Source organism: Haemorhous mexicanus, chromosome 8 (genome assembly GCF_027477595.1).
Source record: "Haemorhous mexicanus isolate bHaeMex1 chromosome 8, bHaeMex1.pri, whole genome shotgun sequence".
Classification (NCBI taxonomy): domain Eukaryota; kingdom Metazoa; phylum Chordata; class Aves; order Passeriformes; family Fringillidae; genus Haemorhous; species Haemorhous mexicanus.
The window spans coordinates 1444318-1729855 of record NC_082348.1 but is presented as its reverse complement, the minus strand read 5'-3'; the positions used below and the strand labels follow the sequence as shown (position 1 = coordinate 1729855).

At 45.3% G+C, this 285538-nt stretch overlaps 5 protein-coding genes across 35 annotated transcripts; 2 read left to right on the top strand and 3 right to left on the bottom strand.

The window, feature by feature from the left end:
* Positions 1-86932: 86932 nt before the first annotated feature.
* RBM43 (RNA binding motif protein 43) lies at positions 86933-93934 on the bottom strand. 3 transcript variants are annotated; one of them, XM_059852492.1, is made up of 4 exons: positions 93535-93934; positions 90881-90963; positions 89154-89248; positions 86933-88538 (listed from the first exon to the last, which is right to left on the bottom strand). In XM_059852492.1, the coding sequence occupies exons 1-4, from the start codon at positions 93900-93902 to the stop codon at positions 87813-87815; spliced, it is 1272 nt and encodes a 423-aa protein (XP_059708475.1). In that variant the 5' UTR covers positions 93903-93934; the 3' UTR covers positions 86933-87812. The 3 variants fall into 3 exon arrangements, with proteins under 3 accessions (XP_059708475.1, XP_059708476.1, XP_059708477.1); XM_059852493.1 differs by having other exon boundaries at positions 90881-91067; positions 93535-93667; XM_059852494.1 differs by lacking the exon at positions 93535-93934 and adding an exon at positions 92343-93394 and having other exon boundaries at positions 90881-91067.
* A 534-nt stretch (positions 93935-94468) lies between these two features.
* On the bottom strand, positions 94469-104622 carry NMI (N-myc and STAT interactor). 4 transcript variants are annotated; one of them, XM_059852497.1, is made up of 11 exons: positions 104373-104622; positions 104155-104271; positions 102537-102587; positions 101148-101225; positions 100728-100874; positions 99620-99715; positions 98953-99127; positions 98377-98483; positions 98071-98266; positions 97368-97474; positions 94469-96265 (listed from the first exon to the last, which is right to left on the bottom strand). In XM_059852497.1, exons 3-11 carry the CDS (start codon positions 102579-102581, stop codon positions 96044-96046), a joined length of 1173 nt encoding a protein of 390 aa, XP_059708480.1. In that variant the 5' UTR covers positions 102582-102587; positions 104155-104271; positions 104373-104622; the 3' UTR covers positions 94469-96043. The 4 variants fall into 4 exon arrangements, with proteins under 4 accessions (XP_059708480.1, XP_059708479.1, XP_059708478.1 ...); XM_059852496.1 differs by having other exon boundaries at positions 99620-99718; positions 104141-104271; positions 104373-104612; XM_059852495.1 differs by having other exon boundaries at positions 99620-99718; positions 104373-104607.
* Positions 104623-120133: 15511 nt separating this feature from the next.
* TNFAIP6 (TNF alpha induced protein 6) lies at positions 120134-140431 on the top strand. Its single transcript, XM_059852491.1, has 6 exons — positions 120134-120302; positions 129527-129664; positions 131315-131476; positions 134915-135143; positions 137072-137112; positions 138403-140431. Exons 1-6 carry the CDS (start codon positions 120209-120211, stop codon positions 138555-138557), a joined length of 819 nt encoding a protein of 272 aa, XP_059708474.1. The 5' UTR covers positions 120134-120208; the 3' UTR covers positions 138558-140431.
* A 1923-nt stretch (positions 140432-142354) lies between these two features.
* Positions 142355-172979, top strand: RIF1 (replication timing regulatory factor 1). 3 transcript variants are annotated; one of them, XM_059852488.1, is made up of 35 exons: positions 142356-142581; positions 143760-143838; positions 144545-144641; positions 146057-146187; positions 146628-146722; positions 148317-148506; positions 149302-149394; positions 149477-149615; positions 150588-150739; positions 151394-151511; positions 152918-153088; positions 153315-153425; positions 153666-153728; positions 154409-154509; positions 155534-155620; positions 156916-156989; positions 157100-157280; positions 158898-159005; positions 159267-159416; positions 160874-160973; positions 161588-161852; positions 163604-163646; positions 163948-164150; positions 164306-164405; positions 164748-164891; positions 165237-165379; positions 166049-166138; positions 166217-166271; positions 166869-169481; positions 169872-170003; positions 170277-170354; positions 170448-170563; positions 170855-171008; positions 171304-171412; positions 171693-172979. In XM_059852488.1, the coding sequence occupies exons 1-35, from the start codon at positions 142415-142417 to the stop codon at positions 171908-171910; spliced, it is 6870 nt and encodes a 2289-aa protein (XP_059708471.1). In that variant the 5' UTR covers positions 142356-142414; the 3' UTR covers positions 171911-172979. The 3 variants fall into 3 exon arrangements, with proteins under 3 accessions (XP_059708473.1, XP_059708471.1, XP_059708472.1); XM_059852489.1 differs by lacking the exon at positions 170277-170354; XM_059852490.1 differs by lacking the exons at positions 169872-170003; positions 170277-170354 and having other exon boundaries at positions 142355-142581.
* A 669-nt stretch (positions 172980-173648) lies between these two features.
* Positions 173649-273281, bottom strand: NEB (nebulin). Of its 24 annotated transcripts, XM_059852462.1 has the most exons (154): positions 273174-273281; positions 272357-272464; positions 271799-271863; positions 267842-267886; positions 266328-266540; positions 265855-265962; positions 265617-265721; positions 265211-265315; positions 265009-265113; positions 264283-264387; positions 263144-263248; positions 262859-262966; positions 262335-262451; positions 261591-261692; positions 261401-261508; positions 261202-261306; positions 260722-260820; positions 260318-260422; positions 259635-259742; positions 258844-259155; positions 258158-258364; positions 257401-257505; positions 257170-257277; positions 256704-257015; positions 256118-256324; positions 255736-255840; positions 255023-255130; positions 254513-254824; positions 254115-254321; positions 253570-253674; positions 252656-252763; positions 251387-251698; positions 250993-251196; positions 250426-250530; positions 249975-250082; positions 249286-249597; positions 248771-248974; positions 248318-248422; positions 248118-248225; positions 246887-247198; positions 246359-246562; positions 245910-246014; positions 245710-245817; positions 245235-245546; positions 244374-244577; positions 243925-244029; positions 243725-243832; positions 243248-243559; positions 242566-242769; positions 242114-242218; positions 241914-242021; positions 241439-241750; positions 240928-241131; positions 240558-240662; positions 239762-239869; positions 238897-239208; positions 238269-238472; positions 237851-237955; positions 237277-237384; positions 236123-236434; positions 235496-235699; positions 234824-234928; positions 234240-234347; positions 233278-233589; positions 232621-232824; positions 231911-232015; positions 231631-231738; positions 231201-231512; positions 230369-230572; positions 230107-230211; positions 229496-229603; positions 229075-229386; positions 227981-228184; positions 227652-227756; positions 227080-227184; positions 226687-226998; positions 226285-226389; positions 225933-226031; positions 225656-225757; positions 225367-225474; positions 224215-224526; positions 223984-224088; positions 223800-223904; positions 223153-223257; positions 222196-222303; positions 221996-222109; positions 220955-221152; positions 220198-220302; positions 219671-219775; positions 219487-219591; positions 218909-219016; positions 218144-218257; positions 217505-217702; positions 216600-216704; positions 216212-216316; positions 215842-215949; positions 215462-215569; positions 215005-215112; positions 214330-214434; positions 214139-214243; positions 213874-213972; positions 213576-213686; positions 213316-213420; positions 212985-213089; positions 212626-212730; positions 211438-211542; positions 211052-211156; positions 210464-210568; positions 210146-210250; positions 208417-208521; positions 206126-206230; positions 205918-206025; positions 204539-204643; positions 203765-203869; positions 203541-203645; positions 202895-202999; positions 202695-202805; positions 202383-202493; positions 201835-201936; positions 201623-201721; positions 201027-201125; positions 199093-199203; positions 198849-198953; positions 197893-197997; positions 196695-196799; positions 195822-195932; positions 195255-195365; positions 193371-193484; positions 193153-193257; positions 192633-192737; positions 192415-192519; positions 191554-191646; positions 190414-190506; positions 189000-189092; positions 188424-188516; positions 187284-187376; positions 186717-186809; positions 185340-185432; positions 184359-184451; positions 183330-183422; positions 182484-182576; positions 181233-181325; positions 180632-180724; positions 180106-180198; positions 179293-179385; positions 178893-178985; positions 178524-178616; positions 178112-178219; positions 177717-177900; positions 177103-177195; positions 176192-176344; positions 175467-175576; positions 174272-174493; positions 173649-174162 (listed from the first exon to the last, which is right to left on the bottom strand). In XM_059852462.1, the coding sequence occupies exons 3-153, from the start codon at positions 271829-271831 to the stop codon at positions 174320-174322; spliced, it is 20832 nt and encodes a 6943-aa protein (XP_059708445.1). In that variant the 5' UTR covers positions 271832-271863; positions 272357-272464; positions 273174-273281; the 3' UTR covers positions 173649-174162; positions 174272-174319. The 24 variants fall into 24 exon arrangements, with proteins under 24 accessions (XP_059708445.1, XP_059708444.1, XP_059708447.1 ...); XM_059852461.1 differs by having other exon boundaries at positions 173649-174493; XM_059852464.1 differs by lacking the exon at positions 178893-178985 and having other exon boundaries at positions 173649-174493.
* Positions 273282-285538: the final 12257 nt, after the last annotated feature.

Here is a 285538-nt window from a genome sequence, read left to right as displayed (position 1 = left end):
GATCACTGCAGGTCCCAGCAGGTGAATTCCTGGCTGCACCATCCAGCATGAGAAGGAATTTTCCACAATCCCAGAGCTGCAAAATCCATGGATTCATCAGGCAGCTCCTGCCTGGAGCTCCATCCATCGCTGTGGATGTTCCAGGTTTATTTTGGGAAGAGATCCAATCCTTGATGAGCTGTTTGTTTCCCTGCTCCCTGCCTGATGTCATCCCAACAGCACAAAATGAGATTTGGGGATGCAGGCTATTGGATTATGGGATGGGCTGTCCAATTACTCTTGGAATATTTGTGCATTCCTGGTGTGGGAGATGAAAGGTGGAACCCAGGCTCCAAACAAACACAGACTGATCCCAAAGCCAGGCAGCTCTTAAACAGTGAATTGAATCCATTAGGATGTGGAGCAGTTGGATATGGAGTGATTGGGATCCCAAAAACCAGAGCCAGATATGGCAGGAACAGCCTTGGAGCAGGTTGGTATCCATGGAAATCCATGGAAATCTGTAGGAATCATCTGGTTTAAAGATTTGGGATCTGTCCAGTTGAACCTTTGTGTGGTTCCTGATGGTTTGTTCCTTGGAGAAAACCCATTGGGAACAACCTTGGAGCTGTTATCCCATTGGGCAGGTTGGATCCATATCCAACCCCATGGAAATCCATAGGAATAATTTGTTTTAATGATTTAGGATCTGTCCTTTTGAATAGCACAACCTTTGTGTGGCTCCTAATGTTTTATTCTCGGAGAAACTTGTTTGGAACAGCCTTAGAGTTATTATCCCACTGGGCAGGTTGGATCCATGTCCAACCCTATGGGAATCCATGGAAATCCATAGGAATCATCTGTTTTAATGATTTGGGATCTGTCATTTTAAACCTTTGTGTGGCTCCTGATGGTTTTTCCTTGGAGAAAACCCATTGGGAACAACCTTGGAGCTGTTATCCCACTGGGCAGGTTGGATCCATATCCAACCCTATGGGAATCCATGGAAATCCATAGGAATAATTTGTTTTAATGATTTGGGATCCGTCCTTTTAAACCTTTGTGTGGCTCCTGATGGTTTTTCCTTGGAGAAAACCATTGGGAACAACCTTGGAGCTGTTATCCCACTGGGCAGGTTGGATCCATATGGAAAATCCAATTCAATCCAATTCATCCAATCCAATTCAACCCCACGGAAATCCATAGCAATCCATAGGAATCTCTGTTTTAATGATTGAGGATCTGTTCTTTTGAACCTTTGTGTGGCTCCTGGCGTTTTTTTCCTTGGAGAAACCTCTCCCACCACCTGTTTGCCTGGACTGGGATTCCCAGATCCCTGTGGAATCTGCTCCCTGGTAATTCCTGGCTGCTGCATCCACAGCTCCTTAAACTGCTGGGGTGGGACTCAAAATGAGCCAGAAAATGCATTCCCAGGGATGGGCTCCTCTGGGAATGCTTCATGGGCAGCACATCCAGGGAAGCGATCCCAGCTCATGGATGCATGGATGTTCCCCATCCAGAGAGAAGACTTTGGCCAAACCATTCCACAGGGCAGATTTAAGCATGGGAAGAGCCTGGAAGTCTTTCCCAGCCTCCCTAGGGATGCATTTTTCAGAATTCCCCCACACCAGGGGAAAATCCTCCTTCCAGGGTCTTATCTTTTTGCTCATCCCAAGAGGAAACATCCTTGGGATTCCATCCCAGTGCCAGCCCTGGATGAGAGCTGAGTTTTCCAACACCACTTTAAAGCTTCCCAAGTGAGAAAATCCCCCCCCTCCCATCCATTCTGCCAAGCAGATTTGGGAGAGCCTGCTGAGGAGCCGAGTCAAAATATTGGGAATTCTGCATTCTGTGGCCTCCTCCTGCTGCCAGACTCGTGACAGGGAGGTGTCAAACACGGCGTCTGCCTGGGGAGGCTCATCCCAGAATCCATTAGGATCCCTTAATACAAGGAAAACCCTTTTTGGGCAGGAGGACAGGAAGGGGTGAAGTGCAGCACGGGTTTTCCTGCACATTTCAACCACAGACTCTTTGTTTGATCCACGTTTTTGTGAATTCCTCAAATATTCTCCTGGCCAGGGCCCACAAAGCAAACAATAATGTTGGGATTTCTTGCTGTTTTCCCCTAAAACTCACACATTTCTTAGATAATCAAATTGTTCCCTCTGCTCTTACTCAGAGAACAGAGTGCACACTGCGAGCTCAGGCTTTGGAAAGTAATGGGAAATGGGAAGGAATTTAAGGAAAATCCTGAATCCTTAAGTTTGGCTTTTCTGTGTTCCAGGCTCTGTGCTGCTTCAGTGTGCAGCTCTGAGCTTCACACTCAGCGCTGCTGAGCTCTGTGCACAGAGCAGGGAGACAAAACAATTCCTGCTCCAGCTGGGCACCAAGGACAAATGAGCCAAATCTCAGGCCAGGAGCACAAACCCCGTGGGCTGGAGAGAGAAAAACGAGCAGGGTGGGAGTGCCTGGGCTAAAGCTGGGCTGGGACAATGAACTGCAAGGTGCAAATGGAGCAGAGCTGATCCCAGGGAGAGACCCCGGGAGCGCTCGTGCATTTTGGGGCCATTTTGGGTCATCCTGGGGGCAGCCCTGGCTGGGCTCTGGTGCTGCCCCAGGTGGATCCATGGAGGAGATCCTGGAATCAATCCCTGCTTTATTTTTTAGCTCTGCTCCAGGGCAGCCTTTTCCAGGCATCAATCCCCTCTGGAGATCCTCTCTTGCAGATAAAACAACTTGTGGAGATGGGGGAATATTTGAGGATTTAGCAAGTCAGGGAAAATCTTTATCCACTCCTCCCGAGGCCCTGCCCAGATAACTCCTGAGGCTCCGGGTTCTCCCGGCAGGATTTGAAGCCCTAAGATGCTCCAAATTTCCCTTCCCCGGAGCCAGGACATCCCCGAGGAGCAGGCAGGGATCGCTGCCCTTTGGAAATGCATTCCTGAAGCTTCTCCTGGCATCAATCATCCCTCTGCAGCACAGCCTGACCTCCTCCCCTTCCCAAATCCCTCCCCAGATCCCTCCTGCGGGTCAAACATGGGCTGGGATAGGGATTAATGGCAATTAAAACGTCTCTGTTATAATTTATATCGTTCCCATCCAGAGCAGGAATTTGGGGGGGTTGGAGCCCCTCGGTGCCCAGGGCTGAGCTCACTTGGAACATCAGGGAGAAAACTTCGGGGCATGGGCTCTAAAAATCGAGAAAATGGTTATAAACGTCAGGGTTAGCCCCAAAAAGTGGCTAAAAAAATATTAAAAGAAAATATTCAGGTCTGGGGAAGCAAAGAAGGAAAAGTTTTGCTTTTTTCCCATTTCTTTCCAGGGTGTTTGGCACAATTTAGAGGGGATCTGCTTGGATACAAATGAAGGATAAGGGAATAAACACCTGTTAATTACGAATCACCGAGCCCTGAGATTGAGATATTAACTCAGTCCCTGGGGGAGCTGCCCCTCCCTGTTATCCAGCAGGGAATTCCAAAAGCATCATTTCCCATCTCAGAAAACTCCTTTATCCAGCTGAATCCGCAGGATGGGGCAGGAGACACAAAGGGAGCGATCCCAGGAGGAGAAATTCCCGTGTTTTGGTGGAATTCCACCTTGAATCGATTCATCCTCTGCCCTTAAACCCGGGGTGCTGCAAAACTTCTGGGCAAAGGCTGTGGAAAAGGAGCTTTTCCAACCCAAATCGCCATCCCAGAGTGCTCAGCTCTCCTCCAAGAGTTTTTTGGGCTCCGGTTTAGTTGTGGACAGAAATAAAATGAGGGAAATGTCCCTGGTGTGTCCCGGCATCCCAAAGCCCCAGCAAATCCCACTCCTGCCATTTCCAGCCCCCTGACCTGCAGCTGCACTTGGCTCCCTCAGGAAAAATGGGAAAAACCTTTCCAAACTCAGCTTATTATCCTGATAATATCAGAAAAATTGCACCCGACCCCATTAATATCCATTTTTTTCCGGGCAAGAATCCAAAAGCTGCCTTCAGGAGGAGTGGAGGGAGCAATTACCCCATTCCCAGTGATCCCTGATCCCGGGGGGCTCCATTCCCCACTTTTATGGCTGGGATCAGAGAACAAACCCCCATCCCTGGGCCGGGAGAAATCCCCGAGCTCAGCTCTAAATCTCTGCAAAGGGAATTTTCCAGGCTGTCAGCATCCCTCCCCTGGCTGTGAGTTGGTTTTCCTTGGAATTTTAATGAGTTCTCGGAGAGGGGGGGAAAAATAAAGGAGGAAAAACCGGGAAAAAGTGAGGGTGATGTCATCAACCCCCACGTCTGGTTTTATTATCTCAAATATCAGCAGCTTGTTCAGCTGGGACAGTTTTATTTTATATATAAATAGAGAGGTGGGGGCAACACAAACAGAAACACAGAAGTATAAATACATTTATAAAAATACAGAGATGGAGCCAGCACTGCTCCTTGGCCACAGTGGTGAATGTTTCTCCAAGAGAAATGGGAATAAAAGCGGTGTAAAAAATATATTTTGGTGGTAAAACCTGGGAGAAATGGGAATGAAAGAAATGTAAAACCATATTTTGGTGTAAAACCTGGGAGAAATGGGATAAAAGGAGTGGAAAAACTTATTTTGGTGTAAAACCTGGGAGAAATGGGATAAAAGGAGTGGAAAAACTTATTTTGGTGGTAAAAATTGGGAGAAATGGGAATAAAAGTAAGGTAAAATCATATTTTGGTGTAAACCTGGGAGAAATGGGAAAAAAGGAGTATAAAAGCATATTTTGGTTTAAAACCTGGGAGAAATGGGATAAGAGACTGTAAAACCATATTTTGGTGTAAAACCTGGGAGAAATGGAACAAAAGGCGTTCAAAATCACATTTTGGTTTAAAACCTGGGAGAAATAAAAGAAGTGTAAAACCATGTAATAATAAAAGAATAAAAGATGTGTAAAACCATATTTTGGTGTAAAACCTGGGAGAAATGGGATAAAAGGAGTGGAAAAACTTATTTTGGTGTAAAACCTGGGAGAAATGGGATAAAAGGAGTGGAAAAACTTATTTTGGTGGTAAAAATTGGGAGAAATGGGAATAAAAGTAAGGTAAAATCATATTTTAGTGTAAACCTGGGAGAAATGGGAATAAAAGGAGTATAAAAGCATATTTTGGGATAAAACCTGGGAGAAATGGGATAAAAGACTGTAAAACCATATTTTGGTCTAAAACCTGGGAGAAATGGGAATGAAAGAAATGTAAAACCATATTTTGGTGTAAAACCTGGGAGAAATGGGATAAAAGGAGTGGAAAAATTTATTTTGGTGGTAAAACTTGGGAGAAATGGGAATAAAAGTAAGGTAAAATCATATTTTGGTGTAAACCTGGGAGAAATGGGAATAAAAGGAGTATAAAAGCATATTTTGGGATAAAACCTGGGAGAAATGGGATAAAAGACTGTAAAACCATATTTTGGTGTAAAACCTGGGAGAAATGGAACAAAAGGCATTCAAAATCACATTTTGGTTTAAAACCTGGGAGAAATAAAAGAAGTGTAAAACCATGTAATAATAAAAGAATAAAAGATGTGTAAAACCATATTTTGGTGTAAAACCTGGGAGAAATGGGATAAAAGGAGTGGAAAAACTTATTTTGGTGTAAAACCTGGGAGAAATGGGATAAAAGGAGTGGAAAAACTTATTTTGGTGGTAAAACTTGGGAGAAATGGGAATAAAAGTAAGGTAAAATCATATTTTGGTGTAAACCTGGGAGAAATGGGAATAAAAGGAGTATAAAACCATATTTTGGTGTAAAACCTGGGAGAAATGGGAATAAAAGGAGTATAAAACCATATTTTGGTGTAAAACCTGGGAGAAATAAAAGAAGTGTAAAACCATATAATAATAAAAGAATAAAAGAAGTGTAAAACCATATTTTGGTGTAAAACCTGGGAGAAATGGGAATAAAAGGAGTGTAAAACCATATTTTGATGAAAAACTTGGGAGAAATGGGAAAAAAGGAGTGTAAAACCATATTTTTGTGTAAACCTGGGAGAAATGGGAATAAAAGGAGTATAAAAGCATATTTTGGTGTAAAACCTGGGAGAAATGGGATAAAAGGAGTGGAAGAACTTATTTTGGTGTAAAACCTGGGAGAAATGGGAATAAAAGGAGTGTAAAGCCATATTTTGATGAAAAACTTGGGAGAAATTGGAAAAAAGGAGTGTAAAACCATATTTTTGTGTAAACCTGGGAGAAATGGGATAAAAGGAGTGTAAAACCACATTTTGGTGTAAAACCTGGAAGAAATGGGATAAAAGGAGTGTAAAACCACATTTTGGTGGTAAAACAGTCTCCAGCCAGAGAATTGGGGTTATTTTTTGGGAATTAATGTGATTTTCCCAGCACAGGTTCAGGTGTGGGGGAAAAGAGGGATGTGGGTGATTGAAGCTTTGGCTGTGGGGTTTTGCTGCTGAGGATCCCTGCCCTGCTCATGGAATTTGGGTCAGAAATGGGAAAAAAGGGGCCATAAATTCATCCATTCCTGGGGGTGGAGCCAAACCCCACTTGGGTGGTGCCAGGGGAGGTTTTTAGGAGCTTCTTTTGGAATTCTGAGGTAATAAAGCCAAAGGAAAACATCCCAAATGAATTTCCCTTTGTGATCCCAGAGCTGGGGGTGTTTGTGCAGCCGGCAGGGAAACCCCAAATCCTGCTGCCCAAAATGGGGTTTTCTGGGAATTTCAGCCAGAGAATTCTCCCTGGAAAAGGAGGAGACTCTTGAGGGTTTCCCTCAGTTTCCCAGACAGGACTGAGAAGGTGTTCAGAGCTTTATCTACAAGGCTGACATCACACAATAACATAAAATAACCGGGAATTGATCAAATTCCAGCCTTCAGATGTTTCTGTTTCTGTGGGGAAAACTCTGCAAAATTCAGAGGTGCCTGGAGATGGAAGGAATGGGATGGGATGGGATGGGATGGGATGGGATGGGATGGGATGGGATGGGATGGGATGGGATGGGATGGGATGGGATGGGAATGAGGATGGAGATGGGATGGGATGGGGATGGGATGGGATGGGGTGGGATGGGATGGGATGGGATGGGATGGGATGGGATGGGATGGGATGGGATGGGATGGGATGGGATGGGATGGGATGGGATGGGATGGGATGGGGATGGGAATGGGAATGGGAATGAGGATGGGAATGAGGATGGAGATGGGATGGGGAGAAGGAGGAGGATGAGGATGAGGAGGATGAGGATGAGGATGAGGATGAGGATGGGGATGAGGATGAGGATGAGGATGGGGATGGGGATGGGATGGGGATGGGGGTTGGATGGGATGGGGATGGGATGGGATGGGATGGGATGGGATGGGATGGGATGGGATGGGATGGGATGGGATGGGATGGGATGGGATGGGATGGGATGGGATGGGATGGGATGGGATGGGATGGGGATGGGAATGGGAATGGGAATGAGGATGGGAATGAGGATGGAGATGGGATGGGGAGAAGGAGGAGGATGAGGATGAGGAGGATGAGGATGAGGATGAGGACGGGGATGAGGATGAGGATGAGGATGAGGATGGGGATGAGGATGAGGATGAGGATGAGGATGGGGATGGGGATGGGATGGGGATGGGGGTTGGATGGGATGGGGATGGGATGGGATGGGATGGGATGGGATGGGATGGGATGGGGATGGGATGGGATGGGGATGGGGATGGGATGGGGAGAAGGAGGAGGATGAGGATGAGGATGAGGATGGGGGTCAGGATGAAGATGAGGATGAGGATGAGGATGAGGATGGGGGTCAGGATGAAGATGAGGATGAGGATGAGGATGAGGATGGGGGTCAGGATGAGGATGGGGATGAGGAATATCCCATGGGATGGAGGGACAGTGTCCCATCTCCTGCTCTTCCAGGCTGGATGGAGTGGGGAGGACAAGGAGAAGGAGAAGGCAGGAAAAGGAAATCAAGGAAATGAGGAAAAAAAGATATAAAGGAAATAAACTGGGAAAAAAAAAAAAAAAGGGAGCTGAGGGAAAAGCAAAATACAGAGAGACCTGCAGGGAGTGTTGTCTAAAAGCTGAATTTTCCATGGATTTGTGCTGGATTTACATCCTGGGCAGATCTGAGGGGGGAATGTGCCTTTCCCAGCTCTTCAGAGCACAGGGAGCATCCTTGGAGAGCAAACCCAGGGAGATGAGGTGAGGCAGGGCAGCAGAGGGCTCTGGGAGGTGCTGATGAGCTCTTGCAGCTGTTCCTTTGGGAAAAAGGAGGAAATTGGGATTTCAGACTCACCTCCTCGTGACCGCACTCAGGCTGGTGTCCCTGCTCGAGTCCAAGAACTCAATCAGATCTCCTGGCATTTTCCAAGCTTTTGGGAGCAGCTTGGGGAGGGCTGGAGGTTGGGGAAGGGCTGTCCCAGGGCATCTCTGTCCTGCTCTGGTGCCCATTTATGCCCAGAACTGTCTTGGATCAGAGCAAGGTGCTGCTACAATCCAGCTCCAAGCTGCCCCTTCCCTTGGATCCCACCCAGGGAGAGGCAAACGAGCTCCTCCATCCCATCCCAAAGTTCATCCTCTGGGACAGTGACCTCCTCAGTCCTGACTGCGTCAAAAATTCCACGGAAAAACAATCTGAGCTCTTCCAGGGAGAGCTGCTTCGTTAATATGGCAAGAATCAAGCTGAGGGAATGAGCCCTTTAATGAATGAACCCTTTAACCTTGGGATAAAACTTTGGAAGTGTGGGTGCACTGATAAACCCTAGAATTCCTATAAAATAAACCCCAAAGGCAGCCTAAGGCTGTTGATAAGACTGAGCTTAGTGGTGCTGAGGGGAGGAGGGGAAAAACCTGCATTAATTCCAGTTACTCTCTAATTATCCAACAAATCCCAAATCCCAGGTTCTTGGCTCAGCTTCTGTCCCCTCCTGGATTGAGGGGTGAACAGGACAAATGGTTTAATCCAGGATATTTTTAGGACTTCTGTAGCTGTCTGAGGTCTTTTGGGATAAATTCTCCTGCCCAATGGCAGAAGGGGGGCGTTGAGGTTTTCCCAGTTTGAGGGTTAATATCCCATTCCAGCCATGCTGTAGGGTGGCAATCCACAGGTTTCTGCCAGATCCCGAATGTTTTGGGATCAGGCTTGCATGGAAGAGACCATTAAAGAATTTGGGAAGCACTTTGAGTCACCAAGGACGGTGGGATCTGTGAGAGATCCAAACTTGGGATACCCTGGTGAGTTTTTGTATCCACGCCAAGGCACCAAATCCATCTAAATAAAAGGAATGAACTTCTGGGAGAAAAGCCAGGTGAAATTTGGTGTCTGTGGGGATTTTGTGGTGGTGGAGGGCAGTGGGAGCCTGGTTGTGGGAATTTTGGGGCCAGTGAAAAGCCAGGAAATGTTGGTAGGAAGTGATCCCAGGTGTGAATTCCAGGAGCTGGCACTGCCATCGGAGGGATTTGACTTTTCTGTGCCCATCCTGTCTGTCCAGAACCAGAGGTGTGCAGCTGGATGCTCCTGGAAGAGTGGAGCATGGAGCAGCCTGGGATGAAAGCTGGGCCATCCCAAGGCAGCAGATGTGGGATCTGATCCCTGCATGGACTTTGGATCCAGCCACTTCAGGGGGCTGAGCTCCCTCTCCACCCCCAGGTGACCCTCAGGGATCTGTTTGGGTTTCCAGCCCAACTTTCCCAAGCCAAATCCAGCGGGATTCCCGCAGCTCCAGGCTGCTCCAGCACTGACTCAATCCCAGACCTTGGGATTATGGATATGCCCCCAAATTCTCCCACAAGCCCAACCCCAGAGCCATTTCCAAGGTCCACAGAGCCCACTGGGATATTTTCTGGCATGCTGCATTTCTCTGCACCACATTTCACCTCCATGCTCCATGGAATTCCTTGATTTTTCCCATTTTTTCCAGAACCAACCCTCTGTTCGTTTGCTTTTGGCTCTGCCTCTAATCACTTCCGTTGCTAATTAGCTTCCAGTCCCATCCATGGATGTTTTTCCACTCATCCCTGAGCCCCACAGGCCGTTGTTTCACACATTCCATGGAAGGCTGTCCCAGGAAGCAGATGCTGTGTGTGTGGTGGAGATGCCAGCCTGAATTCCACGTGGGAACAGGTCAGGAATGATTTATATCCCCCTCCATTCCTAAACGACCTTGCCAACGGCATCCATCCGTTCTCCAGCCTGGAAGACAAAACATTCCAGGCGGATGTGCTTCACCTGCTGTGCCAAGCACGTGTCAAAAACCCAGCTACAAGACAATTTCCCAATTAATGAATTCCCTGGAAGGCTGGGAATGCGGCAGGAAAACGCTGCTGTGGCACAGAGCAGATGTGGGACGCTCAGGAAGAATTCCTGCCATTCCCGCTCCATAGATGAATTTCCAGCAGGATTTTGTGGGTCCAGCCCGCTCGCCCTCGGGCTGGAATCAGAGCTGCTCTTCCCAGAGTTTGTCTTGGTTGCAGGAATGTTTTGGAGCGAGGTGGGGTTGGATTTCCAGCAGGAGAGCACGGGGGTATTTATGGGGTGCAGCTGCCCCTCCCTCCCACAGAACCTTCACGACTCTCCCACCGTCGGATTTCCTTCTGGATTTCCAAGGTCAGCTCGGAGCCCAAAGGCAGGGAAAGATATTTGAGGGTGGTTTGGGGGTTTTGTTGTGAGAACATTAAAATTTAACCTTTGCTTTCTGCAGGACTTGTCCTCCCGGGGGATTGTGTCAATAATTATCATGGAATCATGGAATGGAGCCGGAAGTGACCCCAAGGATCATCAAGTCCTGCACAGGACAACCCCAAAATCCCACCATGTGCCTGAGGGAGTTGTCCAAACACTCCAAGGATATTCCTGCACCTTAGGAAGGTGGGGGAAGATCCAAACCTGCTGCAGATGGCACCGACCTCTCATCCCACTCTAATTCCTTCCCCTTGTCACTCATCGCTCCCAACATCCACATTTCTCCCTGGGATCTGCATCCAAAGCTCTTCCTGATATTTAAAGCAGCTCTTTCTCTACCTCCTCCTTGCTAATTCCCCATCTAATTTTAAACCTCATCCATAATGGGAGCTTCTCTCTGCTTCCTCCATGTGTCACCACATTTTCCCATTTGCCACCGGCTCCTATTTACATCTGTGTTTGGAAGAGAACTGAAGCAAAACTTAAGGCCAAACCCAAACTTCTCTATAGAATCTGGAGATGCTTCCCAGTGTGGAGAGCTGCCCGGGAAAGGAGCTTTAAATAAAATCCCAAAAAAAAGCAGAAGATGCATCCAACTGCTGCTGGAATCCATGAGCTGGGTGTTTTGGCAGGGCTGGAAGAGCTGACAGTCAGCGAGTCAGGAAAGGACTTAATTCTATTTAATTAGAAAAATATTAAAAATAGGAGTGTATGAAGAGATTAAATTCAATATTCAAATGTTTTTTCACGCTCTCCCAAACAGAGGAGCCCCAGATGGTGAAGGCTGGGGTGAAATAACATTTCTGAAGTTCAGGAAAATGAAGGAAGATGTTACACCACAGCATCTTCCGATGTCGCAACGGGATCCCCACCCAAGGCTGGGGGAAGTGGGCACCCAGCCAGCCCCCTGGGCTGCATTCCCTGCCCAGCCAGCCCCTTTTTTCCAGCAAATAAACGGAGTTCACTCAGCTTTGACCTTAACTCACTCTTTAATTTATTTTTTTTTTTTAATAGGAAGTCGTCGGAATGGTCCAACTGGCAGGTCAGCGAAACATCGCGCAGCTGGAGGCTGTCCTGACAGGATTATGGATTGCAGATGTTGCCTGGGAGCTGTTGGGATTCTGAGCAGGGCCAGGAGTCCCTGGGGTGGCTGTGGAGCTGCTTCCCGAGCCTTTGGGAAGAGGGGCTCATTTTCCACTCCAAATGAAGTTTTAACCCTTTGGGGTTTGCTCTGTGTTTAACCTGTGGGGTTTGCTCTGAAGACAGGTGACAGAAAGCAGGAAGGGAGATCCAGATCCTGCTCCCTCTCTTCTCAGGAGGAATTTCCCCGTGGAAAGGGTGGTCAGGGATTGGCACTGCCCAGGGAGGTTTGGAGTCCCCATCCCTGGAGGTGGCACTGGTGACGAGGTGGGGATCAGGGCCAGCTGGGACTCGGTGACCTTGGAGGGCTTTTCCAGCCTCAGTGATCCTGGGATTCTCCATGCACACGTGGGGAGTCCCACAGAAATGTGGCTTCAGGGCTTGGACATCCCCCCAGCAGGGGTGGCACCTCAGAGCTTGGTGTCAGCAGACGTCCTCGGCCATCAGGGACTGCAGGAAGCCAAAGGCTGGGAATTATTTAATTTATTGGGATTATTGTAATTAACATTCCAGGTGTAAGGATAAAATGGACAATGCAAAATACTGACTTGGGGTGAAATAATCCTGACATCAGGCAGCTGAAGGTGCAGAGATCCTTACATCAGCCCCAGGAAACTGCTGGAGGTCCAGCCTTTGAGCCAAGCCTAGTTAAGCTGAGCTCTGTAGGTTTTCCATTCCACGTTTATTCTCCAGAGAGCAGAGGTGCTCTTATCTCCATGGCCTTGTCCATAATTCCATAGGGAAAATGTTCCATTTGAAGTTTTTCTTCTTCTTCTTCTTCTTCTTCTTCTTCTTCTTCTTCTTCTTCTCCTTCTCCTTCTTCTTCTTCTTCTTCTTCTTCTTCTTCTTCTTCTTCTTCTTCTTCTTCTTCAGGTTGTTGTTGTTGTTGTTGTTGTTCTTCTTCTTCTTATTATTATTATTATTATGTTATTTTTATGTACAAATGCCATTTATTACTCCACCCATTTTATCTCCAGAAGCCAGATTTGGCCCCTGGAGATGAATTTCTTGTGGAGAAATTCTCTAAGCACCTCCATGGACAAACTCCCCAGGATGCATTATCCTCTCTTACACCTTCTGACCACACTCCTTAACTTTTATTGTGGCCTTTTAACCTAATTTAATTTGTAAAATGTGAGGATTCATTAATATTTTTGGGATCTTTAGAGCTGGTGGACACGATGAACATGGGTACCACAGCCTGAAGGTGGGATGGTCAAGAGGGGATGAAGATCCTCCTGCAGGGCCATGGTGGAGCCGAGTTCCCTGGATCTCTTCAGCCTGGCAGGAGCCCAGGAGTGGTGGGAATGACTCTGGATATTTTTCCAGGCTGTTCTCCATGCACAGCTGTCAGTCTGTGAGGATTTGGGGCCAGCCTGTGTCTCGTGTGCTCTGGGATGGGGATGTGGGGCCAGGATGGGTGCGTGGCCTGAGGGACTGAGTCTCCCTGGAATCCTTTTTTCCCAGGTTGTCCAAGAGCTCCATGGAACAAAATTCCTTTTATTTCCCTCCAGCCTCCCTCCCCAGACCTCACATCACTTCCCCCTTGCCAAGCAGCCAAGAGAAGACCTAAAGTTTACATTTTTCAAGAGAGCACTAAAATCAACAATTTCCAGTGCTCCTCTTACCCAGAGACCACGCCAGGGAGTGGGGAAGGTTGAGGCAGAGGAACTCCTGCCATTCCCGCCTGCGTGGGCTGGAATCTGGGATAATGAGGTGTTCACACTTCAGCAGAGCTGGGGGAAGGTGTCAGATCCCTCTCCCACAGCTGGGCTGGAGTGAGGGTGTGAGGGAACATTAAAGGCTCCGACTGGAAAACAATAACAAACAGAGAAGGGGAGAAAAACCCACGTTGTTACAAGAAAAGGAGTAAAAAAGAAAAGGGGTGGGTGGGTGTGAAGGCTCAGAGCTGTGTTTGGGGGATGCTGGTGACTGTCCCAAATAATCCCCCTTCCATGGGGGGTCATACAGGCTGTGCACCCCAGGGAGGGGTTCCCTCAATTTGTTTTGGAGCCCAAAGCCCCCAGACCAGGTGTGGTGAATGAAGAACACAGAAACTGGGACTCATTTTTAATGGAGATGTGGAAATGCTGCACTGGGCACCCTGTGCCAGGACTCACCTCCCTGCCAGCCAGGAATTCCCAGTTCCCAATCTCCCACCCACCCCTGCCCTCTGGCACTGGGAGCCATTCCCTGGCTCCTGTCCCTCCATCCTTGTCCCCAGTCCCTCTCCAGCTCTCCTGGAGCCCCTTCAGGCACTGCCAGGGGCTCTGAGCTCTCCCTGGAGCCTTCCCTTCTCCAGGGGAACATTCCCAGCTCTCCCAGCCTGGCTCCAGCCCTGCAGCAGCTCCGTGGCTCCTCTGGGCTCTCTCCAGCAGCTCCAGGTCCCTCCTGTGCTGGGATCTCTGAGCTGGGGCAGCTCTGCAGGTGGGGTCTCACCTGAGGGGGACAGAGCCCCCCCTTTCCTGCTGCCCACGCTGGCACCAGCCCTGGATTTGGGGATTCCGGGTGCCAGAGCACACAGCTGGGACATGTCCTGGGGCTGATGGAGGGAATGAGCAGGAATTGCCCCACCTGGAGCTCCTGGAGCTGGCAGAGCCAGGACAGCCCTGCCTGGAGGGACAGAGCTCGGCAGGAGGAGGGAAGGTGCAGCAGCACTGGGGAGCGCAGCCTGGAGCAAAGAAAAACATTTGTTAAGAAATATTATAACTGTAAATGACCCAGACACAAAGGAGGGATTTTTTTTTTCTCCTTTTTTTTTCTTGTTTTCCTTTAAGTTCTCTCCAGTTGGCCCGGAGACCCCTGGCAGCAGCTGGAAACCAAAGAGGTTTGGAGCCTGAGAGGCACATGAGCCCCAGACTGTTTGATTGCTCAAACATTTCTCAAAGATTAGCTCTGTCAAAGCAAGCACCAGGGAGGATGAATCACGTGGCTGGAGCTCAGCCCTGTCCAGGCAGACTCCGAAGGGGTGAGGAGATGGACACGAGCTGGAGCTGCAGTATCACACAGGAGAGCTTCCCACGTAGATGAGGAATAAAATCCAGGCAGGCACTTGCCCCATCCAAAAAAACCCTGCCTCAAGGCGTCACAGAGATGAGCCAGATGTTTCTCTGGTTCAAAAGGACATTTAACCACTATTTTTACCCTAAAAAAAAAACCAGAGCAGCTTAGAGGAGCCATCCATTTTGTCAGCGCTGTTTGCAGAACCCAGGGGTTAAAGTTAAGAAGAGGAAAAAAAACCCCAACCTAGTTTGATGGTGATCTTGAGTCCATCTGACTGTGCTGCTTGCTGCTCTCATTTATTTTTAAATCCTGAGCTTGGAGCAGGGAAGGCCCTTGGAGCTGCTGCTGGAGGTTCAGTCCCTGAGTGCTGTGCAGGTCCTGCTCCAGAGGGCCAGGGCTGGGCTGGGCACATCCTGAGGGATCCATGAGGATCCCTGCTCCATTCCAGGCTGGTTGAGCATTACAAACAATCACAGAATATCCTGAGCTGGAAGGGACCCACAGGGATCATAAATCCAACCCCAGTCCCTGCCCAGACCCCCCAAAATCCCACCCTGGGCACCTCTGGTGTCCAAACCCTCCTGGAGCTCTTGGGAATGTGCCATTCCCTGGGGAGCCTGGGCAGTGCCAGCACCCTCTGGGGGAAAAAAATCTTTCACCTAAACTCTGTCCTAAACCTCCCCAGCTGTTTGCACAGCTGGCAACCCTCTCCTTAAGGGAAGAGCCATCCCAAACTGGTTTGGATGAGCACCAGTAGGAAACCCCCACCAGGGGGGTTCAGGATCCACCCCAAGCACCCATCCACCTCTCCCAGCACATTCCAAGCCTCTGCTGTTGCTTGTGATGCACTCCAGTCTAATTAAGCCCAGTTTAAATATAGCACAGCTCTTCCTTTGCTCCCGCAGCCCCAGCCTGGGAGGTTTTTTGCAGGGCCACATGTAAGAGTGATCTGCTTTGCCTGGCTGTTATTTATAGCTGCTGCTTGCTACTGGCTGCTTCTCAGTGCCCAGCAGAACCAGGAATTACCCTTAGGAAAGGGAAGAAAACTCAGCCAGGGTGGGTTTAACCCAGATGTTTCCCCAGCCAGCAGGGTCAGAGGCTCTGGCATGGGCACAGAGCACAGTCTGGGACACCCTGCACTTATTTTCCAGCTCATTTTCTGCCCACACCTCAGCAGAGGTGAAAATTCTTCTAATTTCTCTGATTTCGCCAATTTTTCTAATTTTTCTTTTTAATTTTTTTCCTGTTTTTTCTGATTTTCCCAAGTCAGAAGCACTGACACACAGAAATGGGTCCAGGAGTTTTGACCAGGGGTAAAGCAACCCCAGATTTTGTCCAAATGGCTTTGAAAAGATCTTTGCACAGCTTTATTTAAAACCAGCTTCTCTCTAAATATGAGCTGCTACCTTTGGGGGAAAGATCAGTGATCCCAGGTGCAGAGGGGAGATAAAACAAGCTTTGTTTTTTACACTGAAATGATCATTATGTTGGGGTTGACATGAAAGGAGAGAAGTGATTTGCCCAGATTCTGGATCTTTGGGAATCTTGTGGTGAGGGCGTTCACAGGGGGGTGAAGAAATTCAAGACATGAATTTATTGCTGTTTTATTGATCTGCTCAATTAAAAAACTACAAATTATTTATTTTCATCCTACAGCTGTGGCCAGATGTTGTGCAGAGAGGAAGAGGAAGAAGCTCTTCCTCCCCCAGCCAGAAGTTTCATTCCATGTTCCATGGGATATCCAGGGATTCTTTCCCTCACTGTCACCCTGAACTGCCCCATGTCTTTGATCCTATGGAGTGACCCCAAAAACCCCCAAATTCCAACTGGGACTCAATTTTCTGGGTGAATATATAAATAACTGGGGTACATCACCTCATGTCCCAGCTTGGCTAGAGAGAATGCCAGCAGAAAATGAAGTTAAAGAGGTTAAGGGTGCAGCTTTTCCTGGGATGGGGTGTTGGGAAAAGCTCCTCCTCATGGGGAGCAGGGCATGCAGGAAAGGGAAGGACAGGATTTGGGTGGGAAAACAGGAATAAACATGGAAGGATTCTTGGTGCTGTCCCATGTAGGTGGAAGAGTTGGACTCGATCCTTGTGGGATCCAATTCCAGTTCAGGATATTCCAGGATTCTGTGATTCAAAGAGTATGTGAACAGCAAAATACAGAAGACACAGCCTGAGGGATGGGATCAATTTTAATAATAAAACTTAAAATTTAATAATAATAAAATTTTTTTATTCTGCTCTGAAGACTTTGCACTTAGAAAGTGAGTGATTATCCCACCTTCTGGAAGTAAGGCTACAAGTAAACACCCAAGTATTAGTAATCATTCAATACCCACAATTTCTCCAAGGACAGAACATTACAAAGTTTCTCTAAAGACAGAACATGGAGCAGCCTTTCCTTGGGAAAGATGGGATCAGCCATGTCCTGTATCCCAGCACTCAGAGGCAGCTCAGCCCAAAAATCCTTGCTGGCGTTTAAGAGGCTGCAAAAATCCCATTTTCCCTCGTGTTCAGACAAAAGCCTGCCAGAAGGAACTCAAGGGCAACATCTGCCATTTGAAACAGAGAATGATTTAGGCCCCAGAGCTGACCTGAATAGGAAGAGCCCAGATCTGTATTTGGGACAGGAGATTTTCAAGGCCAGGCTGGGATTTGGGGCTGGCCCCCGGGAGCAGCTCCAGTTAATTCCAAGGGCTCCTCCTGGCCCTGCTCACACGTCATTCCCACGTTGGCTCTGCACAGATCATTTCATCCAGGATGAAAGGAGAGCAAAGAGCTCTATATTTACAGAGCTGCTAGAAATGAGTGCTCTCACAGCTGCTGCAGAGACCTACATTCCTGCAGGCTGGGCATGGAGAGGAGCAGAGCCTGGATCCACGGGCAGGAATGATGGAATACCCATCCTCACATCGTTCCTGAAATCCACCCGAGCAATTTCCTGAGTAAAAAAGGCACCAAACCCCAGCAAAGGCACCCTGAGCTGCCCTGGGCCAGCCTGAGGCCCTTCCCTCTGCTCCTGTCCCTGCTCCTGGGATGATCCCAAATCCCCCCGGCTGTGCCCTCCTGGCAGGGAATTCCAGAGAGGGAAAAGATCCCTGGGGATCCTCCTTTGCTCCAGGCTGAGCCCATCCCAGCTCCCTCAGGGATTCTCCAGCCCCTTCCCAGCTCCCTCAGGGATTCTCCAGCCCCTTCCCAGCTCCCTCAGGGATTCTCCAGCCCCTTCCCAGCTCCCTCAGGAATTCTCCAGCCCCTTCCCAGCCCCCTCAGGGATTCTCCAGCCCCTTCCCAGCCCCCTCAGGAATTCTCCAGCCCCTTCCCAGCTCCCTCAGGGATTCTCCAGCCCCTTCCCAGCCCCCTCAGGGATTCTCCAGCCCCTTCCCAGCCCCCTCAGGGATTCTCCAGCCCCTTCCCAGCTCCCTCAGGAATTCTCCAGCCCCTTCCCAGCTCCCTCAGGAATTCTCCAGCCTCTTCCCAGCTCCCTCAGGGATTCTCCAGCCCCTTCCCAACTCCCTCAGGGATTCTCCAGCCCCTTCCCAGCTCCCTCAGGAATTCTCCAGCCCCTTCCCAGCTCTGTTCCCTTCCCTGGCCCCACTCCAGCCCCTCAGGGTCTCCTTTGCTGTGAGGGGAAAAACAAAAATTGGGAGAAAACGTGAGGGGGAAGAAAAAGTGCGGGAAGTTTGGGGAGGGCTCTGCTGCAGAGCTTTTCCCTTCTGGATCCTCCTTTGCTCCAGGTTGAGCCCCTTCTCAGCTTCCTCAGGAATTCTCCAGCCCCTTCCCAGCCCCCTCAGGGATTCTCCAGCCCCTTCCCAGCTCCCTCAGGGATTCTCCAGCCCCTTCCCAGCTCCCTCAGGAATTCTCCAGCCCCTTCCCAGCTCCCTCAGGAATTCTCCAGCCCCTTCCCAGCTCCCTCAGGGACTCTCCAGCCCCTTCCCAGCTCCCTCAGGGATTCTCCAGCCCCTTCCCAGCTCCCTCAGGGATTCTCCAGCCCCTTCCCAGCTCCCTCAGGGATTCTCCAGCCCCTTCCCAGCTCTGTTCCCTTCAGGGTCTCTCCTGCCCTGAGGGGAAAATCAAAATGTGGGAGAAAACATGAGGGGAAAAAGAAGTGAGGGAAGTCTGAGGAAGGCTTTAATGCAGAGTTTTCCCTTCTGGATCCTCCTTTTCTCCAGGCTGAGCCCCTTCCCAGCTCCCTCAGCTGATCCTGGTGCTTCAGCCCCTTCCCAGCTCTGCTGTTCCTCTCTGGACATGGATCCTGCCCTGGATATTTATGATAAAATTCCTTTACTCAGTGGTGAAGGCATCGGAGTCGTGGTCCTGAGGAAGGTGACGGTGTCTGGGCAGCAGGGTTTGGTCACAAGGAGTTGGAATTGGTGTGAAATCTTCCCTGGAGAACCATCCCAAGGGGCTGCAGGGATGTCAGTCCCAACTCCCGACCTCCAGCTGGCACAACTACTTTTTCTGTGTGAAAGAATAGCAACAATTCCCTAATAAAATCACCTTAGGTGCAAGGCATTCTGCTGGAAAACAAAAAAAAACAAACACAAAAAAATCCCCACACCCCCCAAAAAACCCAAAAAACAAACTAACAAAAAATAATCAAAACAAACAAAAAAACCCCCACAAACCAAACCCACTCATTCCAGGGGAACAGTCAAAACAATGATCAGCACAAACTCTCCAGCCCCTTCCCCAGCTCTGTCCCCTCCCCTGGACACGCTCCAGCCCCTCAATGTCTCTGTAGTCTTGTCTTGTTTCCAAATGGGAAAATCCTGTGCAGCCCTGCTCTTTACAAGGTGCTTCACTGCTTCTGGGAGCTCAATCCCAATTATTTCAGGGGCTCTTATCTCTCCTGCTTAGTGCTTGGCAAATCCCAGCCCAGTCCTGTGGCACTGGCAGGCGATAAACAAAAGATGCTTTAATGATGATCCAGCCCAGTGTGAGGCAGGGAGCAACAGAGAGCTGCAGGAATTGTTATTATTTGTGTAATGAAGGTTGGAGAATAGCTGGAGTATCCAAACATGAGGAATTTACGACTGGGATTTGCCTCTTTGGCTGGCAGAACCTCTCCCAGATATCCCAGCCTTGCTGTGTGCAGGCTGTGATTCACCCTGGAGGAAATGATGGATTTCAGGTCACCCTGCGCACTTCCCTCCATCCTTTTTGGATCATTTGGACAACCCATTATTCCCTGTTCTTTGTTTTGGCCGGGATGAGGCAGAAAAAAAACAACAGGTGATTGAATCATTTCCCCTTATCTCCAAGTTATCCCAGCAGAAACTCGCCCAAAACTGTCTTGGGAATGACTTAGTGCATCCAGTTATTGTGCTCAGGGAGCCTGTGGGTGGCTATTTCAGTACCTCCAGGGCTTTTTTTCCCGATAATTCTCCTTTTCAAACATTTTACAAGCCTCCAGAGCGGGGAGGTTCCCAGCCTCCCACTGGTTTTGCAAGAGCCCAGCCAGAGCCAGAGGGTTTCTGTTGGCAGGGGCTCCAATCATGCTTGATTTGAAGGAGCACGAGGCTGCCTTGTTTTCCAGGAGATGAGAAAAACCGGCAGGGAAAAGGGGAATAATGGGAAAAGTGGGAAGAGCTGGCTGGTGCTGTACAGGCAGGCAAAGATGTTTCAGAGCTGTCAGAAAATCACTGCCTGGGCCTTATCTTCAACCCCAGGGAGGGAGGAGAATGTCACCTGGGGCATCAGGAGAGGGAAATCTCTTCTTGGATGACTCCTGCCTTCCTTTCCCATGTGTTTCTGAGGGGTTGGAGCACTTTCCCTGCAGAGCAGCTCATGGCATCTCCTGGTGAGCCCCAGTGGCACCCATGATGGGCATTGCTTGTGCCTGTGAGGGGGAGAAAACTGGGAAAATGAGAGACTGGGATTTCCTCCTGGAGCAGCTGCTTGTTCCCTTCGTATTTCAATTTACAGTCTCCTTTGGGGGCTGCCATGCCTTTTATTTCCCTTCCTTTCCCCACAATTTGCTCCGTGCTCCTCCCAGCTGATTTGTGCCACCCCCTGTTCCAAACCCTTTTGCCAAGGCACTTCCCAAGCTTTGCAGTCGAATATCTCAACTCCTGGAATCCTTCCCATGGCCCTTTTCAGACAGTTCCTCTGTGCATCCCTTTCCTGTCACCTGAAGCTTTCCCACCCCACTGAAAAATCCCATTAGAATTCCTGCCTTCCTTGCTGGGCTTTGAGCTCCAAGTTTAAATTATTTTTCCACAATAACGACCTAATCCTTTCTCTTATCAGCACGGCAGATTAATTTTCCCAAGCATGGTTGGTACCTTGTCTTCTCCCTAATTAGACAGGGACAAATTTTGCTCCTGGATGAGCACGGGCCTGGAATTAACAGCAGGAAAAGCCCCAAAGTAAAGCCCTGCCTTGGAGAGCATCTTCCTCCCATCCCAGCTGGCTCAGCCAAGGCAGACACAGAGCATATTGTGTGTCAACCCTAAATATACTCATGGCTCCAGCTGTGATTCAGGGACACTTCCCAAACACTCTGGAAGAGCAGTGGGATGTGTCAGCTGGAGCCAGTGGCTGTCAAAGCCTCCCTTCCCCCGAGGGCCAGCCTGCCCGGCCAGGGATGCTTCCAGGGCAGGAGGAGCAGAAATCACCTCCCAAACAATTCCAGGAGCTGCTGTGTTTCAGTTTCACAGTTGGATTTGGAGCTTGCAGAGTCCTCACAGTTCGGCTGTGACCCGAAGGTGTTGTTTGTTCCAGTTGTCCTCACACTTTTTCCATGAATCTGCCTTAATTGCTCTTATTTTCATTAACGGCTTAGTGATCATTATCATTACTCAGTCCCAGCTCCAAGGGATGGCACCAGCAGGGATAAACTTTGTGCCAAGGCAGCCCCAGGAGCTTGAAACACTCGGGAAAAGCAAACCCTTTGTATTTCCCTGGGATGATATCCCAGCAGACAGAAGCATAAACACAGAACTCTCACTCCAGGGATTAATTCCTTTAAAGCCTCGTTCACCTGAAAGCCCAGACCAGCCACCTCAGACTTGCTCTGACAGGAATTTCACCTAATTTTTAAATCCTGCCTTTGGATGAGACCAGGAACAATTCCAAAGCCTCTGGTAAATATTTCCCAGTCTCTTCCTGGGGAAAGACTGAGCCACCCCGAGGCCAAATTCGCTCCTGCTTTATCCCTGTGTGCAGGGGTCCCAGCTCAGGCAGCTGCCTCAGAAATCCTCGGCTGAAATCTGTGCTCCCTGCTTCCCACGGGACCTGGTTTGGATCACAGGGATGATTCCATGTCCTGGAAGAGTGAATTGGATTCCCTGGGTGATCAGTGACCCACTAATTAACATCCCAATAATTAACATCCCAATTAACACCCTCCTTATTCCTAATGAGCACTCAATCCCTTTATCTCCTCTTTTTTTTCCCACTTAAAATGACCCTGTGGATGTGGATCACGCCCCAGTACACACAGAGCATCACAAACCCACCACCAGCAGTGTGGAGAAATTAATATCCTAATCTCATAAAAGTTTTTAAATATTAACTTAAGCTGCTGAGGATGGATTGTGGACTCAGAAACCAATCACCCTTTCCCCCTAAATAACTGTTAAATAGGAGAAATATGTCTGGTGTGGGAGAATCAGTGTTCCATTGCTAAAAGGCCTGACTGCCATGGGAATATTTCTGGGCTCCTGACACCTCATTAAGTTATTTAACAGCATCCCAATTTATTGTCCTGTCCAGAGAACCACAGAAATTCTTAAAATTTAGCAGAGAAACAGAAAAATAAAAATAGGCATTTATCAGCCTCCCTACAGGAAAGGACCCACCAAGGAAATGTGAAATATGGGATAGCAGAGGGTTGCAACACAGAGCAAATTGCAAATCTGCCTGTGAATTCCACAGGGAATAAATATGCAATTATCCCAGTCCTAGTGGGCACAGAGTGTCTGCTATGGCCTGGTCTGGCTGCTTCAGATTTTGTCTCCAGAGAGAGAATCTCCAGTCCTTGGAGCATCTCTGTGCCCTCCTCAGGACCCACTCCAGAGCTTCTCTGTGCCAGGGCCTGCCCACCCTCCCTGCCAGGAATTCCCAGTTCCCAATCTCCCATCCATCCCTGCCCTCTGGCACTGGGAGCCATTCCCTGGCTCCTGTCCCTCCATCCTTGTCCCCAGCCCCTCTCCAGCTCTCCTGGAGCCCCTTCAGGCCCTGCCAGGGGCTCTGAGTTCTGTCTGGAGCCTTCCCTTCTCCAGGGGAACATTCCCAGGGCTCCAGCCCTGGAACAGCTCCGTGGCTCCTCTGGGCTCTCTCCAGCAGCTCCAGGTCCCTCTGGACACCCCAGAGCTGGAAGCTCATGATTCTGCCTGGGATCATCCCTGGTCCCTCCTGTGCTGGGCCCAGGGCTGGGGCAGCTCTGCAGGTGGGGTCTCACCTGAGGGGGCAGATCCCAATCCCAATCCCAATCCCAATCCCAATCCCAATCCCAATCCCAATCCCAATCCCAATCCCAATCCCTTTCCTGCTGCCTGAGCCGTGGGATCAGCCCAGGCCACGGGGGACTCGGGGTCCCACATGGTTGGGCCATATCCAGATTTTCCTCACTTGACACCCCCAGGTCCTTCTCAGGGCTGCTCTCCATCCCTTCCCACCCAGCTGGATTTCTGCTGGCATTCCCTGATCCCTGTGCAGGACTTGGCCTTGCTGAACCTCAGGAGCTTCCCGTGGATCCACCTCTCCACGTCCCTCTGGATTTCAGGAGCTGCCCCTCCACTTCCCTCCACGAGATTACAACCAGCTCTATCCACCCACCGAATTTCTATTTATTATTCTCTTTTATCACCCAGAAATGGGTTTAAAGCTGAATAAAACATTCCAAATTAAATATTTTTCTCCGCCAGCAGCAGAAGCGGCGACGTGACTCGGTCCCCAGAGCAGAGCAGGACAAAACCCATTAGTCCTTGATTGCTGTGCAGGTAATAAAGGAGTTTTACAAGGAAAGGTCTGTGCAGGGCAAAGCCAAATTATTGCTGAGCAGCCTCAGAGCCCTGTGAGGCTCTCTCTTTAAACAAACCATTAACATATGCACAATTAGGCTGCCTCAATTGTTATGCCACAAGCAAAAATAAAATCCCATCTTGGAATATCTAAACAGCCTTTTAATTCCAGGGAGCTGGCGGGGGGAAAATTGTGTTAGCATTAAAGGAATGTGTTTTTTTAATCACATCTAAAAATAACATTTATATAACCACCTACCCTGACATTTCACATCAGCAAGTGTCCAGAACCGCCTCGCTCAGCTGTATTAAAATATGCAAACACCACGGGGTTTTAGCAGATTTTGGTTTCCTGAAAAAGAATTGCAGAACTCCCAACTTTGGAGGCAAGAGGGAAGTCAGAGTGGTTTCCACTCTGGCTAAAATAAATCAGGTACACTGTGTTCTTCAGCAGGTCAGTGACAGCCAGACTGGATAGCTCAGTCACGGAACCCGTGACTGAATTATGGGGTGGTTTGGGTTGGAAGGGACCTTTGCTAAAAGATGTTTCTTGTTAGGATCTAAAGATTGCCCAGAGCAGCTGGGGCTGCCCCTGGATCCCTGGAGGTGTCCCAGGCCAGGCTGGATGGGGCTTGGAGCAGCCTGGGACAGTGGAAATGTCCCTGTCCATGGAAGGAAGTGGAATGGGATGATCTCTCTGGGTGTGCACAGGTGAAAAAAAAAAAACAAACCTGGATTTGTGGATCCATGAGGAAGACTTTGGAGCAGGTGGTGAATGAAGAGCAGATTCCATTCCAGCTCTGTAGGACAATGCAGCTGAACTGTTCCAGCCCCAGTTCTTCTGCTCCAGCTAAGAAAGTCCAGGATGTTCTCTGGGAACACCTCTGAGATGCAGGAAAGCTGAAATGGGAATTCAGAGGTGTTTGACAAACACCCAGAAACCCAGCTCCCACCAAAGGATTTGTAAAACTTTCCCTTTGTAAAATGAGGGTTTGAAGTGTGAGAGGAGGTTTGATTTGAATATTAGGAAGGAATTCCTGGCTGGGAGGATGGGCAGGCCCTGGCACAGGTGCCCAGAGCAGCTGTGGCTGCCCCTGGATCCCTGGCAGTGTCCCAGGCTCCTGGACAGTGGGAAGTATCCCTGCCATGGCTGGGGTGGATTGGGCTGAGATTTAAGGCCCCTTCCAACCCAACCCACTCCATGATTTTGAGATTTACCCAAGGATAAGGAGCAGCCCATGGGAGTGCTTTGCTTGAAGCCCCTCCTGGTGCAATGCTGCTGCCTCCAAGGAGCATTTCCGAGCTCTCCCCATTCTCTGCTGACTTCCTACAAATCATTTGTTACTGAGATTGATATTGCAGTTATGTAAACATCCATTATTTATCTGCTCTGGCCCTTTGAACCGGATGAGCGCTCCTGGATTTCCATTATTCCGTGTCTAAATTAATCATGGAGCATAAAATCAGCCACCATTTATGCAATATGAAAAGGAAAAAGAGATGTAAAAATAGCTCTCGTGGTGTTGAGATTTCACGCCGTGTTCCCTGGGTAGGAACTATTCAGGCACCTTGCTTTTTCCTGCAGGCCTGTGAAATATTGATGGCTTCTTTTTTTAAAGGAAAAAAAAACTCTCTGAAAATTATCTGTCTCCTCCAGAGAAAGTTGTTCCCTGATCCAGTCACTGACTCCCTCACCATGGGGAGCACTGCAGAATCCCACCCATGGGCAGCTTCCCATCCTCTGGTAAATCCATGTCCTGCTTCCCACAGCAGGTTGGGATTGGGATCTCCTCCTGGGCACGGCCAGGAGCCCCTGACACCTTTCTGGGAATGTTTGCACAGACCTGACAGCAAAATCCCACAGGGCAGCAGGGAAGTGTGACATGGGGAGCTCCAGGGGGATCTGACAGCCTCCTCCAGGACAGGCGGCTCATCCCTGCTGGATTCTAACAGGAATTATCACTTCTCCAAGGCCAAATGGGCCCTGCCACCCCCACGGAGGGAATGGAGCTGGTTGGGGACTTGGATTCAGCTCCAGGCACTTCACGGGACCCCAGAATGGTTTGGGTTGGAAGAGACCTTAAAGTTCATCTCATTCCAGCTCTTTTGCCAAGGGCAGGAACACCTCCCACTGTCCCAGGCTGCTCCAGCCTGGCCTTGGGCACTGCCAGGGATCCAGGGGCAGCCCCAGCTGCTCTGGCAATCCCAGCCCAGCCAGCAATTCCCAGTTCCCAATCTCCCACCCATCCCTGCCCTCTGGCACTGGGAGCCATTCCCTGGGTCCTGTCCCTCCATCCTTGTCCCCAGTCCCTCTCCAGCTCTCCTGGAGCCCCTCCAGGCCCTGCCAGGGGCTCTGAGCTCTCCCTAGAGCCTTCCCTTCTCCAGACATCATCCACAATTCTGTGTGCTGCTCTGGTCCAGCATCAGGATTTGGGAGACACCATGGGAAGAATGCAGGGAGGAGTAAGAAAAGGAGATCTTTGGAACAATTATTTTTCTGCACTGGTTTTTCAGTGCTTTGGGGATCCATCCCTTCAGTTTGTGGTGTGTGATCAGCAGAATTAAGAAAGAGACCACTGAGAAGCCCAAATTAACACTTATCATAGAAATAATTGGGCACAAAAGGCTTCTTTTAGGGATCAAAACCTCTGCTGGGCAGCCAGGTCCTCAGTGAGATGTTCTTTTAATTGGTGACATTCCTCAAGCTTCAGCAGCCTCTTCACCACCTGATTTGAGCCACCAGAAGCCAAAACCACCCGTCAGCCTCCTCACACCCTTGGAAGTGAAGGAACAGCCACTCCTGTGGGAATATCCTGGCAATATCCTGCAATCTCCCAGCTCCATCCACTCCAGCTAATAATAACTGGCCTTGCTTCCCCTCCAGCAAGCGTGGCTGGAAGGAGGAACCTCTCCAAGCTTTAAATAACTCCTGGATTCCCCCTCCGGACCTGTGCTCCAGCTGGGAGCAGCTTTCCTGTTTGTTTGTTTGTTCCTTTTTCCTTGCCATGATTGCAGAGAGGAAGGAATCTGGCTCCTACCTCCCTGAAGACCTCGGGCTTGGAGAGCAATTACTCAGCACTGCAGGCTCTGGTGGAGAATTAAAGGTCAGGGCACTTTTACTGGGGGTTTTTATTCTGGGCTTGCACGAGGTCAAAGCTGATGATAAGCACATGTTCAAATCCACGTTTCCAAAGCAGTTCACAGTCCTGAGAGTGGCTGTGAAAATCCAACCAGAGCGTTTTTAACCCTCTCTTTTCTCCTGATTTTAGGGAGGAAAAATCCTTTGGAGCCAAACTCCAATGAGAGAGAGGGAGGGTGGTGGTGGGACCTCTCCCTCAGGGGTTGTGCTTTTGGGTTTTTAATAAAAACTCCCTCGAGCTGCCTCTGTCCTGGAGGTGTTGGCTCCTTCAGGGCTCTGGGGGACTCAATGTGCTCCTCAGCTGTTTCTGAAAAGCAGCTCTGGCCTTGGCTTGGCACGGGTTGGAATTGCAGAGGCTGGAGCCTCCAGCTGGAAGGATGGTTTGGAGGAAAACTCCAGCCACCAATTCTCCCAGGGTCATTCCCACCCTGACCCTCCTGGGGCATTCCCTGCCCGGAGCAGGATCCCACCTGTCCTCATCCCACCTGTCCTCATCCCACCATGCCTGAGGTCAGCCGAGGTTTTCCCGGCCACCACACGCCAGGATCTCCCTGGGGGTGGAATTCTGGCTCCGTGGAGCTGGAAATGAGCTGTTGGAGGAGGGCTGGCAGGGGGCTGGGGCAGCTCCTGCCTCTCCTGACCCTGGAATGCTGCACTTCCAACGCTGATGGATGGCCCGGCCTGACGGAGCCCGGGCCTGAGCTCAGCCAGATGTGAGATTAATTTATTGCACCTGTCCAAACAGAAAATATTCCTATTTTCTTGAGTTCCAGTGCCACAACCAGGCGACCTTGGCCCAGCCTGGTGGGTCTGTCCCCGCTGGGGGTGAGGGAACACCAAGCATCACTCGTAATCCAAAGATGAAACAAGGCAGAACATCCAGGTCCTTGGAGCAGGAGGCTGAGCTGGGACGTGAAGGGGGAAAAAAAAACCAAGCTCTGCTTCAGCTGCATGAGGAGCAGCAGCAGAACAGTTTGTGTTTTAATTAATAAGGCAATAATTTGGCATGGAGCATCTCAGTGCGGCTGATTGCACACTGCAGCACCGCATCCTGCAGGGGAGAGCAGCAGGGAAAGCTTCCAGCAGCACAGCCCAGGGCAGGAGGGATCTGCAGCCACCAGCAAGTGCTGGGCCAAAGCTGAGACTTCAAATTCCCAGCGAGTTCAGTGGGAATTCTGCCTGATTAAAGCTTGAGCCGCAGTCCAGGAATTTCTGTCTCTGCTGCAATCCAGCCAGGCTTTGCGCAGGAGCTTGGGAGCAATCTGTTCCCCTTGATGGAGGCTTTTCTTGGAGAGAACTCAAGTTTATTCCATTAGAAAGGGGTTTAGTCTTCCCTTTTTATGGTGGTGGGAAAGAAAAACCACTGGGTTGTCCCCGAGCTGGGACAGCTCAGATCTCACTTGGTTTTAACCTTTTCTCCTGAAGGAAAAAGCTGCTAAAGGACTTCAGACTTGAGAAAGGACTTTAGACTTGAGAAAGGAACATTAGAAATTGTTGTTCCTTGTAATGAGGGCCAAAGGACCTTGGGGAAGTGAAATAGGATACAGTTAGGTGGGCACCTTCCTTTTGCCGGGTCAAGAAATTGGATAATTCAACTGGAATTTCAAAGGGAAGAGCAATTGGAGGAAGATGAACTTCTGACCCTGTAATTACAAATCAGAGCTTGGCAGAAGGTGGGTGGCATCCTGCCCAAAATGACACGACAGAAATAAGAATCAAAAGGGCTAAAAGCCACTGAACGTGGTCTGAAGTGGCTCAGTCTTGAGGAATTACAAAAAAAAAAAAAAAGGAAGAATTTCATTAGGGGAGATAGGGACAATCATAAGGAAAAGTGAAAGCTACCTGGCAATAGAAGGGAGACAAGATCTTGGTGATAGCTGAGGGGATTTTTGCTGGGGTATTGCAGGCAGTGCCACATCCACACATATTTTTGGGGGGATAGAGACTCCCTGTGCCAAAGCAAAGTAATTTTTCCTGACTTCAAGGAAAATGTGGGAATGGGAGGAAAATGACAACGGACATGATGTCCTAATGTTGTCTGCTTGCTGATTTGGGTGCTTTGCTGGATGGTGGGGTCAGGGCAGGTTCTTTTGGGTGGATTTTGGGAGTGCAGACACTTCCAATCCCCCCTCATCCCTGGGGACATCCCACCCTGTCCCACCAGCTGCTTTTCCAGCAGGAAAACCAGAAGCTAGAAGGAAAAAAAACATCTCAGCCCCCAAAAGGAAGGCCCTGCCTTTGTCACCAGCTCTCCTTGCACAAAGCTCACTTTATTTTCTCCCCAGCATTCAGGTCTGTGTCTAACGAAAACACAGAAAACATTCAGAGCCTTCATTTTTTCCCTCTGCTTTGTTTATCAGCAAGATTAAGATTCCTGGCTGTGGAAGAAAGGAATATCTCCATTTATTTGTTTCAGGGCATGTGGAGTGCATTTGTTTCCTAGGATGCAAATTCATTGTTCCTGCTCTGAATGAAAGCCCCGGTGCCAAGAGCTGCCGTCGGATTGGGATCTCTTGGCACCGTTTTTGCTGGAACTCCACACACAGGGCAGGCATTTGAGTCCTCCCAATATTCTGCCACTGGAAAAGCTTTCCCAGTTTAATTCTTTAACTTTCTTTCAGATGATTTCCCCTTTGCTGAAGTCCCGCCGTGCCTCAGGGTGGGATTTTGGGATGTGGATCACGGCCCCTGCCCTGGGGTGCTGCACCAGCTGCCTGCCCCACCAAAAAGGGAGAAATTGGGCTTTCAAATGCAATTGGCTGCACTTCCTAATTCCACTTTTTGTTCATTTCTCTCCCTCACATTTTTTTTAAAATTGAGAATTACACACACACTCACACACATCCCGAAGTGCAGCTGCAGCTCCAAGAGCCCCCAGGAAAAGCTGCAGTGTGAAATTCCATGGGATGACACCCCCAAGCTCCCTGTTTGTCCCCAGGGTGGGCAGGACCCTGTCCCTGTCCCCAGCCCAGCTCAGGGGCTGCCACCTCCCATCAGCTGCAGCAGGGGATGGCACGTTGTGACATGGCTGTGCCTGACATGCCATGTCACCCTGGGAGATAATGACTTGGAAATTTGTGCTAATAATTGTTTTGACTGTTCCCCTGGAATGAGTGGGTTTGGTTTGGTTTTATTTTTTCCTCCTTTTTTTTTTCTTTTTTTTTTCTTCCTCCAGCAGAATGCCTTGCCCCTAAGGTGATTTTATTAGGGAATTGTTGTTATTCTTTCACACAGAAAAGTAGTTGTGCCAGCTGGAGGTCAGGAGTTGGGATTGACATCCCTGCAGCCCCTTGGGATGGTTCTCCAGGGAAGATTTCACACCAATTCCAACTCCTTGTGACCAAACCCTGCTGCCCAGACACGGTCACCTTCCTCAGGACCACGACTCCGATACCTTCACCACTGAGTAAAGGAATTTTATCATAAATATCCAGGGCAGGATCCATGTCCAGAGAGGAACAGCAGAGCTGGGAAGGGGCTGGAGCACCAGGATCAGCTGAGGGAGCTGGGAAGGGGCTCAGCCTGGAGAAAAGGAGGATCCAGAAGGGAAAACTCTGCATTAAAGCCTTCCTCAGACTTCCCTCACTTCTTTTTCTCCTCATGTTTTCTCCCACATTTTGATTTTCCTCTCAGGGCAGGAGAGACCCTGAAGGGAACAGAGCTGGGAAGGGGCTGGAGAATTCCTGAGGGAGCTGGGAAGGGGCTGGAGAATCCCTGAGGGAGCTGAGAAGGGCTCAGCCTGGAGAAAAGGAGGATCCAGAAGGGAAAAACTCTGCAGCAGAACCCTCCCCAAATTTCTCGCACTTTTTTTTCCCCCTCACGTTTTCTCCCAATTTTTGTTTTTCCCCTCACGGCAAAGGAGACCCTGAGGGGCTGGAGTGGGGCCAGGGAAGGGAACAGAGCTGGGAAGGGGCTGGAGAATCCCTGAGGGAGCTGGGAAGGGGCTGGAGAATCCCTGAGGGAGCTGGGAAGGGGCTGGAGAATCCCTGAGGTAGCTGGGAAGGGGCTGGAGAATCCCTGAGGGAGCTGGGAAGGGGCTGGAGAATCCCTGAGGGAGCTGGGAAGGGGCTGGAGAATCCCTGAGGTAGCTGGGAAGGGGCTGGAGAATCCCTGAGGGAGCTGGGAAGGGCTGGAGAATCCCTGAGGGAGCTGGGAAGGGGCTGGAGAATCCCTGAGAGAGCTGGGAAGGGGCTGGAGAATCCCTGAGGGAGCTGGGAAGGGGCTGGAGAATCCCTGAGGGAGCTGGGAAGGGGCTGGAGAATCCCTGAGGGAGCTGGGAAGGGGCTGGAGAATTCCTGAGGGAGCTGGGAAGGGGCTGGAGAATTCCTGAGGGAGCTGGGAAGGGGATGGAGAATTCCTGAGGGAGCTGGGAAGGGGCTGGAGAATCCCTGAGGGAGCTGGGGAAGGGGCTGGAGAATCCCTGAGGGAGCTGGGATGGGCTCAGCCTGGAGCAAAGGAGGATCCCCAGGGATCTTTTCCCTCTCTGGAATTCCCTGCCAGGAGGGGACAGCCGGGGGGGTCGGGCTCTGCTCCAGGGAACAGGGACAGGAGCAGAGGGAACGGGCTCAGGCTGGCCCAGGGCAGCTCAGGGTGGATTTTGGGGCAATTCCTCCATGGAAGGCGATTCCCAGCAGTCCCAGATCCCTGGAGCTGTCAGTGCCAGGTGTGTAGGGAGAAGATTTGGCTGCCTTTGCTGCAGTGCCCTGGGCTGGGCTGAGCGCTGGGCTGAGAGCCCTCCTTGTCCTCCTGCACTTCTGCTCCTGGGGGATTCCGAGCATTTCCCAGCCACCCAAACCCCCTCATGTGGGCAACCCTCGTCCTAAAGATCAGCAAGTCTGGGATCACATCCCAGTTTGGCCAGGCTTTCCCAGCAGGACAGGATCTTTCCCCAGGCCCACAAGGAGGCCCCTGCCTTATGGAATCATAGAAACCTGTAGGATGGAAAAGACCTTGAAGATTTGGGTTTGGGAAAGGAAAAAAACCAGTAAAAAATAGAATTACTTGGAAAAATTACAGCAAAGTAAGTTAAATGGTTTGGTTTCCTCCCCAGCAAAATCCAGCAGGAATTTCTGGATCAGCCTCACAGAACTGCAACAGCACCTAAATATCTGGATGTTCCTCTTCTTTGGGGGACAACACTCCAGAGCTTCGTGGTCATGTTTTCTGGAAAAATCAATCCTCTCCTCCCCAAAAAAAACCCCAGTTTATATTAAAAGAAAATCAGTTTATATTAAAGAAATAAATTAATTTAGCAGCATTGAAGCCCATTTCAATTTGACTTGAGAATTTAGCTCTGTATAGACATTTATATTATTAAATAGGGTGCAAAGCCTTAATTAAATAAACTTCAGCTCTTGCTGCAGGATTTTATCAGGGAAACACAAACAATCCCTTCTGACATCATTTAACTTCTCCCTCTTTCTTTCCCTTTTCCTTGTCAAAATATTCATCCCAACTGGCAAGTTCTTCCCGAGTATTTAGATTTTTGCAGACATTTTTACAACCTATTTGCATTTTTGTGGAAAAACTCTCCCATCTGTTTATTTCCCTCTTGCAACTGGCTGGGATGACTGGAATTGGAGAGATCAGGGAAGAGCCGACGGCGCCAGGAAAGACCCTGGAGTGGCTTTGTCTGGGCTCAGTCCTGGTGCTTTCCCCTCAGAGACATTTTCTTATCTGCTTGGAGATCCTGCCCTTGAAAACAAATTGTCCAAGACATCCCTCTTCCATAGGTTTCAGCAGGTAAAATTTGGAAAATTCCTTGCAAGACTCCAAACAAAACCCTCGCTGACAAAGGCGCTGTCGGGATCTGAGCTGCAGATGCAGCCCGAGGTGAACAGAACATTTTGCAGGAATATTGTGAATATTTTCATATCATATGGGCTGCTCTGACAAGCAGAGAGACCGTTTTCCCTTTTAAATGAAATAATAAATAAAATGAGAAAAGCAGGGCTGCAGGAGGATGGGTTTAGGTGGGATATTGGGAAGGAATTCCTGGCTGGGAGGGAGGTGAGGCCCTGGCACAGGGTGCCCAGAGAAGCTGTGGCTGCCTCTGGATCCCTGGAAATGTCCAAGGCCAGGTTGGTCACCAAGGACAGTGGAAGACTTCCCTGCCCATGGTATGAACTGGATCAGCTTTAGCATCCTTTCCCACCCAAACCAGTTTGGGATTCTCTGGTCCAGCATCCCAGTCCTGCCTGTGGCTGCTTCAGGCTCTGTGCACACTGCTGGTTCCTAAAGATAAATCCCATGAGGTTATTCCCCCTTTTTCTGCAATTTATTTCGTGCCAAGAAGGAGGAATTCAGTCCCTGGAGTGCACCTGGTGTCACTTTTATGCACAAATTCCAGACTATTTAAAATCCATGTGGATGTGGCACTTGGTGACACAGATTAGTGCTGGCCTCAGCGGTGCTGGGGAAGGAGCTGGACTTGATGATCTTGGAGGTCTTTTCCAACCTAAATTCCTTCTCTGGGTAGCTCCCAGGGTGAATGAAGCACTGCTGGAATTGCTGGATGCTGCTGGTGTTCCACAGCCAGCTCTTGGAATGAATTCCCTGTTGGAGGGCGGATCATGCTCAGAACAGGGAAATTCCACAGCAATTAATACAATATTATCAAAAATAAATAGTGTGAGGTTTGTACACACAGCTGATGCTGAAAGTGGGGTCCCTCCCAATCCCGATTTTTCCCAGCATCGGGTTCCAGTGGGATGGGCTGGACAAGCGCAGCCCCTGGGGAGCCCAAACTTCCTCCCCCCTGCTCTGAGCCCTCAGGACAATTGTGAGTCAATAACCTTTTCCTGAAACCACTTTATACTCAACCTTTATTTTTTTCCTCTGGCATTGTTCCTTCTTTCCCAGGGGAAATGTCCAAGCCCTTATTGCTCGTCAGGAGGTCACTGGGAATGATGTTATCACTCCATGGGGTCCCAGCACTGGCTGCAGGTGAGCACAGCACATCTGGAGCACTTTAACATCTGCATCTGCATCCAGACCCCTCGTGGGGCAGAGGAAAAGAAAAGCACCAAAAAGCCACTTGTGAGAGCTAATCCAGGAAAACAAACGTGGTAAAACAAGGTTTTTACAAGGGCATGGAGTGGCAGGACAAGGAGGATGGAGTCACACTGACAGGGTGGGGTTAGATTTGTGATTAGGAATTCCTGGCTGTGAGAGAGGGGGGCCCTCAGGTTTCCAGAGAAGCTGTGGCCGCCCCTGGATCCCTGGCAGTGTCCAAGGCCAGGTTGGAGAACCTTGGGACAGTGGAAGGTGTCCCTGCCCGTGGCAAGAGTGGAATGAGATGAGCTTTAGGGTCCATTCCAACCCAAACCAGTCTGGAATTCCACGATCTCTCTTCCCTGGGCTTTGCAGAGCTCCCTGGACAAACATTGTGGTGTGGTCCAGACCTGCTACTGGCTGGGGACAAGATTTGACAGCCACAGGATCTTAAAATCCTTTAGGTTGGAAAGCACCTTTAAGGTCATCATGTCCACTTGCTAAGATGTTATTTACAAATCTGTTTTCTTCACCTCAGTTTCTCCATTGCAGAGAAAAGCTGATGCTTGTTCACTAAAACATTAAATAAATCCAGCAGTGCCAGTTTGTTCCCAGTTCTCTTTTCACGAGGTTATTCCTATATCCATGGTTCTCCCCTACCATTTGCTGCCCCTCCAGACAGCAGCATCCACAGGATGGGAAGTGCTGTTGGCCCATCCCAATTTAATTTTTTTGGGCATTCACAGGGCTACAACCACTGTTTTCCACCTTTGTCTCATGGCTGGATTCCCCAGGAACATCTCAGCCCTCACCAACTTGCCCCCAGCCTGGGTTCCATTTTAAACACGGAGAGTTTGATTCTCCATGAGATTTTGAGCACCCCCAGGCCAGGGGGCTGTGCTGGAAAAAGCCCCTCATGGCTCAGGAGACTCCTGGGATCCCTCTGGGGAGTGCCAGGCTCTGTCCTCGGTGCCACCCTCAGAGGGGACAGCTCTGCAGCCTGTGTCCCCTCTCCATGGGATGTCCCATGCCCAGGAAGCTCCTGGGATCCGTGGGAAAGGATCCAGCCCTCAGTGAGTGGTGCAGTTTCCATAGGTCCAGGCTTTGCCTGGAGCTGGGCACAGGGATTTGGGGTTCCCCACTGCCCACATCCCAAACCTGCCAGGCAGGAGCTCATCCCACACGGAGGCAGAACGTGCCCTGCTCTCGTTCTGGTGCCACAGGTGATATTTGGTGGGAAAATTTGAGCTTGGAAGCACAAGAGCTGTTGGAATTCCCCCCTTTTTTCATGGATAGAGCTGCACAGCTCCGACAGCTGTATCCCGCTGCTCCCAGTTTGCCTCCCAGATCTTCTCCTACCTTCTGGAACAACCTGCAAGAGCCTCAAACCCTCCTTCCCTTCCACTTGTGACCACTGGCATTGACAGCCAGCAGATAATAAAGAGCACAGCCCAAACCCTTGGAAAAGGCAGCCCCCACTGGGAATCCTTCAGTCCAGGGGTTTGTCTCCAGGAGAGCCCAGAGGCCTGGGAGCTGCTTAGAAAAGAGAATCCAAAACTCATCCTATCAAACCAAATTGGTAGGAAAGGATTTGTTTTGGCTTTCCCCTCATTTCACATGGATGTGGAGAAATCCACACACTTCCCATTTACTGCTCCAAGGAAATTTCTCCTGGCCCGACCCATGTGGCACATATGGAATCCATTTTCCCTCACACCTGGCCACATATATTTGTTATGAAAGGTTCATGACTCCACGGGCTGTGTGACCTATTCCCAGGGTGATTGGAGTTAAATGTGTTTCCTGCTCTCCCAAATTCCATATAAACCGAATAAACCAATCCATAGATCCCGGGTGTAATATCCTGAGCCTACAAACACACACAGGCAATAAGTCAGGGAGGAGGGAAAAATCCAATTGATGCTTCCCATTAGTGAGCAGCTGTGAGGGGAAGGGAAGGAGGGCAGGAAAAACCCTGGAAATTTAGGGAACAAGAGGAATTTTGTCGTTCTCAATCCCTAAAACCGGTTTCAAGCCCAGCTTCTGATCTCGGAGCTGATGCTCCATGTGGAAAAGGTGATTTTGGAGCCTCAGGGAATGGGAATGATGCTCCATGCATTGGGGTGTTCAGTCATCATTTCATTGCACTTGTAATAGATAAAGGGAGCTTCTAAAAATACAAAGAGGGAATTTTTCCCTGGGCAGGTGGGGGCTGGACAAAGGGGAATAGTTTTAAACAGAACTAGAGAGAGATTTAGATTAGAAATTGGGAATGAATTGTTCCCTGTGAGGCTGGGGAGACCAACGCACATCCCTGGAAGAGTCCAAGGCCAGGTTGGAGAAAACTGGGACAGTGGAAGGTGTTAGGGGTGGAACCAGAAGAGTTCTAAGGGCCCTTCCAACCCAAACCAGTATGGAATTCTATGATTCCATGATTCTCTGACTATCACAGCAGTGCCACAGAGGGTCAGGAAGGGTTGTTGGATGCTCTGGATAATTCCTCCCCCATCCTGCATCCTCCAGCAGGGCACAGCCACACGCTGCATCCCCATGGCCCTGACCTTTCCAGGGAAGCCAAGTCAGTTCCTCTTAGGATCAGCAGCTGGCATTTATGGCTGCAGTCTGCACATTCCATAAATGCTGTGCCCTGCTTGTCATCCCAGCCCTCCACCCCGCTCCTGCTCTGCTCGCCCCAATCACACAGCACAAAAATCCACCCCAATAACAACAAAAAACTCACTCTAGGGAAGGAGGGCAGAACAGGGATCAACCCCCCACTTCCCAAACCACCCCTCCTTCCCCTGGGGAGAATTTTCCCTCGAGGAACTGAAGGAGAGGTTGTGCAATGACTCCGTGCTGATGCAGCAGCACGAAATACCAAGCGAATCCCTTCCAAAAGAGTCGAGTTGGATGCCATTATTTCCTGTTGGTAGACAGAAGGAGAGTGGGAAAAACTCCTGTTTTGGGAGCCAAGCGCTGCTGAGGAGAGCGATTAGCAGATGGCGTGGAAATTAGCTCATTATTATTAATTTGCCAGGCCTTTCCCAGTTCCTGAATTGCCCTTTGGAAGTTGCAAAGCAGCGTGTGCATATGGACAAAAGGAGGCTGCTTTTGGCAGAGCAGCTAATTAGGAGCTGTGCCACCCACTCCCTGAATGGGAGCCCTTCCCACCTGCCCCATCCCGGATTTGGGATGAGCGGTGCCGGGATAATGCTCAATAGGGAACCCCCACGCCTGGTGCTTATTAATGTGCTGATGTTTTGTGCGAAGGAGTTAATGCTGCAAAAGGCCTTTTTTTCTGTTTCTAAGGGGGTTTTGTGGAGGTGGTTACAGCGACTGTTTAACAGCACTGAATATATCTATTTATTGGGAAATTAATTTAGGGAAAAACATGCTTCAGCACACCAAAACCTCTCCTCCATCCTCTTTCAAACTGGATTTTTTTGCCTAGATTGCTGCACGTCCTTTTATTTCTTTCCAGGACAGCACTGCCCTGTGGAGCTGAGAGAAGAATTTGGGCTGGTAGCCCAAAATTAGCTCAAAAAGAAAAGAGCTCAAAGTCTGAATTTATAGTGGCTACACAGCCTCGAGTGGAGCTGCAGGAGGACTTTTCTCCCAGCTCCTTTGTCTAAAAGCTGCTGCAAATAATAATAATGAGAATGAGAATGATTATAATAATGATGATAATGATGATGCTGGCGATGATGATGATGATGATAATAATAAATAATAATAACTAATAACAGAATGGTTTGGCTGGAAGGGGACCTTAAAGATCACCCAGTCCAAACCCCTTGCCATGGGCAGGGAAACCTTCCACTATCCCACGTTGCTCCATGACCCATCACCATCATCACTATCATTTCCCACACTAATATTAAATATTACTATTATAAATTATTCAATATAAATTATAAATTTGTAGATTTTAAAGGGCCATCTAAAGGTTGGTTAGGACCACGCTAAACCATCCCTTCAGATGCCTTTTTCCATCCTCTCCAAGAAAATCCCGCTTGGAAGTGAAGCCCTGCAGCCCCACTCAGGCCAATTACAGCCAGCACGGAGGAGATCCCACCCTTGGCTGCTTCCCAGCGGCGGGAAAGCTGGAATTGTCATCCTCATCCAGAGTGGCAGCAGCTGTGAGCCAGGGGAGGGCTGGAAGTGACACCGCCGCCGTGTCATCGCAGCGACAGCGCTAATTGCCCGTGTGGCGCGGCTACTAATTGATTTCCTCCTCATTAACGCCACGATGCCGCTGCGGGGATAGATCCAGGGTGAGGCACAGCGGATCTGGAGCATGGGGAGATGGGTGAAGGAAAGCTGGGCATGGAAAGGCAGGGAAATGGGAGAGGGAAAGTTAATTAGGGAGCCGGTGTTAATGTGGTGTCAGAGCAGAAGGTGTTGGGTTGGATCAGGGGATGCCCCTTGAGTCACGGAAGGTTTGGGGTGGAAGGGACCTTACAGCCCATCCCATTGCACCCCTGCCATGGCAGGGACACCTTCCGCTGTCCCAGGCTGCTCCAGCCTGGCCTTGGACACTTCCAGGGATCCAGGGGCAGCCACAGCTTCTCTGGGAAGCCCATTCCAGGGCCTCCCCACCATCACTGCCCAGTATCAAACTGAAATCTCAGTTTCAAGCCCTTGCCTGTGTAAAAATTCCTTCTCCAGCTCCTCTTGCTGCAAAAGCCTGGCAAGGAAATGTCAGGTAACCCAGGAAACCTGTGCCAGGGCCTCCCACCCTCACCGCCCAGAATCCCTTCCCAATATCCCATCTAATCCTGCCCTCCCTCAGCAGGAAGCCATCCCCCCTTACCCTATCACTCCATCCCTTGTCCAAAACCCCTCTCCAGCTTTCAATATTCTCCCTGTTTTTCACTCTTTCCTCTGTTTGTTTGGAGTTTGGAGCGCGCACGGAATCCCTAGGAAAAGCCGCCGTGACGTTTCCCTGGGCACCAGGGGCTGAGCGGTTCCATGGCATCCTCCAGACGGAAATCCTCGGAGCAGCTACAATGTGCTTTGTAATTAGAGTTAATTAACACTTCTGCAAATTGGTCTTTATTTAAGACCAGCTGCCGAGGCGGGGAAAAAAAAAAGTCTATCAGCCCATAAAATATTAATTAGCACAAGTGTCTCGTCTGCTACCGCTGGGCTGTGTGAGGATGGGAGTTGGGCAAAGGGAGCTTTGTTTCCTTGGATAAAGAGTTTGGGAACGGGAATTTGAAATTCAGATTTCTTCCCTGAGCCCCCAGACACGTCACAGGTAGAGGGACAAAGTCTTGTCCCCTAAAACACAACCCGGAAGCCTGGAAATACGTTTGGAAGTGCAAGGGAGAGGATGTGGGGAGGAATAAAAATGAAATTTCAGTTGTGGGAGAGCCCAGTGGTTTAATCACGGAATCATGGAATGGTTTGGGACGGAAGGGACCTTCAAGCTCAAAATTCCAACCCTTGCCATGCCACTGTCCCAGTCTGCTCCAAGCCCCATCCAAGCTGGCCTTGGACACTTCCAGGGGTGCAATGATGTGAAAAACTTCCAAAGTAATCTCCCCTTTCCCTCCAGCACCTCCTTCCTCTGGGATTTTCCCTACTTCCTTCTCTCTGTTGTTTTTTCTGTTTAAACCCACCCAAGAACTTCATGACAAACACTCTTCAAAACAAGGATTTTTTTCCCAAACTTTCCTGCTTGTGGGATTTTCTGCCGAGGCCACAGCGGGGCCGATTCCTGCTCGGCTCCTCTCCACTCTGACTGAATTAGGTCAGGGGCTTCTCCAGGCCATAACCATCTTCAAATTATGTGACAGAAACAAATAGGAAATATTTAAAGTCAAGGCTCTGCAAGCACTTGTATTCAGCATAAAGATGGGATCACTCTGAGTTTATATCTGCTTGATCAAAATTCCTGTAAGGAGCTTGCGAGGGATGAGAAAATCGGATAAAATGTCCTTTTTCTCCCTTTCTGTGGAATCTGGATTGGTGCTCACACTCAGAAAAACCAGCCCGGAGTTTGCAGGGAAAAAAAAAAATAAAGCAGCTCCAGAAACAAATAGCTGCAGGGAAGGCAAACTGAAATGTAAAAATATCCCAATTTCAATGGAATTTTTCAAACCGGCTTTGCAGTGAATTCCCTTGAAAATGTGTCAGATCTGCATGGAGGCCATTAACCATTCCTGGTGGATCCAGTGAAGACTTCCAGCAAGGAAACCATTTCTTTGCAAAAGGAAAAAATATTCAATTCCAGTTTAAAGCCTGGATGTTGCTTGTACTGTATTTTTATTTTGTTTTCCATGCATAAACTCAGGAAAGGTTTAGAAGATTAAAACTGAGCTTAGCTGAAACAGATTCCAGACCCACACCAAGGTGGGGTTTTGTTTTGGGTTTTTTTAAATCTTTCCTGATAGTTTGACAAAGAGTAAGCCATTTTCTTTCATTTCACACTCAGTGAATTACTATGAAATATGAAATTAATAGGAAATAAATGGGAAATGCTAAATATGAAAGGGGAGATATGGGAGGAGCAGTTTGCAGTGGTGTCACCCCACAGGTCAGCCCCTGCTGGGCTCTGCTTTCCAGCACGAGATGCTCACCCTTGACCTTTGTGTCCCTGCTCCCAATTTTCCATCCTAAGACAAATCCATTTTCCATGGAATATTTGGTTTCAGCAGCTCATGGTGGAAGACAGGACTGGAAACACCCCCAGGCATTGAGGAGAGTTGGATGAGCCCATGGTCAATCCAAAATGTTGGAATCACCCGCCCTGAGGGTGATCCTTCATCACCTGGAGGATGGAAATGAAGCACAGAGTTTGGGCTGTGCACTGATACATTCCTGCTAAAATTCTATGGATATCAGGAGAAGGTTCTTCCCCCGGAGCGTGCTGGGCATGGAATTCCCTCAGGGAATGGGCACATTGCCAAGGCTGCCAGAGCTCCAGGAGCACTGGGACAATGCTCCCAGGGATGCCCAGGGTGGGATTTTTGGGTTTGTCCTGGGCTGGGCCAGGAGATGGATACATGATCCTCATGTTCCCTTCCCTTGGGAATGCGTGGGGAAGTGATTAGTGGGAAAATGTGGCATCTCCTGGACTGGGAAACCTCTGTGATCCACAGAGGATGCAGCAGCTCAACATGCATGGAGCATTTTGGGGAGGAGCCTGATCCCAGCAGGAAAGCTCCAGGTGCTGCTGGTGCCTTGTGCAGGCTGCCCTGGAGCAGAGGCTGGGCAGAGTCCCAGAATAAAGCAGGGATTTATTCCAGGATCTCCTCCATGGATCCACCTGGGGCAGCACCAGAGCCAGCCAGGGCTGCCCCCAGGATGACCCAAAATGGCCCCAAAATGCACGAGCGCTCCCGGGGTCTCTCCCTGGGATCAGCTCTGCTCCATTTGCACCTTGCAGTTCATTGTCCCAGCCCAGCTTTAGCCCAGGCACTCCCACCCTGCTCGTTTTTCTCTCTCCAGCCCACGGGGTTTGTGCTCCTGGGCTGAGATTTGGCTCATTTGTCCTTGGTGCCCAGCTGGAGCAGGAATTGTTTTGTCTCCCTGCTCTGTGCACAGAGCTCAGCAGCGCTGAGTGTGAAGCTCAGAGTCTGAAAAGCAGCACAGAGCCTGGAACACAGAAAAGCTGAACCTGAGGCATGAGTGCCAGGACACAGCTGTGTCATCCCTCAGCACAGAGAGCCCCGTGAGTCCCACCTGGGCAGGTGACAGGATGGGAGGTGACAGCTGTGGCACTGGAGAGGGTCGTGCCAGGTGAGACAAAACGGGAGACGCCATCACACTCCCGGGAAGGTGTTGGAACAGTGCTCGTGTTTCCACCAGCCCCAGCACAATGTCACAACAGCTCCCACAGGAATTAATGTGATGGGAAAAGTGCACTGCACACACAGGGAAAACGCTGGGCAAACTGGGAACTCCGAGATCTGCCTTTTTCAAGGGTGAAATCCAAGCCTGAGCCGTGGCAGAGCCCTGCGGAGAGAGGAACGACGTGGATCCCATTCCCCTTTGTGTGGCTCTATAATCCCAAGGGAAAAAGAAAGGCTCCCGAAGATTTAAAGAGGCTTTGGCTCAGCCTTTGAATGCCTTTTCATTTTCCCCTATTCATGGATCAAATGGAGCTCCCTGCTCTGAATAATTGCATTTTACCTGCTGAAAACACGCTCTGGAAACCTCCGAGTGCTTTATTCCTCCTGATGGCACATAAAGCATAAACATTAAGTTTGCTAAAAACAGGGAAAAATAAGACTCATTTTTTTTCTCTTCAATATAATTTACAAGGGGAAACATTAACTCATAAATCATAGGCACAAATTCAGCAAGGATTGAAACACTACACTCAGCAGCAGGCAAATTACAGCCACACCACTCCATCACCGAGGGCTCCTTCCAAGGGCATTATTGCAAATATGTTCCTCATGAGGAGAGTTAAGGTGGGGGGGGGAAAAAGCAGGAAAAAAAAGCACTGAAACCATGAGGAAGGAGAGTCCCAGCACCCCCAGCCAAGGCAGGGCTGGATTCAGCTCAGTCTGTCCTGCCTGGACTCACCACCCTCACAGGGAAGGATTTATCCCAATCTCCCATCCATCCCTGCCCTCTGGCACTGGGAGCCATTCCCTGGGTCCTGTCCCTCCATCCCTTGCCCCCAGTCCCTCTCCAGCTCTCCTGGAGCCCCTTCAGGCCCTGCCAGGGGCTCTGAGCTCTGCCTGGAGCCTTCCCCTCTCCAGGGGAACATTCCTAGCTCTTCCAGAGGGGCTCCAGCCCTGCAGCAGCTCCATGGCTCCTCTGGGCTCTCTCCAGCAGCTCCAGGTCCTTCTGGACACCCCAGAGCTGGAAGCTCATGATTATACCTGGGATTCTACCTAGCATTTCCCCTCTGGACCAGCAGTCTGTGAGAGGCCCATCAGAACCTGGGTTTGAGAGGAAGAAAGATGAAACACCCAAGTTTATCCCCCTAAAGCACCACTGGCACTCCCTGGACACTCAGAGCCCATCCCATGGAACAGGGCAGCCCCAGGAAAAGAGTCTCAGAAATAAGGATTTTACAGCTGTTCTTTGTACTTGCTTCCTCTCCAATTTAATATTTGCTTTCAGGCCCTACTGTCCCAGCAAGTGTTTAAAGCTGAGCTTTATCGTGCAGAGCATCTCTAAAATCTGCTGAATGCCCCAATCTCCAAAACTCCTGTTTTCAGATACAGTTAATTATGGCCATGAGGGGTTTTTTCCCTTTAAATCTTGCTCTGTGGCTAATCCAGCAATGAGGGAGCTTCTCCTCAGCTGCACAAACCCAGCCCAGATGGGGCTCCAAGAAGGTGAAAGGGAACATCAAAATCATTTCTGGCTGCTCAGCACCCAGCTGTGCCCAACTCCAGCACCCAGAGCTGGGGGTGGGCAAAACTTGGCAGGTCCAGGGTAGATTTTTACAGCCCAAATTCTGGCAAATATCTCAGAGCTGGAGGAGTGAGACACCTGAGGTTTTACCTAAAAATGAGTTGAGCCAACTGAGGAAAATGCGATGCCTGTTCCCCTTTATTTTTTTTTGGTTTTTTGCATTTTGTTTGGCATTTCAGGTCTCCAGGGCAGGGGTTCCCCTTCCTGCTGAAGGCTGAGGCTCTGCAATGTGGAAGGAAGATATTTCTGGGTGTTTTTAGCCTCTGTTTGTGTTGCTAGGATGGATAGAACTGCTGGATTGTGCCACAGGGAGCTGGGCATGCCTCACCCAGAGCAGGGAAGGAGCTGCTGCCACACACAGCCCTGGCACAGACTGGGGGTCACCAGCAGCACCAAAAAACCTCATTAGAGCTGGGGAAATCCCCAGGACTGTGCCCAGTGACAGTGTTTTTATTCTGGCAGGCAGCAGGCGTGGTCTGGGCTCATTTGGAGGTGGAAAACCCTGGCTGCTGAGGCCATTGGGGATTTACAGCATGAGGAGATGGTGGAGTGATGGACAAAAAAGTGAGAGTGGAAGAACTGGAGTTGAGTTCATGGGCACCCCAAGGCCTGGCTGCCATAATTTCAGCTTGGCAGAGCAGTGTCCATCTCCTGGAAATTCACGAGCCACCATTCCCACTCCAGGGGGGATCCCAGCACACATTTATTAGGCCTGAGGAAAAAGCTGCTGATCCCATTTTTACTGCAGCAATTGATGAGAATGGGGATTAAAGTGGCACCCAACAATAAAAACAACTCCTGAGGCAGCCAGAGCCCAGCAAGGCCCAGCACATCTCAGGGATGGGCCAAAATCGTGTTAGCACATTAAACCTTGCCTTAAACCAGAGCTGAATTAGATGAGACTAAACATAGCTGATCTTAGGAGAATTTCTCCTCCAGGTTTTCCAGTGCTGATGATGGTTTAGACCCCAACCCTTTACACTCATGCACGGGTGAGACTTTGAATATTTGTCACAAGGAAATCACGGAATAATGGAATGGTTTAGGCTGGAAAAGCCCTCCAGGAGGGCAGGAGGAAGCAGCAGCACTTGTGGGGCAGGGCAGGCTCTGGCAGCGGGGTTTGTGGTCAGGAACTTCCCCATCCTGCAGGAAACAGAAGTTCACATTCCCCCTCCACCCTCTGAATGCACCCGGGGTATTCTTAAATTATCTTCAAATCTGAACAAGCAGCAGAAATGTGTTGAGTTGGGGAGGGAGCTGCTGGAGAGAAAAATGTTGTTTTTCACCCCTCTTGCTTGTGAGGAATTTTGAAGGAATTTAAGATGGGATTTCTGAATTGTTTTTGATGATGTGGTTTGTTTTTCTTATCTTTATATAAGTAGGAAGGGTGACACGCACATCACATCTCTATCACATAGTTCAGAAGGTCACAAGACCCTAAGTTACAAGACCTTTAAAGGATTTATTAACTAATAAAATACCACTAACAAAAATATTTATGTTTTTAACCCAATCTTTAAATATTTTATCTTCTGGATTTATGCTACAGTACAAACTTTTTCTGCTAATTATGTTATAACACACAAACTTATAGTACTGTGTTTTAAATTTTTTGTTTACTTTTGTAACTGCTTTTATTTTTTTTATATCTTAAACTCTAAATTTTCTTTTATTTAACTTAACATGCCTCTACTTTAAACTATAAATCTCCATTCTAACTTCTAGCACTTAAATTTAGAAGCCTTTTCTAAAGTCTCAAATCAAATCTTATATTTAATTCTAAGCTTTAACTTACAAACCCAAAGTTCTAAAAATTCCCTAAATTTCAAATTCCAACTTGCTGCTCTTTTTGAGGCAGGGAGGTGAATCCTGGGATGGGATGGGATAGGAGGGAAAAAACTCCCCAGGCTCCTCGTCCTTGCAGAGCTCACCCTATAGCAGCATTAGATTGCCTGGAGTTTGAGCCTGGCCCAAACTTTTTAATCCTCCTGTGTTTCTAGTGAAGAACAGACCTCTGCCAGCAGTAATTGCATGAATTTCCTGGATTTATCTGCATTGGATTGCCTTTGGCATCTAATCCCATCAAATTGCCTCTTTGCTGAAGGGATGTCGTATGTCTGGAGGCGCTGGAGGGGTTAATGTGATGTGTAACCAATGGAAGATATATTTAATGATCTCTGAAATTGCTTCTGTGAAGCATCCCCATAACTGCCACAACTCGATTTACTACAGATCCTGCAAATAACAAATGTAATTACTTGGGAATCAACATAATATTGGGTCAGACAGGCTGATATTCCCTCCCTTTGCTGGAAACTTAATATAAATCTGGAGCAAGTGTCTCTCTCCAGTCATATTCCCAAGCTGTGCTCTCAGAACAACATCCAGCATGGACTCCTGGAAACATGTTTAAAAACCAGACTGCTGTGATATTATTTTTTGCCTTATTAAGGGCTTTAAAATTATTTTTTGCCTCATCATTTGCTTTATTACACCAGGACTTTGCACCTTTGCATCATCAGGTGAAAGCTTTTCACTGCCAGCGTGGTTTTGCTGCGTTCATCATGTTCAGCAGCACAGCCAGAGGCAGTTCTGTGTTTCTCAGTCCTTGACATTCCTTGCTGTGCCTCCTGAAGGACGAGCAGATGAGGGAGATAAAAACCACTCTGTGATGGGAATGCTGACTCCCACAGCATCCCCGGGGCTCCCTGCAAAGGTGGCGTGGAATTCCAGCAAGGTTGGGGACAGCAGAGCTCAGGGAGGCCACAGATGGGTGGGAAAACCTGGATTTTGGGGGGGCGTCTCTTTCCCATTTCCCTCAGCAATCCAAGATTTGAATTCTTTGCCATCTCCAAAGCTAGAGGTGCTGGAGGGTTTAACTGGAACCAGTCACCTCCTGCGTGCCCGTGGCAGTGGCAGCCAGAGCCTGGAGGGGAAGATCCTCTGGGAAGCTGTGTGTGTCTGGCAGAGGGATAATTGTTGGATAATTTTGGACTCCCAGATCCTCCTGGGAAGATTCACCTTGCCGGGAGGCAGAGGACTTCTCTTCCCAGGTCACACAATTTCCTGTCTTTGGAGGTTGTGCAGGAAAAGCTCACTTTGGACATCCAGGAGGAGACAAGAGCTCCATTCCCTGGGTGCTGAGCTGCTCCAGAGGGAATCATGGAAGGCTGGAAAAGCCATCGAGTCCAACCATTCCAAGGTCACCCCCACGTCCCCGGGCGCTACATTCACACATCTGCTGAACATTGCCAGGGATGGTGATTCCCCAGCCTGACCACCCTTTCAGTGCTCAAACAGACCAGGATCCCCTGTGGGATCCCAGGTTTTATGGGCACAGAGACCCAGCAGTGGTGGTGAGCTCTCCTTCCTGAGCTCCAGGTGGCTCTGGATACAATCCCTCCACCTGCAGAGATGCTTCACCCCACAGGTGACACCGCGGTCCCCCTGCTGCCAGCATCACCCCCATCAATCCCCTAAAGACACCCCCTTCCCATCAGCACAGCTGATGCCTCCCGTTTTTCAGGAACAAAGGTTTTATTCCTGAATGATGAAGGTCCCAAAATCACAGCCCAGGGCCTGGAGCTGTGTGGTGACAAGCAAGATAAAGCAGACAAAGGCACGGGGAGGCTCTCGTGTTGCAGTGCTAATAAATACAGCTCTCCACGGTCTCTCCAGAGGAGAAACATTCCAGTTGGTTCAATAAAACAGGCTATAACAAGAGATTTATATGGAATATATTGGATTTATTCATCGAGGATTGCAGGGACATTTTTTTCCTGCTCCGGGTCCTTCTGCAGCAGCAGCTGCTTATCACTGGTGCCTTTGTGCAGGGGACAGGGCTGGGGGGCTCAGATCCTGCTCACAGAGTATTGATTGCAGGCACATCACAGGCAGCCAGATGTGTGTGGCTTTTCTGCCTCCAGCAGCTTCAAAATCCCCAATCCAGGTTGTCTTCACAGAAAAAAAAAACAACAAAAAAAAAGCATGACAAACCAGAAATTTTTGGCAGTTCTCCCACCCTGGCCACCACTTCCAACACCAAAATATTCCTACAGCAGGCAAACAGACAGGTTTAAATGGCTCAGAGTATGATTTAGGCTGAAGGTGGCTTAAAACATAATTTTAGGATTTTGCTTTAAGCTGAATTTGGGCTATTTGGGGCTTGTTTTGTCACACAGAGAGTGAGCAGCCCTTACACAAAGGCTGAGACACACACGTAGGTAAGGCCGTGGAGGTGTGTAATGCATACACCCTAATAATGAGCCAAATTAGCCTAAATTCATTAAATTCTCATTATACACCTAGAGATTTATTTATTTCCTTCTCTCCTCTAAGTGTTGAGCAAATGCTTTGCCAGCACTGCAGTCCTTGCAGCCCCAAATTCCTCTTAGTGAGAGAACTTTCCAATGATTATCATTATTATTATCTCAAAAGAGTCTGACCAGAACCCCAAACCCACCCTCAGTCAATGCCTCAGTGCCCGTATCAAAGCATGGATAAGGTTAATCCACTCCATCCCAAGGCTTTTCCCACAATAATCCCATAACCAGATGTCACACAAGGAATTATCAGGGAAACCCGGCTTTGCCTGGGCGCTGCTCCTCCTTATCACCAGATTACACCCAGTGAAACCCGGGGAGAGGTGAGGCAAGCAGAAGCTCATAAAGGAAAAGGGTCAGGAGGGCAAAGGGACAAGGTTTGGATGTCAAGCAAGGACTCGGGGAAGGAGACACAGCCCGGGATGGCTCGGCATAAATGGGAGGATGCGGCGGGCTCGTCATGTAAAATGCATTAAGCTGTCAAAATGAAGATCCTGTCTTCAATCATGCCCGGTCCCCCAGGCCCCCGTGTTAAATATTACATCAAGACATTTCCTGTCTGGCATTTAGTGGGGGAAATGAAAAAAAAAAAAAAAAAATAAAGGGAAAAAGCAAAAAGGAGAAGAAGAAAGGTGCGTTCGGCCTTACGGTGCGGGGCCGTCCCCAGCGTGAGTGCCACAGCCCTGGTGGCACAGGGACTCGCTCTGTGGAGAATTTTGTTCCTTTTCCCCTCTAAATGCAGTTGGTCAGCGAGAAGGAGTCCCAGGGAAATCTGCTGTTCTGTTCTGAGGGGGTTTTGGCTTTTCTGAGGCCTGCAGGCAGCCCTGGCTTCCCCGCCATCACCAAGGCCTCTCCCCTCAGGGAGCCCATCATGGAGCGTCCTTGTCCTTCCTCCCTCCGGCCTGGCACCCGGGGACACAGAGAACTCCTCCTGAGTCAATTTCTAAAGTGGATTAGTTAAACTTCATTAAAGCTGGGTGCAGCAGCCTTTTTCAGAATTAAGGTGGCCTTAATTCAATTTATGCAGGAGCTTCATTTGCTCCAATCAGCTCCTGGTGCAGCTCGCAGGGACAGCCCCAGGTGACCTCAGTGACTGCCACCATTGCCAGGACATTTGGGGACAGCCCCAGGTGGCCTCGGTGACTGCCACCATTGCCAGGACATGTGGGGACAGCCCCAGGTGGCCTCGGTGACTGCCACCATTGCCAGGACATCTGGGGACAGCCCCAGGTGGCCTCGGTGACTGCCACCATTGCCAGGACATCTGGGGACAGCCCCAGGTGGCCTCGGTGACTGCCACCATTGCCAGGACATCTGGGGACAGCCCCAGGTGGCCTCGGTGACTGCCACCATTGCCAGGACATGTGAGGACAGCCCCAGGTGACCTCAGTGACTGCCACCATTGCCAGGACATCTGGGGACAGCCCCAGGTGACCTCAGTGACTGCCACCATTGCCAGGACATTTGGGGACAGCCCCAGGTGGCCTCGGTGACTGCCACCATTGCCAGGACATTTGGGGACAGCCCCAGGTGACCTCAGTGACTGCCACCATTGCCAGGACATTTGGGGACAGCCCCAGGTGGCCTCGGTGACTGCCACCATTGCCAGGACATCTGGGGACAGCCCCAGGTGACCTCAGTGACTGCCACCATTGCCAGGACATTTGGGGACAGCCCCAGGTGGCCTCGGTGACTGCCACCATTGCCAGGACATTTGGGGACAGCCCCAGGTGACCTCAGTGACTGCCACCATTGCCAGGACATTTGGGGACAGCCCCAGGTGGCCTCGGTGACTGCCACCATTGCCAGGACATCTGGGGACAGCCCCAGGTGACCTCAGTGACTGCCACCATTGCCAGGACATGTGGGGACAGCCCCAGGTGACCTCAGTGACTGCCACCATTGCCAGGACATTTGGGGACAGCCCCAGGTGGCCTCGGTGACTGCCACCATTGCCAGGACATCTGGGGACAGCCCCAGGTGGCCTCAGTGACTGCCACCATTGCCAGGACATTTGGGGACAGCCCCAGGTGGCCTCGGTGACTGCCACCATTGCCAGGACATTTGGGGACAGCCCCAGGTGGCCTCGGTGACTGCCACCATTGACAGGACATTTGGGGACAGCCCCAGGTGGCCTCAGTGACTGCCACCATTGACAGGACATCTGGGGACAGCCCCAGGTGACCTCAGTGACTGCCACCATTGCCAGGACATGTGGGGACAGCCCCAGGTGGCCTCGGTGACTGCCACCATTGCCAGGACATCTGGGGACAGCCCCAGGTGACCTCAGTGACTGCCACCATTGCCAGGACATTTGGGGACAGCCCCAGGTGGCCTCGGTGACTGCCACCATTGCCAGGACATCTGGGGACAGCCCCAGGTGACCTCAGTGACTGCCACCATTGCCAGGACGTGTGGGGACAGCCCCAGGTGACCTCAGTGACTGCCACCATTGCCAGGACATGTGGGGACAGCCCCAGGTGGCCTCGGTGACTGCCACCATTGCCAGGACATGTGGGGACAGCCCCAGGTGACCTCAGTGACTGCCACCATTGCCAGGACATCTGGGGACAGCCCCAGGTGACCTCGGTGACTGCCACCATTGCCAGGACATTTGGGGACAGCCACCCTGCTCCTCCCTGTATCACCACTGCTGTCCCACCCCAAAAAGGGGAGCAGGAGTGACAGAATTCATCCCAAAAAGGGGAGCAAGAATGACAGAATTCATCCCAAAAAGGGGAGCAGGAGTGACAGAATTCATCCCAAAAAGGGGAGCAGCAGTGACAGAATTCATCACCTGAGCCTGGCTGATGAGAGGAAGAACCACAAACCCCATTTTCGGCCGTGAAAGGCTCCATGAATAACTGAACCACTGCTTCTTAAAAACTTTACAGCTTCCCTCATAAAAAATGCCAATAAATCCTGCCCTGGAAGCCATTTCAAAGCGTGGATTCCTGTCTCTCCTCTTCTGCTTTGATGGTTGCCTGTAAATTCTCATGGCATCACCTCCAGCCTGGAATAGGGAGCCCTGAGTTTCAGCTCCAGTGTTTCCAGCTTGAGTGCCTGTATGGAATCCTGGAATCCCAGAACGGTTTGGGATGGAAGGGACCTTACACCCCAACTTGTTCTACACCTTCCACTATCCCAGGCTGCTCCAAGCCCCAGCATTCCCACGGATGGGGCAGGCACAGCTTCTCTGGGCCACAAATGTCCTTTCTAGAAAGCAGGAAGTGCATCTCCCCCCGTCCCCGAGGCCATAATTTCATTTATCAATAAGAGCTGCAAGAAAAACAGGCACTTCCCAAAAATCCTGCCCATCACCAAGTCCTTCTCTCCTGACACAAGATTTGTAGGAAGCTGTAAAGCCCCTGATTAAGGTCTCCAGGAGCTCTGACATCCCCAGGGACGCTGCTTTTCATGGAAAAGCAATTCTAGGGACCTGCCCGAGCAGCAGACATTGGGGGCTGCATTTTGAGCAGTTTTACCTCATTGTCACTGGGTTTGTGTTTTGATGAAAGCTGGAGCCGTGCAGATTAAAGAATAATGTCACAGAAGGGGCTGATCAAATTGAAAAGATCCATCAGATTAATTACCAGGCTTAAAGGAGCTTGTCCATTTATCAGAAACAAAAGCCTTGGGCTCGCCACTGAGATTATGGGATCTCCCATTTTCCAATATTTCCATTTGATCTTGTAAAACCAATTCACGGGACTGATGTAAAGTCAAAAAGAATTTGCATGGAGCCTTTCCTGCCTGCTGGGAATGCTCACTGGATACTCACTGGATACTCAGCCTGTGCTCACCATTCACCTTCACCCTCTGGAGCTGCTTTTTATTGAAGTGTTCCAAGGCAGTGCTGGCTGCCTTCCAGTCCTCACCCAGACCTGCCTGAGCACAGCACGGCCTGTTTGAAATGCTGCATCAATATTTATCACAACTTTGGAGGATAAGGAATATTTTAATCTTAAAACACCTCCCTGGCTGGGGCGAGATTAAATAAATGCATAACTAAAAGAAGTAGGCAGTGAACATTTACCCAGCACCAGTGACTTGGTGAAGGCACAGGGAGGAAATTCGGGGGCTCCAGACTCTAAAGCTGTGATTCTAAATTAAAATCATCTGTCAGCTCAGCCAAAGCCTTTGAATTCACACATGGCAATTTCCTTTCTGACAATAATAATGAGCACAGTGTTAATAAAGCAGCCTGAGCTTTGCTGTGAGCTCTCCTAAAGCTTCCCAGACAACCAGAGGGGTTCCATTCTCTGTGTCCCCAGAGAATCTGGTGTGGTTCAGATGATTCCTGAGGGAAGCAGGGTGGTGGATTCCCATGGGATAACCTGGACCCTGGCTGGAGCCAGGCAGGGGTTGAGCTCTTCTCCCAGGAGAAAGGGACAAAACACCCTCAAGTTGTGGCCCAGAGCAGCTGTGACTGCCCCTGGATCCCTGGAAGGGTCCAAGGCCAGGCTGGATGGGGCTTGGAGCAGCCTGGAAGGTGTCCCAGCCATGGCAGGGGTTAGAATGGGATAATGGAGGTCTTCTCCCACCCAAACCAGTCTGGGATTCTGGGATTCTTCCAAATGACCCATCACAGTTTGAGAAGCTGTCATGAGAAGCTGGCAGAGCTCACAGCACCACAGGAGGATGTTTTCCTGAATTTCTTGTAAAATTCCCATTCCTTCTCTGTGATATCTGCACCAACCACTTCCCAAGGTGCTTGGAATCACTTCCCACCATCCAGAAGATGCTCTGGAACTCCACCCCCTCCACTGCCTGCCCTTCAAGCCAATTATCCCTCCCAGAAGATCCGAGCTCGGGGAAAACACCATTATTTTACTGGGAAGGAAGCACTTCCCCTTGCAGACGGCACAAACGGGATTAAAACATGGGGAAGCTTTCCACGGGCTCCTCCTGGGTGGGATTTCAGCAGGGAGCAGTTGCAGGGCTGGGAATTGCTGTGGGTTTCATGCCTGGCTGGGAAGATCCTCAGGAGGCAGCGCATGGATGAACATTTTGGGCGCTTTCCCTGCGGCTTGCAGACCTCGCCTGAACCCATCCGCCACAAATTCCGCTTCTCCTGCTTCCCAGCATCTCCCAGACCCGGAGCCAGCAGCCTTTCCAACACACAACAGTGCAAAAGAGACATCCTGAGCCCCTAGTCCTGGATGAGATCCCTAAATCTGAGCGTGGCTGGGGCTCCTGGCTGCACTCAATAAATCACAGAGCTGATTTTCTCAGGGCTCTTCACACTGATGCAAGCAGGGATCGTATTTTGAAGCTCCCACTAAGCAAAGCCACCCTATAATTTGCTAAATTTATCCCAAACACAATAGCATGTGTGTAAAGGGGGATCTAAGTATGGAAGCCACTGTTTTAATATAATTGGCCTTTTAGATTAAAAGGCTCTTGTAATAACCTTTTTCTAAGAAGCAGAAAAAGTCGTAATTACAGAGCAGCCACACATGACAGATAGATGTTCCAAACTGAGAAAATTAACTCTTCCCTGAGTTTCAAATGGAGAAATCCCTGCCAGGATCAGCCACCAGCACTGCAAAAAAGGAAAGACAAAACCCCCTCACTCACCTAAACTCGTTTTTAGTAACTTGAGGTTTCTCCCTTTTGCCTGGGAAATCAGTGTGTGGGTTTTTCTGCTGATTTAAGGAGAATCTGAACCTGATTTAAGGAGAATCAGATCCTGGCTGTGTAAGCATTTAGTATTTATTATTATTTTACTATCCTGCCTATTGCAGTACATCCATTTAATGTGACAGGAATCCCCCTGCTCTGAAGGTGGGACCAGCCCAGCCAAGCTCTGAGGGGCAGATCCAGCTGCTGCTCCCCATGCTCCATGTCTTGTCCCGAGCAAAGAGAAGGAGGTTGAGATTCCATAGAGAGAAGATTTCTCCATGGAAAGGCTTGTCCAGCCTGGCACCGTGGTGAAGTCCCCACTCCTGGAGGGATTTAAAAGCCATGTGGCACTGGGGGACGTGGTTAGAGATGGAATTGGCAGGGCTGGGAAATGGTTGGATATTCTGGGAGGGCTTTTCCAACCTTCACAACTCTGTGATTCCACGTGCAAGGAATACAAGGGGCTGCTGCCAAGGAATTGCTGCCAGGAGAAGAATTCCTCACTGGGATTAGTTGGAGAACAAATATGATGAGATCTTATCCTAGTGCTGAACAGAGATGGAAAGGTTGGGGAGCTCCAGAGGAGAAGCTGGTGGTGCACAGAGGGTGCAAGGACCTCTTGTGACAGGGGTGTCACGCCGGGAGCAGGGCAGGGCTGGCACCACCAAGCAGCACCCAGCTCCCCTCAGGATGCCTGCAAGGCCCAACATTCCCGTGCTGGAACGTTTCTGCTGCTTTGCCACCTGGATAAACACCCCAAAGGCAAACCCTGTGCCCTCCATTCTCCGCCCCCACGGAACCCCCGGGATGGCTTTCCTGACTCGCTGCCCACAGACGCCGTGCCAGCTGCTGTCACTCCACTCTGGGCTAGGAGGTGTTCTTCCATCATGGCCTGGAACCGTTTCTGCCTGGTTAGAGAGGGAATTTTAACTCGAGCTGACTGGCTCACATCGAGGAATCACATCCCTCCGACATTTAATGCCGAGCGCGTCCGCGTCAGACACCGCTCCCCCTTTTGCAGAAACAAATCAGAAAATTCATATTTAAAAATCCATCCGTCACAAGATCATTTTCCTCTCCTTAGCAACACGAGAAAGGCATTTGTGACCACCATTTCCTCTGCACTGCCTTTAATTTTTATATATCGGTTTCAGCATTAAAAAAAAAAAATAGGACCAGTAAATCAGCCCATTAATCATTCCAGTCCAGGAAAGCTCCAGTAAATCACCCAAGTTTTATATCTCTATTTTTTTGAACTTAGGCCCAAGAGCCCAGGGATTGAGGCCATGTGCTATTAATTTGCAAACAGCCAGTTCACATTTTTGCGTGCTGACCTCAGCCCTGCAGCCCCAGGTGCGGCGGGGAGAGCGAAACCCGCGGCTGCGGCGCACGAGGAGATGATGTGTCAAAACAAATGTCAGGATTTGGGATTCATTTCACGGGGCCCCAGCAGTGCCCAGGTCTGATTTATCCACAGCCCGCTCCCATGATCCGCAGGAGGCTCGAGCAGGGCTGGTAATAATGAAATAATCCACGGGATCGTTTATTGCTGGTAATTAAGGTGAGAAATCTCGCCACCCATCCAGAGCTGGTGTTCCTGGTGTCCCTGCTTTTCCCTGGATGAGAGCTGGTGCCCTGCTGGGTGCTGGGGATGTCTTGGGGCAGCAGCCAGAGTGACCCAGGTGACATTAAAGTGGGATTTGTCCCCCAAGCCATGTCTGCCCCCAAAGCCCTGTCTGTCATCAGCGGCGCTCCAGCTGAGCCCAGCTCTGCCCTTTCTGCCCCTCCTGCCTAATGACCCGAGCAGGGTGAGGAGCCACTGCCAGGGAAGCAGCTCCAGCCCCTTCCTCGCTGACCTCTGAATTCCCAGGAATAACAAAGAGCTCATTTCCAGCTCCCTGCTCCCATTGCAGCCCGCTGCCCACACCAGGATGGTGGCAACACCCAGGAGCATCCTCAGGTTGGAGCTGGAAGGTGCAGAAAATTCCCCTCCCCAAACTTCCAGGAACGACTGCAGCCCCAGGAATGCTGGGCCACCATAAAATCCACATGGCTTTGGCTTCACTAGAGCACCTCAAGCAGCATCTGAAGGACTAAAGCAAATTAATGGGTAGAGCTGTGAAAATTTTAATCCTAAAGGCTGGAAAAGCCCTGTGGGATCATGGAGTGAGGACGAACCCAACACTGCCAGGTTCACCTCTAAGCCATGTCCCCAGGTTCTCATGGCTGGGACACCCGTGCCACCCATGGCACAGGGATTTCTCTGCCAAAATTGCCCGCAAGGATTAAACATCCCGAATCCTGGATTCCGGCAGGTCTGGAGCAGGGAAAACCTGCAGTGCTGGTAGTGGCAGAGCAGAGCTGTGGGTGGCTGCCCAGCACCCTCTGCAGGGACTTTTGGGGTCTCCTTCAAAGCCCTTCCTGCCTCAATGCTCAGGGACCTGGAAGAGATCTCACATCCATAAAATTTGTCCTCTGCTACAGATTTTCATTGTTTCCTCAGCACAAATTTGGTGCAAAACAAGGGGGATATGAAAAACTGAGGGTAAAAGAGAGATAAAGTGTCAGGTTTTATTTTTAAATTATTATTTTGTGTATTTTTCCGCTCTATCCTTGTGCAACCACAAAAAGGCTTTCAAAGGTGCAGCTTGGGAGGCTCTAACAGCAAAAACCAAATTATTTATCCTATATCTACACGTGGCAGTTTGTGGGATCAGTGGGGTGGGGCAGCAGATAAAGGTTCCTGTGTACTGACCCCAAAACAACACGGCCCCATCAGCAGGCACCAGCCCCTTTCCTCAGCTACAAAACAGAGACCTCAGCTCCTTCCCCCTCTGGGCATCTTCAGTGTGGGGTGAAGGACAAACCAAGGCTGGAACTCAGGAGGAATCATGGAATCATTAAGGTTGGAAAAGACCTCCAAGACCATCAAGTCCACCTTTTGCCCACTAAACCACGTCCCCAAGTGTCACATGTTGTTTTTTAATACTCCCAGGGATGGTGACCCCACCACTGCCCTGGGCAGCCTGGTCTGATGTTTAATCACTCTTTCAGGGGCGAAATTTTCCTTAATATCCAAGCTGAACCTCCCCTGGTGGCTGTTTCCCCTTGTCTTATCCCTGGTAAATGCTCCACGAGCTCAGGAAAGAGTCCCCTGATGCTGAATAGCACCAAAACAAACCAAAACCTCCTCTCTAAAGGCACCTGGGCCTGCAGCTGTTTGTGTGACAGCAGTGGGAAACAGCTTATCCCAGGATTACACCTAATTATGAGGCAGGGGTGGGAATGGTTGGATGGGGAAAAAAAGGGATGCCTTAAAAACCAAGTGCAATTGTCACTTCCCAGCCCAAGTGATGGGAGCCAAGGTGGTGGAAAGCAGCACGGTGTGGGTCACTGGGCACATCCCAGGAACTGGGAAGGTGGGGATGCAGCCAGGCAGCTGCAGCTCTGCCCTGCCCTCAAAATGCCTTTTGCTGGCTGAGCTGTCAGGTGGGTTCAGGGGAGCAGAGGGAAAACGGGGTGAGGGTTTGCTTTGCAGTGCTCCCAAGGTGGGGTGGGGGTAATTAAAGCAGGCAGGCCGTGGAAAGTGAGCAGTGAGGGAACATGGAGAAATCCTGCTCAAGTTGGATGGTTCTTCCTCTCGGAACCCTGGCTGCTGAGAATTTCAGACTTTTCTGTGCTGGCAGGCTCTGACCCCAGGAGAACACTGCACTGACCTGAGGCCCTGGAGAAGCTTCCAGAATGGAATGAGAGAACTGGGATTGTGGGTGTGGAGTTTGGATAGAAGTGTGTGATACCACAGGGTGCGAAACTCAGGGTTTAAGGGTTTAGAATACAGGAATGGCTATAGAGCAAGGTGGAGGGTTTGGGGTGGAGGCTTCTTCTCCTTCACCTTCTTCTCCATGGGTTTGGGTGGTTTTGGGTCATTGGATAAAAAGTCCCCATTGCAGGACATGGGTGATTGATTTTTGGGTTAAATTGGAAATAATTGAGGTGTCATTTCTTAATGGGACAGTTGATCCTTCAAAGGCCTCGTAGAGAGAGACAGAGCTCCATTTTAGTGTGTCAGAGTGAAGTGCTGTGAACTCAGGGTTTGTGGGGCTGTGACAGAGATAAGAGCTGATAAACACCTGAGTCCCAACAGGAAATACCCTCTCACACATTTAATCCTGACTTGGCAGAAAAAAGAAGCAAAGAATCTGCACTTCCCACGGCAGGCCAAGGCTGAAACGTGGATTTATAGCTAAAACAGAGCAAGCCAAGGAAGGTGACAGGTGTTTTCCTGTTTCCCCTGCTGGATGAAGGGTTCTTCCCTGGAGCAGGGTCTGACATCACAACACTGGACCTGCTGTGCACCCCTTGGAGGCTGAGACAACCCCAGCACCCAGGGGTGCCCCAGCCTTCCCAGAGGAGTCCCCACTGCATCTCCTGGGGGCTGTGAAAGCTCCAGCAGCAGGAGCAACAACATGGACACGAAATCCTGCTGGGAAAGTGCCCAGCAAAGACCTGCCCCACCCTGGGCTCCCCCCTCATCTGCTGCTGTCAGCTCTGACATCTCTGCCTGGATCAGGCAGTCCCAGGCATGGGAGGGGGGAATGGCTGGAAAATCCAGCCTCCCACACAGCTCCAGGGATGGAACACAGGATGAGGAGCACCCGAAGGTGTGGAAAGGGAGCTTGTGTTGGGGAGCTCAGAGTTATTGCAGAGCTGGGCAGGGAAAAGCCAAGTGACAGCAACTCTGTGATTCTTTAATTTATTCTGTCATTCTGTAATTCTGTCATTCTGTAAATCTCTGATTCTGTCGTTCTGTCATTCTGTAATTCTGCAGGTTTGTAGTTCTGTGATTCTCTAATTCTGTGATTCTATAGTTCTGTGATTCTGCAATTTTGTAGCTCTGTGATTCTGTCATTCTGTAGTTCTGTGATTATGTGATTCTCTAATTATGTGATTTTGTAATTCTGTAATTCTGCAATTCTGTTCTGCCCACACATCCCTGTCCATGGCAGAGGTAACTCCCTTTAAACCCTGACATTTTCCTGCCAGGCTTTTGCAGCAGGAGGAGCTGGAGAAGGATTTTTTTACTCAGGCAGTGACAGGACAGAAAATGGTTTTGAACTGCAAGAGAGGAGATTTTTATTCAATTTTGGGAAGAAATATCTTCCCTGGGAGGGTGGGGGGGCCCTGGCACAGGTGCCCAGAGCAGCTGTGGCTGCCCCTGGATCCCTGGCAGTGCCCAAGGCCAGGCTGGACACTGGGGCTTGGAGCAACCTGGGACAGTGGAAGGAGTCCCTGCCATGGCAGGGGTGGCACTGAACGAGCTTTAAACTCCCTTCCAACCCAAACCAGGCTGGATTCTGTGAAACAGGAATTCCATGAGGAAGAAAGGAAGAAAGGAAGAAACCAACACCCCCTCCAGCTGTCCCCTCCTGTCAGGGAGTTGTGCAGAGCCTCAAGGTCCCTCCTGAACCTCCTTTTCCCCAGGCTAAGCCCCTTCCCAGCTCCCTCAGGAATTCTCCAGCCCCTTCCCCAGCCCCATTGCCCAATTAATAATTCCCAATTAAGAATTCTGTGTTTATGACCCAGCCCTAGGGAAGAGCCAGGTCCTGATGTCCAGGTGGGTCTGGTTCCTGCAGTGAGCATCACCTGCAAACATCTGGAGCTGACAGGGCTGGACCAGGCACCTTCCCCACCCCTCTCAGGGCTCAGTCCCTGGCTGCTCCATCCCTGGGATGTTTCTTCTCCTCCAGGTTCAAAGCCAGGTCTCCAGGACCTGTCTGCTCCTCAAAGGATGAGTTTATAGGACTTGACAAAGTTGGCTTTTCCCACTGCAAAGGAAGGAAGTTGCTTTAAGCTCTTAAAAAAAAAAAAAAAAAAAAAAAAAAAAAAAAAAAAGGCAGAACCATCTGGCAGAGCACAGCTGTGGAAATATTATACATCTAATTATTTATGGAGGTACCTGTGCAGGGACGAGATCAGTTCTCCTAATTACATCAGGAAAACGCTCTTTTGATAAAAAAACAACTCACAAAAACACGCCGGGGGCTCGGGCTGGGGAGAAAACATCATTTTCTTTGCTTTTTGCAACCTCAAAGCAGCAACAAGTTTGTTTTCTGCCGGTGGTCCGGGCTTCAAATGAGACCTTTGGCATCTGAAAGCCATTAAAGTGCACGGTCACAACAGCCCCGGCCATTAGAGAGACAAAACAAAGGCGCAGATAATGAAGGGACTCTTGTTCCTATTAAATCAATAGCAGGAACATTCCAGGAACAAACAGCCCCGCGTGTCCCCGGGGATGCTCCCGGGGAGGCGGCCACCCCCAGGAGCAGATTTCCAATGGAAATGCCGCTCTCCAGCCCCGGGGTTTACATCACATTTCCCCTCTTTGCTTCTCGGAGCTCTTCAAACCCATGGGAAGAGCTCCAGCAGAGCTGGCTGTGGTTTGGAAGGGCCGGCTCTGGAATTTCGGGATGCTGAGCGCTGTGGAGAGCACAGGAGCGAGGGGGGGAAACTTCCCCTGAGGTTTCCAAGGAGAAAAACGGGAATTTCTGCAGAAATCTCAGATTGGGTGTGGGAACCCTGGCTGCTGAGAATTTCAGATTTCTGTGCTGGCAGGCACTGACCCCCAGGAGAACACTGCACTGACCTGAGGCCCTGGAGAAGATTCCAGAATGGAATGAGAGAACTGGGATTGTGGGTGTGGAGTTTGGATAGAAGTGTGTGATACCACAGGGTGGGAAACTCAGAGTTTAAGGGTTTAGAATACAGGAATGGCTATAGAGCAAGGTGGAGGGTTTGGGGCAGTGGCTGGTCCTTCTTTTCCTTCACCTTCTCCTTCTTCTTCTCCCTCTTTTTCTCCTTCTCTTCCTTCTCCTCCCTGGGTTTGGGTGGTTTTGTGTCATTGGATAAAAAGTCCCCATTGCAGGACATGAGTGATTGGGTTAAAAGTGAAAATAATTGAGGTGTCATTTCTTAATGGGACAGTTGATCCTTCAAAGGCCTCGTAGAGAGAGACAGAGCTCCATTTCAGTGTGTCAGAGTGAAGTGCTGTGAACTCAGGGTTTGTGGGGCTGTGACAGAGATAAGAGCTGATAAACACCTGAGTCCCAACAGGAAATACCCTCTCACACATTTAATCCTGACTTGGCAGAAAAAAAGAAGCAAAGAACTGGTAGGATGGCTCTGTCCTCCCATCCCCAGGGAATGCTGGCCCAGGGAATCACGCTGAGGTTCAAAGGATTGAACCAGGCAGGAGGAGAGACCTCAGGGAGGTGCTGTAAATTTAGCAAGAGCTTGATAAATGCTTCCACTGCCTTAATTATCCCAGGAGCTGGGATTTTGTGCTTGCCAGGGAAGTGTCTGGTGCTGGGTTTTGACAGTAAGTGCTTGTGCATCCCTATTACCTATTATAATTTACTATTATAAAATTACCTATTATAAATTAATAAAGGAAATGGGAGTTAAATGAAAATCCTCCCTGTGCTGCACCTAACGGGGCTCCAGGAGAGCTGGAGAGGGATTTTTGACAAGGCCTGGAGTGACAGGACACAGGGAATGGCTTCCCACTGCCAGAGGGCAGGGATGGATGGGAGACTGGGAAGGAATTCCTGCCTGGAAGAGTCCAGGGCCAGCTTGGACAGGGCTTGGAGCAGCCTGGGATGGTGGAAGGTGTCCCTGCCCATGGCAGGAAGTGGAATTAGGTGGATTTTAATGTCCCTTCCAACCCAAATCAGTCTGGAATCCCGTGATTTGCAAGTTCTGGAAGTGCAGAGATGATGAATTCACCCGTCAGCTGAGCCAATGTAGGAGGAAATGTTCCCATGTTTTATAGGAAAACGTCTCAGGAATGAAAACAGTCATTTTCACCCCTTTTCCTTTCTCCTTTTGCACAAAGCAAACTTACAGCCAAGCTTCCTTCCCAAGAATAAATGTTATCTCAGTTTTTAAATTAGAAATTAAAGTCTTGTCAGCCCTGGGAGACAGGGAAGGAAACTTAGATTATAATGCCACAGGAGACTGCAGGCTGGAAGAGAAGGGGGCTTAGTCAAATGGTTTAAAAACACAGTTTTAGGTACTGACAAGCTCTTACAAACACGGGGCCAACGTGATGGCTCATAAAAATTCAGCTTTCTTAGGCTAATGCATCACAGCCAGCAGCAGGGATGGATTAAATCCCAGCCAGGATTTGGAGAAAATGAGGGAAAACCAGCAAAGAGATTTCTACTCCCTTTCAACACCCAAGTTTTTGTCATTCTGTGGCACAGAAGAGAGCTCAGCCACAAAAAAAACCCTTTTATTATTAATATTATTAATCAATAACAACCCAGCCCTGCCATGTGATGTAGTTTTCTCTTGATGCCTGAGGGCCACGACCTGCAGACTTTGCTTTTTCCATACTCCCAGTTGCCAAAATGTGCTGCAATCCCAAATTTCATGGCAATAAATCCAGGGAAACCCTGAAGTTCTGCATCCACTCTGCCCATTTCTGCTGGGGAACAGAGGAGGGCAGGGGGGAACCTGCTGGGAAAGAGTTTTTTATGGAATTGCCATGGGAAATGTGGGTTATGAGGCAGAAAACTGCAAAGGAAAAGGGAAAATATGTTCTGATACAGCTTGGTTTTGGTGTAGGACAAGGGGGAATGGAAAAGGAGGGGAGATTTAGGTGGGATATGGGGATGGAATTCCTGGCTGGGAGGGAGGGGAGGCCTCAGCAGGGCCTGGTGTGCAGGTCTGGGCTCCCACTCCGTGTCCTACCTGTCACCATCCCAAGAGTTTAAAGGGATGAAACTCCTCCATCTGCTGCTGCAGCTTGTGCAGAGCCCCTGCTCTCCAGACTCACGGGGATCAGTGCTTCTGAGAAATGAATGAGTGCAAAGTGCCTTTGGGAATGGGAGGCCAGAGCTGCCTCTGGATCTCTGCTGACAAATTCCTGTCAATATTTCCTGACAAACCCCGAGATCTCGGTGTTCAAAGCACAGCTTTTCTCAGGAAGCTGCTTTCTGTGGAATGCCCTTTCTCACTTTCTCTCCTGCATTTCTGCTTTATCCCAATCGTAAAAATGTGGAATTTGTGTGAGAGTAAAAGTGAAAAGTAGCAGGTGCTTGAGATTCAGGTGTGAAAAACCCTTCTGTGTGTGCAGAGCAGGGCACTTTGTGAGGGGCTGATTCCAGTGAATCTTTCCTGCTGTGAGATCACAGAATCCCAAAAGGGTTTGGGTTGGAAGGGACCTTAAACACATCCATCCCACCCCTGCCATGGCAGGGACACCTTCCACTGCCCCAGGGTGTTCCAACCTGGCTTTGGGCACTTCCAGGGATCCAGGAGCAGCCTCAGCTTCTCTGGGAATTCCAGACCTGCCCCTTTCCACCCTTCCAGCCCAGAATTCCATCCCCATATCCCACCTATATCTCCCCTCCTTTTCCATTCCCCCTTGTCCTACCACCAAAACCAACCTGTATCAAAACTCATCTTCCCTTTTCCTTTGCAGTTTTCTGCCTCATAACCCACATTTCCCATGGCAATTCCATAAAATCCTCTTTCCCAGCAGGCTCCCACCTGCCCTCCTCTGTTCCCCAGCAGAAATGGGCAGAGTGGATGCAGAACTTCAAGGTTTCCCTGGATTTATTGCCATCAAACAGCACCAGAGTTTAGCAGACATTACCAGCACGGGCTTTAAATCAAAGGAGCATTTCTTAATCCATTATTTATAATGAATCCATTATTAATGGGGATAGCTTTTTCTCCCCTAATAAATTATTATAAACTCTGCTGTAACACGCTGTACCAATATGTACTATATAAATTATGGGATGTGGTTCAGGTTATGAGGAAGTTAAGCAGCTCCCTGAGACGTTTGCTGGCACGGGGCTGGCAGAGTTGCATTTATTGCAGCTTCAAGCAATCAGAGCTCCCCATTGCAGCTCCTTTATTGGCTGGGAGACAGATCCTTCAATAAATCACCTGGTAAAGATCTGTATTATTTACACAGCAATGGGAATAAGTGTGGGGTTTGTATTACTGGAAAGAGGAAAGCTTTTTGTTCAAGCTTTTTCTGCTTTCTCATCTTCAGTGCTGAATTTTTTCCTTCTTGTTTCTTGGTGCTTCTACTGTTTTTTGGTTTTTCTCTGTATTTTTAGATCCAGCACTGAGGGTCTGGCTTTGCTGTGGCTTCCCAACACAAACTCGTGGCTGAGTGAGGGGGATTTTGCTGTGGCTCTGGTTTTGGGGTCCTCCCCAGAGCCCTGCAGGACTTGGGCATCTCCTTGGGAGGAGGAGAAGAATCTCCAGAACCACAGTTCAGGAGGACCAATAAATACTAAAACCTTCAATAAATCCTTCCATAAATCCCCTGGTAAAGATCTGATGTGAATAAATGTGGGGTTTGTATCACTGGAAAGAGGGAACCTTCTTCTTTAAGCTTTTTCTGCTTTCTTGTCTTCAGTGCTGAATTTTTTTCTTTCTCATTTCTTGGTGCTTCTACTGTTTTTTGATTTTTTCTTTTCTGTATTTTTAGATCCAGCCTGGCCATGGATACTTCCATGGATCATGGGGCAGCCACAGCTTCTCTGTGCAACCAGAGCCACACCACCCTAAAAGGGAATTATAATAATCAAAATGATAATTGTAGAAAAATTCCCCGAAAAACATGCAATGATTCCCAGGTGGGGTCTGGATACAACAACAGGGTGTCTGATACCCAGCACATCCAATCCTGACTGTATCAGGGATAAACCTTCCCACAGCCCCCAGTCAGCCCCGTGAGCCCTGATTCCATCAGAAAACCTGGAATCCTCCCGGAGCAGCTCCATGGGATGGCAAATTTACCTCTCCAACAGCCTCATTAATTTCCTGAATAAACACAAAGGCCCAGCCTCTCCCTGGCCTGCATCCACACGTTCCCAGTGTGCCAGGAGCACTTCCAAAGGCTCCCAGCCCCCGAGGTTCCCGTGCTGGTGGCGGGGACCGCTGGGAGAGCCGCGATCAAAATCCTGCTTTTATCATCATATCAAAGCACTCAGAGACTCGTTTCCATTTTAATGCCTCTCCTCTCCTGCTCTTAGCCATTTTTAGTCGTTTTGGCTTTAATAACACCGCCTGCACCTAAAGAGCAAGTGAATTCCCTGCTTCCAGCTGGCTTCCTGGGGGGATCCTGACATGCCGTGGTGATCCATATGTACAGACTGCATCCCAGAGAAGCTGTAGTGCCCCTGGAAGTGTCCCAGGCCAGGTTGGACAGGGCTTGGAGCACCCTGGGATAGTGGGAGGTGTCCCTGCCCATGGCAGGGGTGGAACTGGGTGAGCTTTAAGTTCCCTTCCATCCTAAGCCATTCTGGGATTCAGTGATCCATGTAAATCCTGGAGAGAGCTGCAATTCCAGGGTCTCTATGACAACGATGACAAGCCCAGGCTGGCTGTCACTGTGTTTCCTCCGTGCAGGATCCAGAGTTTCCCATCAGACAGGAAAATTTCCCCTCCCATCAGTCCATCTCTGCCGAGTGACCCGCAGCAGGGAACTGGGAGGAAAACTTCCTCTTTTCCCAGGAATAATGACCTCATCCCTGGAGGTCTGCACAGGAACTGTCTCTGCAGTTCAGGGACAGCCATGGTGGCCCAGCTGTCCCCAGTGTGACCTCAGCTGGACATATCCAACCCTGTGATGGTCCTGCTCAGGTGACAGCCATGGTGGCCCAGCTGTCCCCAGTGTGACCTCAGCTGGACATAACCAACCCTGTGATTGTCCTGCTCAGGTGACAGCCATGGTGGCCCAGCTGTCCCCAGTGTGACCTCAGCTGGACATATCCAACCCTGTCATGGTCCTGCTCAGGTGACAGCCATGGTGGCCCAGCTGTCCCCAGTGTGACCTCACCTGGACATATCCAACCCCTGCCTTCAGGAGGGCTCCAAGCCTTTCTTCCCTGGATTCATTCCCTCAGGCTGCTAGACCCTGGGATTGCTGCCGTGGTTCAAGGATCTGCCACGCTGCCGAGGGACACCAGAACATTCCAGCTCCAAGAATGCCTCTGGAAAAGCTGCATTCACCACTTTAACCCAAAAGGATTTTGCCACGGGCTCCTGCTTTTCCTTGGCCTCCTGTGCTGGCCGTGCCCTCGACAGCGGGTCAGACTTGCCGATCCTTAAGCTCCCTTGCAATCCCAACCATTCCACGGCGTTTCTTTGTGTTCCACGGGAAAGACTGAGCTGATTTTTCCACGGCAGGACCCCCGGGATCCCGCAGGTGGAAGGGGCCACCCCCAGCAGTGCTGGAAATCATTAAATTGGAGCAGTTTCGGAGCAGAGCCGCGGGGATGGCGGAGGATCTCGGCCGATAATGAAAGACGCCGGGAACTCAATTTGTTTTCCTTAACGAACAGAAGGTTAAGAGAGGATCCGCTGGCAGCCTCTAATTACTTCTGGAATTTAAATGTGATAATAGAGGGCTCCCTGGCCAGGCAGATGAAAGTACACCCAGCCCCGTGCCTGCGAGATTAAAATTCAGCCTTGAATTAAAAGCACCTTTTTAGCCGTGCAGGTTATTAAGCACTGAAACAACCGTTGAGAGATCTCCTGATTTGAAGAGGGTTTTTTTTTTTTTTTCCCTTTTCCAAACCTAAAGCTTTAATTCAAATAGAAAAATCCCCAGGCATGTTTTACACGGGAGTTCAGGCCAGATAATCACGATGGCTTTTTGCCAACCTTATCAAGTATTAATGTGCCATCACCCCGCTGCCCTCCTTCTGTGCTCTGCTCATCAAGCAATAATCTTGTCAGCAAACACAGAGAATTTCTCCAGCATGGTGTCACCAGGGGTGGCCAGCAATGAGGAGTCCAGGGCTGTGTCCATAAAGCACCCTGGACCTGGCAGGAGCCACCTGTGGGTGACAGCTGAGTGCTGTCAGCAAATCCCCGAGGACTTTTTCCACCTGGATACTGGGAGGAGATGCTGGGACAGAGAAGGTCGGTGGCCACAGGGGCAGCTTGGGGACAGGCTCAGCTGGAGCCAGGAGCATTAGCTGGAGAACCACCAGGAGGCTGGAGAAGGTGCCACCAAGGAGAAGACACCACCTCAGTGGAAGGTGCCACCACCACGACAAGTGGCACCATGATAAAAGATGCCACTGTGAGAAGATGCCACCACCACCACACAAGGTGCCACCACAATGGAAGGTGCCATCACCATGTGAGGTGTCACCACGGCAGAAGATGCCACCACCACCACACAAGGTGCCACCACAATGCAAGGTGCCATCACCCTGTGAGGCGTCACCACGACAGAAGATGCCACCACCACACAAGGTGCCACCACAATGGAAGGTGCCATCACCCTGTGAGGTGTCACCACGGCAGAAGATGCCACCACCACCGCACAAGGTGCCACCTCTTTGGAAGGTGCCATCACCCTGTGAGGTGCCACCATGACAGAAGATGCCACCACCACACAAGGTGCCACCACAATGCAAGGTGCCATCACCCTGTGAGGTGTCACCATGACAGAAGATACCACCACCACACAAGGTGCCAACACAATGGAAGGTGCCATCACCCTGTGAGGTGTCACCACAGCAGAAGATGCCACCACCACTGCACAAGGTGCCACCACAATGGAAGGTGACATCACCCTGTGAGGTGTCACCATGACAGAAGATGCCACCACCACCGCACAAGGTGCCACCACAATGGAAGGTGACATCACCCTGTGAGGTGTCACCATGACAGAAGATGCCACCACCACACAAGGTGCCACCACAATGGAAGGTGCCATCTCTATGTGAGGTGTCACCATGACAGAAGATGCCACCACCACTGCACAAGGTGCCATCTCTTTGGAAGGTGCCATCACCCTGTGAGGTGTCACCACAGCAGAAGATGCCACCACCACCACCACACAAGGTGCCACCACAATGGAAGGTGCCACCAACACTCTCATGATGGAAGGTGCTACCATGATGGAAAGTGCCACCACCACTCGAGGTGCCACCACCACTCGAGGTGCCACCACCACCCAAGCTGTCACTGTGACAGGAGGTGCTACTGCCATGCAAGGTGCCCCTGTGAGAAGATGCCACCACCACCACGCAAGGTGCCACCACGAAGGCAGGTGCCACCACCATGTGTGGGTTTTAAACCCAGCTGGAGATGGAAATCCTCGGAGCTCTTCTCCCTCATTCTGGTGGATTGGGGAAGAGGATCAAAGTCAAATTTGTATGTTGAGATAAAAAACAATAATGGAAAATTATTGTTAATTTAATAACGGAAAATATAGAAAATAATGGATTTTTTTTTTTTTTTTAAAAGCAATTTCTCACCATCCACTGACTGATTCCAGAGCCCCCTTCCCCAGTCCAGACCAACCCTCTGGGCTGCTCTTCCTCCCCTCCACAGAGGTCCCACGGGGCCATTTCAGAAATGCACACGTGGAACATAAATCAAGAGCACTTTCCAGCCCCCTGGTTGTGGTTTGTGTTCCTCACGCAGTGCAGCAGGTGGGATGGATGGTGGGATGCTCCAGGCTGTGCTCCCCACTGGAATGTGCCCCTCAGAGAGCTCTGGTGATTTGTCAGCAGACAAGAACAGGGCTGAGGAGCTGCTCTGCCTTTGGAGGAGTTCTGTTTGAGGAGTAAGGGGTTCAGGGGAAATTTAGGTGAGATATTGGGAAGGGATTCCTGGCTGGGAGGGTGGGGAGGAGCTGGAATGGAATTCCTAGAGAAGCTGTGGCTGCTCCTGGGATCCCTAGAAGTGTCCAAGGCCAGGCTGGATGGGGTTTGGAGCAGCCTGGGACAGTGGGGGATGTTGGGGTTGGAATGGGGTGGGATTTAAGATCCCTTCCACCCCAAACCATTCTGGGATCTCAGGACCTGCACTAAACAAGCCCTGTGGTGAGGAGATGTCACTTCAGCGACAGGAAAATCACCAAATGGGTTTTCAGGAAGCTGTTGGGAACTGGGAATGAGGGCAGGGCCCTCAGATCTTGGTGCCCTCCCAGGCAGGGCTAGGAAAAGGGTGAGGCAACTTATGGAGACCAGCTTATCCAAGAGCTGGAGCAGGACCAGCAGGACCAGCCTCAATGCTGTGAGGGGAAGGAATGTTTATTTTGTGCCCTGAGCAGCAGGAACCTGAGCAGTGCCCCCAGCACATCCCCATCCTGCTCCAACCCTGCCTCCCTCTGCAGTTTCACAGCTGACTTAGCTAAAAATACTCCTTTGTCCTGGACTTTCTAACTTCCTGCAGTTTCTCTGTAGTCAAAAGGGGAGCTCGCTGCCAAAATCAGATACTCAAGGAGCTCTATTACTTATGAAATCAACTGCTACCACGTGACAGCTGCAAACATCTGGAATCCATCGCCCAGGCTCCGTGTGGGACTTGATCCTGCTCAAATATCAGCCTGGAGCTTGAGTATCTGCAGCCTTCTCAACCCCAAAACAATTCCTGCAGAAAGTGGCTTGCAGATAATCAAAATTTCAGGGGAAAAAAAAAAACCCAGAAAAAATATTAATGTCAAAACAGAAGGATTTTTAAAAGCTTTAATGATATTTTTTTAACTTAAGGGAAGCGTTTTGCTCCAAGGGAGTTGGGAAGTGTTTCTCATCTGTGGTGGGAAGGGAAATGCTGCTCCCCAGCACCCCACACATGGAGCTGCTCCCTTGGCAGCACAGGCTGAGCAGGAAATCTTCCCAGCAGGATTTGGGGTGTCCTGGGAGGCTGGGGGAGCACACCTGCAGCCCTGGGAGGTGACAGCAGCACCTGGAGAGGTCCTGGGGCAGGTCAGGCACCTGAGCTGGGGACAAGCTCAGCACCATCCTGCCTCCCCAAAGAGGTGGGGTTGGGTCTGGGGTGGAGATAACGTGGGATGCTGAGCCAAAAGACATGGATCTGGGACAGGGGGGACAAAAGCACCCCGAGCACAGGTTGTTCTGGGCTGAAGGGCTGCCAGCCATTCCTGGCACATCCCTTCCCTGGCAGAAATGCCAGCCTGTAATCCAAACATCCCTGTCAGATTAATTTCCTGTTTTCACTCAGAATTACTGAGAACAGCACGTGCTCCCACCCCGCATTCCCAAGATGGATTAGTCCTAAAAAATCCTTCTATCATTTTACTGTGGGTGTAGGATCCATGCAGGGGGATTGGAAAGGATTCTCTGCTTTCTGGAAAGGGTGGAAACAACTCTTTCACCCTCGTGCCCTCAGCAGGCAGCACATTCCCTGCCACTCCTGCTGCTCAATCCCAGCTCCTAAAACTCCTGGGATTAGCCTGTGTGGCCAGAAACAGCAGAACAACACAATTAGCAGGGTGTAATCTCTCTATCTAGCTGGTTAAAATAATTATAATTAATTTATACAGAGGTTCAGCTCTGGTAAGACGCAACCACGACCGTCCCTTCTCCCTGCAGTCCCCAGGAGCATCCCAGGGCACGGCCCCCAGTGCTCAGCCCCTGCAGGGGGGTCGAGAGCCAAACAGGACTTTGGAGCCAGCTCTTCCTCTTCCCGGCCTTTGGAATTCCACTTGATTTCCAGGCCCATCTCCTCCCAGCTGCCTGAGCACAGCTGAACCCCTGCACACGGAATATTCCAGCAGGAAAACGCGGGAAGAGCCAAGCAGCCTCACCAGGGAGAACTGGGAAAAGAGAGGAGGGAAACACCTGCACTCCCAGCCCTCTCCCAATTAATATTTGAGCATTTTCCACGGAGCTGGGACCCTCTCAGCACAGAGCTTTGGAAGAACTCCGGGCTGGTTTAATCTGGAGCTTCCCAAGTGCCCCCAGCAGGTCTGATGTGCACCAAGGCCCAGCTCTGCCCCCCTCCCCTGGCACAGCACTGAGCTCCTCCTTGGAGATGGTTTTATTAATTAAACCATGAGGTTTCATTAATTAAACTCTGAGGTTTTATTAATGTGGAGTCCCGGGCCGCTTCAGCTGGCAGGGGAAAGCTCAGGAGGGGACGGAATTCCCAGGAGGTTTCCAAAGGCAACTCCAAAATTGTAACTATTAATTCCTAAAAATCTCAAGTTTTAGCCACTAAAAACTGCATGGAAATTCCAGGCTGCTTTTTTTCCCCAAGCCTTGCCCCTGTAGATGGCAAATATCTGATGGCTGCAGGCTCTGCTGGAAAAGCAAACATCCCTGAATCCAATCCTACAACTCCAGGGCTTTTCCCTTCCCCACAATCCCCGGGCAGTTCTTGTCCCTGGAGCTCCATATATCCTTCTCATAAATTAACCAAGGAATGCTAAAAACGCCCAAATTATTGCCACAAGGCCCAGTCAATCTGTGCCTGCTGTCCCAGGAGGAGCTTCACCTGAAATAAAACCCTGCAGCACCTCATGCAGATCCCTAAATCTTTAGTCCCAAATGCAGCAATCCCAAAAATTCATGTTCCTACAGCACAGCAGGATTTATAATTTTTGTGCAGTGGCTTGTTTCGTTTTCTTTTTTGTCACATCACACTATTTGCCACCAAGGGGAACTTCTCTGCTCTTTGTCTTGTCCACAGGAGCAGCATCCTGAGGGCAATCCACGCTCCCAGCAGCCAAACCTTGGGATTCACTCTGGTTTCTGGCCCCAAAAGCTGTTTGGTGGTTGGCACATCCCTTCCCATGGCATTTGACCCTCTCAGGGATTCACAGGAAAAAGGGGGAAAGGAGGGGAAAAGGGGAGAAAAGGAAGGAAAAGGGGAGAAATGGGAAAAAAGATGGCACAAAAGAAAGGGGGGGAAGTGGAAAAAGGGGAGAAAAGGGAGGAAAAAAGGGGAGAAATGGGAGGAAAAAAAGGGAGAAAAGGGAGGAAAAAAGAGGAGAAAATAAAGGAAAAAAGGGGAGAAAAGGGAGGGAAAAGGGAGGGAAATTGGAGAAATAAAGGAGGAAAAAAGGGGAGAAAAGGGAGGAAAAAAGGGAGAAAAGAAAGGAAAAAAGGGGAGAAAAGGGAGGAAAAAGGAGGTAAAGGTGGGACAGGGGGAATAAAAGGAAGGATAAAGGGAGGAATAAAGGGAAAGAAGAGGGGAAAAGAGGGAGTGGGAAGGGAAAAAAAGGAGAAAAAAGGGAGGAACAAAGTGGGGGAAAGGGAAAAAAAGACTTCCTGAGGAAATGAGAAGGTTCTGCATCCTGTCCTGATGGAAAACCCTCTCAGGAATTATTCCCAGGCTCTCTGAGCCCAGCTCTCCCTACCCCTCCACACCTTCATTTCCCTCCCAGGGCAGCAAATCCCAGCAAGTCCTGGAGCCCCAACTTCCAAGGATTTTTATTCCCTATTTATTAATTTATTAATTCCACATTCATTTCCCCTCTCCCCACCTGGACAGGACCACAGTGAGCTGCCAGGATTGAAATTTGGGCTGAGTTTGATTTTGTTTAGGGGAATCTGGAACGCATCCCTGCTCCTGCTGCCCCTCTGGAAGAGGAGGGATTCCTTCCTCCCCATCCAGGATTGCTCCCAAAAATCCTCCAAGGGAATTTTCTGCTGCTTTAACCCCCCCCAGCTGGGTTCAGGGGTCAGGGCCCAAGAAATGAGATTTCTGCTGGATTCTTTAATCTCTGTTAATCCCATTACTGTGATCCCAGCCTCCATCTGGCCCTCCCTGGATCTCACTTCCACTTTTCCCATCCCTTCCTTTTCATCTCCCAGGATTTCTCCAAGCTCATTTCTCTTCTCTTTCCCCTTTGCTAAATCTGGAATTCTCAACATTTTTATTTTTACACAAAGCAACGTCTCAAATCCTCCAAATTTCTGAATTTCCCATTGCAGGCCCAACAAAACGTTACAGAAAATGCTATTTTTCTTTTCAGCTTCACTTCCTACATATCCCAAATTTCTGCTAAACTTCCAAAAGCTGCCTTTCTCTGGATCCTTTGAAGAACTTTTATTTATAATCTATCTTTATATATTTCTAAATATATTATAAATATATAATCTATGTTTATATATTTATAAATATATTTATAAATAAATATATTATATCTATATATTTATAAATATATATTATTATTTTATTTATAATCTATAAATTTAATTTATAATCAATATATATATCTTATCTTCTATTTATAATCTGTAACCCAACAAAGCCTGGATACAGAAATTTTTCACTCTTTCAAGACCTTTTCTCTCCATACATTCCACTTATATCATGTTTTGGCCACTCTTTTGATCATAAACATAAAATACAAAAATTATAAAAATATGTTAAATATAAAAACTAAAAATATTAAAAATTTGAATATAAAATGTAACAAATATAAATATATAATTATAAATATAAATGCATAATATGTAAAAATAGCTATAAAATAGAACTAGAAATATAAATATTAAAATATTAAAATATCAAAGTATAAAATTATAAAATCTAAAACTATAAAAATATTAATATATTAATATAGTATAAATTATAAAAATATAGAATAAAAATATTTTAATATAATATATAAAATATAAAATATTAAAATATAAAATATAAAAATATAGAAATATTGAAATGTTAAATATTAAATAAATATAAATATAAATATAAATATAAATATAAATATAAATATAAATATAAATATAAATATAAATATAAATATAAATATAAATATAAATATAAATATAAATATAAATATACTTATTGGAAGTTTCTATTCATGCTCTTTGGTTTTTAATTTTTAGCTGGCATGGGTGTTTGGGAATTTCTCCTTAACAAAAAATAATTGCTCTCCCCCTCCCAAAACCATTTAAAAACAGGAGCATCATTTTGCTGTGGGGATTTTTGGTTCCACCACTGGTGATCAACCAATGGTGGGATTTTCCTCACTGCAGGAAAAAGAGATTTTTAAAAGGTGGAGAGGAACAAAACGGTTTAGAGCAGTGAGCAGAACAAACCTGGCAAGTTTAGAACCCTCAGCTCTGTCATTTTTGTGTCAAGCCGTGCGGATCCCAGCATTATCCCCCTGACAGGATGCCTGCCTGGGATTCTATTTTTAGAGCAGAAATAATCTTAATGATCAGTTTGTCACCGCTGAGGCAGGGCTGTGCACGGGACACGGCTCCTGAACTCTCCTTGCTGGGGAAAAACAACCAGAATTCCCAATTTCCCTCCTCCCTTTCAGCAGAAACTCAAGGCTATAACAGCTCTGAATCAACATTTCTCATCTCACACTTCTCACACAAACCCATACCACAGAAACCTTCTGCCCAACCTTAAAAATCCTCCACAAATCCCTTTCTCCCACTCTTCCACTTCACTCAGCCAAACACGGGCAACCATTCTCTTTCCCACCTTTTCCCTTCCCTTTATTCCCGTTTCAATGCTTATTTTCGCCAACATTTTAAATATCTCGGTGCCTTTCCAGTCTCCTTCCCTGAGGGTTTTCTGAGGGATGCAATTCCCCCTGGGAGGCTTTGGGATTGGAGCAGGGCAGCACTTTTCCTTTCCCCACCTCTCAGCAGGAGCTGGAACACCAGGAATCCACTTCCCAGGGGCAGGACTGCCACCAAAGCCAGGATTGTCCCACCCTGAGGAGGAAATCCCGTATTTTCACATCCCTTCCAGATCCCTTTCCATCCCCCGGGAGTGCAGGAGCCTGGCGGGGAGCTCGGTTTCGGGATGGTGCTGCAGAGGCCACTCCAGCTCTGGGGTCCCTGCAGAGCCTAATTTCCATCCCTTGGGAGCTGGAGCCATCCCAGAGGGGAACTGGAGCACCCGGGGGCTGCCTTCCAGTGCCAAACAAAATAAACTTAAAAAGGAAAATTAAAATGAACAAAATCAATCACCAAGGTCAGAAAAAAAAGGGGGTGAAGTTCTGGCTGGTGGGTTTGGAGGATCAGGTTCATCTAAATGGGGAAAAAAATCCTTTTAAAACCCCCAAAATTTGTTTCTATCATCATTTTAAGGAGGTTTATTTGATGATTTTTATTTTTTAGAGGGGACTGGTGAGGAGCTGCTGAGATTGCCGAGTTCCTGGGACATTTGGGAAAGTTGGGGTCCAGAGCTGTCCCTGTCCCCAGAGATGCTCCAGCACCCCCAGTTTGCCCCAAGGCAATCCAAACACGGCTTCCCCAGAGCTAAAACCACCCAAAAACCAGAAATAAAATTCCCTCATGGCTCCTTTGCAAGGGTGAGATAAATATTGTGGGGTGATGGAGCATCTTTGATCAGGTCAGGAATGGAATTGGGGGCTCAGCAGGACCTGCGAGTGCAACAGGGCGATTTTCCAGGATCATCAGCGTCCCAAAAATCCCCCCGGGTGCCAAGAAAATGGAATATTTAAAAGTCAGTGCTGATAAGGCCGGGTCTAGCAAAGTATTTAAGCTTAAACTCGGGGTTAAGCGCTGGTTTTGTCAGGCTGAATGGCTCAAGGCCCTCCTGTTCACATGGAAATGTCGATTTTCTGTCGCCCCAAACCCACCCAGAGGAGTTTTCCCTGCCTGAAGAAGAAGGAGGAGCTGCAGGCGCTGAAATTTGGGTTTTTCCTGAGCAGGTGTGAGGGATTTCAGCCCATTTCCCCTCAAAATGCAGATTTGGGAGGGCTCCATGCACCCATCCAGGACCATCCCAGCTCCTCGCTGGGCAGGAAAAAATGAAAGATTTTTTAGAATTTAACGGATTTTTTTGGGGTTCAGCTTTCCTCACTCCAACCCCCCAAATTCAGACCTGCAGATCAGAGTTCAATCCACCCCATGATGAACTCGGGGCATCATTTCCAGCAGCAGGGATGTGACCAAAAAAAAATCCTCCCAGCAAAAAGTGAGGCTTCACCTCTCCCTGCAATACCTGCACACAAAGAAATTACCCTGGAACGTAAAAGCACATTAGGAAAAACTCCCATTTCCAGGAGATTTTAAAAAAAAAGAAAAACAAAAAAAAAAAATCTCCACCAAGCCTTGACAGCTGTGTTGAAATTACCTCTGGTAATTTGAACTGAGTGGAAGCTTTTAGACTCGATTGCACCGAAAAAATGTAAAGTATGTCACTTATTAAGCTTTTATGCCTGACATCCAGCCGAGTCCTCCCAGCAATCTGGAGATCAGCTCTAAATGTGCTGGGAGCTGGGAGAGCTGGAGCCATCACCCCGGGAATTCAGCGGGATCGCTGCTCCTGGGGGTAATTCACCAAAAAAAAGAGCTGCACGAGTCAAAAAGCATCTCCCTCCTCGGCTGAGCCTTCCTGCTCTTCCTTTTGTCAGGAAAACTCATCCACCAACACCAGAGGTTTGTGTCCAAGAAGGAGACAGAGCAGTCCTGGAACTTTATTCCAATCAAGGGAGAGGCCATGGGGCATTCCCTGGGGTCTCTCCAATTTTTGGAGGGCACAGCCTCCTTTTTATCCCAATTTCCCAGCTGAATTTCCCTCTCTCTTTCCCCATTTCTGAGGTGCTTGAGAGGTTCAGACTTCCCGAAACACTTGATCCCAAAGATTCCTCTCTAATGTAGAACCCTCCATTTTAATTTTTAATTCTTACAGAATTTAGGGGTTTTTCTTCCCCATTGTTTCTTTCACCTCTCAATGCCCAATTTCATTTATCTGCAAACCCAAAATTTATTTGTAAAAGCAAATCTCTTTTCCATTCACCAACCAGTGGAATCCTCCCCATGGTTTCTTTTCTCTCCAGTGCTGGTTTTACCTCCCAGCAGCCCCAGGGCTGGTTTGGAAAGACAAACCCCCCATTCCTCTCACTTTTGTTAGGAAAATTCATCCACCAACACCAGAGGTTTGTGTCCAAAAAGAGACAGAGCAGTCCTGGAACTTTATTCCAATCAAGGGAGAGGCCATGGGGCATCCCCTGGGGTCTCTCCAATTTTTGGAGGATACAGCCTCCTTTTTATCCCAAATTCCCTCTCTCTTTCCCCATTTCTGAGGTGCTTGAGAGGTTCAGCCTTCCCAAAACACCTGATCCCAAACCCCCCATTCCTCTCACTCTAACAGCAATATCTTCCTTCAATGACAACAATTACAGAGGGATGGCAGGGGAGGCTCCCAGAAAAACCCAGCCTCAGCTCCTCTGTTAGTCTGAGCTTTGCTAAGCCCGTCCCAAAGGTTAAGAAAGGTGTCAGGTGTGTTGAGCCAGGCTCTTTCCTGCCCCAGGAATTTTAGTGGGAGATGTCCAAGAGATCCTCAGAGCAGCAACTGAGACAGAGAGCTCAACCCGGGCTGCAAAATCCACAAAAAATGGAAATATAAAAAAAATACCTGGAGGGGGGAGAAATCCTTCCCAGCCTGGGAAGAGTTTGGGCCGAGTCCAGCAGGCCAGGAATGCTCCAAGGAGTTGTTGCCATGGTTTCCTGCCCGGCAGGATGCTCTGGCAGCCACACGGAGCATTCCTGCCGGGAATTCGGGAATTCCTGGGGGTTCATTTGGGAATTCCAGGGGGGTTTTAAGGGGGAATTTGGGAATTCCAGGCCTTTTCGTTTGGGAATTCTCAGGACTTTAATTTGGGATTTTCAGGCCTTTTTATTTGGGAATTCCACGTGTTTGTTTTAAAGAGGAATTTGGGAATTCCAGGCATTTTCAGTTGGGATTTCCAGGTGTTTTTTAAAGGGGAATTTTGGAATTCCAGGCATTTTAAGTTGGGATTTCCAGGCCTTTTAATTTGGGAATTCCAGGTGTTTTCATTTGGGATTTCCAGGCTTTTAATTTAGGGATTACAGGCCTTTTAATTTGGGAATTCCAGGCATTTTAATTTGGGAATTCCAGGGGTTTTCATTTAGGGATTTCCAGGCTTTTATTTTAGTAATTCCAGGCATTTTAATTTGGGAATTCCAGACCTTTTAAAGGGGAATTTGGGAATTCCAGGGGATTTAATTTGAGAATTCCAAGTGTTTTCATTTGGGATTTCCAGGTGTTTTTTAAAGGGGAATTTGGGAATTCCAAGCTTTTAATTTAGGAATTCCAGGTGTTTTCAGTTGGGATTTCCAGGTGTTTTAAAGGGGAATCTGGGAATTCCAGGCTTTTTAAAAGGGAATTTGGGAATTCCAGGGATTTTAATTTAGGAATTTCAGGAGTTTTCATTTGGGAATTCCAAGTGTTTTTTAAAGGGGAATTTGGGAATTCCAGGAATTTTAATTTGGGATTTCCAGGCATTTTAAAGGGGAATTTTGGGAATTCCAGTGGTTTTAGTTTGGGAATGCTTTGGAGGCGATGGAGTGCCAGGGAAGGCTCGGCAGAGCTGTGCCCGGGCACCTCTGGGGACATTTTGGTGTGGGCAGAGCCACCTGTGCCAGCTCCTCCGTGTCCCAGGTGCCACATCCACAGGGCTCCAAGGGTGGGAGAGCTGGCCCAGGGGACAGGCCAGGCTCAGCCAGGCTGGAATTCCACGGGAGATGCCCACGGTGGCCATTGCCACCATCTGCCGTTGGCTCCGTCTCCAGGGCTGTGGATGTCTCCAGCTGAGAGGAACACTCTGAATTTCTGGGGGGCTTTGGATGCATCCCAGGGCACAGGGATCAGCTCTCTGGGGACCTTGGGGACACAGGGCACAGAGCTCAGCTCTCTGGGGACCTTGGGGACACAGGACACAGGGATCAGCTCTCTGGGGACTTTGGGGACACAGGACACAGGGATCAGCTCTCTGGGGACCTTGGGGACACAGGACACAGGGATCAGCTCTCTGGGGACCTTGGGGACACAGGGCACAGAGCTCAGCTCTCTGGGGACACAGGGCACAGAGCTCAGCTCTTTGGGGACATTGGGGACACAGGGCACAGAGCTCAGCTCTCTGGGGACCTTGGGGACACAGGGCACAGGGATCAGCTCTCTGGGGACCTTGGGGACACAGGGCACAGAGCTCAGCTCTCTGGGGACCTTGGGGACACAGAGCTCAGGTATCAGCTCTCTGGGGACCTTGGGGGCACAGAGCTCAGCTCTCTGGGGACTTTGGGGACACAGGGCACAGGGATCAGCTCTCTGGGGACCTTGGGGACACAGGGCACAGAGCTCAGCTCTCTGGGGACCTTGGGGACACAGAGCTCAGGTATCAGCTCTCTGGGGACCTTGGGGACACAGAGCTCAGCTCTCTGGGGACTTTGGGGACACAGGGCACAGGGATCAGCTCTCTGGGGACCTTGGGGACACAAGGCACAGAGCTCAGCTCTCTGGGGACTTTGGGGACACAGGGCACAGGGATCAGCTCTCTGGGGACCTTGGGGACACAGGGCACAGAGCTCAGCTCTCTGGGGACCTTGGGGACACAGGGCACAGAGCTCAGCTCTCTGGGGACCTTGGGGACACAGGGCACAGAGCTCAGCTCTCTGGGGACCTTGGGGACACAGGGCACAGAGCTCAGCTCTCTGGGGACCTTGGGGACACAGGACACAGAGCTCAGCTCTCTGGGGACCTTGGGGACACAGGGCACAGAGCTCAGCTCTCTGGGGACCTTGGGGACACAGGACACAGAGCTCAGCTCTCTGGGGACCTTGGGGACACAGGGCACAGAGCTCAGATCTCTGGGGACCTTGGGGACACAGGGCACAGAGCTCAGATCTCTGGGGACCTTGGGGACACAGAGCTCAGCTCTCTGGGGACTTTGGGGACACAGGGCACAGAGCTCAGCTCTCTGGGGACCTTGGGGACACAGGACACAGAGCTCAGCTCTCTGGGGACCTTGGGGACACAATCTCCCTGTGGGATCTGGTGTCCTGCACTTCCCAAATCCCTGACAGAGCTGACACAGTGCTCTCATTCCCCCGGCCCGACCTTCCTGTGCCTCTGTCAGTTTTTATTGTCCCTCTCAATGGGCAGCCCCGGGCCAGCATTCCCCTCTCTGCCTCCATTTCTCCATCCATAAAATAACAAAGGGATTCCAATCCTTTGGCAGTTCTGAGAGCCCAGAACATTTACACTCATTTCACAAAATGCTCACTTTTCCAAACAATTGAAAATTCCTCAAATTCCCTGATAAAGTGCTGGACTACCATGGGAAATACCTCAGAGGAACAGGATAAAATTCAGGTGGAACCCAAATTTCCCAGCAGCAAGCCCCTGACATCCCTGGAAATCCAAATCCTGTTCTTTCAGGAGCTCAAATTCCATGTTAATATGGGAAATACCTCAGAGGAATAGGATAAGATTCAGGTGGAACCCAACTTCCCAGCAGCAAGCCCCTGGAAAACCAAAGCCTATATTCCAGGAGCCCGAATTCCATCCTAATATGTTGGACTACCATGGGAAATAATTCCAGGGAAATAGGATGAAATTTAGGTGGAAGCTGAATTTCCCAGCAGCAAATCCCTGGAAACCCAAATCCTGTTATTCCAGGAGCCCAAATCCCATGTTCATATGGGAAATTACTCCAGAGGAAGAAGAATAGGATAAAAGTCAGGTGGATAATAATAACATTATAATCAAATCTATAAATAAATAAAAAGAAAGAAAACTATAAAATAATAATATATCTTTATATTAAAATAAATATTAAAATATAAATTATATATAAATAATATGATGAACATTATTATTTCTATTTATTATTATATAAGATAATCATTAATTGAACGATTAATAGTTATTATAGATAATAATGAATAGAACTAATAATAATTATTATATATTCATTAATAAAACTATTAATAATTATCTTATTTATAATTATTGCTATTATTAATAATTTTACAGTAATTATTATCTTTAATAGTAATAATAGTAATAGGAAGAAGAAGGAGAAGGAGGAGGAGAAGGAGAAGGAGAAGGAGAAGGAGAAGGAGAAGGAGGAGGAGAAGGAGAAGGAGAAGGAGAAGGAGAAGGAGAAGGAGAAGGAGAAGGAGGAGGAGGAGAAGGAGAAGGAGAAGAAGAAGAAGAAGAAGAAGTAGAAGAAGAAGAGGAAGAAGAAGAAGGAGAAGGAGAAGGGGAAAAGGAGAAGAAGGAGAAGAAGAAGAAGAAGAAGGAGAAGGAGAAGAAGAGAACAAGAAGGAGAAGGAGAAGAAGAAGAAGAAGGAGAAGAAGAGAACAAGAAGAAGAAGGAGAAGAAGAAGAAGAAGAAGAAGAAGAAGAAGAAGAAGAAGAAGAAGAAGAAGAAGAAGAAGAAGAAGAAGAAGAAGAAGAAGAAGAAGAAGAAGAAGAAGAAGAAGAAGAATTTTTTTGAAGCACTTTCTCAGTGCCTGATGCCAGGAAATGCTGTGCATGGAATGTGGGACAGCTTGGCAGCCTGTCCCTGCCCGGTGACACGGGCAGGAGAGGAGGCACTGCCAGCCTCCCTCAGCATTCCCAAAATTCAGAGTTAAAGACAAAGGATCACCTGTTCCAGGGGGGATCAATTATCCTTCAGGAGAGCTGCCTATCCTTACCAAACCCACAATTTCCTTCAGGAAAATGACTTAGGAAATTCTGCCAAGGTAAGACAGGGCTGGGTTGGAGCACCCTGGAACACTGGGAGGTGCCAGGGGTTGGAAAAAATGGGCTTTAAGGTCCCTCCCCACCCACATTTCTCCTGATTTTAATTCAAATATAATCCTTGAGGATCTCTCAGTTGATTAGGTATTCAATCTGTGATTCCCACGGCAGCGCTGCAAGTCTGGGAGCTCTTCAAGGTTACTCACATTAAAAAACCGAGAATTTAGCACCAAAAAAAAAAAAAAAAATTAACAAATAATAATCATTTTAAAAAACAGCTTGAAATTTCACCAGCCCCACATTGGCAAGACTTCAAACAGCTTTGAGGCTGCTGCCATTGCACCCAGGGGTGCAGAGCAGGCTGGGCACAGGGACGGAGGGACGTGGTGACACTTTGGGGACAGCGCTGCCAGCAGCAGAGCCAGCAGCTGAATAAATGCAGTTACTCTGCTCTGCCTTCAGGAAGGTTTAAATGAGATTATTTTGTGGGTTTTCCTCATCTTTCCACCTTCAGCTTCCTGCCCTCTGCAGCTGGTTTAGCCTGGTTTGGTCAGGAGCAGCTCCACGTGGGGGAAATCCTGCAGCAGGCACAAACCTGCATTTCCAGCCGAGGCTTTGGGTGGTTTTGGGAGCTCAGGTTAAACCACACCTGAGCAAAACTCTGCTCCCTCTTCCTGGCTTCTTTTGCATCCAGATGAGCCCCTCCCCTGCAGGAATTTCTGTACATCCCAGCATTCCCTCCAGGCTCTTTCTCCCCTTTGGAATTCCCATTCCAGCCCCTCCAGGCCTGCCAATGCCAGGAGTTAACCTGGAAAATCCTGGAAAATCCTGCTCTGCTCTCTTTTGGGCTGGCACAGCAGGTGCTGGAGTCTGTGAGTGTGTTATTCAGAAAGTCTGGGGGATTCTGAGAGAAATGCCAAACCCTTCACTCCTAGAGGAGATGTTCATCCAACAGAGGGGGAAAAGCCTCTCAGGGAGGGTTTAGTGTGGGAATTAAAATTTCCACTTGCTCAGGACTGCTGGTATCCACACAAGAGCTTCTGGCTGAAAAATAAAAGCACCCAGGTGATGGTGAAGATGATATTTCATGCACACAAGCTCCCAGTGCAGGCCAGGCAGAGCAGAATTGTCTGTGACATTAAGGAGAGGAGCAGCTTTGTGAAAAAATTTGTCACAATCCACGTCAAAGTGGAAATGAAGTTTTTTAAATTTTTATTTCAGGGCATCTAAGGTGACAGTTTTGGTGCCACTGAGTGCAGCCTGGAGGAGAAGGGAAGGGTTAAATTCCTCGGTGCAGTGGAGCAGGAGGTGTCTCCTCCAAAATCCGCGAGTTTGGAGAATCCGGAGGGGATTGGGAGCGATCAGGAGCCCAGGTAAATCGGGACCAGAGCAGCGGGAGATAAAGGGACATCCCACACAGAGAGAGGAGTGGTTTGGGGTGGAAAAGACCCTAAAGCCCCTCTCAGTCCGTGCTCCCCGCTCACCTGGCTCCGGGGATGGCATAATGGGGTGCATTTGGCACGGGATTCGTTACAGCACGGTTTAATTACAGCGCGTTTAACGAGGGATTAATCCCAGCTCCGGCTCCTCACACACACCCACGGGCTCAGTGAAATTCGGGATTGTAGGACCTTGGAAGGAGGGGCTGGGAGAGCAGCCTGGGCAGGGAAAGGTGGGAAGGAGCCGCTCCCAACAGCTCCGGGGAAAGATGAACTGAGATCGGATGGAGCAGGACCCGATCCTGGCATCTCCTCCAGGGAAATGTGAGCTGAGATTGGGGATAGAGCAGGACCCGATCCAAACATCTCCTCCAGGGAAAGGTGAGCTGAGCTCGGAATGGAGCAGGACCTGATCCTAACATCTCCTCCAGGGAAAGGTGAGCTGAGCTCGGGGATGGAGCAGGACCCGATCCAAACATCTCCTCCAGGGAAAGGTGAGCTGAGATCGGCTTCCCACAGCTCCAGGAGGGAGCAGGACCCAATCCTGTCATCTCCTCCAGGGAAAGGTGAGCTGAGCTTGGCTTTCAGCAGCCCCAGGAAGGAGCAGGACCTGATCCCAACATTTCCAGGAAAACGTGATCTGAGCTCGGAATGGAGCAGGACCTGATCCTGGCATCTCCTCCAGGGAAAGGTGAGCTGAGATCGGATGGAGCAGGACCTAATTCCAACGTCTCCAGGGAAAGATGAGCTGAGCTCGGCTTCCCACAGCTCCAGGAGGGAGCAGGATCCAATCCTGGCATCTCCTCTAGGGAAAGGTGAGCTGAGCTCGGGGATGGAGCAGGACTCGATCCCAACATCTCCTCCAGGGAAAGGCGAGGTGAGCCAGGACATGATCCTGGATCTCCTCCAGGGAAAGGCGAGCTGAGCTCGGGATGGACCTGATGCCACCATCCCCAGGGAAAGGTGAGCTGAGCTCGGGGATGGAGCAGGACCTGATGCCACCATCCCCAGGGAAAGATGAGCTGAGCTGGGCTCCCCGCAGGATGCCCCAGGCTGGAGCAGGACCCGCTCCCGGCTCTCCTCCTCCCGCAGCAGGGCAGGACCCGGCTCAGACCGTGGAATTCCGGCTCCAAAGCATCTGGCTCCCTCTTGTGTCGCCGAGCTGACAGGAACAGGAGGACGGGACAAGCTCCGGCCGCTGGCACCTGCTCCTGTCCCCGTGTCCCGCCCGAGGAGGGACCCAGCGGCGGCTGAGAGCCCAGGGTGACCCCAAAAGGACCAACTCGGGGCTCGCAGGGCCCAGCCCGCTGTTCCCAGAGGGAACAGGGAATGGGGTGAGCAGCTCCAGCACACGCAGCCTGCTCCATCAGGGGTGAGCTGGGGAAATGCCAGCCTGGAGAAACCCCACCTCCCCTGCACCGTCCCATCTGTGCATCCCACCCCGGCACTCCTTCTCCAGGGGTTTCAGCAGTATGAAACTATTCCAGCTGTGCAAACACAACAGAAATTTGTTTTTCCAATATTTTATCCTGGCTTTTTTTCCCCTTTGGTATTGTGGGTGGCAGGTCTTGGATTAATCCCTTTTTTGACGCAGAGATGGGGTAACTGAGAGGTGGTTTAAAAACTTTTATTCCATTTTCAGCCTCATGAGAAGGGTGAGACAATACAGATGTTAGAATTCACGCCATCACAATCAGAAGCCAAATATTTCCTAATTACAACACATTGTAAGTGCTTCTTGGCCTATCAGCTTTTGCCACACCATGAGAGAATTCTCTACAAATTCAGCTCCCCCAGGTGCTGATCCCCACTGCTCCCATGGCAAAGGCAGGAGCAGAAAGGACAGGGAAGATCCACCTGGAAACTGCTTTTAATGCAACACCCAGCACGGGTGCTGCTGCTGCAGAGGTGGTGTTCTTCCTTCTCCGAGTTCCTTTCTGCAGATTTCTTCAAAGGTCATTGATGGGTGTCAGGAGACAAAGGAAAGCTGTGTTAGGAAGCAGAAAAAGGGATTTGTTTTCCAGCAGATGTTCCACAACTCCTACAACTAAGGAAAAATTAAGTCCAAGCAGACCAGGTGCTGTCAGTCCCGAATTGTGCAGTCTTTCTCTATTTTTCTGGTCTGCTTTAAATCACAATTAAAATTAATGCTTATTTTTCATCCCCTTGGCCAGGGTGCCTGGTTATCTTCAGGCAGCTGCTGCAGAAATCAGGGAAGACTCCCATCCTCTAAAACTGAGGTGAAGGTGGTAAAGTTCACCCATGGGATTTCTCTGTGCTCCTGATTTAAAAGAGAGGGGTGGAAAAGCACTTTTCACTGCAGCAAGTGAAGGGAAGGAGCCCCAGGGAGCTCTTTGGAATTCAACTGGATGGAAGCCATGGATCCTGGAACACCGACCACCCTGGATGTGAGGGAGAAGCCACCTTGGAAGGGCTGAGCAATCAGAAAGCTTTTCCAAGGATTTACCAGCATTTCCAAGGATTTCCCAGCATTTCCAGGCATTTCCAAGCATTTCCCAGCATTTCCAAGCCATTCCAAGCCTTCCCAGCAATTCCAGCCCCCCTGGGCAGGGTCACAGCTGCTTTCTCCCACACAAGATGTGCACCAGAACAGGAATGAGGGTTTGTTCCTGGAGCCCAGGGAGATCCCTGCTAAATCCATCTCCTCTCCTGGACGGCTGCAGGGACTCACCAACCACCCTCAGCTGGTAAATATTCCCATTTTTATCTGGGCTGGATGCTTCCCAGCCTCCAGCGTGGCCTGAGGAAGGTGTGGGTGTGAAAGCTGCCTCAGATAATGAGATCATTGTTATTAACTCTGTTTATTTTTCTTACACGTCGTTCTGGGGGTTATTTTTACATACAAACACACAGTTCTCAAAAGCAGAATACTCCTTCAGAATATTCCTCTGGGATTGCAGTTTTTCAGGAGATGTGACAGATCTTTTGCAGTAGGAGCCAACGCACAAAGTTTGAGTGCAGCTCAGAGGTGGTTGGGGAAGCTTTGGGGACAAGAAGCCTGCAGGAAGGGCTTTCTTTTCCTCATGGAAATCCCTCCTTCCTGCAGGAATGGCCTCCATCCTTCCTGCTGCACCATGAGATGCACAGGTACCTTGGGGAACAGGGAGGCTTTGTCCTCCCTCCCAGCAGGAGCAGCCCTTTGTGTCAGGGATGCTGAAGGATTCCAGTCAATCATTCCTGCTGCACCACCTCCCCCAGCCCTCAGCACAGCCAGCAGATTGCTTCGGCCTCCAAATTGCCCAAGATTTTCCTGCTGAGGGATGTCCCTCAAGTCCTCGTGGTTTTAAGGCATTTTAAGGTGTTTTTCAAGGCATTTTAAGGTGTTTTTTAGGTTTTTTCCCCACGGGCTGTAGCCAGGTGCTGCCAGGAACTGAGCTCACATTCTGCTGCTTTTAAAGTATTTTTTAAATTTATTTTCCAGCGGGAGTTGTGCCTCAAATCAAAATCAGGCTTTGGATTTTTACAACTCTTATTTCTCCCCTTCTGGGGAAGGGCAGCCAGCGAGGGCACAAATATTTTGTTGAGGTCTCCTGAGCAATTTTTTCACTCAAATTAATGTGCAAACCTGAGAGTCCTGAGTTAACCAACAGATCCAGGAATAACAGCTGTTTCCCAGGGTATCATCCAACACACACAAATATTTTTCAAGTGGAATTTCATAGAGACAGCAGAGCCTTGCTTGCCATAAAAATAACTGTGAGAAAGAGAGCTGGCAAATCCCTGAGCAGCCCTAAGAGGGGTTTGTTTGGTTGGATTTGTTGGAATATTCATGGCAGTGACCAGATTGGAGGGGTTTCAGATAAATATCCATTGTTTTCAGTGGAATGGTGAGGGAAGGAATGGGTGTTTCACTGGTGGCTGTGTTTCAGAGACCAGCAGCCCTGGATCCATCCCAGGGCCAAAGGTGGGGCATTCCCAGCCAAATCCAAGCTGGAAAAGCAGCCCTGGAGCACAACAACAGCTCCCCTGCTCCTCTTTCCCCAGATGCCCCCTTCCAAAGCACTCCACAAACAAAACAGCCCAGGCAAAAAAGCTCTTTTTGTCTCCAGAAGCACACCCAGGGAATGAGAGCAGCAGATGGAGAGCCCTGGGAACAATGGGATAATGCTGAAGGGGTGCCAAGGACGTGGGGGCAAAGGGAATGGGAAGAGGAGCTGCTCCAGCTGAGCCAGGATTCAAAAAGAACATTTTATTCAGCTGTGATTTCAAGGTTCTGAGGTGGTGACTGCAGATCCTCGGGTAAGAAGGAGCTGTTTGGCAGAAACCCAGAGCTGAAGGACACCTGGAGTGCTGCTGCCAGCTGTGCTGGTGCCAAAAGTGACTCAAAAGCCACCCTCAGGCAGCAGCAACCAGCCAGGGCTCACACAGACACCAGGGCCACTGGGCTGCCTGTTGAGCAAAACATAGGAAATACCAGAGCTCTGAATCAGAAAAAAAATAAAAAATCAAAATGAGGCTCTTCAGAAAAAAGATGAGAAGCTCCATGTGGACACTGGAACACAGCACTAATTTCATTAAAGGATTATCCTTCATAGAGGATTTTCTCTTTGACAAGGTTGAAAAACTTCCCACCTCTGCTTGAGCTCTGTGGGGATGACCACAAACAGCTCCAGGGGGAGTTTTCCAGAATTTCCCATCCCTGAGCCCCTTGGAGAACCTGTAGAGCACAGGGGGACTTGGAAAGGATGAAATAAAATAAATAAATAAATAAATAAATAATAAAAATAACAGTTATTGTTAAATATCTTTAAATACTGCTCAGCTCTCCCAATTCAGCAAAGCACTAATTAAGCTCATCAGCTTGCTGCTTTGACAGTCATTTTTAATACAATTTTAATTCATTTTAATACACTTTTAATATATTTTTAGTGCACAGAGGTGCTTTAACACCTCTCTCTGGCTCCACTGCAGTGGAGAATCAGTCATGACAAGAAAATGACTCGAGCATTTCTTGGGCTTCCAACCAAAAATCTGGGATTTGGTTAAAATAACACAGACACAATGTTTTGGACAACACTTTTCTTTAATGGCATAAACCCTTAAAGCTTTCCCTGCACATCAGACAGAAAAGCTGCTCTGGATGTTTTGAGAAATTATTCTAAACACACAGATATCACAAAATAAAAGCTATTTTCTAAATTGGTTTAAAAAAAAACCCGTTTGTGCCCTTGCAATGGATACAGAAACAGATTTGCATAAACAGAATCTGATTCCCAAGTCTGAATGCCCCCCCATTTTCCCATCAAATCTCTGGACACACTTTCATGTCTAAATAACGAGCTGTCAAGAGATGCTGCAGAAGCCTTTACAGCTGGAAAAAACCCCATTATTGCTCCTATGAAAACAAACTTGCCTGTTTCCTGCAGGGAAGAATCATCAAGGCTTTCCCAAGCCTGTCCATTCCATGTGCATTTTGCCCTGCCAGGTGTCCCAGCTCTCTTCTCAAGGCAGATAAAGGCCCAGAAAAGGTCCCCATTGCTGGCTGCTGCAGTCACCTCCTCACAGAGCCTCCCACACAATTCCCTGCAGTGTTTCCTACATGGTTGGCACACCCAGCTTAAAAAAAAAAATAAATAAAATCTCTTTTCTCATCATGTACTCCATGACAGCAAGCTGGGATGAGAATGCACTGAGGTACCAAGAGAAATGTGGCTGTTTCTGGGCAGAACAGCTCCCCAAGTTCATGAAAGATGCAAAGTCATTGATTTTTTGTTCTGACCCTAATTTGGGGTTTGGGGGGCCAGGCTTGGTCACTCTCCCATGCAGAGCTGCCAGCCTGTGAGTGGGACAAAGTGACATCCCAGGGCCACAGAGCAGACCTGCAGTGCCACAGGGCCACAGGCAGAGTCTGGCTGAGCAACCCAACCCACAGGAACCCTCACCCCTACCTGGAGTGCCTCTTCACCTCCTCTGCCAACCCAAAAACATCTGCAGAGGTGCCCACAAGGTCCAGGTGGGTGTCATAAGGGATGAGCAGCACCCCGGGGTAGCGTGCTTTCAGCTTTTCACAGAGCTGCCTGTGCCTCTGCCTCCCAGCCCTGCTGGGCTCCTTGAAGCAGATCCTTTCCTTACGCAGAATCCTCTGCAGCTCCACCGAGTAATTCTCAATCATTTTCTTGGCCCTTAATCCCTGTGCAGCACCAGCCTTGCTGCCAGCACTCTCAATGCACACCGTGGTGATGTCACCATCAGTGACACCAGAAATGACAACACCATTTTCCTGGAGAGCCTTGAGATGAAAGCACTTCATGTAGTGATAGATGTCCGTGTCCAGAACCAGCACTTGTTTTTCCCTGTGAGCATCCCGGGTGGAATTCCTCATCTCTGCAGCACCTCTGTGCTCCTGCAGCTTCCTCCTCGGTCTCTGGTGGGATTTGCCCTCTCTTTTGTCCTCCTCTGAGAGGGACTTTGCCTTCAGCAGGAGGAAATCTCTCAGCACTCGCAGTGCTGGGAAGGACCCTTGCACAGCAATCTGCCCGTCACGCTGCAAGGGCCCAAAACTCAAAGCTGGGCTCTGCTTCTTCATCTCTTCCACCAAATCCTCTAAAACCAAGTGATCTCTGAAAACAGCCACGTTGAGGGTGGATGTGACACAGAGGAAGGCCTGGAACTGTCAACAGGAGAAGTTAAGGAGAGGCTAATGAGGCATTAAGCATAATTAGATGAATTAGGTGTGGGAAATAGAAAGACAGAAACTCCAACAGACACAGGAGGAAGACACAGCCTTGGAAGAAGCTTGGATGGATTTAAAAATAAAGTACACAGACATTAAGCAGAAAAATCATGAACTTATGTTTCTATAGTTCTAAGTAAGAAGTAAGAAACATCTCAAGTAACTTAGGTAAGTAAGAAACTATTGATAAGATGGTGAAGGGTTTATAAGGTAGAAATGAAATCGTAGAGAGTAGGCTGAGTTGAGAAGTTATAGCAGAAGCATTTGTGTGTACATGTGATAGTAACCCACTGGATAAAAGTATATTCATTGCAGCAGAAGTAAAGGGGATAGGTTAGAAAAGCAAAATAAACTTCTGAAGCTGTCCATTGGGTTATAAAGTTCTATACTGCCTTGTAACAGAGAACTTGGGACCATTCTTTATGGCTGACTGCGTGCTCTCTCAAATCTCACGGCCTCAGACACTGATCTGGGCCATAAATTGTTTTTAGCCCGACTGGGGTCCCATCCCTCCAATGGAAGCAGTGATAATGAGAGCAGGGAGGAGCTCACGTTGTGGCAGTAGGGGGTCACTGTCAGGGGGAAGGGCCTGGGCAGCCTCTTGTCCTGCAGGAGATGCTGATCCTTCTTCAGAACACGCTCCACAACTGAAAACAAACCCAGATTCACTGGTTGAGAAGGCTGCCCTAGAGCAGAGATTAAACAGAGTCCCAGAATAAAGCAGGGATTGATTCAAGGATCTCCTCCATGGATCCAGCTGGGGCAGCACCAGAGCCCAGCCAGGGCTGCCCCCAGGATGACCCAAAATGGCCCCAAAATGCACGAGCGCTCCCGGGGTCTCTCCCTGGGATCAGCTCTGCTCCATTTGCACCTTGCAGTTCATTGTCCCAGCCCAGCTTTAGCCCAGGCACTCCCACCCTGCTCGTTTTTCTCTCTCCAGCCCACGGGGTTTGTGCTCCTGGGCTGAGATTTGGCTCATTTGTCCTTGGTGCCCAGCTGGAGCAGGAATTGTTTTGTCTCCCTGCTCTGTGCACAGAGCTCAGCAGCGCTGAGTGTGAAGCTCAGAGCTGCACACTGAAGCAGCACAGAGCCTGGAACACAGAAAAGCCAAACCTGAGGCACCAGGGGAGCAGTGAAACAGTCACCTCCAGCCTGCTGGAACTCCTCTGTACCCTCACACATGCACCCACCCCATGCTCTCCCCAAGATTTCACCTCTGACTCCCAATTGCTCAGAGACATGAGCCTGTCTCCTTGGCACAAGAACTGGCAGAGATTTATCCCCCAGAGCCTGACTACAAAAGCAACACCTTACTCATGGCAGAAATTTCCTCCTGCAAAACAAATCCAAAGCTTTGCATGGTTTGTGAGTCATTACTTCAAGGAGCAGAAATAAAATCCTGAAACTTGGCCTGATTACCAGAGAGGCTTCAGCCTCCTGAGGACTTTTGAAAGAGTTTTGAGGAAGTGAGAGATAAGATTTTTGAGTTGTTTAAATGGTGTGATTTATTTTTTTTATTTTTTTATAAAAAAGAAGGGTGAGTTTACTTTATATTGCTATAGTATAGTTTAGTAGCATAGTATAGTACACTATTGTCATAGTATAGTTTAGTATAGTATAGCTATAGTATAGTTTAAAAAGCTGCCAGATTTTTAGTTATAAGATTTTTTTAAAGAGTTATTGATTGATAAAGTATTGTGAATAAAGAAATTTATGGTTTTAATTTAATTTTTAAATATGTTGTTTTATGGATTTATGTCATAGTGCAAGTTTTTTCTCATTAATTATGTTATAATATTTATAAATTTAAAATAGAAATTTATATTTATAGCATTTATAATATAGTAATATTGTATTTATATATATTTATAATATAGTTTAAATATATTTATATTATTTATAATATTTATAGTATAAACTATATATAGTTTATATATAGTATAAATATAGTATAATGCTATATACTATATATATAGTATAAATATTTATAGTATGAATTTACAATAGTTATAAAATTTGAGTATGGTATTTCAAATATTTTTATTTATAATTTAATTATTTTTATTTTTAAAATATTTTTAATTTTTTTTTTTAATTTAGGGTAACGTGCTTTCACTTTAAATTATAAATTTATATTTTTGCTTTTAGTACTTAAGTTTAGAAGCCCCTTTTTCAAAGTTTCCAATTACATTTTGTGTTTAACTTTCAGCTTCACCTTACGAGCTCCAAGTTCCAAGAGTGTTTTGCATTTCAGATTCCAACATCCATGTCATAAATACCTCCTGCCTCCTCGAAGGTGACGTAGGCAGTGCCCGGGCTCCCGGTGGGGTAGGTGACACACTGCACGTCCCCGCCGTTGTTCCTGGACATTTGGAAGTGGATGGTGAGGAGGTCAGCCAGGAGCTCATCCTGCAGGAGGCCAGCGGGGACCCCAGCGATGACAACTGTCCTCGTGCCTCTGCCAGCCTGGGCACAGATGGCAAAGTCAGCAGGGACCCCCAGGCTGCCACCCTGCACGGGCTCCCACTCCCTCTGCAATTTTCCCCTCTGTTTTTGTATTTTTTTAAAATTTCTACACACTGTTCACACCCATATTTCAAGTTTGGAAACTTGCATTTTCAAGCAGCAATACAAGAAAGTATCCATGCAGAATGCATAATCTCTGAAAAAAAGATAGATATTATATATAATAATAAATATTAATAATGTATATTATAGGTTATCGATTAGAGATCATATAATTAATATCTATCACAGTAATATATATTATATTATATAAAATAATATAATATATAACTTATTGCAATATAGTATCATATCATATCATATTAGTATAGTATAATATAATATAAATTATATATTTCTCATTAATATATAATTATATAATAATATCATTCATACATATAATATATAATATATAATAGATAATAGATAACATATTATCTATTACATATAATATATAACATATATTATATATAATGTATTATATATAATAATTTAAGAAATATTTGAATATAATATAAATATACTATATATCTATATAAAATATATATTATATATAATAATAATAATATATAATATATACTATTATATATTATATATAATATATCTATATAAAATATGAAAATATAATATTATAAATAGAATAGAATAGAATAGAATAGAATAGAATGGAATAGAATAGAATAGAATATTATTTATATATATAAAATATTATATAAATAAATATTATTGCTTCCGTGTAGTGAGAAAAGTTCATTTTCAAAACAGATCAAATTCAGCTTTCAGGTGTGAATGGTATGAATGACAGTCTCTTTTTTGCTTGTTTTGTTTTGTTTTTTTTCAGTTCCTTAGTTGTTTTAGGAGCCTTTGCAATGTTTATTTAGGGGTTAATTAATCCTGCCCAATCAGATCTCAGTCTGCCAGGCTGCCTCAGGCACCTGCATTAAAAAATGGTTTTAAATGCCATTTAAACCCTCTCACTATCTTCTCAGAGCAGTAAAAATGAGCATTACATTTAAGTTTCTCAGCTGGAAGGTCCCACTGGCAACGTGGTTTCCTCTGATTCTAATCTTTAACATCAGAAGAGAAAGAAAAATTGTAACTGCATGTGATGCTCAGCGGGATTCCCTGCTGAGTGCAAGAGGCAGAGTCCTTGTTAAATTCGGGATCTCAGCCATTTAAACCCTCTCAGCACCGCTCTAAAGCTGGAAAAATGAGCCCTAAATTTCAGTTTCTCACCTGGAAGGTCCCACTGGTAACGTGGCTTCCTCTGATTCTGAAATTCAGTATCACTGCAAATTGCGGAGCACTGACTACATTGAACAGTTCACCGACTTTTCAGAAGGAAGGAGATAAATTCGGTTTGTGGGAACGAGCTGTCAGTAACTGCACTTGAGGCCAGTCACGCCATCTGAATTCTTTAAGCTTCTCTTAAGTTTTAAACTTCTCCTAAGGTATTTTCCTGGGCCTGCGCTGCCTAAAGCACGATCCCAGCTGCTGCGGGAGGGATGCCTGCCCACAGTCCTGGGGAGCACCGCGGCTCTGGGGACAAACCCGGCGAGAGGCTCCACCACACTCCGAGAGCCAGGAGCTTTTCATTAATGCCGGCAGGGAACGATGCCGGCGGTGAGGCCCGGGGGAGAGGCGGTCCCGGCTGCGCCGAGGCGGCACGGAGGGAATGCAAACGGGGATTTTCTCACGCCTGGCACAGCCGGAGCTCGGCTCGGCTGCCAGACAGCCCTCACACCTTCCCAGCTGGTGTTTGGGAGCAACACTCGGGCCTGCGAGCGGGGTTAGGGGGAAAAAAACAACCCAAGAACACACGGTTTGTGCTGAATCACTCCCGAGACGCGTCTGTGCCGAGCAGCTGCTGCCAGGCGGGGATGGGCGCTGAGGGAGGGGCCGGGAACGGGCCGGGAACGGGCCGGGAACGGGCCGGGAACGGGCCGGGAACGGGCCGGGAACGGGCCGGGAACGGGCCGGGAACGGGCCGGGAACGGGCCGGGAACGGGCCGGGAGGGATGGGGCAGCAGCTCTGCTGCCAACGGGTCCTGCTGGGGATTCCTGGCAAATCCCGGAGTGCTTTGGGTTGAGAGGGACCTTAAAGCTCATCCCAATCCAGCCCTGCCATGGGCAAAGACACCTCCCACTGTCCCAGGCTGCTCCAAGCCCCGTCCAGCCTGGCCTTAGGCACTGCCAGGGATCCAGGGGCAGCCCCAGCTGCTCTGGGAATTCCAGCCCAGCCAGGAATTCCCAGTTCCCAATCTCCCACCCATCCCTGCCCTCTGGCAGTGGGAGCCATTCCCTGGCTCCTGTCCCTCCAGCCCTTGTCCCTAGTCCCTCCCCAGCTTTTTCCAGCGCTTTCCCCTCAGCTCCTCCCGGCCCTGCCCTCGCGGTGCGCGGCCCCCGCTCCCCCCGGCCCCGCACTTGCCATGGCCGCTCCAGCGGGACGGGATCCCACCGGGACTGGGATCCCACCGGGACAAGGATCTCTCTGGGAAGGACGTGGAACGAGCGGGCCCGGCGGGGAAACGAAAGCGAAAGCGGCGGGGAAGCCGCGGAGCCGCCCCTGTGGCCGCCCCCAGCCCGGCGGGGACACGGCGCGGCCTGGCCCGCCCTGCCCGGCGGGAACGGGCACCGGGATGCGCAGGGACACGCGGGGACAGGGACACACACAGGGACATATACAAGGACAAGGGACACACAGGAAGAAGGGCATGCATGGAGAGGGACAGGGACACACGTGGAGAAGGACAGGCATACACGTGAAGAGGGACAGACATGGACAGGGACACGCATGGAGAGAGATACACATGGAGAGGGACACACAGGGAGAAGGGCATGCATGGAGAGGGACACACGTGGAGAACAGGTATGAAGAGGGACATGCAAGACAAATACATGGACAAGGACACGTATGGAGAGGGACACGAGAGAAGGACAGGTGTGGAGAGGGACTGGCAGCAACAGGGATACACATGGAGAAGGACAGGAGGGGAGAGGGACATGTGTGGACTGGGACATGCATGGAGAGGGACACACGTGGCAGGGACATGCACGGACAGCAAACATTTCCAAGGATCCAGGGCAGCCCCAGCTGCTCTGGGCACCCTGTGCCAGGGCCTGCCCACCCTCCCAGACAGGAATTCCCTCCCACTGTCCCACATGGCCAGGGACACCCCCCTGGCACCCCAAAGGCTGCACTTGCACAGCTCCAGTGGCCCCAGACAGCCCCTTGTTTGGCTGGACATTGATGTTGGGGTGAAAGCTGCAGCTGGGAAATGTCCCTGTGGGCAATTTTGGAATAAAAAACCTCCCAGCCCGAAGAAAGTCACCCCAGCGGGGAGGAAAAAAGGATATTGACATTTACAGACACATCACTGACGCTTTTTTCTTATTTTTCATCATTAAAACCAGTCTCCAGACTTTAAAGCACCACTGCTGCTTTAAAATTTAACAGGGTAATCATCACAAGCCATAATTCATCTGGGACAAAGGCAAGACATTTAGACATTGTCTTTAAAGTGTAAAATCTGATTTGTTTTCTGGGCTTTGAAACCTGCAGCTTCTCACTACTCCTCATGAGTCACACCTTATGAGAATTTTAAGCTTTTTCCTTTTGAATGGTTTACTTGTCAATTTTTTACCTATCTCACTGATAAATATGTCATTAATTTCAACTTTCTCAGGTTTTTCCCCCCTCTCTTTTTAAGGTGTCTGGTCTTACCAAGTTTTTGAGAGTGCAAAAGTGCACAATTTCCTTAAATTCTTCATTACTACTTTGTTTAAATTATTATTATTTTACAGTGGTCAGGTAATCAATCCCTGCCTTTGCAGGTCCTAAACAGTGAGAGGTGCTACAGTCACATGTTTCTCACTCAACAGCAAATTCAAAATAAACTCTGGTGTTTGCAGCTTTTTCATTTTCCATATTCAACTTTTATCCATTGCCAATTAACAGTTTGTCTGGAATAATAATCCCTGAGGTATTCCCTCTCCTTTCCCTGCACATCAAGATGTCAAATACCCCCAAAATAAATTATTTCCAATGTCAGGCTCATCTTAGTTTGGAGTTAAGATTGTTAGGGCCAACCCATTTCAGCCCCAAGGATGGCAAAGTGCAAAGTCAGAGGAGGATTTGTTTTCCAAGGATGAGAGCAGAAAAGGAAAAACATGAAAACATTCCTCCTTGGAAAATTACTCTCTCCAAACCCTCCCAGCCCCAGCCTGGGAGCACCAGATCCCTCAGGGCTGTTCAGCAGCACTGTTACAAAACCAGGTACAGCATCAGCTCAATCCTTGGCTGAAATAGTTTAAAATAACCAAAATCATGGACAAAAACTAGGAAAATTCAATTGCAGAAACAAATATTAAAATCAAACACTAAAGCAGGCTACGAACAGCTAAAGGCAGCAAATGCCAGGGCATTTCTGAAGTGCAATTTCTTGGTTTTGCAGCCCCATTTTCTATTTTAATTCTATCACTGATTTGGTAAGGTGGCTTTTCTGAAATTACAGGATGCTTTCAGGTGTTGGAGTTCTGGTGGCACTCAGCAACCTCAGCAGGACTGGAGCTGTGTTAGAGCCACCTTCTGAAGCTCTGGCACTTAACAAAGCAGGACTGGGAGGAGGATTGGATTGGGATTAATATGGTTTTTGTAATGTAAGAAATAATCCACTCATCCCACTCTGGAGTACCTTAAAATGTGCAAGGTATAAAATATGCAAAGTTGCAGAAAATCTGAGCTGTTTCAGGGGCTGCTGAAGGCTTGGCCTGTGCCTTTAATCTGTAACACAGGCAGGGAGTTTTGCTGACTCCCCATGCAAAGCCAGTGCCATGAGACAAGGCAGGAAGGCAGGGATTCCTTTGCTACAGTATCAATTTCAGAGCATTAAAGCACAATATCTACAGAAATCCCTGAGGAACAAAACCTCAGAACATCATGAGTCCCCTGTGATTTCTGAGCTGGCATTCTCAGTATCCTCCTCGAAGCAAACATAGGCTGCTCCTCTGGAGATGTATTTGATTTGCTCTATTTCCCCACCACCATTGCTTGGCTTTTGGAAGTGAATTTCGATCATGTCCTGCACACTTTCTTCATCCTCTTCCACCTCTGGGATTCCTTTCAGCAGAATGGTTTTCTTGGAAACCCGGCAGTGAGGCTGGGGAGGAAAGAACAAACGTGGATTACACAGCAGCTGAGCACTCAAAGGAACTGGGAGAGATGGGAATTGAATTCCTCTCTCAGGTGTGGCTGGGATCTCTGATGAGGTGAAAACTTTAGATAGTGGAAATTTCTCTGGAAAGAGCAGAATTCTGGATTCACACTACCAGGAAGGGTCATGGAGGAGCAGCTGAGGGCACTTGGTTTGTAGGAGGAGAGTGAGGGGAGACTCATCCCAGTCTGGAGCTCCTGAGGGATAGCTCCCATCTCTGCCCTCTGAGAGCAGAGGAACAGCAGCTGGAGCTGGGTCAGGGCAGATTTAGGATGGATTTTAGGGCAAGGCTCTTCCTCCAGAGGGTGCTGGCACTGCCCAGGCTCCCCAGGGAATGGCACATTCCCAAGAGCTCCAGGAGGGTTTGGATAACACTGCCAGGGGTGCCCAGGGCGGGGGTTTGGGGTGTCTGTGCAGGGCCAGGAGCTGGATCCATGATCCTGTGGGTCCCTTCCAGCTCAGGAGATTCTGTGGTTCCACGATTCCGAGCCCACACCTTACCTGGTGTGTCCTGCACTCCTTAATGCAGCCACACTCTGGATTTGGGGAGCTCTGATGGCTCCAGACAGCACCAGCCCATCAAATCCCTGCCAGGACATGCCCCACACCAGCTGTGTGTCCTGCAGCCCATGCCTTAATTACAAAGGCCTAATTACAGACACAATTCTGACCTGATCACCATCTACACCTAGGGGGAGTGTGATGAGGCAGCTCTGTGTGCCAGAGTCAGGATTTGGGCTGAATGGAGGAGTGAAACCAAGGATTGGATGAGCAAATGTTGCATTTGCTGGGACTCTGGGATCCTGGCAGAGCTTTGTGCTTCACCTCCTTCCCAAACAGCCCAGCACAGGCATGTGGGGAGTGCTGAGATAATTCCATCAAGGAAAGACAAGCACACCCTTTCAAAATAAATTGCAGCTTCACTGTGAACTCAACAGCCTATTCACACCCACACTGGCTGTGAAGTTCACACAAAAGGAGTGAAAATTCTGCCCACCCTCCTATTTCCCACTTATCTGTTCTATCAGCCTGGAGTAAATTCTTTTACCTGAAACTTCCTCAAGTGGAAATCAAAATGTGGGGAGACAGAAATGATGAACCACCTTTCCCCTCCACAGAAAGGGTATTTAGTACATCTCACAAAGTTGTAGCTTGCTGTAAGAGAATAAGAAAAAAAAAAAGCCAATTACTCATTTAATGTAATTTAACCAGTATTTTATAAACATTTCAATGACCAGGCTCATCCAGATAATGTAGGATGGCACACCTGTAGGTTCTTCATGTGCATTCTGCAAAAAGTTTATTTGGCACTTCCAAAACAAAAAGCAAAATCATGAAATGCCCACAAAGCTCTGAAATAAACCTAAAGCAGCTGCTCCAAGTGGACGTGGCTCCACTGATCATGGAATTCCATCCAGCTGGGCAATAGGAATGCCTGTCAACTGCACTGTCCTGCAGCAGGAGCTAAAATCAAACACATCTTCCTGATTTGCTGCTGGCAGTATGGGCAATGCAGAGGGAAAAAAACCCAGGGTTTTTTGGAAAAGTTCTGAAAGAAAGCTGATCAACTGTGAGCAGGTTGTGTTTGCTCCAAAAGGATGTGATGAAAAACTGCTTTATTTCCCCACATCTCTAGGGGAACCATGAACTCCCTGTGGGAAGAGTTTGCAACACTCAGTGGTGACCCCAGAGTGGAACCCAGGATGGACAACTGGGCCTGAATTTGGAGAAGAAAATATTCCAGACTCTACCTCCAGGGTTGAGGAATGTGATGACACCTGTCCCAGACCCCTTGTTGTAGGTCACATTTTCTATTTCTCCTCCTCCTTCTGCCTGCTCAGTTTTGTAGAAATGCAGCTCAAGTTTGTCTCTCATCCAATCATCAGGAATGGGAAGTTCAGGTATGTCTGAAACGTTGATCTTCTTTCCAGAGACAGTGACGTAGAGCTAAAAATATCAAATTTTTGTGCACTTTGTGACTGAAAACACTGAAAAAAAACCAACCTAAAGCTTTTAAAGAGCTCAGATTGTGGGAGTTGCATATTTCAGCTGTTTACCTCAAACTGGAATCCCATGTCGAGTTCAAAAGGCTTCACTGTGACATTTGCTGTTGTGTTGTCCAGGTTCACACAGTGCTTGCTCATCTTTGTCAGCCTCTGAGCAACTGAGGGAAGGAAATCAGATATGGAAAGCTTTGTTTAATCATTTAAACCCCAAATTATTCCCCAGTCTCTTAAAAAAAATCTCCCTTTGCATCAGTAAAGGAGAAATTAATAATAATTATTAGGCAACCAGATCCCAAGCATCCATGTGTATTTCCAAAAAATTTCTGTGATTTTATGAGGCCAAACAATATAATAACAAGATACTATATCAACATTATTAATAAAATCAATATTATTTAAATAATATACAATAAACACAGCAAATATATTATTAATTATACATATGAAAATAGATTTTGAGTGGGACTAGTAAAACTTTTAAGCTGTCAAAAGATGCTCTTATTGTATAAAATATTAACAAAAGATTTTTTCCCGTTCCATTCAAAACACCCCTGGGGGAAAAACCACACCACTACCAGGTGAAATACATCAGAGACATTAATTTTATAATTAAAACACACATCCTACCTTCTTCATCTTCAAAAGTCAGCAGTGCCTGGTTCTGGTTGAGTCTGAAGGGGGTTTTTGTGGCCACCACAAAGACACAGTGGGTGTCCATATCCACATCTGCCCCACCATCCTTCACCTCTTCCAGGTGAGTGAACTTCAACTTCATTTCTGCCACCTTCTTTTTCATCTCCAACTTTAGAATTGACACAAGAAAAAGAAAACTCGAATATTACCAATGCTATGAATATTTTTTGATTCCACTGCCTTCCATTTAATCAATGCCTGCTTGTTTTAATTCCTCTCACACTTTCAGTACCCCTTGGATTTATTTCCATATCCTCTCCCTGCTTCCAACTGGCTTGCCAGGAAAAGTAAGAAACTTTCAGGTTTATTTCACATTGAAATTAGGAGAGGTTCAAAAGCTGAAGAAGTGGCCCCAGCAGCCTTTAAGAGGGACAGATCCAGTGGGGAGGCTCAGGTTTCCCAGAGCAGCTGGGGCTGCCCCTGGGTCCCTGGAAGTGTCCCAGGCCAGCTGGGACAGGGCTTGGAGCACCCTGGGACAGGAGAAGGTGTCCCTGGGTTGGCATGAGAGGGGATTTAAGGTCCCTTCCAACCAAAACCATTCTCTGAAAATAAAAATCTGCCCTCCCAAAAGATCAAGGTCCAAATATTCCACCTCCTTTACCGGATTATCCTGGGAACTGTGTTCTTTCAGGTCTTCTTTGAGCTTTTCAATCTCCTTTTTCAGCTCAGTGTTTTCTTGCTTTAGCAGCAACAGTTCCTGCTACAGGCCAAAAAGATGAAATGCAAAATTAAACACTTGAATAAAAACAGAAATATATTTCAGCAACATCTGGGCAGATTCTGCCACGCTGCTGCTCTTCCCTCTTCATGTCCTTCTCCTTCCTCCTGTCTGCTCCATAATTCCTCCAGAACAAGGAATCCTGCTTGGACACAAAGCTCTGTGAGCAAATCCAGGATTTCCTGGACAGGGAATGTGAGAGGATGAGAAGGAAACAGAGCAGATGTTGTCAGCTCCAGCCAGCCACAAGCACGAGGTGGCTCCTGGGAAGTCAGCAACCACTGCAGACACTTGGAGCACTCCCATCAGCTGAAGGCCAAAGCCAGATGGTGATAGTGACCTTTCCTGGGTACAAATCCAAACTTTTGTGATTAAAGAACCAAAATCAGCTCTCAGAAAATCTCTCCCCAGCCTGAGTGTGTTTAAGCTACTAATTATATCGTAATGGCTCGAAGCTGTAATTTCTCATCAGTGATTCCCCAAAGCTCACTGGAAGCACCTCACTGGCAGCCTGTGGAACCTTCTGCTGTTCCTGCACGTGGAATATTGAGGGAATCAACCAAGGGGTTCTGGAACCAAGCAGTTCTAGGAGGAAAAACCCTCTTCAGTCAGGCCCTGGCTCTTGCCCGCTGGCACTTAAGAAATGCTGATCCTTGGGGTGCTGTGACCTGTCACAGAACAGAGAGTTGGCAAAGCAGTGGAATCACCCCACTGGGCTTCATCCTCTTCACCCAGACCTGAAACTCATCGCAGGGGAGAACCTTGGAAGAGGAAGGTTGGTTTTGGCAGGTTTCATCCCAAAACAGATTCAGTTCATTGCACTGTCTCTTTGCCTGCCAGTGAAAAACTGAAATGCAGCAAAAAAACGTGTGGACCATTCAACCAGTATAGCTGCACACTGGTAAAGCCAGTGAAACTGGGAATGTTCCTCCCATGTTCCCACCCCCCAGCTCCTTCCCAACCCTGCAAACCCCAGCAGCCCCCTCCACACCTCAGAGCTGGTGATTCTGTCCTGACGCTGCTTCTCCTGCTCCTTCAGCTCTGTCAGCTTCTTCTCTGCTCTGTCACACTCTGCATCAGCTCTTGATTTGGAGTAAATAAGGTCAGCTTTTACCTTTTCAGCATCTTCAACTCTTGTCTGGAGAGCAAAAAGAAGATTTTAAATGTTTTAAAGGTTTATTTCTAGAGCAACAAACAAAACCTTGAGTAAGCCCTTTGTACTTATTAATTTTTAACCCTCTGGATAAATATTCAACTTACAAGAGTGGGATCAACACAAGCACAAAGCATGGAAGAACACAACAAATTAGGGATGTTATAAAAGTGGGGGATTTGATCTGAGTTTAGAAGGATGCACCAATCTTTGTCTTTTAGCAAATTTCCATGATTCCATGTGCTTTACAGAACTTGCCTTCCATATCTTCAGCTCTTCCTTGAGTTTTTCCATCTCTTCCAGGGATGTCCCACATGGATCTGGGGATACCATACACTGCAGAGAGAAGAGGAACACTTTGGTTTTCTCCTCTGTTGGGCAACAGCTGAGACACCCCAAACAATTCTAAAACAACCTTTAAAAAATTAAAAAGTTTAACCAAAAAAATTTAAAACATCATCCACTTAGGTCAAATTATTGAATTATTTTAACAACTGGACAGGATTTTAAAAATGTATGAAATTGTGAATTACTGGCCAGCCATTATTATTTGCTAATTATCTAACTGCTAAAATGCACAGGTTAATATTTAAAATAACAAATCAAGTTGTCTCCATGTTCTTCCACACAGAACTAAGCCCCTCAAACCCACAAACATTTAGCTCTGTGCTTTCTCAGCAGTACCTCCAGGAGGGGGTGTCAATAAAAAAAAATAAAAGTGAAAATGGGATTTTGATCTTCCAAGCTCAGGGAGATTGGGTAATAAAAGGCAATATCAAGGAAGGTGATAAAAGAACCATTTCAGAATTGAAATTCAGGGCACAAGTTCACAGGGCCAGGGAAACTACAAAGCCCAAAGAGAGAGAAAATCTCTGTTTTGTTTCTATGGCTGCAGTATTCTGCAGAAAAAAAAATCCAAAAAGATCTGCTGAAATATTCTTTCCTTTTTACTCAAGATTACATAAAAGCTTGAATGGGAACCATGAAATTTAGGCATAGCAAAAGGCCTAAATTAGATAATCCATGGAAAAAATCTGAATTAGATGATCTTGTCAGTTCTCTTGGTAATGCTGGGTATTTCCTAAAAATAATAAAATAGAAAGTATTTCTTCCAGTTTCAAATTAAGCAAGAGGGAAATATCCATCTGTGTCTTAGTTACAATGAGAAAAATATTCCTTCACTCCAGGGATTGAGTGCAGGGAACAAAAAGGATGCACGTGCCAACAGCTGGGAGATAATAAGAAAAAGGATTTTTTACTAAAAAAAAGGTTTCACATTTCCTGAAAGAAGGAAAAAAAACCCAAAAAAACCAAAAAAACACAAGAAAGGCCAGGGAAAGTCCCATCCAAACCACTTGTGCACTGCTGGAGCTGAATCCCAGGAAAAGGGAAATTCCCTTAAAATCCTCCACAAAGACAGATGAGCAAGAGAGGCAGGACAGAAAGTTCTGGGAGGATCTGTGGTGCAGAATCTCGGGAATGGGATTCTCCCTATGGAAACAGGAGGTGGAAATGGGGAATGTCCCAAGTATTAAAGGGTGGAAGAAGGTGAGACAAGCAGAAGCAGTGGAAGCACAAACCTTCAGTCAGAGATACAAAAGTCAAATAGAGATTTCACTCCCAGGCAGCACACCAGGAAATACTCACAAACCCATTGTCTTGTAGAGATAATGGGGGGCTGGTGAAATCCATGGAAACCTGAGGGAACAGGAAAAAATTACAACACTGTGTCTATTGTTTGGGGATTTTTTATGCAATAGAATATCAGGAATACTAGAAGCCGTGCTGAGCTGAAAGAGTTTTTAAACATAAATGTATAATTCCACGTGTAAAAGTGACAGATATTGGATATCTGAAGCCTCCTTCCATACAAGGAAATAAAAGCCAGAGACAGATGTGAGGAATTCTGCAGTGCACAACTCCAACTTTGCTGCTCTGGTAGTTCTGTATTTACCTTCAGGCTACTTCTGTGCTGTTACACACCTGGGAACAGCCTGTGTGTCTGTGCTTGAGAGCCTGGAGAAGAGGGGACCTCAGAGAGGGCCTGAAGGGCTCCAGGAGAGCTGGAGAGGGACTGGGGACAAGGGGACACAGGGAATGGCTCCCACTGGGAAAGAGGAGATTTGGGTGGGATTTTGGGAAGAAATTCCAGCTGGGAGGGTGGGGAGGAGTTGGAAAAGATTTCCCAGAGCAGCTGTGGCTGCCCCTGCATCCCTGGAAGTGTCCAAGGCCAGGCTGGAGCAGCCTGGGACAGTGGAAGGTGTCCCTGCCCATGGCAGGGGTGGCACTGGATGAGTTTAAATGTCCCTTCCACCCCAAACCATTCCATGATTCTACAAAACCTGCTTAACACAAAGGGAAACACTTCCACACACAGCAGATAATTTAAAATTTGGACTCCATTGCCACAGCATTTTGTGGACACAGACAAAAAGGAACTTGGGCAAGCTCCCAGGCCACTGACCAGGAGATGCCAAGGAGCAGAGGCTCCCAAGCCAATCTGTGGCTGCCAGGGCAAGGTTTGATCCTCTAAGGTTTAGGCTGTGTGAAAAATGTGTGTTTTATGATTGGCTCTTCACAAATATTAAAATGAATATTATATGTGTTGTGTTAGAAAGTGATGCTGTATTAATTCTCTTAAGTGGTGTGTTAAATACAGTTTTAGGTTATAACAAAATGTTAAAATAGAAACTATGCTATGTAAGGTACTTTTTTTCTAAAGGACTCACACTGAGATAGCAGCCACAGGACACCTAAATCTTTCAGAGAAAGAATTTATTGCTCCATTATCAGGAGAAATGAACTTCTTCCTGCCTCGCTTGGGCAGGACAATGCCATTAGGGTTATGAGGAAGAAGCTGACGATGACCAGACAGAATCCTGTGTTTGAATGGAGTTTATACATCATGTATGAGATGTATGAATATGCAACAGGCTATTGTTTTTAAGGGTTAATCCTCTGTTAACGTGGGTCCTTTTTCGGGCTTATGCTGCCCTAAGAAAGAGGTACCTGGACTGTCTGTAACTCTTTGTTTTTATTGTCGCGTATTGTCCTAATCCAAATTGTCCAAATTATCGTTACTCTAATTATATTGCTATTTTTATAACCATTTTATTACTATTAAACTTCTAAAATTTTAAAAACAAGTGACTGGCCTTTTTCCCAGTTGGATACTCCACAGGTCTGACCTTGAAATCCCAGCAGGAGCAGCCCAAATTCCCGAGCCACGCGGGCAGGTCTGACCCTCTCACCTGGGAATGCTCACCTCGATTCTGAGCCCACACCGCCGCCACTCAGAGGCTTGAAACTGAGGTTTTGGGTCCCGGAATCCCTTCCTGGTTTGGACTGAGCAGCCAGAATTCAGAGACTTCTGGACGGTTTTCTGTGGGAAAAAAAAAAAAAAGGAAAGCGAAAGCAGAAATGAACAATAGTTGTTCTGTGGTTTATCCGCGACTCCTCCAAGGGACCCCAGGCCTCCCTCACCGCTCGGCTCCCGGCGGACGCGGCCGGCACGGGCTGGGGGCACGGGCTGGGGGCGCAGCCGGGGCTGCCGGCGGCTCCTCAGACACCTCCGGAGCCGTCCCGGGGCCGCCTTTCGCTTTCGCTTCCCCTTCCCGGCCCGGGGGAGGGAGGGGCAGCGGCCCGGCCGGCCCCCTCACACTACGGGGAGCCGCGGGCGGAGCCGCCGGGATACCGGGTGTGTCCGGCCGTGTCCGGGTGGGCTGAGGGCGGAGGCGCTGTCCCGGCCGCCCCTCAGCCGAGCCCTGATGAGGCTAACGGGCACAAATGTGGAGAAAACGGGGAAATCCCGGGAAGAGGCGGGGAAAGGGCGCTGGGGCAGCGCCAGCGCCCTCAGGGCGGGGTGAGGGCGGCCATCGCCTCACGGCGGAGCCGCTGCTCGCCCGTCCCGGCTGCGAAATCAAATAACACAAACTTAGCGGACTCTGCTGAGTTTGTCTGTGTATTTATTTACTTGTAATGCTCTGGAATTACGTGGTGTATTATAAGGAATGTGGTTTCCTTCCTGTGGCAAAAAGCATCCCGGACAGAAAGTGCCCTTGCGGATGGAGATGCCGCATTCCAAGAAATTAACGTACAGAAGAAGAATGGATAACCGAGTGTTGGCTTGTCACCGAAATGTGACCTCTAAAGAGGTTTTTGGGGAAAATAAACCCACTTGGATTTCAGTGGTGTTGAGGAAGTGGTGTTCAGTCGTGTTGAGGAAGAGAAAGCGCTGGGTTCCCATCCAAGGGAGGGTAAAAGGCTGGAGAGGGACTGGGGACAGGGAATGGGGGGACAGGACCCAGGGAATGGCTCCCACTGCCAGAGGGCAGGGATGGGTGGGAGATTGGGAACTGGGAATTCCTGGCTGGGCTGGGATTGCCAGAGCAGCTGGGGCTGCCCCTGGATCCCTGGCAGTGCCCAAGGCCAGGCTGGATGGGGCTTGGAGGGCCAGTGGAAGGCGTCCCTGCCCATGGCAGGAATGGAATGGGATCTTTAAGTCCCTTTCAATCCAAACATTCCATGATTCCACATAGATAACTAAAGGAAAGAGTCCATATCCTAGACTAAGAAGAAAAATGAAGTATATTACTTTCAGGTTTCCTTTCAAACTAAGCTGATGGGTCTTTTAGCGCTCCCCTCAGAATTGCAAACAGACTTGTACTCATTGGCCAAAGGATTTTGTCGGCATTGCAGTCAAACAGCGCCGACTGTTCACGAAATTAATCCTCAAAAATTCAAAATATGCCAAATAGTTGGGGCAAGCATAAACGCTGACTTTGTCACTTTGCAGATGTGGACTCTGCTTTCGGAGAAAAAGCAGACGGAGCTGGATAACAACGGAGCTCTGTGGTGGAACTGGTTGGGCTCTGTGAGGAGCCACACTCAAGGAGGTCTGGGCTGGAGCAGCCAGAGTAAGGGCTTCAGAATTTTTGTTTTCACTGTCTCTGGAAAGGAAATCTTGGATTGCCACCTGCTTGTAAAGTGATCATCCCATGCCACTGAATTCACTGGGAGTTTTACCCACAGCGTGATTGTTATGGCAGCTTCAAAAGTCCTTATCTGTTTTTCCAGATAAGTGGATGAAACTCTGACCCTGCGTTTGAGGGTTTATTATTATTGTTTTTGTTATTATTTTCTGCCTTGACAATGGCTAACAATGTTTACTATTGCTTTATAAACACAAAGTTGGTAACCAATGAGTAAAAGGGAGAGGTTTGCTGGAGTAGCCAGGGAGGAGGAGGTGGTTCTGTTATGACCTAAGCCCCGCAGATTTTCAGATTCAAATGTCACAGTGGTGGGCTGCTCTCCAGTGACCGTGCTCATGTTGGGATCTGAAGGAGCTTTATTTCCCCGAACTCCAGGGAATGAGCAACGTCAGCCTGGTTACACGGCCAGCTTTGGGATTTGAGCTGAACAATGTGTTTGTGCTTGTTTGGTAGAGGGAATTTATTGGAGATGCTGACCTGGGCCAAGTTCCTTAACTGACATGGGGTTGACTTGGAGGTTGGTATCTTAGTGCCTTTCTGGGTGTTGTGGATTTATGGTGTTAACCCCGTGTGAAGCAGAGTAAAGGGAAAAGTGTGGATTTCATAACTCTGAGGAGTTTTGCTAAAGGGGAAAATCTAGGAGTAAAATACAGCATGGAGTATAAGAAGCTTTACAATTCTCTGAGCTGCCTGCATTGATTCCAAACTTGCTTTTCAGGAGCCTGAAAAACTCTGGACAAGCCCAGGAAACTTGAAATGAAAATCATGATCAGGACTCATCTACAGCAAGACATACTCTGATTAAACTGGAGGAAGTTTCACAGCCATAAGGTACCTTTGGTTGGTACCAAAACTGTTTGACCATAGCTCAGTTAAGAATCTCATGGCATTACCTTCAGAGGGAGAAAATTTGGGCTCTTTTAAAATTACAACAGATTCAAAGAGGAAAGTAAATGGAAATTAGATGCCTGGGGATTAGTGGTGTCTTCCCTGCTCATCTCCAGGATTTTCAGAGTCTGGAAAATGGGCCTTTTGTGGTGCTTTTGTATTTTATTAGTACCTGGGAAAAAGGACATAAATGTCCAGGTTCTTCTTTAAGGAGCTGCACGTTGTCACACAGGCAGTACACAATCGTGGTGACTGCTGTACCACCTCCCATCCTCAGGAATCCCAACTAAATTGCTGAAAAAAACCCTACAGATCTCAGGCAAGCAAAGAAATCTTTCTGTCCTTGGTGCCGTGCCAGTGTTGAGGAGCGGATTGGGATCTTCCATTTATTGTGTTCTGTAGGTGATAACGAAGCCTTCAAAAAGCAGCATGAATATCCATCAGGATATGAGTTCTGGATCTCACTGCTGAGGCACCAAAATCTGGAGTTATCAGACCTTGATGTCAGTGAGACTCCAAAAATACGTGGATCCCTCAAGAAGTTTCCAATCCTTCAACTCCCTGTTTTTCCTGAGTATTCATGCAGCCAGCCCAGGCTGGGAAATGAACCAGCCTCAAAGTTAACCCAGAATCAAGCTGGGTTTAGCTGGCTCCTCTCTCCACTCCAGCCCATCCTGGTGACATGCAGCAGGGTCAGCTCTGTGAGGGTGCAGGACAACTTAGTTCAGGGTGACAGGGCTTCAGTCTCCTCTGAGGAGGGACAGGGGACCAGCACAGGTTCCAGATTGTTTTAAGGGGCCAACATTGTAGGCAGCACAAACCCAAACCTTTTTTCAACCCTTTTTATTTCTAGCAAGGCAAAGGAGAAAAATAGACCTGACAAGGAAGCTCCAACACCCTGAGTTTAGCTGTCAATACTTGCCTCATAAATTGCAATTGCCTTCCCAACACAAGCAGGATGAAATGAACACTCTCTACCAATCTCTGTGGTTCCCAGGAAGGATTCCAGCAGGAGTTGGGGGTGTTGCAGCTTCCCTGGGCTGTGTGCTTCCAGGGAAGCAGGCTATGAGGCAATGCCCTGGGCTAGGAATGAATCCCAGCTCAGCTGCTGAAAGCAAACAATGCAGAAGGAATCCTCTGAGATGCATGTTCCTGTTCTTTGGAAAATGACTGCATGTTAATGAAATAATGAATTAAACTCACTGCAAATGGCAGTGCTGGTGTTGCAGGGAGGATTAGTGGTTTATTGAGGCAGAACTAATTCCAAGTGCAGCCTGTTTTGTGCTGAGAAGATGGAAATGAGAGGGCAGGGAAAGTAGGAGTGGAGGTGTGGAGCTGTGCCTGGCAAGGTATCATTCTGTGGGACACAGGGAATGGCTTCCCACTGCCAGAGGGCAGGGAGGGATGGGATATTGGGAAGGAATTCCTGGCTGGGAGGGTGGGGAGGGGCTGGAATGGAATTCCCTGAGAAGCTGTGGCTGCTCCTGGATCCCTGGGAGTGTCCAAGGCCAGGCTGGACAGGGCTTGGAGCAGCCTGGGATAATGGAAGTGTCCCTGCCCATGCTCTTCAATGTCCCTTCCAACACAAACCACTCTGGAATTCCAGGATCCTATTAAAAAAAAAACACACTTTTTCTGTTTGTTGCCAGACTTTGTAGTCAGCAGGATTTCTGAAAGATTGTAACTCTGAATGAAAACTACCAAGATAATCTTTTTGGTAATATTTAAATAAGTGCCTCAGTCTCTAGAAATTATTTTTTGAAAGCAATTGTGACATTCCTGCCCCCCCTTTTTTTTTTTTGATTCCCCAAAATTATTTTATGCAATCCATTCTTCTTGAAGGAAACATTCACTGAGTGTCAAGCAAGGAGAAAGTCCTAAATGGAAAGCCATGGTGCAGCTGAGATGAATTAAGAAGTGAATATGTGCAAGTTCAAACACGGGAATTGCTTGTGGAGATATTTCTAGGAAGGAGAGTAATCCCAGTGTTCCAGAGCTTTGTCCTTGACACGTTCCTGGAAAAACTCTGTGAGTGGTGAGGAAAGGTCATTCCTGAGAAGCTGCTAATGAGAGCAGGGTGTGCTGGGGCTGGCTCATGAACACCCCTGGTTTAGTTCATCCCACTCCCCAGTCCTGACAAACCCTGGGATCTCAGCCTGTATCCTGACATTCCAGACCCATCTCCCACTTTACCAACCCTGACTGGGAGCACTGGCAGCCAGAAGCTCCCGAGTTCAGGGGATGCAGCTCCTCCTTGCAGCTTCCTCTTTTCCTTTTCCCTTTTCTCCTGTCCCTTTCCTCTTTTCCTTTTCCCTTTTCTCCTGTCCCTTTCCTCTTTTCCCTTTTCTCCTGTCCCTTTCCTCTTTTCCCTTTTCTCCTGTCCCTTTCCTCTTTTCCCTTTTCTCCTGTCCCTTTCCTCTTTTCCTTTTCCCTTTTCTCCTGTCCCTTTCCTCTTTTCCTTTTCCCTTTTCTCCTGTCCCTTTCCTCTTTTCCTTTTCCCTTTTCTCCTTTCCCTTTCCTCTTTTCCTTTTCCCTTTTCTCTTTTCCCTTTCCTCTTTTCCTTTTCCCTTTTCTCCTGTCCCTTTCCTCTTTTCCCTTTCCCTTCTTCCCTTTCCCTTTTAATTTTTTCCATTTTTTCCCAAAATAACCCAGAGCTGAACTGTTTTGGATGCACTCATATTTCACTTTCTCCCCTTCACTCTTGAACATAAAGCGTCTTCTGAGGATAAAGCACCAACACCTCTCAGCCCAGCTCATTTCCAAGTGTTACCAACTCCTTAAAACAGGTTCATTTTTACAGGATTTCTTTAAACTCTGTTTTTTATGGCACTGATTCTGGCTGAAGATACTTTTCCATGTCCAGCTCTAAAAGAGATGGCTCCTAATCCTTAATTTTCTGGTTTAGATCTGACAAGTTTCACGTTAATTCTACATTAAGTATCTCCTCTGATGTTATTCACAGCCTTAAAATTCACTGAATGAATTTGTGTTACCATCATTTCACCACACAAAACTGATTAAGTTTTAGGGAGGAGAAAGCTTTTTAAAAAGTTGGGTAAAAAGCAATTATGGAAAGAAAGAAAATTTATTGAATTCCTCAGGAATTACCTTTCCCAGGATGAGTGTGCTGGCAGGAGGAATCCTGCAGCAAAGCCTTGGATATTCCACAGGCAGTAAATTTTGGTAAATCTGTATCACCAGTGTTTGGGGAAAGATGATTCATTGTGTTCTCATCACCCTGCTCTAAATTCGGGATATTGATTTATTTAATGGGATGCAGCTGCTACTATTCAGGGACAAGAGAGAATGGAGTTTCTGGGGTGACACTGCCAGCTGGGGAGCTTTGGAAATCTGCTCAGGTTGGGCTGAGATCCCTGGAAAAAACCTGGATCTGGTCTGTGAACCACTGGATATCAAACTCCACACATGTTCCACCAGCATGGAAGCACAAACATGAAAAAAACCAGGAAAACTGGAATACAACAGAAGGAAACAAAAATTAATCTGATTTTCATTAGGGTAGTCCATTGTGGCAGTGATATCAAGGAAAGCTTTGATGGTCAATTTTTCTAAGGCTGAATTTGAATATTTTGAGGTCACAGGATCATAGAAAGGCTTGGGTTGGGGTTGGAAGGAACCTTAAAGTTCCTCTCATTCCAAGATCCTGAGTTCAGGCTGAATTTCCATCCTGCTTTTGGCCCGGATGCAAACCCCAGTTTGTCACATGAGCCAGCCACACTGGGTTTGTGACAGTGCAAAGTTTGCCTACAATTGTAAACGTGTGAATATCCATCTTTAAATGCAGTAATTCATACCCCACTGGGGCACTTTGGTGCTGTTTAACAACTCCTCACACTGAGAAAAGAAATATTTTCACTTATTTTGTGAGAGCTGCAAGAATTCTTGTTTTACCTTCTCATCTTCAAGTGGCAAGAAATATAATTTTCCATTTATTATCCCATTGATAGTTTTTTCCACAGTGCCTGGAGTGGTGTTTAATAATATTTACTCCTGGGCCCGATAAATAACAGAGGAATATTAATCAATTCTACTGTAAATAACACGAAATTTGTGTTTTCCATTCACAAATGAAGCCTCAGAATGACTGGGCATGTTTAAGAGCAATTAGCTGGGTTATTGTGATCCATTTTTGACACTTTGGATGTGGTGTTGATTTAAAAGAACTCGAGTTCGTGGATGTATTTGTACAAAAGAATTAATCTCACTGAAGGGGATTGGTTTGCCTTTGGAATTGTTATTTAGGAGTGAAGTGTTCTACTGGCTCTCAAGCTGGCAGATTAAGAGAAGCACAGGCAGAGCATGAAAAATAAAGACAAATTAATGTTATAAAAATAAAATGTGATCAGTCACAACCTGCCAAGTGTGTCAACAAAGCAAAGGGGAATTCTATTCAATGTGTAAAGAGGAGGTTGAGGCCACACTCATGTAAAAATTACTTTAATGGAGTGATGTTACCATGGGATAGGATATTCCATTTTATTTCATACTCAGAAAGATAGGAGAGAAAATAGGCTTTAGAAAAGAAGTAAAGAAAGGGGAATTCCAGCTCCGTAAAAAACCCACACACGCCAGGATAATCTGGGAAGGAGACAGTGGCTCACAGGCACAGGAAATAAAGAAATATCTGAAGCACAGGATGATGAGAAGAGGAAAGTGTGAGTTACCCACGACAAATGATTGACTCAGTAACTCATCAGGCTGAAAAGCTGGGATTGCCTCCTTTGGAAGCCCAGACCTCCAGCAGGGTGTTCCCTAGGGAAGATGCTGAGTGGGACCACCTAGAGAAACTCCAAGCATTATTTCAGAAGAAGCTGGAATAATCCATACTTCATAAACCCATTTCCAGCCAAGTTGTGCAAGCAGGAGTTTCCAGGATTAGGAGGCAATGGCAGGAGCATGAGTTGGCACCACTGGATGCTGCAATCGTGGAATTCCATGTGAGGCCATGCCAGAGACAGCAGCTGGCTTCTCCTGAGCCCACGGGGTGGGAGCCATGCCCATGGGTATAAGGAAACCCACAGCCCAACCCTTCACAGAAGTTAGGCAATGCTGACAGAGATCTCACACATCACACTAAAATAAATAAATTAAGAGTACCCCAAAAAAGCTGATAAAATCTTGAGTCATTAGGAAAAGACAGAAGGTTCATTTCCTCTGCAGCTGGAGCGGACAGTGGGAGGGAGGAGAGAAAATCCACGGGCAGGGGGTGGGAAATGAGTGTGCAGACATGAAGGGACATCCCAGGCAATGCTGCTGAGACCAATCCCAGAGTGTTGTCACCAAATCCATCCTGCTGGGATTCAGGAGGAATTTAGCCTCAAACTGCAAACACATCAGGATGTGAACTTGATTCTTGTGGAGCTGGAGGTTCTGCCCTTGTACAAGGACAGATTCCACCACCACCATAGCAGTGTCCAGGCTGATGAGATAATATCTGGATTTTCCCTGTGGAGGATCCCTGGATTCAGCCACAAACTTTGGAATACCACACGAAGTGAGGAGTGGAGGAACCTGGTGATGGCCATGCTGGGAGACCAGCACATGGCACAGGGAGGGGTTTTTCCTGTCCTAAACTGTGACCATCCTCTTAAATGAGAGCTGCAGACATGAAGGGACATTTTAGGCAATGCTGCTGAGACCAATCCCAGTGTGTTGTCACCAAATCCATCTCACTGGGATTCGGAGGAATTTAGCCTCAAACTGCAAAGCAGATGAGTTTGGTGCTTGGCTTCCATGAAGCCAGAGGTGACTGCCTGACCAAGGACAGATTCCACCACCACCACATCAGTGTCCAGGCTGATGAGATAACACCTGGATTATCCCTGTGGAGAATCCTTGGATTCAGCCATAAACTTTGGAATACCACACAAGGTGAGGAGTGAAGGAACTGGTGATGATCTCCTGGAGGACCAGCCCAGGACATGGCCCAGGGAGGGATTTGTCCTAATAATCCTCCTTTTCCAGACCTAGGTGACCATTGTCCAGCTGGGATTCCCAGTGTGGCTGGACACCTTGTTCCATGGTGGAAGAGGACAGCAGCTCTTAGCCTGCTTTTTGTGGAAGGAGCTGCTGGCAGTGCTGGAATTCTGCATCCCAGGGTGTTGGAAGGTGTTAGGCTCAAGGAATCCCGAGGAAGGAGTGGAAGGGAGAGCCTGATCTGAACAGGCAGCTCCTGGAGACTCAGGGATTCTCCCTTTTCCCTGCGCTCCAGATCTTTCTGTGTTTTCCTCAGCTGTGTTTCTATGGTTGGACTCGATGATCCTAAAGGTCTTTTCCAACCTTGGTGATTCTGGATTGCTCTGGAAAAAACACCCAAGGAGTTCAGTGTCCTCCCACTTTTCCAAAGTGCACAGTTTAGGGAGGAATGATGGAGTGCTGGGCTATCCAATGCCATCCTGGGGCTAGTAAATTCCTTTTTAAATCAATCTACCAGGAATATCAGGAACAGCACATCAAGAACACAGAGCAGGAGACATTTGGATGATGGTTAAAAAGACCAATTTTTCCAAAGTATTCATAGACCTGTCTAAATTTTCTCAATTATCATTCCCAAAAATATCATTTTCTCAATTCCTCATTCCCAAACTCATGGCAATATTTTGCTTCTGGAAACTCCCAAGCTGCCTATGCACAGCTTAGGAGATGAAGTTATTATTCCTTTCTCAGAAGTAATTATTCCTTGCAGCTTATTTATGCCTTTGTAGGCACAAATAATTATCTCTACTATTTTACACGTGGGAGGACTTCTTAGAATTCCCTATTTTTAAAGCTTGGGAGCTTAAAGGAATATTTATTCTCCCAAACTCCTTGAACAGAGAGTCTTTTTCCCAAAAATTCTCTCCACGAGCTTGAATGCTCACCAGTCATTCAACTCCTACCTTCCTTTCACCACTGTGAAAATAATCAATATAAAATGCTTTAAAAATTCCTGCAATGTAAATCCCAGATGTTTCATGCACGTCTGCCAGGCAGTAATATTTTAATTTTTATATATATAAAAACATAATATATGTTATATAAATATCTATTACATTAGGCCTGCCAAGTCCCATTGGGTGCTTTCATTTTGGATGCATTTTCCTGCTTAAGGCATCTTCTTGCCAAAGCCATTTTAAGTGAAAGAGGTGCTTTAAAAACCTGACTTATTCCTAAAAGACATTTTTCCAGCAGCAAATAAATATGTATAATATTATATATTTCTAGATAGATGATAAAGAAAGAAATAATATATAATACATATTGTGAAAGGACATAATTTTAAAACCTCTGATTATTTGGTGCCTATTTAATACCCAAGGGACAAATCTCACATCTCCTACCTGTGCTGCCAAAGGCCTAAATTCTGTACATCTGACCCTTTGCATACATTATTTTGCACTTGAACACTCATATTTCCATAACCCCCCCCAGGCTGTTGCAGTTGGCTTTGCCCTGGCTGGAGCTGCGAGTTGTTTTTAATTTTCAGAGTTTCTTGGCAATCCTTGGGGCCTGTTTGTCTTGGCACCCCCCTACCCCATTACCTATTCCTCAGTACCACAGGCTCTGTTTACAGCATTTTGCCCTTTTTGACTGGATTTCTGCAGTTTTAAAATGGAAAGTCAGAAGGACATCCCCGAGACATTTGTTAATTTTATATCTATTTTATATCTATCCAGTGTATACATTTTAAATGTTGATGGGTTCATCTCTTTTCTCGAGAGCAACTGTCACTATAGGACTTCAAATATTTGCACTTGGCAAAAGTTCAGGTTTTTTATGAGTGAATCCATTCTTCTCTGCTCACATCTGCTCTTAATAATCCCAAATGTTTGGGGTTTGTTCAGCTTTCACATGAAGGTTTTTGTTTGCTTTTTCTAAACCAAAGCACCACTACGCACAATGGTCCATTCTTGTCTCCCATTGATGTTGCTGATAAAAATGGGAACCGGTTTCAAGGAGAATTTGACTACAAGACAAAGGAGAGAAGGTTTTAAAATATTTAGTTCTAAGAGAAAATCCTCCCTGAAAGATTAACTTAACCCTGGGACAGTAAATAGCAACATCATTGGCCAAGAAGCTCTCACGTTATCAAATTCTTCTGAAATTGCATCATCTGGAGCCTATAAGGGACAGAACAAGTTGGGAAATATCATTAAAAATTCTCCTGTCTTTCCTTAAGTACAACAAATGTGTGAAAAATTTAGAAATCTCGTGTCTAAACAAGAAGATATCCATAAATGTCCATCGACAGGGCCCAGCCTTGGTTGGAGCTCCGTGTTCCCTTCTTGGCGTGGCCCTTCCAGAAGTGTTGGAGTATCTCACAACTTTGGGTCTGTAAGCTAAAGTTTAGCATTAAATATAAAATTTGATCTGAAACTTTAGAAAGGGGCTTCTAAACTTAGGTGTTGGAAGTGAGAATGTGGATTTATGGTTTAAAACAAAAAACATGTTCAGTTATAAAGGAGAAAGTTAAGAGTTTTAGGGTTTAGGATATAGAAAAAAGTAGTTATAAAAGTAAACAAGAAGTTTAGAATGCAGCACTGTAGGTTTGTGTGTCATAACAGGATTAAGAAAACTTACACTGTAGTATGAGTCTATAAGATGAATATTTAAACATTAAGTCAAAACCATAAATATCTTTGTTAGAAGTGTTTTATTGGTCAATAAATTTTTAAAAGGTAACTAGAGGTCTTGTGACTTTCTGAGCCATGTGATAAAAATGTGAGCTGAACTTACTCTTCCTAGCTATATAAAAGATTAAAAAAAAAAATTGCATCATCTAAGAACTCAAAAGTGCCATCTCTAACTTATTCAAAATTCCTTCTAAAATGCCCAGACAGAAGGAGGCAGGACACCTGGGAAAGAGCAGGGACAAGAATGAGAATGACCCCAGAGTCTGGAAAATATGAGCTGCAGCAAGGATGGAAAGAGCTGCCTGGTGGTTTTTAAGGAGACCTAAAACAAGAGACAATTAAAGTTGCAACATAATTTTCCTGCTGTGAAGAGGCACTAAAAAATGTGTCAAATTGCTAAAGGAAAAAAGAAGAAACAGGCTGAAGTTGCAGCAGGACAGACTGAGTTAACACCAGATGTTGTGGGGAGGGAAGGTTTGAGTTATCCAGCAGGAATAATTAATTATTATTTCTGCCATTGATATATATAATTATAAATCATGATAATTATTAATAATGATGATATAATTATGAATGAATGACAAATCATTATTAAAATGATAATGATTAGTAATCATCATCATCATTATCTATAGTGATGATTATTTCTGACCTTTGGTTGGCATCTGAGGGTTCTGAAGTTCTCCACAGAGGTCCTGGGACAACCCTTGTACTTGAACCACAGTTTGTGGAAAAAAGTTTAAAATAAAATCAAATTGGTTTAAAATGGGATAAAGATAAGAGAGGTGGACATGGCCTCTTTTTAAAGAACATCAAGTCCAAGTTCCTCCTCAAATATCCAGAATAAATCAGGTGGTCTTCTTGTTTGGCTGTTCTAAAACTTATCCCAACTTCTGGTTTGAAATTATCTTCAGCTTTTCAGCCTAGATTTAACTGGGATGGGATGGGATGGGATGGGATGGGATGGGATGGGATGGGATGGGATGGGATGGGATGGGATGGGATGGGATGGGATGGGATGGGATGGGATGGGATGGGATGGGGATGATTTTATTGTCAGGCTTTTTCCTCTTTTTACGTTCAGTAGCTCTTCCTCCATTCCCAGGTTTCCCCCAAAATAAATTCAATTAGTAAATTCAATTCACAGCAGCTATTTTTAGCTTAATTCTCCCAGTCCCTCTTTCCCTGCACTCCTTTTCCTACACTTCCTTCCAAGTAAGTTTTCTGAATGAGATTACAGTTAAAAAAAATAATAGTAATTCCCAATGAAAGGCTTTTCACTGCATTCCTTCCATTTAAACCATCATTTTTGGGATTGTTCTTGGGATCACTCTCAAAGCCATAAACGATGTAATTGTAATATATTCTATACCACCAATAATAGGACAAGAATACAGAATCTAAAAGCTAAACTTTGTCTATAAATATTCTCCCTGTGTATATAAATAGAAGAAGAAAGAAAAGTTTAGATGCTTGATATTTAAATTATTGCAAAGAGATTCATGACCCACATACACTTATTTTTAAAAAATTCCCTCATCCTCAGTGGCTCATTCATCAAACTCCTGTCTGGCTTTTTCCTCTCTTTTATCACTGTGGGTGTCACACCAGTTTGGGAATCATCAAGGTGATTCCCAAAGATGGTTTAGGGTGGTTTAGATTATTCCCAAAGCTGGTTTAGAGTGGTTTGGGTTGTTAAGATTATTCTCAAAGGTGGTTTAGGTGGTTTAGGATGGTTTAGGGTGGTTTAGGTGATTCCCAAAGATGGTTTAGGGTTTACTTTGAGTGCTGGTGAAACCCAGAGAAAAACTTTCCAACTATTTCTTGATGAGGAAAGAGTTAAAGGAAAAAGTTAAGGAAAGAGTTAAGAAATCCCACTGCAGTTTCTGTAAGATTTGTCTGGGATATATTTAAATGTGGGAAACTTGGAAGAGAGCTGAAGAATGTCAGCTGGATGCTGTGTCCAGCTGTGGAATGTCCTCCTGGTGGTGAGAGGCTCTGCTGGGATTTGCAGGTAGAAAATTTCCTTTGCAGCTCCCTGGGAAGGGCAGGCCTGGAGGTGTAGAGCTCCTCCAGAACTTTACACCAATATTTACACTAAAAATGTTGGAAATCAAATCAAATCAAATTTGATCCATACCCTCCTGAAACACCCTTGGAACCCCAAGAATTAGAGCTCCTGGGTTCTGTGAAAATGCATTTCGGTGTTAATTTTAAATCCATCAGTCTAAAGCTTGGGATGTTTCTCCCTGTCACCCTGTGTATAAAAATCAAACCTTTTGGTACAATTCTGCTCCTGGCAGCCTTTCCAAATCCAGCAATGCCCCCCCTGCAGCTGCAGGGATTGTTTTAGTTTTTAAAGATCAAGCCTGAGCCTTTAGTGGCTAAGGTTTTTTAACTAAAAGATTCTTTTTAGTATGGGTATGTATGTGATAATTTTGATAATAATTGCATTAATCATGATACCTTTCAATGTGTGCAGAGATTATTTGATAAGGCCATTAAACAAGGGGTTTTGGTGGAAAAGAGAATCCCCAGGGCCTTTCCCGGAAGATATCCACCAATCCAGCCCCCAGCAGCAGAGGTGTCCCTGCCCCAGCCCCTTCTGGCAGGGAACATCTTGTGTTCCCCCACAGCCCCAAACCCCTCACACCAACAACAGAAAAGGAGCCCTGAAAGTTCTTAAAGTCCCATTTTTGCATTTTGGGGGAAAAATTCTTCCTGGCATGGGTGGTCAGGCCTTGGCAGGGGCTGCCCAGGGAGGGCTGGAGTGCCCATCCCTGGAGGTGTCCCAGGAATTCTGGAGGTGGCACTCAGGGCTCTGGGTGGGGACAAGATGGGCATGGGCACAGCTGGCACTCCACGGGCTGGGAGGGCTTTTCCAGCCTCAGGAATCCTGGGATTCTGCAGAGCGGAAAACAAGCAGCGATAAAGCACCAGGCCTGGCTGCTCAGCACTCACCACTTGAGGGCTGGAGTGGTCAGGAACCTTGCTCAGTGGTACAAACCATCTGAGTGGGCATAGACACCTCCACCCTTCCCTTCCCTTCCCTTCCCTTCCCTTCCCTTCCCTTCCCTTCCCTTCCCTTCCCTTCCCTTCCCTTCCCTTCCCTTCCCTTCCCTTCCCTTCCCTTCCCTTCCCTTCCCTTCCCTTCCCTTCCCTTCCCTTCCCTTCCCTTCCCACCCAGGTGTTTGCTAGGGATGAGCACAGCTCTGTGCACAGCCCCTGACTCAGGAGCTGTGGTATCACAACTGGAGGGCAGAGTTTTCCAAGGACAGGGTTTTCCAAGGGCTGCTCAGGAGCGTGGAGCCCCAGAGCATTTTCCACCCCCTCCTCTCCCCCCTTTCCCCTCTCGCAGCTGCAGGAGGAGGAAGGCAGGCAGACAGCTGCCAGCCTGTGAATCAGAGCCTGCACTCTGCTCTGGAGGGGAGCTTTGGGCTCCCACTGCTCAACAAAGAGCAGCTGCTTCTGACACTTGCAGCTTTGCTCTGATGAGGGAGCTGGGTTTGCAATTACAGATCCCGTGTAGGGAAACTGAACTCAAATAATCCGTGGAAAATATTCTCTCCTGCCTTCTTTTCATTGATCAGGTCACTGTGAAAATAGACCCGCTGAGAAAATGAATCCTCCAGGAGAATAAACCCAAATTCTCTACAAAAGGAGAGCCAAAACCATTCCTGATGGCAGCTGCAGGGGGGCATTGCTGGATTTGGAAAGGCTGCCAGGAGCAGAATTGTACCAAAAGGTTTGATTTTTATACACGGGGTGACAGGGAGAAACATCCCAAGATTTAAAATTAACACAAAAATGCATTTTCACGGAACCCAGGAGCTCTAATTCTTGGGGTTCCAAGGGTGTTTCAGGAAGGTTGGGATTAAATGAGGATGAGAAGGAGTGAGTGGGATCCCTTGAGGGAGGGAATGTTTAATTGGGAATGTGGGGGAGTGTGGGATCTCCTGAAGGAGGAAATGTTTCAATGAGGATGAGAGGGATGTGTGGGATCTCCTGAAGGAGGGAATGTTTAAATGGGGATCAGAGGGATGTGTGTGTGATCTCCTGAAGGAGGGAATGAGGATTAGAGGGAGTGTGTGGAATCCCTTGAAGAAAGGAATAAGGATTAGAGGGAGAGTGTGGGATCCCCTGAAGGAGGGAATGTTGAAATGAGGATGAGGGGGAGTGTGTGGGATCTCCTGAAGCAGGGAATGAGGATCAGAGGGAGTGTGTGGGATCCCTTGAAGAAGGGAATGTTTAATTGGGGATGAGGAGTGTGTGGGATCTCTTGAGGGAGGGAATGTTTCAGTAGGGATGAGGGGGAGTGTGTGGGATCTCCTGAAGCAGGGAATGAGGATCAGAGGGAGTGTGTGGGATCCCTTGAGGGAGGGAATGTTTCAGTGGGGATGAGGGGCAGTGTGTGGGATCTGGTGGCTGCTGTAAACGTGTGACTGGAACACTCCCAGCAGATAGGCTGGCTCCTGGTTGCAGTGTGTGGGATTTGAAGGCAGCGAGTGCTGAGGAAGGAGCAGAGCTTGGCCGGGGCAGTGTCCGTGAGTGCTGCAGCACTGAGGGACGGGACGGGACGGGACGGGATGGGACGGATTCTTGGCCAGGCTGGGAAGGAGCAGAGCCAGCCGTGAGTCACTGCAGCCACCACAGAGGTTGGGTAAGAAGTGCAGCAGCACAATTGGAGCAGCCCCGTGACCTCAGAGCTGAGCTCTGTATTTAAGGTCTGGCTCGCAGATGTTGCAGGAGGCTGGGGCAGTGCACAGGCAGCCTGCAGAGGCAGAGCCAGGACACTGCCAGCCCCGAGATGCTCGCACTGCTGCTCCTCTCTGCCCTGCTCTGGGACCGGGCTGCAGCCTGGGGCTTCAGGGATGGCGTGCTGCACAACTCCATCTGGCTAGGTAAGAAATCACCCCCTCGGCACCCCTCCTGTGCTGCTGGGAGCTGTGTTTGACCAGCAGGGCAAGGATGAGCACCCAGCAGCACAAAACCCAGCTGTGCATGGATGTCAGTATTTATCTGCACTGAAATTCATTGAAATCGCTTCATCTGAATAGCAACTGTCCCTTTTTACAAACCTACTATTTGTACAGTTCCACTGAACTGCAGGGAAAGGTGTTCATTTATTTAAAAAGGTAATTACAGAACGTTTCATCTGAATGTATTTTCCTGCAGGAAAAGTTATTTATTTATTTTGAAAAGTAATTATAGAACGTTTCATCTGAATGTGCTTTCCTGCAGCAGGAGGTAAAGTGAAAACTGCATTCATTAAATAACAGTGGCTTTGTTTTGAGGGAAAAGGAGGCTGAAAAGAAACGTTTGCCAAAGGAATGAGTTACTTTCTGCATGAACATACTTCCCATGCCTGGGGTCCTGCATGTGCAACCAAATGATCTGGAAATAACAGCCATAACATTTCCTGGCTCTCTGGAAAAGTGCAGAAATGGGGATGTTTGGGCTGCTCACGTTCCTCAGGGAAGGTTTCAAAAGGGCAAGACAAAAATGCTGTGGGAAGGTTTCTGGTACCTCCAGTGGGTCTCAAGAGCTCTGAGGGTTCTTTTATAGCTCGTGGTAATTATCCATTACAGCAGAGAGCTAACTCAGCCTAGAGCCTGCCAGAGGATGCCAAAATCAAGGCACGCACCGAGAGCTCTGTTTTCCACACAAATGCTTCCAAATCCTCCATCCCCACAGAATATTGTGTGCTTCCCTGAGGATTTCCAGGAATCCCTGGAGCTGCCAGTGCTCGGGTGTCTCATGAGCCACCACCACGTGGCTCCAGCCCCTCTCGGAGGAGCCTGCAAAGCACCAGGAGCACAAACGAGGCACAGAAAGGATCTTTTTCCATTTGGCTGCTGTTTTTTTCTGGAAAGACAGGTGCCTGCAAAGGAAGGCAGGAGCCTCCCCTGAAATGGGAAAGGTAAACACACCTCCCACTCTGGATTGCTGTGAATTTTAAATTAAGGGCTCTCAGGCAAAAAATATAGGAGCAGGGAATAACAATAATTTATATATAGTTATATAAGTGTTTTATATATATATATATATACACATATATAACCTCTTATATAGAGTTATATAAGTTATATGTATGTTATTTAAGTTCTATTTAATATATATATAAGTTATTAAGAAATAACAAATAAGTTCTTTAATAGGGAAGAAAAGAAAAGGATAAAATAAACACTGCAGTGAACTAAACCAACACTGACAGGGTCAGAACACAGCCTGACACCCTGTGGGTCAGGGTGCTGGCAGCAGTGACATTGGATTGTGGCTCAGCCCTCCTGCAGTGCCAGGGCTGGTTCTGCTGGAGCAGGGATCCTGTAGCAGTCCCACTGGAATTGTGGCTCAGCCCTCCTGCAGTGCCAGGGCTGGTTCTGCTGGAGCAGGGATCCTGCAGCAGTCCCATTCCCACTGGAATTGTGGCTCAGCCCTCCTGCAGTGCCAGGGCTGGTTCTGTTGGAGCAGGGATCCTGTAGCAATCCCATTGGAATTGTGGCTCAGCCCTCCTGCAGTGCCAGGGCTGGTTCTGCTGGAGCAGGGATCCTGTAGCAGTCCCATTCCCACTGGAATTGTGGCTCAGCCCTCCTGCAGTGCCAGGGTGGTTCTGCTGGAGCAGGGATCCTGGAGAAGGGTTCAGCCTTCCTCTGAAGCTCCAGGGGAAGAGGCAGCTGCTGCTCCTCTGGGAAATCCAGTGGAGAAGCCGTGCTGGTGTTCCACAATCTCCAGATTCTATCCAGGTAGGAATGCTTGGCTCCTCCCCCTGGGCTCACATCTCCCAATGGGATGCTGCAGCTCTTATCAGCCATGCAGGGACATTCCATAGCCTGTTATCAGCAGGTGTCTGCCCAGAGGGAGGAGTGGGTGTGGGAGAGATAAGAGAACTGCCCACTGAGCAGCAGACAGCTGCCATGCAGATGGTGGTAGAATGCATCCCCCCCTGCAGTCTGGGACAGCTGCACGTTTTTAGTGGCTCCTCTTTCCCCCCAAAGCTCAGGCCCTGCCTGTTGTGCCTCACAATTCCTGAGGCTGCTCAGGTGGGGAGGGCTCCAGGAAAGAGCAGCCTGGCAGCTCCAGGCTCCACCTCTGCTGGTCAGAGATTTGGGATAACAGCCATCATTTGAGCAGTTTCCTGAACTGAAGGCAAATGGAAGAAAAATCTTTTTAAAGGCTTTAAAATGGAGCAACTGTGTGCTAATTGGAATGCATCATAAAATTCTGTTTGGCTACACCTCTAAGCATTTAGCAGGAGAGTAAATAAAAATAAACAGGGGGTAAAAAACCTGATGGCTTTCTCTAAGTAAACACACCAAAATAGAAATGCACCATCTTGTGTAAGTGCAGCAATAACAGGACTGAAATGAACCTCAGAGTGCAGTTAATTCAATTACCAATGGAACTCAGTGACTCTGTATATAAGTGAAGATAAAATTGGCAAATTCACAGCCATCCAGTTCATGCTTCTTTGCATTTAAAATAAAATAACTTGAATAGCAAAAGGAGTCACCCCACCCTCAGCCTCACTGTGCTCGAGCATCAGTGGAGTCAAAGCTGGGGATGCACAGTGACATCTGAGCTTTGCTTTTCTCCTCTTCTGATAAAGAACCAACCCCAAAATTCAGGAAAATTTCCATTTTACCTTTTTCCCCCACAAACCCATAGCAAATATATATATATATATATAAATATATATAAAATCTTGAATTGCTGTTACTCTGGAAATGCTCCCTTTCCCTTTCACCTTTTCCCTTTTACCTTGTCCCAAAGCCTCTCCTGCTCCTCAGGCAGTGCTGCTGCAGCTGCCCCTGTGCCCTCCTTGGGGATGTGTTCCTGCTGCCCCTGGAATTTTGGTGCTGCTCCTTTTTGCCACCAGCCCATTGTGAGGAGGGATTTATTGCCAGCTGGGGGGGGTTGGCACAGCCGTGCCCAGATTTGCTCCTGGGCTCATTCCAGTGCCAGTTCCCAGGGCCGTGGGGTTTTCCAGGACAGCTGCTGCCCTCTGTCCCCAATTCCAGTTCCTTTCCCATTCCCACTCCCCATCTCAGGGGGGTTTAGGGGCTGCACCAGCCCTGTTTGGTGAAGCTCTCTGAGCAGCAGAGGCCCCTGCCAGGAGCTCTACGTGGCCACCCTCTGCTTAAAAGTGAAATATTCCTCTTTATTTAGCATTTAGCAGGGGTCTCATGCATATGGCAGGTACTTTGTTGGCCAAATTTCATGCTGCCTGTTGTGCAGCAGAGGCTGGCTGCTCTTCACCCCCTCCTGCTGCTGTGGGTGAGCTGAGGGTCACTGTCCTGGCAGGATCCTGCTGGCCCTGGGTTCCAAGGAGGCATTTTGGGAAGTGGAACCCACGGCCCTGTGGCACATGCTTGTGCTTGCCAGAAAAATCCACATTTCCTGCAGGTTCATCCTCGGGGCCGTGAGCTCACCTCCATGAACAGCAATTCCTGTGCATTTTCCTCTCAGTGTGGGGATGGAAGCACATCCGGAGCCATAAATATGGAAATGAGGAGTTCACCCTGCTCTGACCCAGCTCTGTGGTTGATGCTGAGTTTATCTCCCTGCACAGTGGAATTAAGGAGGGAGGGGGGAATACTGCCAGAGCAAGATCCCATCAGTTAATTGGGATTTTCTGTCAGTGTCACTGGCTGGGACACCCAGAGCTGGGGCAGGGCGTGTGTGTGGTCTATTTTCCCAAGGCTGTTTTGCCATCTTGCAGAGGAATAAAAGGGATGGGAGCTGGTAGCTCCTCACAGGATGGGGCTGCTGCTTTCAGCCTTGCAGACTCTGTGAAGGGCTGACCTCCCCAGCAATATGTTCATTCTTCTGCTTCTTTTCTGCCAAGTCAGGATTAAATGTGTGAGAGGGTATTTCCTGTTGGGACTCAGGTGTTTATCAGCTCTTATCTCTGTCACAGCCCCACAAACCCTGAGTTCACAGCACTTCACTCTGACACACTGAAATGGAGCTCTGTCTCTCTCTACGAGGCCTTTGAAGGATCAACTGTCCCATTAAGAAATGACACCTCAATTATTTCCAATTTAACCCAAAAACCAATCACCCATGTCCTGCAATGGGGACTTTTTATCCAATTACACAAAATCACCCAAACCCAGGGAGGAGAAGGAGGAGAAGGAGAAGGAGAAGGAGGAGGAGAAGGAGAAGGAGAAGGAGAAGGAGAAGGAGAAGGAGAAGGAGAAGGAGAAGGAGAAGGAGAAGGAGAAGGAGAAGGAGAAGGAGAAGGAGAAGGAGAAGGAGAAGGAGAAGGAGAAGGAGAAGGAGAAGGAGAAGGAGAAGGAGAAGGAGAAGGAGAAGGAGAAGGAGAAGGAGAAGGAGAAGGAGAAGGAGAAGGAGCAGCCTCCACCCCAAACCCTCCACCTTGCTCTGTATCCATTCCTGCATTCTAAACCCTTAAACCCTGAGTTTCCCACCCTGTGGTATCACACACTTCTATCCAAACTCCACACCCACAATCCCAGTTCTCTCATTCCTTTCTGGAAGATTCTCCAGGGCCTCAGGTCAGTGCAGTGTTCTCCTGGGGTCAGAGCCTGCCAGCACAGAAATCTGAAATTCTCAGCAGCCAACAGCAATATTCTGGAAAAGCTGCTGCCTGTCCAGAGTGCCATCCCAGCAATAGGTGGGGGGAGACCTTTAGAGGGATAAGATCTGAAAACAACACTGCCAGGTGAAAAAAACCAACTCAAAGTGGTGAGATTTTAGTGGCAGCTCTGAGGGCTCAGGGAATGCAATCAGTGGATTCCAGTCCCCTTCCCTGGGCTCTGCAAAGATCAATAATGGGGATTCCAGGCTTCCAGGCCAATGATTGATGTTTCTCATGCCCAGAACTCAGAACAAACTCTTGTGAAATTTAAAACTTTAAGAAGCTTAAAAAAGAAATTAAAAACTTTGAGAAATTCTTCAGAACTTTTGTTCCCAGTCCTTGTCCCTCACACTGTGCTTTAAAATCACTGATGTGTTGAATTCTGTAAGAAAACCAACACCATTTTCTGTGCCTCAGACATTTCCAGGACCATTTCTTGCTGCCTTCTGCAGATCCTTCCCCAATCTGATAAACACGGCAAACATGGGAAAAAAATCATCCCAACTATTTAAATTGTTATCTGAGAAATGGATTTCTAGAAAATTAAATTATGTCTTGGATTGTAATTTAAAAATAGTTAGCTTGTAATTATAATAACGTGAGTTATAACATCTGTGTTGTCTCACCCTTCTCATGAGACTGAAAATGGAATGAAAGTTTTTAAAACACCTCTGAGTCAGAAAAGGGCATAATTCAACAAGAAAGAGTAAAAACATAATTTATACCTCAAGCAAACTATCTGCTTTTTTATCATCTGCACCAACTTACAGTTAAAATAAAAATATTTGCAGAGCCTGCAGGCAGGCCCAGCACTGAGCTGGTTCCTGGAGGACTCAGGGATTCCCCAGCCCTGCATTCCCAGCCCTGCACACACACTGAGCTGATTTATCTTGATTTCTCATGGGCTCAGCCATGACAGGCTGCTGAGTGACTGAAAAGTAATACTTCCTGTGAATAAATCACAAGTTGTGCTCCTGCTTTTTGGCTTTGCTGGCTTTGAGCTGTGCAGATTTGCCAATTTGCCAACCCAAACCAAATGTCTGGGTGACTTTGGCTAATTCTTCAGGTTTAGATACCAAATATTTGTCCAACACAGCCCCCAAAAATCCCTTTTCCACCTGTTTGGTTGGTGTGCCAGTGGGTGTTTGGGCAATCCCAAAAGATATTCAAAAAGCTGTAGCGGGCACATTTATGGGATCTTCCCAAATCACCTTTGGATTCTGGTGGAGAAATGGGAACAGTGGTTCCTCACCTTCCCAAGGCATCTTCTGAGCCTCAAGAATTGGAGATCCTTGGCTCCACGTACCTGACCTGTTGTGTCAAACTGAATTACCCAGGAAAAGATCCATCTTTAGTTAAGGATGTTCCTCCCTTTCTCAGTATATTTAAAACTCAGGCCTCAGGAATGAATTCCTATGAATAAATTCTTGATTAAAAAGGAGGTTTTGTACCAGAACATGCCACAGTCCCCCAGCTGTGGGCTGTTGGGCTCCTTCAGGAAGGTTTTTCCATGGAGGAGCTGTTCCCCCATGGCAGTGATATTCCCAGGGACGCTGCAGAAGGAGGCTCTCCCTCCCCTCAGACTGCTGCCAGCAATAGAATTCATTTCTCTGGGCACAAAACCCACCCTGGCAAACACCACCCTGTGTCTGTTCAGGGCTCTCACCATTCCCAACCACAATTCAGTGGCTTTTTCTAAAGCCCTCCCCTAACCCAGCCAAAAGCACCGACCCCAAGCGTGCCCCTAGAAAACACATTCTTTATTTTCATGCTGCAAATAATTCCTGTAAAAATGCTGCCTGCTTTCCATCTTTTCTCAGCCACGTTGGCTGGGCAGAGCTGCAAACAGCCATTCCTCTCAGATTCTGCTAAATATAAGTGAGACCTAAACAAAAAACCCCTCAGATGAGACATGCAGATTGCTGCTGAGACAGATTTCCATGCATATGGCACCAGACAAATGCAGCATGCAAAGATTGTAAAACTTGTAGCAGCACTGGCAGCTTCTAGGTTTCCTTGGAAAGCTGTTTTGTCTCGGGATTGCCACTGCAAAGTCCAAAATAATGAAGAAATTGCTTTAATTTTCTGTGCAGCAGAAATGTCAGCCAGCGATTGTTCTGGTCCTGCCCTCTGTGACACACGCTCAGATATTTTTATTTGACATTTTCCCTCCTTTAATTCCTGCCTCTCCTCTATCCAAGTAGCTGTGATTTCACTTCTCTGGAGATTCAAAACAAAGCTCTGATTCATCTTCCAGAGGCTCTGGGAGTTCCAGCCAGAAGGATGCTGTGAGAGGGATCCAGGAGGATTCCCCTGGGTCAGACAGGACACACAGGGCTGGGGGTGCTGACTCCAAACTCTTCCCAAACCTCTGCCCATGGAGCCTCCCGGGGGAGCCTCCCCAGCTCTTGTTGACTTTCTGCCCTTCACAAACTCTCCAAGCACTGCCTGGCTCTGGCCTAAACTTCTCCCACCCCAAATCCCAACTTTGGGTTTCACACACACCCTTTTGGGTGTCACACACACCCTTTTGGGTGTCACACACCCTTTATGGGGTGTCACACACACCCTTTTTTGGGTGTCACACACACTCTTTATTGGGTGTCACACACACCCTTTTTTGGGTGTCACACACACCCTTTTGGGTGTCCTACACACCCTTTTTTGGGTGTCACACACACTCTTTATTGGGTGTCACACACACGCTTTTGGGTGTCACACACACCCTTTTTTGGGTGTCACACACACTCTTTATTGGGTGTCACACACACCTTTTATTGGGTGTCACACACACCCTTTTTTGGGTGTCACACACCCTTTTTTGGGTGTCACACACCCTTTATTGGGTGTCACACACACCCTTTTGGGTGTCACACACACCCTTTTTTGGGTGTCACACACACCCTTTTGGGTGTCACACACACTCTTTATTGGGTGTTACACACCCTTTTTTGGGTGTCACACACACCCTTATTGGGTGTCACACACCCTTTTTTGGGAGTCACACACACCCTTTTTTGGGTGTCACACACACACTTTTTTGGGTGTCACACACATCCTTTATTGGGTGTCACACACCCTTTATTGGGTGTCACACACACCCTTTTTTGGGTGTCACACACACCCTTTTGGGGTGTGTGTGACACCCAAAAAAACTCAAAGAGACCATTATATCAGTGGCTATTAAAATGAGACAGCACTGGGAATGACAGAGTCCCTGAGCCACACTGCTGGAGTCTGAGCAGTTTTTCTGAGGAGCTGCCCACCCTGCAGGGCTGTGAGAGAGGCTGGAGCAGGTGTGTGGTGTTTGTGAGGTCCCCAGGATGAGGTGAGAGATGAGAATCTGACTCCATGTTCTCAGAGGGCTGATTATTACATTATATTGCACTAAAGAGAAAGGATACATCAGAAGGCTAGAAAAGAAAGAATAATAAAAACCCATGACTCCTCAGAGAGGAGCTGGCTGTGATTGGTCATTAATTAAAAACAATTAACATGGAACCAAACATTCACCTGTTGGTAAACAATGTCCAAACCACATTCCAAAGCAGCAAACACAGGAGCAGCAATCAGATAATTCTTGTTTTCACTCCTCTCTGAGTCTTCTCAGCTTGCCAGGAGCAAATCCTGGGCAATGAGGATGTCTTGGTTTCAAAAGGCAAAAGCCAGGGGGCTGCTAAGGAAGGCAGGAGCCTCCCCTGAAATGGAGAATGTGAACCCTCCCCACCCCTGAGAATTGCTACGAATTTTAAATTAAGGGGCTCTCAGGCAAAGATATGGGAACAGGAAATAACAGTTCTTTAATAGGGAAGAAATTGATAAAATAAACACTGCAGTGAACTAAACCAACACTGCCAGAGCCAGAGCACAGCCTGACACCCTGGGGGTCAGGGTGCTGGCAGCAGTGCCATTGGAATTGTGGCTCAGCCCTCCTGAAATGCCAGGGCTGGTTCTGCTGGAGCAGGGATCCTGTAGCAGTGCCATTGGAATTGTGGCTCAGCCCTCCTGCAGTGCCAGGGCTGGTTCTGCTGGAGCAGGGATCCTGTAGCAGTCCCATTCCCACTGGAATTGTGGCTCAGCCCTCCTGCAGTACCAGGGTGGTTCTGCTGGAGCAGGGATCCTGGAGAAGGGTGCAGTCTGCCTCTGAAGGTCCAGGGGAAGAGGCAGCTGCTGCTCCTCTGGGAAATCCAGTGGAGAAGCCATGCTGGTGTTCCAGGATATCCAGATTATATCCGGGTAGGAATGCTTGGCTCCTCCCCCTGGGCTCACATCTCCCAATGGGATGCTGCAGCTCTTATCAGCCATGCAGGGACATTCCATGGCCTGTTATCAGCAGGTGTTTGCCCAGAGGGAGGAGTGGGTGTGGGAGAGATAAGAGAACTGCCCACTGAGCAGCAGACAGCTGCCATGCAGATGGTAACAGAATACAACTTGCGTGCCAGTGCAGGACAGAGGATTTTCAGACAGCATGGTGGTGGCACAGGTGAGAGCTGACCGTGTGTGCCCTGTCCCCTGTCCCTGCAGAGCGGGCGGCCGGCGTGTACCACCGCGAGGCGCGCTCCGGCAAGTACCGGCTGACCTTCGCCGAGGCGCGCGCCGTGTGCGAGTACGAGGGAGGACACCTGGCCACGCTGCAGCAGCTGGAGGCAGCTCGGAAAATAGGTCTGGAGAAACACCGGGTTCCTCACGGGGCTCCTTCTGAGGGGCGTGGGTGGGTGTTGGCATTGCTGTCCTGAGCTCTGGGGCTCGTTGGAAACTCCACGGGGTTTTGGTAAGAAGCAGGAGGAGTGCCAGGGCCTGCCCACCCTCCCAGCCAGGAGTTCCCAGTTCCCAATCTCCCATCCAGCCCTGCCCTCTGGCACTGGGAGCCATTCCCTGGCTCCTGTCCCTCCATCCTTGTCCCCAGTCCCTCTCCAGCTCTCCTGGAGCCCCTTCAGGCCCTGCCAGGGGCTCTGAGCTCTCCCTGGAGCCTTCCCTTCTCCAGACATCATCCACAATTCCGTGTGCTGCTCTGGTCCAGCATCAAGATTTGGGAGACACTGTGGGGAGAAGGCAGGGAGGGGTAAGAAAAGGAGCTCTTTGGAACAATTATTTTCCTGCATTTTGTCTCCAGAGAGGATCTCCAGTCCTTGGAGCATCTCTGTGGCCTCCTCAGGACTCACTCCAGAGCTTCTCTGTGCCAGGGCCTGCCCACCCTCCCTGCCAGCAATTCCCAGTTCCCAATCTCCCACCCATCCCTGCCCTCTGGCACTGGGAGCCATTCCCTGGCTCCTGTCCCTCCATCCTTGTCCCCAGTCCCTCTCCAGCTCTCCTGGAGCCCCTTCAGGCCCTCCAAGGGGCTCTGAGCTCTGTCTGGAGCCTTCCCATACTCAGGGGAACATTCCCAGCTCTCCCAGCCTGGCTCCAGCCCTGGGAGCATCTCCCTGACCTCCTCTGGACTTGCTCCAACCCCTTTGATTTCCATCAAGATATTTTGTCTGCAAGGGAATGAGTTCCGTGCTTGCAGTGAAAAGTGGAGCTGAGTGAGAGCTCCCCTGTATTTCCAGCTGATTCCTAAGAAGTTCTTCATTCATTCAGAACACTGGGAAAACAATGGAAAATATCCTCCACTCCAGACATTTTTACACTCTGCTGTTGAGTCAGAAGCTGGCTCCCAGCACCAGCACATGTGGAAAGGGTACTTTTGTTTCTTCTGAGGAGCTCTGAGCCCTAAGATGCCACAAATATATTCCAGTTCCTCTCCACGAAAACATTGGATGGGTCTCTACAACACTGCATTCTTTGGCTATTGGTCCTAAGTTCTCAGCCACAAAATGCATTAAGGGGATCTTTTTGTTTGGCAAGAAATCCTTCAGGCATTTCAGGTATTTAAATTTAAATTGAAAGTGTTTTAAGCAAATGCTTGGGGATTTTAGCTGTCTGTAGTATTTTGTTTATTTTTAGAACTTAATGCTGAGAACCCTTGAGATGGGATTGAGTAAATTTGTCTGACTTCAAAAGGGAAACAGAGAACACCCTTGGAAAACTCATCCAATGGATAATTTGATTACAAGTGCTGGTAGAGCACTTAAACCTGACTGTGCAGTCCATCTGCATTTGATTTGGGGCTTCAGATGAAGAACCAGTAATCACATTGTGGAGAACACAATTCAGTTTTACCCTCTGTATTTAAAATTATCCTCTCAACGTCCTGTTCTCCCGTGCAGCTCAATTTCTATCAGGCCAATCACACCCAGGTCACTGAGTAGGACTTGGTGCAAGCAGAGCAGCCCAGGACTGAGCACTTTCTGACTCCTCTGCCCTCTGCTGCAGGTTTCCACGTGTGTGCTGCTGGCTGGATGGCCAAGGGCAGAGTTGGCTATCCCATAGTAAAAGCTGGAGCCAACTGTGGCTTTGGCAAGACTGGGATTGTTGATTATGGAATTCGCCTCAACAGGAGCGAGAGGTGGGACGCCTACTGCTACAACCCCAACGGTGAGGAGCAGCCATGGGGCTGTCCTTCTGTCCTCTTCTGTCCTCTTCTGTCCTCTTTTGCATTCAGTCCAAAATTTATCTGAATAATCTGAGGGCTTTCTGCCTGCAACAGGCTAAATCTAGGGTTAAATCTTTTTTTTTTGGTCTGAGATGGAGCAGCTCTGAAAATGAATGCCCTGCCTGGGACTGGCATTCTTAGGAGGGTTGTCCTAGGGGGGAACTGGGAGGAATTGTTCCCTGGGAGGGTGGGCAGGCCCTGGCAGAGGGTGCCCCTGGATCCCTGGCAGTGTCCCAGGGCAGGTTGGACACTGGGGCTGGAGCAGCCTGGGACAGTGGGAGGTGTCCCTGCCATGGCAGGGGTGGCTGGGATGAGTTTTAATGTCCCTTTCCATCCAAACCATCCTGTAATTCTGTGTCCTCTGAGTGAAACTCCCACCAGCAGTGCTCTGTGTGTAGTTAGAGGGGGAGAAGTGGATCTCCAGAGCAGATCAGAGTTCCAGCATGAGGACAAGAACCCCAGCAGAGACATTTCCCCATCCCCTGCAGGATGCACTGCAGGTGACTGCAGCACCCACGTGGCCTCTGGTGGCTTGGTGTCCCTTCAGCCAGGCAGAGGTGGCACCAGGAAGGGCAGCAAAGCTCAGCCTGGCCCTGCTGCTGCTCCCTGGCCTGGCAGAGCCAGGCTCAGCCTGGGCCATGACGTCTGCACAGCTGTGCACATTCTGTTTGTGCTCCCAGGGCTGGGGCTTGTTTATGTTCATCAAATAGCTCCGTGGGGTGGGGCCCTCCCAGATGTTCCACACACACAGAGCTGCAGAGAGACTCCTGCCCTCGGAATTTCGGCAAGGGACTGTTCCTTTGTCTGCTCTGGGCCACGGGGAGCTGCTGAGCAGTTTGGTCAGAGCTCCAAAGGAAACCAGAGCTGCCAAAAGTGCAGAGCCACGAGCCTGCAGCCCCGCAGGGACTGGTGCTCAGGGGCTGTGCAGCCTGGCTGGGCTGTTTGCAGGAGGGACACAGCAGCTGGGGAGGGGACAGGGACAAATCCCTGACAGAACTGAGCCTGTGCTCTGCTCCAGGAGGCCAAAGAGGGCAAGAAGTGTTGGAAGTGTTGGAAGTGTTCATCCCACCTAGCAGTGATCATGGAATCATGGAATGGGGTGGGTTGGAGGGGACCTTACAGCCCATCCAGTGCCACCCCTGCCATGGCAGGGACACCTCCCACTGTCCCAGGCTGCTCCAGCCTGGCCTGGGACTCTCCAGGGATGCAGGGGCAGCCACAGCTGCTCTGGGAATCCCAGCCCAGCCAGGAATTCCCAATTCCCAATCTCCCACCCATCCCTGCCCTCTGGCACTGGGAGCCATTCCCTGGGTCCTGTCCCTCCATCCTTGTCCCCAGTTCCTCTCCAGCTCTCCTGGAGCCCCTTCAGGCCCTGCCAGGGGCTCTGAGCTCTGCCTGGAGCCTTCTCCTCTCCATGGGAACATTCCCAGCTCTCCAGGCTGGCTCCAGAGGGGCTCCAGCCCTGGAACATTTCCTGGCTCTTCTGGGCTCTCTCCAGCAGCTCCAGGTCTTTGTTGTGTTGCAGCCCCTGAGCTCTCTAGGTGCTGGGGTGGAGCTGAGCTGGGAAGTTCTGGGCTCATGGACAATGTACAAATTCAGGGGGTAATGGGAATAATCCATCTTATTGCTCCTAATTCCTGTGCCCTGAGTACCCTGACACAGCACCTCCCTCTCCCCAGCTCTAAACTGGGGGATAAATCCTAATTTCAGGCAGGAATTCCCAGCTTGGTCAGCCCCACTGGCAGGGAGCTGGCAAAGTCCAAATGGCCACTGGATCAAAGCAGGAGTGGTTTTATCCCAAAGGGAACATGGAGCAGCAGGAACAGCAGGAGTACAACAGCAGGTCTGTGATCACGAGCTGGTCTTTGTTTGAGACACGCTTGCAAGGGGTTTTTGAAGAAGAAAGGATGAATGTGAGTGTCAGTGTGACTTGCAAGTACAGCTGTAAAGCTTGAGAGAGCCAGAAATCCCAAATGCCTTTCACATAAAACACAGCTCTGGCCCCAAACCCACCGGAGGCAATGAAAGCTTTTCCTGTGAATTCAGTGAGGTTTGGATCAGGCCTCTTGCTTCCAAAATATCTCCTTCCAAAATCTGGGTATCTGGGTTGGAAGAGCCAGGTGTCTGCTAAGGAAGGCAGGAGCTTCCCCTGAAATGGGAAATGTAAACCCCCTCTCTCTGAATTATTCTAATTTTGAAATTAAGGGGCTCTCAGGTAATGATATGGGAATAGGAATAACAGTTCTTTACTAAGAAAATTAAAAATACAAATGCAGTAGCACAAAACAAACCCTGCCAGAGTGAGACCATGTCCTGCCCCCTGTGTGTCAGGGTGGTGGCACAGTCCCATCCCAGGGTGGCTCAGGGTGGTGGCACAGTCCCATCCCAGGGGGGCTCAGGGTGGTGGCACAGTCCCATCCCAGGGGGGCTCAGGGTGGTGGCACAGTCCCATCCCAGGGGGGCTCAGGGAGGTGGCACAGTCCCATCCCAGGGGGGCTCAGGGTGGTGGCACAGTCCCATCCCAGGGGGGCTCAGCCCTCCTGCAGTGCCAGCTGTGGCTCTGCTGGAGCAGGGATCCTGCACAAGGGGGGAGTTTTCCTCTGCAGCTCCAGGGCTGCTGGAGATGGGCCTGCTCTCCCTCTGGGAATGCAGGGCAGCAGAAAGCTGCTCCTCTGGGAATGCAGTGGGCAAAGGCTGCTGGGCTGTTCCCAGGGCAGATTGGATCCAGGTAGGAATGCTTGGCTCCTCCCCTGGGTGGAGCATCTCCCCATGGGATGGTGGAATTTGATCAGCCCTGCAGGGACACTCACTGGCCATGGACAGAAGGTAATTAATAATTAATGGCCCATGAACAGAAGAGATCTCCTGGAGGGAGGGTTGGCTGTGGGAGAGATAAAGAAAACTGCCCCATGAACAGAGAGAACTGTCCCAGCTCTGACAGATGGTGGTAGGATACCCCAAGTCATCAGTTACACCAAAACAGCTCATTGTATTCATTGGACAAAGCACTAGGTTATTGTGTTTTATTGGTACAAAGCAATTAACACCAATAATTAATTAGCAGGAGTTTACAATAAATTTTTAAGGTACAGATGCTCACTAAGGCTGCAAAAATCCCTTATGTGTCTATTTTATCAGTTTCCATACTAACGGCCTTGCTTCCTTCCTTGCTGTGGCTAAATTCATATTTTATCAATTTCTTCTTCTGCCACCTCAGTTGTTTGGCCTGCAGAGAAGCTGCTAAGCCCGTCCACAAGAATCTCTGTCACTCTGGATGTCCCTGTGTGATTCCCTAGAGATCTCCAGCTCCAAGTGCCTGAAGATTCAAACTATGGCCAGAATTAAAACTCCAACTCTCCCTGCTTTTACCTCCCCCTCAGGAAAAGAGTGTGGTGGAGTCTTCACGGATTCCAAACACGTTTTCAAGTCGCCGGGCTACCCGAACGAGTACGAGAACGAGCAGGTGTGCTACTGGCACATCCGGGTCAGGTACGGGCAGAGGATCCACCTGCAGTTCCTGGAGTTCGACGTGGAGGAGGACACTGCCTGCCTGGCCGACTTCCTGGAGGTCTACGACAGCTACGACGACGTCAACGGCTTTGTGGGCAGGTAAAGCACATCCCATGTGAGAATTTATGGTCAATTTGTACCCCCCTTCAGAAGAATGCTGCTTAAATATTATAAATTTTAATGTAAAATAAACGTTAAAATAAATAATAAATAATATATTATACATTATACATTATATACTATATATTATGCATTATATATTATATACTGTATATTATATATAATATATACTGTATATTATATATAAGTATATATGCCATGTACTATATACGTAACGTAAAATAAACGTTAAAATAAATAATAAATAATATATTATACATTATACATTATATACTATATATTATGCATTATATATTATATACTGTATATTGTATACAATATATACTGTATATTATATATAAGTATATATGCCATGTACTATATAATACAGAGCATATTGTAAAATAGAGTGTATATACATAGTATATAATATACTATAGTATATATGCCATATACTATATAGAGTATATTATAAAATAGAGTGTATATATAGTATATAATATACTATAGTATATATGCCATATACTATATGGTATAGAGTATATTATAAAATAGAGTGTATAGATATAGCATATAATATACTATAGTATATATGCCATATACTCTAAAATATATAGTATATTATAAAATGAAGTCTAGTATAATATATAGTATATGTAATATATAGTATATAGAATATATACTATATATAATATATAGTACAATATATAGTATATATAATATATAGTGCATATAATATATAATATATTATAATAGTATATATATAGTATATATATTATATATAAAATATACTATATATAAAATATACTAAATATACTATTATACTAGTTATACTGAATATTCTATTATACTATTAGTATACTAATATACTAATAAACCATTTGGTATATAAAATATACTAAATACTAAAATATACTAAATATACTATATTTTAAAACACAGTAGATTATAATATATTGCATATGTAATATATAGTATAATAGACTAAATACTAAAATATACTAAATATACTATATTATAAAACACAGTAGATTATAATATATAGTATATATAATATATAGTATAATAGACAGTATAGTATAATAGACAGTAAATATATAATATATAATATACATTATATATTATATATTTATTTTATTTTTTATTTATTTAGTATATGGCATATATACTATAGCATACCATACACTATACACTATACACTATACACTATACACTATACACTATACACTATACACTATATACTATATATATATATATATACACACTACTATAATACACAGTATATTGTATATTATATGGCATATATACTACACTACACCATATACTCTATATATACACTGCCTATTATAATATAGAGTGTATATACAGTATATGGCATAAATACTAGAGTATCCTATATACTATATATACATATACATTGTCTATTATAATATACAGTATATTATATATTATATGGCACATATACCATAGTATACTATACACTATATATATACACTATCTATTATAATAGACAGTATATTATATATTATATGGCATATAAACTATAGTATACTATATATCCTATATACTATATATATATACACTGTCTATTATAATATACAGTATATTATATATTATATGGCACATATACCATAGTATACTATATACTCTATATATATATATACACTGTCTATTATAATATACAGTATATTATATATTATATGGCATATAAACTATAGTATAGTATATACTATAGATACTACAGTATATTACATACTATATATATCCTATCTATATTATATATACTATAGTATTTTATATACTATATGCTATAGCATATTACATGTGATATACTATCTATTATATATACCATAGCATATGATATACTGTCTATTATATATGCTATAGTATGTGACAGACTTTAATCATCAGCATTTCCTTTTTTCCAGGTTTTGTGGCGATGAGTTGCCAGATGACATCATCAGCACAGGTAATTTCTTTGCACTCTTTGTGGGAAATGAGAAAGCCAATTAACTACTTTGAAATAAAGGTAAATCGGCCTAATTAGAGGGAAGTGTTCCCTAAAAAACCCTAAAACACCAAAAAATAGATCTGAAGAAACCTAAAGAGCCAAAAAAAATCTGAAAAAACCCTTAAAACTCAAAAAATACATTGGAAAAAAACCTTTAAACCCCCAAAAATATATATCTGAAAAAACATAAAAACCTCCACAATTTTTCTGAAAATAACTAACCCCCTCAAAAAATATGTTTGAAAAAACTTAAAAACTGAAAATAAAAACTGGAAAAAACCCCAACCCCCGCCCCAAAAAAATCTGAAAAAACTAAAACCCCAGAAATAGATCTGAAAAAAATTAAAAACCCAAACTACAGCTGAAAAAACCCTTAAAACAAAACAAAACAAATTTGAAATTAATTAATTGAATAAAATTAAATAAAAATAAATAACTTATATTTATTTAATTAATTTATTTATTTATTTAATCCCCCCAAAAATATGTCTGAAAAAAACTTAAACTCCAAAATATTGGTGAAAAAAATTTAAAATCCCCCACAAACATACCTAAAAAACACTTAACCCAAAATATATGCGACAAAAATTAAAAATACAAAATATATCTGGAAAAAAAACTGAAATTAATTAAATTCTTAAAAATTTTTAAAAATTTTATTAATTAAATAAATGAAGTTAAAATCCCCCAAAATATTTCTGAAAAAAACTTAAAACCCAAAATGTATGGGACAAAAATTAAGTACCCAAAATATACCTGGAAAAAAACCCTGAAATTAATTAAAAATAAAAAAAATTATGTAATTAAATGAATAAAAATAAAACCCACCAAAGATATTTCTGAAAAAAACTTAAAACGCAAAAGATATGGGACAAAAATTAAATACCCAAAATTTATCTGGGGGAAAAAAAGCTGAAATTAATTAAAAAGAAAAAAATTAACTAATTAAATGAGTAAAATAAAACCCACCAAAGATATTTCTGAAAAAAACTTAAAACCCAAAATATATGGGACAAAAATTAAATACCCAAAATTTATCTGGAGAAAAAAAATGCTGAAATTAATTAAATTTGAAAATGTAAAAAAAATTTAAATAAATACAGGAAATTAAAATCTCCCAAAAATATTTCTGAAAAAAACCCAGAAATATAGGTGAAAAAAATTAAAACCTCAAAATAAATCTGGAAAAAAAACCCTGAAATTAATTAGATTGTAAAAATTAACCCCAGGTTGATGTTTGCTGGGCAGGGAACGTGATGACGCTGAAGTTCCTGACGGACGCCTCGGTGACCGCGGGCGGGTTCCAGATCCGCTACTCCAGCCTGGACACGCCCGCCCTGCCCAAAAACACCTCAGCCCAGGGCAAGGGCACCTTCCTGGCTGGGAAATTTGGCATCATGTGAGCACAACTGCAGGCACAGAAAGGGGCTTCAGGCTGGACACTAGCCAGATTTTTTCTGTCTTTTTTTTCGTCTCTTTCTGACATTTTTTCGTCTTTTTCTCAGTTTTTCTCTTCAACTTTTCTATGTTTTGGTAATAAACTGCACTAGGGAATAAATTATAAAATATACTTACATGGATAATAGAGGATTATTTTTAGAATACAAGTACTGTAAAAATTGGAAGAATTCATTGCTACCAAAGACTTTACATTTGCTCCTTCTCCTCATTTCTTGCACCACTTGAACAAACTTTTTGTGTGTCTGTCCTGATTATTTTTAAACTTAACAGGCTCTCCTCTCCTTTTTTCCCTTGATTTCCACATATTTATTTTTTAGACTGTTGCTTTTTTTCCCCTGTTCTCTGCACGTTATTATTATTTGTTGTTTTTAATGAACTGATTTTCTTGAACTGGAAGGGCCTTCAGTGTAAGGTTATTTCCAAGACACAAAAATTCATCTTGTGGATGGCCTGGCAGCCACCAGGTGAAGATTGGGAAGCAGCACAGAGAGCACAGGATCAGCTGGATCCACACTTCCATTTTCCTGTCAGACCCATGGGTTCTGTCAGGGTTTCCTCATCCAGAGAATGAAGTCCTTTCAAAAGAATTAAAGGAATGACTTGGTAAGGAGAATAAAAGTGCTGAGAGGAAGCAGCAGGAGGAACTTCTCACCAGGCATGTTCAGAAGACACCACCGAGGTGCTGGACCTTGTTTACACGGGTTTGAGACTGTCCTAGTTGCAATTGCTGGATTTAAAATCCTTTCAGACTGTTCCAGTTGAAATTGCTGAATTTAAATCCTTTCAGACTGTTCTTTGAATTTAAAATCCTTTCAGACTGTTCTAGTTGAAATTGTTGAATTTAAAATCCTTTCAGACTGTTCTTGTTGAAATTGCTGGATTTAAATCCTTTCAGACTGTTCTATGAATTTAAAATCGTTTCAGACTGTTCTAGTTGAAATTGTTGAATTGAAATCCTTTAAGACTATTCTAATTGAAGTTGCTGGATTTAAAATCCTTTCAGACTGTTCTATGAATTTAAAATCCTTTCAGACTGTTCCAGTTTAAATTACTGAATTTTAAATCCTTTCAGACTGTTCTATGAATTTAAAATCCTTTCAGACTGTTCTAGTTTAAATTACTGAATTTTAAATCCTTTCAGACTATTCTAGTTTAAATTACTGAATTTTAAATCCTTTCAGACTGTTTTAAATCCTTTCAGACTGTTAAATTGCTGAATTTAAAATGCTTTCAGACTGTTCTAGTTTAAATTGCTGGATTTAAATCCTTTCAGACTGTTCTAGTTGAAATTGCTGAATTTAAATCCTTTCAGACTGTTCTAGTTTAAATTACTGAATTTTAAATCCTTTCAGACTGTTCTATGAATTTAAAATCCTTTCAGACTGTTCTAGTTTAAATTACTGAATTTTAAATCCTTTCAGACTATTCTAGTTTAAATTACTGAATTTTAAATCCTTTCAGACTGTTTTAAATCCTTTCAGACTGTTAAATTGCTGAATTTAAAATGCTTTCAGACTGTTCTAGTTTAAATTGCTGGATTTAAATCCTTTCAGACTGTTCCAGTTGAAATTGCTGAATTTAAATCCTTTCAGACTGTTCTAGTTTAAATTACTGAATTTTAAATCCTTTCAGACTGTTCTATGATTTAAAATCCTTTCAGACTGTTCCAGTTGAAATTGCTGAATTTAAAATCCTTTCAGACTGTTCTATGAATTTAAAATCCTTTCAGACTGTTCAGTTGAAATTGCTGAATTTAAATCCTTCTCCAAATGTTTTTACCTGAAGCAGCATTAAAGCTACCTCTGGTCTAATCCCACCAAGCTTGCAGTGAGTTATTTTTATTTCTTGCAAACATAATTAATTTAATTAATTTAAAGGAGTAACTAAGTTTGTTTCTAAGTGTTGAGTCCAGCTCTGCTGAAATCAAATCCCCACTAAGAATTTTCCTGTGAATTGTTTGCAGCATTTGTATTCCTCATCACCTGAATTCATCAGCAATGGTTTTGTGTTGGAATCTGGAACTCTCAGAACTTTGGGCCTGGAAGCCGAAGTTCAGGATTAAACACAGGATTTGGTCTGAGACCTTGGAAAAGGCTCCCACACTCAGGTGCTAGAAGTGAGAATGTGGATTTATAGTTTAAAGTAGAGATATGTTAAGTTGAGGAAAGTTTAGAGTTTTAGAGTTTAAGATACAGAAAAAATAGAAGTAGTTACAGAGGTGAACCAGGAGCTTAGAATGCAGCACTGCAGGTTTGTGTGCCATAACATGACATGAGTCCATAAGACAAAATACTTAAGGATTGGGTCAAAACCATGAATATCCTTGTTGGCAGTGCTTTATTGGTCAATAGATGCTAAAAAGATCTTGTAACTGAGGGTCCTGTGACCTTCTGAGCCATGCAGTGACGGTGTGAGCCCAACTCACCCTTCCTGCCTGTGCAGAAGAGAAGAAAAATAAATCCCATCATCTAAAAATCTCAGAGGTCCCATCTCTAACTCATTCCAAATTCCTTCACAAATCCCCATAGTTTATCTTCTTATGGAAGATCTTTAGCTAATTAGCCCCATTTTTGCTTTATTTCTTCTAATTTATTTCATTTCTGAGCTTTTATTGTCATTTCACTGGGAATATAATCCTGCTTTCTGGCTGCACTGGAGAACAACATTGCAGCTCCTCTCCTGGTTATTTCCGACACTTTATTCGTGCTCCACGAGACGAGTTTGGGATCACCACGTTTCTGGGATGGAATTGTATTTAAAATCTGCTTTTTAATCCTGCCACCTTGTGTTCGCAGCGCCTGTTGTACAACAGCATCCCCATTCTCCAGACCCAGCCACAGCGCTTGTCCGTAGGGAAGAGTGAGGAAAAGCATAGGGAGATGTCAATGTTTTATTCACGAGCTCGGCGTGGGGTTTTTGTTGTTTTCGTTTCTTTAACTGGGAAGAGAGAGGTCTTGGATGGATAGGGATGAGAACCAGGGAGCACCTGGAATCCCTATGGGATATTTTTTTGGGGAAGAAACCCAGGAGAGCCAGTCCCGCTGGGCATCTGCGGTGGCACAGGGGAGCCCTGGAGGTGACTGAGCCTCAGCCATGGCCCGGCTCTGTCCCGGAGCTCCAGGGCTTTCCAACACTTGGGATTCGGGATTTCCTATTTCACCCAGGGGGGCTCAGGGAATTCCGGCTTGAGCTCCCGTGGAGCTGGAGTTCATTTCCAGTCATTAATCAGGGATTTGCTCTAACGCGCTTCCTCCCGAGGGTCACCTCCGACCTCGTGACCGGGGACAGGAGCCAGGGAATGGCCGGAGCTGTGTGGGGGCGTGTTAGTGTGGGAAATTAGGGAAAGGCTCTTCCAGCACAGCGTGGGCTGGCACTGGCCAGGCTCTCAGCGGAATAGGCACGGCCCCGAGGCCGTCAGAGCTCCAGGAGCGTTTGGACAGCGCTCTCAAGGCTGCTCATGGTGGGGCGGTCGGGCAGGGCCGGGAGGCGGCCATGGATGATCGCCCTTTTCCGCCGCTATTCCCGGATCCCGGCACCCGCAGGCCGCGCCGCCCGCTCCGGCCGAGCACCCTCAGCGCCGGCCCGGCCCCGCCCCCCGCTCGCCCCGCCCTTCCCGCCGCGCCCCCGCCAATCAGCGGCGAGGGGCGGGGCTGCCGCGGGGCGCGGGAACCTCCGGGCCGCTCTCCCATTGGCCGGAGCCCGCGCGCCGCCGGGCCCGCGCGCGCCGCCATCTTAGCGCGGGAGGCGCGCGGGGCTGAGGGGCGGCCGCGCTGGGGGGAGAGGCGGCGGCGTTGTCGCCATGAGCGCTCCCGGCCCCGATCCCGAGCCCGCCGCGCCCGGCCCCGAGCCCCAGCCCGCCGCTCCCGAGCCCACCGCCGGCTCCAGCCTCGGCCCGCTGCTCCACACCCTGGAGGACCCCGGCGCGCCGCCGGGAGAGCTGACGGACGCGCACCTCACCATCGTCAGGTGAGCGCGGGGGACGCGCACGCTGCCGGAGGGGAGCGGGCGGCCCTGAGGGACCGGGCCGGGCGTGGGGAGTGAGAGAGCCGGGAGGGCCAGCGGAGCGGGACCTGCCGGCCTGGCTGAGGGCAGCGTGGCCGCGGGGAGACCGCGGGAGACATGCGGGGCTGGGGGGAGGGAGGGGAGGAGGGAGGAGGAAGGGAGAGAGGGAGGAGTGAGGGGACGAAGGAGAGGAAGAGGAGGGAAGGGGGGGGAAGGAGCGCATCTCCACAGGATCTGCGCATCGCAGAGCCTCCCTACCCCCTTGGATTCCTGGGGGATCGTCAGAGGTGGGTGAGGAGCTTTGGGAAATAATAACTTTTCGTAATGACACAGCTTTGCGGCTTTATGATCGGAAGGGTGAAGTTTTTAGTTGGCATTTGCCGTGTTTTCATTGCATTTCTTTCTGGAAGGAACTTCTTGCCCATGAGGTTGTGCCTTTACCTGCATCTGTCCGTTTTTACCATGTGCAAAGGCACGCTCTCTTTCTCTCAGCGTCTCCCTTCGGTTCTGCAGTGAATTTAAAACTGTAGCTACTCCCATAGCAGATTTTTACAGGTTTCTAGAAATAACTGACACTCCTGATGTAAGTATTAAGCAGCAACAGGTTTCTCAGGTTGTCCCTGGATGACTGAGCTCAGCACGGTTTGGGTTTTGCAGTGAGAAGCTGGTGATTAATGTTTTATGTGATAATTACAGCTTTTCTGCAGGAATATTCCTCACACATGTGCAAAGTCATCCTTGCTGCTTGTCAGACCAGGATTTTCCTGCATTCTGGAACTGCTCGTGAGGAAGGTGCTTTTTCAGTTCCTGTATTCCTGTTTTTTCTGATTTGCAGCAAGTCATTTAAAGTTTGTATGCTAAATTTTAATGTTTTTATAGGAGCTGACCAAAAAATGAAAGCCCTTAATGGTTTTATGAGTGTTCTCTAGACAGAAAATGAGCCATTACTCACTTTGCCCTATAACACAGGATTTTGCTGCTGGGTCAGACCTTCTGCTGGCATTTTTGCTCTTTAGCTCCTTCAGTGTTTTGTTGATTTCCTTCAAGAAAATATGCTACTGTGTGTCAGAAGTTAAAAGTTAAGTCAGTTACAAGGTTTTTAACCTGTAAATATTGTTTGTTTTCCCTCCTGCTCCTTGCAGTCGCTTGAGTGGGGAAGGAGGCAAAGCATTCACTGCAGATTTCAGGAAACACTTCCCTCAACTCTGCAAGGTGTTCAAGGTATGGTTTTTGCACTCATTTCTCTTACACTTCAGTGAACAAAGATTTATTCTGGTGGGCAAGGTCAGTGGGCATGGAAAGACTCAAATTTCAGTTCATTTATAGAGTCACAGAATTATTAAAGTTGGAAAAAACTTTTGAGTCATGGAATCCAACCTTTAATAGGAATGCAGGGTAGTGGCAGAGCAGGGAAGGGTTTTTGCTGGGTCTTGGATGTGTTCAGGCAGCATCCTACAGTTAAACCCAGTCTTCCAGCCAGGAGACATAGTGTGTTGTGGCTGCCTTAGAAACAATTCAGAATTCAGAATATGCAGAAAATGTCAAGGGTTTTTAAGGAGTAATGTCAACGTTGTTCTTAGCCATTTTTCCTTCTGTTTCAGAAGCCTAAAAACAATTGGAGAGTCAAGGGAGAGAACATAACATACACAGCCAAAAGGAAAAACTTGGGCTGTTAGGGATTTAGTTCATTAAAGATGTTTTTATTAGAGAGAGCAAAAATGCCTTCAGCACCTCAGATTGTTTTACTGATTTGGTGTGTACTGAATTCAGAGAGGGTTTCCTGCCTGGGTGGATTTTTCACCAAGTTTTTTCCAGCTTCCCAGCAGAAATGGTATTCAGAATGTTGGTGTTCAGACAATAAACTCAATATTTCTCATTTCCTTTTCTAACCTGAGATTCTGTGCATTTGGGTTGTGTTTTTTTCCAGGCACACATTTCCAGTCCAAACCTGGAGCTCAGCAATGCAGCCTTGCAGGCCTTGGGCTTCTGCACTTTCAATTCAAACAACACAGCTGGATTATCTGGTAAGCAAACAAACTGTGACTGTAAATATATACATCAGAGCTCTTTCTTTGTTTTTCTTAGCCTTTGTTTTCAGTTTGACCAGGATTTGTCTGTAATGTGAGCAGTGTGAACAGTTCATTAATTACATCTTGTACCCAAGTGTGGTGATGATTTTTCATGCTGTTACACTAATTCTGTTTTGCTAACTTCTAGTTTCATTAAATGCTTTGGGAGCAATTAGTACAGTAATTATTTGTGTGGAATTAGTGATCAAAGAAAGATATTCTAGGAGAAGCTATTTGTAGGATTTGGGAGTGCACAGTAGAGCTTTTCCACGTTTTCCAGCTGTTTCTTGGAGATTTCTTGTTCCATGAAGTCATGGAGTGGTTTGAGTTGGAAGAGACCATTAAAGGTCATCTAGTCCAGCCCCAACTATTTCAAATTAATCCAAACTCTTATGATCTGCACTCCTAGAAAGTGCTAACTCCCTTTCACAAAAGGTTTTGCTTTTGAGAACTTGAGTCTTTGCCTCAAGGTAAAACCACAGGTTTTTGGTAATAGGGCATTTTTCCTGTTTGAAATTGGGTTTTTTTTGGTTCTTCTCCTCCATTTTTTCCAGTGTCTTCTGTTTTCCTATTGTGCAAAATCCCCCCTGATTTCCTGTGGGAACGAGGCATTTCTAATAATGTCTGTGTGCTATCTTTCTTTCCTCTCATTTTTCCTAACCAGTTGATAAATGACAATTTATTACAGAATGTCAGGCTCCAGAAGTCACAAAGCCCTGGAAACAATGGGCAGTTGAAAAGGGAGGGAGGACAAGCAGCTCCTGTACCTCTGAGTGTACTTTTGACTGGGGGAGAGGAGTGAAAGTGTCCTTCTGTTTCTCTGATTGTGAGATCATTCACCCACAAAATGCAGATTTGCAATAAATCAAACTTTTTACCCTTGAATTTTAAAGGAACACATGATTTTTCCATCTGTGTTCTTAGTTGGATCTAAGTCCTGTATTAACCTTTTTAATTTTTATGTAATGAGCTACAATTTTACCACCTTCAGTAACAAAAAGCTCTTGTAGACTCTAAAACAAATTTATGTCAGGTTATGACCAAAGTGCTGCTAAATTCAATTAAAACCCAAGAAGTTTTGAATAATTAAATACTTTATCTTTAGCTCAGGGGTATTTAACTAAAGCTGTCTTCTAATTTTATGGGTTCTTACAAAGGTAATCCAGATGCACTGCATTATTGGTGTTTGTATATGAATACATTTTCAGCTTTCTGGCTACTTTAGCAGGAGAGAAGCTGCTCCAAAGTGATGTTTGAGGCAGTAAATCATTGGGACTTGCAGCTGGATGGATTCTGGGCCCATTGAAGTGAGCAGAATGACCTGGAATGTGTTGCAGAGGATTTTGAGGGTTTGTGTGCTCTCTTTTCAGGCCCAGAAATGCAGGAGTTGCTGGCAGCAGTGAACAGCGTGGCTGTGAAATCCTCTGACAAGAACACTCGCACTCGGGCACTTTGGGTCATCTCCAAGCAGGCATTTCCTCCAGAAATTGTTAGAAAGGAGGTGAGTTTCTTCACTGTTCTTTTGGTGGCCTCATTTCTCACAGAGAGGAGCCTTCAGAAGTTGGTAAAAAGGAAGGTGAGTTTCTTCATTTCTCATTTTGATGCTGTCCCTTTCCTAGGGAGAGGAGGTGAATTCTTTGTCACTCTCCACTCAGTAGCTTTTGAATCCGAAGGTTATTTCCCATCAAATCTGACAGCCAAGTGTCAATTCTTGGAACACCTGAGCCAGAAATTACTGCTCTCCTTGAGGGGAAAGCTGCAATGTGAGCAGTTCTATCAGAAAGCAATGAAATATCACAGGGCAGAGAAGTTATGAATTTTCCAGTTTAAAACCACACCTGGCATCATCCAAACACAATCTGGAAAATGAAATTGTCATAATTCCAGCTCCTCCTGGAATTATTTGTGTCCAGGTGCTCACTGTGTTCTTTGTTTCCTCAGGTCTCCAATATTCTCTCTACCCTGGAAACAATCCTGACTAAAGGAGAAGTTCAGTCAGTTGTGGTTGAATATGAAGCACTTAATGTCATTATACGGTGAGTGCTCTGCACTATTCCCTTGTCAGCCTTTATTTGAGGGGGAAAACTCTCATCCAAAACCCAGGTGGCACTAAGTGGACTAAAGAAAAAACTCCTTTGGGTTTATTTTGTTCAGGATTGTTTTCCTCCAGCGTTTCCCTGGTTTTCCCTGGGCTGGAGGTGGTTGCTGGGTGCTGTGGGTGGGGTTTGGGATGGGAATGGTGTTGATAACTCCAGGGCTGTTTGAGTTAATGCTGAGCAGAGTTTGCTCCAAGTCAAGGACAAGGGGACACAGCTGGCACAGCTGATCCCAGCTGACCAGGGGATATTCCATGGAATTGTGCCCAGGGGTGAACTGGGGAGCTGCTGCACCGTGCACCACTTGTTTTGTGTATTATAATTAATTAAGATAATGCCTTAATAATAATGGCATCATTCTGAAGCAGAAATTAGACAGTATTGCTTTCATTTTTAGTGGCTCTTTAGGAATTATTTCCCACCTCTCACCTGTGCTTCCCAAGGCATGTTCTTACATTTTGTTTCCAGAACCTGCCTGCGTGAGAAATTCTTTGCCATTATTTGGGGGTTTATTTTAAAATATCTTATTTAGAAATATCCCCTTGGCAACGCATTTTAGTGCAATGTTTCTCATAACACTGTTAGAATTCCTGTCTAATTCCAAAAGTGACTTTTTAGAAGCATCACTGTGAGCACGTTCTGGTCAGCAGAACTGAAATATTCAAATTTTATCTTTACTTAGTTTAATTTAATTCCTGTATTAGTAAATACATTGAGCTTGTGTCTTTACTCCTTTTCAAGTTTTCTTAAACTTTTGGCATGCGGTTTGAGCTGCAAATCCATTGTAAATAGTTCTTTTAAACAGTTCTTGTCCTCTGGCTTTAGTAAAATTGCTTGAAAGGCAGAACTTTCCTTTAGTGCATCAAATTCTCCATAAGCTGTAGGGATGGGGATTTGACTTTCCTGGGGAAAAGAGGGGCTTAAAAAAACTCCTGGATTTCTAGATTCAGGCTAGTTTGAATATATGCCAGCTATTCCTGTTTCTGCATGTTTTTTGGGGTGGGTGGGCTGGTGGAAATGTGTGGCATTTTGTCATGCTGTGCTCTAACAGTTAGGGAATAGGAGGATAAAATCAGAGCTCTGAGCAGGCCAGTGTTCATGGAGTCTGTCCAGACCTGGCTTGGGATTTGTCCAGAAGCTGCTGGGAGTTGTTCCCAGCTGTGTGGGAGCTGCCTGGGCTCCTGGGAACTCCCAGACATGGGTCATGGCCAAACCTTCCTTGGGCATTGTGCATTCCTGTCAGGCTCTCAGCTCCTGTGCCCAAATCAAATGGATTTTATTATTGTTGGGATAAAATGGAAAGCACAGCTCTCCAGTCAGGCTGTTGTGCTGTTGGAGAGGTTTATCTGAAATAACACTTGAACTTTGCACTTTTAATACAATCGATTTTAAAAATTAGAAGGGTTTCCTATAAATCCTGGGTTGAATTAGAGAATTTATTGATGATACAAAGGTAACTTGAGTGCCTAGCTGTGTGTTGGAGATCTGTAATCCCTGTTTTTTGGGTTTTTTTGGGTTTTTTTTTTTGATCCAGCTTAATGGAGCAAGCTCCAGCCGAGATGGGAGAAGAGGCTGTGAGGTGGGCAAAGCTGATCATCCCCCTGGTTGTCCACTCAGCTCACAAAGTGCAGCTAAGAGGTGCCACTGCCCTGGAGATGGGAATGCCACTGCTCCTGCAGAAGCAGCAGGAGGTGGCAGCTGTCACCGAGCACCTGATGACCACAGTGAGTGACAGTGCTGGGCCTCTGGGCAGCAGGGGCACTTGGGGAGCATCAATTTCATCTCCTGTGCATTGACAGCAACTTCTTGATGCCTGTGGTTTTAGTGGGAAAAAAATGGAAATGGAAATACTCACTGCAGAAAAGTGCCCAGCATCAAAGGGGGGGTGGGAGGCAGAATTTGGAGGCCTCAGGGGGCCAGGAGAGCAGAGGATGCTCAGCATTTTCAGTGTCCTTTAAGAGTCCCCATCCCGTGCAGCAGCAGCCCCTGGGTGTCTTTGATGAAGCTTTTCATGTTCCCCTTCACTTCCTGGACTGGCCTCACTTGGCTCATTTATTTTGCCTTATTTTTTGCTGAAAAACCCAAAACCCAACCAAACAAGGTGGTGTTTGGGGTCAGGGCATGTTTTGACTTTAGAGCTGGGGGAAATGCAAATATTTGAAGAAATGGATTTTCCTTTGTTGGTTGCCACTGTCAATAAGAGCCATAAATTTCAAGTGGAAAGAGAATCAGGTGGTAGCAAATGCTGTGTGGTACAGAATGAAATCCTTCTGATGTACAAACATAGAAATGCTGCTCCACTTCCTCATGGCACTACCAAGTTGTGGATTTTGCTAAGCAAAACAAACTCATGCTTAGTTTAGGTGTGTGAGTTTTATATATATATATTGTAAAAAATACATTTGCATCATCTCGGATATTGTCTTTTGGTTATGTCCCCAGACACTGGTATGAGTGTGGAGTTTTTAGAATATTTTAAAACCATTTCTTGCAGAAGTTCTGTTTCTTTCTGCCTGCAGAAATTAATTTCCGAACTTCAGAAATTGTTCTCTTCCAAAAACGAGACCTTCGTGTTAAAGCTGTGGCCCCTGTTTGTCAGATTGCTTGGAAAGGTAAGCAGCAAAGCAACAAATCTTTGGAAGAGGAGTTTTGAACAGCAGAAATCTCTTTTAATGGGGAATTTTTCCTGCTCAGACCCTGCACCGCAGTGGCAGCTTCATCAACTCCCTGCTGCAGCTGGAGGAGCTGGGCTTCCGCAGCGGCTCCCCCGTGGTGAAGAAAATTGCCTTCATTGCATGGAAGAGCCTCATTGATAACTTTGCTCTAAACCCAGGTAGGTCTAAAAAAAACATTTAGCCTGATTTGTTTTAATACAAGTCGTACATAGGTGGAAAAATGTACATACATTTAATGGATAACTTTATTACGTAAATGCGTTATATGTGTTAATACATAACTGGAAAAAATAATCTGTTAGTGGTCAGTGCATTATTTTTATACCACTGGATATCTACATAATGGTGCAGGAAAATGCACTGTCTGTGTGCATGTGTGCATAGCTAAAATTCAAGGTTTTGTTGGGTTTTTTTCCTTGTTTTCTTTTCTTTTTGAGGCAAGGTGATAGTTTGATCATCTGCTCTATCTTAATTTTTCTGCTGGGAATGCTAGAAATAGAATAAAATTAGTAAATTGTGTTTTGTAGTGCTATAAATGATCCAAAGAGCAGTGAAGTAAAGAATAAAACATTCTGTATATTTTATTTTGGGTGGTGGGGTCTAACTGGAGAGAGGCAACACTTCAGGATTCCAGAGGTGTTAACAAAAAGTTGTTTTAAAGGTGTAACCTGAATCTGGACAAGTTTTTATTCTACCTTGTGTCAAAATACAATATTTTTTACCTTGATTGTGCTTCTCTGTGTTCTGAAGAGAAAACTCAGTGTTTGATTTTCCTGTCCCTGGAGCAGATGGGAATAACAGAGCAAGCAAGAGGGAATTTCTTCTGTTTATCACAGAATCCCAACATGGGTCGGGTTGGGTCCAACCTCCCTTCTCAAGTGGGCTCAGGTTGGAGTGCAGAAAATTTGATTTCAGTCTTTGTATTGGAAAGAAATACTTAATTTTTGCAGAGCTGTTTCAAGCAATAGTAAGAGAATTTGAAGGGTTGGCGTGGTTGAGTTTTGCAAATGACTGTTAATTGAATTTGAAGCTAAAAGATATTAGGAAAAAACATAATGGTTTAATCAGATTTTGCTGAGCTGTGACTCAGTAATCTATATTGTTTAAAATGCACCTTTTGTGTCCCCCAGACATCCTGTGCAGTGCTAAGAGGCTGAAACTGCTGATGCAGCCCCTGAGCTCCATCCATGTGAGGACAGAGGCTCTGGCCCTGACCAAGCTGGAGGTCTGGTGGTATTTGCTGATGAGACTGGGGCCCCACCTGCCCTCAAATTTTGAACAGGTAACTCAGGTGACACAAGAATCCTGATCCCTGTGCAGCAGAATGTAAAATATTCCTGCTTCATCCCTTTCTGCTTTGTTACTGAAATCAAACTCCCTCAAGGAACTGATTTGTCCTGGTGTGTGGCTTAGAGATGGTGTGGAAGGGATATTTGGGACTCACAGCCCCAAAGTATTGGAGAGTCTGTGGGAATGTCCTGAGAGCATCTCTGAAAATCTGCCCTGAGTGCAGCCATGGATTATCAATGTGTGAAATAGAGGCTCTCTCCTCCTCTCACCAAGGAAGTGTGGGCGTGGAAAAGGCTGCCATAGGAAAACTGGTGAAAAGACCAAAAATATTTAGATAGATAGAAAGAAAATTGCTGCAGGTGTTTCATTTCTAGTCACACTGTAAGTGGAATGGACCTGTTTCTACTCAACACCTGGATTTCATTAAATTAATCTTCAAGGTGGGAGTAAAGGGAGGGAAAAATATTTTCTTAGGCTTATTAAAATATATATTGCATCTCCCAGGCATTTTGGTTTGATTAGACATTTCTAATTCAATCTGAATACCCAGAAACTCTGATTTGAGAGCAGCAGCCCAGTCTGTGCTGATTGAAATGAGTTTGTTGTGCTTGCATGTGTTGTAGCTGTTGCTGGGCTCCCTTTGCAGGTTTGTGTCCCACTGATCCAAAGCACCCTGAGTGTGGATCCTGCTGCTGCCTTCCCAGGAGCGCCCTCACGGCCAAACAACCCCAGCCTGGGCTCAGCAAGCCCCGGGCAGAAACCAGGTACTGAAACACCAACTTCAGCTCCATTTCACACGCAGAGACTCATCTCTTCTGTCTGTCAGGCTCTGCTTTTCCATTTCTAATTCTTGTTCTTCACATCAGTGGGTTTTCTGCATCATTTATATGGGAGAAAGTGAGGCTGTTGCAGTCGTTATTTAAAGTTTCAGAGGTTGTGCCAGTCACAGGTTTGATGGCCTGAATTGTGTTCTCTGCTCCAAACAACCCCAGCCTGGGCTCAGCAAGCCCCGGGCAGAAACCAGGTACTGAAACACCAACTGTGCAAACTTCAGCTCCATTTCACACGCAGAGACTCATCTCTTCTGTCTGTCAGGCTCTGCTTTTCCATTTCTAATTCTTGTTCTTCACATCAGTGGGTTTTCTGCATCATTTATATGGGAGAAAGTGAGGCTGTTGCAGTTGCTATTTAAAGTTTCAGAGGTTGTGCCAGTCACAGTTTTGATGGCCTGAATTGTGTTCTCTGCTGCAAGGGAGCTCTGCTTTAAAATCTTATTTTTTCATCTCTGAGTATATGTGCTCTTTATATGTGCCCTTTTATTTCTGTCGCATTTTTAGTTTCTGCCTGAATAGTAGAGAACCTTGGAATGGTTTGGGTTGGAAAGGACCTTAAAGCTCATCCAGGGACACCTTCCACTATCCCAGGCCCTGGCCAGCCTGGCCTTGGGCACTTCCAGGGATGGGCATCCCACCCTGCCAGCCAGGAATTCCTTCCCAAATCCATGATGATGATCCATCAGGAATTTTAATGCTTTAACCACATGTGAAACCACCTCTGTTGTTGTTCATTGCTTGGGTTTAGTCTGAATCAATAATTCTGTTTTATTTTAAAGCAATGGTATCTCAATATCCAATAAGGAATTCCTGGTTTTCCTTCCCTTTCTGGAAGCCTGGCATGCATGGCTTGTGCCATTCTGTTCTGCTGTAACCAGGAGCCTCAGGGGTCCTGGGTTTGGGGAGTTTCCTGTTCTTAAAGGAGTTCATCCTAGTCCTGTGAGATCACAGCTGAGCTGGTCAAAATATTTTGCCAAGACCTCTTAAATTTCTATTCCAGGTGACAATTTCCAATGGAAACTGTTTTGCAGCAGCAGATTCATACAAGTGTTCAGTGGCTGTGTAACCACAGCTTCCCTGGAGATCTGTATGACCAAAATAAAATGTGGTGTCCTAGAATTGACAGTATTGGGGCAGATATTTGAAACACTGGGAAAATATGATATGTTATATGATATATATATGATTTGTGATAGCAAACCCCACTTACCTGAGAAAGCTGGCTGTCAGAGGTGCCTTCCAGCCAGCAGCACTCCATGATTTGTCCTTTTCCTGAGGAACTGGGGGCTTTTCCCTGGAATTTCTGTGCTGTTCCTGACTTGTGTGCCCTCCCTCAGGTGCTTTGCTGTTTGTGAGCCCGGGCACGCCCAGGATGGGCCTGAACAGCCCAGCAGGAGGGCAGCTCTTCCCTTCCATCCAGCTCCTGGGCATTGAAATGCTGCTCCACTTCCTCATGGGACCACAAGTTGTGGATTTTGCTAAGCAGAACAAACTCGTGCTCAGCTTAGGTAAATGAGTTTTATATTTATATTGAACTGTAAAAAATAGATTTGTGTCATCTCAAATCTTGTGTGTTAGCATGAAATGATTTAAACTTTCAAGTGTTGTCAGTTTTAAGATGTTTGTATATTAATAATGCTGTAAATACACAAATACTTGATTATTTTTAAGGCTTGTTTTCCCAGTAAACTGCAAAGTAACAGGTTTATGGAATGTGTTTTTTTGTTCTTGTAGAGCCTCTCCAGTACCCACTGATCAGTAGCCCTTCTTTTTTTTGTAAGCATGCCAGCACTCTGATAAATGCTGTTCAGGATGGCTTTATTGCAATTGGAAAAGAAGTTCCTGGTAAGAACTCAGTGGTGAAATTTAAACATTGCCTGGGAAATCAAGTGGGCAAGGGGAGCATAAGAAATCAACACTTTGTGTGATGTCCTGATGTTACAAAGAGTAGAACTGGTCTGACTTGCATTGAAATGTGAGTTCTGGCTTAAATCCAAGTCTGTCCTTTAACACAATTTGTGTTTTAGCTGCAGTGGTGTTGGATGTTTTGATTGCAAACTGAATAAAACCATTGTTACCTTGCAGATTGCTTGCTGAATGTTATCTGGAAGGACATAAATGGATATGTAAAAACAGCAATTGAAGCAGGTAAAAAGGCTCATTTTCTTCATTTGGCATTGCTCACCAGTCAGAGGGGGTTTATTTTTAAACTGGACCAGGAATTGTTCATTGCTTGGGTTTAGTCTGAATCAATAATTGTGTTTTTTAAAGCAATTCCAAAAGAAAAACAACCCCTCCTTGAGTCTTTAGTATTGAGGAATGGAGACAAAAATTGAAGTTTTTGCCTCGTTTTTTCTTCATTGAAATTCTGTTCCTTAGCAAACTGTAGAGTCTGCAGATGTACAAAAGTTGTTTCCTATTTTAAAAACAGGAAAAAGTTTGCATTACTAAGGATATTCCAGACTTTCCTTGGAAAGGAAAGGACATTATCCAAGGAAATCCAGAATATACTTAACAATGCAAACTTTTTTACTGAAAATCAAACAGACCATGAAGAATTCACCCATTCTTTGGATGAATCCAAAATTCCAGGACTTTAATGTATCAAAATTCAAATCCTTAATGAAACAAAGCTGTTTCCATTTCCTAATTCAACTTGAAGGCTTTTTATTTAAACTTTGAAATTTCATTTCTCTTATGAGCAGAATACACCTGAATCTCTGAAGGATTTGGTGAATTTTTACAAATTCACACAGAATTTTTTTCCCTTTGCACTAGAAATTTGAATGCTGCTCAGAGTGACCATTGTCTTATTTCCTTCATTTTAGGAAACAAGAAGGAGAAGCAAGGCTCAGAAATCCTGACCATGTTACTGCAGGCCCTGAAGAACACGGTGAGATCCAACGCTCTGCCTGTGCACAAGGTCCTGGTGAGTCCTGCCTGGAAAGCATTTCCAGCTGAGCAGAGCTGGGTGCCTGCTTCTCCTCAGCTTCACAAAACATCTTGGAGACCTTGGTGATGGAATTTTCTGTTGTTTTTTAACTGAAGGGAATTGTTTCAGTTTTGCTCTTTTTTTTTTTTTTTTTTTGTAATTTCTTTGGTGGTTTTTTGTAAATTTTTTGTAATTTTTTGTGATTTTTTTTGTATTTTTTGTTTGTTTGCTTCATATTTTTTATAATTTTTGTAATTTTTTTGTGGAGACTTTGTATTTTTAGTATTTTTGGGGGGTTAAGGGGTTTTTTTTGTTGTGGGTTTTTGGTGGGTTTTATGTTTTTTTTGTATTTTATTGGTGGGTTTTGTATTTTATTTGGGGGGGTTTTTTTGTATTTTATTGGGGCTTTTTGTATTTTATTTGGGTGTTTTTTTTGTATTTTATTTGCGGGTTTTTTTGTATTTTATTTGAGGGTTTTTTTGGTATTTATTTGGGGTTCTTGTATTTTATTTGGGATTTTTTTTGTATTTTATTTGGGGTTTTTTATTTTATTTGGGGGGTTTTTTGTATTTTATTTAGGGTTTTTTTTTGTATTTAATTTGGGGGTTTTTTTGTATTTAATTTGGGGGTTTTTTTGTATTTTATTTGGGGTTTTTTGGTATTTTATTTGGGATTTTTGTATTTTATTTGGGATTTTTGTATTTTATTTGTACATTATTTGTAATTTTGGGGGGGGTTTATTTTTGGGGAGGTTTTTATATTTTTTGTATTTATTTTTTGTAAATTTTTGTATATTTTGTAAATTTTTGTAATTTTTTGTAAATCTTGGGGGGTTTTGGGCTTTTTGTAGTTTTTGTATTTTTGGGGGTCTTCTTGTAATTAAATTTTTTGTGATTAGTTTTTTGTAATTTTACTTGTATCTTATTTGTATTTTATTTGTGTTTATTATATTTTGCTTAATATACTTGAACCCTCAGAAAACAGATATTTAAATGCATTTTTTTCCTCTTCCCCTGCTCAGTCTCTCATTGATATCACTGTCAAGGAGCTGCCTCCAAAGGTTTTGGGATCCCCAGCTTATCAGGTTGCTGATATGGATCTTTTAAATGTGAGTCTCCATTAATTCTGGACTTCATTAATGCTGGAAGCTTTTGGGAACTCAATGATTTCATGTTCCACAGTGCAGACTTTGTTTGCAGGTCACTAATTGAACTGTGTCTAATTAATGGAATTACTGCAGGACAAGGGCTGGTGTTGATTAGTGAGTGTCATCTTCCAAGTTAAGAAAATACTCAGCCAATAATCACAAAAAGCTGTGAAAAAAGGCTGAAATGCTGCTGAATTTTAGGGGTTTTGTTGAGGGAGGAGCAGGCTGAGAAGGAAGGAGGCTCCTCATTAAAGCTTTAATTAGCAGATATTAAATACATCTTGTTAAGGACTCAGCATGAGCAAAACCTGAAATATTTGTGGTCAGTTTGAACCAAAGTACCCGAAGGATCTCTTGCTGTAACCTGGAAATGAGCAAATCCAGCAGCTTAGGTTTCCAGTTTTCCCTCTTCTTTTTATGTTCAGGTGTTAGAATTGACCATTTTGGACAGCTTTTAATAATTGTGAGTTTCTGGCTAATAATAATGATAATAATTGTGAATTTCTGGCTAGTAATAGTAATAATAATTGTGAATTTCTGCTAATGATAATTGAATTTCTGGCTAAGAATAACAATAATAGTGAATTTCTGGCTAATAACAATAACTGTGACTTTCTGGCTAATGATAATAATTGGATTTCTGGTTAATAATATAATAATAGTGAATTTCTGGCTAATAACAATAATGGTGAATTTCTGGCTAACAATAATGGTGAATTTCTGGCTAATAAGAATAACAGTAATGGTGAATTTCTGGCTAACAATAATGGTGAATTTCTGGCTAATAAGAATAACAATAATTGTGACTTTCTGGCTAACGATAATGGTGAATTTCTGGCTAATAAGAATAACAATAATTGTGACTTTCTGGCTAATGATAATGGTGAATTTCTGGCTAATAAGAATAACAATAATTGTGACTTTCTGGCTAATGATAATGGTGAATTTCTGGCTAATAAGAATAACAATAATTGTGACTTTCTGGCTAATGATAATGGTGAATTTCTGGCTAATAAGAATAACAATAATTGTGACTTTCTGGCTAATGATAATGGTGAATTTCTGGCTAATAATAATTGTGAATTTCTGGCTGAGAAGAATAACAGTAATTGTGAATTTCTGGCTTATAATAATGATAATAATAATTGTGAATTTGTCACAAATCAGAAGTTAATGCAGTACAGACACCTTGTGGAGGTGAGGCAGCCATTTCATTAGCTCAGTGCTGTTTTAACCCCTTCCATTTCTGTTGCCAGGGCACTCCAGCTCTGTTCCTGATCCAGCTGCCTTTCCACAACAACCTCTTGGAATGCTGTGTGACAGATGAGAGGTACCTGCAGCTCTGAGCATCCCTTGGAAAAACACCTCACTTTTTTTATTTCCCCTCTCATTTCAGCTGGGGAAAAGCCAGGCTCTGACCTGTGGAATTTCCTCCCCCAGGTTCTTTGGCATTCTGGAGGCTCTGGTGGGTTTTGCCCTGTCTGGCCCCACCTCTGCCCTGGCTTTCAGTGACTCTGTGCTCTGTGTCATTGACCAGAGTGCAGAGCAGGTGGGCAGCAAGGAGCACCTCTGGAGGATGTGGAGCATTGTTGTTAATCCTCTGACTGAGTGGATTAATCAGGTAATTAACTCATTAATCAGTGAATTTGGTTCTCTTCCCCACCCCAGAGCCCCACAGGAGCACTTTGCTGAGCCTTTATCTGAATTTTTTAAGGAATTCCATGTCTTGAAGTGATGCTGGAATTGGATAGCTTGGCTCAATCCTGCTGCTGAAAACCATGGCAAGGTTCCCCCAGGAGCTGTTAACTTTTAAATACCATGGGTTGGATTGCTTGGTGTGAAAGTCAAATAAATCCCAGATTAGGATGTTCAGGGTGTAATTAGAGCAGAGTTTTACTCATGTCTGACATCTTTAGTGTAATAAAAGCCTTATAAATTGTAATATTTGAGAGATGTAGCACCTTATTTACTGGAAATATATTGATTGTCATGTAGGAGTTGCTGAATTAATTAATTAATTAATCCTCATTAATCATTAGATCTAAAAATCATAGAATTTATGAAGGAAGTTTTAGGTGCTGTGACTACTTCCAGCAGCATGGGCACAGGGAATGGCTCCCACTGCCAGGGGCAGGGATGGATGGGATATTGGGAGTTGGGAATTCCTGCCTGGGAGGGTGGGGAGGGGCTGGGATGGAGTTCCCAGAGGAGCTTTGCCTTCTAAAATCTGTGTTATTGATCAGCAAATGTAGCATTTGGTGTCCAGGAGGTAAAATGTCCATGAAGATGATTCCTGCTTCAAGTTCTGTTCTCCACATTTCCACAGTGCTCAGTGAGGGAATGCTGTGGCCAAGTCAGAGCCTGATCCCAACTGGAGCAACAAGGACTGGCTTAAAAATTAATTTCAGCCTCATTAACAACAGCCTGATTAACACCCATTTCCTCATGGTCCTTGGGACCTTTTTGCCTTTCCATGCCTTGAGCATCCCTGGAAGTGTCCAGGGCCAGGCTGGAGCAGCCTGGGATGTGTGGGGTGGGGTCAGTGGGGTGGAATGAGATGAGCTTTAAGGTCCCTTCTGAGCCAGCCCACGCCAGGATTCTCTGGGGTGGTCATCACTTACTGCAGCTGCAATAAGTGAGGAACACTCCAGACATTTCCTAGATTGGTTTTCTTGGAATATATTTTGGCTTTTAGAAACAGAGCTTTTTATCCTTTGCTACCAGGATCCTCCTGAGTTCTTGAAAGAGCAGAATATCTGATTTCAAACTGTATTTAATCAGGAACAGCCTTATTTGGCAGCCCAATTTTGTAGCTTTAGCTTTGCTAAACATAATTGAGCAGATCTCTTTTAAATTAGAATCAAAAATGTGTGTGTAAATTCTACTGTGGTGATTTCTGTAGCGTGGAGTGGTCTGGGGGAGACTTAAAGCTTTAAGAATTCTTTTTGCTGACAGGAGTTGGTAGAGAAATGAAAAAAGGGAGTAAAAATAAGTATAAAGCTTAAATATTCAAATGTCCCAGTTGGAGACAAAATTTGGGAGGTGACATCCCCAAGGGGTCACTTCTAAAAAAGCAGATTTTAGCAGCTCTTCCCCCAGAAGATAATCTGGGAAATAATGGTGTCTGGGAGATAATCTCCTTGGAGAAGAGTGAAAAAACTGTTTATTTACCAAGCAAAGTATTCACAAGTCTGAAGAAATGAATCCTCTTAACCCACAAACTCTTTTCTTGTTGCAGAATAACGAGGTGAACCAGGGGGATGCCCTGGAACACAACTTCAGTGCTGTGTACAGTGCTTTGCTGCTGCCAGTATCCCACATTTTCCCCACTCAGGGATTCCCACAGGTAACAGCAAATGAATCAAATTAATTAAATTAACTCAAAACAACGTGGGATTTATCAAATCTCTCAACTCTCAGGGCTGACTTTGGGCTCAGTCAGCTGCGTTTGGGGTTCAGTACAACACCATGGATTTAAAACCCTAACCCTCCAACTTAAAACCCTAAAAAGAACCCCCTAGGTTTTGACAGCAGAAGAAAACACAAAGCAAGTTTTTCTCTGTGCACAGATGTTGATATTTAGCAGCTTTTCCTTTCTCTGTCCAAGCCAACTCTGAAATCCTTGCTGCGCTCCTGGTCTGACCTGTACCGAGCCTTTGCTCGCTGTGCTGCTCTGGTGGCAACAGCAGAAGAAAACCTGTGCTGTGAGGAGCTGTGTGCCAAAATAATGGCTGGGCTAGAAGGTGAAACTCCAGTAGTGAGTATAAAACTGATCATTTAGCAGCTCCTTTCTAATGAGGTCTGAGAACGTGTGTGTAAATGCTGATGTGGCGATTTCTGCAGCGGGGAGTGGCTTGGGGGAGACTTGGAGCTGTAAGAATTCTTTTTGCTGACAGGAGTTGGTAGAGAAATGAAAGTAGGGAGTAGAAATAAGTTTAAATGTTAAATATTCACATAGTTAAGCAGATCTTAGATTTGTCTTCTAATTAATAATAATGGTTAATGAGTGTCGTGGTGGTGAATGAGGTTTGTCTGGGTGAAATGTGTTTATAAATATCACAGGGAGGAGAACATGGAACCATCAGCCTTGTACACTAAAATTTAAGGCTTTTACTCCTAAAGCTGTGTAAAAGAGAGAGATTTTTGAGAGAATATGTGGGTTTGTTGCCTAAATTGCCTATTCCCAAACTCACACCACAAGGAGAGGGGGATGAGCATTTAGTTTGGGATAGAAATCCTTCATGCTTAAAGTTCACTTTGGAAAAAATACTGTGAAGAACACAAAAAAATGGAATTAAAAACCCTGGAATAGAGAGGATTGCATCACTATTACCTATCCTGGATGCTGCTGTATCCTGATAAATACATAGATAAGTGATAAATATCACTTTTAAAAATCAGTAATTACTAAACAAGACAAACAATTTAAAAGTTTGGTGTAAAGTTACATTGCAGCTTCTTTTAGCTCACAATACCAGTGTTCCTTTTAAAGCAAGATTGGACTCGTTTAGGAAAATTTGGATGGATTGAGAGGGTGAAAAAGCAACTTTGCTCATCTTCTCCTATGCACTAAAAATTATTTGTGATTTGTGCTTTGACTGTTAATGGCAACTTAATTGTGCCTGTAATGACTTTTGTGGCAGCCAGGCTTTGTCCTTGAGCACAGAGTGAGCCTTGAACCTTCATTTATTGATTGATCCTAAAAGTGGATAAGTGATCTAATTGATAAATGATAAATTGATACATTTGAAAAATCGACAAATGATTTTAATTGATTTATTTCATAAATTTAATTGATTTTTAATTGATTTATCCCAAATGTGACCCCTTCTCCCAGCTGCCTGCCACTGTTGGCTGCTTTAGACACTGTTTGTCTAAATTATGAGAATGGGAAGCCCATCCTCAGTGTAATTGTGTCTTTAAAATGGGATTTTATCAGCCTCACCTGATCCTGCAGAACAGCTTCACCACCTGTAATTTAAGTTGTTTCTTTGCTGTCCTGAACACCGAGGGTGGCTTTTTCTGTCATTGTTGCTCTTCTGAGGATTGATTTTTGGCTTTGCTGCTTGACTTCTGGTTTTGCTGGGTGGTTTTTGGTTTTGCTGATTGCTTTCTGTTTGTCCTGGTTGATGTCTGGTTTTTCTCATTGATTTTTCTTGCTGCTGATTGATTTCTGTGTCTGCTGATTGATTTTTGTTTCTGTTTCCTCCTCAGGTGTTTTCCATGCTGGAAGGTCTCACCCACCTTGTGTCAGTCATGGTTGACTGCATCAACTTTGCACCCTATGGCACTAAATTCCAGCCCAAAAACAGATGTAAGGAAATACTTCAATTTGGGGGTTTCTCTGTGTGGCTTCAAGAGTTGGTTAAAAATTAGAGCTTAACAGAAGACAAAGGGTCATTGGGTATAAAATCTTTTTTGGTTTGTTTCCTATTCCCACTTAAACTGTTAAAGCTCAAGAAATAATTTCCAAAAAAGCACAATTCAGTAAAAAAAGAATTAAAATTTACCTGCCCCATGGGAATTTGTTAAAGTGGTGAAATGCAGTGTTGGGCTGCTGCAGGAATGAAATGCTTTAATTGGAAATGTTGATGAGGAAGAACATAATGTAAACTTGGCTTGCAAATAAATAAACTAATAAAAAATCTATTTCTCCTTCCCTCCTGTACACAAATTCTGGAACAGTGAATCAGGTGCTGAGTAGGCATTAAAACCTTTAAAGCAGAGTCTGAGCAGCCAGAAAATAAAAATAAGAGTAGAAATCAGATAAAATTATGCATTGAAATGTGTTTAAGTTGCTAAATCAATTTTTAAACTATTTATATGTAGATTTGGTTTGGGAATCAGAGTTCTTCCTCTCATGTAGACTCCACGTTCAGCTGTCCTTTAAGGAAAACTCCAGTTTTTAATGGAATTTTTGGCCCTCAGCTCCCCAGACCCCCACGGACTGGGCTAAGAAGAAGAAGGAGCCCCTTGGCAAGCTGAGCTCTCTGTTCAGGCTGCTGCTGCTGCTGCTGGAGTCGTTCCACGCGCTGAGCGGCGCGGAGCCGCAGGCGGAGGCGCTGCAGGGCCTGGGCCCCGCGCTGCTGGCAGCACTGCACGGCCTCGTCAGCCACATCTCCCTGCCCTCCCTGCTGGGCACCACCCTGGCCACCTTCTCCACACCCCTGGCGCTGTTCTATGAGAAAACCAGGTCAGTCTGGGAGGGGTTTGGGGTGGGAAAGCTCGGGAGTTGTGTGGGATGGAGTGGGGTGGTGTCACAGGGGTCCCAGCACGAGGGCAGAGACGAGAGTCTTGACTCCATGTGGCAGAAGGCTGATTGATTATTTTATGATATGTATTATATTAAATTTTACTAAAAGAATAGAAGGAAGGATTTCATCAGAAGGCTGGAAAGGAAAGGAATGATAATAAAACCTGTGAGTGACCAGAGAGTCCGAGCCAGCTGGGCTGGGATTGGCCTTTGATTAGAAACAACCACATGTGTGACAGTGTTTACAGGGGAAGAGATGAGAAAGTTGACTCCATGTTCAGAAGGCTTAGTTTATTATTTCATGATATGTAATATATTAAAACTATACTAAAAGAATAGAAGAAAAGATTTCATCAGAAGGCTTAGTTAAAAATAGAATAAAAATAAATAACAAAAGTTTGTCTCTGACCAAGACAGTCTAGACACTGTGGTTGGCCATTAATTAAAAACAACCAAATGAGTCCAATCACAGATCCACCTGGTGCATTCCACAGCAGCAGATAAGAATTGTTAACAGTTTGTTCTTGAGGCCTCTCAGCAATTTAAGAAGAAAAAATCCTAAAGAAAAAATTTTTCATAGAACATGTCAGTGACACATGAGACCAACCACAGATGCACCTGATGCATTCCACTGCAGCAGATCATCATTGTTCACATTTCATTTCTGAGGCCTCTCAGCTTCTCAGGAGAAGAGATCCTAACAAAAGGATTTTTCATACAATATGTCCATGACAGTGGAGCTCAGGGTTTGCAGGGCTTCAGAAATCTCCCTATTTGAAATTCTGGTCTCTTCACTGTAACTCTGTTTGCATCTCTACAAGGCTCAAAAGTTTACTTTCCACCTGGTAATTTGCCCTGCAGTGGAGATATTTATTGATAGAAATAAATAATTTTTTTTAGGAAAAAATTAAATTTTTGGCATTAAATTTTCTAGAAGGTTAATGGTAATTTCTTGATGTACACTGAAATCCTGGAAGTTTTTAAGCAGAAGGAAATACTGGGAAAAACTCTGCTTGATGCTTTTTTCCTGAGCATTGTTTTCCTTGCATTTATTCATAAAAATAGAAGAGATTATTTTCTGAGCATCATTTTTTTTTAAGATTTATCCCTAAAAAAGGTGAAGTTGGATAAATATTTTTGAAGGAAGACATTGAAGCAAATAAAAATTTAGGAGCCTCTTCAGCTTGGAAGTCACAGGCTTAGAAAAGGAGTTAAAAAATGCAGTTTGTTCACATTTTTCTGGCTGATTGTACCTAAGGATTTTTTGTACGTGGAATATATTTATTTTTATATTTATTTGTTTCTATGGAATTGTTTAGTTTATGGAATTGCTTAGTGGTACTTCACCTTTTTAATGCCAGTATTTCAGCTTTTTAATGCAAATGTGTTTAAGGAGAGCATTTAGAGAGCAACTAGAAGTTAATTTATAAGAAAAGCCTTAATTTTAAATTAGTACTGATTACCACTGACTTTTCCATTAATTCCTCCTGAAGTCAGCATATCAGTATCCATGGAGTTTAAAGGATGATCAGGAAATTGTTTAATCCCCAACTGAGGCTCCTTTCACAAAGTGAGTCCATGAAGTCACTGGCTAAAACCAGTGTGCAGTGCTGGAATTTTTGTCTGTTAATTTCTTATGCTTGGGATAAATGGGACAGCAAAATAGAAATGGATTGCATTTGTTTTGGCAGGCTCCCTGAGGTGCCCAGAGTCTACAGCAATCTGAGCAGCAAGGTGAGTTTGCTCCAGAAACCACTGTGGGCTTGGGGGGATGTGGAACAGCAGAGATCTTCAGGCCATTTCTTCTGTAATAAAATAAAAAATGTGTGGAGGGTAGAGATTTAATTTTAAAATTCTTTTTAAATTTAAAAGAATTAAAATATAAGTTCTAGAAGGGAGGAGCACTCAGCTCTGGGACTTTTATGTGATGTGACATTTGTAAATAAAATAAAGTCAAAAATAAGCTTACAATTCAAATAGTTCAGATTTTAGTTGAAAATGTCCATTAAAACCTGTGTGTTTTGTTCTCCCTGAGCTGGAGAAGCTGCTGGCAGAGATCCTGCAGTGCCTGCAGTGCCACTGCCCGGGCTCCTGTGACAGTGAGCTGCTGCAGCAGCTCAGCCCCGTGCTGTGCCTGGGCTTCCAGCACAGGAGCAAACAGATCCGCCAGCAGAGCGCCCAGCTCTGGAACTGCACCTTTGCCAAGGCCTCCTCACTCTGCTACCCCGAGGAACTCAAGTAAGAACCAGCTTTTTATTATTTCCATCTCCTCAGGGAGAGCTCACAGCTGGTGCTGTCCCATTCTGGTTCCCTGTTCTGCTATGAGCTGCTGCTCTTTTTCTGCACCTCTCCCAGGAATCTAAAATTATTTTTTATTTTTTGTTGTTGAGCAGGTCTGTGTTAAGCCAAGCCAAAAAGAAAATCCCTCTGCTGCTGCCTGGTTTTGAAAGCATTGAGGTGTCTGAGGAGTGCAGTGGCCCCTTCTCTGACCTGGTAAATGTTGTGTTGGGATTCCATGGGAATTGTCCAGCAGGGAGTGAAAGGTCAGCTGGGATCTTTAATCTGGTTGACCTGCAGTGGTTTCATGTTTAGGATGATAAACTCTGCTGAGTTAGCACTGTCAGAAGACTCAGCTGGTTTTTACCACTTCCTGCATTGTAAATTTTGAGTTCTAGGAATTTATTTGAAATAATTAATTTTTTTAGTTGTCCTCTACGTAGTTCAGAGGAAATTTGTGAGTGTGGGATGGTTTTATTCTAGATAAATTACCACAGGGTGGGTTTGTGAACTTGGAGTTCCTTCCACAGTGCATTCAGTGTGGTTTTGTCTGAACAGATGGAGAATTCCCAGCTGGACACAAAGATCAGTGGGATGGAGCTGAAGGTGGGACAGAAACGAGATTCAATATTGGCACAGACGAGTGAAGCCAAAAGTGATGGCAAAGACAAGTCCAGCAGCCTGCAGGCAACACCTGCAAAGGTGAAGTGTTCCCAGAGAGGGCTCCTGGAATCAACTCCAGGACATTCAGGACAAAATCAGCACCTTGGGGATGCTGAAATGTTTTTCTGAAATGTTTTTCTTTCCGACTTGGGCTGCCCAGCAGAGTCAGAGTTGATGTTCCTGTCAGAGTTCTCTGCTGAGGTTGGGGGAGGGAGGGTGGCAGCAAAGAGCCTCAGTCCTCACTCTGTGGAGGTTGTGGCAGATTTGGGGTTTGCTGGTCTTTGGGGTTGGCAGATCCCTCACAGAGATGTCCTTCAGAATTCCTGATTTTCAGTTCCTCTCTTGTTCCTAACCCAGGATTTGGGGTTTTTTCTCTTTCTGCAGCTAAAACTAGAATTTCCATCTCCTAAGACAACAAGTGAGACGCTTCTGGAAGAGGAGAAATCTGTTGATTTTGTGTTTATTCCTCCAGAAACAAAGCCAAGAATATTGACAGAACATCAGAAGGAAGTGCTTAGGTCCAAGAGGTCTGTCATTTATGGTTTTAATGGGAAATGTCATTCCTTGAGCAGCTGAGCTTCACTTCAGTTCCTGTTTCTCACACCACCACGGGTCATTGAGTCTTAGTTCTTCCATACAAGTTATGAAGTTTAAAGCTAAGAGAGTTCCTTGCTTTGCAGTTTTAAAGCAACCAAATTATTCTTGCAGTGGCATTTCCTCTTCTGATTAAATACAGTCTGTCTAGTCTGTCTGGGGTTTGGGAATTTGGAGTTCAGGTTTTTACTTGGGGACTGATGTGCAGTATGAAATGAAAGATGTCATTTTTCAGAAATCATGGAAATGGAAGGATTGGGTAAAACAAGCTGAGGGAGGGATTTCTTGAGTCAGCAGCAGGTCAGGAATTAGGATATTGCCAAAACTCATCTTGATTGCAGGAGAATCTTTAGAATGATCTCTTTTGATGTGAGAAGGTAATACTGGTGTGTTTACTGTGCTTAGGCAGCAGAAGCAGTGTAAGCAGGACTTGAGGCAGGAGCTCCTCTGGGCTGTGGTGAATTCTTTGCTGAGGGGGATCCCAATCACAGCTTTTATTCCCCAAAAATAAAGATTTCATGCAGCTGAAAAGAATGGCCTTGAAATGAGGAGATGATAAATTCCAGAGAGGAGTCTGACTGCCATTCCTGGTGTTGTTCCAGGGCTGACATTCCTGCCATGTACAACAACTTGGATGCTTCCCAGGACACCACCTCGTTTTCCCAGTACAGCCAGAGCCAGGAGGATTCTTTGTGAGTAGAAGTGCCCAGCTGTGGTCACTGAAGGGTTCTCCTTTGGCAGCAGCACTGACTGCAGTCATTCTCTTCTAGGGAAATGCCACCTGCAGTAGAAAATGCCAGAGAAGACACTGCAGAGCAACCTCAGGTAATTCCCCATTGTCTGATGGTGACTAAAATCAGAGTTCCTACCAAACATGAGAGGTTTTGTGATTTGTTTTCCATTCTCAGCACCAAGTGAGAGAAAATGTAACACTGCAGTGCTCTGCTCTGCTTTATATCATTTATTCCTTTAGGATCAATTAGAATATCATTTAGGCCAAATCACTTTGTATTTGATGTCAGAATGGGAGGATTCATGGGGGCAGTTTCTGATCACCCACGTGCCTGTGCTGCCACAGCATTTTAATGGGGTAAAGGTTGTAAATCCTGAATTCCTTTTGGGGAGGACTTGCCTGAACAGCTGCTGTGCTAACTGTAGTGCCAGTCAGACCAGGTGAAATACAGCAAAACTTCAAGCATTTTTGGAGTTATTTGTTTTGGGATTAAATGGTTTTAAAAAGTGTCTTTTATAGCTATCAAAACACAGATAATAAATCATTTGGTGGTTGGAAAACCTTGTGGGTGTGTTGTTTGCTATGGCACCAGAGCTGCAGTTGACTCTTGTATTATATTCATAGGACAAGTGCAACTGTTCCATTTGATTCCTAGGACAAACCTTTTGCTGTTGATGTTTTTGGGGCAGGAGGAGAACGTGGGCAGTGAAGGATGTCACTCAGAGGAGAGCCCAGCCTGCACCAGCGAGGGGGAGGCCACAAAGGAGACAGCTGAGATGATCCCAGAGGAAACATCCATTGGACAGGGGCTGGAGACAAGTTCTGTGGAAGCAGCTCCCCAGGAGGCCTCAGCAGGGAAGGAGGACACCTCAGATGTCACCAACAGCTCAGCCTCCAGTGACATCATCTCTGGCACCCCCCAGCCCGTGAGCCGGCGCCAGTCCTTCATCACCCTGGAGAAATTCGGGGCTGCGGAGAGCAGGCCCTTCAGCCCAGCCCCACTGAGCTCTGTGTCAGAGCTGCCTGGGCCTCCTCCCGAGGCAGCCCCACAGGAGAACAGCGGTGACAGCCAGGCTGGTGCTCGAGCACAGAAATCTGGAGAGGAAGAGAAAAATCCTCCAAGCGCCGAGCCCGCAGTGGGGGCCGCGGCCGCCCGCAGGGTGACGCGCCGGCAGAGCAGGATGGAGCTGCAGGGCAGTAAAGCCAAGCTGCAGAGCAGGACAGAGGAGCCCCTGGCCCCTGACAGCCTGGAGAGCAGTGCTGAGCTGGGCTCTGCCGTGGAGGACGTGGAGCACATCCTGCTCAGCCACTCCCAGGCTCTGCTCTCCACGGAAGCAGACATCCAGAAAGCCGAGGATGCCATCGCAGAGATGGACAAGGCCCAGGGGCTGGACATGGACTCGAAAGAGAACACCCCCCCAGAGAGCAGCAGCTGCTCTGAGCAGGCCCCAGGGGATGACAGCCAGGTGCCACAGGTGTCCCCTCAGCAGAAGCAGCTGCGGCGTTCCGCCAGGAGACGCCCGGAGGCTGTGGAGAGCTCCTCGGGCAGCCAGGAGAAGGAGGACGGGCTCCCAAAGAGAGACAGGAGGAGAGAGGAGGAGAAAGCTGGGCAGAAGAAGCTGTCCCAGGGGAAAGGTGATGGATCCCAAAAGCAGAAAGGAGTTCCTGGGAAAACGACAGAGAACACAAAAGAGAGCAGCCAGCCTGAGAGAGTGGCAGAGGACTGGAGCTCCAAGGAGTCCCCTGCTCTCAGGGGCCTGGAGGAGGAGGGCAGCAGAGCTGGCAGGAGGGCAGAGGATGCCCCCAGGGCAGAGGGGGAAGGTCAGGGCCGCCTCAGCACAGCGGGGCAGAAGGTGGAGCGCCCACGGTACCACACCAGGAGATCTTCCCAAGGGTTGCTGTCCAGCATAGAAAACTCTGAGGCTGACAGCTCTGAGGGCAAGGAGGAGAGCACAAAGAAGAAAAAACCAGTGAAAGCGAGGAGTAGAAGCAATTCTCTGGAAGGGAAATTGAAAGAGGGACAGGCAGGGAGCCAGAGCCTTGAGGGACCTGCCCAGGGAAGTGAAACTAAGAGTCCACTGGAGGCCAGTAAAGGGGAGCCTGAGGTTGGCACAGGTGCTGCAGTGCCAGGTGAGCCAGGTGACCTGGAAAAGCAGGAAAGTGCTGCAGCTGCTGGAGAAGCTGTGGGCCCTGGCAGCTCTGAGAACCCAGGTGCTGTGCAGGACACCAGCGTGGAGCCATGCAAGGCTGATGCATCCATGGAGTCACTGGGCAGCCCCTGTGTGCCTGAGCAGGATGGGAGAGCAGCAGAGGAGAGCAGACAGGAGGAGAAGCAGAGCACCACAGGGGACTGTGCAAATGCTCCAGGTGCTGAGCCCTCCTCTTTGCAAAGCCCTGAGTGTCAGAACAAGAGAAGCAAAAGGGTGAAAAAAATCAAGAGCTGTGATTGCTGCTTCAAAAAGCCAAAGCAGCAGGTGACTGAATCAAAGTTGACTGAGTCCAAAAAGGAGAAAACTGAGCTGGAGGAGCCTGAGAGCACCCCAGTCCAGACCCCAGTCCAGAATGTTTCTGGTCACTCAGATTTGGAGGAGAGCTTGGCCCTGGCTCCGTGTGGAATGAGCACTCCAGTGCATCCTCCCAAGGAGCCCAGCACCTTCAGCTTGGACAGGCAGGAAATGGATGTGGAAAACCTGCAGGGAAGCACTGTGGGCGTGGAGGAGGAGAGTCCAGAGGATCCAGAGGGTTCAGCAGCTGAAACCACTGAGTCCATGGAGGAAATAAAGGAACCTGCTGAGCAGAAGGAGCAGACAGAGCAGGTTCTGCCTGAGAGTGTTCCTGAAGAGCCCAGGGAGAGCTGCCTGGACTCAGGGGACCAAGGGGAAGAACCAGCAGCTGCAGAAAAGGAAGAAATCAAGGAAAACGGACAGCTGGAGGAGGTGCCTGAGGAGCTGAGGGTTGACAGCAAACCTGAGGAAAAAGAGATGAAGGAGCTAGAAGGAGATCAGGAGGATAAAGGAGAAGCTGAGAACTCTGCTGGAGAAACTTGTGTTGTTGCAGATCAAGAGATGAAGGAGGAATTGGTGGAAACTGAAATAAAAGTGCCTGAGAACGTGGCCTTGGCAGATCAGAGTGTGGATTCCCCTCTGAAGGTGGGAGGGGATCCCTCAGTGCAGGTGGCTGAAAGCCCCACCAGCCTCCAGGCCCGCTGCACGTGGTCCCCCTCAGCCTCCCCATCCACCAGCATCCTCAAGAGAGGGGTCAAGAGGAGCCAGGAGGATGATTCCCTGTCACCTGCCAACAAGGTACTCCATGGGAATTGTGTGCTGCTGGGTGCAAAGCTGGCATGAGGAGCTGAAATCATTCCTAATCTGTTGCATTACTGGTTTGTGTTGTGAATAGTCTTAGAGAGGTGGTGAGGTTTGGGTTTGGAATGTGCCAGCACTGGGAGATTTGTGTTGTGAGGGGTTTTATTTTGAAGCAGAGCACCCTGGATCCCTGCACAACCAGGAGCAGCATGCTCAGGGTTGTACACACAGGTTCCTTAGGGAATCCTCACAGTGCCTGCCTGAAACATTCCCTGGGTTGTTCCAGAACTTCAGTGGTTCCAAACTGATCTTTTGTCTCCTCAGGGTGGCTTCCCCAAGCTGTGCTGGGTTGAGTTCCCACTCTAAAACTCCTTCTCTCCTCCTCAGATCCGTCGAGTCTCTTTTGCAAACCCCATTTTCCAGGAGGGCCTGGCAGACGACATCGACAGGAGGAGTCCTGTCATCAGATCCCATTCCTCACCCTCCTCCAGAAGTCTTAAAATCCTCTCTAACATGCAGGTCAGGGTAAATCCTGGTGCAGTATTCTGTGTCCCAAGTATTTGTGTATTTATCATAAATAGGATGGCTTTGGTGCATGTTTGTAGTCACTTACAGTTGTAAGGGCTGAGGAGCAGAAGTGTAAGAGGTAAAACTGCCTTAGCCTGACTCATTCTGTTACTCTGAGGTTTCAGGGGCTAAAATCTCACTATGAATTCTTCTTGTTAACTGAATTCCTGCTGTTAACTAAATTCCTACCACCCTGAGATATTTTTTTCCTCTTTTTCTATCCAGCACATTACCACTCCAACCAAAGGATTTCTGTCCCCAGGATCTCGTACCCTTAAATTTAAGAGCTCAAAGAAGTGTTTAGTAAGAAGTGCTTTGGTTCATGTTTCTCTTCTATTTTTTTCCCTGTATTCCGTGGGTGACAGTTAATTTAATGCTTTGCCTGTGTTCTCCCAGATCACAGAGATGGCCAAGGAGTCTCTGCCGTGCCTCTCGGAGTTTGTGTACCCTGCCTTGGCTGGCTGCAAGGCCCCTGTGGATGTCATTTTACCTCAGATCACATCCAGCATCTGGTCAGTGGCTTCTTGCTTTTGGAGGTGACATTTCAGTAGGAACTGAGCCCTTACTGAGCCCACCAAACCACAACTGTAGCCAGAATTCCTGAAGGGGATTGGGGTTGGTTGGGTGAGGAGGAGACATGACTATTCTGGCATTCTTCAAGTACTTTTTGATGACTGAAAAGCTCCCCAGGGTTGGGGAGTTTGTGCAGGGCCAGGAGCTGGATTGCTGATGCTGTGGGTCCCCTCCAGCTCGGGATATTCCCTGACTGTGTCCCAATAACCCACTTTCCCTCCCTGCTGCAGTGCCCGGGGCCTGGGGCAGCTCATCCGAGCCAAGAACATCAAGACCGTGGGAGACCTGAGCACCCTGACAGCCCTGGAGATCAAAACGCTCCCCATCCGCTCCCCCAAAGTCTCCAATGTCAAGAGAGCTCTGAAGGGATACCATGAGCAGCAGGTGAAGTGCACTTGAGCAGCCAGGGTGCCAAGATTGGTCTCATTTCCTGCAGCAGGAGTGGTGTCTCTTTCCCTTCATTAAAAACAGCACTTTCACACCTAATCCCTGCCTGCCTCAGTGCCATGAATTCAAGATGCAGATCACTTGGTTAAACTATTATTATTAACAAGAAAAGTGATTGGATTTGTTATAATATTTATAATTTATTATGATTTATAATTTATTTATTGCTCACCATATTAAATTAATTTTTTTTTTCAATCTGAAAATGTTTTCTCTCCCCCAAAAATGCCAGGTGAAATCTCGAGTGTTGGAGGAAAGCACAGTGCTTGAAGATGCTGAGAAGGCTGGAAATGATGTGGAGGAGAAATCTCTGAGTGCAGAGGAGGAGAAACTTGCAGCAGGTACCTGCTGGTGGCTTTTTGCTTTGAATTTGGAGGGTTCTGCTGTCTTGTCTTCATTCCCTCCTGCTGGGAACACCTCATCCTTTCGTTTTTATTTTGGGTTTAGTTTAATTCTTCCATTGGTGATCAAACCCTGAGGAAGGGCAGGGTGCAGGGCCTTTCTGGGAATGTTCCCCCTGGAATAAATCCATTGCAGGCTGCTCTGAGATGTGATTCTGTACAAAACCAGCTGCAGTTCTGCTCGGATTTCCCTGCACTTGTCTCCTTTCCCTCCTTTCAGATTTGGTGGACACAGGCAGCAGCAGCAGCGAGCAGCCCCCCGTGGATCTCCTGGGCCAGGTGCAGGCTCTGGCAGCCCAGCTGGGCTCGGAGGATCTGCACAGCTACTCAGGCAGGCAGCTCTGTGAGATGCAGGAGAAGCTGCTGGGGATGGCCTCGTGCATCAGCAGGAGCCTGCAGGCCCGCTGGCCCTGCCCTCCCCAGCAGGGCCCCGAGTAGCTGCCCCTGCTCAGAGGAGGAGGCTGGTCCAGCACTGCCCCCCCTGTGCTCCTCACTGCTCACTGACTCCTTCAGGCTTCTTCTTGGGCTACAGGATATTTTGTTAGCATCTTCATACATTTATTATCTTATTTTTTTTCCCCTTTTTTATTTCTTTTTTTTCCCTTTTTTTCCTTCTTTTTTCCTCCCCCTTCTTTTTTTGCCTTTTTTTTTCCCCCTTCTTTTCTTATTTTTTCTTCTTTTTCCTCTTTTTTTGCCTTTTTTTTTTTTTGCCAATTATTTTTTTTTTTTTGCTCCTTTTTGCCCTTTTTTTTGCCTTTATTTTCTGCTGGTTCCTGCCCTCCCAGACCCCTGGGCCTGTTTCCTCCCTGGCAGGGCTGTTCCTGGGGGATTGCTATGCATCTTTCTTTCGGGCCGTGAAAGAAAACCTGACAAAGCTGTGCAATAGCAGAGACTGTGAAAAACCAAACCAACAGAGTAATTAAATTATTTTTTCAAATCCAAAGTGTTCTTACTGCTGCAAACTCTTGCTGAGAGCGGGCTGAGAGCTGCAGCTCCAGCTCTGCCCCCCTCCTGCCCCAGCTGCTCCCTCGGGAGCTCTGGCAGCACGTGGGAGGTAAGCTGGGCTTAATTCCTTCCAGCAGGAGCCTGGGATTTGTACTGGATCTATTTTTAACATGTATTTTTGTACGACTCCAGCTCAGAGGAAATGTGCTCGTACAGGAGAGAGCCTGCAGAGCCCCCCAGGCTTTGCCCCCTGGCCTTTGCTGGCAGCAGCTCTCCTGAGGGGCAGGCTCTCCGTGAGGAAATGATGGATTGGACAAGAGCTCTTTGTAAATTGTGTACAGACTCACAGCAGATGTTGGGTAATAATTTATGGAGTTTTAATTGCATGGACTGCATTGCTGCTGCTTGGAGACCTTCAGCCAGAGCTCCCAGGTTTTCCCTCTGGGGTTCTGATCTGTATATATTGTACTGTAGCTATCCAGATGGGTGTTTATTGAGAGGAACTGCTGCAGGTGGTTTTCCACTTTTACATGGGCAAATAAAAGAGCTGATAGTTCCCAGACTTGGTCGTGGCCTCGTGGTTTGGTGGCTTCTGGGCTGTTTCTCTCTTCAGCTTCCCCTCAGGGTTGGATTCCCAAGGCTGGGAGGGACCTTGGAATGTCACCAGTGCTGGTGTGAGGTGGGAGCAGATCCTCGAGGACAGGGTGGGATCTGGGCTGCCAAACTCTCAGTACTTTTTGCCCTGTGTGTGTCCCATGGAGAAAAGGGTTGGGACAAACAGCCTGGAGCTACAAGGGCAAGCTCTGGGGCTTTTCTTGCTTTCCTGAGCAGTTGTTTTGGTTCCAGATCTGCCTCCTTGGGAGAATGCAGCTTTCCAGGTAAGGTTGTTCCTGACCCATGGAAAGGGTTTTGATCCCAACTCCCAGGGCTGGCAGTCCTGGAGCCGGCCTTGGGGAAGGACATTTCCCTTCTAGGCTGCCCCTGCTGGGAATTCCCTCTGGACTCTGAATTCCCCAAGGGTGCTGTTCACTTGGCTTTAGTCTATGGGAGACACAATATCCAGGGATTTTTATTCCCTTCTTTCCTGTGGAGTGGCTGCTACCAGGTGCTGCAGTAGATGAAGCAAAAACTGATGTTCATGTGTGGAACTGATGTTCATCTGGGTCCTCCCCTTCCTCAGTGGTTTGTGGGGTGAATTCCCTTTCCCAGCACCACAGCATCCATCCATCCATAGTGCAGAAACCTCAGCTTTATTCTTCACTAATTTACAAGAAATCACAGCTTTTGCCCCCGGAACGGTTGCAGGAGAACACATTCATGAGAGCTCAGCAAGCAGGAGAGGGTGGTTGCTCTTCCCTCCCCGAATACATTGGGTTGAAATACAAAGCTTACATGGAAAACCAAATGAAGAGATTTAAACATTTTAGAACAGCCCAGGAAAAATTCTCTGTGGGAGAATGAATCCTATAAATGTGTGTGTTAGTCTTTAGCAATGGGATTTTGGACATGTTGTGTAGTGTCTTTAGTGTGTGATGAAATGTTTGGGACTGTTTGGCATTGGGAGAATGGCAGGATGTGCTTAGAGGCACTTCTGGAAACATTGTGTGAAATATTCCAGGTGGCTTTTGCTCTGTGGTTATTTCTGTTGTGGCTGAGGGGGCCAGGAGGGCTTGGGGCAGGTGTCCCAGCCCCCAGGGGGAGGTGTCCCAGCCCCCAGGGGGAGGTGTCCCAGCCCCCAGGGGGAGGTGTCCCAGCCCCGGGGGAAGGTGTCCCAGCCCCCAGGGGGTGGTGTCCCAGCCCCCAGGGGGAGGTGTCCCAGCCCCCAGGGGGAGGTGTCCCAGCCCCCAGGGGGAGGTGTCCCAGCCCCCAGGAGCTGTCCCAGCCCCCCGGGGCAGGCCGGGCTCACACGGCCTCCACGTAGTTGGCGGGCAGCATGCCGGTCTTGCCGGTTCTCTGCACGGTGCCGTACATCCAGCCCTCGTCGATGGCCTGCACGTTGACAATGGTGTCCCCGTCCTTGAAGGACACCTCGTCCGCGTCCGCCGCCGTGTAGTCGTACATGGCCCGGAACGTCTTCTGCAGGGACACAGGGGACATGGTCAGAGCCTTACAGGGGACATGAGGGACATGGTCACACCCTGACATGGCCCGGAATGCCTTCTGCAGGGACACAGGGGACATGGCCACACCCTGACGTGGCCCAGAACCTTTTCTGAAGGGACACAAAGGGACAGACGGGACATGGTCACACCCTGACATAGCTCAGAACCTCTTCAGAAGTGTCACAGAGGGACAGAAGGGACATGGTTAAAGCCTTACAGAGGACAGAAAGGACATGGTCACATCCTGACATGGCCTGGAACATTATCTGCAGGGTCCCAGGACAGAAAGGATGTGGCCAAAGCCTTAAAGGGGACAGAAGGGACATGGTCAAAGCCATACAGGAGACAGAATGTCTTCAGGGACACCAAGGGACATGGTCAAACCCCAGGGGCTGGGATTGGTGTCACAGCAGGGTCTGGCTGCTCCTTCAAATCTGGCTGTGGATTCTCCTCCCTCCCTGAACCCCCTGGATACCTGAGTGCCACAGCCCCGGGGGTGCTGGTGACACTGAGCCTGAGCAGTGTCCCCATGGTGGCATTGGGCACCATCAGCTCCAAGTGTCACCTTGAAGTTGTTGCCTCCCAGCAGTTTTTGGGGGCGATGCCATTCCCACTGTCCTTTACTCCAGAGGCAATCTCTGGATGAGCACTTCCTCCCACCCCTCAGTCTTCAAGGGCTGAGTAGGAAGAAGAGCCCATTCCAGCTCTCCAGGTGCCCATTCCAGCTCTCCAGGTGCCCATTCCAGCTCTCCAGGTGCCCATTCCAGCTTTCCAGGCACAGGGGAGGCTCTGTCCCCCTTAAGTCCCTGTCACACCTGGTTTCATACAGAGCTTCAGCCCCACAGACTGGAATGTCACCAACTCGGTCTTGCATTAACACTATTAATGAGCGTCAATTAATTATTAATTAGTGGCTGTGACCCCTCCAGGTGCCCAGGGTTACTCACCCCAGCAGTGGAGGGGTGGGAAGGCACCGAGGACACCGTGGTTTGCTGGGTGGCCACTGAGGACGAGCGTTGCTGTGGCAGCTCAATGGTCTTGACCTGCTTGTAGCCCACTGCAGAGAGAGGGTGGGTTATTATGGGATGGAGAAAGATCTTTGGATGGGGTATTATGGGATTGTGGTGGAGGTGCTTGGGATAACGATCATTGTGTGGGGTTATTATGGGATTGTGATGGAGCTGGTAGGGATAAAGATCATTGTGTGGGGTTATTATGGGATTGTGATGGAGCTGGTAGTGATAAAGATCGTTGTGTGAGGATTATGGGATTGTCATGGAGCTGGTAGGGATAAAGATCATTGTGTGGGGTTATTATGGGATTGTGATGGAGCTGGTAGTGATAAAGATCGTTGTGTGAGGATTATGGGATTGTCATGGAGCTGGTAGGGATAAAGATCATTGTGTGGGGTTATTATGGGATTGTCGTGGAACTGGTTGGGATAAAGATCATTGTGCGAGGGTTATTTATTATGGGATTGTGATGGAGCTGGCTGGGATAAAGATCAGGGATGTGCCACGGCATGGGTTAAGGTCAGTTTAAAATGCACATTTAAGCTGTTGCTTGTGCACAACTCAACACTTTGGAGACGTGTTTTTCCCTGGCTGTGGGGGTTGCTGCACACACTGCCACGGGCAGTGGGGAGCCTGTGTGTCCCCAGGGGTGGCTGTACCTGTGGCCGTGGTGGTGAAGAAGCCCCCGTTGCTGTAGTAGGACAGGCGCTGGTCGGTGCCCTCCGAGGGCTCGGATTTCTCGTCGGCCGCGCCGCTGATGCTCAGGGCGCTGGCGGAGCGCGAGTGCTCCCGGCTGCGGCGCTGCGCCTGGACTGGGGGCACAGCAGGGACTGTCACCACCCTGGGGGGGCTCAGAGCCACCAAACCCAGGGCTCAGAGCCACCACCCTTGGGGCTCTCAGAGCCACCAGCCTGGGGCTCAGAATTAGCAGCTCTGGGGCTCTCAGTGTCACCAACCCCCGGGCTCTCAGAGTTCCCAACCCTGGAGCTGAAACCTCATAAAACCCAGCCCTGCTAAGCTCAACTTTTCCAGGATCCCAGTGTAGTTTTATAGTTCCATAGTGGGATTTCCCAGCGCTTTTTGGAGTGTTCCATGCTGAAGTCTTGCTCTTCAATATTCTCAGTATTTTATAATTTCTCCAGACTCTTTCCCCTTAGTCCTAGCTGCTTCCAAAATTTTTATTCTAATTATCCTGTGATTTTCTTCCTGACACAGCACTGGGCCACCCCCATGATTTTCTACCATCCAGGTATTTTTCCTCTCAGGCAGGAGTTAAAACAAAAAGGCCACTGAGAACAGCCTGCTCAGTAATTCCAAAAGGAAGCACAGGTTGTATCATGGCAGCTGTGGATCATATAAACAATCCTCCTCCTGCCTCAGTTGGATCCTTTTATGATAGGAAAATTAATAATGTATTTTTTGACCACTAGTTACACTTGTGAGGAGCAGCTACAGCCAGTTTCTCCCCTGTCCCGTGTCCCTCGGGGTCTCTCAGCTCTGTTTGGCACCCAGAGCCCACCCCTGCAGGAGTTCAAATCCCATTTTCCCCTGAGCAGCCCCTGGGACACACCTGAGATCATGTGCAGGCTCCGGGACTGGATGTTGTCCTCGGCGGGGTCGTAGTCAAAGACGGAGCCGGGGTTGGTTCTCCACACCTTGAGCCCTGCAGGAGAAAGGACATTTCCTGAGGAGAGGCCGAGCAGCACAGCCTGGCAGCACAGCAGGACAGGAGGTGTGTCCTCCCCAGCCCTGGGAGTGGCCAAGGCCAGGCTGGATGGGGCTTGGAGCACCCTGGGATAGCGGAAGGTGTCCTGCTCATGGCAGGGTGGGAGTGGATGGGCTTTAATGTCCCTGCACCCCAAACCAGTCTGGAATTCTTTGAAAAATCACCCTTCTTTTATAATTTAGTGCTTCTCAATTCTGCAGCACACATCAGGCTTTTTTACAATCAATCTACAGCACAGTATTTCTCTAATAGATAGAGATGGAGTTTAAAATAGAAGAACCATAAATGCAGTGTGACGTTATCAAGGTGGGGACAGCAGGTCACAGGTCATTTACAGCTGTTGGCAGAGAATATTTCCAAAAAGGATTTGGATGAGAACATCCCCAAGTAATGATGATTGGAATTGATGTGGCTGAGCTTAAATGAAACCCCTCCTGTGTGTGCCCAAGTCTCCTGACCTGTGAGGTTCTCCTGGTCCTGGTCCACGCGCTTCCGCTCCATCTCCACCACCCTCCTCTGGATGCCCCTGTAGCTGATGTCACTGAAGTCCTGCATGTTCTTCTTCACGCGCTCCGTGATGGGGTCGGTCACCACGGGCGTGAAGCTCCCTTTGCTCTTCTCAAAGTCCTCGTGGTACTTCACCTGCAATTCCAAAGGATTGTGACTCCTGCTTCCCTCAGGGGCATTTCCAGCTCCTCAGCTTTGCCTTTCCCAATCCTAATCCCAGACTTGCTTTAGCATTAAAGCCTTGGGTACCCAAACCTGGTAGGACACGTTGTCCTTGCTGCCAGGCAGGGTTATTTTTGTACTGAATCCCTTCCCAGGGGAAGGCCACCTCTGGCAGAGCCCTTACAGTGGAGATGTGTTTCTGGGTCTCCCGCACGCGCCGCATCTCCGGCGTGTCCAGGACGTAGGCGGCTTTTCCTTGGACTTGCTTGCGGAAACTGTCCGAGTAAAGAACCTGCCAGGGGAGGAGGAGCACAGGAGTCACCTCTGCAGCACCAGGCTGCCAAAGAAGGGCCAGTCCCAGATTTTTATAAATTTTTTTTGAGCGACTCTTACTGAAGAACCATCATTTTATACATCACAGAGTATTACAGCAGTAATTTGAAATGTAGTTGTTTAAAAACCCCCAAGAGAACCCAATTCATTGGAGAAACACTTGATTGCACCAGAAAGTTTTAAAGAATTCCATATCCTTCCAAACCCTTCCTGTCTGAGTGAGGGTTTCAGGATGAAGTGCTCCTTTCCCGTGTTTCACCCACCGAGCTGATGTTCTCCTGGTTGCGTTTGGCTCTCTCCATCTCCGGGGTCAGCGGGGTCGGAGTTCCCTTGGCCATGTGCTCCTTGTACAGCACCTGCAGGGCACAAACACAGCTCGGGCTGGAAGAATTCCAGCTTTTCCTGGCACTGGGGTTAATGTTCAAGCAAACTCAGCCCTGCAGAGTGGAAAAGATCTCGGGAAACAAAGCAGCTGAAACGTTATTGGCAAAAGGTAAAACAAAAATAAATTTAAAACATCAAAGGGAAAAGAGGCAAAACTAAGGAAAACTGGGAAGATAAGGCTGAATTAGGTGGAGTTTGGCTGAGGATGGTTATTTTTGACACAAGGTGCTTGGCTGTGCTTTCAGTACCGAGCTGATTTGTTCTTGGTTCCGCTTGACTCTCTCCATCTCCGGAGTGACCGGGCTGGGAGTGGCCTTCCCTAAACCTTCCCTGTATGCAACCTACAGACCACAGAGGAACTCGGTCACAGGGCAGAACTCCACACCTCGGGTGTTACTGGGTTTGCACTCAACACCAGCCGTTAGGAAAGGGAAAAATAAAAAATAATTAAGGAAAAATCGTATTAACCAGTTAAACGACAAAAAAGATCCCTTAGAATTTCAGTACTTAAGAGGCGACTTTTGAAAGAAAAAATTAGAGGGTTAAATAAAACCAGGCAGGGTGAGGTTATTCAGAGGAGCTCTTTGCCACCCTCGGGTGTTAAGCACGGCAGTGGGAGGTCGGGGCAGGGTTTTCCTGCGGGAATACCGAGCTAATCTGCTCCTGGTTGCGTCGGACTCGCTCCATCTCGGGAGTGACGGGCGTGGGGGTCGCCTGCCCCACGTTCTCTTTGTACAACACCTGCGGGACAAACAGCGAGCCGGGCTCTAAAACAGCCCCCAAGCACCGGGGCTCAACACAAATTATTACTTTGGTACCAGATGTCAAAACTCAAAGGTTTAGTGAGGAACAGGGAGGGGAGAACTGGGATTTGGGGTTAAGGGCTCTATCCAGGGCTTCCAGAGGCTCAGGAAGTGCCTCTGGCTCTAAAAAGCTGTGTAAGAAATGCTTTATCTGCTTATTTTTATCTTTCTTTGAAGCAATTCCTGATCTTTTTAGGAGGGAGGTGGAAGTTTTGTTGCCACACTGACCCAGTAATGGTGTCAGGGATGGGTGTTTTTCCCTGAGGTCAAATCCACCTGAAAATCCAATGAAAGGTGAAACACTGAACACAAGAGAAGCCTGAATATCCCTGGAAAACCTGGGCTAGTGGGAGGTAAGGGAATGAAATGAGCTCTGTGTCCCTTCCAACCCAAACATTCCCTGATCCCCACCAAGGGATCTGAACTCCTGAGATGGTCTGGATAGAACCCACAAATTCACAAACCAAGCTGCAAAAAAGGCCTAAAATTCTGGATCACACCATTAACACCAAAGTAATTTGGGTTTAGAAGGAGCAATTAATGTGCAGGAAAAAAGAAATACATCTTTTTTTAAATTAAAACCAGCTCTGAGTGGGAGTTAGGCTGTTACTTGATTAAGTTGAAGCACAAAGGAAAGCAGAAATCTCTGGGAAGGTACCGAGCTAATGATCTCTTGATTGCGTTTGACTCTCTCCATCTCGGGGGTGATGGGGGTCGGGGTCACCTTCCCCACATTTTCCTTGTACAAAACCTACAGGATACAAGGGAGTACCCAAACGTCATTGAAAAGGAAAAGAAAAACAAAACAAAACAAAAATCCAAAAAGCAGAACAAAGAGCTTTGGAGCCGTCCCACCGAGTTAGGGCTGGGCCACGAGAGGAGGAGGAGTTGGAGCTTTGCCATTAATTAATCTGGGATGCAGGAACGACGGCAAAGCACAGGGGGAGTAAGAAAGGGTTTAAAAAATTCAATCAGGACAACACCATCCATCCCAAAAAGGGATTTTTTTTTTTTTTCCTAGTAAAACCCTGCCTGGGGCAGCGTTAAAGAGCAGCCGGTGCAGTTTGTGTGTGAGCTCGGGCGGGGCCTCGGCATTTCAGGGGTTAATAAGCACAGGCTGCTGAGGCTCCAGCCGGGTTAAACACTCCACTCGGGTTTTTAGGGGCTTTTGCTGCTGCAAGTACCGAGCTAATGATCTCCTGGTTGCGTTTGACTCTCTCCATCTCGGGAGTGACGGGCGTGGGGGTGGCTTTCCCTATGTTCTCCTTGTACAACACCTGCGGGAGGAAGAGGAGCCGGAGAAAGGCACAGTCAGTGACAGCTGTCCCCACGCCTTCCTCAGCCCTCGGATTTAGTCTGCAGGTGGGTTTAGAGCAGGTCCTGGGCACTGGTTTAGTAGAGGAGCAGTTTGGCAGCCTGGCTTGAACCTCTGCTGATAAATGGGGTAAGTACCAAAGAGCACAAAATCCCCCTGGAGGGGCCGAGCCCGGCACAAAACCCAATTAACTGCTTTAAAAGAAATGGCAGCACTGCAGAGAAAAGGAGAGGAGTTTGAGAAGGTTTAGATTAGAACAGGACATCAAAACCACTCTTAAAACCAAGATCAACTGACCCAAGTTAACATTCCAACTGGAGAAAGCCACTGGTGAGGAGCGAGCCCTGCTCTGAGCTGCGTTATTTTGGGACAAATCCTTCTCCAAACGGTTAAAAGGGCTTGGAAAGAGTTAAAAGGTTTCAACTCTGGGTTTAAAGAGTTAAAGGGAAGTTTTGCTCTTGGCAAAGTACCGAGCTGCAAATCTCCTGGTTGCGTTTGACCCTCTCCATCTCGGGGGTGACAGGAGTGGGGGTGCCTGTCCCCACGCTCTCTTTGTACAACACCTGCACAACAAGAAAGCATCCAGAGCCATCAGCACTCATCAAATCCAAACTTTCCTGTGGAACAGGAGCTGTTAAACCCCCACTGCAGCCTCCTGAGAACTCACACCCTCCCTCTTCCATGGTTAGAACAATGCACCAAGAATTTTAGATATAAAATATATAAAACATATAAAGGGAAGATAGAACAGGGAACAAAACAGTTAAAAATGTTAAGAATAACATAAACAGTTGTAAATAAATGTGAACAACGTAAACATTTGTAAATAATTCCATCAGTGAAGAAGTGGGAGGTCAGTAACACAGTGAGGAAGAGAGGATTGATTATGAGGATGTGTTTGTGGTGATTGTGAGGATGTGTTTGTGAGGATGTGTTTGTGAGGATGTGTTTGTGGGGATGTGTTTGTGGGGATGTGTTTGTGGGGATGTGTTTGTGGGGATGTGTTTGTGAGGATGTGTTTGTGGGGATGTGTTTGTGGGGATGTGTTTGTGGGGATGTGTTTGTGGGGATGTGTTTGTGGGGATGTGTTTGTGGTGTTTGTGGGGATGTGTTTGTGGGGATGTGTTTGTGAGGATGTGTTTGTGGATATGTGTTTATGAGGATGTGTTTGTGAGGATGTGTTTGTGAGGATGTGTTTGTGGGGATGTGTTTGTGGGGATGTGTTTGTGAGGATGAGTTTGTGGGGATGTGTTTGTGGGGATGTGTTTGTGAGGATGAGTTTGTGGGGATGTGTTTGTGGGGATGTGTTTGTGGGGATGTGTTTGTGGGGATGTGTTTGTGGGGATGTGTTTGTGGGGATGTGTTTGTGGATATGTGTTTGTGGGGATGTGTTTGTGGATATGTGTTTGTGAGGATGAGTTTGTGGGGATGTGTTTGTGGGGATGTGTTTGTGGGGATGTGTTTGTGGGGATGTGTTTGTGGGGATGTGTTTGTGGGGATGTGTTTGTGGGGATGTGTTTGTGGGGATGTGTTTGTGGTGTTCATGGGGATGTATTTGTGGATATGTGTTTGTGGGGATGTGTTTGTGAGGATGTGTTTGTGGATATGTGTTTGTGGGGATGTGTTTGTGAGTCGATTAAGCAGAAGGAGGAGAGGAATTGTGTATTTTAAGGGAGGTTAGGGAGCGCAGCCAAAGGCAGAACTCCTGCTCCCCACGGTACCGAGCTGAGGTGCTCCTGGTTGCGCCTGACCCGCTCCAGCTCGGGAGTGACCGGGATGGGGGTGCCCGAGCCCAGCTCCTCCCGGTACAGAACCTGCGGGAGAACGGGGACACAGATTCGGGATGGGAGGGAGGAAAGCTGGAATCCTGCTCCAAACAGCAGCGCTGCTCCCGCCTGGAGGCACAACCGGGCAGGAAAAGCTGTGAAAGCACCAAACCACCCCAAATAAAGCGGCTCTGGATCCCCTCCCAGCCCAGCACATCCCACCCAGGCAGCTTTAGTTCTCCAGGGTAAAATCAGGAAAATCGGGAAAATTCACTCCACGGAACAGAACTGAAAGGGGATTGCATAAGGAAAACAGGGTGGGTTTTTAAGAGTTACAAAAAAATAAATTGCTGGGGCTAACTAAGGAAAGGGGGAGGGTTTTAAGAGTTAAAAATAGAATTGTGGGGATGAAATAAGGAAAGGAGGTGGGTTTTTTAGGAGTTAAAAAAACCAGGATGGTTGGGGCTAAATAATGGAAACAGTGTGGGTTTTAAGAGTTAAAAAAAGAAAAAAGATCCTTGAGACTAAATAATGAAAACAGGGTGGGTTGTTAAGAGTTAAAAAAAAGGCAATCACACTCCAAAAGGTGAGATTCAATTACTAAGATGATGTAATTAAAAAACAAGGGAATAAAAACAATGTAAGTAATAATTATGAAGGAAAAAAAAAACTGAGAGGGACCAGGATATTATTTTTTGGGTAAGTCAATTATAAGAAAACAAGAATATTGTTTGTTGGTTAAAAAGTCTCGTAAAATCGATTAAAGGGGATTTTTTATTGGCTTTTGGAATGCCAAGGTACCGAGCTAATGTGTTCTTGATTGCGTTTGACCCTCTCAATCTCGGGGGTGACAGGGGTGGGGGTTCCTGTCCCCAGCTCCTCCTTGTACAACACCTGTGGGGCAACGGGCAAAAAACAGAATCAAAGCAGCACCAAAACACCCAGAGCACCAGAGAGGGGCTTCTGACACGTCCTGGGGGGAAAAATCTCTGGGGATAAAAAACTCCTCTGAAACTCTGCTAGGACTGAGGCTGAAGGAGGCTGGATTTAGGTGGGACATTGGGGAAAAAAAACAATTTATATAGAAATATTCTGTAATATCTACTGTAAATAATTATATATCATATATAAAATGCATATTAATCAATTAATATATAACTGCATGCTTTCTATATATTTAAAATGTATTATGTATTACATACATATAACTTCTACAGTACTCCTGGTTTCAGTGGCACTTTCCTCACCTTTCCACACATTCCAACACCCCAGAACACTACCAATGTATCCCTGACTCATTTGCTAATGGAAAAGGCTCCAACCCAAAGGAAAAGCAACCCAAAGAAAAAAGGCACCAAACCCAAAGGAAAAGGCACCAATTCCAAAGGAAAAGGCACCAATTCCAAAGGAAAAGGCTCAAACCCAAAGGAAAAGGCTCAATCCCAAGGCAGGAGCAATGCAGGCACCAATACCAGCTCATTTCCCATCCATCCCCCATCACAGCAGGCTCTAGGATCACAAATTTGAGTAAGACAAGGAATAGTTTGGATTTTAGACATGGCAAAACCAGGGGAAATCAAAAATCATCAAGGACTGAAGTGATTAATGAAAGGAAAAGCAGATCATAAAAAATATGGCAGGAGAAAGACAGGAAGAAGGGATCTACACTCATTAGTCATGGGTCTAATCAAAATAAATCAGGGATTCCAGAGGAAAAAATGGCAGAACACAAGGAATGGGATGCTCTTGAGTCAATCAATTATTTTGGGGTGAAGATTATTTTAAAATCGATTAAAGGGGATTTTTTTGGCTTTTGGAATGCCAAGGTACCGAGCTAATGTGTTCTTGATTGCGTTTGACCCTCTCAATCTCGGGGGTGACAGGGGTGGGGGTTCCTGTCCCCAGCTCCTCCTTGTACAACACCTGTGGGGCAACAGGGCAAAAAACAGAATCAAAGCAGCACCAAAACACCCAGAGCACCAGAGAGGGGCTTCTGACACGTCCTGGGGGGAAAAAAATCCCTGGGGATAAAAAGCTCATCAGAAACTCTGCTAGGACTGAGGCTGAAGGAGGCTGGATTTAGGTGGGACAATGGGGAAAAAAAACAATTTATATAGAAATATTCTGTAATATCTACTGTAAATAATTATATATCATATATAAAATGCATATTAATCAATTAATATATAACTGCAAACTTTCTATATATTTAAAATGTATTATGTATTACATACATATAACTTCTAGAGTACTCCTGGTTTCAGTGACACTTCCCTCACCTTTCCACACATTCCAACACCCCAGAACACTTCCAGTACATCCCTGCCTCATTTGCTAAAGGAAAAGACTCAAACCCAAAGGAAATGGCTCAAACCCAAAGGAGAAGGCACCAAACCCAAAGGAAAGGCTCAAACCCAAAGGAAAAGGCTCAGTCCCAAGGCAGGAGCAATGCAGGCACCAATCCCAGCTCATTTCCCATCCCAAACCCTGTCACAGCCACAGATTTGAGTAAGGCAAGGAATAGTTTGGATTTTAGACATGGCAAAACCAGGGGAAATCAAAAATCATCAAGGACTGAAGCGATTAATAGAAGGAAAAGCAGATAATAAAAATATGGCAGAAAAAAGATGGGAAGAAGGGATCTAATCTCATTAGTCATGGGTCTAATCAAAATAAATCAGGGATTCCAGAGGAAAAAATGGCAGAACACAAGGAATAGGATGTTCTTGTGTCAATCAATTATTTTGGGGTGAAGATTATTTTAAAATCGATTAAAGGGGATTTTTTTTGGCTTTTGGAATGCCAAGGTACCGAGCTAATGTGTTCTTGATTGCGTTTGACCCTCTCAATCTCGGGGGTGACAGGGGTGGGGGTTCCTGTCCCCAGCTCCTCCTTGTACAACACCTGTGGGGCAACGGGCAAAAAACAGAATCAAAGCAGCACCAAAACACCCAGAGCACCAGAGAGGGGCTTCTGACACATCCTGGGGGGAAAAATCCCTGGGGATAAAAAACTCCTCTGAAACTCTGCTAGGACTGAGGCTGAAGGAGGCTGGATTTAGGTTGGACATTGGGGAAAAAAGATATATTTATATAGAAATAATATTCTCTATTATATATTATAAATAATTATATATCATGTATAAAATGCATATTAATCAAATAATATATATTAATATATAATTTTATATTTTATATATTTAGAGATATATGATGTATTACATACATACAATTTCTAGTTTTCTGCTGGTTTCAGTGGCACTTCCCTCACCTTTCCACACATTCCAACACCCTCAGAACACTTCCAATGTATCCCAGCCACATTTGCTAAAGGAAAGGCTCAAACCCAAAGGAAAAGGCTCAAACCCAAAGGGAAAGGCTCAAACCCAAAGGAAAAGAATTAAACCCAAAGGGAAAGGCTCAAACCCAATGAAAAAGCCTCAAACCCAAAGGGAAACTCAAACACAAAGGAAAAGGCTCAAACCCAAAGGAAAAGTCTCAAACCCAAAGGAAAAGTCTCAAACCCAAAGGAAAAGGCTCAAACCCAAAGGAGAAGGCACCAAACACAAAGGAGAAGGCACCAAACACAAAGGAAATGGCTCAAACCCAAAGGAAAAGGCTCAAACCCAAAGGAAAAAGCTCAAACCCAAAGGAAAAGTCTCAAACCCAAAGGAAAAGTCTCAAACCCAAAGGAAAAAGCTCAAACCCAAAGGAAAAGGCTCAAACTCAAAGGAAAAGGCACCAAACCCAAAGGAGAAGGCACCAAACACAAAGGGAAAGGCACCAAACCCAAAGGAGAAGGCTCAGTCCCAAAGCAGGAGCAATGCAGGCACCAATCCCAGCTCATTTCCCATCCCAAACCCTGTCACAGCCACAGATTTGAGTAAGGCAAGGAATAGTTTGGATTTTAGACATGGCAAAACCAGGGGAAATCAAAAATCATCAAGGACTGAAGTGATTAATGAAAGGAAAAGCAGATCATAAAGAATATGGCAGAAAAAAGATGGGAAGAAGGGATCTAATCTCATTAGTCATGGGTCTAATCAAAATAAATCAGGGATTCCTGAGGAAAAAATGGCAGAACACAAGGAATGGGATGTTCTCGTGTCAATCAATTATTTTGGGGTGAAGATTATTTTAAAATCGATTAAAGGGGATTTTTTTTTTGGCTTTTGGAATGCCAAGGTACCGAGCTAATGTGTTCTTGATTGCGTTTGACCCTCTCAATCTCGGGGGTGACAGGGGTGGGGGTTCCTGTCCCCAGCTCCTCCTTGTACAACACCTGTGGGGCAACAGGGCAGTCAAAAAGAGGTAAAAACAAAAAAAAATCTGCATTTGATGGAGGGAATTAATGGAATTTTATGCCCACTCAAGTACTAGAAAGCAGGAAAAATTAGGGAGCATAAATCAGTTATTAATGATGGTAAATTCAGCTGGGAATACAAATCCAACTGCCTGGGTAGGCTCCTGCAGAGGAACCAAGTATTATAGGAAGGGAATTCAGCAAATTATTTTTAAAAATAGGTTTAAAAATGCAAAATAGCTTAAACTTAAGGAAAAAAATTAATGTGCATGAAACATCCAAAGGTAAATTATAACAAAAATATTTTTAACAACAAGTACATAAAACATGGTGCTAAAAATGTAAGAGCATAAAGGGGATTTTTTTAATGAGTTAATTTGAGAGGATTTAAAGTTTGGAGGTGTTAAATAGCTACAAAATACTGAGTTTTTTCCTGTAATGATAAAAATGTACCGAGCTAAAATTCTCCTGGTTGCGTTTGACCCTCTCCATCTCAGGAGTGACAGGAACTGGGGTGCCAACCCCCAGCCCCTCCTTGTACAACACCTGTGGGCAGCAGGAGTGTGGCAATTAAAATAAAATAAAATAAAATAAAATAAAATAAAATAAAATAAAATAAAATAAAATAAAATAAAATAATTTTTTTTAAATGGAAGGAAAGGGGTGGACAGGGATGTCAGGAAGGAGAGAGAGAAAAGAGAAATAGTATTGTGAAACTGCAAAGTGTGGAAAAAAAAGAGTTTTGCTTTGGTCAAAGCTCAGCAAAAAGCCCTCAAGGAAAAGAACCAGGTGATGATGCTGTCACCTCAGCCAGGGCCAGAGCTGCTGGAATGTTCCAAGGCACCTGGAAATTCCCTGGCAAAGGCTTTTCCCTACACCAGCTCCAGATGTTCTGCCAGGATTGCAGCCAGGCTGAGGTGCCTGTCCCTGTCCCTGGGATCTGTGCCAGGACTGAAGTCCAGGTGGGATTTGGGCAGAGTGACCCCAAAGGTCACAAATTCAACCAGAACTGCAGAAGGAAGTGGTGGCACGATGCTCTTCCTAGTGGATGTGTCAGGAAGGGAATTCCAGACAGGAATTCACTCCTGCAGCACTTTTCCCATCTCCACTGGATGTTCCTGGTGTTCCTTCCCTGCCATGAGCTGGGAATGTCACCTGAGCTCCTCACAAAGCCCTGGGGACACAGCAGAGCCCCAGCAGGGCAGGGACAGGGACAGGGACAGACCTCTCACTGCCTCCAACCCAAACCATTCCCTGTCCTGTGACGCAGGAGGGGATGGAGTCTGTTTCCCATTGGCAGGAGGTGCTGGAAGGGTGGGCTGTGCTCCTGAGGAGCAGTGACACCATTCCCACCAGGAATATTTCCTTGGGAAGCAAAGGAAAGCCCTGCTCCAGGGCTTTCATTCCTGAGGTTAAAATCTTCCATCTGGAACAATGGCACAAGTTAACTCGAGGGGAGAATGAAAACTTCAGGGTCCTGCCAGGGCTTCAGGGGGTTGATTAAAGAAGGATTGCTCCCAGCACACCCAAGGATGGGTTAAAGGGACTGGGTTTGGGTTTGGAAGGGGAGCAGGGGTGGAGATCCCTCAGTACCGAGCTGATGTGCTCCTGGTTCCGTCGGACCCGCTCCATCTCCGGCGTCACCGGCGTGGCAGTGCCAGCCCCTAAACCCTCCTTGTACAACACCTGTGAGGGACAACAGCAGTGCCACAAAAACCCCACTCAGCACAGGCCAGACCCAGCAGATCCCACTGTTATGGGATTGTGTTTAGAGTTAGGATCACTTGGGGCTCATCGCACGCTCGTTCCAGAGGCAAGGATTAAGGAAGAGGCTGTGGGGGATTATTCTGTGAATGGGTCACTGCAGAGAGGAGATAAAGGCTCAGGGTAAAACAAACGTGGGGAGAAACACCACAGCTCCACAGGGATGTTCTGCTGCCCAGCTTAGCTCAGGAAACGCCAGGATTATTTTCAGGCAGGTTTGTTCTTAGAAGAAAAGCGTGTGAAGGTGTAAATCCCCCGAAAGCACAAACAGGGGAAGATCAATGAGTTAAAACCCAGCCAGGGCACAGCCAGGACTACACCCCTGAGGAAGAACAAGGTTAGGGTGTTAGGAGCACAGGATTATAACAACAGCCCGTTGTTATAAGTCCTGCAGGGTGGAAATACCGAGCTAATCTGCTCCTGGTTGCGTTTGACCCGCTCCATTTCTGGGGTCACGGGCGTGGGGGTGCCTGTGCCCAGCTCCTCCTTGTACATCACCTGTGGGACACAAGCAGGGTCAGAGCAGCCCTGGGACGTCCCTGACCTGCTCACTGCCAGTGCAGACTGGAACTGGACACAAATGCAAACACAACTCACACCCCTCAGGATCTTTATCAGCAGCATCACCTGCTCAGAGTAATTCCCCTTCAATTCTTCACTTAAAGGACACAAATTCAAATATTCTGCTGACCCCACCTTGAGAGGGATATTTTACTTTTCCTCTTAGTTCAGGAGATATGATAGAATTACTTTTCAGGCAAACAGCATTTCTTTATGGGATTAATAAACAGCTTCACCTTTTCTGGAATTGTTCAGTGTACAAAGACTTCATTGTGGGCTTTATTCATTTTCACTTGTTTGTTTGCACCACTGTTTTACTTTGTGTTAAACCTCTAGGAAACAAAAACAACTGAGTGCCACCACTCATGTTATGAGGCTTAATTTAACCTGTAGTTATTTGATCTTTTAAAATGGGATTTTTCATGAAAGAAGATGTTTTTGGAATAACCCCAACCATGTGGGAAGACCTGACAAGAGTATTGTCTTATTTTGACTCACAGCTCTTCTTGCAAGTAGGAAAATCCTTGCACCAAAACTAAACTTGTACAAAAAAAAAACTAACAAAAAAATTCCACTGCTTGGTGTCATTAAACAAATCAATTATAGCAAGGGAAAACAACTTGTGGTGAAGGTTAGAAAAAACGAGGAATTATTTGGAAAAACAACTCAGTTGTCCACAAGTGAGCTGTGAAATTTACACTTGACTGGATATGGGAAGGTTTTGCTTTCCCTTATAATTTTAAGGGAATATATATATTATATATTTGTCACACAAAAAGGCTTCAAATGGGTTTTTTCTCAAAATTCTGTGATCCTGCTCCCTTTATTTCCCAGTCAAACTTCAACACATAACCTGGGTCATTTTTGTTCCTAGCTCTGTGTTCAGAAAAGGCCACAGAAAAAACACAGGCAGCGACTGATGGGGATAATTCCTGTAAAACTCAGGTATTTCAATTTCCTACTGCTGGCCATGGGGATTTGGGAGAGCTGGAGCTTTCCCAAGAGGAAAAGGCCCTGGAGAGGGCAGAGAACAGGGAATTCCTGGGCTGCTGTGCATTCACAGGGACATTCCAGGGAACAGAGACATTCCAGGGAACAGGGACAGGGACATTCCGGGGAACAGGGACATTCCGGGGAACAGGGACATTCCCCAGCTGCTGTCCAGGGAACAGGGACATTCCAGGGAACAGGGACATTCCCCAGCTGCTGTCCAGGGAACAGGGACATTCCAGGGAACAGGGACAGGGACATGACTTACCGAGCTGATGTGCTTCTGGGTCTCCTTGACACGCTTCACCTCGGGCAGGTCAGGAATGGGAGTCCCTTTGCCAATGCTCTCCTTGTACTTCACCTGCAAAGGAACAGGAATTAGGGGAGGGAAAAAGATCCACAGGACAGCTTTCAAAGGTTCAGAAAGAGATTGATCCTGATCTGTGCAGAGGGGAAGTTTAAAGGACTCCACCACCTTCCCCTCACCTTCCCCTCACCTTCCCAAGGGATCTGTGACAAGGCAATTCAGCTGTTGAGTCACTGGGAATGGCACTGAAAGGGTTTTATAAAACCAGATAAATTCTTTTAAACCTGACACTATTTGGCCTTTCTACCAACCACAGGAGAATCTGGGATGTGTAAGAATCACTCCAATCTAACAAAGGTGAGAATCATCACACAACGTTTCAGCAGTGACAGTGCCATTGCATTTCTGCTTTGCTAACAACAAAAAAAGCCTTTCACAAGAACATTTTCAACATTTTTAACACATTCTGCGTGAACAAACTGGCTGCAGTGTTAGTGCATGACACTAAATGACACCACCATTCAAAAAAAGCATGGAGGAGGTTTAGGAGCTTTGAAATAAAATTAATAGGCAAAATAGAGTGCTGTGACCTTTTAGGTAACATCCAAGTTTGCCAGGACAAAACAAACCAAAAAATTCACCACCAGAAAATTCAGTCTGAGCAGAGTAAAACAGATTTTCCTGGGAGATGGTCCCACCCTGGAACAGGTTGTGGAATCTTCATCCTGTGGGATACTCAAAACTCAACTCATCCTAAAGCTGAGCCACAGGGTTGGAATAGATGATTTCAACACATCCCTTCCCACGTAAATATTTCTTTTTTTCTGTCCAAACTATATCTGGCATGAGATCAAATTGACAGCAAGAGCTTTTGTGGTTTAGAAATGGGTTGTGAGTAAGAAATAGAATGTTAATCATTAGAGAGGTTACTGTTAAAGTAACAAGGATGGGCAAAAACTTCCAGAAAGTCACCCTTGACTGGGTGGGTTATTGCCAAACCACTGTTAGCAAGATGTAAAGAAAAGAAAAATAGAAAAAAAATATTATTTCAAGTTGAATTAGCAGCAGTAGAGTGAGTATTAAAAACCAATCCTTGTGTACCGAGCTGATATTATCCTGGGTTCGTTTAACTCTCTGCATCTCTGGGGTCTTTTCAATTGTGGTTCCAGTTCCAATATCTTCTTTATACAAAATCTTAACGTTTAGAATGAAGACAACAAGGTTAAGCATCCAAAACACAACATTCTTGCTCCCAGACACTGAATTTGGACACAACAGAGCAGCTGAAAGCCCAGAGGATCCACTCTGGTCACTGCCTCTCTGAAGGTGTCCAAAGTGAGCACCATTTGGGGTAAAAAACGAGCTGATTTTTTATATTTAATGCTTTTTAAGTAGGAGATAATTGATACAATAAATCAAAATATCAAATATATTTCAGTAGAATATTCCTGGGCTTGTGGAAGGAGTCCCTGCCCATGGCAGGATGGAAGATGATGAGCTTTAGGTCCCTTCTACCCATTCCATAATTCCATAATCAAAATATCTGTGGGCTAATTTTAGAATTGAAGATCATATTTGCTCTTATTTGATTTATACAAATATTTTCCACTTTGTTAATGGTGCTGGAGGCAAAATGCCACAGGAGACTTGATGGCAACAGGAACTGGGCAACAACTCAGGCACACAGAGCACGAGGGGCAGCAGGACAGGGAGGGACTGGCATGGGAACAGCACAAAGGAAAGGGACAAGAATTATATTCATTTCATGAAGGATTGTTTAACTCCATCGCAGCTGTGCCTGTGAAAGAGGCCAAACACCCCACAAAAACAGCAGGAAAAACACTTTATAAAGCCCAGCTAAACTTACTGTACCTGTAGGAGAAGCACCAAAAAATTGTATTTTTATTAAAGACATTAAACTGTATTTTTTGGGCTGAGGAGTGAAGATAGAGGTGACCATACCGAGCTGAAATTCTTCTGGTTTTCCTTCACCCTCAGGATTTCTGGGGTGTCCTGAACCACAGTGACTTTTCCTTTACTGCTCTGTAGGTCTGACTGATACTGAAGCTGTGAAAATGGAAAATGGGAAATGTTAACTCTATGCTGTACAAATTTCCTCTCAGTTTTCTTCAAAAATGAGATAAATATGGGGGTTTTTTATTACTTATTTCTGGCCTTACCATGCTAAAGTTCTTCTGATTCTCTCGGACCCGCTGCATTTCTGGTGTGTCAGCCACAGGCACGTAGTAGGGCATGCTCTTCTCTGCATCTTCCTTGTATTTTTTCTGATGGAAAACCCCAAATGGATTAAAATAGAACACACAAAAGCAGCAAGAAACAAACTGGAGTTATTGATTGCTGAGTAGTTCCCATCTTTGTGGAGATGTGAGCTCTTCTCTGTCTGGTAGAAACTGAGATTATGCCTCAGTGCAAGATTTAATTTAGACAGCAGGTTATTGAGGAGTAGAAAATTAAGAAGAATCCACTTAAAGAAGAATTAGCTTTGCAAAGCAAGAAAAATTATTGTGTCACTTGACACAGCAGTAAAATTAATTTGATTATTGCCGTAGAATTCCAGAGCTTTGAAAAGAATTATTCCCTGGTACCTCTTGAAGGCTGTGAGAGGTGGTTATTTGGGTGTTACATTAGTATTTCCTGGAGTTCCCACATGAGCAGGATTAATTGCTTCACTCAAGATACCTGGCTGGAAAGGTTCTTGACCTGCTGGGCATGAATAATCTCTGGAGTATCAACAACACTGGTGTAGTTGGCTTTCTCCATTTCTGCCAATTGTTTGTATTTGATCTGTCGGGCAAAGCTCACGTTTAGGGGTCTCTGCACAACAGCTCACACTGGGTTTACCCAGAAAAATCTGAATTTTCCTTCCTGAGGAGCTCAGAGGTCAGGGTGGCACAGACCTGGCTGGCGATGTCGGTGGCGTTCCGGGCGCGCACGAAATCCGGCGTCTCCAGCGCCAGCTCGGTCAGGCCCTTCCCGCGGATCTCCTGCTCCAGGGCTCGCTTGTACTCCTTCTGCAGGGAGCAGAAGGGCATGGCAAAGGGCTCAGATCCACGGCCACACACAGGAACAGGGCCAGCCCCAGCCAGGAACAGTGCTCATCCCAGCCAGGAACAGAGCCCAACCCAACCAGGAACAGTGCTCATCCCAAAGAGGAATAGCACAAATCCCAAACCAGGAACAGAGCCCAACCCAACCAGGAACAGAGCCCATCCCAAAGAGGAATAGCACAAATCCCAAACCAGGAACAGAGCCCATCCCAATCAGGAACAGTGCTCATCCCAGCCAGGAACAGAGCCCATCCCAAAGAGGAATAGCACAAATCCCAAACCAGGAACAGAGCCCATCCCAATCAGGAACAGTGCCCATCCCAGCCAGGAACAGTGCCCATCCCAATCAGGAACAGTGCCCAACCCAACCAGGAACAGTGTTCATCCCAAAGAGGAATAGCACAAATCCCAAACCAGGAACAGAGCCCATCCCAATCAGGAACAGTGCTCATCCCAGCCAGGAACAGAACCCATTCCAAACCAGGAACAGTGCCCATCCCAATCAGGAACAGTGCCCATCCCAGCCAGGAACAGAGCCCATCCCAATCAGGAACAGTGCTCATCCCAGCCAGGAATAGAGCCCATCCCAACCAGGAACAGTGCCCATCCCAACCAGGAACAGAGCCCATCCCAAAAAGGAATAGCACAAATCCCAAACCAGGAGCAGTGTCCATCCCAGCCAGGAACAGAGCCCATCCCAAATTGGAATATGTCAATCCTAGACCAGGAACAGTGCCCATTCTAACCAGGAACAGTGCCCATCCCAACCACGGACAGAACCAATCCCAGACCAGGAACAGTGACCATCCCAACCACGGACAGAACCAATCCCAGACCAGGAACAGTGACCATCCCAACCATGGACAGAGCCCATCCCAAACCAGGAACAGAGCCCATCCCAATCAGGAACAGGGCTCATCCCAGCCAGGAACAGAGCCCATCCCAAGTTGGAATATGTCAATCCCAGACCAGGAACAGTGACCATCCCAACCATGGACAGAGCCCATTCCAACCACGGACAGAACCAATCCCAGACCAGGAACAGTGACCATCCCAATCATGGACAGAGCCCATCCCAAACCAGGAACAGAGCCAATCCCAAACTAGGAACAGTGCCCATCCCAAACCAGGAATACCACCAATCCCAAACTAGGAATAGTGTCCATCCCAACCAGCAATAGTGCCCATCGCAAACCTGGAACAGTCCCACTCCCAAACCAGGAATACCTCTAATATCAACTCATAATTTTGCACACAAATTATATAATTTCATACTCTTTCAGTTTGTGCTTCATGACTTATATCTTGGTTTAGTCCCTTGATAATTAACTAATGAGTCCCTTGAGTGACTGTTGATCCCAGCTCCTGTTTCCCATGTGAATTCCTGACAGTGACTGTGCACCCAGGAAAGAGCTCCCTTAAAAGTCCACTTTGATCCTTATTCCCTCATCCATGTTCTTTCCTGGCCTCTACTCAAGAGTTTCCAGGGAATGGTGAAGTTCACACCAGTCGAAGGGCAGGAATGGATGGGATATTGGGAAGGAATTCCTGGCTGGGAGCTTGGGGATGGATGGGACGAATTCCCAGAGAAGCTGTGGCTGCTCCTGGATCTCTGGAAGTGCCCCAGGCCAGGCTGGACAGGGCTTGGAGCAGCCTGGGATGGCACAAGGTGTCCCTCCCAGGGCAGTTGGACATCCCATGCACTCAGGCATTTTCCAAGCAGCTCTCCCATACCTCGTTCAGGATTTGAGTGGCATTCTTGGCTCTCAGCATGTCTGGAGTCTCCTCTAAGGCTGTCAGTCCTTTCCCTTTGACTCCTTCCTCCAGATCCTTCCTGTACTCTTTCTGCAGGAGAAGGAGAAGGAAAAACACTGCAAAGCCAGACCAAACGGAGTTTTACACTCTACCAACATTGTTGCAAAAAAAATTAAAGAAAATGAAAGAAAAAAGAGTTCCAAAAGCTCCAAAAGAAAAGAAAAAAAAAAAGGAAAGTTGAAAAACAAGAAAGAATATTGTAGAGGGTTATGGAAGAAGTACTCCAACAAAAGATAGTGATTATTGTGGAAGATAAATTGCCAAGGCACACACATATGGACCAGCTAGGCTGAGGGAAGTCAGAGAGGGGCAGCACATGGGAACAGGATTAAGGGACATGGAAGAAATGTCCATGGCAAATTAGCTGACAGCACAAAATGGATGTAAACATGCTCAGTGTGGGTGGGCAGGAGAGTGGGGAAGAAGAAGTGGGAGTGCTGGAGGTGCTGCAGGAGGCAGAGGAAGGAAGCCCAGAGGAGCTGGTACCTCGCTCGCTATTTTGGTGGCATATTTGACATGCAAGAGGGATGGTGTGACCTCCAGGCCAGTGAGGTTCCTGCCCTTCATGGACTCTTCAAAGTCCTTCTTATATTCTTTCTAATGAGAGCAAGAAGAAGAAGAAGAAGGAAAAAAAAAAAAAAAGCAAAACAGCAAATATTTATTACAGTACTTTCATTATATGCAAAGCTGGGAGGGTGTCAATGTCACTTGGTACAGTTGATGCTAAATGCTCTTCCCACCAAAACTTGTGAAGAAGCTCATTGCTTTCTATGGAAATAGGACCTGATCCTGCCTTTATTTTTTATTTTTCTACTCATTTATCTATGCAGAGAAAGCATTCAAAGGTACCACAAGGACTAACGGCCTCACACAGCTGCTTTGCAGCCTCCATCTGGGCCAGAAGAGGAATAAGCTTCAAATAAACACAAAAAGTGCTCAAGAAAAGAAAATGACAGGTCAGGGAGAACTCTGACAGCAGAGACACTCAGAGAATAAAAGAGTTTCTCAAAAATGGAGTTTTGAGGTGAAAAAAAGAAGAAGAACACTTTCTGTGTCCTGTGATAACACACAAACACTGTGTTGTGTTGTAAAAGTGAAATTAATTTTGTACCACATTCCTTACTCAAAGACTTGTTTAAGCTTCATTTAAAAAAATTACAGAGAAACTCATTTCATGACAGGAAAGTGCCATGAATGTTCAATGCAGCATTTAACAACTATCATAAAGAAATATAAAATTGCTATAAATTTTCAGTCTATCAGCCTGCACAAGGTGCAAGCAGAATTGCCTGTCACATCCCTAAGTTTAATAAAAAAAGGAAATTTTAAAGCTTTTCAGCCCATCAGTATTGATTTTACCTCACTCTGCATGAGCTGAGACTCCTTTGCAGTCAGGTATGTGGGAGTTTCAAAGTCCAACATGGGCTTTCCTTTTTCCTTCTCATACTTTTCTCTGTATTTCACCTGGGAAGAAAAGACAGAAAGTCACCCTCCTAAATAATCAAAGACCTAATTAATTGAGTAGTATGTGCCTACTATCAACAGTTCTGGGATAAAAATTGAATGTCTGATGCAGTTTGCCTTTCTAAAATCTGTGTTATTGATCAGCAAATGTAACATTTGGTGTCCAGGAGGTAAAATGTCCATGAAGATGATTCCTGCTTCAAGTTCTGTTCTCCACATTTCCACAGTGCTCAGTGAGGGAATGCTGTGGCCAAGTCAGAGCCTGATCCCAACTGGAGCAACAAGGACTGGCTTAAAAATTAATTACAGCCTCATTAACAACAGCCTGATTAACACCCATTTCCTCATGGTCCTTGGGACCTTTTTGCCTTTCCATGCCTTGAGCATCCCTGGAAGTGTCCAGGGCCAGGCTGGAGCAGCCTGGGATGGTGGGAGGTGTCTCTGTCCAAGGCAGGGGTGGGTGTGATAATCCTAAATGTCTCCAAACCCTTCTGGAATTCTGTGCCAAGCACCAGAACAATCAGCTGTGGCTCTTGTTTACAGCCAATAAATACTGGGAACAGAGAGGATCAGAGACCAAATCAGACTATGGATTTGTCTGGAGTGATCCACTGTTTTATTCCAGAGGGAAAAACTCCAGGCATGTTGATAGATTTGGTTAAAGGCATTTTGGATGTAGGAGAGGACAGCAGAGCTCTCCTTTGGATCATGGAATGGATGAAGCAGTTGGAAATCCACTGTCAGCAACAACGCTAATTCCTTCCATTCCCAGGTCCTTTCTTCTCCAGAGATAAATCCCCCTGATAAATGTATTATCCTGTGTAAAAAGATCCATGTACAGCAGAGGTGAGCAGCAGGATTGGCTCTGGAATGAAGGAATCACAGGGAGATTTTATCTGTGTATTTTATGTATTTATGTATTTATGTATTTTATCTGTGTATTTTATACTTGGAAAGGGGCAGGTTCTGCTCCCTGGATCCTCCCCCAGGGGTGCAGTGCTGGTGGGGCAGAGAGGCACAGGGAATGTCCCAGCCTGGATGGAATTTGGAGCTCAGTGAGTTTGGGATAAGGACAAACACATGTCCAACTTACGTGGCTCTGGAGCTCTGAGGCCTCCCTGAGATGAACCTGTTCAAGATTATCTGGCACCACATGGTAGTGACCCTTACTCTTCTCATATTGCTTCTTGTACTGGTACTGAAGGGAAGGTGTCAAAAATCATCTCAATCAAAAAAAAAAGCCCTCAGCAAATTTACTTCTTAGGTCCAATCAAAGCAACACTTCAACGGAATATCAGAGAGAAATTAGAAATGCAAGAAGTAAAACAAAAACCAAGAAGTTTAGAATTGATATTGGGGGTTAAAGATGTGAGGGAATAGTTATTTTTTTATGGTCTTTTGGATTGCAACAAAGGTTTTGTCCAAACCAGGATTAAAAGAAGAAAAAGAAAGAGAAGAGAGAAAACACAGCTGGTAATGAAAAGGCTGTACCAGGCAATAAAGGTTTTGCCTTTTCTCATTATCAATTATTTTGTTAGGCATAAGTATGTGGATTTACAATAGGGGAGTGTTAAACAAACAACCAGTAAAAGTAAAAAAAGTAAAGTAAGAAAAAAATCCAGATAAAAATAAAAAAAAAATTAAATATAGTAATCAGCAAAGAAAAAAGGAAAAAATTAAAAAAGGTATTTGTTAGTGTAGTGCAATCAGTTACAAAAGGGATCAAGAACCAATCCAGTAAAAATGATCAGAGGATTTAAAACATGAGCAGCTCTGCAGTCAGTTAAAATGGGATCAAGAACCAACCCAGTAAAAATGATCAGTGTTTACAACATTAGCAGTGCTACAGGAGATGAGGATTTCCCTTCCCAGGGCACAGGCACGGGGCAGCCGCCGGTTTGGGAGGCACCATTGGGAAGCAGAGGAAGAGATCACTACCAGGTGATGCCCACGGAGGTGCCCCAGGGAGCAGCTGTTACAGGAGGAGTTAGCAGGGAATTCCCAAGGGAATTGCCCCCCCTGGGAGCTGGGGGATCACCCGGAGCTTACAGCACTGGCCAGCTGGCTCGTGCTCAGCACGTGGTTCATGAGCAGCGACTCCTTCATGTCCGTCACGGGCTTGTGCAGCTTCTTCAGGTCTGCCTTGTACTTCACCTGCAGGGAATAAGGGTCCAAGCCATCAGGAGAGGGCCCTGCTGCTCCAGCCTGGCCTGGGGAGGTTCCAACCACACGAAGGAGGGATTTGGGAAAGCAGGAAGGGATCCTCCCCCAGGAAAAGCCAAAGTGAACGTACCTCACTGGCCATGTTGTGGGCGTCCTTCAGGGTCTTGTAGATTTTGGCCTCCTTCAAATCGTATTTTGGCTTTTTACCCAACTCTTTGGCAAAGTTCTCCTTGTATTTCACCTAAACAGAGAACAACCAGGTGTCACAGCTGCTCTGCAGGACTCACTCTGCAGAGGGGCCCTGTTTCAGTGGGGCTGGCTGGCAGAAGAAGGAAAGTGCAGGAACTTGAAGGTGTCCACTGGAAAAAGGATTATTTCAAAAATGACCTGACATGGAAAGAAAATCTGCACCTATCTGACGTTTACAAGATACCACTTGCAATTTTTCATCCTGTGCAAAGGTCACACCTCCTCCTTGTAAAAATGAAAGAGCCAAGAGAATTGCGTTGCCAAAATTCTGACCCTTGGAGGTGAAGAGTTTTTCACTTGATGAGAACAGTCCATTGATTTAAGATGCTTCACAAAGACAGAGACAGGTATAATAAGAGTAAAATACAATAAAATTATATATATATATAAAAAGTATAATAATGCAAGATATATGAAAGAGTGTTAAGAAGACATTTTTATACACTTCTTGGAGAAATAAGAGCTTTAAAAACCTCAAGACTTTAGAGCACTGAAGATGTAAATACATCAAATACTTTTCTATCTGTTGTTATGCACACAGTGTGTTCTGTCTGGATTAAAGAAGGACATTCATCACAAACAGAGCAGTGACACAATTAATTACTAATGACAAATAATTAATTAGATTCTACAACAGTTTTAGTAACACTTCCAAACTACATCAGCAGCCGCCAGGTCAAACACAGCACTGTGAGCCAACAGAATCCAGCAGATCCAGCCTGGAGGACAGGAATATTGACAGGAATGAGAGGTTTTAAACCCAAAAGAAGAGTTGCTGGGAGATCAATGCACAATTAAAAGCAAGCAAGCCAGACAGACAAAATCTCACTAAAAAACTCAACTGGAGACACAAAGTGGACATGATGCTTTACAAAGTTTATGAGAAGAGATGTCCAAGACAAAAACCAACTGCTGAAGATGATGCCAACCCTTCTTTGCTCCCTCACTGTCCCTCCAGCAGCTCACCTTCCCTCAGAACCAAAATTATCTCAGCAAAGAACGTTTGAAAGACCAAGAGTGGAAAAAGAACGGAAAACCAGGATCTCATCACTGAAGTGGAACAAACAGAACTTCTTTTTTTTCTTGTAGATCAGTGTAGAATCCTTGGTTCTCCTGAGGAGATCCTTGGTTCTCCTGCAGACATTGTGGTGGACATTCCAACAACCAAACATGGCAGCAGACACAGCCAGACATGGAAAAAGCAAAATCCCTTTTTTTTCACTTGGAAATAAATGTGTAAAACTGAAATGGCACAGACCTGTCTGCTGCCACTCCCAAACGGGCAGTCCAGGCTCTGGTTTCCTGTTTTCCAAAGGTTTTGATGTTGGAAGAAGTCTAAGAAACAATGAGCTCTCACACCAGTACAGGCTGCACTTCTCAGTGGGAGTGAGTCAGTCACAGCCTTCTCTTCCATCAGGAAACTCCAGCCAATAAAATAGTTTAATTAAAGTTTAAATGAAGTTTTAATAGAAGTCTGAAGAGTTAAAATGAAGTTCTGGTGACCGTTCACTGAAAATTACCAGCACAATTTTTGGTCACACACATATGTTTACACATGTATTTCCCTGTGGTTTTGTTCATTTTTGGACAATAACAGCTCAAACTTTAGGGTTTTGGGTGAAAAAGGTGAGTTTTCACATTATGTGAGTGCACTGAAACCTTCCATAAAATAACCTGGAAGTTCCAAAATCATTATGAAGGGCAGAATGACATGCAAATTTTCACAGGGTGCTGCAGAATTGCAAGATAATTAGGCCAGCAAGAGACAGATGCACAACAATGGCATTAAATAGCAGTTAATTAAAATTCTCTTACATGACTACTTAGCATATTTGCTTTCTTAAAGGTTCTCATCCAGGGGGTGTCATAGGAAGCAGCTCCGTGGCCTCTCATGTGTTGTTTGAGGTACTCTGCCTACAAGCAGCAGCAAGAAAGCAAGGTCAGAAAGGCAAAAATCCAGAATTCAAACACAAAGAGGTGAGAAAGAACCAAGAGGGACTGAGGTCCTGGCACAAGATTCTTTTAAAGATAAAAAGAAAAAAGAAAGTGGCTGAAAGAAACCAAGTGTTCGTTCAAAGGATGGAAAATAAGAGTTGGGTAAAGGCTGGTTCTGGTAAAGCCAATACCCAAAAGAGCTAAAAAATAACAGGGCAAACACTTCAGCTTCAGCATTTATGTCACAGCATCATCTTAAGAAGGTTTTATATCTCCATTAATGATAGGAGAAAAGTTTAACAAAGAAATACTTTGTACTGGTGTTTATTTCTTACTTCCCCACATTCCCTTCCTTTCCCTTTTCCCCTAATTTGGAAATAATTTCAATTATAATCATGACATCACTCTGTAAATTAATTTAAGGTCTCATTTCTCTCACTGCTTTGAGTTTCACCACGGTTTCATTTTGCCCTTACCTGGCTGGTCAGTTTGGACACCTCCTTGGCCAGCTCAATGTCTGGACGTCCCAGCATGGTCACACCCACACCTGCTGCTCCACGCTTCTTATACTCAATCTAATCAAAGAAATAAATCCTTTAGGAGTCAGGAAACCCCTTTTAATTATTCTGCTGGGTTTTGTAATTCAATTAATGCTAAAGGATTATACAGAAGGCCTAAAACCACTCACATTGCTGATTAACTTGGCAGCCTGAGTTGCTTTCTTGATATCTGGTCGATCTGCTATAGGTGTGTAGTGGAGTTTGGATTTGGCATCTTTCTTGTATTCAATCTGATCCATGGAAGAAGACAGAGGAAAGAAAATTGATGAGAAAATTAAATTTATTCATTGGGAATACACCAGTTAAGGGCACAGCAATGTTGCTGAGAAATGGGTTTGTTTTGGGAATCAATTCACAAGGCATGGATCTGGAAATCTGGTTTTGCAAGTGGTCTACAAGTGAAGAAATAAATATGGGAAATTCTGTCTGTCTTTGAAAGGATGAAAAAATTATTAGATGTGATTTGCACCAGATTACTTGAAATCCTACAATGGGACTTAATACAAATCCCTTATTTCAGTGCAATTTTATATTTGTAAATATTTGCACATTTATCTTTCAAAATTACACCAGAACATAGAAGCTGGGAGGAAATTCAGAAATCCATAAACCTGGGTTTTTCCAGCTGAGTTTGCTACATAAGCTACTAAATTAATGGAAAAAGAGGCAAACTTACTGTGCTCTGGTTTTTAGCCACTTCCATGGCATGTTTCACCTCAGGAGGCTCCAGCATGACAGAATAATTGGATTTGCCTTTCTCCTTCACAAACTTCTTCTTGTAGTTTGTCTGTCAAGAACAAGGGCCACGAGTGAGTTTTTAATGTCACACGGAGGGAAATGCTGCAGAAACTTGGAGAAAAAGCTCCTTGAAACTGCTGCAGGTGGATAAAGAGGAATCACCTCACTCCCAAAATGTGTTGGCTGCAGCTTTTGGAGTTGGGATTAGGAAAGCTCAGCTTTGTAGAGGCTGAGCTGAGTCTGAACTCACCTCACTGACGTTCTTGGTCACCTCCTTGACGTGGACAGTGTCCCTGGTCTCGGGCAGGGTGGTGAAGGAGCCATGGGGCAGCTGCTTCTTGCTCTGCTCTTTGTACTTGTTCTGCCAGCACAGGGGAAAGCCAGGTCAAACCCAGCAGCTCCAGGATGGAACTCAATTCCATTAGATGAAGAAGTAAATGAATGTTTTACCTCAGACACCAGAGAGCTGACGTTCTTAGCCAGCAGGATCTGGGGGGTGTCTGGAACTACGTGGTAGGTCCCACGGGCTTTGTTGTGCTTCTCTTTGTATTTTATCTAGCAGGAAGGAGAGACAGCAATTTAAATAATGTCCATCTGTCAGAATAAAAAGTAATTAGTACAGTCATGTTTGCTTGTTAGTGCAAAATTTTGCAGAAAATCCCATATTTTGACATCTTACAACCTAATCCATACATTCCTATGGCTCTCACTTGGATTTTTTTTAATAAACTGAATACTAACATACTGTTAATAATTATTAAAGACAGTTTGTGTTATTATTAAAGGCATTTTTTGCTATCTTCTCCAGACACTTCCATTTAAATACCAGGAATGCAGAGATGCACCTGGGTGTAAGGTCTAGGGGTGTTCAGACAATGTTAACTTTGAATAAAAAATTAATCCATGAACAGTGACTTTCACAAGACCAAATTTATTCAGTCAATTTGTTAATTAAATAATTCAAATAGTGAAGTGAGACTGAGATTAACTGTCCAAAGCTTTGCTGCTCATCCAGTTATATTTGCAATAGAACAGTGTACTAGTGAGTAAAGTGGTAGCAGTGAACTTGGAGAGGAAAGGTGAGTTCAGTGCTTACATCACTGGCCAGGATGGCATTATTGAGGGCCAACACTGTGTTTTTATCATCTGTGACAGAGAGTTTGCACCCCTTGAGGAATTCCCGGTCCAGTTTGTATTCGTACTGCAGGAAGAAAAGAGAAAAGATAAAGTAAGAGAGTCTCTGATCCTCTCCAATTTAAAAAATCTTCTGAATAGGAGAGATGGGGAAATGGAATATTCAGTGTATTTTGATTTGCTTACATCACTCTGCTGCAGAGAGGACTTGGCTGCTTGGACAAAGTCAGGCCTGTCAGCAATCAGGTGCCAGTGGGCTTTGGCTGCTTCATATTTCTTCTTATAATCCAGCTGTGTCCAGGGAAAAACCAAACAGGGAGAGTTCATGGGAAACTGGGGACTTTGCACACAACACACAGAGGCCAATTCTCTTTTGGCCTGGGAGAGAAGGTAAAATGGATCTACACCAGATTAGGGCTGTTCTCTGGGGTCAGGCACAGCCCAGCCACTGCAGGGTGGAGAAAGGGATATGAAGGTGGAGAAAGGGATAAGAAGGTGGAGAAAGGGATATGAAGGTGGAGAAAGGGATAAGAAGGACTGAAATGATCTCCTGACTTTGGAGAAGGGGAGAGCTTTCAGATCCTTCCTACTGAAAAGGCTGCTGGGCACCAATAACAGAAAACAGGTAAGTTTTCCATGAGGCTTTGTCTCCAGAAGCATCATCCCATGGAATTCCTGGGACAGGTGTGTCTCTGCCAGGAAAACGGGACAACTGGAAGAACAGGATGTGTGACATACAAGAACCTCAAGGACAACTCACCAGAGTGAGCACTTCAGTATGAAATAAATTAAAACACATTTCCTTCCAGCAGTGTAAGGATTAGAAACGATGCCCAAAAATTCGGCAGAATTTAATTTCTTCTGGAATAATTTCTTGTGGAAATAATTCCTTGTGGCTTCCACTGCCAGTTCCCAGCACCCTCCAGAATAAAACTGAGCCATGAACAGGGCAGAACTCACGTTGCTGTTCAGTTTGTAGGCGTGCCTGGGAGTTTTGATGTGAACTGAATCTGCCACGACGTTGCAGCGAGATTTGCTCCTCTCATACATTTCTTTGTATTTCAGCTGAAGAAAGACAAAGACGTCAAAAATGTGGGCAAAGATCATACCAGCATCAACAAGAAAAGCATCCAAATATTGAAAAAATTAATTAAAATTGCTCCTGTCTGGATAAAATCTTAATAGGAGAAAATGACTGGAGGTGGCACTCAGAGCTCTGGGCTGGTGATGAGGGGGGAGCTGGGCACAGCTTTAATTTCATGGCTTTGAGGGATTTTCCAACCTAAATAATTCTGGGATTCCATGAAAAATTAATTCTGTTGGTACAACTTGATATCAAGCACCTGCCTGAAGGAGGGTTTTCTCCAGCAGCACTTCTCTTTATATAGAAAATGTGGCAGTTTTAACTCACCACGGGGCACAGACTAAGATTAAACAAAATCCAATAATGACCAGTAATTCTGAATATTTCTACATTTTTGCAGCCAAAAGAAATCCTTTGAAGAAACTTATTTTCTGATAGTTACACTAACTGAAAACACCTTCAGAGAATCTCAGCACTCATTTTGGAGCTTAAAAAATGTCCTTCAATTCACATGTCTGTCTCTCAATGATCCACTTTAGTATCTGGATAAAAATTATTATTTTTCCTCCTGGATCTACTAATTATGTAGTAATCCATGGAGCATCTGGATGACACTCAGGCTACTTATTCTGACAATACTGCACTGAGTTTCAGAAGTTTCAGTATCCTCATTTATGGATACCCAAGGAACAATGAAACAAAGGACCGAGAGAAAGGGTAGGAGAAGGAATTAGGAGCAGGAGTCCTAAATTCTTCTTAATCTATCCACTGTCTCCTCCTTTCTCTCTCCTTCTTAAGTTTTCTATTGCCTCAAATTCAAAACTTATTTATTTTAGAGCAGAACATTTACCTTACATATTCACAGTATCCATATAAGAAATTAATAAACACAGCAATACAAGAAATATTTTATTCAAGCCTCAAAAAAAAAAAAAAAAAAAGCCTCCAGAGGAAGAAAAACAGAAAAAAACCCTCTCAACAGTAATGATTGCCAGCTTATGGCTTTTATTTCTAGTGAGGTGTGGTTCCTCCCAGAAAAAAAATGTTCCAAGAGCTCCGAAAGAAAATGCTATGTAAGACTTCCTGAAAAACTGAGATTTGAAAGAGCACTGAGTGCAGACAGAGTTTTCCGGGCCAATATGGTCTAAGAAGGTGATGACTTTCACTGACAGCGTTAGACAGGAGTTACAAACACTGGCTGCCAAGTTAAAAAGTGAATTTTGGGTGCTTTTGATGGCACAGAGGATTCACTCACGTCACTGATCCTGTCCTTGACCTTGCGCACATGCAGCAGCATCGGCGTGTCCTGGATGGTGGTGTAGCCCTTGGGCTTGGCTTTGTTGTACTCCAGCTTGTAAATAATCTGAAGGGACAAAGTGGGGCTTGGGTTATTTCCTGGAATCCTTGGTGTCAGCTGGGAATTCCCTGGGGGTGACTGTCCCATTCCAAAGGACCACACTTACGTCACTGATCTGCTTGTTGACCTTGGTGGTCCGTAAATACTCTGGAGTATCCAGAACTGTGGTGTATTTGTCTTTCTTCTTCTCATAGTCCTTCTTGTACTGAATCTGGAGATGGGGAAAGGCTCTAAATTAATCCACAGAGCAGGACCAAGCCTCTTCCAGAGGTTGGATTATATCCATGGGTAAAATTGCAAAACCCTCCCACAAAGCCAAAGAAAGCAGAGCGTGCACCATGAGCTGAATTGCAAACCCCTTCCTTGCCCAGGAGGCTGCCTGTTTGTTTGTCTGATTCATTCTATGGTTATTTCAAGCTAAAATCAATCCTTGCAGACCAGAGACTTTTGAATTTCATACTGGACAAAATCTCATTTTTAAATATTCATATCCAGTTGAAATTTGGACTTGGTGATCTTGGAGGTCTTTTCCAACCTTAATGATTCTGTGATCAGAGTGAAGAGAAATGTAAATCATCTCACACAGCAGGAGATAAAAACATTACCAAATATATCCCAATGCTAGGATATTGCCAAGGATTTGGCAGCAGGATTTGTGCCTTGGTAATGATTTTCTTAAAGATCAGCTTGCCCTGCTCAGGTTTCTAAACCTTTCTTCACAGAGTTCACCAAGTGAGAACAGGTTCACCAAGGATGGAATTTCATTGTAGGCAGCCTCAGGGCAGCTGGAAAATGTTAGAATACTTTTTTTAAAAAGAATTTTCATGCTCTACCCTTTTCCAGAAAATAAACCCATGCATTTGAAATGGAACTGCGACAGACAAAATATGAAAAATGATTAACAAATAATCAATGATAACATGGAGTGAACTCAGGGGGACATGCAGGTCAGACACTTCTTTTTTGAATTCAAACATACTCAAAGTTACCTGCAAGGAGTTTTCAGTGGAAGAATATAAATCCACAGAAAAATGGAACAAAAATGTCTGAAAGACCTTCAGTAATTTATTACTGAAGAATGTCACTATTGGCACAGGCAATAACAAAGAATTACAATTCCCTCTGACAGAATTGGTTTCCACTGCTGCATTTCCAGTCTACCATTTATATTCCAATTCATGATCAGGAATGATTTTTCCCCTGCAAAGGGTGAGCTGGCAGCCAGCAGCTGTGATTTCAGAGCAGAAATAACTGTTCTGTGTCTGACACCATTCTGGGCACAGTGGGAGATAAATGCTGGAATCTCCCTGGGAAATCCATCATGTCCTTCCTGAATTAAGGAACTGGGGCTATCAAAGGTGGCCAGGCCAAGAATTGGTGTCAGAATGAGAACTGGGTTAGGGAAATACCAGGAAGAGCTAACATCCAATATCTGAAATGTATGGAAAATTGCTTTTTTATACAAATATGTGAAATTGATACCAATTGTTTATAATGAAGGGAGAAAACAGGGACAAGCTCAGCCTGAGCTGAGCCACGTCCAAGTGACAGCAAATATTGTTTCAGATATTCTGCTTTATTTTACCACAGCCAGCATTCAGCACGTGGAGGAAGCTTTGGGGTCTGAAGTCCATGGAAATAGAGGGAGCAGTAAATTTGCCAAGTCCAAGCAGCTACAGTGGGATCTAAGGTGTCCTAGAGCAGCAGCTCTGCAGATTACCTGGCTCCACAGGAATGTGTTGTAGAGTGCTGTCAGCATATCTGGCCTCAGAATTTCATTGCATCCGTGCTGCTGGAGCATCTTGGCAAAGGATTTATAGCTTTTCTGTCCATGCAAATGGCAACCAAGGACAAGAGAGACACATGAACAACATGAACAGTGACACAGCTCTAGATCCCAGGCACTTGGAGAGTGGAGAGATTTAGGCAAGGTGCTGTATGTATTCAGCCACATGTGCATACAATTCACATCTGGATAATTAACACTGCCAAGGGGAAATATGAACAAGTTTTCCTGCTCTCACTTTAAGGAAGTTGTGAATTTTTGGGGGGAGATGAGAGTAAATTAGAGATTAGGGCAAATATGTCCCTGTTGCTTTATCTAGAAATGAGTAAGAGGAAAAGAGAGGTAATAAAGCAATAAATGCTTGATTCTGCATTTTTTAAGACCTCTCCAGTGGCTTCAGGAGGGATGGGATTCCTGATGTCCATTGATGCACAATAATGGAAGTACATACAGGACAGATGGACAGAGCAGCTCACACAAAAAGTGGCTCCTTTTTGGGTGGCAGGATGGAGATTGAGTGAAGAGTGAAGAAACATGACAAAAATCACAGGGCTGTGACACTGCTGGCAGTGAGGGAGGCACACAGAGCTGCTGCAGTGCCCCCACAGTACCTGACTGCTCAGGGTGCTGCCCCACTTGGCCAGCAGGTTCCTGGGATCATCCACAATAACGCTGTACCTATCTTTGAGCTTCTCATAGGCTGCTTTATATAATTTCTGCTCAGAACAGCACATACAGTGTAACAAGAGAGGGTTAAGATACAGAGAGATCACTGCTATAACCTCTTTACAGGCTGGGGTTGAAGGTCGTGTCCAAAAGAGAAAAATACATTAAAAAAAGAAAAACTGAACAAAAAAATCCCTCCAAACAAACAAATTTTTTAAAAAAATCTCAAAAACCAACAAAAAACCCACACCAAAATCCAAACAAAAATCCAAACAAACAAAAAACCAAACAAAGAAACAAAACAAAAACAAAAAAAACCCTAAAAAACCCCAAACAAAAACACAAAAAAACCCACAAAAATCAGAAAAACAAAACAAAAAAAAAACCCCAAAAATAAACAAACAAAAAACCAACAAAAACCCTCCAAACAAACAAAAACCCTAAAACAAAAAACAAACAAACAAAAAAAAAAACAAAAAAAAAAAACAAAAAACCAAACCAGAGGGAAAAAAACAAATTTAAAAAAAAAAGAAAAGAGGGAGAATATTTCCAAATGGTAAATTCATTTCTACATTGCCTCTGGAAGGCCTACAGTTTAAGGATTTCTCTATTCCACCCCTTCAATAAGCAATTTTATGACTGATTTTCTCCATGAAAAGTAACTGCAGAAGCAACTCTGTGCTGTAGATTCCTGAGGTGAGTCCAAAGAGAACACAATGAGATGTTATTGAAAAAACATCACTTATATAACAGAAGATATTTAGGTAAGTTCATTTCAAGATGTGGAGCACCCATTGATAAAATTTCACCTGTTTATGTTTCTGATATTTTTTTTTCCATATTTGCCCTATGAACAATTATAAGAGTGAACAATCTTCCTAAAAATCATGGTAGTTGTTGTGAAGCAGCTTTTCTTACCAGAACAGGTAATACAGTAATAAACTTACTGACAGGTAATGGTATGACACAATGGCTGGTGAAAAAAGAATGAAAGATTAAGATATAAACCTAAATATTTGCTTCTTTACTGAAAAGCATCAGATTTTGATGGGCTATTCCAACTCTAAGCTGCTTGGAATCACCTTGAACGTGGTGTTTTCCATGGAATTTGTCCTGGGGTGTAAAGCACTAATCCTACAAACTCCAGGAGAGATTTGAATTTTAAACCCAGGAGTGTTCATTAATTATTAGGTTGTGACAATTGTTTCTTTAGCACTCCAGGAGGAAAACAAGAAAAAGTTGAGTTGTAGAGTGGAAGAACTCCAGGCAAAATCACTGAAATTAAATGAGCTGTGGAAACGTCAGACATAACTCTGTCTTCCTAACACCAATCAAGATTTTATCAAGGTTTTAGGAAAGCAATTGGAATTCTGTCCCCCCCTTTTTGAGATGGAAGCCAACACTCAGGGTTACTGTACCAGCAGCATTATTTAAGTCAGCAAAGGAAAAGTTCCTTTGCCATGAAAAATTAATGAACAGGGGTTGGGATTTCACTTTATAGGCTCTGCAAACCTGTTCTGTCCTAAAACTCAGAGAAACAACAGCCTTGTCTTTCTGACTTTAGTCTGATCTTAAAGCATCTTTAAGCCTGATTTTAAGGAAGGACAACCTTCAACTCTGTATTTACTCACAGAGCAACTCCTTAAGGCTGAGCCTACAGAAATCTTTACTTACCATATCCATCAGCTGAGTTGCATATTTAAAATGTTCATTGCTTGGAGAGTCAGCCACATACTTGAACTTGGATTTGGTCTTCTCAAAGTTCTCCTTGTACTTACACTGCAGCCAAAGGAAATCAAACACACAAAACCCAGCCCACGTTAGCCCAAAGAAGGGTAAGGCAATGAAAATGTGATTTCAGAGAGAACTTGTGGCAAAAAATCAGTGGAATTACTGCATTTGTGAGTTAACTTTTCTACCAACAACAAAGAGTTGTAAATGGACAGCTAATGTCCAGAACCCTTCAGCAACAATTCAGAGTGTGTCACTCACCCCACTGTAGAGCACTTTATTCTTCTCTGCCAGGACAAAACTTGGAGTATCCCACACATAGCAGCCAGTGCCCTTGAGCCATTCCAGGTCTTCCTTGTATTTAACCTTTAGAAAAGAAGGCAAAAACCTCAGTTTTAAGCAGATGATCAGTGCTGAAATGAACCTCAGCACGAGGTGTGGCAAAGAGAGTTACATTCATTATAAAATAAATTAGTTTCTCCCATTTTTGTGATGGACTCAGTTTACTCACACACATAATCTGTCATTAGCTGTTGCAGTTCCTGTGTGAATTAAAACTAAGGTACAGGTAAGGGGTTATTGTGTATGTACAGAAATGTACAATTAAAGGGTTTTACAGGGCTAAACAAATCTAAGCAAACACAAATGAAATTAATTAAGACTGTCTGTTAATTTGACAAGGGGCTCTGCTGCAGTTTTAGCCATCAGATTCTGTCAGTTCCCAGGGCCAACTGTAAATCACTGAAAAACTTCAGCTGCTTTCCCTTAGTTGGGATAGAAGGTTTGGGCTCATTTTGGAGACCACTTGGAACTTTCATTCTGGGCTGTGCAGGAGCTGCTGGAACTCACATCACTGATGGCATCCGTGACCAGGCGGTGGTGGAAGTGCTCAGGCCGGTCTGGGATGGATCTCCAGATTCCCAGCTGGCTCATGTAATTCTCCTTATACTTCACCTACAGAGACAGTTGAAGAATTAAGTAAAACGATCAAAGAGAACACTCCAGACAGCACAAAAGTTTCATTTTTTTCCCCCTGAACAAGAACTAAAAGAGTGGAAATGAGATTAACTTGTAATACCAAAGCAATCAATATTCCAGAGAAAAGAGAAATCAACACTGCTAATGCTGATTTTTTCCTTATTATTTGACATATTGCAAAGGAACAAAAGGCTAAGTGGCCTATTTTAGGTTATTAAGTGTCAGACACTAATTAGGAATGAAGATGATGTACATACACTGCTGATGTCATCAGTGACCTTCCTGTGGTAGACAATGTTCAGAGCATCCTTCACGGTGTGGTATTTACCCTTGGTGTTCTCAAAGGTTTCTTTGTAGCGCAGCTGGGCAGAAAAAAAACCACAAAAGAAGGGATTCATGAGCCAGGAACTGTTTCAGTTACATTTCTCACTTCTCAGGAATGATACCCAGGGATATGTTGCTGTCTGACATCCCAGTGCAAGCCCTGAGGAATTTTAGGAGGTTGCAATTGCCTACAAGCAGCTGTAATTTCACTGAGACTTGTGGTGAAAATTACAGGGAATTTCACCCAATTCCCTTTCAGACTGAGGAACAAACATCCCTGCATCACAGGAGTGCCCTCTAGAATAGCACAGCTGCCACTTCTGGCATAAAAAATCTTCCCTGCCCTCCTCTAGAAGAAAGCAGGAAGATCATCCCAGACTTTCTCAGAGGAGAAGTTCCCATGTGCAGAAGAGCTGGGATGCTCCTTGGCAGTATTTAAAACTCACTCTTAGAGCAGGAAGACTAAATAAATCCTAAAACAAAGCATCAACTCTGCACATGTCCTTTCACATCCTGCTGGTTCTGAAATAAATGGAATAGCTCTCACAAATGAGCATTTTTAAATTGCCTTAAATCACAAATAACTATTCCACGCTTGAAAAAATCAATCTCACCTTAACAACCTCCTGGGCAGCAGCTCAGGTAATTTTTCTCTCTAATCTACTGAATTTAAAAAATGAACACATTCCCAGTGACAGGGCACTTTACTTCTAACACAAAACTGAGATGAAAAAGCTGATAAAAGTTATTTTATCCTGGCCCCAGCATCAATCACTCCACTCCAGCCTGCTCTATTTGGAGACTTGATGCGTAAACAAATTCTTTTAAATCTGTTTTTAAATCTGTTTTTAAATCTGAGTGGTTGTATGGCCACTCTTCAGTTCAATAAAAATGAACTATAAAAATTGGAAAAGAAAAAAAAAAAGGCATTGGGGTAGAATCAAATTAAAATTTAATAATGTTCCTAATTTCAAATGGAAGTGGACATGTAAATAAGGGGACTTCCTTGATGGGGACACTGAGATATTCTGTGCTCTGCACGTTTGTTCCCCCCTGACTTTTCCTGTTCTTTCCTGGAGAATGCAAGGAGAAGCAGCAGGGGGTGTTGCTGAAGTACTCACATCACTGGCATTCAGGTAGGCTCTCTTGGCTCTGATCAGCACTGGGGTGTCAGGGACAGGGGTGTATTTGTCCTTCATCTTCTCATACTGGGTTTTGTACTTTTTCTAAGAGAGACAGCAAGAGGGAAGAGTCGTCATTGCAGTTTCAGAAGCATTTGTCAACCTGTAAAAAAAGCTTGTCTTACAAAATCCTAAACACATTTTCAGAACTTACAAAGGAAATGTGGAACTTAAGTATAAGAGAGAGAAAATTAAATGAAGGCTAAACAGATTTGAGCCTTGAAATTACCACTAAAATTAGAAATAAAACTTCTGAAGAGTTCAGCAGAGTGGTAGCAAATTAGAAAACAAGATTTTACCTCACTGATCATGTCCTTGACATTCCTGGCATGTGCAAAGGCTTGAGTCTGACCATCAGCATGATGGTGGGGTCTCTCCTTTGTGGCAAGCTCCACATACAAGTACTGCAGCAAGAAGAAAATAATTTAAAAAACACACACTTCTACTAAATTCTCTGAAATTCCACTAAAGTCTCTGAAAAACAGCTGCAAAATAACAATATAAACATAACCACAAACTTCTAGGAATTCTACATTGCTTGGAAAAAGCCTGGAAAGCTTTTGCTGTACTTTAACAATATATTAAGAAGGATCCCCTGACTGATTTTCATATCAGGACAATTTTTTTCACCTGGCTCTGTATTTTTTGTCCTGTCTTGGCTCTTATGAAGTCAGGTGTATCAAGGACAGAAGTGTATTTTGTCTTCAGCTCATTGCCTGCAGCTCTGTAAACCAGCTGGAAAAAGACAGGACCAGGAATTATTTCTCCTGCTATTGTTTGGAAGCTGCACAATCACAGCTTTGCATTTATAACACCTCATCTATTCCAGTAAAAAACACAGGGAGGGGTTAATTACAGCAACACAATTGTGCAGAAATAACAGGATTTACCTCACTCAGATGGGTTTTTAGTTCCTGCACTGCTCTGTACCCAGGAGTATCCAACACCACCTGGATTTTAGGCCACATTTTCTTGGCAGTACTTGTGTAGATATAATTAGACTGGAAAGGAAAAGCGGTATTAATAAAGGAAATTTTACAGTGCAACCCAACAGTGCTCTGAAACAACAAACTGGCTTCACAGCACAAAACTCTCTCATTCCTTGCTCATTTTCATCTGTTTGACCTCCTGCATGCACAGAAATAAATCCATTGCTGTCCTGCTCAGTTCCCAGGGGAAAATTCTTACCCAGAGCTTGCGGAGCTCGCGGGCACGGACCATGTCAGGAGTGTCATAGAGGAAGCAGCCCAAGCCCTGCAGCCACCTCAGGTCCTCTTTGTATTTAATCTATGAGAGAAATGAAAATCAACGGTCAACCTCTGGGATCATTTCAACCTCCAGTCCTTAAAGGCAGTGAGAAAGCATTTTTTGGTTACAGAACAGCAAGGAAGTGAGAGAAACCCAGCCCCACTCCCAGCAGAGAGGTTTGGACCCCACTGCAGGTGCTGCTTACGTCACTGGTGATGTCCCCAACGTAGCGGCAGTGCAGCACGTGAGGGGTGTAGGGCAGGGAGATCAGGTGGCCCTGCATCTTGAAGAAATCTGACTTGTAGATCAGCTGGAAAACAAGGAACAGAACAGCTTTTCACCTGTTTGGTCAGGGGATAATGGCAGTTTCTTCAGTTGTGTTAGGAAGGCACCTACATCGCTGACAGCCTCCTGGGTGGCTCTGACTTGGCGGATTTCGGGCGTGTCAGGGGTGGTGTGAATCTTGTCCTTGTTCTTGTGGTAGGTTGCCCTGTACAGCCTCTGTCACAAGAGACAACATTCTGCATTTGAACACAGCTCAAAACCTTGAAATGGCAAAGAAGTTCAGTGCAGCGCAAGCACTTCTTACACAAATTACTGTTTTCTTCCCAGGCAAAGATTTCCCATTAATTTTCCCATTAAAATTTTCCCATTTCCCATAAAATTTCCATTTTCCCATTTCATTTTCAATAAATTCTGGAAATATCAGACTCTAATCCTGAAAACATGTAAATACAGATACTTAATTTTCATGCTGTTAAAGCCAATGATCAAAGAAGTGAGTAAATATATATATAAAACCTAAATCTATTGCAACCCAATTTTATACAGATACAATAATTTCTCTTCAACTTTAATCACAGCTAATAAAATCAGGCTGCAGTTTTATATTATGGTAACAGTTTAAGCCTGTATCAATGATCCCTCACCATTCTTGATGGATACTCCTCTAAATAATTAAAAAAGGCTCAAAGAAGAGGGATCCTACAATTCAGCAGTCAATGTACTCTCACTATGCATATTTTGGGCACTACAAATACAACTGAAAGCAAATATATATATTTACTGTACCTCGTTAATGACTTGATTGACTTTCCTCACGTTTTCAAAGCCAACATCTTTAGGTCCCAGAGTGTAGCCCTTGGCTTTCATGTGTTCATAGGCTTCTTTATATTTCAGCTATAAGAAATGCAAAAACACACAGAAACTAAATTTGATTATGATTCTGGCTACACTGCAGCTCTGACAGCAATTTATACTGTATAAAGAGACAGATTTTTAGAGGTAAGTGAGATGTAGCTGTATCAGAGTTAAATACATCACAGATCATAATTATTTCTCCCTTTATCATACGGCCCAAAATCAATACTATAATACATTTTTCTTGTATCTAATAAGGTATTTGCATAATGCTGAGAAAATTTCTATTTTGATAGTAAAGGCCCAAGCTGAGAGTCCCTTATCTGGGGCTGCTGATCATTGCCATGGTGTAGAAGGAAGATTTGGAAGGATTTAGACCCTGACTTACATCGCTGCCGATGTGCTTGATGTGTTTGGCATGCTGGAAGTTGGGAGTGTCCGTGGGCAGGCTGTACCCCGTGGGCAGAGCATTCACACCAGCCCAGCGATACAAATTCTGCAAGAGCAGAGAGAAAGACTTTGTACAACTGTCAGCAATACTTGAGGGGAAAATCCCTCCATCCCAGAAACCTCTCCATCACAACTGGCAAAAGATTTCCTCCATGCCTGGGTGGAAAAGCATTAAAATGCATTTTTATAGCTTGAATGAAGATATTGTCCCACTTTCATTTCAGAGCAGTGAGATGCAGCTTCACCTGAAAAGTTGAAAGCAGACAATTTGGTTTTTCAGTATCACAAACTCTGTGGAGCCCCAAGTTTTGTACTTACCTCACTCTGTATTTTGTTTGCATTGTACGCCCGCTCCAGGTCCACTGTTTTATCAGTGGGGATCATCTTGCCTTGGACATTCTTCTTGTAATCACCACGATAGACAGCCTGGGAAAGAGGAAAAGTCATGATTGTCACATTCTCCCACAGTGTGTTTTGTTTGCATACAATGGGAATTGTTCCTTAAAAAATGGATTAAAGTTTTTTGGCTACAGGCAATTAATGATTTCAGTGATTGTGTCTACAATGAGGTGTAGATAACAACAATGATTAAAATTTAATTATTAAAAACATATTTAAAGTCCCATTTCTAAAGCTGGTGAGGTAACAGCATTTGGAATATTGGCAGGAAGGTGAGAGAAACACTTACTTCACTTAAATTCAAGGCACTGAGCACATTCTGGACATAGACAGGAGTGTCTGTGACCACAGTGAAGTCCTTCTTCATTTTTTCTGCCTTAGATTTGTACTTAATCTGCAGAAAGAAAGCAAGAGCTCTAATTACTAGGGCTAATAATTGTTAATTTAATTTATTGTATTATCATATTTACTATACTTACTATTCATTTCATCACTGAGCTATTTTATGAGAGAACCAGCATTGAAACAGAAATTATATTGGAACTATGGTTTGTTATTTAATGAATCCTTCAATCAAGAAGGATAAATAACATTTTCCAGACTACACCTGGAGTGGAATAAAGCTACAGTGGAGTGAAAAAGAAGACTAAGAAGCAAACCCAGAGTTATCCACTCACATCACTGCGAAGGTCATAGGCTTGCTTGGCATGGAGGATTTCAGGAGTGTCCCAGACAAAGCAGCCAATGCCTTTCAGCCAGTTCAGATCATCCTTGTAGATCACCTAAGGAAGCAGAGAAGGAACCTGTAAGAATTCCATCAGGATCTAATCCCTTATTTCTAAATCCCTCCAAAACACAACTGTCAAATGATGGCAAGGAAGGTTTCTAGTACTTTGATTTTTTTTGTTTGTTTGTTTGTGAAAATCAAAACAATTTCTTCAGGAATTTAAATTATTTTTGTTCAATTTGCTTCAATTTGGGCAATAAATTAAAAATCCAATTATTAAAAGAACACAAAAAAAACACCTGCACATCCTACTGGGCTCTGATTTACTGCCAGATCCTACTCCTGGGCTGACCTGCTCAAGGTAAGTGTGTAGAAGCTTTGCCCAACCAGGATTTTCTCAGACTTCCAAAGTTTCCACACCTCATGCAACCAAATAACCTGTCTACCTCAGACAGTGTAGAACTGTAATGTTATGACCCAAATGCCTGCACCATTAACACTGAAATTATTGAAATTGTTGCACAGAGGTTGTGGACTCCCCATCCCTGCAAGTGTCCAAGGCCAGGTTGGACAGGTCTTGGAGCAACCTGGGCTAGTGGAAGCGTTCCACTAGCAGGGAGTGGAACTGGATGAACTTTAAGGTCCCTTCCAACCCAAACCACTCTGTGATTTTTGATTGTAATCAAATAAGCCCCATCTCAGTTACCCAATTATTGCCAAGTGTCACAAAAATGAAGTCAAGCGGCAACTTCAGAGCGCTCCAGTGAAATTATTGCTAAATCATTTCCTCCAACAGAGCACAAATGAAGGAACACTCTCAAAAGTGAGCCAGGAACAAGTGATCTGGGGACTTACATCACTGACTTGGTCGGTGACTCTTCTCACGTGGGTGTTGACCTGCAGGTCTGGCAGACACAACCAGTCGTGGAGCCGCGTGCGGTAGTCGACCTCGCTGATCTTCTTCTGGGCATCCTTGGCTGAGATGATGTCCACCATGTCTGGCACAATGTGCACCTTGGCTTTGGTCTTCTCATAGGCCTCTTTGTACAGGCGCTGCGAGTTAAAGCAATGCTTAATAGAGCTGTGTTGGTACATTTGGAGGAGATCATTGCTGATTTCATGGGATGTCAGTGGGAGAGCAATCACTTTGGCCCTGAATAAAATTTACATCTGACCAGGTCTAAAAATATTATGCAGAACCTCAACAAGGGAGGTAAAATGTGATTTGTTCAATTTTCGTTGTGCTGATGAGTTAAAAGAAGGCAGATGATGATTTTACCCATATTACACTAAAGGTTTGGCCATGCAGGCAATGCAGTAATTGAGTTAAAACTTACATTTTTGTTTGCATTCTAGAATTTAGCAAATACTGCACACTGCCACATGCATGTGGGAATGGGATGTCTGGATCAAGGCACAGGGATTCCTTGAGTGGCTGCTTCTGAGATCAGCATGGCTTTATCAGGAAAACACTCATCCAGAACCAACACTTACATCAATGTTGAGCTTCCCAACTCTGAGGCACCTTTCTGTGTTGGGATCATCCTCAACACCTCTGGGGAGGGTGTACAGGGCTTTGAACTTGTCATATTCCTCACGGTATTTCACCTGAGCACAAGCAAAGAAATGCAACAATTAACTGACTCCCATGAGTCACTTGGGGGTTTGGAAAAAAATTCATTAGCATTAAGTAAAAAGTTGAGTAGTAGAGAAAGGTTTTAAACCAGGGTTTTAGTTTTCTGTTTTGTCTTAAATGGAGAAAGCACATGATAACAATCACATTGTAAAATAACAGCTGACTAGAGGATTTAAAAAATAAATAGAAGTAGAATAAGGCACTTATTTATTCTTCCAGCTGTTTCATTTAAAGAGATCTGTGGAGTGGTCTCTCTTAATTCTAACTTCAGTAAAACATAAGATGTTTTCTATACTTAGTAAGCATCATTTAAAATTTTTGGCGTTTTTCTGACCTGGATGATCATGAAACTTAGACTAGAAAAAACCTAACATTTTCAGTTTGGATTACTAAAAAAACTAACTTTTTTTTCCACGACAAGAAGCCACAAAGGACTGTTACCCAAATGACTATCAGAGAAAAATCATTATCTACAGATACATATCTCAAATAAAAAGGGAAGGAAAATTAAAGTTTCAAAAATATTTATATCTATAGTAGACGCAAGGCATGAAGGATTTAATTGTTAGAATTTTTTAATCACTGTGGTCATAAAAAAACAATGAAGAATTAAATTCACTTACAATGCTTGCATTGTGCTTCAGCTCTTTGGCACGTGCCAAGGCTACAGTATCTGAGGGCAGTGCATAGCTGGTGGCCTTCACCTTATCCCAGGCCTTCTTGTAGAGATTCTGTGAGGAAATAGAAAGTTTGTGTGAGTGGAAAAATAGTTCTTGTCAATAATTACCAACAACCAATAGAAATCAAAAGCCCTTCTGCTTTTATTTAGACACCACATAGAAAAGTATTGTAAAGAAGATATTGACACTTAATATCAAATGCATGTAAAGGGTGATAAAAATCCTTTCTAACTATTCATATCTGCTGTCATACAAGGTATCAATTTTGTTCAGGTGCAGTTTTATTCAGGAAATCTATTTATTAATCCAGCTGTTTTGCCAAGACTGGCATTACAATTGGAAAATATGGCCCTTGCCTGAAATACAATATCTCCCCCAAGCTCAAGTAGTGCAGAGGGCCAGCACTGGCTTTGAGAAGCTCCTGGTTTGGATGTTTATCTTCAAACAATGAACAAAGAAAATAGAACAAAAATCCACATTAAAGATCCTTAAAAGAAAGAAAATCGTGTATAAACACTCACATCACTATAGAGATGTTTCAAACTCTGAACTCTTTCTGAATCCACTGTCTGAGTCACAGTTGTGTACTTGTCCTTAGTTTTGTGGAATTCCTCCTTGTACTTCACCTGGAGGATGAAAGCTGGGTTTAGTGAATTGTTCCAATGCTCAGCAGGACAATCCTGAGCAGAAAAGGTGGGGATTCACCTCACTGGCGTTGGCAGCACTTTGCAGAGCAGTCACATAGACAGGGGTGTCTGTAACCACACTGAAGTTCTGGAAGTTCTCCTTCCCTGCAGAGGTGTATTTGATCTGAGGACACAAAACCAACAAACCACTCGTTAGTGCTGGAAATTACCTGGAAAACCCCTGCCAGTTTCCTTTAAAATTACATCTGGACAGCTGAAATCAAAGATTATAGCTCACTCAAGATCAACACTGAAAGTGACAGGTCATAAAATAGAAATACTGAATATACAGCCAGTATGGACTAAGGAAAAATGAAATGAAAAACCACAGCTCTCTTCACATTCTCCTAAGTTTTCCCCTCCTCCAATAACATCAGAGATGTCTCTACAGAAGCAGCTCCAAGACGGTATTTTCACAGTTTAAACAAAATATTTTTGATGTAACAGGACTTATTTCATTCAGCTCTGGACTAGGACATGTCAACTCCAGTGAATCATAAATGGGAGGAAAAAACCCACATAAATATTTATTTAAGGAAGACTTACCTGGCTCTGCAGGTCATAGGATTTCTTAGCCTGTAGGATTTGTGGAGTATCCCAGACGTAACATCCAAGTCCCTTCAGCCAGTTTAAGTCATCTTTATACACAGACTACATGGAAGTGAACAGAACATTAGGTTAGGAAGAAATTTGCCTTCCACCAATTAAACCAAGGAATTCTGCATCCAACTAAGCCAGGCAATTCACACATCCTCAGGTTTTATTGGGAAGGTTGGTTGGCCTGAGCTGGGACACCACTGACTGCAGAATATGAGCACCATTCTCTCACCTGGGGGCTGATACAACCCCAACAAACAAGGGGAATTCTTTTCCAGACCCACTGGATCCAGAAGAATTCTGGATGCTGTCCTGGCCCCTGTGCTAATTCCAGCATTCCCAATTACAACAGATAAGGATCACTGCAGTGATTGGTACTAAGAATCCAATGCCACAGTTATTAATTAATACTAATGAATTAATTCATAATAATGTCATATGTAAATATGAAGTTTCATATTTAATTAATATTAGATTTAATAATACTTTAATTTCATATTTAAATATTATGGAAGATACTTGGGGAAAATGATGGGAAAGGCTGCTATAATATCAAACAAATGGGTTCAGTAAGCTCACATAAGTTTGGAAGGGTTTGGACAATGCCCTCAGGCTCCTGGTGGGATTTTTGGGGTGTGCTGGATGACCTTGATGGGTCCCTTCCAAGCCAGCCTAATCTATGGCCCTGAATAAATGACAGACATACATCACTCAGGATCTCCTGGGCTCTCCTGGCGTGAATGACATCGTTCTCCTCAGGGGAGCAGCTCCACTGGTGGAAGTAGGTGCGGTACTCCAGGTCACTGAGGATGTACTGGCACTTCTTGGCCAGGACGTGGTTCATCATGTCCGTGGGGATATGGACATTTTTCTTGGTGTCTTCATAGTTCTTTCTGTAGGCCAGCTGAAAAGCAAAGATTGGGGAAAAGGTGAGAGGAAATCAGAGTGATTTTCTGCATAACTTTGGATTCTGGACTAAAAGGTGACAGCATAATCTGAGATGTGGTACCTGGATTTAGCAGCTAAACTGCCATGGGATTCAACAGGATAGAAATCTTAATTTGGATGTTAATCACCTTTTATTTTGACAAATTTCTAGAAGGACAGCAATTACCTTCACTTGCAGTTTTAACAGCTGATGAGAAAACTAACAAGTCTTCAGGATTAAAAAGCTCATGCTCCACACAGGGTTTGCATCTAATTAAAGATAGAATATTTGGGATTACACTGATTTTAGGCCCTGCATGACATGTTGTATGTGCAGTGCTGACAACAGCAACACACCAAATGTGCATTTGCTTTTCCAGTTCTTAAATTCCTATTTCAACTCAAAATCTACACTTTTATTTGTAAAGGAAATGAATCCTACATGGTATTTTTTACTGCTCAGATCCTTATACTGAAACAGAAAAAGGGTTTTTTTTCCTTGCTTACTATTCCTAATAGCTGAACAAATCCCTTCTCAATCTCCTAAATAATTTTAAATTCAATAATTCAACCCACATATAAAATAAGCATTCAGGAAACACAAACATGTTGAAATAATTTTTCCTGGTATTATTGTGGATTTATGTTAAGGTTGGACTTGATCTTGGAAGTCTTTTCCAACCTTAATGATCCTGTGATTCTACAGTTTGATTAATCTTTGCACTATTTATGTTTAAGTAATGAAATAGTGAATTTCATCAGTGAAATAAATGGTGAAATAAAGGAAATGGAAAATGTTCCAGACTCGTTCAATCCTTACCGCACTCCTCATCTTCTGGAATTCCAGGGAGTGAATGACACTGGGGAAATCACCAATATCCTTCCCAGCCAGGTAGTGGCCTTTCAGCTTCTCATATATTTCCTTGTATTTAAGCTGAAAAAATAATCATGTGGAAATTTTAATGTTCATTCTAACAACATACTGGGGGGAAAGGGAAAGAATGGGAAATCCCTCCTGACCTCACTGTTGATTTGGTTTGCATGTTTGGCTCCCACAAGTGGAACATACTTCTCATCCAGAGAGTATCCAATGGGCTTGCTCAGCTCCCAAGCCTTCTTGTAATGTTTCTAGACAAGAAAAAGCACACACAGATTTAATGAAAAAATCAATTCTATTTCCCATCTATACACACATGGGATATAACATGAAATACAGAATATTTTACAGAGTGGTTCCCAATAAATTAAATGGAGAATGTAAATTTGGAACAGTCATTCAGTATGAGGCAAACAGGACAAGTGTTCACTTTAGGTAGCTACCTGAGCACAAATTCGAGCTGATTTCTGCTTTATTACAATTATACCAGAAGGGTAATAAAAATATCCAAAATATAGATATGAGCTCTGGTATAAAATTGCAGTATTGAATTGACATTGATAATTTTATAGATTATCAAAATTGTGAAAAATCTTCAGAAATATTGGTGTTTAATAAAGAAACATTAGTGTCAATGGCACTTTCCTAGTACTTTTTTGTTAAATATTAAATATATTCACCTTCACAATAAATTATGAAGTGCCTACTCATATGAATGAGTAATCACTTATACTTTAAAAAAATTGAGGTTTCTCATTAAAATCAGTGAGACTACTCAAAAGTAACTGCTTAATTATGTAAATCATCTACAGTTTTCATTTCTTACACAAAAAGTAAATGTAACATTTATCAGTAGTCTCCAAAGATATTATTGGATGGAATTATATTTGGTTTAGTCACACCATTATGACTTCCAAGCACCACACAGCTGTCCTTTGAGATCACTTCAACAGGGAAAGAAATCATCCTGATTCCAGTGATCCAAACAGGAAAGCTGAAGAAAAAAGGGATTAAAAAACCTCCCTGGTGCCACTGCTGAGGGTGGAACAGTTCCTCAAGTCCAGCCCACATTTCAAAGGTTGATATTTATGGGATCTCACCTCACTGTGGAGCAAGGCCATGTCTTTGGCATGGTGCAGAGCAGGAGTATCATCAGACCCAATGTACTGGCCTTTCTCCTGGTTAAATGTTTCTTTGTATTTTAGCTATGAAAGAAATCAAAACCAGTGTTCATTCCAAAGGAAAATACCCATTATTCCCATTAGTCCATCGATTAGTAGTAGACATTAATTTTCTCTTGTGTCATAATGTAATAATATTGTGTAGGACATTCCAACCATGGTAATACACAGGCAAATGTTTCTGTGTCACCTCAAAATCCACATGGTATTCATGAAAAATTTAAGATACTGCTCAGCAAATACAGTTTAGCAACACCAGGAATTCCATGAACTGTTCATCAAGAACAGGACTCAGTTTTCTGTTAGAAAAATCTATGCAAACTCTAAGTCAGGGACATGCCATATTCTTCTACAGGAAAATGTTAAATGTTAAATTATTTGGACAGCAGTATTGTGTTGTTCACTCATATCACTTCTTACTAAAGTTGTTCGCCCCAGGAAAGCCTGTTATTAATGAGGTGCATGCACAAATATATAAGGCTAAAACTAGCACAGTTAGCAAAAGCAATTAAATCATCTCCTAATTCTCCTATATTAATTTTTATTAAGAAAAAAAAGGTACATACATCACTCTGATTGACAGAGTTCATCTTTGCCAAAGTGATCTCAGGAGTGTCAACCACACTGGTGTATTTGGAAAAGTTCTCCAGGGCTTCTTTTGTGTATGCTCTCTGCAAAGAAATAATGCCTTAAACACAGTGCATGAGAAAGAAGTGCCAATTGTGGAGCTGCTGAAATATTTTCTTTTACCTTGTTTATCAGTTCTTGTGCATTCTTAACCTTCTTATGCTCCACTGAATCGAGAGGGATCCAACCACAGCCACGGAGCCACTCCAAATCAGCTTTATAAATGTTCTAAACCAGAGAGACAATTCAAAAGGACAGAAATTACTGAACTTGGGATGGATTATGTGCTGTGGGCAATATCCTTAGCCAGACCACCATGTGGAAAGGACCTTGTAGGGCTGCACCATCACTCACATCACTCTGCAGGTCGTAGGCCTGCCGGGCATGGATTACATCGTTCTGGTCAGGAAGGCAGGTCCACTGGTGCAGGTGCTGCCTGTAGTCAACATCACTGACCAAGTTCTGGCCCTCCTTTGCAGCCACAACTGCCATGGCATCTGAAGGTATGTGGATTTTGGACTTGGTTTTGTTGTAGTCTGATTTGTAGAGCCTGTCGCTCTGGATCTCGCCCGCGTGCTCGTACCACACCAGCTTGGGGTCATCCCTCATCTTGGCAACTCCCACGTAGTGACCTCTCTGCTTGACATACTCAGCTTTGTATTTCAGCTGGTGGGAGAGGGGAGAAACACAGAGAAAATCAGCACTGGCTGTACCCACTCTGGTTTTAACCTGGGAACAGCTTCAGCTTTGTCAACACAAAGAGCAGACAAGACAAGGAGTTGTCAAATGCAGCCTTAGGTTTTCAGTGCATGACCAGATAAAAATCTGGTCACAAACAATAATATTACCTTGTATAAGCCTTCCAGTTAAGAATATAGTGATTTTATAGTCTAATATGCTCCCAATTTTCAGTAAAAGGTATTGTTAACACAAGAGGAAAGACTTGGTAAAAAATATTTTCTAACAACTGCATTTAGTCTCATTTTGGCAACAAATTATTTGAGATTGTCTGAAGAGTGGATGCTTATTTACTGTATTTACATCACATTGTTTTGACAAATTGTTTATTCCAAATAAGAGTCATATAATAATTTCAAGACCCATTATGTAAATGTTAAAAATGAAAGGTGTATACTGGCCTAGAAGTTTTGATATGCCAAAAAGTGAAATCAGAGCTATATATGTTATAATCATAGTATCACTTCAAATTTTACACTTTTTTTTATTTAACACTTATAAAATATGAAAGTCCAGCTCAGTTGATTTTAAAAGGACTGTTTCTGGAGAGAGGGAATGTGGAAGGAATCTGACCTTCAGCACTAATATCTCCAAACCCCATAATCACAAAGATAGCTGAATTATTTGGAGGACAGTAGAATTCATAGGCCATGAAAAGTCTGGATGTTACCCCAGATGGAAAGCTTTTTAAGTCTGTTTGGGAATTTTCAAGGCCTTTAACATTTCAGGCTTCCAAGCACTCATCTTTCTAATGAGAAGAATCATTACCTCACTTTGGACATCACTCGAGTGCTTGGCATGAGTAATCTGCACCGTGTCAGGAGGCAGGAGGTAACCAGTGGCTTTTTCTTTCTCCCAACTTTCCTTGTACAAATTCTGTGGGAAATAAAAGTGATGAGGAATTCAACACTACTACAACAATAATGATTACTGTATGTATTTAATTTATTTAGAAGCATAAGGATAACCAATCCTTCCTTCAGGTTGTTATCAGTAAAGCAGGTTTTTGAAATACCTAAAAAATGTGAGTAGAAGCTGTCAAGGAGAGACCACGCACCTGATTTAGAATTCTGGCTGCCTCTCGAGCCATGTCCAGCTGTGGTGTATCTGTGAGAGTGTAATTTGTCTTGGCCTCATTCCATTCTTTGTGGTATTTAATCTAGGACACAGAAAGAAATGACTGCCTTGTAGCACCCCCACAGAACTGGGAAAACACCAAAATCTACACACAAAATAACAAACCAACCCCTGAATTGGCAAGGCTAGTAGACAAAGCACACTAAATACTGAATCACAGAGGTCAAGTGTAGCCCAGACACTGAGAGCAAACTTACATCACTGAGGATTTCAGTGCTATTCTTTGCTGTGACATAATCAACTCTGTCAGCCACGGGAGTGAACGGGAGAGTTTCCGCTTTCGTGCGGTACTTCCTCTGTACACGAAAGAGAAGAACAGATTACCCTGGAACGTTTGATGCCTAATACAGCAATTGTGAATAAGATACACAAGACGAGGTGAAAAATTTTTCTCATGGAGAAAAACCTCTCCATACACAATGAATGTCATGAAAATATTGCAGTTGCATTTTTCATTTGAAAAAAACCCTCACTGTTCAAACCATTTAAAATACTTTAAGTGACAAATACCCCTGAAGAAAATCTTTGCATTGAAAAACATTTGGTTACCTCACTCAGGAGATCTCCAGCATATTTGACATGTTTGACTCCAAGGGAATCATTTGGCAACCATCCGATTCCCCGCAGCCATTCCAAATCAGCTTTATAAACAGCCTGGGAAAACAAAAGAGGGTCCATGCACTTAGCTACACTTCCCTGGACAATCCAGCAAGATTCATAAACAATAGAATTTAATCCAGTGGTTAAAAGGGGAGCAGTAGTTCCAACATGAGCACTACATCTGAATTTATTGCCCTTCAACCATTTATAAGCGGCCTACACTTTGCAGCTCTAACAAAGAGCAAGGTGAGCTCCCTGAATTCAGGAACAGATTCCCACTCCCTAGAGCTGAAGCAGGATGAGAAGAGGCAATACAGGACTAAGTTAAGGGGTGTTTTCAGATGAACTTACATCGCTCTGGAGGTCGTAGGCTTGCCTGGCATGAATGACATCGTTCTGGTCGGGGAGGCAGATCCACTGGTGCAGGTAGTGCCGGTAGTCAGCATCGCTCACCAGGGCCTGCCCGTGCTTGGCTGACACGATGGACATCATGTCCACTGGCAGGTGGCACTGGGTCTTCTGCTTGGCAAAGTGCTTCTTGTACTCTCGTTCGCTCTGAACTTTGGCCACGTCCAGGGCAAACTGGATTTTGGAATCTCCCTTTGCGTTCGGCACTCCCACATAGTGTCCTTTCTGCTTCTCGTGCTCCAGCTTGTATTTGTACTGGGGGAAGAGCAGAGGTCACCATCAGTAACAGCTAGAAAGAGTTCTTGGAGCATGGGAGATGCCTCTTTTGGCACTTACATCACTGGCAATCTCTCTAGAAGCCTTGGCTGTCTTGATTGGAATTGCATCTGCTCTCAAATCATAGCTCATCTTCAGCTCATCCCAAGCTCCTTTATATTGTTTCTGAAGAGACAGATAAAACATCACACACATGCTGAATGCTTTGGCATTTGCCATTACAGAAACAGAATCTCCAGCCATTTATTTGCTGAAATACCATGAAATTTTTTGAGCGGTACTCCTGCTCCTAACCATAAATGCAGCTGCCTCTAAAACATGCAACACCAGTTGAGCAACCTATGAAGCATAAAAGGGTGTTTGTAAAAGTGTAGAAAATATTTATATGCCTTGGATTTTCATCCATTTTAATAAAATATTCCCTCGGTGGGGCATGATATTACTAACTTTCAAATAGCTGAATGCAAATACTTATTTTAAAATGGCTGAATACTTTAAGGATATTCAACAGAGGGAAGGGAATGCCACAAGCCCTGTATGAGGACTGACTTCAGTGAGATTCACAGAGATTCAACATCTTAGAATGATATAATCCACACACTATTTTAGAGAAAACAGAATGATAAACATACCTGGCTGTAATTAACAGCATTAGCCTTGGCTAGGTTGATTTCAGGGGTGTCTGGCATGATGTGGATCATAGTCTTGTCCTTTTCCCAGGCTTCTTTATATTTTTGCTGTTAAAACAATCATTTAATAATATCATCAGACTTATGGAATTTCACTTATCAATAACATAAAATCCCATAAATCTCTCCTGAACTATCATCTCCAAAGAGTAAAATGTTTGGAAAAGCATTAAACTTAAAACACCACTGATCAGTTTTACATTTTAGCAGTGAGATTTCTCTTTAGCTGTAGTTTCCAGTGTGGAGGCAGCTTTGAGGAGGTTGGAACGTACAGTGCTGATCTGTTCAGCGTTGGTTTTGGCCAGAACAACATCTGGGGAATCCACAACACTGGTGTACTTCACACTGTCAATGGGGGTCCTATACACGTTGTCACTCAGGAGATCCTGGGCATTCTTCACCCTCTTAATTTCTGGAGAGTCGTTGGGCAACCACCCAATTCCACGGAGCCACTCTAGGTCTGACCTGTACACAGCCTGGGTGAGATGGTCAGAAAAGGAAAATATTGTTTAAAATTATTGTCTCAATTCTTTTAAGCTGTGCAAAACAGATTATGTTTTATAAACCTAGCTAGAGTCAGATGAATCCTTTTTATAGACAGGAGATGTTCAGTGTCATAAGTAAAATTAAATCTGGCCGCAAGTTTTTAAGTAGTTCAGTTCTTAAACAACACATTTCTAAACCTTGTAAGCAGAAACGACTCAAAAGAGTTGCAGTTAAAGATGATTAATATTAAAAGCTTAGAAGAGTCTTCCTGTCCCCTCCAAAACACTTCTTCCCCTAGTCTTTTCAACAATTTACAAGTCCTAACAAAACCCCAAGCTGCCTACCAGGAAAACTGACAAACAGCAAGGAACAGGAACCTCATCTCCAAAGCTTGTAATTGAAACAGCGGTAGAGGAATTGATAAACAGCAAAGCCAGGTCAAGAAATCAGCTGCACTGACTCCTGCTTTGCATTCAGCCACTAAAACCTCTCACTGGCTACTACCTCACAGAGTTTTCTTCCAATTAAATAAATTTCCAAGCTTGCTCCAGCAAACAGAAGTAACAAAAGCCACCTGATTCCAAGGCAGCCAACAGCTCTTATTCCTAAGTCCCATCAAAGCAAGAAAGACAAATCCTTCAGCCTCTCCAAATCAGATCTGTCCAAAAGCATTATGCAACGCATCATCAACTAAAGTTTTACAATATTCAGAGATAAAACCAGTGCTTTTTAAGGGTGTAAAAGAGCACATAATAGCAGTAACAAAAAATTGAAGAAAACAGTCTCAACATAAATCTGTTGTGACTGTATAGAATTAAACAATCAGAATAAGGTTATAATCTCTTAAATAATAAAACTACACATCTCTGTGGGTACTCACATCACTCTGGAGGTCGTAGGCCTGCCGTGCGTGGATCACATCATTCTGGTCAGGAAGGCAGGTCCACTGGTGCAGGTACTGCCTGTAGTCAATGTCACTGACCAGGGTCTGGCACTCCTTGGCTGCCTGCACTGACAGGGCATCCACAGGGATGTGGATCTGGGTCTTGGAGTCGTTGTAGGCCTTCTTGTAGAGGCGGTCATTCTGCAGGGCCATGGCGCGCGCAGCCTGCGCCAGCTTGGGGTCATCCTTGGCACTGGGGCACCCGATGTAGTGGCCTTTCTGCTTCTCATGGGTTTCTTTGTACTTGTACTGGAAATGCAGAGAGAACAGAAGGTGTGTTGCTCACCTGGACACAGCTACCAGTGAGCTTCACTCAGCTCTGCTGAGACACAAGCAGCACACAAAGAGAAGGCTGTACCTCACTGGCAATGTCTCTGGAGGCCTTGGCTTGTTTGATGGGAATGGCATCTGCTCTTAGGTCGTAGCTTTTCGCCTTGACCTCATCCCAGGCTTTCTGATAATGTTTCTGTAAAGAAAAGTAATCACCTTTGTTAAACATAGTGAAATGCCTTCTCTAAAAACCTGCTTGTTGGGAATGACCAGCTTGGGAGTCCTGTTTGCTTCCTGTAACTGGCAGAGAGACAATAATGATCATGGCAAGTGTCTCAACAGAAAACTCATGTCTTAAAGTAGGTGCAAGATTAAAACTCAAAGAGGAAGAAGAAATATTCCTGAAGACAGACCACTATGTCTGCAGACTCCAACAACTCTTCCATGGAATGTATTTGGCAGGTTTTGCCGAAGGGAGCAGAAGCTGTGTGGAATTGCACACTGACCTTGGGAGTTTGTTCATGAACACACAACCTGTTGATAGGCTGAGAGGTGATAAAAAGCCTCTGGATGTAATTTCCTGTTTACAAGCACATTAGAAGGTGAGTTTGTGCAACACCATTTACAGCAAAAACTGGAAGAACAATTACCAGCCTTCATTTTCTAACACTTCACAAATATTCCATGTAATTCTCTTACATTGCTGATGTTGAGAGCATTGACTTTGGACTGCAGCATGACAGGAGTGTCTGAAGGGAGGGAAATCTGGGTCTTGTCTTTATCCCAGGCCTCACGATACAGACGCTGAGGAGAAAGGAAGAACAACGGCAAATCAGTGTGGTGAGAAAAAAAAACACCAAGAGGAATTCTTCGGTAATTCCAACTTGCAAAACTTCGTCATTCCCACCATAGAAATTCTACTCTTCACCAGGAAGAAATGAAATGGGAAAGGGGAGCTTACATCACTGAGCTGCATGGCGTTGGTCTTGGCCAGGACAACGTCTGGGGAGTCGGTGATGCTGGTGAACTTCAGCTGCTCCGGCCGCGTGCGGTACAGGCGGTCGTTGAGGATCTCCTGGGCCTTCTTGGCTTTGACCACATCCACAGACCCTTCTGTCAGCCAGCCAATGCCTCGCAGCCATTCCAGGTCGGACTTGTACACGTTCTACAAACAAAACAAGGGTTATTGACACTGCAGAAGTAACTCTTAGCCCAGAGAGCTGGTGGACTCTCAGTTCCTGGAGATGTTCAAGACCAGTCTGGGCGAGGCTCTGAATAACCAGGTCTAGTGGAAGGTGTCCCTTGCCCATGGCAGGGGTTTGGAATAAGACGGTCTTTTCCAACCCAAGCCATTTTGGAATTCTGTAGCTCTAACTCTAAATGCAAGAAGGTTTTTTATAAGCTTTTCCACAACTTATTCTCATACTCTTTACACAACAAGCAGCCAGTGGTGCTCTGTTGTATCAGGTCCTTTCTAGACACAGCACCCCTGATTTGCACAGAAACAATGATACTTTTAAGACCCTGCATTCAAACCAGGGGCATGACCTCCCCTACTTTCAGGGGAGTCTGAAAGCAAACATTCTTGAGCAGACCAAGAAAACATGGCTTCCTTATGAACTGCCCCAAATATTTCTAGCACTGAGGCTGAAATCCATTGGAAAGGATAAAATAAACATACCAGGACAGACCACAGGCCTATGAATGTGCATTTGAAAGTATACTTGCCAGTCACTAGCAATCAGAGCCTGACACAGCTGCCCTAAAGCTTTCCTACAGTGATTGTCACTCACGTCGCTCTGGAGGTCGTAGGCCTGCCGTGCATGGATCACATCATTCTGGTCAGGAAGGCAGGTCCACTGGTGCAGGTACTGCCTGTAGTCAATGTCACTGACCAGGGTCTGGCACTCCTTGGCTGCCTGCACTGACAGGGCATCCACAGGGATGTGGATCTGGGTCTTGGAGTCGTTGTAGGCCTTCTTGTAGAGGCGGTCATTCTGCAGGGCCATGGCGCGCGCAGCCTGCGCCAGCTTGGGGTCATCCTTGGCACTGGGGCACCCAATGTAGTGGCCTTTCTGCTTCTCATGGGTTTCTTTGTACTTGTACTGGAAAAAAGAAGTGAATCTGGGATGAAGGTCCCATCATTTCCTATTTCTACTCATCATAAAAATACATATTCCTATTTTTAAGGGAGCTGAAAATAAATGTAAAGGAATAACATACGTCACTCGCAATATCTCTTGATGCTTTTGCAGTTTTGATTGGAATTGCATCAGCTCTCATGTCATAACCCTTCTTTTTGGCCTCTTCCCAGGCTTGTATATAAAGTTTCTACACAAGAGAAGACAGAAAATAGCTTATCAATATTCTGAAAGATGGAATTTCTACATTTCTTAATTGTCTCTCAAATTTTTCATGAATGTGTCATTCAGAACATCTTTATGATTAAAGAAATGCTGACTTTGAATTTCTGCTAGTTCAGTAAATGTTTAAATGTCCTTACTTTGCTAACGTTGGCTGCGTTGGCCTTTGCTAGTAGAATGTCAGGTGTGTCAGGCATGACATGGATGGACTTCTTGTCTGCATCCCACGCTTCCGTGTACAAGCGCTGTGAGAGAAGAAAACAGCCCTTTGCAAACAGTTCTTTATGAAATTATTTTATAACTACAATTATTTTACAAACTGCTGGGGTAGTTCCAGTAAGCTCTAATACCCTGACACAGCAAAGTTTCTCTCTGAACAGTTCAAGAAGGAAAACTTTGTCCCGTCTCATTATTTCTCACGTTAAGCTGGTGCAGCAACTGATAGATTTTGGATTGTGGAGAAACAGCCATAGGAGGAAAGGTGTATTATTTATTCTGTATAAGTTGTTGGATTATGTTTGTTATAAAGGAGGAGGTATTTAGTGACTTTCACCCTCCAGATCTGAGATATGTTGCAGAAGTTTCACATCCAGAGAACTTCAGGTATTTCCTCATCACTTGTTCATCATGAAGTATTACTCTTGGAAAAATCTGTGATTTAAGGGACTTTTATCTGAGGATTTTTGCCAACTGCTCACTTCAGACTGAGCCCCGAGAGAACAGCTTTCCTTTACAATGGCTGAATTTGGACATCAACCTCCTCTTAAATCCACAAGTTTTTGGTTTTACTTTGTATTTTGAATTTTTCATCTCATGAACAAGTTCTATTAACTGGCAGTACCACCCTCACCTTGTTCATGATCTCAGCATTTTGCTTGGCTAAGACCATGGCCAAGGAATCGGTCACGCTGGTGAATTTGATTTTGTCTGCAGGCTGCCGATACTTCCTGTCACTGAGGATCTCTCCAGCTTTCTTGGCTTTCTCAACCTCCAAGGAACCAATGGGAACCCATCCAATGCCTCTCAGCCATTCCAGGTCTGATTTGTAAACAGCCTGAAAAAATTTGAAAGTTTGTTATACATGGGCAAGTGTGATCAAATATTAGAATTAATATAAACAAGCATATAGAATATGAACACCTGGGTATATTTCTGAGAATATGGTTCTGAAAACAATTGTTGTTTTAGAAGATTAAGTAAAATAATTATTAAAAAAGAAGAATAAAAGAGGTATTGGAGTGCAATGCTAGAATCAGAGTAATACACAAACTATACCTCAGCTTAAGGACTGGAAAAATAGGATTAAACATAAATTTGATTAAAGAATTGAAAGAATGAAAGAATGAAAACATTTTAACAAGTCTGATGCAAGCGACTAGAGGCTTATTATCCGTATTTTAAAAATTAGATTGTGCTAAACTTAATTCTGTGTTACAGAATTACTGTGTTACATACAGAATTACTGTGTTACGGAAATACTGTGCTACAAATGTAAGGATTTGCTCACATCACTCTGCAGGTCATAGGCTTGCTTGGCGTGGATCACATCGTTCTGGTCAGGCAGACAGATCCACTGGTGCAGGTAGTGCCGGTAGTCGGCGTCGCTCACCAGCTGCTGGCACTTCTTGGCCAGCACAATTCCCAGCATGTCCACGGGGCTGCTGAACCTTGTCTTGGTCTTCTCAAAGTCCTTCTTGTACTCCCTGTCACTCTGGATCTTGGCCACGTGCATCGACCACATCATCTTGGGGTCGTCCTCGATGTTCCTGGCCCCGATGTGGTGGCCCAGCTGCTTCCGATACCCTTCCTTGTACTTGTACTGCAGGAAAAACAATCCATATGTATATCCATATATTTTATCCTTTTCTAACACAAAGCATTTAAATAGATTTCTTGGTAGAAAAATGTGGACCATAAACATCTGTTATCCTCTGTCTCTTGGTGATATTTCCTCATCCTTGAAACAAAACTTGTCCCAGTCATTGCAGAGTTTTTTTCCTGGTTTTGTATTCCAGTGTTTTGGATTTCAATGTGACACTGAAACAGAATTATTTCTTTCCTCCACAAAAGACAAGCATTTAAACTTTTAGAATTTATTCATTTACATATCTCTTTTGGGGACAGATTTTAAAGGACTTCTTATTTTGAACCAGAAATTATCTTGACAAACTCTAGCATAAACACCTACATTTTTTTGTTCATCCTTCTTGAACATCCATGGATAGCAATGGGGGGCATATAAATAATCTTCATGTTATTGTATTTATTCATTACTGTGATACATAACTCATACAAAAATTACTGGGTATCCATTTTTTTTGTGCACTTAAGGCATTTGGTAGAATCACCATGAAAACAGATTTCTATGTTATCTATTTTGTGAAATGTGACATTAGCAAACAAGTGAACAAAGATTCTGATTCTTTTTCATTACCAGATCCATGGAGAAATGAGAACAAAGCCTCTCACCTCACTGGCAATCTCCCTGGAGGCTTTGGCAGACTGAATGGGAATGGCATCAAAACGCAAATCATAGCCCTTCTTCTTTGACTCCTCCAAGGCCAGTTTGTACATTTTCTGGGAGAAAGAGTCACATTTTAGTTTCAGAAAACAAAATTCAAAATTGCATTTCAGTTCAGCACAACTCTGCAGTAAAACAAATTAAGTTCCTAAACAATAAGATTCATCCTCACACAATTAAAATACTGTTCTGTAGAAAATAAAAAAAAACCCACCAGATTTCAAAGACCTTGTAATTTTATTGTAGATGCTTGGAAAATGGAAATCACTTAGGGAAGGCAAAGACGGGAACATTTAAAAAGCTAAATTACCTATTTCCACAACTTGCTGTAGAAATTATTTCTCATTTATGGGGGCTAATATATTTTAAAATAAAATATATTTTTGTGGAAGAACAACTCTGATTTCAGCAGTGGAACTGGCCATGTATGAAAATAAACTTGACAATATTTTACCATTAATGAAAATTCAAAGTTGATGAAAGTGTATTTATCAGAAGCCCTTTAATTGTCTCAGATTTCAGCTGCACTCACCTCACTGTAGTTCACTCGGTTCTGTTTGGCCAGCAGGATTTCTGGGGTGTCAGGCATGACATGAATCGAGGTCTTGTCTTTGTTCCACGCTTCAGTGTACAAACGCTAAAAAAGAAAACAGGAAGAGATTGATAGGGCATTCAAAAACAGGTTAATATTTCAATATAAATGGAAAATACTTTAATTAAAATGATAGGAACCTGGTCTAGGGAAAATTGTCCCTTCCCATGGCAGGAGATTGGAACAAAATGATCTTTAATGCCCCTTCTAACCCAAACCATATTATGACACTATAAAATATAGCATGGATATACAGTTATGTGTTAATCTGGTAAAAGTAACATCAACAAAAGGAGAATTTATAGGAGGGAGTTAAAAAACATTCAGAAAACTGCCACATTGCTTCAGAATAATGAATAAACCAAAGAATTATCAGTGCCTAATGCACACACACGCCAAGGAAAATATTTAAATGTAAAATGCAGAATATTACACAAATTTGAGTCTTCCATGAGCTGACCTTAGAGTTTTGAGTGAAACAACAAGAGCACAAAGACTGAAAATGCATCATGCTTGAACTGCAGCATTGCTTGTGCTCAGATCATTCCCAGTCCTGCCTGCAGGGCTGAGGCAGACACCTCTGATGTGTCACCCAGAGGGATCAGGACCCACCTTGTTCATGGTGTCTGCATTCTGCTTGGCCAACACCATCTCCAGGGAATCCGTGACACTGGTGAACTTGATGGTGTCTGGATGCTGGCGGTAAACTTTGTCACTCAGGATCTCCCCTGCTCTCTTGGCTTTCTCAACTTCCAAGGAACCAATTGGGACCCAGCCAATGCCCCGCAGCCATTCCAGGTCAGATTTGTAGCAGTTCTGTTACAATAAAAAAAATTAGACAAGCTATTTTAACAATATAATCATCATAACATATGTAATACAGTGCCTCTTTCCAAAGGATAAACACCTTCCTATCAGCTCCTCATTCAAACAAATTCAAAGCTGTAAAGAAAATTGTGGAAAAATAAGAGCATTTCACCTACATTAAGGGTGAAATCATTATCCAACTTTCACAGAATGGGGTAAATGATAGATAGTCCAAATCCTGGAATTACAGGATTTCATTTAAATATCAGTTAGTTAGTATAACCTCTAGGAGATCTGAGCGTCAACTAACCGTGAAACTTTAAAAGAAATCTCAAAATGGTGGTTCTACCACATCAGAACAAGATGACCTGATACAATTATGTAAAATATCAAATACATTCCTCAGCAAAACTTAAATGCCAGAGAACTCACATCACTCTGGAGCTCGTAGGCTTGCTTGGCATGGATCACATCGTTCTGGTCGGGCAGACAGATCCACTGGTGCAGGTAGTGCCGGTAGTCGGCGTCGCTCACCAGCTGCTGGCACTTCTTTGCCAGCACAATTCCCAGCATGTCCACGGGGCTGCTGAACCTTGTCTTGGTCTTCTCAAAGTCCTTCTTGTACTCCCTGTCACTCTGGATCTTGGCCACGTGCATTGACCACATCATCTTGGGGTCGTCCTCGATGTTCCTGGCCCCAATGTGGTGGCCCAGCTGTTTGCGATATCCTTCCTTGTACTTGTACTGAAACAGAAAAGATTTAAAGTTACTTGGTGCATTGACAAATTAATAAATAGTGCTAACAGTTTAACATATTCATTATTTTGTAAAGATAAAAATATTATATAAGTCTTTCTACTTCGGGATTAATTTTCACATAAGTAGTTTTTTTATTAGATATAATTATCTAAGACTTTTTAGATAACTACAACACACTTTCAATTAACTAAACATTTAATATCACATTCTGGCAAGTTTGGTACTTCAAATTCTTTTACTATTAAGATAAAATTGTAAATATTAACTTTACAATCTTTTCACAAAACTCCTTGATTAAGACAATATGATTTGCTCTGAATAAAAAAGTTGAAGTATCTTGAGAGTAAACTAGGAGCATAAATATCTGTTATCCTTCATCTCAAGTGATGCTGCCTTATCAGAAGCACAAGCTATCACAGTCATTGCATTTTTATCCCTGATTTTATGTTCAGACATCTTGAATTTCATTATGACACTTGAACAGATATATTGTTTGAATCAGTAATTAACCAGACAAACCCTACCATTGGTTCATACACCTTTTTGATCATGCCACTTGAATATCCAAGGACATCAACTGAAGTATTGCAGGGGGCATATTAACAATCTTTACATAATTACATTTAATTGTTACAGTCATATATTCCTCGTCATAAAAATACTGGCTCCCCTTTTCTTCCATGCACTAAAGACAATGTGGAATCATTACAAAGAATCACTATGAAAATATATTTCAATATTATCTATTCTATGAAGTATGAAGCAGCAAATCTTATGATTCTTTTTCATTACCAGATCCATGGAGAAATGAGAACAAAGCCTCTCACCTCACTGGCAATCTCCCTGGAGGCTTTGGCAGACTGAATGGGAATGGCATCAAAACGCAAATCATAGCCCTTCTTCTTTGACTCCTCCAAGGCCAGTTTGTACATTTTCTGTGAGAAAAAAAAACCTCAATCAAGTTTCAAAAACAAAATTGCATTCCAGTTGAGCACATCAGAGTATTCAAGTCCCTAAACAATATTGTTGATTTTCAGGCAACTTTAACATCTTTAGCTCAGCTCTACATTCACTAGAAAATAAAAAACTGTGGATTTCAAAGACCTTGAAATTTTATTGTAGATGTCTGGAAAATGGAAATCATTTAGAGAAGGCAAAGCAAAAGTTAAAAAGTTATTTCCACACCTTGCTGTATAAATAATTTCTAATTTATGGGAGATAATATATTTCAATAGTTCAATTAGATATCCAGGAGTTCCATTTCTGGAACAACTCTGGTTTCAGACCATTTGTGAAAATAAACAACCTGACAATATTTTACCGTTAACTAAAAGTCAGGGATGACAAAAGCGTACTTGTCAGAAGTACAAGTTAATTGTCTCAGATTTCAGCTGCACTCACCTCACTGTAGTTCACTCGGTTCTGTTTGGCCAGCAGGATTTCTGGGGTGTCAGGCATGACATGAATCGAGGTCTTGTCTTTGTTCCACGCTTCAGTGTACAAACGCTAAAAAAGAAAACAGGAAGAGATGGATAGGGCATTCAAAACCAGGTAAATATTTCAATAGTCAAGGTAAACACAGGCCATAGCAGATGAAAATATAGGAAATGTAACAAGGATAATCAGTTGGTAATTAGGAAGAGATAGTATTAAGAAAAGGAGGATTGACTTGTGGAAATATAACACTTAAAAAACATTACATTGATTAAGGAGAAGGAATAAACCAATGAGCATTGCTTGTGCTCAGATCATTCCCAGTCCTGCCTGCAGGGCTGAGGCAGACACCTCTGATGTGTCACCCAGAGGGATCAGGACCCACCTTGTTCATGGTGTCTGCATTCTGCTTGGCCAACACCATCTCCAGGGAATCCGTGACACTGGTGAACTTGATGGTGTCCGGATGCTGGCGGTAAATTTTGTCACTCAGGATCTCCCCTGCTCTCTTGGCTTTCTCAACTTCCAAGGAACCAATTGGGACCCAGCCAATGCCCCGCAGCCATTCCAGGTCAGATTTGTAGCAGTTCTGTTAAAAAATGGAAAAAAATCACCCACATGGGTTATTCTATCAATAACAATAATGCAAATTACACAGTGAATAGTTCACCAGTAAGTAACCTCACTATCAACTTAACAAATAATTTAAATAAATTCAAAGCACAAGATAAAATACAGAAAAAACAAGTGAATTTGCACTACATTAAGGGTGAAACCATGATCCAACTTTCACAGAATGGCCAATGATAGATAGCAATTCTGGAGTTAGAGGATTTTATTGAAGCATCAATTAGTTAACATATCCTGTTGGAGAGCTCAGTTTCAATCAGCCACAAAATTTAAAAAGAAATCTCAAAATGTTGGCTCTACCACATCAGAACAAGATGACCTGATACAATTATGTAAAATATCAAATACATTCCTCAGCAAAACTTAAATGCCAGAGAACTCACATCACTCTGGAGCTCATAGGCTTGCTTGGCGTGGATCACGTCGTTCTGGTCAGGCAGACAGATCCACTGGTGCAGGTAGTGCCGGTAGTCGGCGTCGCTCACCAGCTGCTGGCACTTCTTGGCCAGCACAATTCCCAGCATGTCCACGGGGCTGCTGAACCTTGTCTTGGTCTTCTCAAAGTCCTTCTTGTACTCCCTGTCACTCTGGATCTTGGCCACGTGCATCGACCACATCATCTTGGGGTCGTCCTCGATGTTCCTGGCCCCAATGTGGTGGCCCAGCTGCTTCCGATATCCTTCCTTGTACTTGTACTGAAACACAAACCAAAATATTACATTTCTGTATCACCTATAAATATCAGTTATTCATATTAAATATTTCTAACAATAACTTTTCCAAACTTATCTATAACCTACCATTACAAAAAAAACCCAAACAGTCAAATCAATTCTCATGCTAATAATATTCTAGGACTAAAGTTTTTTGCTACTTGAGTTAGAGCCCTAAACAGAAATTTTTTATCATTTTGCTTTTGAAGAGATGTGTTTTACTAATATTAGTGAGAAATAATCCTGGTCTTATTAAATGCATTTAATCCTTATTATATACAATGATACACATACTGTAAATACTTATCTACACATATAGGGTTATGAGCCATACAGCTACCATGAAAGTAGCATTATATTGTTCTTATAATTAGCAACATTTATTTTTTTAAACATACATGATAATTTATTTGCAAAAATCTGTTACTTAAGGTCACAGTTTAACTGCAGTGCCTTTTACAGGATCCAGCTGATAATTTTCAAGTTGCAGAGGAGAGAATTCAACACAGAAAGAAACAAAGAGTTAGATTCTTACATCACTGGCAATTTGCCTGGATGCTTTGGCTGATTGGATGGGGATGGCATCAGCTCTCAAATCATAGCCTTTCTTCTTTGAATCTTCCATGGCCTGTCTATATTGTTTCTAGAGGAAGAATTAAACAATGGGACTCATGTAAGTTCCATATGTTATAGTCTATGCAAAACAATTTGCTTGGAAGTAGATCTAATAATTGTGTTTAGACTTATTACACCCAGGTTTATCTACCTTTAACTCAAAACCTCAGATCAGTAGCTGATACAAATTCATGTCAAAGGAAGACCTTTGCTAAATATATTTGTTAATTAATTTTTATTTTACTATTTTAAATAATGTAACATTGACCACAATTTAGAGCTAAACTTTTCTTCTATACAAATGGAGTAAAACTTACTTTTTAAAACCACTGATATGGCTTACTGATGTGAACTTGTTTGCCTAAAAAAATGTTGAACACTGGCATCACACCTTTTCAGAACTATGCTGGTAATTACATTTCTGGTATTAATTTTCGCCTTCCCAACATTATGCACAATGGCAGAAATTACTCCCCAAAATTCAGTGGAAACATACAACTTGTGTGGAATTTATGGAATTCCTTCTCACCAGTGCTCACTGTTCGATGTATGCACTACTACAAATATACAAACAATATTTTTAAAGTCACATTTTTTTTTATAAATATGGGAGTTACTTAAGGAAACTGACAGTGCCATCTCTAGAAGGTTTCCCAGAACATTCCTGATCCAGCCATGACACAGAGCAGTTACATTTGGAGAGCTCCCACACTCACCAGACTGTAGTTTTTCTTGTTCTCTCTTGCCAGTGTGATTTCAGGCGTATCAGGCATGATGTGGATTTGTGTCTTGTCTTTATCCCAGGCCTCAGTATACAAACGCTGCAGGAGAAACACAGCAGAATATTTGGAGACATTCACAATTCATACTTTTGACAAATTCACTTGGTAATACTCAAGGAAGATATTATTAAATCAGCTCTTGATGAAAACAAGTTTCACATTAATCACCAAAAACTGAACATACATTTTTACAGCCTTAGAGTGCTGAAATCTCTCAGCACAGGCACAGGTCTGTGGCCCCAGTACTGACTCAGGGGTTTAGGCAGAGACTGTTGATGAGTTACCTGATCAAATCCAGACTCACCTTGTTCATGGTGTCTGCATTCTGCTTGGCCAACACCATTGGGAGAGAATCTGGGATGCTGGTGAATTTGATGGTGTCTGGATGCTGGCGGTAAATTTTGTCACTCAGGATCTCCCCTGCTCTCTTGGCTTTCTCAACTTCCAAGGAACCAATTGGGACCCAGCCAATGCCCCGCAGCCACTCCAGGTCAGATTTGTAGCAGTTCTGTTACAAAATATAAAGGCACCAGTTAAAAAATTCCCCTTTATATGTAAATCAGCATTTAAATAAATTTGAATTCCCTTCTATGAAGGATGATATGGAGCCAATTCCGCTATTTGGCTGCACATAAACCTTCATAATGCTCTGACATTCAGATTCCTTCACTCCTCAAAATATAATGGCCTTGGCTTGGAACAGGGAAAAAAAACCACAATGTGAAAAGATACTATATGACAGCAAATACTCTAGTTTATATTTCAAGGAAATTACAACCATTCCAGGAGTCCAGAGCTGATCAGCAAGTACTCACATCACTCTGTAGCTCGTAGGCTTCCTTGGCATGAATCACATCATTCTGGTCAGGCAGACAAGTCCATTCATGGAGGTAGTGCCGGTAATCGGCATCACTGACCAGCTCCTGGCATTTCTTGGCCAACACCACTCCCAGCATGTCCACAGGGCTGCTGAACCTTGTCTTGGACTTCTCAAAGTCCTTCTTGTATTCCCTGTCACTCTGGATCTTGGCCACGTGCATCGACCACATCATCTTGGGGTCATCCTCGATGTTCCTGGCCCCAATGTGGTGGCCCAGCTGTTTGCGATAACCTTCCTTGTACTTGTACTGTGGACAAAATATGTTCACTGAGTGTTAGTTTAGGATTTTTTATGTGGCCAAGACTCCTGTGGCATCACCTCCAGAAAACACAGAGCTGAAGCCACAGAGATTTTAAAGAGAGAAAAAGACTCAGCCCATTGTGTGCCACAATTGGCTGCTGTGCACTCACATCACTGGCGATGTCCCGGGAAGCTTTGGCAGACTTGATGGGAATGGCATCTGCCCGCATGTCGTAGCCCTTCTTCTTCTCCTCCTCCATCGCCTGCTTGTACAGTTTCTGGAACAGACACCACCAGGCCCTCAGACAATGCTGCTGCCCGGACATGGCAGCAACCAGGGACACACACTGCACCCCCAACAACCACCCACCTCGCTGAAGTTCACTTTGTTCTGCTGGGCCAGCAGGATCCCAGGGGTGTCCGGCATGATGTGAATGCTGGTTTTGTCCTTCTCCCAGGCTGAGATGTACGAGCGCTGGGAAAGGAGGACAAGAGGAAACAAGAACACACAGGTTTAGCAAAACAAACTCAATCAGCAAATCAGGTCCACAAACCAAAGCAAGGGGCCTCTACTTTGCACCGACCCAGAAACTCCTGCCCTTTCACCAAACCTTTCTAATGCTTCACCCTTTTTTCCACACCGTACCCCATTACTACTCTAACCATGCAAACAAAAATTTAATGTTAAACAAGGAACACAAATCCCTGAGGCAAGTGGGATTTTTTCCCCTTGCACAACCTGGGCCTTGGAAGGACATAGAATAACATCCTGGGAAAGAAGGTGCTCATGTCCTTCAGAATGCAAACACAAAGAAATCTCACTTGGTCCATGATTTTAGAGTTATGCTTTGCCAGCACCATGGGCATTGAGTCAGGAAGGCTGGTGAATTTGATGGTGTCTGGGTGCTGACGATACTTCTTGTCACTCAGGATCTCACTCGCCCTCTTGTTCTTCTCAACGTCCAGTGATCCAATTGGGGACCAGCCAATGCCCCTCAGCCACTGCAGGTCAGACTTGTACACATTCTGGAAGGACAGGAAAGGACACAACCAGCTCAGCAACCTCCTCACTCCAAGCAACCTCATCTCCTACCACGGGAACTTGGCTTAATGGAGCACGTTCCACTTGGTCAACCCACCAGCCTGTGCCACAAAAGTGACTCTGGATAAGCTCAGCTCCCAAAAACCTGTCTCTCTGCCCCTGCAACATCACAAGAGGCTATCAAACAGTCCACAAATCTTCTCCCTCTACCTTCTTGGTATTGCCAGCAAAGACCTATACAATTTCTCAATCTGCATCTGGCAGAGAAATTGGAGGAGACTTTTATATCATAACCTAAGGCTCTTCACACCATTCTCAGCTGCACAATTTCTTGCCTATGCGAACTCTTGGTTCTCCCGAAAAAAAGGATTTTAATTCCCTCAACCTTCCCGCACCACAAAGACCTCCTCAAAAAGAATAGACAGACCAAGGCTGTGACACAGCCAGTAAAGAACAACTTACATCACTCTGCAGGTCATACACTGTCTTGGCATGGACAACATCATTCTGGTCAGGCAGGCACGTCCAGCGGTGCAGAGGGTGCCGGTAATCCGCATCACTGACCAGCTCCTGGCATTTCTTGGCCAGCACAATTCCCAGCATGTCCACAGGGCTGCTGAAGTTGGTCTTGGACTTCTCAAAGGCTTTCTTGTACTCCCTGTCACTCTGGATCTTGGCCACGTGCATCGACCACATCATCTTGGGGTCATCCTCGATGTTCCTGGCCCCAATGTGGTGGCCCAGCTGTTTGCGATAACCTTCCTTGTACTTGTACTGTGGACAAAATATGTTCACTGAGTGTTAGCTTAGGGGTTTCATATGACCCCGGCAGCCCCTGTGTCAAGAATTTCAGAAAATAGAGCAGGTGAAGCCACAGAGATTTTACAGAAAGAAAGGATCCAGCCCCATTGTGTGCCATGAGGGCTGCTGTGCACTCACATCACTGGCGATGTCCCGGGAAGCTTTGGCAGACTTGATGGGAATGGCATCTGCCCGCATGTCGTAGCCCTTCTTCTTCTCCTCCTCCATCGCCTGCTTGTACAGTTTCTGGAACAGACACCACCAGGCCCTCAGACAACGCTGCTGCCCAGGCATGGCAGCAGACAGGGATGGAACCTGAACCCCCAACAAGCACCCACCTCGCTGAAGTTCACTTTGTTCTGCTGGGCCAGCAGGATCCCAGGGGTGTCCGGCATGATGTGAATGCTGGTTTTGTCCTTCTCCCATGCTGAGATGTACGAGCGCTGGGAAAGGAGGACAAGAGGAAACAAGAACACACAGGTTTAGCAAAACAAACTCAATCAGCAAATCAGGTCCACAAACCAAAGCAAGGGGCCTCTACCTTGCACCAACCCAGAAACTCCTGCCCTTTCACCAAACCTTTCTAATGCTTCACCCTTTTCCACATTGCAACCCATTACTGCTCCAAACACAAAAAAAGAGTTTTATCTCAAACAAGGAACATAAATCCCTGAGGTAAGTGGGATTTTTCCCCTTGCACAACCTGGGCCTTGGAAGGCCATAGAACAACATCCTGAGAAAGGAAGGTGCTCATTTCCTTCAGAATGCAAACTCAAGGAAATCTCACTTGGTCCATGATTTTGGAGTTGTGCTTTGCCAGCACCATGGGCATTGAGTCAGGAAGGCTGGTGAATTTGATGGTGTCTGGGTGCTGACGATACTTCTTGTCACTCAGGATCTCACTCGCCCTCTTGTTCTTCTCAACGTCCAGTGATCCAATTGGGGACCAGCCAATGCCCCTCAGCCACTGCAGGTCAGACTTGTACACATTCTGGAAGGACAGGAAAGGCCACAAAGCAACTTAGCAAATTCCTCACTCCAAGCAACCTCATCTCCTACCACAGTATGCTCTACCAAATGGAACACGTTTTCCCTAGGTCAACCCACCGGACACCAGGAATGGGACGCCCATGAACATCAGCTCCCCACACATGGTTCCCCACTCTTGCAACAGCACAAGTACCTGCCAAAGAAATCACCACCCTCCCTCTCCATCTTCTCAGTATCCCCAGCAAAGACCTTCTCCATTTGACATTCTGTAGGTGGCAGAGGCATGGGAGGTGCATTACATCACCCAAGACACCCTGTACCATGTACTTGCACCCAGAGCTTGCCTCTGCTACTCTTGGTCCTCCAAAGGAAAGTATTTTCCCCTGTAGGCCTTCCCTTGCCTTACTGTACTGAAGGTCTCAGCCACAACTCTCCCCATAAAATGTTCATGGCAAGAAAGGATTCTTCTGTGGCCATGATGCATGACCACACACAAACATCATCACTGACTGTCCATGTCAAGAAGTGCCCAACACAATCTCAGTCCCTCAGAGTCAGCCAAGAATTATTATCCCCACAAGGACCCAACCCTTCCAGCAGAGGAGCAGAACACAAGAGAGACTTGTGGTTGCAACACAGCTAGTAAAGAACAACTCACATCACTCTGCAGGTCATACACTGTCTTGGCATGGACAACATCATTCTGGTCAGGCAGGCACGTCCAGCGGTGCAGAGGGTGCCGGTAATCCGCATCACTGACCAGCTCCTGGCATTTCTTGGCCAGCACAATTCCCAGCATGTCCACGGGGCTGCTGAAGTTGGTCTTGGACTTCTCAAAGGCTTTCTTGTATTCCCTGTCACTCTGGATCTTGGCCACATGCATAGACCACATCATCTTGGGGTCATCCTCAATGTTCCTGGCCCCAATGTGGTGGCCCAGCTGTTTGCGATACCCTTCCTTGTACTTGTACTATGGACAAAAAAATGTTCACTGAGTGTTAGTTTTGGGCTTTTTATGTGGAAAAGACCCCTGCAGCACTACCTCCAGAAAACACAGAGCTGAAGCCACAGAGGTTTTAAAGAGAGAAAAGACTCAGCCCATTGTGAGCCACAATTGGCTGCTGTGCACTCACATCACTGGCGATGTCCCGGGAAGCTTTGGCAGACTTGATGGGAATGGCATCTGCCCGCATGTCGTAGCCCTTCTTCTTCTCCTCCTCCATCGCCTGCTTGTACAGTTTCTGGAACAGACACCACCAGGCCCTCAGACAATGCTGCTGCCCAGGCATGGCAGCACCCAGGGATGGAACCTGAACCCCCAACAACCACCCACCTCGCTGAAGTTCACTTTGTTCTGCTGGGCCAGCAGGATCCCAGGGGTGTCCGGCATGATGTGAATGCTGGTTTTGTCCTTCTCCCAGGCTGAGATGTACGAGCGCTAGGAAAGGAGGACAAGAGGAAACAAGAACACACAGGTTTAGCAAAACAAACTCAATCAGCAAATCAGGTCCACAAACCAAAGCAAGGGGCCTCTACTTTGCACTGACCCAGTAACACTTTTGCTTTCCCCAAACCTTTCTAATACTTCAACCTTTCCTTTTTACGCTGTACCTCATCACAGCTCCAAAAGAGTGTTTTATCTCAAACAAGGAACACAAATCCCTGAGGCAAGAGGATGCAATATCCCCCCTGAAGAACCCAGGCCATGGAAGGACAATGAACAACATCCTGGGAAAGGAAGGTGCTCATTTCCTTCAGAATGCAAACTCAAGGAAATCTCACTTGGTCCATGATTTTGGAGTTGTGCTTTGCCAGCACCATGGGCATTGAGTCAGGAAGGCTGGTGAATTTGATGGTGTCTGGGTGCTGACGATACTTCTTGTCACTCAGGATCTCACTCGCCCTCTTGTTCTTCTCAACGTCCAGTGATCCAATTGGGGACCAGCCAATGCCCCTCAGCCACTGCAGGTCAGACTTGTACACATTCTGGAAGGACAGGAAAGGACACAACCAGCTCAGCAACCTCCTCACTCCAAGCAACCTCATCTCCTAGCACGGGAAGCTCCACTTAATGGAGCACGTTCCACTGGGTCAACCCTCCAGCCACCCATTCAGTGGCTGCACCCATCTTCTACGGCTCTTCATACCATTTTCATCTGCACCCAGGACTTCCCAATCTGTGGTTCTCCCGAAAATTAAGATTTCAATCTGTTGCCCTTCCCCTGACACACAGACCCCCTCCTCCAGCCACAAAAAGAACCCAGGACAGACAGCCCAAGGCTGTGGCACAGCCAGTAAAGAATAACTCACATCACTCTGCAGGTCATACACTGTCTTGGCATGGACAACATCGTTCTGGTCGGGCAGGCATGTCCAGCGGTGCAGAGGGTGCCGGTAATCCGCATCACTGACCAGCTCCTGGCATTTCTTGGCCAACACAATTCCCAGCATGTCCACGGGGCTGCTGAAGTTGGTCTTGGACTTCTCAAAGGCTTTCTTGTACTCCCTGTCACTCTGGATCTTGGCCACATGCATTGACCACATCATCTTGGGGTCATCCTCGATGTTCCTGGCCCCAATGTGGTGGCCCAGCTGTTTGCGATACCCTTCCTTGTACTTGTACTGTAGGAAAAAACAGTATGCAGTGGGTATTATTTTAGTTTTTTTCACATTCCTAGCAACCCATGTGGCATCACCTCCAGCCAATTTATCAGCTGAAACCACAGAGAATTTAGACTGTGAAAGTGTTCAGCTGATGACCTACAGTGTACAGCTAGAAAAGAATCCACACAATATCCTTCTGATTAAATTCACATTTTCCAAGACTCTCCCTGGCCTATATATTTAGAGCTACTGGTCAGTAACTGAGAGGAAGAAAAGTCTCTAAAACATAAAAGGCATACCAAAGACGTGAAGTTCAATACCCCCTATATAAAGAATAATTTACTGATCTTCATGCACAATGGCCAAATCAACTCTTACGGAAACTAATGAGGGAATAAAATGTAACTACATAAAGACTTCTGGAAAGATTAAACAAAGACAGCAAATACATACAGCAATGCAATTTTGTATTAACACATATGAATACAAAAAATTGGGGGTTTTTTATACAGCTTTAATTTTTAAATGAAAGCTTGGTTTGGGTTTTCTTTCCTCATGCACAGCTCAGCTGTGTAGCTGCAGAGTTAGGGCCATGCAGACAGGCAGTGCTGAGGGCAACCCAATACCAGAACTCCAGCCTGTTGCATGAGGAGATGCACTCACAAGACCAGGAGGAACCCTGCTTTGAGCTATGGCCATCATCCAACTCCCACAGCTACTCCTCAACACAACCTAGACCTTCCCTTGCAACAGTGCACATCCATAACTTGCAGGGACAGCTACAGGTGGACAGTGTGAACAAATACTTTGATGGACAACTAAAAGGCAGAGACAGGTAATGGATTTGTTGCCTCCATTTGGCTCAGTTGCAAACCCTGGGTTCAACTGCCAGCACGTGGCCCCCATGTGACAGCCACAAGGGCTGCTGTGCACTCACATCACTGGCGATGTCCCGGGAAGCTTTGGCAGACTTGATGGGAATGGCATCTGCCCGCATGTCGTAGCCCTTCTTCTTCTCCTCCTCCATCGCCTGCTTGTACAGTTTCTGGAACAGACACCACCAGGCCCTCAGACAACGCTGCTGCCCGGACATGGCAGCACCCAGGGACACACACTGCACCCCCAACAACCACCCACCTCGCTGAAGTTCACTTTGTTCTGCTGGGCCAGCAGGATCCCAGGGGTGTCCGGCATGATGTGAATGCTGGTTTTGTCCTTCTCCCAGGCTGAGATGTACGAGCGCTGGGAAAGGAGGACAAGAGGAAACAAGAACACACAGGTTTAGCAAAACAAACTCAATCAGCAAATCAGGTCCACAAACCAAAGCAAGGGGCCTCTACTTTGCACCAACCTAGAAACTCCTACCCTTTCACCAAACCTTTCTAATGCTTCACCCTTTTTTCCACACTGTACCCCATTACTACTCTAACCATGCAAACAAAAATTTAATGTTAAACAAGGAACACAAATCCCTGAGGCAAGTGGGATTTTTTCCCCTTGCACAACCTGGGCCTTGGAAGGGCATAGAAAAACATCCTGGGAAAGGAAGGTGCTCATTTTCTTCAGATTGCAAACTCAAGGAAATCTCACTTGGTCCATGATTTTGGAGTTGTGCTTTGCCAGCACCATGGGCATTGAGTCAGGAAGGCTGGTGAATTTGATGGTGTCTGGGTGCTGACGATACTTCTTGTCACTCAGGATCTCACTCGCCCTCTTGTTCTTCTCAACGTCCAGTGATCCAATTGGGGACCAGCCAATGCCCCTCAGCCACTGCAGGTCAGACTTGTACACATTCTGGAAGGACAGGAAAGGACACAACCAGCTCAGCAACCTCCTCACTCCAAGAAATCCCAACTCCTAACAATGGATGTTCTCCTGAGTGGGGGCACGTTCCACTGGGTCAACCCACCAGCTACCCATTCAGTGTTTGGACCCATCCCCTGAGGCTCCCCACTGCCCTCAGTGTTTGTCTTTCCCAAGTGCTGGTTCTCCATAAGAAAAAACTTGACTCCATTGCCCTTTCCCTGCCACACAGACCCCTCCTTCAAAACTAGGACAGGACAGACAGCCCAAGGCTGTGGCACAGCCAGTAAAGAACAACTCACATCACTCTGCAGGTCATACACTGTCTTGGCATGGACAACATCGTTCTGGTCAGGCAGGCACGTCCAGCGGTGCAGAGGGTGCCGGTAATCGGCATCACTGACCAGCTCCTGGCATTTCTTGGCCAACACCACTCCCAGCATGTCCACGGGGCTGCTGAACCTTGTCTTGGACTTCTCAAAGTCCTTCTTGTACTCCCTGTCACTCTGGATCTTGGCCACGTGCATCGACCACATCATCTTGGGGTCATCCTCGATGTTCCTGGCCCCAATGTGGTGGCCCAGCTGTTTTCTGTATGCAGTTTTGTACTTGTACTAATTGAACACAGAAAAAACAATTAACACTTCTTTCCAAGCTGCCATTTCAGTTTCTCTGTTGTTAATACAGTCGTTAATAGTTTTGAATCTAACATATTTTAATTTGCTTCTGTTTTTCCCCCAAACTTTTAGCATTTGTTATTATATCCAGGAGATATCATGGAATTTCTCATATCTATATACTACCATCTTTATATTATTTTATTTAATTTAATTAGTTCCACAACACGAAGAATTACACAACCTTTGATATGGGCAGCAACACAAGAGTGTTAAAATTTTACATGTCTCCTCCTGTTAAATATAAACCATTTTTCTCCAAAATTATGTGCCCCCTCTGTGCCCCACTCTGATTTTCTCTCTGCCAGACCCACCTCGCTGGCTATGTCTCGGGATGCCTTGGCTGCCTGGAGGGGGATGGCATCAGGAGGGAGGTCGTAGCCTTTCTTCTTCAGCTCTTCATATCCTACTTTGTAACGTTTCTATAAGAGAAGGATTCAAAGGAATTAATGCAGATAATACTCTCTAGAGAGTTTTTCAATGCTACAATTTTCTACCTCTGGCTATTAAAAAGAAAGCATGGGTTTCCAAACACAGTTTACTTAATTAAATTAAACTCTATACCATACTATTGATGACAGGTATTTTGTACCCTTGGATATAAAATATTTTAAAATTACAATTTAAATGTTTTCTGATTATTTCATTGAAGATCAAAATTTTCTTTTAGTGAATTCATTAATCTGAGTTATTCCCAGAGCTTTCTGTAGAGGTGTGTAATACAACCCTGTGATTCTCTATACCCAGTTTCAAATGCAAACTTACATCACTTGTGTTAATCAAGTTTGATTTAGCCAACAAAATTTCAGGAGTATCAGGCATGATGTGAACCTTAGTCTTGTCCTTGTTCCAAGCTTCCCTGTAGAGTATCTGAAAGAGACACAAACAAAAACCTGGTCTGATCCAAGATTCACCTGCCCAGCAGTAATTTCAGTTCACCTTTTCTCTAAATTAGCAAAGAAAAGATATACTAAGCAAGAATTAGGGATGTAAACAAAATAAGATACTAAAATCAAATAATACAATGACTTCTTACCAAAATACAACCTTTTTTTCTTCTTTACATCCATGTAATGCCACGGAAACAGCATTAAAATAATAGATTTACATACTGCTTGCTAAAGGTCTTATTTGCAGTTATACTGAGTAAATTATATCAGCGCTCAAGATCTTCATCTTCTGAACAAGGCACAAAGGGCAGTGAGGCCCTGACTATAAACACCTGCTATCTGGATATTTTAAGTGCATGTTCTGAACCAGAGATCCATTTAAAAATGTGTATTAACATATTCATTTACTGAATCCCACATTCTGTCTCTAGAGGCTACTTACATCACTCCTATTTTTGGCATTAGATTTTGCCAAAACAACATCCATGGCATCTGGGATACTTGTGAACTTAATCGTGTCTGGGTGCTGCCTGTACTTCTTGTCACTCAGTATTTCAGAAGCTTTCTTGTTCTTTTCAGCTTCCAGAGATCCCAAAGGACTCCATCCAATGCCTCTGAGCCACTGTAGATCTGACTTATACAGGTTCTGTTAAGGGTGAAAATCAAAACCATAGCAGATTATTTCACTGTTCATTGATGAAACCCTATGAAAAGTCTAACTGTCAGTTTAGCTCCAATCTGATCTACACTGATATCCAAAGCGAGTCATCAAAGATACTTTCCAATCAGCAGTAATTACTGTACATGGAAATAAATTAAACCCCAAGGGAGCTTACATCACTCTGCAGCTCGTTGACCCTCTTTGCCTCGGTGACATCGACCTGGTCTGGCAGACAAGTCCAGCGGTGCGGTATGTGTTTGTAGTCCACATCACTGACCAGCTCCTGACACTTCTTGGCTAGAAGGAAGCCCAGCATATCCACAGGCATATTGAACTTGGTCTTCCACTTTTCAAAGTCTTTCTTGTACTCCCTCTCACTCTGCATTTTAGCTACTTGCATGGACCACAACATCTTGGGGTCATCCTGCAGGCTGCGGAACCCGATGTGATGTCCCTGCTGCTTGCGGTATCCTTCTTTGTACTTGAACTGCAATGGCAAAGGTGGCACCACTCAAACCACAAGTAAGTGACAAAACACCAATGTATTCCCTCATCTTAATGCTCCTCATGAAATTAACCCTGGAAGTGTCCAAGCCCAGGTTGGGTGGGGCTTGGAGCAACCTGGGATAGCGGAGTGTGGCCCTGCCCACAGAAAGGGGGGAACTGAATAATCCTTAATTGTCCCTTCCAACACAAACCATTTTGTGATTCTATGAGTCTATAAATAAGCAACTTGTTATGGGCTCTCATGTTAAAGTTTTAACAGCCCTTTGACTAATGTGCATGACTTGATGTCAGTGAATGCTCTCCCTGGGAAAGAAAGAGCCCTTGGAAAGGGAGAGAGCGTGGCAATAGGAATAGTCTCCAGTGGCATCTGACTCTGAACTCCCTAATTCTAACACACTGAAATATTTTGATGAATAGCATCATCAACAATGAAAAATTGTGAAATACAAAAATACTTAAAGCACAGGAAACATTTTCCAATGATGAATAAAATATATTCTTTATTATATATAGAATTAATAAACTCCCTATGCCTAAAAATAAAACAAATGCAGGAGTTGTATTTGTACCAAGTTATGGTAACAGCAGTCCACGTGTCACATCTGTTTCAGAATTGTAATGAGGATTTCACTGGACAGGCACTGGGCTCAGCTAACTGGACCAAATTTCCTGCTGCTCTGAAAATGAAGCAGCCAAAAGAGCAGAAAACTCCTCCTTTTCTATGACCAGCCATGAATGGACCAAGCTTTGGACTTGTTAAGATGCCATTAACCCTTGTTAAACTGGACAAAAACAGCTCAGGAAGGAGTTTTGTCAGTAATGTTGGTTTTGACTCCAAGCTACACCTTAGCAGAGAAGTGTATGTCAATTTACTATGACTCTGTAGGTTATAATCACCAGGTCAGTGCATGTCACACTGAGTTAAAATGCTGCTTACATCACTTGCAATGTCCCTCGAAGCCTTGGCAGCTTTCACTGACATGGCTTCAGGTGTGAGGTCATAGCCTTTCTTTATCATTTCCTCCCAGCCAAGCTTGTAGAGTTTCTAAAATTGAAAACAATATTAATTAAAACCAGCAATATGTACGTCCCCTGCTATTTAGATACACTAATGATACAAATTCTGGTCACCCCACAGGCTTCAGTTATGAGAGCAGGGCTGCTAGAGTGGGAACTGAGAAATAGGATACTGATAAACAAGGAATACTGGTCTTCCAAGGCTTAGGAGAGGGACTAAATAGTTTTTCACCATTCAGCAGCTTCCTACTATAGCTTATTTTGATATGAAACCCACCTGGAGAATTTGAAACACATACTTCTGAGATAAGTGAACACTTTTTGGTTGGCTTAACAAAATTTTAATAAGGTTTTCATGAAGCCATTTAACAGTCAAGTCAGTTTGTGCACAGCTGATTTTAAGTACAGGCATCCTTAAGTCAAAGATTTGCCTCTGAGCAATGACGCAAAGCAAAACCTGAGTGTTTTCTACTGGCACAACTGTCACTTTCTCCTATCTGAAAGCGAGACAAAAGCTGGAATCACTGCATCTACTTCTTCCCATAGGTTAGGTTAAAAATATACAAAATTAACTTGTAACTTTATAGTAAGGAATTTTTAAAATGACTGAATTCTATGCAAAGCATAGAGTATGGACTATGTACTTCCAGACCTCAAAAGCAGGACTTATATTTTCCACACATTATAATGCAATTTAGTCTGTTAGTTTGCTAGCCTGAAGCTGGTACTTATTTAACTCTGAAAATATTACTCACATAAAATTCTTGCCTGTGTTCTTAAATCTCCAGTAGATATTAATTTAAAATGTTGATAAGATGTATCAAAATACTCTACCTGGCTGTAGTTTGTCTTGTTCTGTTTGGCCTGTAGAATATCTGGTGTGTCTGGCATCACATGGACCTGAGTTTTATCCTTCTCCCAGGCTTCAGTATAAGCATGCTATGGACAGAAAGTTACATCAGATGTGTTAATATAAATGACAAAAGATGGTTCTTCCAGGGTTTTCACCTTTCCATTTGGATATAGATGAGTAAAAAGGTGAATGTGCTCACTCAGATTTATTTTACAAATTAATGATCTTGTCCAGAATAAGCTGAATTATTGTCCAGTCTTGCCTCTAATGAAACCAAACTATCAAGATTTTCAGGACCAGTCATTTCTATGTAAGAATGGGATGAATAGAGGTTGGAGAAAAATGAGAAGAGATTTCTTTAAGCAATGCTGTTTCATTGAGAAGAAAAGATGAAAAAAGAGGAGCCTGTGACAGTTGTTTTTCCCAGGGGAACGCTGCCACATAAAGGTGTGACAGAGATTTACAGAGTGGTTATTGGAATGGATGAGATGTGAATGCCTGCCTGGCTTTTCCCCTAAATACTCACTTTGTTCATGATATTTGCATTCTGCTTGGCAAGGACCAGGTCCATGGCATCGTTCTGTTTGGTGAAGCGGAACATGCTGGGGTGCTGGCGGTACTTCCGATCGCTCGCAATCTCCGTGGCTTTCTTTGATTTCTCCACATCCAGAGAACCAATGGGACTCCAACCAATCCCCCTGAACCACTCCTTGTAGTCCTGCTTGTACTCATTCTGCCAAAGAGGACACAAAAGCAAAGTTGACAATTACAAACAGCTCATACAGAATAAACCAGTTCTTTCCAAAACAAAGCTGTGATGGAAAAACAAAAGCCACAAAAAGAAGACAGCTCATAAAAAATAATCCTGTCCTTTCCAAACTGCAGCCATGATGTGAAAATAAAAGTCTCAAGAAGAAAACTTACATCGCTTTGGATCTGATTCATGTTTCTGTACAGCTCCAGACTCATTGCATCTGGCAGGAGCATGTACTGGTGGATCAGGCGTTTGTAGTTGGTGTTGGTGACACGGTCCTGGGCCTCCTTGGCTGCCACCACACTGAGGGCATCAGAAGGTGTCTGGTAATGAGTCTTGCTCGCCTCATAGGCCTTCTTGTACTCCCTGTCCGACTGCATCTTGGCCACTTGCATGCAATGGACGAGTTTGGGATCATCCTGGAGGCTGCGGAAGCCGACGAGTTTCCCTTTGTCCTTTTCATACCCTAATTTGTATTTATACTGGAAGAGAACAGAAACAGAGACTTTGATTCATTTCGATTTGAAATTAAGGAAAAAATTCTTCCTTATGAGGGTGCTGAGGCCCTGGCACAGGGTGCCCAGAGAAGCTGTGGCTGCCCCTGGATCCCTGGAAGGCCACTTGGAGCACCCTGGGATAGTGGAAGCTGTCCCTGGCCATTTTTTCTCCCAAGAACTTACATCACTGGCAATATCCCTCGAAGCTTTGGCAGCTTTGACAGGAATAGCATCAGCCCTGAGATCATATCCTTTCTTCCTGGTTTCTTCAAATGAGGATCTGTACATTTTCTGCAAAAGGAAAAAGAAACATCTTTTAAAAAAGCAAAAATTTAGTTTTGCTTTCCACATGCACAAATATCGGTGAAAAGTTACACCTATGAGGATGTCATCTTAAAAAATAAAAAGATATTAAAATGTCTATTTCTGCCCACATTGCAGATATGCATTATTACAAGCAAAACTGTATTTAGCATATGCAGATTTAACAAGTGTTTACCAAAACCAGTCCATAATGTCATCTTTTACCAAAAAAAAAAACCACGTGCTACCTGCACTTTGAACCCTGTACACAACCTTGTGCACGGGGAAATAAAATAATCAATAATAAAATAATAAATACAGTAACAAACATGAACAGTACTCCAAGTCTACTGTATTTTGTTAGCAACTGTTATATTTTAATGGTCTGCATGAACACTTCACATGACTATAAATATGGCTTTTTCTTGGCAATTCTGGGAATCTAATTTTGGGAAAGGAAGCAGGGAAAAGGAAAATTAATAGGTTTTGCAGAATTACAACAGGTTAGCAAAGTGAGATTTTGCATGCTCTCATCTCACTTATTCCTAATCAAAAAATAAGAGCAATGTCATGGTCCTACAAACAATACTCACTTCACTTAAATTGAATGCATTTGCTTTTGCCAAAACAATCTGTGGAATATCTGGAGTGATGTGAATTTTCTTTTTGTCTTCTTCCCAGGCTTGTTTGTACTTGTGCTGGAAGGATGAAAATAGAGACCTCAACATCTGTTGTTATTATTAAATAAAACAATTTAAAATACTATTTTCCACTTGAAATCCAAACTGCCTTGACAATGTTGTGTTACTGCCACCAGAGCAACATTTATCTTTTTATTTTAGCACTTAAAGCACATTCATTAGCTACAGAATAAAATCATGTTTTCTAAAGCTCTGCATACAGTAGGGTTGACTATTAAATCAGATGTAGATTGTTGCCCACTTCTGAAATGAATTCTGATGAGCACTTTCTTACCTCATCCATGATTTTGGCATTATTTAAAGCCAAGACCATGTTCATGGAATCCATAGGAACAGAGTATTTCAACTTGTCTGGATGCTGGCGATATTTCTTCTCACTCACAATTTCCATGGCTTTTTTGTTCTTCTCAGCTTCCAGGGAACCCAGTGGGAGCCACCCAACACCCTTCATAGTTTCATCATACTCTGCTTTGTATTGATTCTGCAGGCAGAAAGTAGATAAAAAACAATATGAAGCATAAAATAGTTCATAAATTTAAAAGTACAAGATAAAATGTATTAAGGAAAAGTGAAGCTTTTCCTGTCTTGGTCTGCACATAACTATTGCTCCTGAAGAGCCTAATGGAGTAAATATTCATAAATTTGCTTGTTTCTAAGCTCAAATTCGTTAATGACATATTTCAGAGTCTAGGAAAAATAAAACTGCTGTAATTGTTGAAAAACTTGTATAATTTACTACATTTTCATAGACACCTGACCTAATTCCACTAACAAAATAATACTATTTATCTTACAGTGTTTTTTCATAAACTAAGCACCTTTGTATTCACAATGCAGAGGCTGAAGAACCTCTTACTTACATCACTTTGTAACTGCATCATGTTTTTGGCCAACTCAATGCTCATAGCATCTGGCAGGACGTTGTAGGTGTGGATTAAGTTCTTGTAGTTTGCATTGGTAGCCACTTCCTGAGCTTTCTTGGCTGCCACCACGCTGACCATGTCAACTGGAGTGTGGAAGTTAGTCTTGGCCTTCTCATAACCCTTTTTGTACTCCCTGTCAGACTGCATCTTGGCCACCTGCATGAAGTGCACCAGCTTGGGGTCGTCCTCCAGGCTGCGGAAGCCGATGTGCTTCCCTTTGGCCTTCTCGTAGGCCAGTTTGTATTTATACTGAGAGAGAAAAGAGAAAGAACAGCAAAAACCTCAATTAAAAAATGCAGCATTATGCTCTGTTTTATCACTGAAAAGACAGATCACAAGACCTCAGGTTTAGTAATTTAATTTGAATAAAAGTCATGGAATGGTATCACACAACCAGACTCACATCACTGGCGATGTCCCTGGAGCTCTTGGCTGCTTTTATTGGAATTGCATCTGGCTGCAAGTCATAACCCTTCTTCTTGTCCTCCTCCCATCCAGCTTTGTAAAGTTTCTAAGTACAGATGTGAAAGAGAAGAGGCGTCATGAAGGCAGAAGTCTGAAGTTAAACATTTTCAAACAAGGCATTAAAATGACAGCCAGGCACTGGAGTCCCACGGCGAGCACAGCTACTCACATCACTCATGGTCATCTGGTTCACTTTGCACTGCAGGATTTCTGGGGTGTCTGGCATCACATGAATGCTGGTCTTCTCTTTGTTCCACTTATCTGTGTACAGCCTCTGCAATTACAAAGGAATTGTTAGCATTGAAAAGGTACTGAACTCATGCAATAAGAGTTTGCTTTTGTTCTGCTCGTTTGCAATAAATAGTATTTCCTAGAAATATTATTAGCACCAGAAATGACCTTCACAGAGCTGCTGAGGAGCAACATTACCTTCCTCCTTTCTTTAGTATTGTAAGAAATTTGCAAAGTATGTTTTGATAACTAACAAATACTGAAACTGGAAGCTTCTTCTTCCCTGCATTAATGGGAAGCAGAATTTATCTTCACAGACATTCTTTCCATGGAAAACAAGGAATAAGGATCAGTGGTGTCCTGGATAACTAGAGACAAGTGTAAAGAACTCCACTTTCCAGGAAACTTGTACAAAACTAACACAATTCCAGGTTTTCTGCACCTCACTTATTGTGAATATGTCCTAAAGAAAAAGGATTGTCAAAGCACTATAAATCTGGAATAGAAAACTTTAATCTTTAGAAACAGAAAAAGAAACTGCCTTAATTATGAGCAGTCAGAGGCTTACCATGACCTCTCAGCGCCCAGTCTTAACCAAGGAACTACCACACCCACTGGAAATTTTAATAAGCACCATGCCCCACAGCTTTGTGAGACAAAGACCCAAACTTTGGGTCAATCCAACAACTTCCCACCTTGTTCATGGTCTTGGCATTTTGCTTTGCCAGCACTTGTTCCATGGCATCCATGGGGATGGAGAACTTGAGCTGGTCGGGATGCTGGCGGTATTTCTTCTCACTGAGAATCTCCGTGGCTTTCTTGGCCTTTTCTACATCCAGTGACTGAATTGGGACCCAGCCAACTCCTCTCAGCCAGTTATTGAAGTCAGATTTGTACAGATTCTTTAAAAAAAAAAAAAACAAGAAAAACACAGTGAGGCAAGAAAAATTAGTGTCTATACACATAAAACAGGTAAAGCCTTAAAACTTCCCCTGGACATTCATTTTTGAGAGGCAATTTAGATTTAATTAAAATTTAAGTATGATAGTCAGTATTTAAATAAAATCACAGTAATTAAAATCTTACTACAAAAATACATCAGTTAGTAAAACAGGCCCATTTTCTGAGAATATGCCAAATATGGAGAGATATAAAAAAAGTTACTTGCTAGGTAAGTTTCCTAGAACTTAATAGCTGCACTTAATTCAGATAATGTTTGGAAAATAAATGGCTTCAGACCAGTCACTTACATCCCAACCTAGTGTTAATCCAACATCATATATATTGGATTATATAAATTAATTTTTTTAGCCTTAAAACATTAATGATGTCACAAAGTCATGACGAGAATTAAAAATGGAACTGATTATTGATGACATACATCACTCTGAAGCTGCATCACATTTTTGGAGAGCTCCAGGTTCACAGCATCAGGCAGGAGGGTGTAATTGTGAATTGGCTGCTTATAGCCAGTGTTTGTCACCACTTCCTGGGCCTTCTTGGCAGCTGTCACACTGAACATATCCAGAGGAGCGTGATATTTGGTCTTGGTGACCTCATAATCCTTCTTGTATTCCCGATCCGACTGGATTTTGGCCACATTCATGTAGTGAACAAGCTTGGGATCATCCTGCAGGCTCCGGTACCCGACCTGTTTGCCTTTGTCTTTCTCGTAGGATTCCTTGTACTTGTACTAGAGACAAAGGAAAAACAGCTTTACCCACTTGGGAAAAGACACTCTGGATGTTTAGAACACTGAGTTTCAAAGTATTAATGCTGCAGCTCATTCTAGAACCTCATAAGTGGGTTTTACAACAGCACAGGATTATTTAGGTCAAAAATGAAGAGGAGTATTGGATTTTTCAGCTTGTCTTGACACCCAGTACATATCTCAACCCTCACCTGCAGCTACAAGCCCTCCCTCACCATTGTCATTGATGCAGGTGTTCAACTCCCAGGGGCATTCAGCTTTCAATTAAGACTATGATAATAATAAATTACTGAACAACCTCACCAAACAATCCAATATCCCAATATTCAATTGGGGATGTTTGAGAGGAATGAAGAGTCGCTTGTAACCTTTTGCTAAAGCAGGTCTCCAGCACAGGTAAATAATAATAAGTGATGAAATGAGGAGGGGTATGTGTTCCACTGGATGTAAATCCTACTTACATCACTTGCAATATTCCGAGAAGCTTTAGCAGCAATAATTGGAATGGCATCTGGTTTCAGATCATAGCCTTTGGCAAGGGTTTTCTTCCAGTCTGCTTTGTAGTTAGCCTTGGAGGGAAAAAAGGGAAGAGTTTGCAGGGTCAGCTAATAAAGACTTTGAGCCCATGTTCTTATTATAGGAGGTTTTATTACAGGAAAATTAAAATACCCAGTTTTGTTCATGTAATCTCAAGGAAAAAATGTTAACCTGTACACAAACTACAGTTCTGTTACAATAAATAAATCTGCTACAAAGATAACCATGAATTCCACAAGCATTTTCACACTTTTTATTTAGAACAACTCTATCAGTGGCATTTTTGGCCTTTCTTATGCAAAATCCTTTTTCATTTGACTGAACCTTCAGAAATTTCTTCCTTTTAGCTTCAAACTTAGCCTTTGTGCTCCAAAGGAACTGGAGAAAACAGCCTGGCTGTTTTTTTGTTCTTTGTTTTTTTTTTTTAATCAGTCTGGCCAGACTATTAAAATTCCAAGGCTATTGGAATTTTAATAAAGGAGATGTTGTTTTTTATCTCATTCCTGGAAAGCTGATAATGCCACCAAAAAATTTAACATCACAAAGGCAATAAAACTGATACCATCAGTGGAGAGCTTCATAGTGTTGAAATTCAAAATGTACTCACATCACTGATGTTGTAGGCATTAACTCTAGCCTGGATGAACTGGGGCACATCAGGAGGGAGGTGGTACTTGTGAATAATTTCTTCCCCTTTGGATTTATACAATATCTGCAAAGAAAAATAAAGGAAGATATTTAGCAGCCCAATTTATAGACTGTGAATTGAAAAACTATTTTAAAAAATCTGATTTCCAGGTGATGTTCTGCTGGAATAAAATTGTGAATGCACACAGCCACCTACGCTATTAAATTAAATATTAATTAATTTAATTAATTAATATTTAATTTAATATTTTATTTAATATTAATATTATATTATTTCAGGAGTGCTCTTAAAGCTGGAGGATGAAGTGAAGGTGGGCACAGGGCAGAAATTGGGAATGTCAGAGTGTTTCCAAATTTACTTACATCACTCAGCTGTTTGCTGTTGATCTCTGCTTGTTTCTGTACTGGAGAGTCAGTCACTGAAGTGAATTTGGTTTGATCAGGATGCTTTTTGTAGGTGTACTGAAAGAAGAATAAAAAATACTTGTAGAAAACGCATATAAAGTATTTTCCAAGTGTTGATAAAATAAATAAAATTATTAATAAATTAAGGACTTTTAAAGTATAAATTTGAAAGAATATTGATTTAAGCAGGTGAATGCCTAAGGTTCATTGTTCATTTTGGTACTCTTGCTCTCATTTTATGGGTTTACTTGTTATAAAAAGGATTGTGCTATATGTGCTTTGATCACTAGATGTCACAAAAGGCTCTAAAATAGAGATGAAGATTTTTTTTTTTTTTTTTTTTAAAGTCACATAAAGTCACAAACTCAGAATCATTGATGTTACCGGGGATCACTCAGTTAATTTTTCTCTGGTGGACAACTGCTGCCCTCTACTCACATCTTTACATTGCTCCAACTTCTTGATTGCTTCATACTCTTGAGTTATGGTCTGAGGGAAGTAGCACTTTGTCTTTTCCTCCTCATAATCTGCTTTGTAATTTTTCTAGGAACAAGAGCAACATTCAGTAAGGAACCACAACTGAGCTTTGTCTGAACTGCCAGAGTGATGGGGAAAACAGAACGATTGCCACACTTACATCACTTTTCATAGCTTCAACCTTCATGCAGTGGATTTGATGAGGGTCCTCAAAGCTGCCCAAGTAGTGTCCCAAAATATTCTTCTGATATGCATCTTTATATTTAACCTGCCAGAACAACCATGAGTTGAGAGGCAAAAGGAATCAAGAGGGTCAGTACTGAAGGATAAGCCCCAAGTGAAATACCTACATCACTAAAGTTCTTCAGAGCAGCATCAGTCTGGAACTTGGGTGTCTCACAGTAATTCATCTTGTTTCCTCTGGACTGTTCATAGGCTTCTTTGTATAATTTCTGCAAATCAAATAATACCAGATCATGCAGGAGATTTCACTGCAAGTCACCCCCACCATGTTAAAAATGACAAGAGTAAAACAGAGAAATGATTCCAAGGAAAAGCTTTCTCACAGGACTGAGAAACAGATGGCACTGTTTTCCTAATGGTTTTTAAAATAACTTTTTTTAGGTTTGTAAGGGAAGACAGAAAGGTCTGGCTAATGGTTTTTGGACTTCTGACATTGAGAAATATTCAATCTCTTTTCATACAAATAAAAGAGGAATTGAGAAGATCATTACAGTGAATAACCAAAATATAATATAAAAGTATTATATAAAAGCACCACATATATTACCATTATTAGCTGAAATTCCTTAAACAGTAAGGGAAGAACTGTCCTTTTGTGATTCATTATCCCCAAGGATCTAAATGAACTACCCACTAATTAGCCATCCATGTGCCACTGCTGTTGCTGCACCCATCTGTGAAGAACTCATTTTTTACCTGAATTGTTCTGGCTGGTGCTATCTCATTACAAATATGGGTCTCCAAAACTAAAAATACTACAAGATCCAAAGGAGAAGCTTTGTGAAGAAAGGGTGAGTGTGGTTTCTGGTACATGACTGAAAATGATGTAGCTGCACATTGATAATACTCACATCACTCAGAATATTTCCTGCAGTTTTTAATTGCTTCAGCAATGGGTTCTCTGTAGCAGGGAGCACATTATAATCTGCAACAGCTTTTTTCTTCTCATAGTCTGCTCTGTATTTGAACTTGAAAGAATAAAAGTAAAAAAAGAGGTTTTAAAAACCAGTATTGAAAGCCAAATGCTCACTAACCTGTGTGATTGCCCAGAGCAGCTGTGGCTGCCCCATCCCTGGAGGTGTCCAAGGCCAGGCTGGATGGGACTTGGAGCACCCTGGGACAGTGGAAGGTGTCCCTGCCCATGCCAGGGGTGGCACTGGGTGGTCTTTAAAGTCCCTTCCCACCCAAACCATCCTGTGATACAAATCTATTCTATGATACAATCTTCAACTTTCCATCAAAAACGCCCCTGTTATTTAACTTATGGTGGCCAAGGACAATGAAAGGTCTTGCCAAAAGAATTTCAGCACAGACTTGAGACTGCTGTGAGTTCAGAACTGTCCCCTGGCTGAGCAGCAGCACTCAGCTCCCTCACCTTGCTGACGTTTTCTGAAGCTCGTTTGTTGGCTTCATATTCTGGAGTTTCAGTCTGCATGAAGTAGATTTGGTCTTTCATGTTTTCAAAGTCTTCCTGGTATTTCCTCTGTTAGGAACAGAAACAGACAGAAAACAACACGTTAATTACATTTAATTGTAAATTAGACTCCTACAACAGAGCTTATTCAGGAAATAAGCAATGCCACAAATGGAGCCTCAGTATTTTCCAAATGAACATAAACAGGGATAAAGCTGTTGAAGATTTTCTGCAGGAGTCACTCACCATACTTAGATTTTCTGCGTTCATTTTTGCAACTGCCACGTCATAGCATGGAGTTTGACTCCACTTGCCTTTGATTTTGTTTTTATAGTCCTCATGGTAAATAACCTATAAGGAAACAAAACAATAAAATTGAATTTCCAAGACACAGCTCCATTTTCACCTGACAGGTTCATTTTCCAAAGCTGTCTTTTTACAGCTGCTTCATATTTTTCACCTGCCTTATAACTATTTTAGCAGGTATGGTAAAAAGCACATTAAATATGATTTAGCCAACCTATTTCAGTGTTATTTCTCTTAGTACTTTCCCTGACCTAAAAAGGATAAATAAATCATCTCGAACATATTCCTTTAGTTCTGTTTTCTCCCTGGTCACATAATATCAGGATATTGCCCATTAAGTCAGAATTTACTGGGATTGCTGCTGGAACTGGTTATAAGCAAACCCTTTTAATTACATGGCATTTGTAATTTTCATTATTTATCCAAGCTCACAGAAATCAAGTATTAAAAGTTTAAAGAGTTTTTCTAACAACAAAACACCTGCCTGAGTTTTGACTCTGTTCCAGGGGCATTTTCAGCCACAAGTGCATTACTTTCCATAAAAAATAATACTCCTCCAATGCTTTTTTAACATTGCTGAAGAACATATATACCATAAATAATCTTTTTTCAAAAATCTATATTTTATAGTTCTGGAGATACCTACAAAGCTTATTATTCTATTAATTTCAAAGAATTATGGTACTGATCCTTTTTTTTTACATGTCATAAAATTTTCTTGATGACAATTTAGATTTTAAGCTATGAAAATATAAGATTAAAGAAATTTTCTCTAAATTAATTATTTTACCTTGCAAACAGGTTCAGTGCAATTTTCTTAGTGGTTTCTCCACCATGAGTGAATACTGCAATTCTCTGATCTTAAAATGTAGATAATTTTCAATGCATAATAAAATAATTTTTTAAAAAATAATAATAGTTTAATTCTGAATGGAGTTAAAGCACTACTTCCAAGATTATGCAACTTGGTCCCAATTTCTCCAGCAAAAATTGGTCTTCCTGTGTGTTTTTCCTTTTCCTTAGGTCCCTTTTTTGCTCTCTCCCTGCAGGAGTGGAGTTTGGGCAGAGGTTCTACTCACATCACTCAGCTGCCGTGACACCTTCTTGGCTTGTTCCACATCAGGGGGGTCTGGCAGAGAGGTAAATTTTGCTTTCCTTTCATCGTGCCCCTTTTTGTAGACAATCTGAAAGGATGGAAGAAATAAACATTTATTTGAGGTTCACAGCATTGAACTCTGCTACCGCCACATTAATAAAAGAAGTTCTGCCCACAGCCCCTGCAGCAGGAATTCTTTATTCTGTGTATTACCAGGGAACTTCTGAACCTCGGCAAAAATCACTGAAATCTTCACATGAGAGCTGCAATCCCCTGTTGAAGAGTTCTGTGTATCTAAAGATCAGCAAATCCCAGTCCCACCAATCCCTGGTTTATTTATCACAGTTTTTGGCACATTTGCAGACCCACAAGAGTGACCTGGACTTGGTGTCAACCCTGAGAGTTTCTGCATTTGGGGAGACACTCGAGGTCTTCTTGCTGATTTAAGAAATTAATTATTTCATTCATTCCTAACCCAGCATCCAACTGCCAATGGATTTATACTCCAATATGCTCTACTTTGTACTCCAGTATCAAGTACATATTTTTCTATGAAGTACAACTACTATCAGAACTTACTTAATGCACTTTTATTTTCTGTTCCACTGTGAAGCTTTTTTATCTAATCAAAGTCCATGGCACATCCCAGGTTACACCATAACCCAGCAGCCTTCAGTACCCACATGCAAATCCCTGCTTTGATACTCACATCACTCAGAGTCTTCTGAGCCTGTGCCACCCTTCTGAGCTCTGGACTGTCATTGTAGGGATAAAACAATGTTTTGTCTGCATCCCAGTCTTCAGTATAGAGTTTCTACAAGAAAAATGGAGAATGCTCATTAGTAATTAATTTCTGGCTTTGAAAGCTCATTTTACTTCAGCTGCTTAGATCTGTGGTTAGCTTTTCTTACCTTGCTGAACATTGCTGTGTTTTTTATTGCGTTCACAAGTTCTGGAGCATCAGGGGGAAGCAGGTACTTGTCCTTATTCTCTTCCCAGTTCTGTTTATATAATACCTGGAAGGAAAGATCACCAAGTTGGTCACTCCATCATTAAAAAATATTTACTTCTGTGAATAAACTGCCAGCTTTAAAGTTTGTTTTTTTTATGAAATCAAAGTTTCAGAGCAGTAACATCTGAAGAGAGCAACTGGAAATATTTAACATTGTATTTATATTTGCCTTACTAACTTCTCTGCGATCCCTCCTGTGCTTCCAAACTGTTGCATAAAATTTGCTTTAGCACCCTGATATCAAGACTTTGTTCTTCCCAGTAACCTCAGGATCCACCAGTGTTGGAAAGTCAGCAGTCACTCACCTTGCTCACTTGCTGTGACACTTTCTTTGCATGTTCTATATCCATGGCCTTTTCATCCACGTGGCAAATGGTTCTGGCAATTCCCCCAGCCATGCGGTATTTAACCTGGAACACAACAAAACTCATTGATTCCACAGCAAAACTGATTTAAAAAAAAACCCTTTAAAAAAACCCCATTTTCACCCTTCATATAAACACCCAGAACCTGGATGAACCTAGAAATGCACTTGTTACCCACCTCACTGAGCTGGTCCTGCACTTTCTTGATCCTCCGGATTTCTGGGGTATCGACTGTGGAAGCATATGGCTTTCCTTTTTCTTTTCTGAATTTTTCCTTGTACTTGTTCTGGAAGAAAATAATGATAAAAAAGTAATTAAGACATATCCCCAAGCTCTGGCAGAACTGTATTAGCAATTATTGCCATATTTATCTGGTTAGGACAGGAATTTTGGACAGATTATTCAATAATACAAACTAAAATTATTCAGCTATGTTTGCACTTCTGCTTATTTTAGCCAACTGAGTTTATTCCATTTGACACAACAGGAAAAAAACCATCTCTAACTTCCATCACCTCTAATTTATTATATTCTCCCCATGAGCTTAGTATAGATAAACCCAGATATTTGCTATATAGCTATCAAACAAGCTCTGTAAAACATTTTTAAAGCTGGTGTTCCTCAAGAAATAAGAGACATGGGACAACCTACCTCACTGAATAAGTCCTTCATTTTATTGCTGTGTTCCAGGTAAGGTGTCAGAAACTTGGATGGGTCCACTTTTGTCCGGATTGTCTTCTTCCTGATGGGAGGGGCTGCATCCTCCCCGGAGGGCTGGGTCTGCTCAGCTGTGTAGGTGGTGGTTGTGGTGATCTCAGGGACTGAGTAGTCTGTGCTGATGGTCTCAGTGATCTCAGTGACCACCTGGAGATTTAAAAAAATCAATAATCACTTGTTTTATAACTGTAAAAGTTTGTTACCTTGAGTGTTTTGCACTGCCCTGAGCTGGGTGTGCTCAGCTGTGTAGGTGGTGGTTGTGGTGGTCTCAAGGCCTGAGTATCATCTATGCTGATGGTCTCAGTGACCACTTGGAGATTTTAAAAAATCAATAATCCCTTGTTTTATAGCTGTAAAAGTTCTTTAGGAGAAGAGTTTTCACTGCCCTGAGTTGGGTGTGCTCAGCTGTGTAGGTGGTGGTTGTGGTGGTCTCAAGGCCTGAGTATCATCTATGCTGATGGTCTCAGTGACCACTTGGAGATTTTAAAAAATCAATAATCCCTTGTTTTATAGCTGTAAAAGTTCATTAGGATTAGTGTTTTTCACCCCCCTGAGATGGTGAAAGGGTGCTCTGCTCTCATCCAGATCCACATGGAGAGAGAAAATCAGGGGCACTTTTCCTACTGGGATTACCACTGTGCTCCCTATATATCACCCACCCTAAAAAACCCACAAGGAATGAACTCCCTGGCTGGTTCCTGCATCAAACTCATAGAATTATTCTCCAGAGGGTCTGGGAGAGTGGGACTCCAGCTGCCTCTGCTCTACTTCCATTAATTTCCAATCAATTTAAATGCATTACACACTTGCTTATCAACATAGTCATGCTGCAAGCAATAATTTTAATACTAAGATAATGAAAAGCATCTAAAAATAATTGTCACAACTAAAAAAGATGCTCCAAAACCACTCAAATAAGTGTCAGGTTTTATTTTGTATCAATTAGCTTTATAAAAAATTGCCTTTATAAAGGAATTCATGAAGGTCAGAGTTCTGAGAGTTATTTACATCAATGAGGCAGAGCTGAAAATGCACCAAGAAGTAATAACTTCAGTTTCTGCAGAAGCCCATGCCATAAGGAATATTTTATAACACTGCAGAGAGTTGGGTTATAGCTGTTTCAGAGGTAGAATTTCAAATTATGGCAATCACTCCTTGGTGACCCAAATATTTGTTCCCAGTGACATGATGAAAAATCTGCAAAAGTGTAATTTTTCAGTGAAATTACACAAGGTGAAGGAAGCAGAACTGATACATGTAAACTGATCTTAGATCATCGCACAGCGGGGACTTGAAGCAAAAATAAAGCATTAAGCAGCAATTGTTCACTGATATTTGTGTGTTTAATGTGAAAAATTAAACCTCAGGATACAAAATGCTGCTAATTTAGCGTTTCATGTTAATTACGTGCATTTATGTGCTACATGCAGCATGACAGGGACCTTTACCTCATGTGGCTCGCCCTCCTCAATAACTGTCTCCTCAATGTAGTACTTGGAAAAAAAAAGAGAAAAAAACATCATTGTTAGGCCAGATCAGCAAACTGTAGCTTCTGTGAAGCTGCTTTAAAACACATTTCTGGAGAAACAGGATTTTAGTTCACAGGTGCTTATGGAGTCATTTGGTAACTGTGAATATCTGTTCAAATTTTGCATTAACGGTTGGATTTTTATTCCATACATTCCCCAACTAATAATCGTCCAAATAATCAATGAAAGATTGTTATCTAATTTTACCCACAAGAGGATTTGCTGCCTCTTGTGGGTAAAATTAGATAAGAGGGAAGACATTGATGACCACATTAAAAGAATAAGAATTTAAACCCCAGGATTTTCCTGGTTTTTATTTGGTGACACTCATGACTGTTGTCCTCAACGCTGTTCCTACAAGGACACCAATAATTTCTGGCTGCTGGTTAAACTTTGTTGCTGATCACAACTCTGAGCCTGCTGATTTTTCACCCATTTTACTGCCCATTATCCCCCCCATAATTTATAATCTCATAAATTTGGGGCTAAAACCACAATGGAAGGTGTCCCTAAAGCAGACCAGGTACACAACCTTCACTGGTCTCCCCTTGCCCACAGCAGCTGCGGACTCATTATAAAAATTAATGAGGTTTATCAGCCATAGATTGCTCTTGATAACTCAGTGTTCACTTCTCTGCATGACCTTCATGTCCTTCATGTGTTTAAAAATAACTTCTCAAAGGATTTGATCCACAGCCTTCCCAAAGAAGAAAGTGAGGTTGACCAGCCTGCAGCTCCCCGGATCTTCCTTCTTGCCTCTCTTGAAGACCAAATCCAGCTGAACATTGCCCATGGATGTAGGAATGGAGTTTGTAATGTTTTAAATCTTTACGTTTCTCCCAAGTTGTCTGCTCCTGCTTCCACCTTCAGAATATTTCTCTTTTTTTTTGTGTCATTTTCCTCAGTCAGGAGCTCTGTGTTCCTCCACTCCCCCTTCTGCTCTTTGATTTCTGCACTCTGGGCTGAGCTGTGTGCTCAGGAAAAATCATGCTGGAGGATCACCCAACGACCCTGGCTGCCTTTGCTGCTTCCCAGAGGATTTTCCCTGAGCAGCCCCAATTCTGCTCTTTCGAAGTCTGGGAAAATTCCATTTATTTTGCTCACTGCTCCCTGAATCTTCAGCTCCATTGTCCCGTCGTTACTGCAGACTTTGATCTTTGCATTTTCCACCAGTTCTGCCTTGTTTGTGAGCACCACGTCCAGTGGAGCATCTTTTCCAGCCGGGACAACAGAGTTGGGAAAGGATCCGGAGCCCCAGGAGCGCCTGAGGGAGCTGGGAATGGGCTCAGCCTGGAGCAAAGGAGGCTCAGGGGACCCTTCCGGCTCTGCACAACTCCTGACAGGAGGTGCAGCCAAATCGGCTTTGCTCCCAGGGAATAACTAACAGGATAATGGGACACAGCCCCAGGTTGTGCCAGGGGAGGTTTTTGTTGAAAATTTTGGTTTAAATTCATTCTCCGTCCGCCACTTCCCAGCCGCGGCCGCGCGGTGGCGCCATCCCACGAAAATGGCGGCGGCGCTGAGGGGACCGCCGGGCCCTGCGCCTCCCGCAGCTGCCCCGCTCAGAAATGACGGAAAAAAGCTTTTAAAAACATTGCTGCACGAACAGCACCCGCTGTCTGCGGGGTGTGCTTCAACGGCACTAAGAGAAAATGGAAAAATGCAGGTTTTATGTTGGAAAGTCTCCTCCGAGCGGTAATTGCTTGGAGTCACTTGCCACAACTGCGGGAATGGAAAACTCTTTGAACTTAAATAAAATGTCGTTAAAATTTAAGCCCCTTTCTGAGAGTTTTTCTCAAAGTTAGTTCAAGGGACCAAGCCGTACTTCCCAAGCTGTGACATACTGGGCTGTTCTGAGGTGATTTCCAGGCTGGACCCACCTTCAACAACACCTTCCACAAACCTCCCACAAAATCTCCTACAAAACCATCCACAAACTTTCTGCAAAACCGTCCACAAGCTTTCTTCAAAACCTTTCACAAACTTCCTACAAAATCTTACACAAAAAGCCTCCCACAAACTTTCTACAAAACCTTCCACAAAATCCTCCGCAAAACTTTCCACAAGCTTTCCACAAAATCTTCCACAAACTCCCCTGTGAAATCTTCCACAAATTTTCTACAAAAGCCTTCTCAAAAACCTCAAGTAACTCGGCAGCAAATGTTTGTAGCACTCACTGTGGATTTTTGCACATCCCAAAACAGCTACAACATCAAGTAATGGCTCGTAATTCCAGAGAAAGTTGAAAACCAGCATTTTAAAATCCTTGGCGATGCCTCAGCCACTCAATATTCAACGATCATGTCCTTCTCTTTCAGAAGGTGAATTTCTGATAGGTTTAAAGTGTTGGATTGATACAGGAATTAAGAAAATTCTGGAAAGTCTTAAAATGGTACCAGATGCTGTTGTTCCTATTTTATTTAGCATCTCGCCATGAGTATCCCAAGGGAGGTGACTAAAGCAGTGCCTCCTCAGCCCAAGGGATGTGGTTACAGCAAGGTGGTCATTGAAAATTAAAAACAAAGGATGAAATGGGGCTGTGTGAACAAAAAGCCCAAAATACCATAACTCCTGCTGGAATAAATAAACAATGAGAGCGAATAAGTATCCGTTACATAGAGCACACAATGCACAGGAAACATAAAGGCGATTACAAGTAACATGAGAAGAAGGAATTTAATGAAGGGTTGGTGTCATTGTAGCCTGGTAGTAAAATGACTTTAAAATCAACTTTATGAGTGCTGACACCTATTTTGCAAAATGTATTTAACTACTCTGACTGGCAAATCATTTGGCTTTACTTAATTCACCATTTGAAATATATAAAGCTGGCAGTGCCCTCACACCACCTGAAATCAACAGGTGAACACTGTGCGGTGGCAATGAGTTGTAGAATGTTTACATTTATACCTTTCTTCTGTTCCTCAAACACTGAGTGATTTTTTTACAGGACTTTGTATATTTCATAACACATAAGTTAATTTCAGAGTAGTCGCAATGCAGCAAGTAAGAGCACACTGTTCATTTCATGTACTGTTTCAATAACAAAGTCCTTGTTCCCGTGGCTCCAGCTGTAGGTTGTCCAATTCCTGGGGAATTTTTTATTCAGTTTCCTGAGTTTAAATGACCTACTGGCAAATTAATGGAGATAGAATCATGGAATCACAGAATGCCCTGGGTTGGAAGGGACCTTGAAGATCCTCTATTCCACCCCCTGCCATGGGCAGGGACACCTCCCACTATCCCAGATTGCTCCAGCCTGGCCTTGGACACTTCCAGGGATCCAGGGCCAGCCACAACTTCTCTGGGCACCCTGTGCCAGGGCCTGCCCACCTTCACAGGGAAGGATTTCTTCCTGATACCTAATTTAAATCTACCCTCTGTCAGTTTAAAGTCCTCCTGCCTTGTCCTGTCCCTTAAGCCTGGCTCCATCTCTGCAATGTCTCAGGCTAAATTGGTTTGTGGTGGCACAAAGCTGCTGCATTTCTGCAGAGGCAGGGCTAGAAAGGGGCTTCCAAAGCCATCTTCACCCACGGATTGGGTGACAGAGGGCAAGCCAGGAGGGAAAAGAGCTGGCCCAGTGCATCTATAATTACGCAGGGAGTAATCAGAAAACCTCGCAGTGTGAGTGTGGGATGGTTCCAGTCCTTATTTAAACTGAGGAACTATGACAGGAACCAGGAGACTTTGCTCCCCCGAGAGCAACTGTTGTTGTTGTTGTTTTAGTGATGAAACCATTTAATAGATATCTAATCATCCCTAATCTTCAGAGAGCAAACAGCAACCTCTGCTCCTGAGCAGCATCTCAGCAAGGTGATTAATGCATTCAGTCACAAGGCAGGAAACAAACATTTCTACTCTACATTTTCTTCTTACCTCCACAACTTCCTCATATTCTTCTTCCTCCATTCTGAGGGTTTGCTTCTGTCTCTCCCCACTCACTGGTCACACAGCAGATGAAAATGTGAATAAATAGTATTAGCCCATGACTGAAAGTACCATGAGAAGGGACAAGTCAAGCTCAGAAAGCACTTGGGGTCATGGTTAGTAACTAGTCAGACCCTAAATAAAGTTGGGATCTGACATTACTTGGACTGTTATGGAAAAACATTGGATTAAGTTTCAAAGATACTGATATAAATTACAATTCTGGACAAATAACCTCATTCCAATTATAACACCAACTCTGGAACCAATGAAAATAAAATAAAAGCGATAAATAAAATAAAAGAGATAAAGAAGAGATCTCTTGAAACATGATATTTTCATTACAAGAGAATTATTTGAAGCATTTTTCTTCTCTCTATGACTATTCTACTCTATTTCATTATATCATTCAAGCTCCTGTTTGAGTGGGAGATTTATATTCTACAAATTTCATTCATAAGTAAGAGCATAATGTAGAAAAATATTGTAAATATTTTTTGAAGTGACCTTAGGTTAATGAGGCAATTTCTGTCTTCCCAGCATCAGCCTACAGAGATGCTCTGGGGTTGGGTTTTTTTAAGCTCTTGTGGGTTTTTTCTCTCTGTTTCTTCAGACCTGGAAAAGATGAAAATCCATAGAGTTGGCTGAAGTACAAAGCACAGATTAGTGTCAGACCCTTTGAACTAATTAATTAACACACTGATTTCGCTGTGAGGCAAAGCTACAATTTTCCACCAGAGTCTGCAGCCCTGTTTCTAATGTTGGGAGGGGATGAGGCTTTGGAACAGCTGCTCCTGAGTCCAGGGATATTTGCCGTGTAAGCTAATCCTGCCAACTGACGGGGCACTTGGGTTGAGCTGGCTAAACTGCAATTCCTTCTGAGGCAAGGGAAGTCAAGTCATGCAGGTTAAATATAGGAACACAGAATACTGGCCCTTTTTAGTCCCAACAGGCTGAGAAAAATGGCCAAAAATTAGTTGGGAAAACCATGTTTTATTCTATTGAAATAAATTAAGAGTAACTCAAATAACGAGGGACAAGTCATGTGAAGCAGTAGGCAGAGGTGTATGAATAAACTCAAGAAGTGGTGTTTGCATATAAACACAACCTCTTCAACCTGTCACTGTTACAACCTTCAGCCACACTTCCAAACCCCATTTCAGGTCTTTTCCACCTCCTCCAACCCACAGCCAGTTATTCAGACAGAGAAACTGACTTCCATGGGCCAAGCACAACAAGTATTCCCAAAAAACTACAGAATGGGGAAACAGCTCAAGATCCTCTTCTAAGGAAAAGAAGTGAAATGCATTTAAAATGTCCTTACCAGCGACATCCAGTAAATATCCTTTGGAGCAAAGGCTCTCCAGTCTTCCCTCCTGAGCAGCACTGGGTGAGAGCGAGGGGCTTTGGTGGCTCCGGTGACGTGTGTGGCCCACACAGCCAATCTGGCTCCAGCCCGCTCGAGTTTCAGCCCTAAATATACTCGGTGACCCCGAGGGAGGGCACCTGTTCTCAGCAGCATCAGGGACAGGGAGCTGGGCACCTCCGTGCTCCTCAGGAAACCCAAAACACACCAGAGCTTGGCTGGAGCTCGCCAGGGCTCAGTGAGGTGGAGCCCCAGGCAAACCCAAGGGAGTGCTCCAATGGAATAAGCATAATTACCAGAGTTGATAATAATATTGAATTTCAGTTGGTGGAGGCAATTTCATTCCTATGATGTACCTGAATAAACAGCATCCAAATTCAAGAATTTCTGCACTTGAGGAGTCCACACTGCAAACTACATTTTAGTATAAACATGTCTTTAATTTCACCTTGTAAGGACACCTGAAGTGCTTTTTCACCTTGATGCAAATCGTGTGTCAGTGTTTTTATCACTTATGAAATGTTTCACAGCTGAGCACACAGACCCAGGAACATGTGAAAAGTGACTGTTTGCAGGGAAGGAACCCAACAAAGGGCCAACATCCCTGGTGAAGGAAGTTCAGGAAGAGTTGATAAACAGATTAAGTGACAGGGGAGCAACCCTGGTATTTTGGAAGGTCAGGAATGCTGTGATGTGTGGAGCAGAAGCAGGGTGATGATAACAGACGTGACTTCTTAGGGGGTGACTCGGCTGACAAATGGAGTTGACTTTGGTTCTTCAAGGAGGTGCATTCAAAAGCCAATATCAACAATGATCCCTTTCCAGGTGCTAGATCACATAATTCAATAAATGGTTCTCAGGAGCCCTTCAGAGACATCTTTTTCTTTAACTCTTTCCAGAAGTTCATATTTATATCCAGATGAAATATCATATCTCATTCACCTCTGCCAAGTATTTTAGACTCTGCCCAGAGCTGCAGAGCCCTCCCTGTCTCCTTTGGCCAAGCCATTTTCAATTACTCTGCATTTTGCTTTACTAGGCAGTCCTTCCCCTTTTAATCTGATTTCTGTTTATTTAACTTTCTTAATCTCTTTTGAAATTGTCTAGAAATTAGCACAGCATGTTGCTGGAGTCTCTGAGAGCAACCTCAATGTAACCTGCTGCTCTCTGCTCCTGATCCTCCATGTGTGCACTCCAGAAATAACTCACGGGCCCCTTTTCCTCCCAAGAGCTGCTTCTCAATAGATTGGATGCCAAACGTGACAACTTCATCATCAATAACAAACCTTAATGGAGTGAAGGGCCAGCTTTCCCTATTGAACTTGTAATTCATTATTGTCATTCCAGCTCAGTCCTGGAGTTCCTGCAAAGAATTTCTCCCTCAGTGATACTGTGCAAGCCCTGTGTTACTGGAACATCACCTTCAGATTTTACACTGCTGTTTGACATCTTGTTTAGAAAGACACCAAACAAGGCTGAAATTACACGCAGGACAGCAGCACCCCTTTTTCTGCCACTGAAATGCAGCTGTCTGGAGTGTGGCAGATCTTCAGCAGCACAGCTCAGGGCTGGAAAAAAGCATGGAAGAACCCATGGAAATTACAGAAGGGGGCTGAGAACAAAAAGATTATTGGTGAAATGAAAAGTTAGGCTGAATGTAAGATTTTTGTTCTGCCATTGGAGCAGGAAGAGGGGTAGAGGTTGCTCTTGGGTCACTTGAGAAAATATTTCAGTTCCTCCTTTTTGCTTCTTTGTTCCCTCAGCTCCAAATCTCAAGGAACAGCTGTGAGAAAACTGTGGCCATTGTGTGGGAAGAAAAATCCCAGGATCCCTGAGGCTGGAAAAGCCCTCTCAGCCCACTGAGTCCCAGCTGTGCCCAATGCCCACCTTGTCACCAGCCCAGAGCTCTGAGCACATCCAGGAATTCCTTGGACACCTCCAGGGATGGGCACTCCAAACCTCCCTGTTCCTAGCATGTATGAGGTAAAGGGAATACTAATGGTTAATATTCCTTTTTTCTTTTAAAGTGCTTTGTTGGGAAAATTTATGTCTGACTCTGATTTCTGATGGAATAGTCACAAAACCATAGAATCATTAGTGCTGGAAAAGGCCTCCAAGATCATCCAGTCCAGCTTTTGACTTTGTTGTGAAAATACTTTCTGGGGGACAAATATTTCAAAAGCATTAACTGTGCCCTAGGTGGAGCCTGGCAGCTCTGCCCCAGGTTAACACCCCAGGCCAGATTTATCCATGGCATATAAATGAGCACGTGCTCAGCAGTTCTGAGCTAAAGACAGCAAGCTGCAAAACTACTCGGGCAGAAAGAGAGGTTGTTTTGCATTTCAGTCACAAAGATTAAAGGAAAAATTATTTTCTTGTACTTAACATATTTAAATGTTGAGTTCATTTAGTCCTGCTTATCCAACAGGAGCCACTCAGGGCATGATGGATAAGTGTCCTGACATCCCAGGTGCTATATTTAACCTCCTGACATACCTGGACTTAACAAGCACTGTATCATTGGAAAAGGACATTTAAATACATATTTGTGCCACCGTGTCTATTTTTAACCTACCTCCAGTGAGTTCCTTCTCATTCTTTTCACCATTCCCCACAGCAAGGCTCCTCTGCCCCAGCACCTTTTGGTTTAATGCATGGAAATATTGTGGAGAGCATTTTTACAAAAAAAAAAAAAAAAAAAAAAAAAGAAATTAAGGGTTTGTTTGGACAAATGCGAAGGATTGTCTCCAAATTAAATTTCCATCTATTTCTCTCACCCCTCCATTTTTACAGCTGGCCAGTCTTTTTTCTTCTGGATGAAACCAGGCTGGGAGAGCACAGGCTTTGTCAGGGATTGGCTCTTGCCTTACAAACCAAAAGGTTTTTAGGAAAGGATACATATTCTAACAAGAATTCCACCTTTACTTCAGAGCTGCTCATCCTGTTTCTCAAAGTATTAATAGAAAGCATTAGATCATACCAAATAATATCCTTGGGGGCAGTGAATCAAGGTGCTGTGAGTAGATCTCCCCCAGTGTCTTGTCTTCAGGTTTATTTTTGATGCTGATGGGTTGATATGGGGCGAGCAGCAGCACCAGGTAGTGGCTGTGTGGTGTGTAAACCAACCACTCGCTGTGCTGCTGTGACTCAAAAAGACTTGGCTGGAAGAGGAGGAATAAAGGAATATTGCTAGGATTGATATGGAACCAAAATTCATTTTATGCGTCCCAACGCTCCTGGACAGAGAAGGAACTGTGGCCTCACCCATCACATTGTTTGGGTATAGGCCCAGCTTTTTAGTGTTGAATCTGTCCTGCCAGAATATTTCAAAGACTGAATCAAAAGATGATTCAAAGTGGGGAAAAAATACAAACAAACCCAAACTTAAAAGAAGAAAAACAAGGTGCCAAATATTGATTTACTTTTTTCATTATAAGATTTGATAAAGCAAAGAGAAATGACATGAACAAATGCTCCTCCAGCTGGTTGTAGAAACTTAAAAATTAGGTTAATATTTAAACCCCCAACACTGAGGATATAAAATCAGAGTGTAAAAGATCCTGTATATCGACACAAGATATTCACTGGGGCCATTGGCACAAGGAGAGTTCTCCTCACATGACAGCATCTGTCACAGCCTCCCCTGTTCTTTACTTGGGGCCTTTGAGAATCCTAAAAGAAAATATTTATCCACAAGATGATGTCAAACAGCTTAATTTATCTCCATTGCTAATGTTCCCAAGACAGCCACAGGGTCTTAGACACGGGTGCTCATCAGAAAGAAGATACAGCAAAGGCAAAGGTCCTCAAGAATTCAAAGCCAGCTCTGATTGTATTGATCAGATTTCCCAACAGGACATGGTAGGGGAGCTGAGATTGAGCACCCAGCTCAACATATTCAGGTTTTGGAATATTAATATCAGTTACTATAAACTAAGAAAGGAAGGTGAGGTTCTTCTTGAACCTTTTCTTCTTCCTGCTGTTTCTAAGGCAAATAAACTTTTGTATTTTTAGAACAGAGGTACAAATATCAGCTGTAAATGCCAGTGAAAAGCCCTGATTGGCAGCCAGAGTTTCAGCTCTTACCCTGCCTCCCACACTTGTCCCTTTGGACAAGCTTCTGCCTCACTACCCTTCAATTAAATAACACACCTCTTTTATCTTTTAAAGATGAACATTTTCATTATTAGCACCGTTTTGCAAATCCTTACAGCAACTGCAGTGAGAGCTGTTACTGTCTAAGCAGATTGATCTGTTTAGGGCTGTCCCATCCATGGGGGTGTCAAGGCCAGGTTGGATGGGGCTGGCAGCAGCCTGGTTTGCTGCACCTGCTGCACTGATGGTGCTTTCCCCTCCCCGGGGTGGGTTATTGCTGAGGAAATACAATTCCTTCTTGGAGTACTCCTTCTTGGAAGAAATCCCTTTTGGGTGCTCCCCTCAGGTGCCCACACACGACTGTCCCACCGCAGTGCCCCAAGTGCTGCTGCCAGGAGGACACATTCCAGCTTTCTCACAAAGTGCCAGCCTCAGATTTCAAACCTACTGGTTTCCATCTCCTGCCTCCTTCCCCCAGCTCCTCACTGAACTCCTTGCAGTGAATTTAGAGCAGAGTTGTTGTTTCTCACAGAACCAAGTCGAAACAATTTATGGAGAACCATAACCCAGGCCAGGTTTATTTCTATCCCAGAGCACACTCAGATAATTTTATAAGTCTTCACATTTCTATCAAAGCAGGAAGGTTTCACATGGGGTTCTACAGCTCTGCCAACTTTCCACATCACCAACAAAGGGATGGATTAACACAGAGGCATTTCCTGCTGTAAATCCTCTGGGGTGGAGAGACAGGGCTGAGCACTCCCTTTGAAACCATGAGCAGAGCATCACCTTCATTCTGCAATCACCTCTGCTGCTTTTGTGGTTCAACCATTGCCCTGACACTGCTGACAGATAGATGTTCATGCCCTGTGTGAGAACAGAGGGAAGAAATCCAGTATTTACTCCCCAGGCCTCCGTGCCTTTTTTCACCCCGGACATGCCTTCATTCCAAGAGGGAACAAACTCTGAACACAAAGGTGTGATTGAGGTAAAATTGTGACTGAGTCCTTTTCACCTTTTTTCTCCTTGGGCAAAAGAAGGAAAAGTGTTACTAACCCTCTTCCCCATTCCAAGGGTTTTCCAGCTAGTGCAGGGTTCATTTGTGCAGGTTCCAGTGAAATGGACTCATGACCCTCCCTGTCTGGATGCCTCTCCCTCCAAGCCCCTCTGACTCCCCTACACTGCAGAGTAGTTCCCACAGCCTATGGAAAATCAAACGTGCAATTCATGGGCTGTGACAGGAATTGTCCAGAGATCACAGAAGCTGCTGCAAGAGAAGGTCAAGACTTAGACCAAAGCTCAATGAATCTACTCAAGAAATCCCAGAATAGCCAAATCTTCCTACTGACAGACAATCCATGCACCTTGAGTCTCCTCACTCTGAAGGATGCTGAACCACAGCTCACATGTCCAATGTCACAGCCTTTAGCAAACTGCAACCCATGTCTGAGACTCATTTTTAAAATATTCTCTCTCACTGTGCTGATTTAGAAGGAACATATTTATATGAAAGGTTCAAACACCTCTGACTGTAAAACAAGGGGGGAAAAGGCAACGTGCTTCACATTCCTGGCTGGCATTGCTGGGGTGGTATCTCATACCCTGAAATACAACCTGCAGCAGTCCATAAAATATTAAGACTGCTCGCTGGCCGTGGCCAGGAATACTCTGCAGCAGCAGTTCCCAGGGGCAGAATGCTCTGTGAAAGGTCACTAACACAGCACTGAGGTCACCAGCACAACAGCCACCAGGAGTAATTCTTCTCTGCACTATTATTAACAGCACTGAGCAGCCACAAGGAATCTGCTGGGCTCCCACTGCTCTGCAACGGCTCCAGACAATAGAACCTGGAAAATACAACTTTGTTACTGCACCAATAAAGGGACATTTAATCTCAGTAAGGAATGATGACATCACAAATTACCTCCCCTCAATCACTTGGCACTGGGCCATGCTCTCCTAGGGCACATCTCCTCAGTGGGGTAACCTTCTTCTGAGCAAGCAGGAACTTCTGCAAACTGAACTGACCCCACTGACATCCCAGCAGTGACATGAACAGGGCTCACCTGAGTAACTCACACCAGGACAGCTGGAGCCAGGCTGGGAGAGCTGGAATGTTCCCCTGGGTGAGGGAAGGCTCCAGGCAGAGCTCAGAGCCCCTGGCAGGGCCTGAAGGGGCTCCAGGAGAGCTGGAGAGGGACTGGGGACAAGGGCTGGAGGGACAGGAGCCAGGGAATGGCTCCCACTGCCAGAGGGCAGGGATGGGTGGGAGATTGGGAATTGGAAATTCCTGGCTGGCAGGGTGGGCAGGCCCTGGCACAGGGTGCCCAGAGCAGCTGGGGCAGCCCCTGCATCCCTGGAAGTGCCCAAGGCCAGGTTGGAACAACCTGGCATAGTGGAAGGTGTCCCTGCCTGTGGATGTTGGAACTGGGAATCTCTAGGTCCCTGTGACCCATTCAGTGATCCCATGACTCTGAGATGAACTCCAGACCTTTGCTAAGGAAGGCTGTGCTCCTGCCCTCACCCCCACAGCAGAAAGGTTGGAGGTGCCCCCAGCCCACACACCTCTGTGCCCAGCCTCACCCAGTGCCACACACAGAGCTGCTCACCTTGGTCTCCTTCATCTGTCCAAAGTGATCCAGCCCTCCTAATGCACTTTTTCTCTGCCATGAGGGGTCAGGGGGGAAGAAACCTTTATTCATTAAATAGTTTTCATTTCCAAGAGTCTGGCAGACTTCCAGCTCTTTGAAAGCCATTCCTGATGACTTCATGGGGCTTTTTATAAAGTGAGATAATGGCAGTGGAGAGACAGAAGCAGCTGGACAATTCCCTGGCTGGGGCAGAGATGGCCCAAGCTCCAGAGCCCTCAGCAAATCCTCCCTGGAGGCCAGGAGCGAGGTGCTCACAGACCTGCTGGTTCCCAGGGCAGGAGCTCACTCACCTTCCATCTGGGAATGTCTTGTGACAGATCCCGAGCACATCCTTGGTGTCTGCTCATCAGGGCTGCTGAGGGGTGGGATGGTTTAATGCAGTAATTCCCTTCACAGCCTGAAAATTCAGTGTTCATCCAACACAGGTTGCACCACGTTGAGCCTTTTCAGTGCTGGAGATTGCCTGGCAAGAATAGCTTTGCTGAAAAGCACAATAAAGATTAAAACACAATCTAACTCTTGCAGAAGTGTTGTCAATCCACAGATTTCTGAGCAACAAACATGGAACAAATATTTTTGTGTACTGAATTTTTTTGGCTGTGACACTGTAAATCAAGTGAATAATTTTCAGGTTTGAATGGAGTTGTTCCTACAATGACACAATTTTCCTGCTGTTGACAGCCAGCAAAACAATCTGTGTAAAAACAACTCATCCCTTCACCGTGGAGAAATACCAGAAAGCACAAAAATGTCAAATTTACTGAAGGAGGATTTTTTTAAAAAGCAGAAACAGGATAGACTATGGCAAGACTAAAGCTAGATTGTCCCAGACACGGCAGTAGCCCAGTGAAACAGCACAAAATTGCTGTGACTGTCTGTGATAAAAGCTCATCCTGAGAGATAAAAACTAACTTCAGGGGTTTACTGGTCTGTGAAACAGATCATCAGATTTGGGCTCAGAGGTAGCTGAGGTTCAGCAGCACGTTCAGCTGATGGGGCAGGGGAAGGATGATGCTCTGCAAAACCACCCCCAGCAGGGGAGAGATGGGCAGGGATAACCCCACAGCAGGGCAGGAGGAAGATGAGGAAATGGCCTCGAGCTGTGCCCCCAGAGGGTCAGGCTGGAGGCTGGGGAAAATTCCTCCATGGGAATTCCTGTCCAGCCCAGGCAGCGGTGGAGTGCCCATCCCTGGAGGGATTTCACAGCCCTGTGGATGTGGCACTTGGGGACATGGGGAAGTGGTGGCCTGGGCAGTGCTGGGGTGGTTGGACTGATGGTCATGGAGGGTTTTCCCAGTGATTCTGTGATTCTGTGATTCCTTGCTCCACATTTCCCTTGTTTGCCTTGTGTGACAGCAGTTCCATGACAAGGATTTCTCCAAGCCCACCCAAGTGATTGTGGTACTACAGGGAAGGAGGGGGGCAGGGGATTTCTTTTGGTGGCTGCACTGGCCTAAACAATTTCATTCCCTTGGATAAAGCAAAATAAAACTCTTCATTTGAAGTTTTGCTATAAAAAGGAGCATCCTGCCCCCATCTGGCCTCCCTGGAAGGGAGCAGCTGGAGCAAGAAATCCCAGATTCACAGAGCTGCAAATCCTGCTTTGGAAAGGACTCACAGAGATCATCCAACCCAGGTCCTGGCCCTGCACAGGACAGCCACAGGAATCCTTCCCAGCGTCTCTGGGAAGTGCTGGGATGGGAACACTGAGTCCCCAGGCACTCTCTGAGCTCAGAAACAGACAGTAACTGCAGCTTTGGGTGCAGGGGGATGGCAGGGAAGTGGAGATCATGAGAACCTTCCTGGAGCAGCTCCAGCTCTGCCATCGCTTGTTTGGGATGCAGGTGGGTCCCACTGTGCTGTGTCCTGGGAATATCAGCCCTGCCATCTGCCAGGGCATGCCAGGGGAGCACAGTGCCCTCAGCAAAGCTGAGCCCACCACCAGGAATCACAGCAAGGATGGTTTAACTCCCTTTGCCTCCCTGTGCCCACCACCAGGAATCACAGCAAGGATGGTTTAACTCCCTTTGCCTCCCTGTGCCCACCACCAGGAATCACAGCAAGGAGGGTTTAACTCCCTTTGCCTCCCTGTGCCCACCACCAGGAATCACAGCAAGGATGGTTTAACTCCCTTTGCCTCCCTGTGCCCACCACCAGGAATCACAGCAAGGATGGTTTAACTCCCTTTGCCTCCCTCAATCGCTGCCACGCCACAGGTTCCGTGTCACTGCCAGGCAGAGAGGCCTTCTGGCAAAATGACCCAGCCTCAGAGCTGGGCCTCCTCCCCAGGGCTGTGAGGAGAAAAGGGGAGGAAAAGCCCAATGGTCAAAATCCTGAGGGGCCTCTTGCTTAAGAGAAGCAGAAATAAGGTTCCACTTTAAATCTCCAAAGCAGCTGAAGCCCAGATCTCCTCCAAGCCCTTCCCCCTGTCCCTGCTCCAGCCACCCTGTCATTCCTTCACTGGGCTCAGCTTGCAACAGTGCTGCTGCTGCTCCTGGCAGGAAAAACCTGCAAGAATGGGATTTTCCCACCTTGTCTCAGCTAAAAGAGACCTCCCTTACCAATGCACAGTTTATGCATCATCCCAGCGTTCTCTTAGAAACTCCAGGAATGAATGGAGTTTCAGCACGTGGTGGGAAAGTTGTTGTGCCTGGATTCAGGCTGTCCTTCCCACAGGACGGCACAGAGGGGCTGTTCTCCCTGTCCCTGTCCCCAGGGAACAGTGCACACTGCTGAGCTCTGTCAGCACTGCAGGATTTTATCCTGGAGAAAAGGCAGCTCGGGAGGAACCTTATTATTATCTACAACTTACCTGAAAGGAGGGTGCAGCCAGGTGGGGCTCAGGACCTGCTCCCAGGGAACAAGGGATGAGAGGGAACAGCATCAAGCTGTGCCAGGGGAGGATTAAACTGGATATTAGGGAATTTTTTCCTGGAAAGAGTTGTGCAACCCTGGCACGGGTTGCACCCTGTGCACCCTGCCCTGTAGGACAATCCAGACATTGGGATTGCTCAGGAAGATTTGCACATCAAGGAAAATTGAGGACTCTCCTCCTTTCATCACCTATACCTCTTCACTGCAGCACCTTTGGCACCCCAGGCACAGGGATCTCCAAGAAATTCCTTGGCCAGCTCCACACAGTTTGGTTTATTTGTTGCTTACACAGCTCTGATTTCCCCCATTAACCCAGGTTCAAAGCCAAACACACAAAAATGACACAACATCCGTGAGGATCCCACAGCACGAGGCCCTCCCTCTGAACTCTTCAACATTTACACCAAATCCTTATTTCTGTACAAAAATTTAGACCATTTTCATTGTTCCCAAGGAAATTTGCATGACCTCTTTACATGACCCCACGAGCTGCCTACATATATATACACACATATATTTGAAACAGAAAAAATCTCTTTCAGTTCTGAAGAATGAAGGTAAAAACCATCAGAACTGAAAAATTAATGACAAGAATTAACTGTATTTATTGTCAATATTGTTGACTATTCTGTACCTTTACATGTAGTTCATCCCCATATTATAATAAAAACATTCAGAATAACTCAGTACAGACTGTGCAACACGAGAGGAACAACACAACCTGTAATTTCAAAAGTGGTAATAGCATCAAGAAAGTATTAATTATTAAATTAATTAAAAATGTATTATTAAAAAAAAAATGAAGGAGAACTCAGCAGTCTTAACTTTTATACACTCAAAAAAAAAAAAAGAGCCAAAAAGTAACAGTTTCTGTTTAAAAGCCTATTCACAGTTGCATACACCAGGCACAGAGGCCTAAGGAATGCACAGTTGGACTAAACCAGACAAAAATAAAGTGTGAGAACGGTGGCTTCTCTTTTAATCACCTAATTTTAACTGGATTCCAAGGAAAACTAAAAGCAGCTTTCAGAAGTTATATCAAAGTCAAGGAATGATGGAGTTAAGAGGGACAGGCAGGAAAAGACCTGGCTTTAAGGCAGCTCAGCATTCCTTCACCCGCCACAGAAATGTCCCGGGAGAACCACGGAATCCCAGACTGGTTTGGGTTGGAAGGGACCTTAAAGATCATTTCATTCCAACTCCCTGCCACGGCAGGGACACCTCCCACTGTCCCAGGCTGCTCCCAGCCCCATGTCCAGCCTGGCCTGGGGCACTGCCAGGGATCCAAGGGCAGCCACAGCTGCTCTGGGCAGGCAGAGCAGCAGCACCAGGGAGGAACTGCAGAGCCCACCCTGCTGGGAAAGCGTGTCCCAAAGGAAACAGCTCCAGCCAGCACAGCTAAAAGCGGAGGTGGGAGGATAAGGAATGTGCAAAGGCATTTTGGCATCTCCTACACCATCCCAACAGGGGGGTTTGCTGCAATTCCTTATTCCCCAGAACTCCGAGAACTCCATCTCTGGGCATCATTGACAGGGAGGTTATTCTGTGGGATCACCCCACAGATACAGCTACTGCAGCTGGAAGGGGCACAAGGAGGTCATCCCATGGGATCTCCCCATGGATGCAGCTGGAAGGGGCACAAGGAGGTCATCCCATGGGATCACCCCATGGATGCAGCTGGAAGGGGCACAAGGAGGTCATCCCATGGGATCACCCCATGGATGCAGCTGGAAGGGGCACAAGGAGGTCATCCCATGGGATCACCCCATGGATGCAGCTGAAGGGACCCAAGGAGGTCATCCCATGGGATCACCCCATGGATGCAGCTGGAAGGGGCACAAGGAGGTCAACCCATGGGATCACCCCATGGATGCAGCTGGAAGGGGCACAAGGAGGTCATCCCATGGGATCACCCCATGGATGCAGCTGAAGGGACCCAAAGAGGTCATCCCATGGGATCACCCCATGGATGCAGCTGGACGGGGCACAAGGAGGTCATCCCATGGGATCACCCCATGGATGCAGCTGGACGGGGCACAAGGAGGTCATCCCATGGGATCACCCCATGGATGCAGCTGAAGGGACCCAAGGAGGTCATCCCATGGGATCACCCCATGGATGCAGCTGGAAGGGGCACAAGGAGGTCAACCCATGGGATCACCCCATGGATGCAGCTGAAGGGACCCAAAGGGGTCATCCCATGGGATCACCCCATGGATGCAGCTGAAGGGACCCAAAGAGGTCATCCCATGGGATCACCCCATGGATGCAGCTGGACGGGGCACAAGGAGGTCATCCCATGGGATCACCCCATGGATGCAGCTGGACGGGGCACAAGGAGGTCATCCCATGGGATCTCCCCATGGATGCAGCTGGAAGGGGCACAAGGAGGTCATCCCATGGGATCTCCACATGGATGCAGCTGGAAGGGGCACAAGGAGGTCATCCCATGGGATCACCCCATGGATGCAGCTGGACGGGGCACAAGGAGGTCATCCCATGGGATCACCCCATGGATGCAGCTGGAAGGGACCCAAGGAGGTCATCCCATGGGATCACCCCATGGATGCAGCTGGAAGGGGCACAAGGAGGTCATCCCATGGGATCACCCCATGGATGCAGCTGGAAGGGGCACAAGGAGGTCATCCCATGGGATCTCCCCATGGATGCAGCTGGAAGGGGCACAAGGAGGTCATCCCATGG

What these genes read in the sequence shown, in the direction of transcription:
- RIF1 (XM_059852488.1), top strand. Translation starts at nt 142,415, where the DNA reads ATGAGCGCTCCCGGCCCCGATCCCGAGCCCGCCGCGCCCGGCCCCGAG. An exon ending in GCACTTAATGTCATTATACG is followed by an intron (nt 146,723 to 148,316) that starts GTGAGTGCTCTG and finishes TTTTTGATCCAG; the next exon opens with CTTAATGGAGCAAGCTCCAG. An exon ending in TGCTGTGTGACAGATGAGAG is followed by an intron (nt 156,990 to 157,099) that starts GTACCTGCAGCT and finishes TTCCTCCCCCAG; the next exon opens with GTTCTTTGGCATTCTGGAGG.
- NEB (XM_059852461.1), bottom strand. Translation starts at nt 271,831, where the DNA reads ATGGAGGAAGAAGAATATGAGGAAGTTGTGGAG. An exon ending in GCACTGAAATCCTCAGTGAT is followed by an intron (nt 225,758 to 225,932) that starts GTAAGTTTGCTC and finishes TCTGTGTCCTAG; the next exon opens with ATTAAATACCACAAAGAATG. An exon ending in CCTACGACCTGCAGAGTGAT is followed by an intron (nt 224,089 to 224,214) that starts GTGAGTGATGGT and finishes TCTCTGGTTTAG; the next exon opens with AACATTTATAAAGCTGATTT.
- RBM43 (XM_059852492.1), bottom strand. Translation starts at nt 93,902, where the DNA reads ATGCGTGTCCCTGTCCATGTCTGTCCCTCTTCACGTGTATGCCTGTCC. An exon ending in CACCTTCGAGGAGGCAGGAG is followed by an intron (nt 89,249 to 90,880) that starts GTATTTATGACA and finishes GTTTGTTTTCAG; the next exon opens with TTGTGGAGCGTGTTCTGAAG. An exon ending in TGACCCCCTACTGCCACAAC is followed by an intron (nt 88,539 to 89,153) that starts GTGAGCTCCTCC and finishes TCCTGTTGACAG; the next exon opens with TTCCAGGCCTTCCTCTGTGT.
- TNFAIP6 (XM_059852491.1), top strand. Translation starts at nt 120,209, where the DNA reads ATGCTCGCACTGCTGCTCCTCTCTGCCCTGCTCTGGGACCGGGCTGCA. An exon ending in GGAGGCAGCTCGGAAAATAG is followed by an intron (nt 129,665 to 131,314) that starts GTCTGGAGAAAC and finishes CCTCTGCTGCAG; the next exon opens with GTTTCCACGTGTGTGCTGCT. An exon ending in CTACTGCTACAACCCCAACG is followed by an intron (nt 131,477 to 134,914) that starts GTGAGGAGCAGC and finishes CCTCCCCCTCAG; the next exon opens with GAAAAGAGTGTGGTGGAGTC.
- NMI (XM_059852496.1), bottom strand. Translation starts at nt 102,581, where the DNA reads ATGGATTTCACCAGCCCCCCATTATCTCTACAAGACAATGGGTTT. An exon ending in AAGAGCTGAAGATATGGAAG is followed by an intron (nt 100,875 to 101,147) that starts GCAAGTTCTGTA and finishes TTTGCTCTCCAG; the next exon opens with ACAAGAGTTGAAGATGCTGA. An exon ending in CACATTCCTCAACCCTGGAG is followed by an intron (nt 97,475 to 98,070) that starts GTAGAGTCTGGA and finishes ATTCTCTTACAG; the next exon opens with CAAGCTACAACTTTGTGAGA.